The sequence below is a fragment of the Lolium perenne genome, chromosome 6 (genome assembly GCF_019359855.2).
Source record: "Lolium perenne isolate Kyuss_39 chromosome 6, Kyuss_2.0, whole genome shotgun sequence".
Lineage (NCBI taxonomy): Eukaryota > Viridiplantae > Streptophyta > Magnoliopsida > Poales > Poaceae > Lolium > Lolium perenne.
This window is the reverse complement of record NC_067249.2, coordinates 218,050,951-218,339,308: the sequence shown is the minus strand read 5'-3', so window position 1 is coordinate 218,339,308 and position 288,358 is coordinate 218,050,951. Positions and strand designations below refer to the sequence as shown.

At 44.7% G+C, this 288,358-nt stretch overlaps 1 protein-coding gene, 1 long non-coding RNA gene and 1 pseudogene across 2 annotated transcripts in view; 2 read left to right on the top strand and 1 right to left on the bottom strand.

The window, feature by feature from the left end:
* The first annotated feature begins 49,570 nt into the window (after positions 1-49,570).
* LOC127309316 (uncharacterized) lies at positions 49,571-53,449 on the top strand (annotated as a pseudogene).
* Positions 53,450-58,364: 4,915 nt separating this feature from the next.
* Positions 58,365-60,476, bottom strand: LOC127306121 (transcription factor TCP14-like). Its single transcript, XM_051336729.2, has one exon. It carries the CDS (start codon positions 59,934-59,936, stop codon positions 58,755-58,757), a length of 1,182 nt encoding a protein of 393 aa, XP_051192689.1. The 5' UTR covers positions 59,937-60,476; the 3' UTR covers positions 58,365-58,754.
* A 225,300-nt stretch (positions 60,477-285,776) lies between these two features.
* Positions 285,777-288,358, top strand: part of LOC127309315 (uncharacterized) — a 2,756-nt gene continuing 174 nt past the window's right edge. The window contains exons 1-4 of the long non-coding RNA XR_007857098.2: positions 285,777-286,075; positions 286,165-286,261; positions 286,427-286,503; positions 287,624-288,358. The exon at positions 287,624-288,358 is cut by the window's right edge and continues 174 nt beyond it. This is a non-coding gene — a long non-coding RNA (uncharacterized lncRNA). The remainder of the gene's footprint in view (positions 286,076-286,164; positions 286,262-286,426; positions 286,504-287,623) is intronic.

Below are 288,358 nucleotides of genomic sequence, written 5' to 3'. Positions count from 1 at the left end.
CACCTAGTCCGTCTCGCTCCCTCTCAGTCCTCCATCCGTAGCCGACATCCACCGCGCCGGAGCCAGCTCAGCGACGCCGTCAACCACACTCCGTCCGCTTCGTCGGATCTGCTTCCCCGACTCACTGGTTCATCTTACCGGCTGGCGAGATCGGTACACAAAGCGCCACCATGATCCACCGAACCAAAACGAACGGCCAACGCGCCACCTCCCCAGTCGACCAAGGTTGAACACTTTGTCCGGCAGCTTTTGTTATGTATTTGATTTCCGAGACTAGTTTATTGCTTGCTTCCACTGCTTGTTATTAGCATCTGTTTTTTTTTGTAATGCCTGCTAGATATTCCCCTCGAGAATGCCTACGAAGAATCTCGGAGGCAAAATATCTTGCAGAATAAGATAATTGCAGCCAAGCTCGGCATACTGTGGAATGGGACAAAATCACCGCACCCCAAGTCGTTGCCGAGATTTTTCACCCGTGTGATGTGCCGCCAAAAGGACGATTCCGTGGGGCAGGTTTGCTGAAGAAGGTATTTAGCCGCACTGCTCAAATTTCATATGTGTTGTTTGCTGATTGATTTGATGAACTTTGATTTGCAGCAGCTAGCCACTGCTCATGTTCCTAACAAAGACAGTGAGCGCGCCAGTGATGCAGACATTGGTAGAAAGGAGGCGGGATTTGGTCCTATTGTTCTAGCAAGCAATCATTTGAGGGGCCGCCTAGGATCAGCACATCTGGATCCTCCAGAGCTCAACATTAAGGAGGTAATTTTATAATAGTGTTTTAAACATGACATAATCTAATGTACTGAAAGAGATCAAACTGTCAACTGGAGTGGAGTGGTATAGATGGTAGAGATATAGATATAGATTTCAGATTTCCTAAATTTTTCTTGAAAATAGGGTCGCCTGCCTCTGCATCCAAATGATGCACCCACCCTTTTATTGCAATGTTTTAGACTCCATTTAAGGTTTAGAAACTCATGGGTTGCTCAAAGTGGTGACATGAATCAACCAACATATTTCCTTTTAATCTGTTTGATTGATTTTATGCATGGCAAATCGCAGAAGCAAGTGATTGCTCATGTCCTCGCCAAGCAGCATTGTAGCACAGATGTCCAGAGTTCCAATGATGCAAACGTTTGTAGGAAAAAAACAGAAGGATGTGGCAATGGGGAAGCTAAGATTAGGCGTCTTCAAAAGGACTTGGATGTGGCCACTTGGCGGAACAAAGAAATGAACCGAGGATGGAATTCTACAATTCAAGATGGCCTACATGCTGTTGCTGATCTGCAGAAGCTAGTGGCTGGCAACTTGGTTACCGCTTTGGCTGATGCAGATGTCCATGAGATCAACTGGACGATCTTGGAACAGGTGAAAGCACGAGCAGAAACTCTGCACTCATCTTTGCAGGTAGATGATTTTCAAAGGGTGATGCAAGAGCCGCTATATGAATAGATTGTTGTTTTCAGTTGATGATGTCCCTGGTTCTTTTGTTTACTTATGTGCTGGTAGTACTTAGGGGAACTAGCTTGTACAAGTAATTTTTTTCCGATAAAGTTGTACAAGTAAATGGCACATGCTTCGCATGTTTGACCAATTAAGTTAAAAAGCTTCACAAAATCCTGCGTCAAAGTTGTTTCACTAAAAAAAAGAGCTCTCACGTGCAAGGCACGTGTAATTTACTAGTATATACTAGTACTAGTAGAGATGGTACACCTAGACATTAGAGATTTGTTTGTTTTAAAGATATTTTTAATTGTGTACAAGATGGAAAATATAACTTTAGGGCATCCACAATGTTGCTATTGCCAAATCTGATACGATGGTGAATTTGGCTTTGGTGTGAAATATAGCAATAGCTCCACAATGTAGTGGTTCCAAATATTTATAACGTGGGACCCGCCATCAAGCTAAAACAACACATAAAGCCAATATGGAACTACTCTCACAATGTAGGGAACTAGTTCCAAATGCCAAAAGTGAAATTTGGCATCGGAGCACCTACTTGCTCCGGTTCCTTGTTTTTCTGGTTTTGGAACTACCTCTACAATGTATGGAACTAGTTCCAAAAGCCAAAAATCAAATATGGAACCACTTTTGGCTACACGTTGTGAATGCTCTTAGCAAATTCCTAGTATTTTTCATGGTCGATATAAAAAAACGTATTTTTCATGGTTGATGTAAAAAAAACAAGTTTTTTTCATGGTCGATGTAAAAAAAGAGAGAAAACATGTCTCATAAAAAGCCTTATGGTTAGCACTTTTTTTTTACGGAGTAACTCTTTTTTACATAGCCCAAATTACTATTCGATTTTCCATTGAAATATTTTATGTGTATAAAGCAAGCGAAGAAGTACACAAGCATTTTTCGTTTTATTCTTTTTTGACATTTTTCAAAATGTATAGAAGATGAATTTCGAAATAAAGAGATCATATGCACCCAAGAACCAACAAGCATATCCCCTTGACCCCGAACATACTCAGGGCCCTTTTGTTGTGGCTTTTTTTTTGCCTTTTTGGCTTTTGGATTTTGGAAGCCAAAAACAAATATTATATTCTTTTGGCTTCCAAAATCCAAAAGCCAAAAAGCCACACCAAAAGGACCCTCAGCTTCAGACCTGGGATTTCGTAGGCTAGGGTTCCACAGTTTTCCACCAACCAGTAATAATTTCAACTCTGCCCCAAAATTCCCGCCGAAATCCCCCCCTCCCGCTTCCAAAATTCAAAGCGATGTGAAATAAGTACAGTGTCGATCTTATCCCCCCGGACCGCTCAATTCAGACCTATCACCGGCGGCGCCGAACCCCGCATCTCTCTCTCACGCTTCCACCCTGCATGACCCACCGGATCATCTCACACGCCGGCGCCGGCCCACTGTCCCACTCCCACACCAGCACTACTGCCTTCTCATCGGCCACCGTAGTGACCGACGACGTTCCGCCGTCTCCCTTGCTTTTTAGCAAGCCGGAGTAGCTTCCACCTCCCCCACCCCCACCGACGACCACTGTACCATACGAGCTCCTCCGTAGCCGACTTCCACCGCCGCCTTGTCAGTGACAGTCACCATCGCCGGGTTCTCGTATCTTAATCCCCTACTCCTTCCGTCCACCGGACTGGAGAGATGGGCGCCTCCATGGTCCAGGGCAGGAAACCAAAGCGTACACGCGCCCACTTCCAAGAAGGTTGATATGGCCGCATTCGTTATGCATGTGATTTCGAAAAGTATTTTTTTGCTTACTTGCACCGCCATCTCATTAGCATTTTTTTTGTAATGCATGCTAGATATTATTGCAATACAGAAGAATGAATTAAAAGAGAAACGGATACGGAATATATGTAGAAGATATGCAAGCCGTGTGGGCACAAGCATTTGTAACGCTATTGCCTCTAGTGCAAACCTGAACAAAATCGGAGAAGAACCCTTTCCCCTCCCCAAAGATAAAGAACAATGTTATGATTCACAATTTGATCCTGCTGAGCCTCTTGGAGAGCTGACTCAGGAAGATGCCTTGCCTGACCATTCTCCTCAACCCCACCAGGTGATTTCTGTGTTTTTACTTTGAGATATCTGTTGCAACTTCCATGTGTTGTATACTTGTATCCTGAATCCCACCAAACATGTTCACATGCCACCTCTAGGTCTCCTTAATGCATCATATATATGTTTCAGCATGCACGTCATCCTTTATTGTTCTTCATTCTATCCCATTTGCATATCATCATATATGGGACTTAAGAGACTGAAATATCGTTTATGTGTGCTAGGAATCTGCAGCTTCAAGTAAGAATTTCGCAGAACCACCATTGAGAGGAATACCTCTCAATATGCACCTGAATCGGAGATATAACATATGCAACCAAAAAAGAAACCTGCTTCTGCTACTAGACAGTCTCAGCGATTCATGGCACTAGTTGAAGAAAATAACGAAAATGCTAAGAGTACTGAAATAAAAAAACGTGGTGAACACCCCAAGAGGTTGAATCAGCCACCTGTTACCAATCCAGTCAACCAGCGACAATCGGCAGCAGAACCAGTTTCCACAAAGAACTTCTCAGCCACAATTGGCAGCAGAACCGCTTCCACAAAGAACTTCTCACCACAATTGGCAGCAGAACCAGTTTCACGGCAACTTCTCAACAACAATTGGCAGCAGAATCCAGTTTCCACGGCAACTTCTCAGCCACAATTGGGATCAGCAGTAGCTGTGGTAGGAAATACCGCCCAACGACACACCGTACTGCCCCAAATGACACAACCACAACCGGCCAAACATCGCTAGCACAACATCAACAAACTGTTGATGATCTCCCACTGACCCATATTAGTCCTGCCATAGACAACTCCCCTGAGGATGAGCCCCACACCGAAGAAGGTACATTTTCCAATGCTTATAGTTTCATTCTCCGTTATAAAGTTATACTTTATAGATAAATAAATAAATAAATATATATATAAATATAAATATATATATCTACCTTGATAGCTTGATGTAATGCTTAACTTTGTAGTTGCACCACGATCAAGAAAAACGAGGGGCCCAACAGTAGGGAAAATGTTCGTAGCTAAGCTTGCTGGGATGGAATCAAGATTTCGCCTTTCATCTATCGTAGGTGGCAGAAGGCCACTTTGGACCCGAAGAATCTTGTAAATTAGCATCGGATGTAGGAATTTTCGTCGGGAATGAAATTCCTATCTTCCCAACATGGAAAGAGCACGTAGACACCTCTGCGCATTTTGAAAAATTAGTGCACAAAGTTACACGTAAGTCATCTTTCTCTTGGTAATGTTACTCATACTAGTATACCACATTGGCACGTCCCGTTCCTTCTAGCTTGTTGTTGGCTCTATGTATATCGCACCAACGGTTTATATTGTTGTGAACAGTTAAGGTTCGAGTTCGATGAGGACCAAGAGGAAGTAAAGCATGTTCTCAACAGTCTATTCTCAGATCGTCTGCGCTGATCGCAGCAAGCTAAAGAAGAAATACTTCACTGGAAAGATTACTGGGAGTGTTCCAACTATATCTCCTTTTAAGCAAATGACTGACAAACGGTGGGGAGATCTTGTGAAGCACTGGTCTGATCCAAAGAATATGGTATGATTTGTAAGGCGAGACCAGATCACATCTTGGATTCTTATTTATAGCAAGTGTCTCACTAGTCTCCTTTTTGCAGAATTTGGCTAAACAGAATCAGAAAAACCGCGGTAAACTACTTTTACCTAGCCGTACGGGATCTCGTAACCTTATAGTGCACATTCGGCAAAAAGTAAGGACATGTTGTTTTATACTGCTATTTAGAAATATTTTAGAAAAAGATCATGCGAGTATATACACCGGTGTGCAGCTTATATTATGATCCTCCATTTCAACCACGTTATTCGATTTATAAATGGTAGTACTAAAATGCGAGATGTTACATAATGCAAGTAAAAGGGAACCAAACAAAGAGATGACTCTGCCAGAGATTTTTGAAGCATGCCAGAAGAACAAACTTGAAGTGATTGGAGAAGTCGCACAGAGTGTTCTTGTAAGTCTTCTAAAAGATTGAAATTTTGTGACGACTCACATCCCAACTTGTAGGAGTAGTAAAGTACATGTCAATATGATATTATATATGTTTATTAAAATTCATGTGATGTGAATCGGACATGCCAAACTGTAGGAATAAAAGTAGGTCATACACATGATAAATCTACTATCAACAAGTTTCTCTGTAGTAACTATCATGTTTACACATGTGTACGAACTGAATTTTTTGCAGGAAGATATGAAATTAGAGATGGCAAAACCCGGTAAAAATGGTCTGGAAAAAACCGATGAAGAATGTGTGAAGGCATTTTCTATGGCAATAAAAAAGAAAGGCATTGCCAAAAACACTTTCTTACGGAATCTTTGAATTTCTTTGAAGTGCAAGTCCATGTCCAAGTCAAAGTATTTGCATGCTCAAGTTCTAGAGGAGCAACTCCAAGTAGAACGAGCTGCATCAGCTGCGCTAAGACTAGAAGTCGACAATTTTAGAACGATAGCAGCACGAGGAAGGAGGCCCTACTTTGGAGCAGGTTAGGAATGCTAGTAAGTAGTAAGAAGAGTATCTGCTAGATAATTGGAGATGAACGGGGACGGTGATGGTCATTACCTTCGTCTTGTAAAATGGTTCCTTAGTCCGAGCATATTTCGTAGGTGCATTTATCTGCAATTGCTATGATCTTGGTGGTCGTTTCCTTGTTGTGATGTGGATTTTTTTGAACCGGAACCCCGCTGATTGTTAATATTATAAGTGGATTGCCTAGCCCTTTCCATCAGTTCTGACTTGTGGTTCCGTTGGCTCGTGGATGAAGCTTGACATGGTATCAGAGCCCATAGTCTCAAGTTCGGACTTTTGGTCGCGTTGGCTAGTGCATTAAAGCTTGACACTGATGATTTTCTGTGATCCATTGATTTCCAGCTTTCTACATATAGCCCAGGTCTAGAAGCTTGTCAAGCAGTGCGGTTCATTCATCGCTGTATTGAGTGCAATGAACGGAACAGTGCTTCTCCTTTGTGTTGTGCTTGCAACACAACAACATTCCTCGCTTCAGACAAAGTAGTTGTGAACAAAGATACTTATGTATACTACCAAATTTTGACTCCATATAATCAATAGCTTAACAACCGTCTAATTCAAAATCTCAACACTGTAGCATATACCTCCTGCCTATTGAATACAATTATTTCACACACTGAAATATTTTGTGCAGCGTTTTGAATTGGAGAACATGGGAACCGACTTTGGTTTCTGATTATGACTTGATGTGACCCTAGGCCCTGGATTCCTGAGCAGAAGGTATGTGTAAAAACAAAGAGATTACGAAGTGCTAATTCCCTTTTTTTTTGTAAGTCCTGGTGGCATTGACACTCCTTTCTTACTTGCTATATTTTTTTGGTGTTTATATATAATAGAGAATTACCAGCTTATTGTCGAACCCGTTAGATTTTGGGCAATAATTGTTACGTGGCTGCTTCTTAATTAAAGTTTATCATGTCATGTAGATGGATTTGTGAAAGATGCAGCGGGTCGTTCTTCAGATCGTCTACATGGGATTCCCATCTACATGTATGTTCATGGTTTCATGGAGTACTTCAGCTCATAGCAGCCACATACGATCCTGCAAGATTTGCATTTTTTTTGACCTTGCAAGATTTGCATTCAATGTATCGCCAAGGCGCGTCCGTGAGAACTCTAGAAACATCTTCGTCAGACTCGTTTTGGCGCGCGCAGTTCCCGAGCGAATCCAATGAATTTTGACCGTTCTCTTAAAAAAAAGGAACTTTGACCGTTGGATCAAGCGTTGGAGAACTGATGTGCCAACGGCCAATAATTATGATCGTGGTAACCGATTTTCAACGTGATGATGAATTGATGTGACATTTGGCCGTACTAGTACGGTCTCATATTTTTGTATTACTTAGTACTTGGACTGTGGCCAAATTCGAAATCTCATTCCAGCGGCAAAACTTCCCGCCCGAAAAATACAAATATTTCACACGCTTCTAACTTCCCATTCTACCCTCGTAAAGATGACAACAATGTCCATGTATAAGTCGGTTGGTGGGGGGTCTACCCGTCATTTTTTTTCGATCACCACCTCCCTAGCTCCGGAAACCCCCCGAAAAAAATTCATTTCCCTCACTCTCTCCTCTGAGACCACCCACCGGAACTTCCCAAGTCCCTCTCTCTCCCACCTCCACACGGCCACCGCACCGGAACATCCCCGCCGGACTTCCCTGGCCTACCCGAGGCCTCGCGATCCTCGTCATCCGGCTGTCTGCCGGAGCCGCTTCATCGACGCCGTCATCAACCGGACCGGATCATCCCCGCCGAACCTCGAAACCATATACTCATCCAGCAGTCTACCGCAGTCGTTTCAGCTGCGGTATCGTCCACCCCACCGGAGCCGCTTCGCCGGATCCGTCGTCCACCGCATCGGATCTAGCTCACCGACACCACTGTGCATTAACCAGATCTGCTTCACCGGCGCCGTGCATGATCTAAACTCTTCTACTGTCGCTTTTCTATTGCTTGCCTGCAAGTTCTTGTTTAATCTTGGGGGAACCTGTTTGTGCTAACGACACGCCGTTACGTTTTTGCAGATGAGATGAGTAACCATGAAGTGTAATGGCCGTCTCTCCAACCCCAAGTAGCACATGTAGCGTACTTCATCACCGGATCTATCAACCCCAGGAAGATCTGCTATGACTCCCACAGAGTGCTTCTCCTAATGTAAGTCCCTTGTTTTAGCGCCATGTTCTGGGTTTAGATGCTTGTTTGTCTGAAGCTCTTTTAGTTCATTCCTAGTTATGACCGTACACCTTGCTATTTTCTACTTCATTGCTAACTTTAAGCGATTGAACATTTTGGTTTGCATTCCCTGCTCTGTAGATGTAGCCATCATAACTTCTATCTTGCTCAGTCGTTGTTACAAAAATTATAGGTATTATAGTAACATCCTGCTATTATTTAGTTCATGGCCAATTTTAAGTAATTGCACATGTTGGTTCGCATTCCCTGCTCTATAGCTTTTGGCATCGTAACTTATATATTTGGTTTACATTCCCTGCTCTGTAGATCTAGCCATCATAACTTTATCTTGCTCAGCCGTTGTTACAAAAATTATGGCCTGCTACTATGTTGTTTGTGCCAATTTTTTACTCCATGAACATGTTGGCTTGCATTCCCTGTACTACAGGTGATGCCATTGTTTTGTATCTAGTTCATTGTAAGCTAACAAAGTAAGGACTTAGTTTGGCATGCTATCACTCTGCTATCTAGCCTGTAGTACAAATATACTTGTCATACTACTAGATAATAATTTTGCGTGCCATCTTGTTCTTCAAAAGCTGCATTATTGACTTGTTTCTCTGACTTGGCATGACGCTCAAATATGGAAAGCTGAACATATTGGTTTGCATTCCCTCTTATACAAGTTCACAGGTGATCCCACTATATTCTGTATCTGGTCCATCCTAAGCTCCAGCATTAACTATCCTCTATGTGTTGCTCATTACAAGTTTATATCCCGAAACATCTTGATTTGCATCCCCTTCACTATAAGTTCAGGTGTATTATTTAGTTCACGGCCAAAATGAAGTAATTGCACTTGGCACATGTTGGTTCACATTCCCTCCTCTTTAGCTTTTTCCATCGTAACTTCTATTTTTGGTTTACATTCCCTGCTCTGTAGATGTAGCCATCATAACTTCATCTTGCTCAGTCGTTGTTACAAAATTTATAGCCTGCTACTATGTTGTTCATGCCAATTTTGTACTCCTGAACATGTTGGTTTGCATGGGACTCGACAGTAGTAAGTCTCATTGTTTCATTCTAACATGCTCTGTTATATTGGTCACATTGGTATGCGGCATGCACTCTTTGTTTGCTTATTGTGCGCATTACAATGATCTTGTTATAACGACGAAATGATGAGTTCCAAATTCTTTGGCAAACAATATTGTAGTGTCTTTGCCTTTCCATTGTTCTGTCTTAACTTGTAATGTCTTTGTTTCAGATATAGGTCTTTGCATGGACAACTTAAAAGATTTGCCGATCCCTTCATTGTATTGCTAGGTTTAATTACCATTCAATTTCTCTGGGTTACGTAATATTTTTTCAATGCCTTGCAGTGATGTAATATTTAGTTAGTGTTTATAGTTCTTTCGCGCATTTTTTCTTTGGTGCTTGTGGTAAGTGAGGCTATCCGACAGAAATCAATGCTGCGTAAATATTCTCAGTGTCTAAATCACGAATTCCCATCCCTTAAACGGCCCAATTAAGCGAAATCACATATGTGCCGGCCCGCAAAAACCAAAAGCGCCAATAACGCCTGAATATAAAAAGCAACTAAACGGGCTGGCCCACTTACTTATTGGACCAGCCCACTTGATTCTTGTGGACCCCACACTTTTATTGGGCCGGCCCACTTGCTTTAAGGTGGACCCCACCCACCACCGGGGGCCAGCCCACTAACTAGTTGGGCCAGCCCAATTGCTTTTGTGGTGGCCCCCACATACTAAATGGGCCGCCCTTTAAGACGAAAGTGGGACCCACTGTGTTTTGGCCCGCCCACTATCTTGTTGGGCCGCCCACTTGCTATATGGTGGATCCCACATACTAAATGGGCCGGACCCTTAACAGGAAAGTGGGACCCACGTGTTTTTGGCCCGCCCACTAGCATGTTGGGCCGGCCCACTTGCTATATGGTGGACCCCACATACTACATGGGCCGGCCCTTTAACAGGAAAGTGGGACCCACCGGTGTTTTGGCCCGGCCCACTATCTTGTTGGGCCGGCCCACTTGCTATATGGTGGACCCCACATACTAAATGGGCCAGCCCTTTAACAGAAAGTGGGACCCACTGTGTTTTTGGCCCGCCCACTATCTTGTTGGGCCGGCCCACTTGCTATATGGTGGACCCCACATACTAAATGGGCTGGCCCTTTAACAGAAAGTGGGACCCACCGGTGCTTTGGCCTGGCCCACTGGCTTGTTGGGCCAGCCCATTTGATCAAATGTGGACCCCACGTACTAAATGGGCCGGCCCGATAGCAGGAAAGTGGGACCCACATGCTAATTGGGCCAGCCCAATAACTTCTTGGGCCGGCCCAGTTGCCTTAATGTGGACCCCACTTTGTAAATGGGCCGGCCCGATACCAAGAAAGTGGGTCCCACATGTCTTGTGGGCTGGCCCTTTTGCCTGTTGACCGGTCAATCGAGTGCATTCGGCCCGGCCCACATGCTTAGTGGGCCGGCCCATTAAAGTTTTGACCAGTCAACCTTAGAGGTTAGGCCCGGCCCACGTAACTGATGGACCAGCCCAGCTATATAGTTGACCGGTCAAACTAAGTCAGCTGGCCCGGCCCGCAAACTTAATGGGCCGGCCCGCTTAAGACGTGGCAGGCCTCGTGTGGGCCTACCATCTACCACGGGGTTTCAGCCGGTTAACGCCGTTAACTGCCAGTTAACGGCGTCTGCCACGTGTCAGTTTGCATGACGTCAGCAGTCAACGGGCTCCCGGAAACACTTGGGCAACGGTCCGATTTTCCGTGGCGGAAGGGCGCCCAAGCGCGACGGACCGAAAAAGTCATCGTAGGACTTTGCCTGACGCAGTTTCCACAACAGAACCCATATCGTCGGGTTAGGCCCATAGGCGACGAAAAATACCCCTTAGCGAACGATTTTGAGACGTTGTCTATCAGAACTTTTCTTGTAGTGAAGGCCTCAAAGGAAGGGATCGAGACTATCATGGTGCGAGTTAGGGAAGAGCACTACTTCCAGGAGTACTGTGTGAACGTTGACTTCGCCGAAGTCTTTCAGTTATACAATCTCCGGGCCCTCGACAAATCAATCATCAGTTGCTATTGTCTGTAAGTGATTTATTTATTTAATTTGAGAAGTCTTTAGCTCAGCTCGTTCATTGTCTGCAGATTATAATCTTTTGTGCGCTATATTATGCAGATCGAAGATGCTCGAATGCAAAAGGAACGATATCACAGACATTAGGTTCATTGACCCGCACAGAATGCATGTTAAAACCATAGAGAATCCCCTCTATAACAAGGATACACCGCAGGCTTTGCTAAGGTTTTTGAAGCGACAACGTGACAAAAAGCTAATAATTTGGCCTTACAACTTCGAGTGAGTCTTACTGTCTTATAACACATTATATTTTGCTCACCGTATGTCAAAATTTTAACTAATGACTTATATATATGACACTACATATTGAAACGTGCGTAGGTTTCACTTTATTCTTCTCGTCATCAATTTGGAAATTGGAGAAGTTGAAGTCTTTGACTCACTAAGCAAAAAATCGGAACTATACGTGTCTTGTTTATTAATGCTCAGAAGGTAATTTTAATTCTTATCGGTTTGTTTCGTTAATTTCCTGCTTTGAACTAATTGATGACTCTTTTATGCATTTTCTTTTGTCGAGCAGCGTATGGCAAACTTTCATCAAGGAAGATACGTCCCGTGAATGGACACCGAAGCTGCGATGGCGTGCGAAAGTAAGTAGTACTACCTAGGTCCACACACCTTTTAATTATCATACTTGACTATTGTTTGATTGAATTATATTCTTGTAAAGAAATGCCCGCAACAACCTCCGGGGACCGATCTCTGTGGATTCTTCGTTTGCGAGTACATCCGCAGAATTGTCAACGAGAGAACGAATAATGAAAGAAATAAAGAGGTACAAAAACAATCTTCACAAATTTGTTTTGTTATCATAAGTTGTGCTGAGTTTCAGTAATAGTTGTTTCATGTATTCATTTGTATCTTATTCTTTTATAGTTGGCAAGAAAGCGGAACAAGCTCTCAATCGATGACCGCTTCATAGCAATAGGCGAGGAATTGGCGGGATTTTTCCTTCGGGACGTCATACCACCACTCGCAGAGTACCACTATGAATGAAGATGTACATGTTACATATATAGTTGACTCGAAGAGTACCACTATGCTACATGTAATAGACATATATAGAGTACGCCTCGGAGAGTACCACTATGCATGAAGATCGATCTTCATGCATAGTGCTACTTAATTTGCGATCTTATGCAATAACATGTGTGTTATATTATATGCACCAACTTGCTATGCATCATCTTGATCTTCATGTACTACCTAAACCCAAACACGTTTCTGGTGCATCGACGCGATATGAAACAAACCGATATCCCTAAACCCCTCCAAAAACCCTAAAAAACCAATTCTCTGCCGCGGCAGAGATTTGGGCAAATTCCCTGCCGCGGGTGGGAACCTTTGGCACCGGTTCGTATTACCAACCGGTACCAAAGCTCCTTGGCCCTGAGCTCTCCTGGTGGCCCACGTGGAGGGCCTTTTATACCGGTTCGTAAGCAACCGGTACGAAGGGGGGGGGGGGCCTTTAGTGCCGGATAATTAATACCGGTTGCTCAACCGGTACTAATGCCCCTCTGGAACCGGTACTGATGAGAGATTTTCTACTAGTGGTCTGAGGCCTTCTGCGGCCTGCTGGCACCCCTTTTGTCCCGGTTTGAGCCACAAACCGGGAAAAAAGTCCAGGCCTATATATACACAGCCAGCCCCCCACCTCCCTACATTTTTTTCCTTGGTGGTGGAAGGTGGAGGTTTATGCTAGCTTTTTTTTTCTTCATGTGCACAAGAGGTGTTTGATGAAATGTTTGTGAGGATGCCACTTGATTTTATTTAATAAGATTTCTCCTCTTTTTGGTACTAAAAGGTTAGTAACTATTTTCTCGTATATATAGACCGCACAATACTAATTTTAGCATGGTGATTGCATTTGATACATAATTGTACTTATGGTGCAGATGAGTCATCCATGGATGTACGGTAACCGATGCGATCCCGCTTTCAGAGAGTGCGTGAAAGCATTCCTGCTTGTGGCCGAGGAAAACAAGTCGAAACAAGGTTTTATTTGTTCTTCATGTCTGAAATGTAGGAATGAGAAGGATTACTCTTGCTCAAGAGACATTCAGAGCCACCTGCTTCGGCACGGATTCATGTTCGGCTATAATGTTTGGACCAAGCACGAAGAAGAAGGGGTTATGATGGAAGACGGCGATGAAGAAGATAATGATGACAACTACTGATCTATGTTCGCTGAATACGATGATACCGCAATGGAAGACAATGAAGAAGAAGAAGGTGAAGAATGGGTACCAGATGAGCCTGATGATGATGATCTTCGTCGGGCCATTTCTGATGCAAGGAAATATTGTGGCACAGATAAGGAGAGGTTGCAGTTCGATAAGATGTTAGAGGACCACCAAAAAATGTTCTACCCAGGTTGTGAAGATGGGCAGAAAAAGCTGGGTAGCATATTGGAATTTCTGAAATGGAAGGCAGAGGCCGGTGTGACTGACTCGGGATTTGAAAAATTGCTGATAATATTAAAGAAGCTGCTTCCAAGAAAGAACGAATTGCCCGCCAGTACGTATGAAGCAAAGAAGCTTGTCTGCTCTCTAGGATTAGATGTGCAGAAGATACATGCATGCATTAATGATTGTATCATCTACCGCGGTGAGAAGTAGGAGAATTTGAATAAATGCCCAATATGCGGTGCATTGCGGTATAAGATCAGTAGAGATGACCCTGGTGATGTTGAGGGCGAGCCACCCAGGAAGAGGGTTCATGCGAAGGTGATGTGGTATGCTCTCATAATACCACGGTTGAAACGTTTGTTCAGAAACAAAGAGCATGCCAAGTTGTTGCGATGACACATGGAAGAACGTAAGAAAGACGCGATGTTGAGGCACCCCGCTGATGGTCGGCAGTGGAGAAACATCGAGAGAGAGTTCCCAAATTTTGTAGGTGAGGCAAGGAACTTATGGTTTGGTCTAATTACAGATGGTATGAATCCTTTTGGGGAGCAGAGCTGCAGTCACAGCACCTGGCACATGACTCTATGTATCTACAACCTTCCTCCTTGGTTGTGGATGAAACAGAAGTTCATTATGATGCCAGTGGTTATCCAAGGCCCAAAGCAACCCGGAAACGACATTGATGTGTACCTAAGGCCATTAGTTGATGAAATTTTGGAGTTGTGGGCCGAACCAGGTGTACATGTGTGGGATGAGCACACCGAACAAGAATTTGACCTACGAGCATTGCTATTCGTAACCATCAATGATTGGACTGCTCTTAGTAACATTTCAGGACACACGAACAAGGGATACAATGCATGCACACACTGTTTAGATGAGACTAAAAGTAAATATTTGGAAAAAGTAGGAAAAATGTGTACCCGTACAATCGCCGTTTTCTTCCACGCAGGCATGCCTTAAGGAAAAAAAGGCAAGCATTTCAATGGCGAGGCAGAACCCCGTCCGAAGCCTGTCCCCCGTAGTGGTGCTGGTGTATTTGACATGGTCAAGGATTTAAATGTTATCTTTCGAAAGGGTCCAGGCAGTCGACCTTTTCCGAAAGACGCTGACGGACACGCGCCCATGTGGAAGAAGAAATCTATACTTTGGGAGCTAGAATATTGGAAAGTTCTGGAAGTCCGCTCTGCAATCGACGTGATGCACCTGACCAAGAATCTTTGTGTGAATATTCTAGGTTTCCTGGGCATGTATGGGAAGACAAAAGATACAACAGAAGCACGAGAGGACCAGCAACATCATAAAGGACGAGACGGCAATCATCCAGGGCAGTTTCAAGGGCCTGTCAGCTACGCTCTTACCAAAGAAGAGAAGGAAATCTTTTGAAGCCCTATTCCGTATCAAGGTTCCATCTGTTTTCTCGTCGAATATAAAGGGAATAGTAAATATGAAGGAGAAAAAATTTCAGAACCTAAAGTATCATGACTGCCACGTGCTTATGATACAATTTCTTCCGGTTGCATTGAGGGGACTTCTACCAGAAAATGTTCGACTAGCCATTGTGAAGATATGTGCATTCCTCAATGCAGTTTCTCAGAAGGTAATGGATCCAGAAACTTTGTCAGGGTTACAGGTTGATGTGGTCGAATGTCTTGTCAGCTTCGAGTTGTTGTTCCCACCATCCTTCTTCAGTATTATGATGCACCTCCTCGTTCACCTAGTTGATGAGATTAGAATTCTCGGTCCTGTATTTCTACACAATATGTTCCCCTTCGAGAGGTTCATGGGAGTCTTAAAGAAATATTTTTATAACCGCGCTAGGCCAGAAGGAAGCATCTCAGAGGGCTACGAAACAGAGGAGGTCATTGAGTTTTGTGTTGACTTTCTTCCTGCCCTTAAGCCGATTAGTGTTCCTGAATCTCGGTATGAGGGGAGGTTGACTGAAAAAGGCACACCAGGAAGGAAAGCAATGGTGTGCAGGGACAAGCTTTCTTTCAATCAAGCACACTACACAGTTCTATGCAATTCCAACTTAGTGGCTCCGTACATCGAGATACACAAGAATGTTGTACGAGAAGTAAACCCAGGCCAGCCCGAGTCCTTGATTACACGTCAACACATGAAGACCTTCGGCAGTTGGTTGCAAACACATCTCATGAGTAACACCACTGTTGGAGAGCAGCTGTACTTGTTGGCTAGGTTACCATCTTCAAACATATGTACATTCCAAGGGTACGAGATAAATGGGAATACATTTTACACGATCGCCCAAGATAAAAAGAGCACCAACCAAAACAGTGGTGTCCGCTTCGATGCAGAAGACGAGAATGGGCAGACCACCACATATTATGGGTACATAGAGGAGATATGGGAACTTGACTATGGACCTACTTTTAAGGTCCCTTTGTTTCGGTGCAAATGGGTGAAGCTCAGCGGGGTACAGGTAGACGATAAGTACGGTATGACAACAGTGGATCTCAACAATCTTGCGTACATGGACGAGCCATTCGTCCTAGCCAACGAGGTGGCTCAAGTTTTCTACGTGAAGGACATGTCTAGCGAACCGAGAAAAAGAAATCAACAAAATAATACATCAACCGAGAAGCCAAAGCGCCACATAGTTCTTTCAGGGAAAAGAAACATCGTGGGAGTGGATGACAAGACAGACATATCAGAAGATTATAATAAGTTTAAAGAAATTCCGCCCTTCACAGTGAAAATTGACCCAAGCATCTTGCTAAATGATGAAGATTCTCCATGGCTATGACCCCAACATCTGCTAAATGATGGTGATTGATGACCCACAAGTATAGGGGGTGTATCGTAGTATTTTCGATAAGTAAGAATGTCGATCCCAACGAGGAGCAGAAGGTGTTGACAAGCAGTTTCGATGAAGGATTCCCTGTAAATGCTCACAGACAAGTATTCAGGGGGTTTTGATGTAACAGTTGAATAAAGTACGAGTAAGTAAAGTGCGAGAGTAACAATTGCAGCGAGTGGCCCAATCCTTTTTAGCACAAAGGACAAGCCGGGTTGTTTACTTATAATGACCAAACATTCTCGAGGACACACGGGATTTTAGTCTAGTGCTTTCGCTACATACGGTTAAATAATCTTCATTGTTATGATAAGTGTTGTGTGGGTGAACCTATGCTAATGTACCGCCCTTCCTAGGACTAATACATACTTGTGATTATACCCCTTGCAAGCATCCGCAACTACAAGAAAGTAATTAAGAATAAATCTAACCACAGCCTTAAACTCTGAGATCCTGCTATCCCTCCTGCATCGATATACCAACGGGGGTTTAGGTTTCTATCACTCCGGCAACCCCGCAATCGGCAAACGAGTACAAGATGCATTCCCCTAGGCCCATAAAGGTGAAGTGTCATGTAGTCGACGTTCACATGACACCACTAGAAGAATAACACCACAACTTAAATATCATAACATTGAATATTACTCAACCATAGTTCACTACTAACAGTTAGACTTCACCCATGTCCTCAAGAACTAAACGAACTACTCACGAGACATCATATGGAACATGATCAGAGGTGATATGATGATGAATAACAATCTGAACATAAACTTGGTTCAATGGTTTCACTCAATAGCATCTACAACAAGTAGAAATCGATACTGGGAGAGTTTACCCTATCAAACAATCAAGATCAAACCCAAATTGCTACGGCGGTGACGGTGTACAGCGGTGGAGACGGCGGTGATGATGGTGGAGATGATGATGATGGTGATGGAGATGATGTCCAGCTCGATGACGGTGACGATGGCGTCGATTTCCCCCTCCGGGAGGGAATTTCCCCGGCGGATTCCTGCCCGCCGGAGAGCTCTTTTCTCTCTGGTGTTCTCCGCCCCGCAGAGGCGGCTGTGGCTCTTCGCGAGGTACCCTCTGTGGCTTAGGTCTTCGGGACGAAGGGTTTCGCGAAGAAAAGGAGGCGAAAGGGGCTGTGGGGCCCCCACACCACATGGTGGCGCGGCCAGGCCATGGGCCGCGCCGGCCTGTGGTCTGGCCCCACCTTGGGCCTTCTCAGCTCCTCCTTCTGGCTTCCTTCGTCATCTTGAAAAATAGGATTTTTGGTATAATTTCCTTCCACAGGTGCTCTTACGAAATATTGCGTTCTGACGGTGCTTTTTCCAGCAGAATCCTGGCTCCGGTGCTTGATCCTCCAATAATGATGAAACATGCAAAATAGATGAAATAACATAAGTATTGAACCCAAATATGAAATATATCAATGAATAACAGCAAATTATGATATAAAATAGTGATGCAAATTGGACGTATCAACTCCCCCCAAGCTTAGACTTCACTTGTCCCCAAGCGAAATTGAACTCAGTAAACAGGACCACATGTTTATGGAGTGAAGAGTCGATAAATAAAATACGGACAAGAAGCATCATATTCATTCACACAAGACATTCTAGTAAACAACTTCCTCATATAACTCAACTTGAAACAAGTATAAGGTAGTCACAAATAAAGGTGCATAAGAAATCATAGTTGGTGATGGCAAACTCCGTTCTTGGTCAGAGAACAATTAACATGTTATATTTATCTATTGAGCAGCGCTCTCATGTTAAAGTTTATATGGCACAACTTGCATACTCAATCATAATAGTCTCCTCATAATCATTGATAACTTGCAAAGTTATATTCATTCAGATAAAACTTGTACTAAACAAGGAAGAGTAAAGACATGATGAAGCAAATCACAATATAATAGTTTGATCACAACAACTAAAATGCTTGCTTGAGATGGAGGGAAATAGGTTTACTGACTCAACATAAAATAAAAGACAGGCCCTTCGCAGAGGGAAGCAGGGATTAAATCATGTGCTAGAGCTTTTTCAGTTTTGAAATCATATAGAGATAATAAAAGTAACATTTTGAGAGGTGTTTGTTGTTGTCAACGACTGGTAGTGGGTACTCTAACCCCCTTGCTAGACAAACCTTCAAAGAGTGGCTTCCATATTATTTTCATTTTATGTGGCACTCCTTCCAACCTTTCTTTCACAAACCATGGCTAACCGAATCCTCGGGTGCCTGCCAACAATCTCATACCATGAAGGAGTGCCTTTTTATTTTAGTTTTATTATGATGATGACACTCCCCCCAACCTTTGCTTACACAAGCCATGGCTAACCGAATCCTTCGGGTGCCGTCCATCAATCACATACCATGGATGTTTAATTAATTTGGGACTGGGGATCCCATTGCCAGCTCTTTTTGCAAAATTATTGGATAAGCGGATGAAGCCACTAGTCCATTGGTGAAAGTTGCCCAACAAGATTGAAAGATAAAACACCACATACTTCCTCATGAGCTATAAAACATTGACACAAATAAGAGATAATAAGTTTTGAATTGTTTAAAGGTAGCACATGAAGTATTTACTTGGAATGGCAGAAAATACCATGTAGTAGGTAGGTATGGTGGACACAAATGACATAGGTTTGGGCTAAGGTTTGGATGCACAAGAAGTATTCCCTCTCAGTACAGGTTTTTTGGCTAGCAAGGTTAATTAGCAAGCATAAGAGTTGAGGGAAACAAACAAATATACATGTGATAGAAACAATCATGCATCTTCCTTGTAAGCACAAACAATTTTAACTTCAGAATAATAAGCTATGAGCTAACAAGAAAGAAAGACAATGAAACAACTACATGTATTTCTCTTTTCTACTTAAACCTCAAAGTGTTGTTGCTATTGACCAATGCTAAGTTTGCCAAAACCAAATAGATTTATTCAATGCTCCCAAAGTGATACCAATACTAACAACAAGGTAAATCATATAATAGAGATTGCAAACTAAAACAAGACGTGCAATATGTAAATGATAAGACTTCTCATTAATATTCCATAATGATAACTCACACCAAGGGATACATAGATAACCAACTAAAGGAGAGATACTTCCAAACTGCAACCCATCTTATATGATAACTTCCCTACTCATGATATGACACTACTTGACAATAAAAAGTAAAATGTAGTGATGATGTGATACCGCGGCACTCCCCCAAGCTTGGAACAAACCAAGGGGATGCCAATACCGATGATGAATTACTCCTGCGGCGATGGTGGTGATGAACTCCTCCCGCGCTTCTTACAGATCTCCTTCAGCTTCAGTTTCTCAGCTTGGCAATTCTGCACTAAGACTCGAAGAGATTCATTGTTATCTGAAGTTGGCGATGATGACCTTGTGATGTGAATCGAGTGGTATTCCAACATTCTTCGGAGACAGCAATTCTCCTCCTGGAGTATCTCCACTTCTCTTCTCAGAGCCCGATATTGATCACAAAACTCATCGGTAGTCCGTAGAGCTTCTTCCAACACAGGGAAGGAGTCGAGGCTAAGAGCGGGTGGTAAAGGTCCCTGCAAGTTATGAGAAAAAGAACGTCGAGTGTCAACAGATCCCACCAAGATTTGCTTGCTCCCAACGGCTTACTGCTCTTGTCTTGATGGCACCCTCTTCACTTCTTCCTCCGAAAGCCCCTTGCCCTTGTTGTTGGAGGCCATGGTTCTTCTAGACCGAAAACAGATCCTGGCAGAAACAGCTCGAAACAAAACACGTCGAGAAAACGATATACGGACCTCCAGGGGTCTGGGGGATTATATAGCAAAAATTTTCACGACAAAAGGAAAGTACCAGATCGAACCAGAGTCGGAAAGGGGCGACGAGGCGGCCAGACCATAGGTCGGTGCGGGCCCAGGTCAGGCCGCGCCGGCCTATGGTGGCACGCCCTCGTGCGTCATTTCCACTCCGTTTCGATCTCGTAATTTTTCATATTTTCCAAAAACAGCAAAAATATTGTTCGGAAAGTAAATTGCGTACTTTTCATTACCAAGATCAAGTTACCTATTCAAAGTCGAGTTCTGGCGGACTGTCAATTTGCCCTTTGATGAAAGCCTCCGGTGTTTCCACTTGAATAATATCAACATCAACATTATAGGAATCACCCGAGATATAATGCTTGAGTCTTTGTCCATTCACCACTTGCGTAGCATTGCCTTGGAGAGAGCTAATTTTGATTGCTCCTGAACGATACACCTCCTCGACAACATATGGTCCTTCCCATTTCGAGAGTAATTTCCCTGCAAAGAATCTGAGACGAGACCGATACAATAGGACTTTATCCCCAATATTAAATTCTCTTTTGATAATCCTTCTATCATGCCATTTTTTAACTTTCTCTTTAAAGAGTTTAGCATTTTCATAAGCTTCACTTCTCCATTCATCTAAAGAACTCAATTGCAACAACCTCTTATTACCGGCAAGTTTAGGATCTTTATTTAATTCTCTAACAGCCCAATAAGCTTTGTGCTCTAGTTCTAAAGGTAAATGACAAGCTTTCCCATAAACCATTTTATAAGGTGACATTCCCATGGGATTTTTATAAGCAGTTCTATAAGCCCATAGTGCATCCTTCAATTTACTAGCCCAATTCTTTCTAGTTTTATTAACAGTCTTTTGCAAGATAGATTTAATCTCTCTATTTGATAATTCTACTTGCCCACTAGTTTGAGGATGATAAGCGGAAGCAATTCTATGATTAATACCATACCTAGCAAGAGTTTTTCTAAAACCTCCATGAATAAAATGAGAACCTCCATCAGTCATAATATATCTAGGCACTCCAAATCTAGGAAAAATAATGTCTAAAAGCATTCTTAAATAGGTCTCACCATCAGCACTTTTTGTAGGTATGGCTTCCACCCATTTAGTAACATAATCAACAGCAACAAGTATATGAGTGTTACCTTCTGAAGACGGAAAAGGTCCCATGAAGTCAAATCCCCAACAATCAAATGGTTCAATAACAAGAGTATAATTCATAGGCATTTCATTACGTCTGGAGATATTACCAATCCTTTGGCATTCATCACAAGATAAAATAAACTTTCTCGCATCCTTGAAGAGAGTTGGCCAATAAAAACCTGATTGTAGAACCTTTTGCGCGGTTCTTTCTCCGGCGTGATGTCCTCCATAAGCACTACCATGGCATTTACTCAATATCTCCTGTTGTTCATATTCGGGAACACATCTTCGCATAATACCATCCACTCCTTCTTTATATAAGTGTGGGTCATCCCAGAAATAATGCCTCAAGTCATAAAAGAATTTCCTCCTTTGCTGAGCTGAAAAGGTTGGAGGCAAGTACTTGGAAACAATAAAGTTAGCATAATCAGTATACCAAGGACTATCTCGCGAGCTCACCTTTATTACAGCCAATTGTTCATTTGGAAAACTATCATTAACAGGAACAGGATCATAAACAATATTTTCCAATCTAGACAAATTATCAATGATGTGATTATCAAGACCTTTCCTATCTACAATATGTAAATCAAATTCTTGCAAAAGAAGTACCCATCTAATAAGCCTTGGCTTAGCATCTTTCTTTGTCATAAGGTATCTAATTGCAGCATGATCAGTATGAATCGTAACTTTTGAATCAACAATATAAGATCTAAATTTATCAGAAGCAAAGACTACAGCTAATAATTCTTTTTCAGTTGTAGCATAATTTCTTTGAGCAGCATCAAGAGTTTTACTAGCATAATGAATAACATTTAGTTTTTTATTTACCCGCTGTCCAAGAACAGCGCCTACAGCAAAATCACTAGCATCACACATAATTTCAAATGGTAAGTTCCAATCAGGAGGTTCAACTACAGGAGCAGTTGTTAAGGCTTTCTTTAGAGTTTCAAAAGCTTCCTTACAATCATCATCAAAAACAAAAGGTACGTCTTTTTGAAGAAGATTAGTAAGAGGCTTTGAAATCTTGGAGAAATCTTTAATAAATCTCCTATAAAACCCAGCATGACCAAGAACACTACGAATACCTTTAACATCCCTCGGATAGGGCATCTTCTCAATTGCTTCAACTTTAGCTCTATCAACTTCAATACCTTTCTCAGAAATTTTATGTCCCAATACAATTCCTTCATTAACCATAAAGTGGCATTTCTCCCAATTAAGAACAAGGTTAGTTTCTTCACATCTCTGCAAAACTTTATCAAGGTTTCGCAAGCAACTATCAAAAGAATTCCCATAGACGGAAAAATCATCCATGAATACTTCCACAATACTCTCGCAAAAGCCATGAAAAATAGCAGACATGCATCTTTGAAAAGTAGAGGAGCATTACATAAACCAAAAGGCATACGCCTATAAGCATAAGTTCCATAGGGACAAGTAAAAGTGGTTTTCTCTTGATCTTTAGTTTTAACAACAATTTGTGAAAACCCAGAATAACCATCAAGAAAGCAAAAATGAGTATTTTTAGACAATCTTTCTAGCATTTGATCAATAAATGGTAAAGGGTAATGATCTTTCTTAGTAACTTTATTAACTTTTCGAAAATCAATGCACATTCTATACCCTACAACTACTCTTTGAGGGATGAGCTCATCATTATCATTAGGCACAACAGTCATTCCTCCTTTCTTGGGAACACAATGCACAGGACTAACCCATCTACTATCAGCAATAGGATATATAATACCAGCTTCAAGAAGTTTTAATACCTCATTCCTTACCACCTCCTTCATCTTCGGAATTAGACGACGCTGATGTTCAACAACAGGCTTTGCATCATCTTCCATATTAATATCATGTTGGCAAATAGAAGGAGAAATCCCCTTCAAATCATCAAGAGTGTAGCCAATAGCGCCTCGGTGTTTCTTCAATATTTTCAATAGCCTTTCTTCTTCAAACTCTGTAAGCTTAGAACTAATAATAACAGGATATATTTTCTTATCATCAATATGAGCATATTTAAGATTATCAGGCAAAGGCTTTAAATCAAAAACAGGATCTTCCTTTGGCGGCGGTATTGTACCCAAATCTTCCACCGGTAAATCATGCTTGAGAATAGGTTGGCGAAGAAAAATTTCCTCAAGCTCATCTCTTTCTTTCCTAAAAACTTCACTCTCGCTATTCTCCAAATGTTGCTGCAAAGGATTATTAGGAACAAGAACAATAGATGCACACTGTTCCATTTTAAAATCATCACTAGGCAAATCAGCTTTATAAGGAGTTTTGGTAAATTTAGAGAAGTTAAACTCATAAGATTCACCAGCAAATTTAGTCAAAATTTTCTCTTTCTTGCAATCTATAATAGCTCCACAAGTATTTAGAAAAGGTCCACCAAAAATAATAGGACAATAATCACTAGCAGCAGAACCAAGTACCAAAAAGTCAGCAGGATATTTAATCTTACCACATAGAACTTCCACATCTCAAACAATACCAATTGGAGAAATAGTTTCTCTATTAGCCATCTGAATAACCACATCAATATCTTCAAGTTCACAAGAACCAATTTCGTGCAAAATCTCCGTATAGAGCTCATAAGGAATAGCACTAACACTTGCACCAATATCACATAAACCATAATAGCAATGATCACCAATTCTAACAGATAGCATAGGAACACTAACTTGTTTGGGTTTATTAGGATGTGAAACAATATTAGAAGCATCTTCACAGAAAATAATATGACCATCCTCCACATTTTCAGTCACAAGATCTTTAACTATTGCAACAGCAGGTTCAACTTTTATTTGTTCTTCAGGTTCTACAGGTTTCTTTTCACTTTTATGAACCACACTATTTATAACAGAGTACTCCTTCATTTTAGCAGGGAAAGGAGTTTTTTCAATATAAGCTTCAGGAATAACATGATCAGCAGTTTCAACTACAACGCATTTATTAATAGATGAATCAATTTTATCTTTATACGGTTCATGATACTTACCAAAATTCTTCTTAGGCAATTCATAATGAGAGGCAAAAGCTTTATAAAGATTTGCAGCAACTTGAGAATCAAGACCATATGTAGCACTCATATTACGAAATTTATCAGTATCCATAAAAGCTTCAATGCATTTATAATCATAAATTATACCTGATTCTCTATCCTTGTCGTTCTCCCAACCTTCAGTATTTTCTTGGATCCGATCAAGAAGGTCCCTTTTAAACTCTTCTTTGTTGCGTGTAAATGATCCAGAACAAGAAGTATCCAGCAAGGTCTTGTCTTGAAAAGAAAGTCTTGCGTAGAAATTATCAATAATAACATTATCGGGAAGCTCATGAATGGGGCATTTGAGCATTAAAGACTTCAATCTCCCCCAAGCTTGGGCAATACTCTCTCCATCATGAGGCCAAAAATTATATATGCGATTCCGATCCTTGTGAATTTCACTTGGAGGATAGAACTTAGAATAAAACCGGGGCACAATATCATTCCATTCAAGAGAATCCCCATTATCCAGTAATTTATACCAATGCGCCGCCTTACCAGACAGCGATATAGAGAATAGTTTCTTCCTCACTTCATCCATGGCAATACCTGCACATTTGAATAACCCGCATAATTCATGCAAGAACAATAAATGATCTCCAGGGTGGACAGTTCCATCCCCTTCATAGCGGTTATCCATAACACGTTCAATAATTTTCATAGGTATTTTATATGGTATCACTTCCTCACCTGGCGCCTCATCCACTACCGTTGCAGTAGTAGTAGATTTCCCAAATAGAAATTGAAGAGAAGATCTCTCCATAATGACTTATAGCAGCAGGCAGAAATAAAATCAGCACAAACAGTAAAGGTTTTCCTTACCAATTCCACTTATCAATAGCGCTTCACTCCCTGGCAACGGCGCCAGAAAATAGTCTTGATGACCTACAAGTATAGGGGGTGTATCGTAGTATTTTCGATAAGTAAGAATGTCGATCCCAACGAGGAGCAGAAGGTGTTGACAAGCAGTTTCGATGAAGGATTCCCTGTAAATGCTCACAGACAAGTATTCAGGGGGTTTTGATGTAACAGTTGAATAAAGTACGAGTAAGTAAAGTGCGAGAGTAACAATTGCAGCGAGTGGCCCAATCCTTTTTAGCACAAAGGACAAGCCGGGTTGTTTACTTATAATGACCAAACGTTCTCGAGGACACACGGGATTTTAGTCTAGTGCTTTCGCTACATACGGTTAAATAATCTTCATTGTTATGATAAGTGTTGTGTGGGTGAACCTATGCTAATGTACCGCCCTTACTAGGACTAATACATACTTGTGATTATACCCCTTCCAAGCATCCGCAACTACAAGAAAGTAATTAAGAATAAATCTAACCACAGCCTTAAACTCTGAGATCCTGCTATCCCTCCTGCATCGATATACCAACGGGGATTTAGGTTTCTGTCACTCCGGCAACCCCGCAATCGGCAAACGAGTACAAGATGCATTCCCCTAGGCCCATAAAGGTGAAGTGTCATGTAGTCGACGTTCACATGACACCACTAGAAGAATAACACCACAACTTAAATATCATAACATTGAATATTACTCAACCATAGTTCACTAATAACAGTTAGACTTCACCCATGTCCTCAAGAACTAAACGAACTACTCACGAGACATCATATGGAACATGATCAGAGGTGATATGATGATGAATAACAATCTGAACATAAACTTGGTTCAATGGTTTCACTCAATAGCATCTACAACAAGTAGAAATCGATACTGGGAGAGTTTCCCCTATCAAACAATCAAGATCAAACCCAAATTGCTACGGCGGTGACGGTGTCCAGCGGTGGAGACGGCAGTGATGATGGTGGAGATGATGATGATGGTGATGGAGATGATGTCCAGCTCGATGACGGTGATGATGGCGTTGATTTCCCCCTCCGGGAGGGAATTTCCCCGGCGGATTCCTGCCCGCCGGAGAGCTCTTTTCTCTCTGATGTTCTCCGCCCCGCAGAGGCGGCTGTGGCTCTTCGCGAGGTACCCTCTGTGGCTTAGGTCTTCGGGACGAAGGGTTTCGCGAAGAAAAGGAGGCGAAAGGGGCTGTGGGGCCCCCACACCACATGGTGGCGCGGCCAGGCCATGGGCCGCGCCGGCCTATGGTCTGGCCCCACCTTGGGCCTTCTCAGCTCCTCCTTCTGGCTTCCTTCGTCATCTTGAAAAATAGGATTTTTGGTATAATTTCCTTCCACAGTTGATCTTCCGAAATATTGCGTTCTGACGGTGCTTTTTCCAGCAGAATCCTGGCTCCGGTGCTTGATCCTCCAATAATGATGAAACATGCAAAATAGATGAAATAACATAAGTATTGAACCCAAATATGAAATATATCAATGAATAACAGCAAATTATGATATAAAATAGTGATGCAAATTGGACGTATCAGTGATTTTGGCGATATTTAAACTTGTAATGTAATAATGTATTCTTAATAGTTCCCAAGACAATCTCTACATTTATGTAATAATGAGAATCCTCCTATTTTACCCTGAGCTACTAGTTGTTGGATGTATATATACTAGCAACTTCCGGGCGGGAGTCCTGCTTGCGGGAAGAGTTTCCTCGGGCGGTGACGTGGGCATTACCCTTCGGGTAACCGACATTGCCCTATCCCGTACGATCTAACTGCAGGCCCATGAAGGTACTCGATGGCAAGGCGGGCCACTTGGATGGCGCAGCAGAAGATTCCTTGGCGGGCAAGACAAGGAAGGAGCTGAACAAGGAATGTTTAGAGATAGGACTACTGTAAACCTAGTCGTACTCGGTTAGATCTCTTGAGACCTGACCTCCTATATAAAGGCCAGGAGAGGGGCTGCCGAGGGACACGATCAATCTTAGCAATCTTAGCCACCAGAAGTTTAGAGTTAGGTCGCCGCAGCACTTAGCCTCTCGACGAGATCTTAGCCGAACCCTTCAGCACCCCATTGTAACCCAATATTCTCATAATCAAGATCAGACAGGCAGGACGTAAGGGTTTTACCTCATCGAGGGCCCCGAACCTGGGTAAATCGCTCTCCCCGCTTGTCTGTGAACCGATGTCTCGTGTCAGCCTGCAGGATTCCATCAACCCTAAGCCCCAATCGGAGGGCATTGCCGAGGAGTACCCTCGACAATTGGCGCCGTCTGTGGGAACCCTGTAGGCACAAGATCGGTCATCGGCAGATCCAGTCATGACATCGATAGCTTCATCGACACCGTCATCGCCAAGTCTGGGAAGCCCGATTCGATTCGGCTCCTATGAATTCACCCCGCACAGCAACTCGTCTCGCTCGACCTTTTCTGATCTACAAGGAAACATGGAGATGACCTTCGGCAGCGTCCACTACAACGTCAACTCGGAAGGAGTCCTTCGACTGCTGGAACCACTCGCCCCCAGATCGATAGGTCCAAGCACGTCGTCATCAATCGACCTTTCGACTGGTCTGACGGACTCAACGAACTCGCCCGCGCTATCGACTCCTCGTTCTATGTCTTCCATGTCGGTTGGATCTGACAATCCCACATCTTCGGAGATGGCCTCGTACTACTGCTTGAACTGCGATACCAGGCACGGGCTAGGATCAAGCGACACACCGTTCATCTGCAATGCCCAGTACTCATCGGGAGAGGACAATGTCGACAGCATCGTCCAAGATACCACCCGGAGAATGGAACACCACCAGGTTTATGTCGCCAATAACACGGGAAACACAAGGAACAAGGGAGACGAAGATCACACCCCCCGCTCCAGCAGACGAGCAAGTTTTGAAAACAACGCCAGTAACAACAACAACGATTACACCATCGCAGAGGAGGAGTGGGCATCAGCCAAGGCAGCCGTGCTTAACAACACACCGTTCTCCGCAGGAACCTCGGTTGGAACCCTCAACGCTTATCGCTCTATATTGGAGAAAAACCGGGAGCGCCTATCGAAAGAGCAAGCCACCCTCGAGAGACGCCTATCTGCTGCAGACCAATCTCGCAGCATACCTCATCAATCAGCGCCCTGAAGGTTCTATGGCCCAAGCCCATCGAGGTGCCCTAGAAAGTCTCGCAATATTGGGAGACAACCTGGTCCCACGGAAGGAAAATACCACGTTACAGGCCAGCGGCTCAAAGCATCATGCGAGAGATGCTCGAGATGAAATCACCCAGAGCAGAATCGACAAAGCAAGGCGACGACGCACCGCTAGGGAGGAATATGACAGTGATTCTTCGGATGAGAGCCAGGAAAACGACGGCGAGCTAAGGGGGGCCGATTGTTTAAGCTACAAAATCCGCGAGGCGATGCCACCCAGAAAGTTCAAACCTACTCCTACTGACGTCGCCAAATACGATGGACAGCAGGAGCCGAGGTCCTGGATAGACGACTACTTGCAGACTGTGATTCTGCACAAAGGAAATCAGATAGCAGCAATGCAATGCTTGCAGCTTTACCTGAAGGATTCAGCACGAGCTTGATTAAGAGGCCTGCCGAAGGGTTCCATCAAATCATGGGACGACCTAGTAGACGCTTTCGTTGCCAATTTCCAAGCAAAATACAAAAGGCCCGTCAGGATTGAGGAATTACGGCATTGCCAGCAAAAGCAGAAGGAATCGATGCGCACATACATCGGGAGATTCACCAAGCTCTTAAACGCTGCCGAAGATGTTTCTGTCGACAGAGCAATCGATGCCTTCAGCGATGGCATCCGACGTGAAAGCTACATAGAGGAACTCGGGCGCAAAAAACCAAAAACCATAACCAAGTTAATGGAAATCGCAAACAGCTGGGCTGATGGCGAGGACAACGTACGAAAGCTGCGACAGCGTAGTGACGACGAAGACGACGACCAGCCGAAGCACGACTCAGGTGGACGAAGGGATCGCCACAAGAAAAGGAAAAAACCGCAGTTACGACGATAGTAACCTGGTAGCCGCAGGATATTCTGATCGGCAGGACGATCGGTCTGATGACATACGAGATGATCGGCAGGACGGCAATCGGAACAACTCTGGAAACCGTGGCAACTACAAACCACGACCACAGAGGACTCCCGAGCTACCCTTCGCCGAGCAGATCAACGCTCCTTGCTACTTGCACTCGTACATTGATTCTAAGGACAACAAAACAAAGTCAAGCCACCTGCTCAGAGATATTAGGCAGTTCATCGACATGGAGAAATTCATCCAGCAGAAGCAACAACAACAACCACCACCACCACCACCACCGCAGCACCAGGTACAGCAGGCTCAACCTCACCAACCCAATGAGACGTTTCCACCACCACGTGGGCAGATGAGCATGATCCACAGGACAGGTGTTTCAAGAAGAGAAATGAAGAAGCTCACACGAGAAATCAATCTGGCAGAAAGTATCATGGTGAACATCCCTGAGTATGTCGAGTGGTCATCTCAGAACATTACGTTCAGCCGAGCAGATCACCCAATGACCATACCAAAACCAGGACACGCTGCCTTAGTAGTCGAGGCACAAATCGGGGGGTTCAAGATGAGCAAAGTCTTCATGGATGGTGGAAGCGGACTAAACCTGATATTCGTCGACACAATCAAAAGTATGGGGATCACCATGAGAATGCTAGAAGAAACAGACACCTGTTTTCATGGGATTCTCCCCACTTCACCGGTGTACTCTCTTGGCAAAGTTTACCTGAACGTCGTCTTTGGCAAACCCGACAACTTCAGGAAGGAAAAGATCGAGTTCGAAGTCGTGAACTGGGAATCACAGTATCACGCTATACTCGGAAGACCAGCTTATGCCAAGTTCATAGTTGTACCGCACTATGCATACCTCAAGTTGAAAAATGCCTGGGAGCAACGGGACAAACATCACAGTCTATGGAAGTTTTTCACGCTCGGACAATTGTGATCGCGACTTTCAGAGGATTGCTGCAAAGTTTGGGTTAAAACAGGAAATCACCAATCTTCCTTCCAAGTCGTCGTCACGCGATATTAAGGAAGAAAAACACGTCAGGGAAACCAAGAAGAAGCCAGCCGACCTTGCTCCAGAAGCTTCGGCAGCAAAAGCTTCGGCAGTTGATGGCACAGCAGTCTTAGGAGACAGCAAGACACTGGCAATCGCTGTCGAGACCCCTAGTGAAATCAACGACGCTTCGAAAACCGCTAACGTGGTGGACAAGCCGGAAGATAAGAAGAACCTTTTCCTTGCTTAAAGTAGATGAATAGTGTTTAGTTCTTCCTTTATTTTCAACAGGGCCTCCCCTTTTTTCGCCCTTTAGTCCCGTGCTTACTTTATTAATGAGAACTTAAGTTTTGATTCCTTGATAAGCATTGCAGTAATTCGGAGCATCTAATCCGCATCATCGTAAACCTTGCTTACACCCCTCGGTGAACGATGGTGCAACGTAGTACGCGGCAAAAGATTGTGCTCCGAAAAAGCCTCTACGAGTGCTAAAGGATGCAAAAACAAACAAGGACGATGACCTTTCCCTCTGCTACAGATGCCTCTACGAGCGCCGTAAATAGCAAGAGTCTGGAAATATATATAAAACAACCCACGTTCGATATTTTACTTATGGAAATATCAAAGAACAACGGGCACATCGGCAGAATTAGTGCTTCCGATATGTTCGGGAGCTGCTGTCAGAACATACATCGGTTGAAAGCAAAGTTGCACATACAACGGGTCTAGCAAGACCTGCAACACGAGCTGATCACTCAAACAATTTGCTGACCAACAAGTACACATACGTTTAAACAGGCAATTAAGATTTGCTCCTCCAAAATTTGCCAACGGCATTGACACGGTAAAAGTACATACACATGTATCTACCGAACAAAAAGTTTCAACTATGCAACTCAAACGCTTGGATGAAGGAGCCAAATTACCTATTTACAATAAGAACTTAACCCTGAATTACTCTTGCGGAGTTTCTCTTTCTTCAGGTATCTTCGAATCCTGTTCAAGCTTGTCAACAATTATATTGGCAGGCAACACTACCTTCAGGTACAGCGTCTTCAAATCACCAACCGCGTTGGCGATATTCAGCAGATTTGCCGAAGGATAACATGCAAGGACGAGGGCAAGTGTAAATCTGGCCCCTACAAAAACCTGAGCTCGCACCAAGTCTCGAATTTTCTTGGTATTCCCAAATTCAAACATCAGAGTCAACAGCGTAGGAGGGACCGCGTTCAAGAGGAACATTGTCTTCCAAATTACCCTCAGGGCTTTGTAGCACTTATCGAAGAAATGGTGGACCTGCTGGACCCGATCTTGGAATTGTGCGACAGCCGAAGCTTTCGAGTGCTCCCTCCAGAAAATTTCCTCGGCTGATGACAGCTGAGTCAATGCGTTCACGCGCTCGTGAATCCGCTTGTTCTCTTCAGCACGGTTCAGGGCTATGACTAGCAAAGGAATTGACGGAAGATCAGGCAATGCGTCTTTGACAAAGAATAATGAGCACAAGGACCAGGAAACTTACAGTTCAAACTTTCAGTGGCCTTATGCAGTTCAGTAAGAGCGTAGCGCTCTACGTCGGCTGCAATCTCGCCCTTCTTCTTGACAATGGCAGCCAAGGCATAGGTATTGCGCAGATCCTTTTCCATCTGCGCAATCCGATCCTTCATACGCTGGATTCGATCACCTTCAGAAAGAGCACCCGAAGAATCATCGACAAACGCAGGCACTGGGAAAACCTGCAAATAAACAGCGTCAAAGGCATGACGGATCGCATCGCTTCAGCATCAGAAGTAACTCCCATTGGGAGAATGCAAGTATAAATGTCATAACAAGGGTACACTAGCAACATTGCTAGCACGGAATTTATTACAATCACAAGTTTTGCGACAGAACATTGTTTCACATCAATTCAAAAAGAAGTTTGTTACAAAAATCAAGGGGCTTGAGTCTGGGTCGATAAACTTGGGCCAGCCGATGTTTTCTTTGATGAAACCAGCTCAAGGAGCTGACGTGCACACTTAAGAGCTGACATTTTGAAGGTGCTTAAATCAATGAACTGCCCATCTTGATCTTTCGGAAGCTCCCTAGACATCTCCTCAATATCGGCCTTGAAGCCATGACCCATCATAAGTTGGAAGGCTAGGAGGGCACCATAGGTACATGAAGTACATTTGAATACCTCGATAATCTCCTTGGTGTCGACAGCGAAGGCATCGATCAGCTGCCCCAGAGTCTTGTCTTGACTGATCTTGGGGAAGATCATCGAGTGCATTCGCGCCATGGCACCCTTACCCTTATCAAGGAGCCCCCGTATAAGCTGGTGTGCGGCAAGAGTCATTGACACACTGTTTGCCGGAGAGTTGTTTGGAATTTTATCCAAGGCATCGGCAGGGATGTCAGCGGCCTCTGCAAGGGAATGAAATGGGAAAAGTTACTATCAAAGGGTCGAATTTGCAAAGTGATAATCGACAGGGAAGCATAAAAAGAATTACCAAGCAAAGCCAAGGAAGACTGGTGAAGAAGTTCATCTTTTTCAGTCGCCCGTGCTTCGGCGACCAGCCTAGACGCTTCCTCTTCCTTCAGCTTCTCCTTCAGCCTGCTGAGTTCCTCCTTCAGGGAGTCGACCTCTTGACGAGCTGCGGCGGCTATTTTGTTTGCGCCTTCCAACTTCAAGGAAGAAGATTTAACTTCCTTCTGCATCCAAACCTTGTCTGCTTCCAGGGAAGTAAATTGGGAGGCGAAGGCCTCCAAAGAAGATATAACGCCCCGCAGATCCTTAAGGAAAGGGGAAAACAGATGTTCGATGAAGAATCATCAATCAAGGCACATTCAGGGAAATTCGCATTGCAATCGAGAAAGGCTTACAGGTTTTTCTGAAGGAGGGGTCGTGGCGGCAGCAGTCGAAGGAATATCTTTCCCCCTAGAAAGGGAGGAAGCAGTCGATACCTGGGCAACGAGGGTTGCAGTAGGAGCCGAAGCTTCGGAAGAACGGCACCAGATTTGGCTTTCTTAGACGGAGGCCCGATGAAAGCTTCGTCACTACGAAAGGGAATGGTTGGCGAGAATTATGAAAGAAATGCGAATGATAAAGGCAAAATACGGATTCTAGGAAAAAGGCGCTTACAGGTCAAAGAGATCATCCTCGTCGGCAAAGCCGCCGGTTGATCTCTTCGCGGGTGAAGCTCTGGCCTCCTCCACGGCTGCATTAACAAAGGCATCATGATCAGCGTCGTCATCACGCACTGATCCCGCTGTGTCGCAAGTATCATTGGCTGGGGGAGGAAGATCGGTGTAGATAGCCTCAGAATCTATCGGGTCATCGTGATCGCTCTTCGAGTTCGTGTACTCGGCAGTATGAAAATCAACAGGGGTTGAGGAACCTCTTCCCTCGGAAGTGTCGTTTGGTAAATCATGCAAGTTTTCAGAAACTATGGGGATTTGTCGAAGAAAAGAGTAAATAAGAACAATAGTAGTTGTGTCAACAAAGTGGAACAGGGTAATAAGAGTATGAGAAGGACAATTTACCTCTGCCAGCGGATGATCGGCATCAAGAGGAGAATACGAAGATATCAACGGGATCGAGTCTTCCTGGCTAAAGAGAGTGAGGCGACGAACTTCATCAAGCAGCTCCGATTCCGACAGTTCAGCGATGTTTATCCTGGTTTCATCCCTTGGACCTGAATACAACCACATCGGACGAACCCTGGCCATGACTGGCTGGACTCGACGTTTCAAGAACACCGCGGCCACCTCTGTGCCGATCATGGTTTGACCATCGGCTTCTTTGATCCGAAGGAATTTGGCAAATAACTCATCGGCAGCTGTCCTTTCAGCAGGAGAGAGGATGTTCTTCCAAGAATGCTTGGGTTTGGCTTCAAGGACGTCGGCAAAGCAAGGAAGCTGGGACTCGGTTGTTGAGGAATCCTTAACATAAAACCATTTCAGTCTCCATCCTTGCACAGATTCTCTCATTGGGAAACTGAAATAGTTGACTTCTGAAGGGACAACAAACCCCACTCCCCCAATGACAAAGGGTCCATTGCTACTACTGTATCTCTTTACGAAGAAACTTTTCTTCCACAACCCAAAGTGAGGCTCGATGCCGAAGAACGCTTCGCAAAGGGTGATGAACACAACAACGGGGAGGATTGAGTTAGGGGTGAGTTGCCACAGTTGGATTTCGTAAGTCCGCAGAAGACGATGGAGGAACTCGTGAGCAGGAAGCGAGAGACCCCGATACAAGAACGACAGGAACATCACGATAAAACCAGCAGGAGGATTGGGCCGAGAGATCGCACCTGGGAGAATCACATTCCCCTCATCGGAGGAGATTAGTCCAAGGCTTCGGGCCCTCTTCTCATCACGCTTTGTGATGGAGGACGCTAGCCAGTCTCCGGGTTTGGCTGGGGCTACCGAGCTTGACGGCGCTGACGGCGCCGGAGCTGGGGGAGGAGCATCTAGCGCGCTTCTCTTCGGAAGATTCGAGGAGGCCTTGGCGGCGGCGCCACCACTCGTTGAGCTGGCGGCGGCAGCGAGGTTCTTCTTCTTCACCATCGCAAGATCTGGAGAAGATCTAAAAACGGTGGTGGTGGCGCAGCGGTTGAGAAAGAGAAAGGTAGAAGAAGAACAGGAGGATGCTACGATGAATATGAGAGAATGTTAAGGATTTTATCCTGAGAGATTTTAAGAAGGGGAGAACTTGGGGATTGCGTGGACACGTGTCGTTGCGGCTAGTTCATTAAGAGGACCCTTTCTCCATCGTTGATCGTGGAAATCGAGGAGGCACCTTGGTAACTGTACGAGGAAGGCGGATATTACTTAAAAACAGAGCCAGGCAGAGGTAGGATGGGCCCAGCGGGTCGCGTCCTGTCAGTCAAAATCAAAGTGTCAATAACGTCATCAGTGACATCGTGAGGAACGCTCGAAGCATTCGAAGAAATGTAAAAGGTATCGGATGGTGAACTTGAGTCTATGAACGGATCGCGAGCATCCGCGCCTAGACTCGGGGGCTACTCCCATCGGGAGCGCTGGACGCGCACCCGATAAAATGAGCACTCGAAGATATTCCTGTGAAGAAACATTTGAAGAAAAGGATGGAATGCTCAGCTCGAGTCTGCACCCGGTTACAAGCGCCCGTGTCCAGACTCGGGGGCTACTCCCATCGGGAGCGCTGGACGCGCACCCGATAGAACTATTTTTTTGCACTCCAGGATCATGCCCGGGGACTTGATTCTGTGTAGGGTGACGTTGTTTTGCCATCGGCAGTTAACCATCAAAAGTTGTGCACGTTACTCATTATCCCTTACGCGCGGAAAACTTATCGAAGAAAACAAGCCTTGGTAAAAATGTATCGGATGATCCATGAAGACTTGCAGCAAAACTTCAGCAGAGGAAAACGTTCGAGTGGTACACCTTGAGTCTACGCACGGATTGAAAGCATCCGTACCTAGACTCGGGGGCTACTCCCATCGGGAGCGCTGGACGCGCACCCGATAGAAGAAGATGATGCTGATACAAGATGGACAAAAACAATCAAGGAGAAGAACATTAGGTGGAGGCATGCTTTAGTCTCTGCCCGAACTATCTTCGGCTAGATACTCGGGGGCTACTGACGTGGGCATTACCCTTCGGGTAACCGACATTGCCCTATCATGTACGATCTAACTGGAGGCCCATGAAGGTACTCGATGGCAAGGCGGGCCACTTGGATGGCGCAACAGAAGATTCCTTGGCGGGCAAGACAAGGAAGGAGCTGAACAAGGAATGTTTAGAGATAGGACTACTGTAAACCTAGTCGTACTCGGTTAGATCTCTTGAGACCTGGCCTCCTATATAAAGGCCACGAGAGGGGCTGCCGAGGGACACGATCAATCTTAGCAATCTTAGCCACCAGAAGTTTAGAGCTAGGTCGCCGCAGCACTTCGCCTCTCGACGAGATCTTAGCCGAACCCTTCAGCACCCCATTGTAACCCAATATTCTCATAATCAAGATCAGACAGGAAGGACGTAAGGGTTTTACCTCATCGAGGGCCCCGAACCTGGGTAAATCGCTCTCCCCGCTTGTCTGTGAACCAATGTCTCGTGTCATCCTGAAGGATTCCATCAACCCTAAGCCCCAATCGGAGGGCATTGCCGAGGAGTACCCTCGACAGGCGGAGCTTCCGAAGATGTCTAAGACGGCTGGCCATCTAAGACATCTTCGAGAAGCTCCGCCGGAGAGGCTCTTTCCTTCCAGGTCACCGTCGCCTGGTGTATACCAGCTCCCGGGAAGCTCTCTCTCCTCTCCCCTCCTTTTGTTCCCTGAGCTACTGGTTGTTGGGTGTATATATACTAGCAGCTTCCTGGCAGGAGTCCTACTTGCGGGAAGAGTTCCCTCAGGCGGAGCTTCCGAATATGTCTAAGACGGCCGGCCATCTAAGACATATTCGAGAAGTTCCGCCGGAGAGGCTCTTTCCTTCCTGGCTGCTCTCTCTGCTCCCTGGCTACTCTCTCTACTCTCCCCGGAGAGGATATATATAGTAGCGTGCCTCCAGCTAATCCCCTCCCCTCAGATAAGGTAAACACCAGATAAGCCTCCCCCAGATTAAGCCCCCAATATTTTTTTGTCCCGGTTTGAGCACCCACCCGGGATAAAAGAGGTATATAAAGTAACCCACCATCTCGGTCGAAAGCCACCACCCCAGATTAAGCCCCCCATATTTTGTCCAGGTTTGAGCACCCACCCAGGATAAAAGAGGTATATAAACTAACCCACCATCTCGGTCGAAAGCCACCACCCCAGATTAAGCCCCCCATCTTTTGTCCCGGTTTGAGCACCCAACCAGGATAAAAGAGGTATATAAACTAACCCACCATCTCGATCGAAAGCCACCACCCTAGATAAGGCTCGTTCATATTAATTTAACTAAATTGAAACTAAAACAACGACAACAATTTTATTGATATTTAACTAGATACGTTAACTAAATTTAAACTTAAATAACGACTTCGACTAGTTCTTCTGCGCATCCGCTGCTGTCCTCCTAGCTGCCGCCTCCTGCCACCGCTGCTGCTGAAGCTCCACCCACTCCTCTATATCCGCGAGTTGCGGGTCCACCTGCACCGGCGGCGGGTGCGGCTTTGGGGGCATTGTGAAATGGGCTAGGGTTCGGTGAGTGAAGTGGGAGACGGGGATGTAGGAGCTATTTATAGAGGCCTGTAGGCAGGAAACTTTCCAGCGCGGCGTCTTGGCGGGAAACTTTCCCGCGCGGAGTCTTGGCGGGAAACATGCGTCCTTATCCCGGTTGCACCCACCAGCCGGGACTAAAGGACACATGCATCCTTATCCCACCGACAGCTTTAGTCCCGGTTACACATGCATCCTTATCCCACCGACAGAAGATGAAAATGGCAAATTTGTTAATTGAAAATTGGACTAAAGGTTACATATTTTTATAGAACATAGAAGATCTAACATAGTCCAAAAAACATTGAAAATACAATTAAAATAGATAAATGACTAGTATAGTCTACTCGTCGTCGTAGGTTGTCTCGGTCCAAATGTCGTCCCACCGAGGGTCGTTGTCGGCCGAAGTTGTATTCGGGTTGTCGAACTCGGCGACGCCCGACGGTGGCGCCTGTCGGACCTACGCTGTGCCCTCAGGTCAGCGAAGAACGCGTCGGTATTGTCGACGTCGCTGGGGAACTGCGCCCTCCACTGGCGCATCAACTCCTCGTCGAGCTCGGCGATGGTGATCCGGCGCTGCACCTAGCGGTGGTGACGACGGTCCTCTTCATCGACAAGGCACGGCGCTGGCGTGAGGAACTCCGCCTCCTCTAGATATTCGACATCCGGGAAGTTCATGTCGCGCCGTGGCCGCCGAAATCGCCACGCGGCCGCGTCGTAAGCGCGCGCCGCCAGCTCCGGCGTGTTGTACGTGCCGAGGGTGAGGCGGAAGCCGCCGACACGCATCTCGGCGTAGAACCTACCCTTCGAACGCGCTCGAACGTCGCGGAAACCGTACGACCCGCAGCGGCATCCCGGAGACGAATGAGCGGAGGCGATGACGACGCGTCACGCGGGGAAGCGGCGAGGCGGTTGGTTGGTTGCGCGGAGGTGAAGTTTCCGCGGCGGTTGGTTGCGCGTGGACGTGATGCTTTATAGCGCGCGCGCGAAGCGACACGGCAAGTTTGGCGCTCCGTATACAGCAATGGCGATGTGTGGCGCAGGGAAGCGGTGGGCGTGGCACGTGGAAGCGGCGGCGACACATGACACGGGGAAGAGGCAGGGCGTGGCACGTGGAAGCGGCGGCAACACATGGCATGGGGAAGCGACGGGGCGTGGCACGTGGAAGCGGCGGCTACACGTGGCACAGGGAAACGGCGGCAGTGACGCGTGGCCAGTAGAAAATAAACAGAAAGAACACTAAAAAAGAAACAGAAAAAACCACCATTGGCCTGGAGCCCAAGTCCACGGATTGAGCTCCGGGCCGTTGGATTAAAACGGCTGGAGGCGTTGGATGGAAAGGGCCACGGATCAACCCCTTTTGTCGCGGGTGGTGGCACGGGCCGCGAGAAAAGACCCCCCTTTTGTCGCGGGTCGTGCCACCACCCGCGACAAAAGGGTCGGACTATTTAAGCCTCCGCGTCGCGGGGCGAGGCACCACCCGCGACACTGGAGACCACGAAGTAGAGATCGGACGCCGCCAGGCTGCCGGAATCGAGAGCCACCGCCACCTCCGCCGTGCCTCCGACCGCCGCCCCCGCCGCCACCTCTTCCGCACCTCGGGCCGTGGACGCCCGGAACCCTAGCCTCTGCTAGATTCGCCGGCCGGCCTCCGCTCGATTCCCCACCGGCGAGCCTCCTCCAGCGTCGTCGACCCCGCAACCACGCGCACGGTGAGCTCCTCTACCCCCTAGTACCCTCGCTGTCCTCTCTCTCCCTCTGTACTGCGCCCGCGTCGGGAACCTACCCCGGCCGCCGCCCATCGCTGCCGACCGCGCTCCGACGACCAATCGCTGGCGGCGCCGCCATCAGATGGTTCGGCGCATCACCCCGCGCAGTTCCCCCACTCGCACACGTTCAATTGCGGCCCTAATCGCCGGATTGGAGCTCAACCCGAGCTCCTCTGTGAGCTCATGGCCGGCTGACATCATCATGACGGCACGCTAACGTCATAATCCTTTTTTTATTTTCTGTTAATAATATTTGTAAATAGAAAATCTACGACAAGTGGACCCCATCTGTCAGAGTTTTAATAATTTCATGAATATTTGGAAAAGAATAAAATTATGACAAGTGGGTCCAAGTTTTCAGACTTTTATTGTTTTTATAGAATTTTCAGAAATTGATTTAAAATGAATTAAACTTTGGAAATTCATCACTAAATCATTTTAAATCAGAAAAATACAAATAATATATCAAAATGTTTAGAGAAACAAATCCTAATTGTTTATCCATGTTTCATACATGATTGAACCAACTAAAATTCAAGCCATAGTGGAAACCCTAATCGACCCCTCTGATGTGTTGAGATCGATGCCGAACCCCTTTAATTTCCATCGATGCAACTAGGGTTTACCCAACCCCTTTAAAATGTCATGTCATCATATTGTATGCACATTGCATTATGCCATGTCTTGATTGTGCTATTCCTTTCCGGTATTTGTTTCTTCTCGATAGGGACCGAACGCGAGCCTGAGATCAACGCCACCGAAGAGCAGCACCGGAAGAACGAGGGACAACGCGCCGCCGCACGCCACCGCCGCGCGCAGCAGGTAGCCCACCGCCGGCCGGTATTTTGATCATTGTTGTATTGTTAATATTATTGTATTAAGATTGTTGATATTGTTGTTAATATTGTTAATATTGTAGTTAATATTGTTGTATTAAGATTCGAATGTTACCCGATCCGCGACATCGCGACATCGCCCATTAAGATTCGAATGTTATCCGATTCGAATGTTACCCGATCTGCGACATCGCCCCTACCGTTATCCCCCCCTCTTCGTGTGTTACGAATGTAGTCACCGACATCCCCCCTCTCCCCGTGTGTTACGACAACCCCTACGTTATGTAGTCACCAGCACCCCTCTCTCCCTCTACGTTATGCTGACATTATTATTATTATGAACCCCTACTCAAAATTAATCATGTACTTATCGATTTAATATTTTGCAGAAACAATGGATCCATTCCATCGAGACCTCGAACAGGAAGACATCGTCGAGGAAATAATCCGCCAAGCCGACCTACAAGATGACCCAGAAGCCGATGGATCCATTGATGGAGAAGCCGACGGCTCTGCTGATGGAGAAGCCGAGGGATCCGGTGATGGAGAAGCCGAGGGCTACAGTGATGGAGAAGCCAAGGGCTCCGGTGATGGCGAGGTATATATACATGTATATTATCACTAGAGCCATTAATGGAATTCTATATGTATATGTATATAAATTAATTAATTTTTATTCTCTTAGGACTTCCAAGATAAGTTGGACAAACGAGGCCCGGCAAAGAAGTTGGGCAAAAATGACCACTACACAATTACACGTATATCACCTAAAGGCCAACCGGTGGAACCCGCAAATGCCGCAACGATATTTAAAAATCAGTGCGGAGTTATGGTTAGGGATCGCATCGCGATCACTGTTAGAGAATGGAACAAGAGCAAGAATGTGCCCGAAAGTGAGTTTGTTGCCGATAGGTTCAAAGGCAAGATTTTTACGACCACATGGCACATTTGACCTTTCCAGAATTGCAATCGCAGATTGAGATGGACAACCAGAAGGAGCTAGTGAAGAAGTGAGCTCTTCAGAAGACGGGGGAACTATTCCGGGCCTGGAAGAAGCGATTATGGGCAACTTATAAGGAGGAGAAGAAGCCTCCAAAATATGAAGGCTATCTAGCGAAGCAAGAGCATAACTGGGATGCATTTGTGAAGTACAAGACCTCAGAGGATGCTGTGGAATTGTCAAAGAAAAACAAGAAGAATGCAAGTGAAAAGGAGTATCACCATCATACGGGGCGAGGGGGCTACCAAAAAGCCATGCCTCAGTGGGATGAACAAGAGGTTGAGATGCAGCGGAATGGGGTCATTCCAGAACCCATACGAGAAAACTGGGACTTGGGGGCTCGAAATTGGTTCCTTGCGCATGACTGTAAGTATGACATGCGGACAGGGAACCTTGTTCAAAGTGACAGCCAGGTTAAGATACCCAGGGAAAAAATGGCTTGAAGTGACGGCAGATATTAAATCGGGAAAATTGAAGTTTGTTCCCGATAGACTTGCTGATGTTTGTCCTCGGGAATCCTGAAAAGGGAGGACGAACAAGAGGCCTCGGCCCTAGTTATGCATGGGAGATTGGGTTTCCGAGCGACATGGAGACTTATATAAGCCGAGCGAGAGGAAAACAACACCAGCAGGAGGTGCAGAATGACCAGTTAAACGAATTCCAACGCCGGCTTGACCAGCAGCAGCGGGAGATTGAGCAGCAGCAGCGGGAGATTAACGAACTTAAAGGACGACGCGAGCCAGATAATACCGCCAGCATATCTCAGCGGCGAAAGTAGCGTGTCTGAGTCGAAGGCCCCGCCTGAATGTACACGGATGATAGATGGCGGTCCTGGCTACCCCGTGGATGGAATCAAGGAGCAGACACCTTGTGATCTCCATGAGGTGTCCAGGAACCTATCTCTTAAGGTGGCGGTCGGCTTTGTTTTACTTACATTAGTACCTGAAGGTGAGCCGGCACTATGGCATGGCAATGAGATTCTAGCTGGCTATGCTCGTGTTGGGGTGGATTCAATTGTACCGTCATTTGAGTCATTGCAGCTTGAAATCCTTGGAGGTGAAGGTCAGCTTACACTCAGAGACGTACTGGGTGACATCATTCTTTGGGACAAGAAAAACATCAGGTTTCCAGGCCACCATCACCTCCTCCAAGTGGTCGCAGGTCACCAGCACCTCCTCCGAGTGATCACATGTCGCCATCACCCCATGAGTACGACCACCACATCCCTAGTCCATCTCCTGCGCCGCCGCCTGCACCCACTAAGACTCGGCAGGCACCCAAGCGGAAGCGTGTCAAGAGTCCTATCCTCTGAATGTTGCCCCTCCCAAGAGTACCAAAGGTTCCTCCCCCCGTCCTTACGATCTTACTATCGAGGAAAATGAGGCCGTTGTAAAGAAACAACTGCATGAACATTTTCATAAGGAAAAACCCAAGCCCCCAGCACCATACACCGAGAAGCAAAAATCATATGCTCTTGATTTTCCGAACACACCATCGCAATATGAATTACACGAGAAGAAGGATGACTATACACGCACACTTGCCAAGGTAATTGAGCAGGGAAAAGAGAAGGATAGTGCTAGCACGAGCAAATCATCAACTAGAAGTGTAGCTGAGAAGAAATCAAGTACAAAAAGTGCACCCCTCAAGGCCAAGCAAGCGATAGCAAGCATAAAAAGAAAGGAAGTTCCCCAGCTCGGAGAATAGGCCAAACAATCGATCCCACCCCTCAAAGTGTTAGATGTTCCCTCGGTGTACCAGAAACAAGGTGGTTTCGATATGGAAGAAGCGGCGCTAGCGGATCAAATGGGTTGTAGTGTGGAGCAATTGCTGAGTTCCCAAGATGCTGCACTACCCATTGCTGATATAGCCCCTAAATTTGTCTACGGAGCCGACTTGGTCAGCAAAGAGCGGCTGCATCAACTGCCAACGCATATGCGGAATTTGCATCAGTAGTACCTTGATGCATGCAAGGAGAACAAAAGATTCATCGTGGCGAATATCCCAGAAGAATATTACTTCCGAAGGAAGGATCTCCATATTGAGATTTCCGAACTCTGGCAGTTATTCAATTTAGACTCCCTCGACAAATCTCTCATGAGTTGCTATTGCTTGTAAGTTGTTAACTACATATAAGTTCATGTTCATTCAGTTGTTTCTGTTCATTGCATATACTCATTATATCTTATGTACTCTCTTATGCAGACTGAATATTGATGAATGCAGAAGAAATAAGATAACGAATATTGGGTTTGTTGACCCAGATAAAGTACATCATGACACGGTAAGGGATAAAGCCGAAGAAACGAGGGGAAATCTACTAAGGTTTATAACGGAGCAACATTTCTATGATTCAATACTGTTTCCTTACAACTATATGTGAGACTTACTGATCTGTTGTATACATTCAATTTTTGTTACTCGATGTTAAGTGTAATTCATTACGTATATATATATATATATATATATATATATATATATAAACATGTGCAGTTTCCACTGGATTCTCCTAGACATTCAAGTTGATAAGGGAATAGTTGAAGTAAGGGACCCATTGAGTAGAGGCCTGGAAGGTTTCCACGACTTGCAACACTTGCTCCAGAGGTAATTTTAATCATTGCCGCGCTATATCTTTCGTGAGATATCAATTAATTATCCACTCATTCAATCATTCTTTTGCCTGGCAGGGTTTGGAGAGTTTTCAAGAAGAGGAATACGAGTGACTTCGTAGAGAAGCTAACATTTACTCCTGTACCATGCGCCCAGCAGCCAGGGGATGAATCTATGTGGATACTACGTTTGCGAGTCCATTCGCATGTTAACCACTGAGAAGAACGATAATAGATTCAACGTAAGCAATAACATTCACAACTTTAATTTATTATCGTCAATATTTCGTTATCAAGATTGATATAGTCATATTCCTATATAGTTCGAGTTCACGCGGGAGAAGCTCCAACCACACCAACACCTACTAGGAATTGCGGAGGAAGTGGCGGGGCTTGTGATGAGAAAAATAATAGACGACAACGGCTTGTTTAGTCCAAATAGCCGCTTCTGATGATCCCCGTGTAATAGTTCGAATAGACGACGGGCTATAGTTCCGGTAGTCGTGAGGTCCATGTATATGTAAGGGGAATCTAAAAATAGACTTTTGCTTCGAATATTTGTTTGTCAATCTATATATAATGCATTAAAACGTGTACAGCTTGTAGTAGCGTACAAATATATGAAAATTTTATTTTGAAATAAAAAATGAAATAAAACAGGGGCGCTGGCGGGGGGGGGCTGCTCCCCTTAAACCTCATGCGTGCGCCACGTAGAGGGTCTTTTGTCGCGGGCTGTGTTACCACCCGCGACAAAAGGGGGTGTCCCCTGCGCGCCCCGCGGCTGCCACATGGTGGACCTTATGTCCCGGCTGGTAAGCGGGCCGCCCGTTGTCCCGGCTTGCCGGCTGGGACAAAAGGCTCTTACGGCCCACGACATTAGACCTGTTTTCTACTAGTGTAAAAAGCCGTATGAAGATTTTGTTCCTGAGACCCGTTAACTACAAACAAAACTCCTTACCAGCACACCAAACACTTGTATTGCTTATATTGCCATGTGTAGTATATTTGACCTTGTTTGTAAATTTATTTTCAAATTTGTCTGTTTTTTTTTTAAAACGGTAGCAGTATTTTTTGGAGGGGGACGAGAACTTTGGTGTTTCGACGAGATTTCGGAATTTCTTGCCTAGAAAAAAACTTTCTTGACTTGAGCATGATGGATCGATACCCACCTCTACTGAATACTTCACATCATGGCGGCATTAGTACGCTACTATATATGTACTCCTGCTCCAGCTTTAAATTGTGCAAGTGATCATGTATATATACTCACATAACATCATATGTATAAGGCCATTATAGCGCGAGCACTTATATCTGCTAAGCTGGCCGGGTTGTCAGCTAAAAAGCCAGGTCCACTCATTGTTCCAGCTGTATTAGCCAGACGTTTGCTTGTTTTCCTTTTCTTAAAAGTGGATTAAGGACACTGATGATCTGGGTCGTAATGATTCTTTTCAGCGTGGAAAGGGAAGCTTTAACTTAAGTCACATCATCTTTGTTGCGATTCAAAGTTAATTAAACCTATCTTCGATCTAATTGGCTAGCTCTCACACCGCGTTAATCATGATTACAGTTAAGAGTCTGTGTATCAAATTAAACTGCTGAGGCTAAACGAATGTGGATGTTTAAGGGGAAACAGATTGTGCTGGCTGCTCAAGAAACAGCTATGGTTACTCAGTTTCTTTCCTCAAAGGTAACTTTGGTTGTTGAAAGGTTGTGCAGTGTGCTGTGGTGAAAGCAGCAATGGTATCTGTGGCTGCGTTGGATATATTTTTCTACCTAGTACTATATAGTTAGCTACTAGTAAGCAGCTATTTGCTGCATGATCAGTTGAAAAAGTGGCAAGATACACACGTTTCTGTCCTGACGGGGCAGGATTCTTCTCTGGTGGTGTGCGCAAGTGCATACGTAATGCCAACCAACACCATCTTATCTTATGCAAATAGTAGGTCCTAATTAATATTCAAAATGTGTAGTTTAAGAGCCTAGCTGCACGGAGTATCAACCGCACTAACCATATCAGAGCAGCAAGCAAAGGACCACCCAAATCTGATTAATAATCATTAGAGTCTTCTAATCTCGGTGTAATGGCCTAGAGGAAGACAAAACCTGCCTAGGAATGTTAGCAGGAAAGGCATGAATTACAACCTACCAATACAAGTAAACTAATCGATCCCCATATGCATGATTCCCTGATACCCTTACCTGCTCGGCACCATTGCACCTTTTCTATCTTCAGCACTCAATCTGCACACAGATCAATTAATAGATGTATGTATATTCTCCACAATACGGCGCAGCACTCATTCAGACATAGATGGTCGATATGGTGCATGCAGAACTGCAAATTCATGACGGTGCAGTAATCGTTGGTGAAACAATTTGGGGGTAAATAGAAATGATGGATCGATCAGCGGTGCTGCAGAGAATTCTGCAATGAGCGACGATGCATCATCGGTCCATCAAACGTAAATCATGCCGCGGTAGCTGCTAGCGCTGCCGATCTCGAGGCGCGGAAAGGAGATCGAGGGGCAGCAGCGGCGCGACAGGCGAGGAGGATGAAAGTTGAGACACAAAACTTTCTGAAAAAGGGCTACAGGGAAGGAGGGGAGCAAAAGAATTTCGCGGCATGCATGCCTGCGATTCCGAGAGAGAAGAAAAAGCAGGAGCAATACAGCATCGCACACGCAGATGACACTATGGCACTACACTATGCACAAACTCCGATCACACACCTAAAAAAGCTGATGTTTTGAGGCCGGAGATAGACTGCGTTGCATCCCCAGCCATGGAAAGTGATGAAAATGAGAGGTGGTGGTCGGAGAGGCCTCCAGTTTTCACAAGGTGGCTACCCTGCATAGCCATGCATGCATATGAATGGCCGCAGCAGCAGAGATTCCTTCGGTTCTCCTGTGAAAGAACAAGCTATAGCTATGCGCGAGTGATGGAGAAAAGCTAGCAGGATTACTTGGATCGATGCGATGAGTTAGTTGCGTTGCTGCTACTTTACACTCATGATCCCCATGAATTCCCTGTGGTTTTGGTGTGACCTCGGCATACACGCACACGCCATGACACCCTCTATCTTTTGAAAAGAAAAATGCGCGCAGCACAGACCTGACAAAAGCCAAGTCAAAACGAGAGCAATCTTCAAAAGCTACATGCTCAACTCATCAGCGTCTAGTAGATAATTAGCCGCCTGCTGAAATGTATGCCTCTAATTATTCCGAAGCAAAACGGATGTGATGATCGATGCCCTAACCATAGGGATGGTGCTCTGTCAAAAAAAAACCCATAGGGATGGTGCCACAGGGTATACGGATGAAGCCACCTTATGTCCGTACATGTCCCCTCCGATTTTACCGGCCACCTGTACCTATGCTATGTTTTCCTATACGGACGGGTAAATGCATAGCTACAGGTAAAAATTCCCGCGTTTACACCACATAACATTGAGAAAAAACAGTCATAAACAACATCTTACCATAACTTATAATAAAGCCACATTATAACTGTAAAAACACTTACAAATAACATCATATTATAAACAACAACACTTACCCATAAATAACAACACATCTCGGTATATTATCATGTAAAGAAGATATAGGCCACGGTAGTCCACATGATGAGTGGTGAACGGATCCTAGGAGCTTAATTCTAGGTAACGTATCAGCGATCGTAAAACTTATACCCACGTATTCATGAACACGTTCGTATGATTTTTTGTTTTCATTTACATACCTATAGATTTTTTTTTTTATCTCATACCCGTATTTTTAATGGGGGTTTATCCGCTGGATAGGCTGGATAGGCAAATAATGGGTACCCATTGGCATCCCAACTAAGGAGGTTCCGTGGCTGGCGCACGGATGCACTAGAAAATGCTCTTCTATATGCTCGCCTGCTAGCAGTTAATCATGGACGTGCCTAGACAAGATAATCCGTGGTTGTATATGTTATTTTTCGTATCAGATCTCTTTTTGACAAACCTTGTGCTACTGAAGTGGACATGTGTGGAACTCCCGACCCCTCTCCTCTCCTGACCCCCACCCCAACCCTAGCCGCCGCCGCCGGTAACGCCGCTGGGGCAAAGACCCACGGGGTGTGGCGGCGGCGGGGGCCTTTCCTCGCCGACGTGGGGGATGACGGACGGGATCTCTCCTCCTCGACGCATGCGGCGGATCGTCCGGCGCGGATGGATGGGCGGCGGTGGCTGCACTGCGGACCCCCTCCTCCCGTAGGCTCTCCCCCGCAGCACACCGGCAGGGGTTGGTGGTGGGCGGCGGCCAGGCCCTTGGTCTGCGCCATTCCCTCCCCCCCGCCTCTCGTCTGTGAGTGGAGCCGATCTCGGGCTTCTTCCGTGACACGAGGTCGCCCGGGGCAGCAGCCTTGGGTTCGACGGTGGAGGTGGCCCTCTTCTTCGCCGGAGAGGGTCGGCCTGCGGTTGGTGGTGGTGGATCTATCGATCTATCACCGCGTTCCGGCGGCGAGATGGAGAATCATGGAAGCCGGCGACGGTGTCACCGGTGGAGGGTTGGAGTGGTCAGCCCGGGATGGTCGCCGACGTGGGGGTACGACCTGAATAAAGGCGGCGGTCCTAGGGCCTCTCTTGCGTGAAGAGGAAGATCTACCGGAGGCCTGGACTCGTGATTTGGCCGGTGTGTTGAGTTCCTGAAGGCTCTGCCGGCGAATGTAACAGTGCTTTTTGCCTGGAGTTTGCTGGATCGGTGGTATTCGGTCGTGCGTACCCATGCTTTTATTTCGACCGATTGGTTCTGGAGGGAGCGGCGCGAAGCTCTTTTTCTATGTTGACATCAAGTGACTATGGATCCATGATGAAAGTCGGAACAAGAGAATTTCATGAAGGCCGGAGGGGAGGACTAGCTAAGGGAGGTTCAAGTCTCCGCGCTGTTGAGGGACTTGCTTGGTGTTCCGGGCTTCACAACAGCGGTATGAAAGTGGGGGCGACACCGCACGTGAAGTCCAGAGTCCTACCTTTCAGGGTGAAAACCCAAGGTCTGGCCTTAACTGGTTGTGCCTGCCAATGACCTTGTTGGAGGCATTGTTTTGAGAGCGGGGACTATCTTCAGGGTGAAAACTTAAGATCTTTGATCGGGCGACGACGGTGTTAGAGCACTGTTTCCTTCTTGGAGGCGTCGTTTTTGAAGAGTCTGTATTTCAGGTGTTGTCTTGGTGGTGGATGTATTGCTGTTGTTAGGCCCGAGATACTGTAGCGGGACTTTTGTTTCTTAGTTTTTCTTTTCCTTCTTTTTTTGGATGTGTGCCTCCGTAAGTCCGTAGTGACATTAGGGTGGTGCGTTGTTGCAGAAGCTGAGTGTAATTGATATCTTTTGATATTAATATATTACCTTTATCAAAAAAACTACTCCCTCCATTTTTTTTTACAGGGCGTATCTCACGTGTCCCTTGGCCCAAGGTGCTCGACGATAGGAGGAAACAAACAGGTGATTGTGCTGCGATTAAGAAGGAGATACGCCTAATTATATCTGAAAACAACGCTTTGTAACCTCCCCGGCGAGTAAAAAGGAAGAAACCAGCGCATGCATTGGTGGAGCCGGTTTTGGAGCGAAAAATTAGCGAGTTTCCTTCGCCCCGCGCAGTTTCCTTCTCCTTCGCGCGATCAGCGAAAATGGCGATCGGAATTTCGCCTCCAAAATAGAAAGCTCCCGCCGATGATGCCCGCTTCCAAAATCCAAATTCCGCCTCCAATTAGACGCTGCAAATCTGCTCGTTTTATACCGATGGAGATCGGCACTCGAACAGACGGCACACAACCTCTCTCGTTCTTGTCGTTCCAATGGCGCATCTACCTCAAGGCGAAGAAGATCGCCGGCCTCCTCCTCTTGGCCTTCGTGGCCTTTCTCGGGTGGCCTTCCAACCAAGATCGCCGACGCCAGGAGGACTTCCACCTCTTGGTCTTGCAGGACGAGGACCGCTGCCTTCCTTCTCCATTGGTACGGCCTCCTTCGAGCGGGTGGCGGCGACTCCATCAACCTTCCCACGGCGACGCGTCGGCCTACCCCGGCCATCTCGCCCTCCGGCACCTAATGAGGCCGGTTCGTCTAACTGGGGCACCTCCATCGGCGGCGGGAGTGGCAGTGCCGGCAGCGCACGTTCTTCTTTCGTGGGTTTTAGTCTGGCTAATGGTGGCGGCGGTATCTCGTTTGGCGGCAGCGACTCCATGGGCTTCAACCTCAACAGCGGCACTGGTGGCATTGGTGGCAGCAGAACAGGTGAACCCTAAACCCTACTTTTCCTTTCGGTCTGCAACTTGTGTACTGGGATTGGGACTGTTCTCTTGTAGTTCTACTCTAGTTGTGTACTGGACTAGCTTTTAGATGATCTAGAAAGCATGTTTAAACCGTTGTTGGCATGATCTCGCACAGTCTCCAGTGCTGGCGATCTATATACAGAGATGGACAGACTGATCTTGTTGCAACTACATTCATTACAAAGCAGTAGAACACACATGCTTATCCTGAAATTACAAAGCATCTTGTTGAACACACATGCTGATCTTGTTGCAACTACATTCATTACAAAGCATCTGTTAGTTAGTTCAGGCCGTTAACATGGCCACCACTTTTGTTTTCAAAAAAATTGAGTAGGTCTTTACTTGAAGAACCACTTTGCATCCACGGTGAGTAGGTTTTTATGTTGCAATTGTGTTTGATTGGTACAGGAAGAACCACTAGCAGTGGCCAATTTGAAGACACACTTTTGTTTGGAACATCGTTGAAAGCCTGACCAAAGTTTGTATGATCCCTGATTGAAATGTTTGTGAAAGCTACTGTCTGTTTCCTAGCCAGCTAGCTAACTAACTATCTGACATCTGTTTTCTATACGGCAATACTGAGAGCCTGGGAAGAAAAAAGAGAGAAGTGCAAAAGGAAGCTAGCTGGCGAGCATGCTAGGTGCTCTGTTTCAGGATAACTAGAGTACATGAGCAGAGGCAGTCAGTCAAAACTAAACAGATAGACAATTAGACATTCATTTCCTTTCGGTCTGCAACTTGTGTACTGGGATTGGGACTGTTCTCTTGTAGTTCTACTCTAGTTGTGTACTGGACTAGCTTTTAGATGATCTAGAAAGCATGTTTAAACCGTTGTTGTACCCCTGGTTTTTGTAGTTTTAGATGATCTAGAACTTAGATACTGCTGGTTGTAGACGACCAGTACCATTATGGTAATGGACTAGCTTGTAGATGATCTAGAAATCATGTTTAAACCCTTGTTGTACCCCTGGTTTTTGTAGTTTTAGATGATCATGCTCTATATAATTTGCTTGTTTCAGAAATATTCAATATTTTCTCTTCTCTAATTTGCATGATCAAAGTTGGTGGACATCTCCTTGGTGGACAGAATGGCCAGCACGACATAATCTACTCAGAGAACACAACAGGTAGACATGATCACCTGTTACATGATCTATAAATCAAGTAAAATCTCATGTTTACTGTATTTGCTTTTCTGTTTGTACTAGGTATTGGTGGAAATGAGAGTACCATTGGCTACCGAGGGGTTGGATACAATCCAAATTTTGCCCATGCCAACGAATACCCTCCTAGTCAAGAGCATGTTGAAAATCAAAAAGAACCAATCGATTTGAACAAGTCTACACGAACGCACTACAGTACAGATGACAAGCGTCAAATATATGCTGAGATCCTTGCCCGTAATGGTACTGGTAATAGGTTGAAGCATGGAGTTTCTAAAGCTGTCGCACTAGCTTGTGAATGTCCTAGGAGAATAGTGCAAAGGGTATGGCAGGAGGCCAAAAAGGGTGGCGGCATTACGGGGGTAAAAAACAATCGGAAGCTCAAATCGGGAAGGAAAAAGATAAATTTGAATATAGATGCATTGGAGGCCATCCCACCCGGAGAGAGAACAACACTAGAACAAGTTGCTGGACATTTGAATATGTCAACAAGCACTGTTTGGCGGAGGTGAGTGTTGTACTATCGAATTGTTGTCAATTTTGTACATACTATATGGACATGTCAAACTTGCGTGTGAATGATACAATGTTGCATAACTTGTTGTAGGCTGAAGACGAAGGAAATTCGACGAATAACAAGTGAACTGAAGCCCGCCTTGACTGATGCAAACCAAAGGGCTCGTGTGGAGTATGCTCTTATGCATCTTGAGCGATGTAGCATAACAGCTCTAGGTGGTATTAATCCCACATTTAGGGCTGATATGGACGTCGTTCATATTGATGAAAAATGGTTTCACCGAACGCGCAAGACACAGAACATGTACTTGAGTCACAGAGAGGAAGCACCACATCGAGAGTGTAAACATAAAAATCACATTCAAAAAATTATGTTCTTGTCCGCAATGGCTAGACCTCGGTATGATGCTCAAGGCAATTGCGTATTTGATGGCAAGATTGGGGTATGGGCTTACACAGAGTGGGTGCAAGCTCAAAAGAAAAGTCACAATAGGTTGGTACTTCTTTGTGTAAATTATGAACTTTGTTTACATTCTCCTTTGTTTGAGCATATTTGTTTGTTCTTGTTGTAGGTTGAGGGGGGCATGGGAGCTGAAGCCCGCAGATAAAGTGGACAGAGAGAAAAGTAGAGAGTACTTAGTGAAATATGTCCTACCAGCTATAAAGGCGAAGTGGCCTGAGAGTGATAGATGGAATACCATCTATGTGCAGCAGGACAATGCTAAGACACACATAAAGCCAGATGATCCGATTTTTTTGCAGGAGGCTGCTAGAGGTGGTTGGGATATTAGGATGATATACCAACCACCTAATTCTCCTGACACAAACATTTTAGATCTTGGATGGTTTGCGTCAATTCAAGCAATGTTCCATAAAAAGATGCCGAAGACCCTACCCGAGATTGTACAAAAGGTATGTACTGATCTATTTCATGGAGATAACGCCACATGTTTATATACTACAGTACTCCCTTGCTGAATAATTTGTTCTGTCATAGGTTAATCAATCCCTTGCTGAATACCCCCATCAAAAGCTTAATAGGATATGGTTGACTCATCAAGCGTGTATGAGAGAGATCATCAAGAACAAGGGGTCTATCCACTATGCAGTTCCTCACTTGAAGAAAAAAGCACTAGAGAGACAAGGACGTCTCCCTGTTCGTTTGACAGTTGATAGAGAGTATGTTGAGCAGGCTATTGAGCACTTGAAGTCAACATGATATGTAATGGCAGATTTTCATGTATGGATCAAGAATATCATGTATGGATCAAGATTGATGTGTCCATCTTTCCCATTTGTTGTCATTTGTAATGGCAGATTTTCATGTATGGATCAAGAGTAGATGCATTGTCTGTTTAACCTTGCTTAGCAAATATCTACCTCTAGGATTTTTCACCGTCACCAATGATTGATCTGGATCAAAACTTTATTTGTATATTGAGATTAGATGGGTAAAACATTCGTGTATTACAGTAGTACCGAGTATATATAATTCAACCAAGGGCAATATAAGATATGGCATATGTATCAACAATATCATGTATGCATCAAGAATATCATGTATGGATTCGAAAGGGATCAAGAATATTATTGTAATGGAAGATTAGCATGATTGTTGTGAGTTGCCCAGATTGTCTGTCTACGAAAAAGTAGACTGTCATATATGACTCAAACCATCTATTCATAAAAACATAAACTTCACTTACATAAAACCATTACATATTCCGGCAAATCTAAACTTTCTTACATAAACTTGAAGAATATAAAACCATATATGACTCAAACCATCTATTTATAAAAACATAAACTTTCTTACATAAACTTGAAGAATATAAAACCATTACATATTCCGGCAAATCTAAAGTTGACTATCCGGCACATTATGCTCTATCTTTTCGTCCTCGAGATACATAGATGGGTTGCGACGGCACCTTATGCATATCCCTTCTTTGTTGATAGCCACCGTTGTCGCACAATCCTTGCACCAAAAGTTGTCACACAAGCAAGGATTTCCACAAGCTTCGCAACAACGCAAATCTGTTGGTACGGGAAGCCTACATCCTAAGCAAAGGAAAATCGACGGCTCACCGCGGATGCCACACTTGAGGCACATAGGTGGATAAATGCACACCTCGCAAGAAGAGGTTGGGTTGGAGGTGGTTCTCTGTACCACATTTTGCACGAGGTTACCGGTTTGGACGTACCTAGCCGAAATCCTTGCATCCGTACCTTCGACGTTCGTTGCACGATCCAATCTCTGAAATAGATCTTCAACGTTTCTATGAATCCTCTGAAATTCATCCTCGAGCTCTTCAACTTGGCCTTGCGTGATCTCCACATCGCCATCCTCAACGACTTGGACGGCATCAACCTCGCCCTCCACATCTCCTTCTACATCGACGCCGTCCACTTCTCCTTCTCCATGCACGTGTTCCATCACTCCTTCTCCATGGACGTCTTCCATCTCTCCGCTGCCATCCTTCTCCATTTGGCTTCCACCTTGTTGCTTCAAACAATAGCACAGCAAATGGGTGTACTTTTATACACCAAGGAGAGATGGAATGGGAATAGCTACGGTGTGAACAAGGATCAAAAGCTGCATGCAAACTGTACTACTCCACCATGCATGCGAAACTGTAGTCCATTCACACCTAAATAAAACTGTACTGTTCCCACCATGCATGCGGAATTGGAAGGAGAAACGCAAGTGATCACCGGCCAAATTAAAACTGTAATTAATGAGACATGCCTTCATTCTGAAAATTTGAGGGATTGGAGATACGCCCTGTAAAGAAAAAAGGAGGGAGTAGGAGGCACACGGTAGGGTTAAGTGTTTGAAACTTTGAAATTATGGCCTGCAATTAATTTGCCTTTTGGGTCTATGTACCATAAACGCATCTGTTTCCCAGCCTGTGTAACCTGCGGTGTCATCTCCTCCCTCTCTCTCTCTCTTACAGACACACAGCGATCGACATTAGCACATTTGTGTCAACTGTCAAGTCCACTTCTTGATCACGACGTGTGTCAGGGTGTGTGTGTGTGTGTGACTGTGTGAGAGAGTGTGTGATGAGGTAGACAATGGCACAAGGCTAACAGCAAAACAACATAGTCGACATGCAAATTAGCCTGTTCACAAATGTGTACGTTTGCGTTCGAGTCTGATCGATCTTTGTGAGAGCGAGCGACGTCCAAACAGGACAGGGGCACATGTGTTTAGGGGCCGGCCGGGCTGCTACTTGCACCGGTGCCACTTAATGCACCCAATCAACTCAACATGTGACAGCTCCGGTGTTGCACAGAGAACAACCGACAGGGCCAGCACGGTATTGGCCTCTTCCCCTCACCGATCTTTTTCCTCCTGAACTCGGCAGCTAGCTGGACTGTGCTGACCTGACCGCCCTCTGTACAGATCATCATGCCACCTGTCTGATAGGTAGGGCCAGACCTCAAACATTGCCCACTCACGTGAAGATCCACTTGTCAGGGGCCAAACGGAAATATCAACATTTTTTTTCAAAACCGTTTCAAGGTAAAAATAAGCGTGACATGAACATGTGGGGTTGCAGCTTATCATGTCTCACAACACTGACGTGTGAGCCCGAGATGGTAACATAAGCCACTTACCCGAGAAAAAAATGTATGTTAGTAAATAACAAGCGCGACATGTACATGTGGGGTTACAACTAATCGTGGCCGATAGCACTGACTATGATCCCGAGGCGGTAACACAAGCCACTTACGTGAAAACCCCACATGCCAGTAAATAATAAGCGCGACATGTACATGTGTGGTTACATCAAATTGTGTCTCATAACACTGACGTGTGAGCCCGAGATGGTAACATAAGCCACTTACACAAAACCCCGCATGTCTTCAAAAATTAAGCGCTATATGTACATGCGGGGTTGTCTCATAACACTAATATGTGTGAGACTGAGACGGTAATTTAAGCCTCTTACGCAAAACCCTCGCATGTCAGTAAAAATAAGCGCGACATATGTATGTGGGGTACTACATCTTATCATGTCTCGCATCACTGGCGTGTGAGCCCAGAACGGTAACATAAGCCGCTTACGCGAAACCCCACATGTTAGTGAACTCTAGAGGGTTTATTTGTGCTCAAAAGCCACCCAAGGTACAAATAAGTGCGACAAAACCATATGCGGCTACAGCTCATCTGTCAGCGGCCTGACAAATAAATAACTGTTACATGGTGCACAGACAGGCATTGCCTGTTCGACGACCCGACGGGCAAGTCACGAGGCAGATGGGCCTTCCATACATTGATTTTCATCCACGTTGAAACTAGAAAACTAGAAACCACGTAAAAACCCAACGTTTTTTGAGGGTCGTAAAACCAACTGTTGCACATCTAACACTTCTTCGAGATAAAAGCACCTAAAGAACTGCCTTAAAATTGAGGAAAAACCACAAATAACCCTTCAAGTGCATGTTTAATCCATGCACGACCAAACTGTAAAAAATCATCTCAGATAGAGACAATTAAAAAATGCATTTCCTATTTCTAAGGCGACAAATTACTATTTTAGGGCACTAAGAAAGACCGTTTGACCAGACTTTTAGTATTCGTATAAGATGCGAAAATAATCAGAAAACTAAATCATGATGACCGCAAATTAGTAACTGAATAACAATTTTGGAGTGTACCAAAACTTAATCACTCCTAACAAAAACCTGCCGGTGAATACACGCCCGATTCCTAAATCACCCAAAAGAAACCGCCATAATTTACATATAACATATGGAACCTCCAAAACGCCCGAAAAACCACCATGGGCAGTCAAAAGGAAAAGCCACCCGCTCAACAGAAGCACTTCACCCATTGAACCGTTGGATAGGCCATCAGCTACGCATAAATGTAGCCCCTCCTGGGTAGGCTGTCCGCCCCATTGCAGCAAGAAACAAGAGCTATCACAAACAGAAGGGCTGGCTGCGGCTGGGCACATGCCATTAAAACTACTACTAGCTACGTCGAAAACATCCATGGAGCGATGAGAAAGGCAACCCTGGAGGGGAGGACCATGTCGCACGCTGCGCCTGCCCCTGCTTGATATGGGCGGATGGACGTGGACGTGCCGGAGGCGCGATATGGCCGGCCGGGGACTCGATCGGGGTGACGAAGTCCGGCCATAAATGCCCCGGTGCGATCGCTCTGTAGCCGCAGCTGTGTTCCGCTGTACCGCCCCCGTGGCCGTGCCGGCGTACCGGCCGGCTGCGCTAGTTGGCCGCTGGATGCATGCCGACTTCGCGGCGGCGCGGTGGCATGGCGCGGTTGGCGACGCGCGTGCGAGGAATCATTGACGGCTTGGATAAATAAATACGGGCCACGGGGCGGTCTGGTCGCCGCCGGCCGGTGGACTCGAGTCCGCGCGGGCGGGCCGGTCGTCGCTTGCCAACCTCCCCCGATCCGGCCACTGTGCTCTCTCTCTCATGTGGCCGGCTGTGGTCCTGTTGCTGCATGCCATCCGGTTTCTGCTAGCTTGGCTAATTGGCTCCTCTGCCCATTGTTCGCCCATCGGATGACAAAACCCTTGCCCCGCAGCTGGCCGCCATCGTCTCCATCTTGTACCATCTTTCACTTCCGTTTCTTTCCTACGTCCTACCTTCTAGCTAGCTCGTCCTACTGGCCAGTCACGACTAGCTCTGTTGTCGAAGATGTAGTGTGTGTGCACCTAATGCCCTCCGTCCTCAAATAAGCGTCTGCCGTTTCTTTTATTCTGAGTGAAACTTTCTCATGGTTGACCAACTCAACGGAAAAAGTAAAAATACTAACATCACAAAATTAATATCATTAGATCAATCTTGAAATGTATTTTTTAATAATATACTAATTTAATGGCTTAGTTATTGCTACATTTTACTCTAAAGTTAGTCAAACTTAAAGTAATTTGACTTAGGACAAAGGTAAATACATGTACACTTGTTTGCGGAGGGAGCATGTGAAAGCAACTCATCTTCCACTTTTGCGTTTGAAAAAAAAAAACAAGGACCAAACGATTTTGCTAATTCTCATTCGACTAAAGTTACAGCTCAGTCAAAACCTTAACTTTTAGATTTACATCGTAGTTCGTGCTAGAGGTGAGGTGCAATTGAAATATCTAGTTGCAATTTGGTTGCAACTGAATATATTCCAATTGCAAGTGAGTTACAACTAGATAAAATAGTTCATGCAGTATAAATTTGTGAGATGACATCACCTGACTAGGATGAAGCTAATTTTCAGTCGAGTGAGAGTTTAGAGGAACTCATGATCAAAACCCTAGATAGTTTAGAAATAACAGATTAATCATGGAACGGACAGGGCATGCATGCATGCAGAATGTATGAAATGCTGGCTGTGAAAAAGGTTTCAGAAGAATATGTATGGCAGCTAGAACTAATTAACACGTAGTTGCCAAAAAAAAATGAACCATCGATTGGCAGGTGCCTCATAAAAATCTCTTCCAGTGCTCGCATTTCTTGATCAAACCCTAAAGCTAAAAGAACAAAAATTAAACAATCTCTCTGCTGATGGATGATCGATGTGTTTCCCTCCTCTGTCTGATCTCCCATGGCACACCTCGCTCTTCCACTCACACGCACGTACGTAAGGATGATGATCGTCTAAACGCCATTGCCATGGGATGCAGCTAGCTGAGTGTAATCCTTGCAAGTTGTCTAGGAGGAGAGGAACCGAAACCACAAAAAAGAAAAGGAAAAATGAATCAAAGACAAAGAACAGATCAAAGGCACACCAGAGACCAATGCATGCGCGCGATCCTCGATCGGAGACCTGGCCGGCCTAGGACTCGCTGGTGCTCATGCTCTCATGCCGCTCGCCGCCGCCGCCACCTCCGTGTTGCTGCTGGCTAGACGGTCCACCTCCGCCCTGGCCTGCCGCGGCATCCGCCGCCTGTGTCCGGTACGCGTTGAGCGCGGCGAGGATCCCCATGTGTCCCTCGCCTCCACCTCCTCCGCCGCCACTGCTGCCTCCTACGGGGCCGAGCCCCAGCTGCTGGCCGGGTAGAAGAGCCATCGGTGTAGGGAAGTTCATGAAATGTAGCCCGCTCGGCACGCTGCCACGGTAGACGGCAGCCGCGGCGCCGGCGCTGCCCATCTGCGGGAAAGTCCATATCGACTCGCCACTGCCTCCTCCTCCGTTGCCACCGCCGGAAGGCGCCCCGCCGCCCGGCGTGCTGTTGCTTGGCACCATCCAGACGGTGCCTGGCATTTGGCTTTGCGTGTACCCGGCCATCTGCTGCTGGTACTGTTGCTGCTGCTGCTGTTGGTGTTGCTGCTGCTGCATTTCTTGCTCCCACCGCCGCTTTCGGGAAAGGTCGGCGGCAGCGGCTGCTGCGGACGGCGAGGGCTGCACGTCGAGGCCGACACTGCCCGAGTGGAAGTTGAGCAAGAGCGGCGACGGCGTTGACGATGACGAGGCGGGGCCTTCGGGTGGGAAACCGAGGCCGACCACACGGTCCCACGCGTCCGCACGGGAGCCGAACCGCACGCCGGGGCTAGGCAAGGCCCCGCGGAGGTGTGCCGGGATGGAGAGCGAGGAGCCGGAGGAGCGGAGGGAGATGTTGAGGGAGGTGAAGTTGGCCGGGATGGTGCCTGTGCCGGTGGCCGCGATCACCGCTGGCTCCGCCTGCTGCAGCAGCCACTCGATGGTCTCGCCGTCCGTCTTGTGCCCAAGCTCCCGCGTCAGCTGGAAAACCCTCGCCGCGCACAGCGCCGGCATCCGGATACGCCTCCCCCGCCCCTCCACCTTGGTGTGCCGGTCCTTGGTCGACGTCCGCTTCGGCACCGCCTTCCGCACCTGCATCTCCCCTCCGGCGCTGCCGCCAGCCGCCGCTCCATTCCCGCCGCCCGCCGAGGCGCCGCCAGCGGCCGAGCTGGAGCAAGGCTGCTCCTCCTTCTTCTCTAGGAGCTGCAGGGGGAAGTTGGGCCGACGGCCACCTCCGGCGTCTCCGGTGATATCCATGGTCAATCAGGCCATGTTATATACACACAGCTATCTATATCTGCGTGTATACGTTTTGGCCGGGTAAATGGGTGGTTGTTTGCAAGAGAAGGGAACGGATTTGAAGTCGCCAACCGCTTCTTGTGGGTCTAGCTCGAGATAGTTAGGTGTGATGGAGACGATGGTCGAGAGAGAGAAAGAGTCCAAGAGCAAAGCTAAAGATTATAGGTTGGAAGGAATCCTTGCTCATATGATATGATGGGAGGGAGAGAGAGAGAGGTAGAGTTGTGTTTGTGTGTGCGTGTGGGAGATCACACACTATTTTATGGTGTTTTGGTAAGGTTCATCTGTGATCTGAGAAAGAGAGAAGGGTGGAGCATGAGCAGATGACCCTAGCTAGAAGCTAGCTGAGGGAGAGAGAGACAGAGAGGGAGAGGAAGAAGATGATGTACTTTGTAGGGCTTGGAGAGAGAGATGGATGAATTAAATGGTTTCTTGATGTAGAGAGAGAGGAGCGAGAGAGAAGCTTGAGATAGAGAGAGACTGTAGTCGTGTACATTGAGGGAGATCGAGGGGTGAGGATAAGGCGGAGGAGAATTATTAGGTTCACCTAGCTCGCAAGCCAGACCAAACCAGCCATGGTGGCACAGCTAGCTAGGTGGCTAATCCATGCACAGTGCGCATCAGTACTGTGGCAGAACGTAACGTGATATGTTCTCCCGATGCTAACCAACGAATATCCCATTTAATCAGCAATACCACAGCAACACTATTTCTCTCTCTCTCTCTCTAGAAGCGCTACGGATTAACTCAAACAAGGCCTCGCTAGCTAGTATGTGGTGTGATGGAAAGCAATGTTTCCTTTGTGGATTGGCTGCTTTTGAGAGAACCCTATCTGATTTTTTTTTCTTCTACCTTTTGCTGTTTGAAATGTGTTTCTTTTTTCTCTCTGCCTCTGCTGCTCATCACTTTGTTTATTTATTTTTCTAAAAGGAAATATCTTTAGACTGTGGAGAGGCAGAGTCACTTGGCTCAGAATCCACGTGCGCTGCTTCTTTATCATTCAATCGCCCAAAGACTGCACTGCCCACCGCAGGGGCGCCACTCTCTGCAAGTCAAAATACGCAAGGAAAACTATGCAGCAAGGCAGGTTCTTTTTCTTCTTTCATTCTGGTGCTCATCAAAAGCTTTTTTTTTGTTTCCAATCAACCGCTCTTTGTATTAAGTTGCTATTATGAAGTTTTTAGCTAATTATTTGTGGATGCTTCAGTTTGTTGTTTTGTATGTTTAGATCAAGTTGTAACACTCAAAGTATGCATGTACCTGTTTTTGGTAAAAGGATCATGCAGGAGTATAACTTGTATCTGGGGTTGTTGCATTCTTCATTATTTGTGTACTTCAAATTAAATTTATACATGTTAATTATGAGATGAACAGCAAAGAAACAGATGATAAAGTAGGGCCAGCTCAACCAGTAATCATTCCATTGCCTTTCCTTATTAGCCTTTGCTCCCTCCTTTAAATTGTTTGCCAGCCTTAGAATATGTGGTGCCCTCTAGTTTCTTGTGCTTGTGGGTCTGGTGCATACAAGTATCCAACATAACCCCCTTCCATGACGTATGGTACTTGCACTGAGAGTATTATAAATGGCAAAGGGAAAGGGCCTCATGTCTGCATTCTGCAAAAGCTTTGGCTCTGAATTTCGTGCTAATGCATATAGCATCTGGATCCCAAAAAGAAATTAGTTAATTAAGCTTTCATGACCATTTTTGTGGTTGTGGCAGGTGCAGAAGCACTGCTTCAATTGTGCTAGTACGTGTGATTAAAAATTAATATTGCACCTGACCAGTCAAATGGTCCAACTTCAAAATATGCCTAACTTAATCAATTCTCAAAATATATAGATCAAGAACCATATCTCTTCCTTGTTAATTAGGGTGGATGCAAATATCTTTCAGACTCTGACCGGGCTTCAGGAAAAACATGTCCTTTGGGAGACTTGCTTCCTCGTCCCCCCTCACCAAAATTTGAAGGGGCAAGTTTTTTCAGGTGTCTTCTTTTTGTAGCCCGTAAAAACCCATATCAAGGCCTATATACCCCACTTTATATTTATGCTACAAAAAACTTCTTCCACTCCCTCTCGCGTCCCTCGCGTCGCCTCCTCCGGGCGACTCGGGGGGCGAACCCAACTCCCAGCCACCGCCGCCCCTCCTCCCCTCCTCCCTCTCCTCGTCGCCCCCCAAGGTGGCCGGCCGGCAAAGCCGTGCGGCGCCGGTGAAGGGGGCGGCGGGGACCTAGTCCCTCTCGGCTCCTAGTGCGGCGGCTCGGAGGGAGGCCTCCCTGCTGGGGACCGGAGGCTGTGTGGCCGGCGATGCGGTGCAGAGGAGGCGTGGCGGCGCTGGGGCGAGGCGGCTTGCGGCGCCGGCGGCGGCAGTGTGCACGCAGGCCTGGATGGACTCGTGCGGGCCTGGATGGGCTCGTGCGGGCCTAGAGGGGCAAGCGCGGGCCATGCCCTCTGGTCGAGCCGGCTCGTCGCCCGGCCACGGCGCGGCCCCCGCCGTTTGGGGTGGCCGCGGTTTCCGCTGTGCACGGCGTCGCTCGTCGCGCCGCCGGCGCTCGCGCGCGGGGCTCTGTTGGGCAGCCTCCTGCGGGCTCAGATGGGCCCCTGCGGGCTCAGATGGCCCCTGCGGCGTTTTCTGTTTGGTGGACGACAACAAGGCACCCTGCTCGGCGGGTCACCTCTTCTGCCAGGGCCTACGATGGGCCTGATGACAGACGACAGCGTCGACACTCCAGGCGAAAGCTTCGCACCATTCGGTGCCGATGTTGGCGGTGCCCTTGGGTACCGTTTTCCCTGTTGAGGGCTTCATCGGGGAGCTTTTTCTCCTGCTGTCGCGAGTTCTTGCGTTCTCCGGGTGAAAACCTCTGCTCTTTGGAGCGGGCGGCGGCGACACACTGTGCCGTTACCTTCTTGAAGGCGCCGCTTTTGGAGTCCGTAGTCCTCGTGGTGTGGTAGATGTGCGGTAGTTGTGCTTGGTTGCCTTGTCACCGAGGGTGGTGGATGCCGGGGCGGCGGCCCCGGACGGTTGACGTGCGCCGAGGCGGCGGCCTCGGATGGTCTTGCAGCGATGACTCCATGGGGTGTGGTCATGGTCTTGCAAGGCATGGGTGGCGTGTTCGTGCTACGTGGGTAGCGAGCTCGTCGGCCCGGCCTACGCGACGGGGTGGTCGGTGTGGCTGGCAAGTCGGGGCGGCGGCCCCAGACCTTTTGGCGCGGCGTTCGTGGTCTGCGGGTGGTCGCCTTGGTAGCTTGGGCTACAGGTCGTCCACGCCGTGCGGCGTTGCGGCTCGCCCGAGCAGGGGACGTCGGAGCAGCGGCTCCGGTTTTGGTGGTGTGTGTTTGGTCGTCGGTGGTCTCGTTTCGTGTGGGCGATGAGGCCCCGACTTTTGTGCGGTTTTTTCGGCCGGTTTCCCTCATAAACTCGGCCACTCTGTAAGGTTTTTGGGCCCGATTTCCCTGATTAACTGAGCCAAATCTTCTTCTATTAATATATCGAGCAGCTCACCTGCCGAATTCTCAAAAAAAAGGCCTATATACCCTCATATAGATATACTAGTTGTACTCAATGTTCCTACCAGTCGATGTGGTTGACGAAATATTTTACCCATAGACTTTTTTTTTCAGCGTACACTGTTGTCTGCGTGTCCGACTACTGAATAATATAGACTTAAGCGAATCGTGCGGGCTACTCTACGGCTTGTACTTATGTCTTTTTGTTCACTTTTAATCATTGTGTCCCTAGTTACGAAGAGGTATGAAGAGATCATGGTCGTTCATGTGTTTCAGGTCACCAAAGTTTAAAGGAGGGACACAGAAGCAAAATTGGTCCTTTGGATTAAAGCAAAAGAGTTATAACACAAACAAGACCTAAGTTCTAAGATGACCTGCATGGGCGGTCTAGTGGAGATGCTCTTCCTCGGAGCATGTCTTGCGCTTCTCCTCTTCAGAGCTCGTCATCAGAGTCAGAGCTGCCTGGTGCTATCAAGGAGTCACATGTTTGGCATAGGCCGGCTTGAGCTCCACGGTGCCGTTTCGGCGATGTCTTGGGTGGTTGTTTCTTCAATGAAGTCGGAGTTGCTGCAGAGTGATGATGATGACGATGATGGTGAACCACAACGACTTCTCGCTTCGGTGGTTTGTGTATATTGTGTGGGTTGCTAGGGTCGCTCTGTGTGTCCCGCGACGGTCGTGCTCCGTGACAGTTGCCGAGGCACTTGTTCAGGTTTTCGACCGGTTTCCCGCTAATAAACCGACCAATATCTATACAGACCTTCCATCGCAAAACATTTCTTTAAGTCAAACATCGAAATCTCTAACCACTTATATATTGTTTGTTCGAAGTGTTTGTTTTGGGGAACTGGAAATATACATATGCATATATTTGTGTCGGGAAGTAGTTTTAGAGTATTATATATTTTTAAAAAAATTGTAAGAACACCCAATAGAGCCAAGAGTATTATATATTTTTGGTTGTTGCGCATACATTATATTGCAATAAAAACTAGTAGTCAGAGTAATATTTCAAAGACCATGCTATATGAAACGTCACCTTTTTTTAACGGAAGTGAGGTGAGTTACTTCTTAGTTTTTTTTACCATGTCCTAGGATGACCCCAAAATGTACCCAAGAGCTCTGCCAAATCACCATATTTTTTTCTCCGACCATTCTCTGGTGTGGACCTAATTCATCTCTCTGACCTCCCTACTGTCAACAATGCATGTTTGCAGAAACAATATAATATCGCAAGATTGGACGATGCACGGATGGTGGATGTAGAGCAGAGAAGCAGCCATTGGTAGATAGAAATTCACTAGCCCATCTGCATTGACCAGGCTCTCTTTCTCTCTCCTTTTTCTAGTCCACTTTGAATCATTAAAAACTACCAAATATGACCAGCTGCCGATTCTGTTATCACCCGCCGGTACTAGCTAGAGTAGTACGAAATTGTTCCCCTGGACTTCTTTTCCCTTCTTTCCTCTCTGTTTTTTTCTAGTGAGAGTGTGTGCACCCATGCTCAAAATGCAATTATCCACTTGGATTTTGCAATTGAAAATGTGTGCTCGATCGACTGTAGCAAAATTTAGGGCAGTATCAAAACAAAAACGGTGAGACTCCCCTGTACCCCCGCGGGTTGCTCCCTAGGGCGACTCCGGGGCGGATCTCTCTGCGCCGCCGCCAAGTCCCCCGCCGCGCCCTCCTCTCGCCGCCGCTGCCACCGGCCCTCCCCACGGTGGCGGCGGACCTTGCCGACGAAGGTGGTTGGTGTGGAGGTCGCTGGGATCCTCGCCATGGGCGCTAGGGTGGGTCTGGTCAGGTCATCGCCGTGCAGCGTCCAGGGCGGCGCCCCTGGTTGGGGTGGAGGCGGAGATCTCTTCTCGGCGGCGCCATGGATGGAAAAAAGATGCTGGGCCGGCGGGTGGCGGTGGTGGTGATCCCAGATCTCGATATGGATGTCTCCCAGGCTGCCCCCTCGATCTCGATATGCGCTGCGTGTTGGGCCGGTTCCGATGGAGGATCGATCCTGCACTGTCGTCTCCTTTCCCTACTGGGCTTGCCTCTAGGTCGCTGGTAGGGTTTGGAGCGGCGGCTTGCAGGTTTCCGGTGGGTCGCGTGGGGGCTGCTCGATCGACATAAATAAAGGTGGTGGTCCCCAGATCTCTCTCGCGCCAGGACGAAGATCTTCCTTATGCATGCCCGTCTAGATTTGGCTGGATGTTGAGTTCCGGAAGGCCTAGAGTTTGTTGGTTTGGAAGGTATTCGGTCGTGCGCACCCATGCTTTTATTCCGACCGTTTGTTCTGGAGGGAGCGACGCGAAGCTCTGTTCTGTGTTGCCAGCAGATGACATTCTGGTCCATGGTGTATCGGAGACAGGGGATTTCTTGAAGGCTGGATTGGAGGACTAGCAGCATAGGATCGAGTCGTGGTGTTGTTGAGGGATTTTCCTGTTAATCTAGGTCTCATAACAATAGTATGCAAGTGGGGGCAACATCACAGGTGAAGTTTAGAATCCTGGTCTTAATTGGTTGTGCGTGGCAATGGTACTGTTGAAGCCATTATTTTGAGAGCGGAGACTATCTCCAGGATGAAAACCTAAGATCTTTTGATCGAGCGACAACGATGCTTGTGCACTGTTCCCTTCTTGGAGGCGTCACTGGTGGAGCTAGGACTGGAGTACCGTAGCCGGGCTTCTTTTTGTTAGTTTTTTTTTGCCGTGTGCATCCGTACTATCATTAAGGTATTGCGTTGTTGCAGAGGTTGGATGTAATTGGTATCTATCGATATTAATATATTCCCTTTATCGAAAAAATCAAAACAAAAACATCTCCATATATATCCCAGCAGTAAAAAAATGTTATTAAAATCACAACCACCTCCAAGAAATTAACCCCATGAATGAGGCCTTCTGGAAGGACCTACAGATTTAGTTGAGGTGCTTGTTCAAAAAAAAGTTGAGGTGGGTGTGACTAATTCACTATGTTTCGATACTGTACACACAAACATCAGTTTCTCTTGCGCTAATACGCCACTCCCTTCGATCCATAATAATTGTCGTAGTTTTAGTTTAAATTAGTTTAAATTCGAACTAAATCCCCCACACTTATGGAGTATATTTTCAGTGCACGCTCACCACACAGTATTATTGCTCGACTAGTTCAGTTGTTAGAAGCGCGTAATTCAGAGGCCACATAAAACATTTCTTACCAACCAGAGGCGTCCCCCGCCGTCTAATCAGATGCGCGGGTCCACGTCACAGTGGGTTGGGGTGGCTTTCAAGGCGGTGATCAACATCAACTACAGAAACATTGCTGCTAATCAAACAGTATTAGTTTAGTGTGTAATAGGAGCTAGGTAGCTAACATGGAGGAATGATCAAAAGCAAAAGTTTGATGGTGTTTGTTACAGGTGAGACAGACAGCAACGCTCCAAGTACTCAGCCTTTTCTTTATTTTTCATCTCGTCTTTTCAGCCACACAAACCTTTTGCATACACACTTCATGCAGCTAGTACTATACTATCGCTTGAGATTTATGCTGTGCAGCAAAAGCCGGCAGCATTGCATTTGCACGCATGTAAAATATCTGTTGTTGCTGCTGCAGACGTTGCCTTTGATATTAGTAATACACAGAATGGTAGCTAGTCATAGCATGCAACACTACTCTAACCCTTTTTCTGCTGTTTAAAGTTGGGATTGCATTGGCAGGCACCAGTTGTTAAATGCTTAAAGGGTTGAATTTGGGATCACTATGTGAAGACAAGGGTGGAAAAGAAAGGAGGAGTAATCTTATTTCTCAGCTTTTTGAGGCAATGAGGCCTATCTATTAGCACTAGTTCACAATTGTAGGCAATAGTGTGTTATTAGTTATAAACAGTTGAGTGATCAGTTCAGTCAAGTTTCTTTTTGCTGGAAAAAGGAATATGAAAAATATGCAAATGGCCAAGCTGCACCAGGGGGAGCAGGGACCTGAAATTGTGGGTTAGTGGAGGATCTTTGACATGATGCTCGATGTCAAAGATAACAAAATAGGCTCTTAGGTCAAGAGCCCCAAAAGGCTGCTTGCTGCTTGCACACATTCCACTCTCTCGCGAGTAGATATATGTAGTAGCTCATATGGTGAACAAACGGATCAGCAATATATCGAAACCAGTGAGTTGTTTTCTAGCCGGTAGGTGTTACTGGTGTGCTGATTTAACTTTTTCATGTGGTAATAGAGAGGTAAGAAAAGTACACGCCTACGAAAATGAAACAGACGGAGCCAACCAACCTAGAGTAGTCGTCACCGAGCGATCAGTAGTACGTAGCAGTTAAGAACGCCAGGGTGTGCGTTTGAGGATGACCTTGGTTGGTCTAAAAAACAACTAATATATTTAATTTGTTGTACATAGTACTAAATAATACAATGGGAAGCAATCGAAACAAATATTCGCTGTGTTGTGACGGAGGGGAATAATTTAAAGTTTGAGCATCTGATGTCAAATGATTAGAAGCTAACACTAGAAATGATCAAGTTTGTTTAGAATACTGACTATCCTAATTAGTGCATATTATGACATGCACGAGGCACTTCTAAAGCTGTGAAGACCTGTGTCTTGGCTAGTCTTGGCGCAGCAGGAAACCTAGATAATCTTATCAAAACCATTTTAAAAGGCTAAAGCGGAGCTGCAAATGGTGGCCCGTCAATGATTATGGTCTGTTTGAAGGGTGGAGTATTTATTTCTGTACTTAATTATAATCATCCACAAATTGTGGTCTGCCAATGATCATTATGCACTGCATTGCTTGCTTAAACAATTACATGGCTTTCTGTGTTCCATTGGACAGTGTAATTTGAACTCCTGCAAACTTTTTCAGCAGGCTTGCGTTAACAGCAAAACTGCCATCCACCTTTATTTCTAGGCTTTCCTTGGTGATTTGAATCCCCGGACTAATGATGATACTTTTAGGCCCAACATTGCCAACTCACACATGAGGCAGCCTGCAGAGTTTGTCTCTGGATTAGACGGAGGGTCTGGCAAGTTTTTAATTAGTGCAGTAGATTGTCATTACTAGAGTACTCTTGTCGACGATATATGGGTTCAGCCCGTGTATTGTTTCCCATCCAGCTCATCACCTAAAGTGATGTATTTTTTTCGAAATGCGGAGTATATTGCCTCCACATAACCATTTTTATTGCGGAGTTCATCATTCAATATATAACATCGTAAAGATGTTTGATACATGAATCAGCCACCGAAAGATGATAAACATATAGTGACTAGACATCCTGTAATCTCCTAGTATGATGCCATCTAGCGAGGTTCTAGATATCGTGACCAATCATTAGTAGCCCTGTGTTAGGGGACGCGCTAAGTAAAATAAAAATAAGCTGCACATAAACATAGATCACAAGCGAGTTGCAAGCAAAGAACACATACGCTTGGCGACCGTGTCATGTAGTGGAAGTTGATGGCGTTGTTGAGGTAGTCGTTTATTGATTCCCGCACCTAGGCGTATCCCTCCCAGTTGCAAGACGATATTCTCTCTCATGATGATCCGTACAATCAAGCTCAAAGTAGAAGGCTGTCAACGTATTGTTGAGACAGATGCTACATGTGGTAGTTTAGATGAGGTGAAAGACAATGACGACATTGGATGTCCTGGACAAGATTGGTACACGTGTGATGTATCCTGGTTCGTCCCTTCTCGGTGGAGGTAGAGAACTACTTCCTGCTTCATTGTATTGATAAATGTGTTACATGTGACCGATGGTGGTAGAGGAGACTAGGAGGGCTGAATGTAGTATAGAGTTGCTACCCCTATCCAAGCCTTATATAGGCGGGTTGGCCGATGATTCTAGTCAACTACGACGCTATTGGATCTCCAGCTTGTTCTTCACGTTGATCTTTCGTCATCCAACTTGTTCTTCGAGTCAAGCGAATGTGAACGCCTCAATGGACACCCTGGTCTTGTGCAGCAACTCGCCTTAATGAGCCTACCCAGTTGTGCATTCTCCGTCATTAATCCCTGAGTGTGTCAGGGACTTGCCTTCAGTTTTGTTATTCGCTCGCACTCGGTTGTTGTAAGGGTATATTGCCCCTATGTGTGGTTTTGGTAATCAATGGCAACCCCTATGGACTAATGTTTTCATTGAGTTTATATGAAGGAATATTCCATAGGTACTACCTGTTCTCCATGTGTTGGATTCAAGTATGGATGCCATGAAGAGAAAAGATATACCTTGTGTATTGGCATCAAGATCATCGATTTGAAGATACATATGTGATATGATCAAGAAGAAGAAATGAAGATGGAGTTCTTATGTGGAACTCAATATTAGCCATGCTCTATCTTAAGTGAGTATGAGAAGATACAAGGTTGAGTTGGGCAAGTTCAAGATGAGCATCTTGAGTGGATCACATGCTTGAAGCTTGCCGTCCACTTGGTGATAGTGGACATGTGAAGATGTGCATCAATGAAGCTTTCCCATCATTGTGTATGGGGGAGCATTTGTGAGTATACACGAAGCGACAATGATCAAGTGATGGGATGCGCAAGGCAAAGGTATGACCTTGATAGGTTTTCCTTTTACCGGTCTCGAGGTGGTTGATGGGAGACCGGATTATAGGATAGATAGCCGCACTATTAAGAGGGGCTTTCGGTTGGGTAACTTGATCACATCGTCTTAGGGAGCTCAATCCTTGCATGCGTTGCATATTCTTATTGCTTCTTGGTATTTCTCGGTGTGAGGTTCTTGAGCTTGTTGCTAGCTTTACAACAAGCCCAAGTTCATCAAAAACGGAGTTCGCATGCATCTTCTATTGCGTTTTCGAGGTTGGGTGATTTTACCGGTTATTCATGATATAAGGTTCTACCTTTTATATTCATGATAAAATCCCCTCCTAAAGATTCTTGGGTTTTCACTTTCTATGAGATAGCATTTGTTGTTATCTTCCAAACAAAATTGGTTTCATGCGATTCGGAGTTCGGGAGCATTAGTTATTAAAGAAAAAGGAAAAAGAATAAAAAGGAAAAAGAAAAAGAAAGGGGAGGGGCAGCCGGCCGGGCGTCCGGCCTGCCGGCCCACACGCCGGCCCACCCGGCCAAAACTGGCCTGGGCGCTTGTGCCTGCCGGGCGGGGTCCAGTGGGCCTCGCGGCCTAGTCCGGCCCAGGCGCCGGCACGCTCGGGCCACCCGACGGCTTCCCCCGGCTCGACGGCTCGGCGCCGGCCGGGCCTTTGGCGCCCCGCGCTGCCCACCTCCCCGCGCGCCCTTGCTCCTCGCCGCCCATGCGCGCGCCCTGCCTCGCCCGGCTGCTGGGCCGGCCGGACCGGACGGGCCGCCGGCCACCTCAGCACCATTTCCGGTCGGCTGGCCTGGGAGCCGACTGGGGCGTTTTTCTGGCCCGTTTTTCTGCCTATTTCTTTGTCTTTTCCCCCCAACGGTTGTTTCTTCCTCCCTTGCTATAAATACCTTTCTCCTACCTTGAGATAACTAGTTCTTCCCATTCTCTCTCCTCCATTGCTACTATTTGAAGAACTTGCTCTCCCCCTTGATTCCTCCAACCATTCTTGCTCATATTTGAGGATTTGAGAGAGGGGATCTAGATCTACACTTCCACCAATCCATTTCTTCTCTAAGTGAGGGAATCTCTTGGGATCTAGATCTTGAAGTCTTTGGTTGACTTTTCCCCTTGTTCTTCCTCTCCAATCTCATCCTAGCATTCGTTGCTTTGGTGGGATTTGAGTGTGAAGGACTTGAACACCTCCGGTGTTCTTGCTTTGCATCATTGCATAGTGTTGAGCTCTCCACCACGATTTGTTCGAGTGAGAGACCGTGAGCTTGTTACTCTTGGAGGGTGACCTCCTAGTTGGCTTGGTTGGTGTCCCGGTGACCTCTTCGTGGAAGATTGTGAAGGGGCCCGGGCTTCTCCTTCGTGGAGCTTGTGAAGTGGTTGTGGAGCTTGCCATCTCCGGAGCGTAGGAAAAGCTAACCATAAGGAAAGGCCCATTATCCTTCGTGGGTGTGGTTCGGAGAATAGGGTGAGCCTTCGTGGCGTGGGGAATCCTTCGTGGGACCTCCACTCCTCCAAACGTGACATACCTTCTTGCAAAGGAAGGGAACACGGGAATACATCCTCGTCTCTGCGTGCCTCGGTTATTTCTATACCCGAGCTCTCTTTCCTTGTGATAGCCATCGTGCTCGAAGTACATATATCTTGCTATCACTTGTGCTACATATATCTTGTGCCTATCTTGCTTAGCTCTAGTTGCTATTGTTACACTTAGTTGAGCTTAGCATATTTAGGGTTTGTGCTTGTAGACTAAACATTAGTTTAATTCCGCATTCTTACAAGACAAATCCGTAAGAGTTTTTAATTGCCTATTCACCCCCCCCCCTCTAGGCGACATCTCGATCTTTCAATTGGTATCAGAGCAAGGTCTCTCCTTGTTTTAGGCTTCACCACCTTGAGAGTAAAGATGTCGGCTAGTATAGTGCACAATGACACAATTGTCTTTAATGGCACAAATTATCTTTTGTGGCGAAATTGCTTGCTTTGTAATCTTCGGACCTTGTGTCCAAATATAGAGCAATTTCTAGATGTTGGTTTTTCTCCTCCGATGGATTCTCATAATCTATCTTTAGAGGATGAGAAAAACTTACATCTTGAAGCTCAAGTATCTAATGAGCTTTTATTCTCCTTGAGACCCGATTTTCGTAGGTTCTTGATATATATAAAGCGAAAGTCGTCTCATGAGATGTGGATCAAGCTTAAGGAAATGTTTGGTGGATCCACTTCTCATTTGGTCGGTGGTGACTCCGAGGAGCTCTCTTCTCCTTCACATCATGAAGAGTTCCAAGTTGCTTCCACCTCCGGCCGTGATGAGTCATCATCTTCTTCCACTTCACCAACGTGTTGCAAGACACAAGGTAATGATATGGTGAGTGGTGAGGGAAATTGCAATGTTGATATTGTGCTCAATAGTGATGACTCTTCATCTCTATCTCATTGCAATATTTCTTCTTTGGACTTAAACACATCTAGCATTGAAAATAATCTACATGCTTGTGTTGATAGTCCTTGCATATCTTGTGTAAATTGCTTACATAGATCTCATGAGGATATGCTTGCATTGTCTTGCTCCCATAATCAAAATGCTTCTATTTCCTCTAGTTGCTTGTTGACTAACAATGTAGAGGAAACCGAACACTCTATGGATCAAGACATGATTTCAAATGAGGATTCAAGAATATCTTCATCTTCATTCACCGGTTTGCACATGTGCCTTATGGCAAATGGATCAAAGGTATCTCCTACTTTGACTCCTAACACATCCTCTAATGATGAGAGTGATGATGATGATAATGATGAAGAACATAATACCTTGGTGCATGATATGGCAATGGTATATGCTTCTCTTCGTGGTAATAACGAGGCTCGTGCTTATCTCGAACACTCTATGGATACCTTGAATAAATATAGGGAAACCATAGTGGAGTTGGAGTCCCATATTGAAAATGGGAGAATGAGATTCAATCTCCTCAAGCAAGAGCTAAAAGATGAGAAGCATACTAATTTTATGCTCACACAAGAAATTGAATCCTATGAGCTTGAAAAAGAAAAATCTATTGATGATGTTTGTGCTACTAACTCTACTTCTTGTGAAGCATCTATCTTAAAGGAGAATGTTGAGCTAAGGGCTCAACTTGATTGGCTAACTAGCAATTGTAGGGAATTGGAAGAAAGCAATAAGACGCTCTCACACTCTCTTGAGGATCTTCTAACTTCCTACGATGAGCTAAAGTTAGCTCATGAGGCTAGTATCACCAAGGTAACATCCTGTGAGCCTCATGTGGACATTAGCACAATCTCTACTACAAATGCTATATTGCCATGTGCTAGTCCTTGTAATCCATCTAGTCAAACTAGTGATACACCTTGTGTTGGATTACTCACTTTGCCTTGTTGCTCTAACAATGAAGCTTCTACTTCCTCTAGTACTTGTATTTCTACTAACCATGTAGAGGAAATAAAAGAGATCGAGGCCCAAGTCCTTTCTTTGAAGAAAGACTTGGAAAAGCGTCATGAAGGGAAATCCGCACTTGACAAGATGCTAAGTATGCAACAATCCCCCAATGACAAGAGTGGACTTGGATTCAACTCCAATAACAAGAACAAGTCCAAGAGCAAGAGCAACAAGAAAAAGGGCCAAGACAAAGTCAAGGATCCGGCCAAGTTGGTTTGCTTCAAGTGCAAGGTTGAAGGACATCATGTTAGATCATGCCCATTGAAGAAGAAGAAGAAGCACTTGAGTGAGAAACAACAAGGGAAACGGCCACAAGGTCAAGGTCAAGCTCATGCTCGACCTCAAGTTGAGGATATGCCACTTCCCAAGAAGAATCAAGATATTGTTCCCCAAGAGAAGAAATCAATAAAGAAGAGAAAGGGGAACACTTGCTACTTATGTCGTAAGAAGGGGCACTTTGCTTCTTCTTGCTTAGGTGGTACCTTATCTAACCCTATAATTGTTGATGATGATTATTCTCTAGGGAAAGATAAGGATGGCAATGTGTTTGCCAAGTTTGTTGGAACTCAAAGTGGTCTCAAGAAAATGACCATTTGGGTTGCCAAGCCTATTGTGACTAACCTCTTAGGACCCAACTTGGTTGGGGACCAACAAGCTCAAACTTGATCAATAGGTGCATGTGGAGGGCATTGAAGACTTGGCTACTTCATGAAGAATTAAGGGATCTTCATATGTTGTATTTTTACCAAGCCAAGTCGTATGGATTATCATCTATATCTTATATCCAATGTTCCTCTTTGCGGTAACTTATACTTCAACTCTTCATGTTTATTGTAAGTTACTTGCCCCTTTGCATGTTTGGTTTTGTACCAAATATGTGTATGTATGTGTTGTGTCTTACTTGCTTATCTTGTGTATTCAAGTATATTTGTTTGACTCATCATATACTTGTGTATTGTTTTGAGCCTAATGCATCTTGATGATATCTTATTTGACTCTCTTTGAGTGATTAATGGAGCATCCCATTTTGGGGGAGTGATATGCTTTGTGCATCTCTCTTTCTATAAAATGTGTGTATATGGGTACCACCACTTAGTATTGATATTGCAAGATTATCTAGCCACTATGTGGTGTGTCATACTCATGAGAAATTCAAATTCTAAATGTCCATTAATCATCTCTAATCGAATTTTAGTTGCCTCTTGTTTAGAAGAAATGTTTTATCACATTATGGGGGAGTAATATGTTTTGTACATATCACAAGCCTAGAAAATGTGAAAATATGAGGTTATGCCACTTAGAGTTGATGCTCTTAATTATGTTGCTTCTAGGTGGCATGTTTGCTCAAACAAGCTCCACTCTTATTAAAAATCTTTTAATTACTCATCTCATGGATTCTTGTTTGAGTAAGAAATTCTTGATACGGTTTTCCCTCAAATACATATCTCTATATCTTATTTGGGACACCGTTTGCTTCAAGTTATTCTAATCATTGCCGTACGTGATTGTTTGACTAATTGAAGCTATCAAGAATTTTCATCCGTGCATAGTGCTTAATTATATATACTTAATCCTATGCCTTTTATTGTGAAGATGATCCTACTATCATTATCAATACACCACCGGAAATTATTTCCAATATACTCATTGTCTTTGACAATTGACAACCTTGTATGTGGTTGAATTTATGGATCACCTTCACCTTGAATTACTTCTTATTGCCCTATTTTATTTCCAACAAATCTTTGTTGCTCCCATGTGTCTTCTTTGTCCCTTTGAAAAATCTTTTGATAAATTATCTTGATTCATATCAAGTGTTTGTTTTGGAAGACAAACCTTTTCCTTACGGTACATTGTGCCATTGTGAAAAGTGTATAGGGTTTGGTTTATTTTGTTTGAACCTTGCTCTTTTGGGGAGTTTGCTATCTCATTCCTTCTTACATATTCTATTTGCTTGAATGAGATATATCTTTGAGCATGTTTGCTTTATTTCATCCTTTGTGCTCGATGGTTTCTTCTTAGTTCATTTGTTGAACTTTGTTGAACAAATCTTTTGTGATTTGCGTCTTTGGTATAATTTGGACAACAAATATGTTTGGTGACACCTTTATGCCTTATTCAATTCATTTGGTGTTTTGTCCAAAGTATATCTTTCTAGGATCTTTAAAAGTTTTTGTGCATGCTTGTATGAAATTTGTTTATACTAGTAGCATGCTTGCTTTCTTCGATCCATTATATAGTATATACTCCATCAAATCCTAAATGGCTAAGATGTGCATGAAATTCAAATTTCATCCAAAATATGCACATATTTATATGGAGTGTGTCCTATATATTGTGGTTAGTCTAACCATGTTGGACCCAATAAGTTTGGGGACCAAGATGTACTTGAATGATGTTTTAGGTACATTGGAGATGCAATGGAGGCTTGTCTCATCTATAAGGAAGGTGTTGTCACCATATGAGAATTGGAGTCAAGCTAGGATGATCGATGAACTCTTATCTATTACATCATGCCATTGTTATCTCGGTAACAAGTATCTTTTTCATGCATACTCATATAGCATCCAACCTCTTGTAGGTTGCATCTTGGCATGAAATTCCTTATTTCGAAAATGTTGAGGTTCTTGAAAAATCCTTTTTAAAGAAAACTTCTTATTGTACTCTTGAGTAATTTGAGAAGACGCGTATGATAGGAATATATATATCATGCTTATGATTCACCTATCTCAAATATGCCCTCTAGCAATTTATTGCAATTCAATTCCTCAAAGAGCTCCTATGTGCAATATTGATGAAATTGCGAAATAAATCCGTATTTATGATACTTGTTGCCCTTCTCAAAACATTCCAACTAGCTTTACTTCCCTTAGTGTTGGTTGTGATGTTTTTGAGATTTTCTTAGTTGAAGCTCATTCATATACCACTAGTGAAAATTGGAGCCATAGGCTATATATGCTTTTTAAGCAAATATCCTTTGGTATATTTTATGACTTCTTCTTGGATATCTTGTCTTATTTACTTTATTAACCTCTTGTGTGTGCATGTTTCTTTATGGATCACTTTGTCCACTTTAGAAACTCATATACATAAGAGCGATAATCCATCACCTTGATATCCTTGTTCTTTGCCAACCATCTTCTTATCCTTTTGATTTTAGTGTTGTTGGTAAAGAAGATTTATGAGTGCTTGGTTTATTTGTTTTTTTTTCTTCATGCACTCATATCTCGTAATTGTTGGACTCAAGTTGTTCTTGATAAGCATATTCTCTTTATCTTAGTTGTGTTCTAAATGATATAGAGGGAGTGAGGATTCCATGTTTGTGCATATTATATTCAAATGCAACCATTATAAATTGTGCACGAACCTTGGGGAGCTTTCTTATTTTATTTAAAGCACTATATCTCTCTTATCATGATATCTTTGTTTGTCCAAATTGGATCTTTGATTGCTTGCTTTATTTGTTGAAGCTCACTTCACCATGTTATCTTTATGCAATCTTTGTTCCTCAATATAGTTTGACTTCCTTCAATATTCATCATTGGATATGTGCATTTGATTCCACTCAAATTATGAGAAGTGCACACCTTGGGGAGGAACTCACATTATATTGACCTTCTAAATTTTTCACCCATTTTGACAATCGATGCCAATGGGGGAGAAGTTTAGAGGGTTTAAGGGAATGGTTTTATACTTAAGTTTGGTTTGTGCTTAAGTGTTTTGTCCTCTCATGCATTCCATATTTGTATGTCTTGCATGGTTGTATATATATATTGGAAATTGTTCCAAAGGTTAATCTTGACAATATATGCAATGAATTCATGTTCATCACACGTGCATACATTGTGGGGGAGTTTTCTCTATGTATATTGGTTCTACTCACATCTCTTGCATTTGTTGTAGTTGTGTGAGTAGAGTCAGTTTTGTTATGGGCTAGTAGCTTTGTGTTACTCGACCATATCAAATACAACCTCTTGTATACAACTTATTCTCGGATAAGTTGCGTACTTGTTTCTAATATTCATTATATAAACCCTCTTATTGTGGTTGTCATCAATTACCAAAATGGGGGAGATTGTAAGGGTATATTGCCCCTATGTGTGGTTTTGGTAATCAACGACAACCCCTATGGACTAATGTTTTCATTGAGTTTATATGAAGGAATATTCCATAGGTACTACTTGTTCTCCATGTGTTGGATTCAAGTATGGATGCCATGAAGAGAAAAGATATACCTTGTGTACTGGCATCAAGATCATCGATTTGAAGATACATATGTGATATGATCAAGAAGAAGAAATGAAGATGGAGTTCTTATGTGGAACTCAATATTAGCCATGCTCTATCTTAAGTGAGTATGAGAAGATACAAGGTTGAGTTGGGCAAGTTCAAGATGAGCATCTTGAGTGGATCACATGCTTGAAGCTTGCCGTCCACTTGGTGATAGTGGACATGTGAAGATGTGCATCAATGAAGCTTTCCCATCATTGTGTATGGGGGAGCATTTGTGAGTATACATGAAGCGACAATGATCAAGTGATGGGATGCGCAAGGCAAAGGTATGACCTTGATAGGTTTTCCTTTCACCGGTCTCGAGGTGGTTGATGGGAGACCGGATTATAGGATAGATAGCCGCACTATTAAGAGGGGCATTCGGTTGGGTAACTTGATCACATCGTCTTAGGGAGCTCAATCCTTGCATGCGTTGCATATTCTTATTGCTTCTTGGTATTTCTCGGTGTGAGGTTCTTGAGCTTGTTGCTAGCTTTACAACAAGCCCAAGTTCATCGAAAACGGAGTTCGCATGCATCTTCTATTGCGTTTTTGAGGTTGGGTGATTTTACCGGTTATTCATGATATAAGGTTCTACCTTTTATATTCATGATAAAATCCCCTCCTACAGATTCTTGGGTTTTCACTTTCTATGAGATAGCATTTGTTGTTATCTTCCAAACAAAATTGGTTTCATGCGATTCGGAGTTCGGGAGCATTAGTTATTAAAGAAAAAGGAAAAAGAATAAAAAGGAAAAAGAAAAAGAAAGGGGAGGGGCAGCCGGCCGGGCGTCCGGCCTGCCGGCCCACACGCCGGCCCACCCGGCCAAAACTGGCCTGGGCGCTTGTGCCTGCCGGGCGGGGTCCAGTGGGCCTCGCGGCCTAGTCCGGCCCAGCGCCGGCCTGCTACCGGGCCACCGGCGGCTTCCCCAGCCCGGCCGGGCTCGGCGCCGGCTAGGCCTTTGGCGCCCGCGCGGCCCACCTCCCCGCGCGCCCCCTTGCTCCTCGTCGCCCATGCGCGCGCCCTGCCTCGCCCGGCTGCTGGGCCGGCCGGACCGGACGGGCCGCCGGCCACCTCAGCACCATTTCCGGTCGGCCGGCCTAGCAGCTGGCTGGGGCGTTTTTCTGGCCCGTTTTTCTGCCTATTTCTTTGTCTTTTTCCCCCCAACGGTTATTTCTTCCTCCCTTGCTATAAATACCTTTCTCCTACCTTGAGACAACTAGTTCTTCCCATTCTCTCTCCTCCATTGCTACTATTTGAAGAACTTGCTCTCCCCCTTGATTCCTCCAACCATTCTTGCTCATATTTGAGGATTTGAGAGAGGGGATCTAGATCTACACTTCCACCAATCCATTTCTTCTCTAAGTGAGGGAATCTCTTGGGATCTAGATCTTGAAGTCTTTGGTTGACTTTTCCCCTTGTTCTTCCTCTCCAATCTCATCCTAGCATTCGTTGCTTTGGTGGGATTTGAGTGTGAAGGACTTGAACACCTCCGGTGTTCTTGCTTTGCATCATTGCATAGTGTTGAGCTCTCCACCACGATTTGTTCGAGTGAGAGACCGTGAGCTTGTTACTCTTGGAGGGTGACCTCCTAGTTGGCTTGGTTGGTGTCCCGGTGACCTCTTCGTGGAAGATTGTGAAGGGGCCCGGGCTTCTCCTTCGTGGAGCTTGTGAAGTGGTTGTGGAGCTTGCCATCTCCAAAGCGGAGGAAAAGCTAACCATAAGGAAAGGGCCATTATCCTTCGTGGGTGTGGTTCGGAGAATAGGGTGAGCCTTCGTGGCGCGGGGAATCCTTCGTGGGACCTCCACTCCTCCAAACGTGACGTACCTTCTTGCAAAGGAAGGGAACACGGGAATACATCCTCGTCTCTGCGTGCCTCGGTTATTTCTATACCCGAGCTCTCTTTCCTTGTGATAGCCATCGTGCTCGAAGTACATATATCTTGCTATCACTTGTGCTACATATATCTTGTGCCTATATTGCTTAGCTCTAGTTGCTATTGTTACACTTAGTTGAGCTTAGCATATTTAGGGTTTGTGCTTGTAGACTAAACATTAGTTTATTTCCGCATTCTTACAAGACAAATCCGTAAGAGTTTTTAATTGCCTATTCACCCCCCCCTCTAGGCGACATCTCAATCTTTCAGTTGTCGACTCAGCTCGAAGATAAAATTTTGGTGGAAATTCATTGAGCGACTCCTAAACTACACGTAAAAATAAGGTAAGCATTGGTCTACAAGATAACCGATCACGTGTAGCTACTTTTTAAAAGTAAGAGTATTGAATCCACAATCGAACTTGATTGTTAAATGTTTTATTACCTTTTGTTCTCTTCACTTAAATGTACTTGCAATTTTTCCTTAAATACAAAGCAAAGTAATACTAATTCTTTTTGAGATTTTATGAATAAAGTAAATAAAATGAGTAAATTAAATGAGACGGTGCCAATGATAGTAAAGTAGATGAAACTCAATAACGGTTGCGAATGAGTTGTGGGTTCACCGCTAGCGTAGGTATGGTGATTAGAATATCGATTTTGTCATTTAGATATGTCTGTGTGTGGCAAGGTTTGTATGAATGCTCCCAGAAGCACATTTTCACATCCCTCTTGTCTACTACCTTATCCCTCCGCATGTCGCATGGGTCCTGTTATTAAGGGTCTCCCCATGGTCATGGTCATAGGTACTGGTCATTGTTATCCTCGTATACACATGATTGATAGAGGCGGTGGATTACTGTCACCTTTACGTCCACGTACCGGCAACCATATGCAATGATGATTCTTACCAACGTCCCTTAGGCAAATATTATGTTGTCAACAACCGATACATGTAAAATGCATACATGAACTTTGTCCTTTCATTATTAGAATGAATTTCCACATATTTGCAACATATATGATGATAATACCATGTTTTACATTGATTTATGGAGATTTACCAATAATACCCTTTATTTGGTTTATAAATATGCACTTTCAGAGACCTATATAGAGTCAAATTAAACTAGGATTTCTGGATGGTCATTCTTTCATCGGGAAAAGCAACTTGGGTGCTCGAATCACACCTAGAGAGGCCTGAGGCCCAAAAGAGCATAGGTGGTGTGCCTAGACAAGTAGGTCGGCCACCCAGCATCTTTGACCGGCGATCGTCCAAATCGCTTGATTCTTTCATGAACCGACTTATTTTGACCTAAAAGCCACTATATATATGATCCCCGAGGGTTCTTTGGAAGGCAGCGCCGCAGAAACACCGATACACGAAAATAGAGGCCGCAACAGCGAAGATTGGAGGAGGAAACTCCGCCGGAGCCCTAGGGCACGCATCGTGTGCTGGTTGGCGACCGGGAGGCGCCGTAGGGAGTGGCCGCCACCGCCACTGGCGGCTGTTTGTATCCGATGCTCTGCTGGGCACCAGAAGTAATTTTGATGAGGACATCCCAACCGAACTACTACCTCCGTCATTACAAGATGAAGACAATGCTGCTGTGAAGCTCAAGTACAATGAGGTTAGGATTGGAACCATGACAAGAGCTCATGCGAAGCTACTCAAACAACAGGTGAACTTGTTCCTAAATCATACTTTGATCGATGAGAACTTTATACTGTCTAAGTGCTTTTACTTATGTATGATCAGGTATGAAGATGGAGCAAGCATCGCACGAGGAGAAGAGGAGCAGCTGTACGTGAAGCTGGACATGGAGTTGGACATGAAGCTGGACATGAAGATACCCCATGGACGCGCGAGGGAGGAAAGGGAGGCATGCGCGAGGAAGGAAGAACAAGTCCAGGACGGTGCACAGCCCGGTCAGACCGGATATCACGCCGGTCGGCCCGGTGCCATGCCCGGTCCAACCGGCTCCCACGCCGGGACAGCCCGGCGCCCGCCGGATCCAGCGCTGGTGTCAACCGTGCGGGTGTACTGAGCCACCCGTCCCACGCCCGGTCACCACCCGGTCCCTGGCCCGGTTGAAACCGGACCACCCGGTCCCTGGCCCGGTCGACCGACCTCCTGACCGGCCGAGTCCGAGTCAGTCTCGACCAGATCCCAATCTGGGTAGGTTTTTAATGTATTTTTGATGACGCGTAAAGCACACGTCCGTTGGGAACCCCAAGTGGAAGGTGTGATGCGTACAACAACAAGTTTCCCTCAGTAAGAAACCAAGGTTATCGAACCAGTAGGAGATGAAGGCCACGTGAAGGTTGTTGGTGGCGGAGTGTAGTGCGGCGCAACACTAGGGATTCCGGTGCCAACGTGGAACCTGCACAACACAATCAAAATACTTTGCCCCAACTTAACAGTGAGGTTGTCAATCTCACCGGCTTGCTGTAAACAAAGGATTAATCGTATGGTGTGGAAAATGATGTTTGTTTGCAAAGAACAGTAGAGAACAATGTTTGCAGTAGATTGTATTCAGATGTAAAAGAATGGACCGGGGTCCACAGTTCACTAGTGGTGTCTCTCCAATAAGATAAATAGCATGTTGGGTGAACAAATTACAGTTGAGCAATTGACAAATAGAGAGGGCATGACAATGCACATACATATCATGATGACTAATATGAGATTCACTTAGGGCATTACGACAAATTACATAGACCGCTATCAAGCATGCATCTATGCCTAAAAAGTCCACCTTCGGGTTAGCATCCGCACCCCTTCTAGTATTAAGTTGCAAACAACAGACAATTGCATTAAGTATGATGCGTAATGTAATCAACACAAATATCCTTAGACAAAGCATTGATGTTTTATCCCTAGTGGCAACAACACATCCACAACCTTAGAACTTTCTCACATCGTCCTGCATTCAATGGAGGCATGAACCCACTATCGAGCATAAATACTCCCTCTTGGAGTCACAAGTATCAACTTGGCCAGAGCCTCTACTAGCAACGGAGAGCATGCAAGATCATAAACAACACATATATGATAGATTGATAATCAACTTGACATAGTATTCCATATTCATCGGATCCCACCAAACACAACATGTAACATTACAAATAGATGATCTTGATCATGATAGGTAGCTCACAAGATCTAACATGATAGCACAAGAGGAGAAGACAACCATATAGCTACTGCTATGGACCCATAGTCCAAGGATGAACTACTCACACATCAGTCCGGAGGCGATCATGGTGATGTAGAGTCCTCCGGGTGATGCTTCCCCTCTCCGGCAGGGTGCCGAAGGCGATCTCCTGAATCCCCCGAGATGGGATTGGCGGCGGCGGCGTCTCTGGAACTTTTCTCGTATCGTGGCTCTCGGTGATAGGGTTTTTGCGACGGAGAGTATAAGTAGGCGGAAGGACAGAGTCGGAGGAGGCACGGGGGCCCCACACCATAGGGCGGCGCGGTCCCCCCTTGGCCACGCCGCCTTGTGGTGTCGGCCCCTCGTGGCCCCACTTCGTATCATCTTCGGTATTCTGGAAGCTCCGTGGAAAAATAAGACCCTGGGCTTTCGTTTCGTCCAATTCCGAGAATATTTCCTGTGTAGGATTTCTGAAACCAAAAACAGCAGAAAACAGGAACTGGCGCTTCAGCATCTTGTTAATAGGTTAGTGCCGGAAAATGCGTATAAATGATATAAAGTGTATATAAAACATGTGAGTATTTTCATAAAACTAGCATGGAACATAAGAAATTATAGATACGTTTGAGACGTATCAAGCATCCCCAAGCTTAGTTCCTACTCGCCCTCGAGTAGGTAAACGATAACAATGATAATTTTTGAAGTGACATGCTACTATCATAATCTTGATCAATACTATTGTAAAGCATATGAGATGAATGAAGTGATTCGAAGCAATGGTAAAGACAATGACTAAACAACTGAATCATATAGCAAAGACTTTTCATGAATAGTACTTACAAGACAAGCGTCAATAAGTCTTGCATAGGAGTTAACTCATAAAGCAATAAATTGTTAGTAGAAAGTGTTGAAGCAACACAAAGGAAGATATAAGTTTCAGCAGTTGCTTTCAACTTCAACATGTATATCTCATGGATAATTGTCAACACAAAGTAATATGATGAATGCAAATAAGCAATTTTGTAGGAATCAATGCACACAGTTGACACAAGTGTTTGCTTCTAAGATAGAAAGAAGTAGGTAAACTGACTCAACATAAAGTAAAAGAAAGGCCCATCGCAGAGGGAAGCATGGATTGCTATTTTTGTGCTAGAGCTTTTATTTTGAAAACATAGAAACAATTTTGTCAACGGTAGTAATAATTCATATGTGTTATGCATAAGATATCCTATAAGTTGCAAGCCTCATGCATAGAATACCAATACTGTTCGCACCTTGTCCTAATTAGCTTGGATTTTCATGGATTCTCATTGCATTACATATGTTTCAACCAAGTGTCACAAAGGGGTACCTCTATATCGCCTGTACAAAGGTCCAAGGAGATAGATCGCATTTGATTTCTTGTTTTTGATAGATCTCAACTTAGGACATCCATACCGGGACAACATAGAAAACAGATAATGGACTCCTCTTTAATGCATAAGCATTCAATCAACAGATAATATTCTCATAAGAGATTGAGGATTAATGTCCAAACTGAAACTTCCACCATGATTCATGGATTTGGTTAGCGGCCCAATGTTCTTCTCTAACAATATGCATACTCAAACCATTTAATCATGATAAATCACTCTTACTTCAGACAAGACGAACATGCATAGCAACTCGCATGATATTCAATAAAGGTGTAATAGTTGATGGCGTCCCCAGAAACATGGTTACCGCTCAACAAGCAACTTATAAGAAATAAGATACATAAGCGACATATTCTTCACCACAATAGTTTTTAAGGCTATTTTCCCATGAGCTATATATTGCAAAGACAAGGAATGAAATTTTAAAGGTAGCACTCAAGCAATTTACTTTGGAATGGCAGAGAAATACCACATAGTAGGTAGGTATGGTGGACACAAATGGCATAGGTTTTGGTCAAGGTTTTGGATGCACGAGAAGTATTCCCTCTCAGTACAAGGCTTTGGCTAGCAAGGTTGTTTGAAGCAAACACAAGTATGAACCGGTACAACAAAACTTACATAAGAACGTATTGCAAGCATTATAAGACTCTACACTGTCCTCCTTGTTGTTCAAACACTTCACCAGAAAATATCTAGACTTTTAGAGAGACCAATCATGCAAACTAAATTTCAACAAGCTCTAAAGTAGTTCTCCACTAATAGGTGCAATCTACATGATGCAAAAGCTTAAACATGAGCAAAACAATTGCCAAGTATCAAATTATTCAAGACAATATACCAATTACCACATGAAGCATTTTCTGTTTCCAACCAAATAGCAATGAACGAAGCAGTTTCAACCTTCGCCATGAACATTAAAAGTAAAGCTAAGAACACCAGTGTTCATATGAACGAGCGGAGCGTGTCTCTCTCCCACACAAGGAATGCTAGGATCCGATTTTATTCAAACAAAAACAAAAATAAAAACATACAGACGCTCCAAGTAAAGCACATAAGATGTGACGGAATAAAAATATAGTTTCACTAGAGGTGACCTGATAAGTTGTCGATGAAGAAGGGGATGCCTTGGGAGTCCCCAAGCTTAGATGCTTGAGTCTTCTTGAAATATGCAGGGATGAACCACGGGGGCATCCCCAAGCTTAGACTTTTCACTCTCCTTGATCATATTGTATCATCCTCCTCTCTTGATCCTTGAAAACTTCCTCCACACCAAACTCAAAACAAACTCATTAGAGGGTTAGTGCATAATCAAAAATTCACATGTTCAGAGGTAACATAATCATTCTTAACACTTCTGGACATTTCCCAAAGCTACTGAAAGTTAATGGAACAAAGAAATCCATCCAACATAGCAAAAGAGGCAATGTGAAATAAAAGGCAGAATCTGTCAAAATAGAACAGTCCGTAAAGACGAATTTTTTAGAGGCACTTAACATGCTCAGATGAAAAAGCTCAATTTAATGAAAGTTGCGTACATATCTGAGCATTACTCATGATTTTTCGCTGATTTTTCTGAGTTACGTACAGAGAGATCTACTCAAATTTGTGACAGCAATAAATCTGTTTCTACGCAGAAATCCAAATCTAGTATCAACTCTACTATCAAAGATTTTACTTGGCACAACAATGCAATAAAATAAAGATAAGGAGAGGTTGCTACAGTAGTAACAACTTCCAAGACTCAAATATAAAACAAAAATTGCAGAAGTAAAATAATGGGTTGTCTCCCATAAGCGCTTTTCTTTAACGCTTTTCAGCTAGGCGCAGAAAGTGTGAATCAAGTATTATCAAGAGATGAAGCATCAACATCATAATTTGTTCTAATAATAGAATCAAAAGGTAACTTCTTTCTCTTTCTAGGGAAGTGTTCCATACCTTTCTTAAGAGGAAATTGATACTTAATATTCCCTTCCTTCATATCAATAATAGCACCAACAGTTCGAAGAAAAGGTCTTCCCAAAATAATGGGACAAGATGCATTGCATTCAATATCCAAGACAACAAAATCAACGGGGACAAGGTTATTGTTAACCGTAATGTGAACATTATCAATCCTCCCCAAAGGTTTCTTTATGGAATTATCAGCAAGATTAACATCCAAATAACAATTTTTCAATGGTGGCAAGTCAAGCCTATCATAGAGTTTCTTAGGCATAACAGAAAAACTTGCACCAAGATCACATAAAGAATTACAATCAAAATCATTGACCTTCATCTTAATGATGGGCTCCCAACCATCTTCCAACTTCCTAGGAATAGAAGTTTCAAGTTTTAATTTCTATTCTCTAGCTTTAATGAGAGCATTTGTAATATGTTTTGTAAAGGCCAAATTTATAGCACTAGCATTAGGACTTCTAGCAAGTTTTTGCAAGAACTTTATAACTTCAGAGATATGACAATCATCAAAATCTAAACCATTATGATCTAAAGCAATGGGATCATTGTCCCCAATATTCTGAAAAATTTCAGCAGTTTTATCACAAACAGTTTCAGCAGTTTTAGCAGTTTCAGGCAGTTTTGCACGCTTTGCATTAGTAGTAGAAACATTGCTAACACCAATTATTTTACCATTGATAGTAGGAGGTTTAGCAACATGTGAAGCATCAACATTACTAGTGGTGGTAATAGTCCAAACTTTAGCTACATTATTCTCGTCAGCTAGTTTTTCTTCTCTTTCCCACCTAGCATGCAATTCAGCCATCAATCTAATATTTTCATTAATTCGAACTTGGATTGCGTTTGCTGTAGCAAATGACTTAATATCTTTAGTTTCATTAGGCATAACTTTCAATTTCAAAAGATCAACATCAGCAGCAAGACTATCAACCTTAGAAGCGAGAACATCAATTTTACCAAGCTTTTCTTCAACAGATTTGTTAAAAGCAGTTTGTGTACTAATAAATTGTTTAAGCATGACTTCAAGACCAGAGGGTACACTCCTATTATTGTTGTAAGAATTACCATAAGAATTACCATAACCATTACTATTATTAGAAGGATATGGCCTATAGTTGTTACCAGAATTATTCCTATAAGCATTGTTGTTGAAATTATTACTTTTAATGAAGTTCACATCAACATGTTCTTCTTGAACAACCAATGAAGCTAAGGGAACATTATTAGGATCAACATTAGATCTACCATTAACAAGCATATACATAATAACATCGATCTTATCACTCAAGGAGGAGGTTTCTTCAACAGAATTTACCTTCTAACCTTGTGGAGTCCTTTCAGTGTGCCATTCAGAGTAATTGATCATCATATCATCAAGAAGTTTTGTTGCGGCGCCCAAAGTGATGGACATAAAAGTACCTCCAGTAGCTGAATCCAATAGGTTCCGCGAAGAAAATTTTAATCCTGCATAGAAGGTTTGGATGATTGATGTCTACGCCCGCTTCTATTCCTGTAGACAGTGTTGGTCCTCCAAGAGCAGAGGTTTGTAGAACAGCAGCAAGTTTCCCTTAAGTGGATCACCCAAGGTTTATCGAACTCAGGGAGGAAGAGGTCAAATATATCCCTCTCAAGCAACCCTGCAATCACGATACAAGAAGTCTCTTGTGTCCCCAACACACCTAATACACTTGTCAGATGTATAGGTGCACTAGTTCGGCGAAGAGATAGTGAAATACAAGTGGTATGAATGAATATGAGCAGTAGTAACGGCGCCAGAAAAGTGCTTGCTGGCGTGTAGTTGATGTGGGAGATATTGCAGGAAGTAGAGATGCAGTAAAACAGTAAACAAGCGATGATTGCAGTATTTGGAAACAAGGCCTAGGGATCATACTTTCACTAGTGGACACTCTCAACATTGATCACATAATAAAACCACTCTACACTCTCTTGTTGGATGATGAACACCACTAATTGTGTAGGGCTACAAGAGCACCTCAATGCCGGAGTTAACAAGCTCCACAACATTCGATATTCACATTTAAATAACCTTAGAGTGCATGATAGATCAACACAACTATACCAAGTACTAACATAGCATGCACACTGTCACCTTCATACTATGAAAGGAGGAATAGATCACATCAATACCATCATAGTAATAGTTAACTTCATAATCTACAAGAGATCACAATCATAAACTACGCCAAGTACTACATGATGCACACACTGTCACCATTACATCATGAAGGAGGAATAGAGTACTTTAATAACATCACTAGAGTAGCACATAGATGAATAGTGATACAAAACTCATATGAATCTCAATCATGTAAGGCAGCTCATGAGATCATTGTATTGAAGTACATAGGAGAGAGATTAATCACATAGCTACCGGTACATCCCTTAGCCTCGATGGAGAACTACTCCCTCCTCATGGGAGACAGCAGCGGTGATGAAGATGGCGGTGGTGTCGATGGAGATGCCTTCCGGGGGCACTTCCCCGTCCCGGCGGCGTGCCGGAACAGAGACTCCTGTCCCCCAGATCTTGGCTTCGCGATGGCGGCGGCTCTGGAAGGTTTCTTGTACCGTGGCTTATTCCTCTCGAAGATTTAGGTCAGGGACCTTTAAATAGGCGAAGAGGCGGAGTCGGAAGGCTGACGAGGTGGTGACACAATAGGGGGGGCGCCCCCCCTGGGCCGCGCCGCCACCATGTGTGGGCCCCCTGTGGCTCTCCTCTGGTGGCTCTCGGGTGTTCTGGAAGCTTCGTGGAATTATAAGATGCTGGGTGTTGATTTCGTCCAATTCCGAGAATATTTCCTTACTAGGATTTCTGAAACCAAAAACAGCAGAAAACAGGAACTGGCACTTCGGCATCTCGTCAATAGGTTAGTTCCGGAAAATGCATAATAATGACATAAAGTGTGTACAAAACATGTAGGTATTGTCATAAAACAAGCATGGAACATCAGAAATTATAGATACGTTGGAGACGTATCAGCATCCCCAACTTAGTTCCTACTCGTCCTCGAGTAGGTAAACGATAACAAGAATAATTTCTGAAGTGAAATGCTACCAACATAATCTTGATCATACTATTGTAAAGCATATGAGATGAATGCAACGATTCAAAGCAATGGTGAAGACAATGATTAAACAGCTGAATCATATAGCAAAGACTTTTCATGAATAGTACTTTCAAGACAAGCATCAACAAGTCTTGCATAAGAGTTAACTCATAAAGCAATAGATTCAAAGTAAAGGCATTGAAGCAACACAAAGGAAGATATAAGTTTCAGCGGTTGCTTTCAACTTGTAACATGTATATCTCATGGATAGTTGTCAATGCAAAGTAATATAATAAGTGCAATATGCAAGTATGTAGGAATCAATGCACAGTTAACACAAGTGTTTGCTTCTTGAGATAGAAGGAAATGGGTGAACTGACTCAACATAAAAGTAAAAGAATGGCCCTTCGAAGAGGGAAGCATTGATTGCTATATTTGTGCTAGAGCTTTTATTTTGAAAACAAGAAACAATTTTGTCAACGGTAGTAATAAAGCATATGTGTTATGTATATTATATCCTACAAGTTGCAAGCCTCATGCATAGATTACCAATAGTGCCGGCACCTCGTCCTAATTAGCTTGGATTTACATGGATTATCATTGCATAACATATGTTTTAACCAAGTGTCACAAAGGGGTACCTCTATGCCGCCTGTACAAAGGTCTAAGGAGAAAGCTCGCATTGGATTTCTCGCTTTTGATTATTCTCAACTTAGACATCCATACCGGGACAACATAGACAACAGATAATGGACTCCTCTTTAATGCATAAGCATTCAACAACAGAAAATATTCTCATAAGAGATTGAGGACTGTTGTCCAAAACTGAAACTTCCACCATGGATCATGGCTTTAGTCAGCGGCCCAATGTTCTTCTCTAACAATATGCATACTCAAACCATTTAATCATGATAAATCACCCTTACTTTAGACAAGACGAACATGCATAGCAACTCACATGATATTCAACAAAGGAGTAATAGTTGATGGCGTCCCCAGGAACATGGTTATCGCTCAACAAGCAACTTATTAGGAAATAAGATACATAAGCTACATATTCAATACCACAATAATTTTTTAAGCTATTTTTCCCATGAGCTATATATTGCAAAGACAAAGAATGGAATTTTAAAGGTAGCACTCAAGCAATTTACTTTGGAATGGCAGAGAAATACCATGTAGTAGGTAGGTATGGTGGTCACAAGTGGCATAGTTTTTGGCTCAAGGATTTGGATGCACGAGAAGAAATCCCTCTCAATACAAGGCTTAGGCTAGCAAGGTTGTTTGAAGCAAACTCAAGTATGAACCGGTACAGCAAAACTTACATAAGAACATATTGCAAGCATTATAAGACTCTACACTGTCTTCCTTGTTGTTCAAACCCTTACCAGAAAATATCTAGACCTTAGAGAGACCAATCATGCAAATCAAATTTTAACAAGCTCTATGTATTTCTTCACTAATAGGTGCAAAGTATATGATGCAAGAGCTTAAACATGATCTATATGAGCACAACAATTGCCAAATATCAAATTATTCAAGACATTATACCAGTTACCACATGTAGCATTTTCTGTTTCCAACCAAATAACAATGAACGAAGCAGTTCAACCTTCGCCATGAACATTAAAAGCTAAGAACACATGTGTTCATATGAACCAGCGGAGCGTGTTTCTCTCCCACACAAGCATTTATTCAGAGAATGAAAATAACAAAACGAAAATAAAAGCACACAGACGCTCCAAGTAAAGCACATAAGATGTGACGGAATAAAAATATAGTTTCAAGAGAAGTGACCTGATAAGTTGTTGATGAAGAAGGGGATGCCTTGGGCATCCCCAAGCTTAGACGCTTGAGTCTTTTTGAAATATGCAGGGATGAACCACGGGGGTATCCCCAAGCTTAGACTTTTCACTCTTCTTGATCATATTGTATCATCCTCCTCTCTTGACCCTTGAAAACTTCCTCCACACCAAACTCAAAACAAACTCATTAGAGGGTTAGTGCATAATCAAAAATTCACATGTTCAGAGGTGACACAATCATTCTTAACACTTCTGGACATTGTACAAAGCTTCTGAAAGTTAATGGAACAAAGAAATCCATCCAACATAGCAAAAGAGGCAATGCGAAATAAAAGGCAGAATCTGTCAAAACAGAACAGTCCGTAAAGACGAATTTTTCTGGGGCACTTAACTTGCTCAGATGAAAATTCTCAAATTGAATGAAAGTTGCGTACATATCTGAGGACCACACACGTAAATTGGTATATTTTTCTGAGTTACCTACAGATGGGGCGACTCAAATTCGTGACAGACAGAAATCTGTTTCTGCGCAGTAATCCAAATCTAGTATCAACTCTACTATCAAAGACTTTACTTGGCACAACAATGCAATAAAATAAAGATAAGGAGAGGTTGCTACAGTAGTAACAACTTCCAAGACACAAATATAAAACAAAGTACTGTAGTAAAATAAACACATGGGTTATCTCCCAAGAAGTTTTTTCTTTATAGTCATTAAGATGGGCTCAGCAGTTTTAATGATGCACTCGCATGAAATAAGAGTTGAAGCAAAAGAGAGCATCAAGAGGCAAATTCAAAACAAATTTAAGTCTAACATGCTTCCTATGAAAAGGGATCTTGTAAATAAACAAGTCATGTAGGCATAATGCAATAAGCATAGGAAAACTAGACAAGCGCAACTTCAAGATTTTTAGCATATAGAGAGGTGTTCTAGTAACATGAAAATTTCTACAACCATATTTTCCTCCCTCATAAAGATTTTTAGTAGCATCATGAACAAACTCAACAATATAACTATCAAATGAAACATTCTTATCATGAGTCTCATGCATAAAATTATTACTCTCCACATAAGCATAATCAATTTTATTAGTTGTACTGGGAGCAAATTCAACAAAGTAGCTATCATTATTATTCTCATCAAGTGTAGGAGGCATAGTATAATCATAATAAAATGTACTCTCCATAGAGAGCGGCACCAAAAGACCACTATCATTATAATCATCATAAATAGGAGGCAAAGTATCATCAAAGTAAATTTTCTCCTCAATGCTTGGAGGACTAAAAATATCATGCTCATCAAAGCCAGCTTCCCCAAGCTTAGAATTTTCCATATCATTAGCAACAATGGTGTTCAAAGCGTTCATACTAATATCATTGCTACTAGCATGCAAATAAGGTTCCATAGGTTTTTCAATTTTCGCATCAAACCATCCATGTCTTAACTCAGGAAATAGATTAAAAAGCTCACAGTTGTTTTCCATTATGCCTTACTAGTGTTTAACAAGAAACAAAAAGATGCAATTGCAGGATCTAAAGGAAATAGCTTCGAGCACTCACCCAGAAAATAGCTTAGTAGCCGAGATCCGGAGTGTGAGTACCTTTTACCTTTCCTCCCCGGCAACGACGCCAGAAAAGTGCTTGATGTCTACGCGCGCTTCTATTCCTGTAGACAGTGTTGGGCCTCCACGAGCAGAGGTTTGTAGAACAGCAGCAAGTTTCCCTTAAGTGGATCACCCAAGGTTTATCGAACTCAGGGAGGAAGAGGTCAAAGATATCCCTCTCAAGCAACCCTGCAATCACGATACAAGAAGTCTCTTGTGTCCCCAACACACCTAATACACTTGTCAGATGTACAGGTGCACTAGTTCGGCGAAGAGATAGTGAAATACAAGTGGTATGAATGAATATGAGCAGTAGTAATGGCGCCAGAAAAGTGCTTGCTGGCGTGCAGTTGGTGTGGGAGATATTGCAGGAAGTAGAGATGCAGTAAAACAGTAAACAAGCGATGATTGCAGTATTTGGAAACAAGGCCTAGGGATCATACTTTCACTAGTGGACACTCTCAACATTGATCACATAATAAAACCACTCTACACTCTCTTGTTGGATGATGAACACCACTAATTGTGTAGGGCTACAAGAGCACCTCAATGCCGGAGTTAACAAGCTCCACAACATTCGATATTCATATTTAAATAACCTTAGAGTGCATGATAGATCAACACAACTATACCAAGTACTAACATAGCATGCACACTGTCACCTTCATACTATGAAAGGAGGAATAGATCACATCAATACCATCATAGTAATAGTTAACTTCATAATCTACAAGAGATCACAATCATAAACTACGCCAAGTACTACATGATGCACACACTGTCACCATTACATCATGAAGGAGGAATAGAGTACTTTAATAACATCACTAGAGTAGCACATAGATGAATAGTGATACAAAACTCATATGAATCTCAATCATGTAAGGCAGCTCATGAGATCATTGTATTGAAGTACATAGGACAGAGATTAACCACATAGCTACCGGTACATCCCTTAGCCTCGATGGAGAACTACTCCCTCCTCATGGGAGATAGCAGCGGTGATGAAGATGGCGGTGGTGTCGATGGAGATGCCTTCTGATACGTCTCCGACGTATCGATAATTTCTTATGTTCCATGCCACATTATTGATGATATCTACATGTTTTATGCATACTTTATGTCATATTTATGCATTTTCCGGCACTAACCTATTAACAAGATGCCGAAGAGCCAGTTGCTGTTTTCTGCTATTTTTGGTTTCAGAAATCCTAGTAAGGAAATATTCTCGGAATTGGACGAAATCAACGCCCAGGGGCCTATTTTTCCACGAAGCTTCCAGAAGACCGGAGGACTAACGAAGTGGGGCCACGAGGCGGCGCCACAGTAGGGCGGCGCGGCCCAAGCCCTGGCCGCGCCGGCCTAGCGTGTGGGCCCCTCGTGACTCTCCTGACTCTGCCCTTCCGCCTACAAATAGCCTTCGTCGCGAAACCCCCAGTACCGAGAGCCACGATACGGAAAACCTTCCAGAGACGCCGCCGCCGCCAATCCCATCTCGGGGGATTCAGGAGATCGCCTCCGGCACCCTGCCGGAGAGGGGAATCATCTCCCGGAGGACTCTTCACCGCCATGGTCGCCTCCGGAGTGATGAGTGAGTAGTTCACCCCTGGACTATGGGTCCATAGCAGTAGCTAGATGGTTGTCTTCTCCTTATGTGCTTCATTGTCGGATCTTGTGAGCTGCCTAACATGATCAAGATCATCTATCTGTAATGCTATATGTTGTGTTTGTTGGGATCCGATGGATAGAGAATACTATGTTATGTTGATTATCAATCTATTACCTATGTGTTGTTTATGATCTTGCATGCTCTCCGTTATTAGTAGAGGCTCTGGCCAAGTTTTTACTCTTAACTCCAAGAGGGAGTATTTATGCTCGATAGTGGGTTCATGCCTCCATTAAATCTGGGACGATGTGATGAAAGTTCTAAGGTTGTGGATGTGCTGTTGCCACTAGGGATAAAACATTGATGCTATGTCCGAGGATGTAGTTATTGATTACATTACGCACCATACTTAATGCAATTATCTGTTGTTTGCAACTTAATACTGGAAGGGGTTCGGATGATAACCTGAAGGTGGAATTTTTAGGCATAGATGCATGCTGGATAGCGGTCTATGTACTTTGTCGTAATGCCCAATTAAATCTCACAATACTCATCATATCATGTATGTGCATTGTCATGCCCTCTCTATTTGTCAATTTCCCAACTGTAATTTGTTCACCCAACATGCTATTTATCTTATGGGAGAGACACCTCTAGTGAACTCTGGACCCCGGTCCATTCTTTTAATCGAATACAATCTACTGCAATACTTGTTCTACTGTTTTCTGCAACCAATCATCATCCACACTATACATCTAATCGTTTGTTACAGCAAGCCGGTGAGATTGACAACCTCACTATTTCGTTGGGGCAAAGTACTTTGGTTGTGTTGTGCAGGTTCCACGTTGGCGCCGGAATCCCTGGTGTTGCGTCGCACTACATCTCGCCGCCATCAACCTTCAACGTGCTTCTTGGCTCCTACTGGTTCGATAAACCTTGGTTTCTTACTGAGGGAAAACTTACTGCTGTACGCATCACACCTTCCTCTTGGGGTTCCCAACGGTCGCGTGCTGTACGCGTATCAAGACTGTTTTCTGGCGCCGTTGCCGGGGAGATCAAGACACGCTGCAAGGGGAGTCTCCACATCGCAATCTCTTTACTTTGTTTTTGTCTTGCTTTATTTTATTTACTACTTTGTTTGCTACACTAAATCAAAACACAAAAAAATTAGTTGCTAGTTTTACTTTATTTGCTATCTTGTTTGCCATATTAAAAACAAAAAAAAATTAGTTACTTGCATTTACTTTATCTAGTTTGCTTTATTTACTGTTGCTAAAATGGGTACTCCTGAAAATACTAAGTTGTGTGACTTCACAACCACAAATAGTAATGATTTCTTATGCACACCTATTGCTCCACCTGCTACTACAGCAGAATTCTTTGAAATTAAACCTGCTTTACTGAATCTTGTTATGCGAGAGGAATTTTCTGGTGTTAGTTCTGATGATGCTGCTGCCCATCTCAATAATTTTGTTGAATTATGTGAAATTCAAAAGTATAAAGATGTAGATGGTGACATAATAAAATTAAAATTGTTCCCTTTCTCACTAAGAGGAAGAGCTAAAGATTGGTTGCTATCTCTGCCTAAGAATAGTATTGATTCATGGACTAAATGCAAGGATGCTTTTATTGGTAGATATTATCCCCCAGCTAAAATTATATCTTTGAGGAGTAGCATAATGAATTTTAAACAATTGGATACTGAGCATGTTGCACAAGCATGGGTAAGAATGAAATCTTTGGTTAAAAATTGCCCAACCCATGGACTGACTACTTGGATGATCATCCAAACCTTTTATGCAGGACTGAATTTTTCTTCGCAGAACCTATTGGATTCAGCTGCTGGAGGTACCTTTATGTCCATCACTCTTGGTGAAGCAACAAAGCTTCTTGATAATATGATGATTAATTACTCTGAATGGCACACGGAAAGAGCTCCATAAGGTAAGAAGGTAAATTCTGTCAAAGAAACCTCTTCCTTGAGTGATAAGATTGATGCTATTATGTCTATGCTTGTGAATGATAGGACAAATATTGATCCTAATAATGTTCCGTTAGCTTCATTGGTTGCTCAAGAAGAACATGTTGATGTAAACTACATTAAAAATAATAATTTTAACAACAATGCTTACCGGAACAATTCTAGTAACAACTATAGGCCATATCCTTATAATAATGGCAACGGTTATGGGAATTCTTATGGGAATTTTTACAACAATAATAGGAACACACCCCCCTGGACTTTAAGCTATGCTTAAAGAATTTATTAGTACACAAACTGCTTTTAACAAATCTGTTGAAGAAAAGCTGGGGAAAATTGATATACTTGCTTCTAAAGTCGATAGTCTTGCTGCTGATGTTGATCTTTTGAAATTGAAAGTTATGCCTCATGAAAATCATAATAATAAGATTGTTACTACAGCGAATGCCATCCAAGTTAGAATTAATGAGAATATGAGATTGATGGCCGAATTGCGTGCTAGGTGAGAAAAAGAGGAAAATGAAAAAGAAGATAATATAGCTAAAGTTTGGACTATTACCACCACTAGCAAAGCTAATGCTACACATGTTGCTGCACCTCCTACTAATAATGGTAAAAGAATTGGTGTTGGCAATGTTTCCACTTCTAATGCAAAGCGCAGAAAACTGCCTGAAACTGCTAAAACTGCTGAAACTGCCTGTGATAGAACTGCTAAATTTTTTTTCCAACATTGGGGATAATGATCCAATTGCTTTAGATTATAATGGTTTGGATTTTGATGATTGTAATATCTCTGAAGTTATAAAGTTCTTACAAAAACTTGCTAAGAGTCCTAATGCTAGTGCTATAAATTTGGCTTTCACGAAACATATTACAAATGCTCTCATAAAAGCTAGAGAAGAGAAACTAGAACGCGAAACTTCTATTCCTAGGAAGCTAGAGGATGGTTGGGAGCCCATCATTAAGATGAAGGTCAATGACTTTGATTGTAATGCTTTATGTGATCTTGGTGCAAGTATTTCCGATATGCCTAAGAAAATCTATAATATGCTTGACTTGCCACCATTGAAAAATTGTTATTTGAATGTTAATCTTTCTGATAATTCTACAAAGAAACCTTTGGGGAGAGTTGATAATGTTCGCATTACCGTTAACAATAACCTTGTCCCCGTTGATTTTGTTGTCTTGGATATTGAATGCAATGCATCTTGCCCCATTATATTGGGAAGACCTTTTCTTCGAACTGTTGGTGCTATCATTGATATGAAGGAAGGTAATATTAAATATCAATTTCCTCTCAAGAAAGGTATGGAACACTTCCCTAGAAAGAGAATGAAGTTATCTTTTGATTCTATTATTAGAACAAATTATGATGTTGACACTTCGTCTCTTGATAATACTTGATACACACTTTCTGCGCCTAGCTGAAAGGCGTTAAAGAAAAGCGCTTATGGGAGACAACCCATGTTTTTACTACAGTACTTTTATTTTATATTTGAGTCTTGTAAGTTGTTAGTACTGTACCAACCTCTCCTTATCTTAGTTTTGTGCATTGTTGTGCCAAGTAAAGTCGTTGATAGTAAGGTTCATATTTGATTTGGATTACTGCGCAGAAACAGATTTCTTTGCTGTCACGAATCTGGGCCTAATTCTCTGTAGGTAACTCAGAAAATTATGCCAATTTACGTGACTGATCGTCAGATATGTACGCAACTTTCATTCAATTTGAGAATTTTCATTTGAGCAAGTCTGGTGCCTCAATAAAATTTGTCTTTACGAACTGTTCTGTTTTGACAGATTTTGCCTTTTATTTCACATTGCCTGTTTTGCCATGCTTGATGGATTTTTCGATTCCATTGACTTTCAGTAGCTTTGTGCAATGTCCAAAAGTGTTAAGAATGATTATGTCACCTCTGAACATGTAAATTTTGATTGTGCACTGATGTCTACTTCCCCCTCCTTTTCCTGTAGACAGTGTTGGGCCTCCAAGAGCAGAGGTTTGTAGAACAGCAGCAAGTTTTCCCTTAAGTGGATCACCCAAGGTTTATTGAACTCAGGGAGGAAGAGGTCAAAGATATCCCTCTCATGCAACCCTGCAACCACAAAGCAAGAAGTCTCTTATGTCCCCAACACACCTAATAGGTGCACTAGTTTGGCGAAGAGATAGTGAAATACAGGTGGTATGAATATATATGAGCAGTAGCAACGATGCCAGAAAATAGCTTGCTGGCGTGTAGTTGATGGTGGTAGTATTGCAGCAGTAGTAACACAGTGAAACAGTAAACAAGCAGTAGTAACGCAGCAGTATTTAGGAACAAGGCCTAGGGATTACACTTTCACTAGTGGACACTCTCAACATTGATCACATAACAGAATAGATAAATGCATACTCTACACTATTGTTGGATGATGAACACATTGCGTAGGATTACACGAACCCTCAATGCCGGAGTTAACAAGCTCCACAATTCAATGTTCATATTTAAGTAACCTTAGAGTGTAAGATAGATCAAAAGACTAAACCAAGTACTAACATAGCATGCACACTGTCACCTTCATGCATATGTAGGAGGAATAGATCACATCAATACTATCATAGCAATAGTTAACTTCATAATCTACAAGAGATCATGATCATAGCATAAACCAAGTACTAACACGGATGCACACACTGTCACCATTACATCGTGTAGGAGGAATAAAACTACTTTAATAACATTGCTAGAGTAGCACATAGATAAATTGTGATACAAATACATTGCAATCATAAAGAGGTATAAATAAGCACCTCACTATGCCATTCATCAGTGAATAAGTATTCTGTGAAATATAGCCTAAGAGACCCACACGGTGCACACACTGTCACCTTTACACACGTGGGACAAGGAGTCTCCGGAGATCACATAAGTAAAACTCACTTGACTAGCATAACGACATCTAGATTACAAGCATCATCATATGAATCTCAATCATGTAAGGCAGCTCATGAGATTATTGTATTGAAGCACATAGGAGAGAGATGAACCACATAGCTACCGGTACAGCCCCGAGCCTCGATGGAGAACTACTCCCTCCTCATGGGAGCAGCAGCGGTGATGAAGATGGCGGTGGAGATGGCAGCGGTGTCGATGGAGAAGCCTTCCGGGGGCACTTCCCCGTTCCGGCGGCGTGCCGGAACAGAGACTCCTGTCCCCCAGATCTTGGCTTCGCGATGGCGGCGGCTCTGGAAGGTTTCTGTGGGTTTCGTCGAACGTATCGCGACGGAGGCTTTAAATAGGCGAAGAGGCGGCGCGGGAGGGCTGAAGGGGTGCCCACACCATAGGGCGGCGCGGCCAGGGCCTGGGCCGCGCCGGCCTATGGTCTGGGGGCCCAGTGCCCCCTCTCTGGCGGTTCTCGTGTGTTCTGGATGCTTCCGGGCAAAATAGGAACCTGGGCGTTGATTTCGTCCGATTCCGAGAATATTTCGTTACTAGGATTTCTGAAACCAAAAACAGCAGAAAACAGCAACTGGCACTTCGGCATCTTGTTAATAGGTTAGTTCCAGAAAATGCACGAATATGACATAAAATGTGCATATAACATGTAGATATCATCAATAATGTGGCATGGAACATAAGAAATCATCGATACGTCGGAGACGTATCAGCATCCCCAAGCTTAGTTCTGCTCGTCCCGAGCAGGTAAAACGATAACACAGATAATTTCTGGAGTGACATGCCATCATAACCTTGATCATACTATTTGTAAAGCATATGTAGTGAATGCAGCGATCAAAACAATGTAAATGACATGAGTAAACAAGTGAATCATAAAGCAAAGACTTTTCATGAATAACACTTCAAGACAAGCATCAATAAGTCTTGCATAAGAGTTAACTCATAAAGCAATAATTCAAAGTAAAGGCATTGAAGCAACACAAAGGAAGATTAAGTTTCAGCGGTTGCTTTCAACTTATAACATGTATATCTCATGGATAGTTGTCAATGCAAAGCAATATAACAAATGCAATATGCAAATATGTAGGAATCAATGCACAGTTCACACAAGTGTCTGCTTCTTGAGATGGAAAGAGATAGGTGAACTGACTCAACATAAAAGTAAAAGAATGGTCCTCCATAGAGGAAAAGCATCGATTGCTATATTTGTGCTAGAGCTTTGATTTTGAAAACATGTAGAGAGCATAAAAGTAAAATTTTGAGAGGTGTATGTTGTTGTCAACGAATGGTAGCGGGTACTCTAACCCCCGTGCCAGGCAAACCTTCAAAGAGCGGCTCCCATTTTATTTTATTTTTAGGTGGCACTCCTTCCAACCTTTCTTTCACAAACCATGGCTAACCGAATCCTCGGGTGCCTGCCAACAATCTCATACCATGAAGGAGTGCCTTTTTATCTTAGTTTTATTATGATGACACTCCTCCCAACCTTTGCTTACACAAGCCATGGCTAACCGAATCCTTCGGGTGCCGTCCAACAATCACATACCATGGAGGAGTGTCTATTTTTGTTAATTAATTTGGGACTGGGAATCCCATTGCCAGCTCTTTTTGCAAAATTATTGGATAAGCGGATGAAGCCACTAGTCCATTGGTGAAAGTTGCCCAACAAGATTGAAAGATAAACACCACATACTTCCTCATGAGCTATAAAACATTGACACAAATCAGAGGTGATAAATTTTGAATTGTTTAAAGGTAGCACTCAAGCAATTTACTTTGGAATGGCGGAGAAATACCATGTAGTAGGTAGGTATGGTGGACACAAATGGCATAGTGGTTGGCTCAAGGATTTTGGATGCATGAGAAGTAATCCCTCTCGATACAAGGTTTAGGCTAGCAAGGCTATTTGAAACAAACACAAGGATGAACCGGTGCAGCAAAACTCACATAAAAGACATATTGAAAACATTATAAGACTCTACACCGTCTTCCTTGTTGTTCAAACTCAATACTAGAAATTATCTAGACCTTAGAGAGACCAATTATGCAAACCAAATTTTAGCATGCTCTATGTATTTCTTCATTAATGGGTGCAAAGTATATGATGCAAGAGCTTAAACATGAGCACAACAATTTCCAAGTATCACATTACCCAAGACATTTATAGCAATTACTACATGTATCATTTTCCAATTCCAACCATATAACAATTTAACGAAGAAGAAACTTCGCCATGAATACTAAAAGCTAAGAACACATGTGTTCATACGAACCAGCGGAGCGTGTCTCTCTCCCACATAAGCATTTATTCAAACAAAAACAAAAATAAAAGCACACAGACACTCCAAGTAAAGCACATAAGATGTGACCGAATAAAAATATAGTTTCAAGAGAAGGAACCTGATAATTTGTCGATGAAGAAGGGGGTGCCTTGGGCATCCCCAAGCTTAGACGCTTGAGTCTTCTTGAAATATGCAGGAATGAACCACCGGGGCATCCCCAAGCTTAGAATTTTCACTCTTCTTGATCGTAGTATATCATCCTCCTCTCTTGACCCTTGAAAACTTCCTTCACACCAAACTTCTCATAAACTTCATTAGAGGGGTTAGTACATAATCAAAAAAATCACATGTTCAGAGGTGACACAATCATTCTTAACACTTCTGGACATTGCTCAAAGCTACTGGAAGGTAATGGAACAAAGAAATCCACCCAACACAGCGAAAGAAGCAATGCGAAATAAAAGGCAGAATCTGTCAAAACAGAACAGTCCGTAAAGACGAATTTTTAATAAATACTTCCGTTGCTCAGATCAGAAAACTCAAAACTAATGAAAGTTGCGTACATATCTGAGGAACACGCACGTAAATTGGCATATTTTTCTACAGAGAAAACAGCCCAGATTCGTGACAGATAGAAATCTGTTTCTGCGCAGAAATCCAAATCTAGTATCAACCTTCGATTAGAGGCTTCACTTGGCACAACAAAACACAAAACTAAGATATGGAGAGGTTTCTACAGTAGTAAACAACTTCCAAGACACAAATATAAAACAAAGTACTGTAGCAAAATAACACATGGGTTATCTCCCAAGAAGTTCTTTCTTTATAGCCATTAAGATGGGCTCAGCAGTTTTAATGATGCACTCGTAAGAAATAGTATTTGAAGCAAAAGAGAGCATCAAGAGGCAAATCCAAAACACATTTAAGTCTAACATGCTTCCTATGCATAGGAATCTTGTAAGTAAACAAGTTCATGAATAGCAAAGTAACAAGCATAGGAAGATAAAATAAGTGTAGCTTGAAAAATTTAAGCACATAGAGAGGCATTTTAGTAACATGAAAATTTCTACAACCATATTTTCCTCTCTCATAATAACTTTCAGTAGCATCATGAGCAAACTCAACAATATAACTATCACATAAAGCATTCTTATCATGAGTCTCATGCATAAAATTATTACTCTCCACATAGGCATAATCAATTTTATTAGTAATAGTGGGAGCAAATTCAACAAAGTAGCTATCATTATTATTCTCATCAAGTGTAGGAGGCTTAGTATAATCACAACAAAATTTACTCTCCATAGTAGGTGGCACCAAAAGACCACTATCATTATAATCATCATATATGGGAGGCAAAGTATCATCAAAGAAAATTTTCTCCTCAATGCTTGGGGGACTAAAAAGATCATGAAAACCAGCTTCCCCAAGCTTAGAACTTTCTATATCATTATCAACAATGGTGTTCAAAGCGTTCATACTAATATTACTACCAGCATGCAAATAAGATTCCATAGGTTTTTTAATTTTCGCATTAAACAATCCATGTTTGAAATCAGGAAATAGAATAAGAAGCTCATTCTTGTCCATTATGCCAAACTAATGTCAACAAGAAACAAAAAGATGCAATTGCAGGATCTAAAGGAAATAGCTTCGAGTACTTACGGCACCGGAAAATAGCTTAGTAGCCGAGATCCGGAGTGTGAGTACCTTTTACCTTTCCTCCCCGGCAACGGCGCCAGAAAATAGCTTGATGTCTACTTCCCCCTCCTTTTCCTGTAGACAGTGTTGGGCCTCCAAGAGCAGAGGTTTGTAGAACAGCAGCAAGTTTTCCCTTAAGTGGATCACCCAAGGTTTATCGAACTCAGGGAGGAAGAGGTCAAAGATATCCCTCTCATGCAACCCTGCAACCACAAAGCAAGAAGTCTCTTGTGTCCCCAACACACCTAATAGGTGCACTAGTTCGGCGAAGAGATAGTGAAATACAGGTGGTATGAATATATATGAGCAGTAGCAACGATGTCAGAAAATAGCTTGCTGGCGTGTAGTTGATGGTGGTAGTATTGCAGCAGTAGTAACATAGTGAAACAGTAAACAAGCAGTAGTAACGCAGCAGTATTTAGGAACAAGGCCTAGTAACAACTATAGGCCATATCCTTATAATAATGGCAACGGTTATGGGAATTCTTATGGGAATTTTTACAACAATAATAGGAACACACCCCCCTGGACTTTAAGCTATGCTTAAAGAATTTATTAGTACACAAACTGCTTTTAACAAATCTGTTGAAGAAAAGCTGGGGAAAATTGATATACTTGCTTCTAAAGTCGATAGTCTTGCTGCTGATGTTGATCTTTTGAAATTGAAAGTTATGCCTCATGAAAATCATAATAATAAGATTGTTACTACAGCGAATGCCATCCAAGTTAGAATTAATGAGAATATAAGATTGATGGCCGAATTGCGTGCTAGGTGAGAAAAAGAGGAAAATGAAAAAGAAGATAATATAGCTAAAGTTTGGACTATTACCACCACTAGCAAAGCTAATGCTACACATGTTGCTGCACCTCCTACTAATAATGGTAAAAGAATTGGTGTTGGCAATGTTTCCACTTCTAATGCAAAGCGCAGAAAACTGCCTGAAACTGCTAAAACTGCTGAAACTGCCTGTGATAGAACTGCTAAATTTTTTTTCCAACATTGGGGATAATGATCCAATTGCTTTAGATTATAATGGTTTGGATTTTGATGATTGTCATATCTCTGAAGTTATAAAGTTCTTACAAAAACTTGCTAAGAGTCCTAATGCTAGTGCTATAAATTTGGCTTTCACGAAACATATTACAAATGCTCTCATAAAAGCTAGAGAAGAGAAACTAGAACGCGAAACTTCTATTCCTAGGAAGCTAGAGGATGGTTGGGAGCCCATCATTAAGATGAAGGTCAATGAGTTTGATTGTAATGCTTTATGTGATCTTGGTGCAAGTATTTCCGATATGCCTAAGAAAATCTATAATATGCTTGACTTGCCACCATTGAAAAATTGTTATTTGAATGTTAATCTTTCTGATAATTCTACAAAGAAACCTTTGGGGAGAGTTGATAATGTTCGCATTACCGTTAACAATAACCTTGTCCCCGTTGATTTTGTTGTCTTGGATATTGAATGCAATGCATCTTGCCCCATTATATTGGGAAGACCTTTTCTTCGAACTGTTGGTGCTATCATTGATATGAAGGAAGGTAATATTAAATATCAATTTCCTCTCAAGAAAGGTATGGAACACTTCCCTAGAAAGAGAATGAAGTTATCTTTTGATTCTATTATTAGAACAAATTATGATGTTGACACTTCGTCTCTTGATAATACTTGATACACACTTTCTGCGCCTAGCTGAAAGGCGTTAAAGAAAAGCGCTTATGGGAGACAACCCATGTTTTTACTACAGTACTTTTATTTTATATTTGAGTCTTGTAAGTTGTTAGTACTGTACCAACCTCTCCTTATCTTAGTTTTGTGCATTGTTGTGCCAAGTAAAGTCGTTGATAGTAAGGTTCATATTAGATTTGGATTACTGCGCAAAAACAGATTTCTTTGCTGTCACGAATCTGGGCCTAATTCTCTGTAGGTAACTCAGAAAATTATGCCAATTTACGTGACTGATCGTCAGATATGTACGCAACTTTCATTCAATTTGAGCATTTTCATTTGAGCAAGTCTGTTGCTTCAATAAAATTTGTCTTTACGAACTGTTCTGTTTTGACAGATTTTGCCTTTTATTTCACATTGCCTGTTTTGCCATGCTTGATGGATTTTTCGATTCCATTGACTTTCAGTAGCTTTGTGCAATGTCCAAAAGTGTTAAGAATGATTATGTCACCTCTGAACATGTAAATTTTGATTGTGCACTGATGTCTACTTCCCCCTCCTTTTCCTGTAGACAGTGTTGGGCCTCCAAGAGCAGAGGTTTGTAGAACAACAGCAAGTTTTCCCTTAAGTGGATCACCCAAGGTTTATCGAACTCAGGGAGGAAGAGGTCAAAGATATCCCTCTCATGCAACCCTGCAACCACAAAGCAAGAAGTCTCTTATGTCCCCAACACACCTAATAGGTGCACTAGTTCGGCGAAGAGATAGTGAAATACAGGTGGTATGAATATATATGAGCAGTAGCAACGATGCCAGAAAATAGCTTGCTGGCGTGTAGTTGATGGTGGTAGTATTGCAGCAGTAGTAACACAGTGAAACAGTAAACAAGCAGTAGTAACGCAGCAGTATTTAGGAACAAGGCCTAGGGATTACACTTTCACTAGTGGACACTCTCAACATTGATCACATAACAGAATAGATAAATGCATACTCTACACTATTGTTGGATGATGAACACATTGCGTAGGATTACACGAACCCTCAATGCCGGAGTTAACAAGCTCCACAATTCAATGTTCATATTTAAGTAACCTTAGAGTGTAAGATAGATCAAAAGACTAAACCAAGTACTAACATAGCATGCACACTGTCACCTTCATGCATATGTAGGAGGAATAGATCACATCAATACTATCATAGCAATAGTTAACTTCATAATCTACAAGAGATCATGATCATAGCATAAACCAAGTACTAACACGGATGCACACACTGTCACCATTACATCGTGCAGGAGGAATAAAACTACTTTAATAACATTGCTAGAGTAGCACATAGATAAATTGTGATACAAATACATTGCAATCATAAAGAGGTATAAATAAGCACCTCACTATGCCATTCATCAGTGAATAAGTATTCTGTGAAATATAGCCTAAGAGACCCACACGGTGCACACACTGTCACCTTTACACACGTGGGACAAGGAGTCTCCGGAGATCACATAAGTAAAACTCACTTGACTAGCATAACGACATCTAGATTACAAGCATCATCATATGAATCTCAATCATGTAAGGCAGCTCATGAGATTATTGTATTGAAGCACATAGGAGAGAGATGAACCACATAGCTACCGGTACAGCCCCGAGCCTCGATGGAGAACTACTCCCTCCTCATGGGAGCAGCAGCGGTGATGAAGATGGCGGTGGAGATGGCAGCGGTGTCGATGGAGAAGCCTTCCGGGGGCACTTCCCCGTTTCGGCGGTATGCCGGAACAGAGACTCCTGTCCCCCAGATCTTGGCTTCGCGATGGCGGCGGCTCTGGAAGGTTTCTGTGGGTTTCGTCGAACGTATCGCGACGGAGGCTTTAAATAGGCGAAGAGGCGGCGCAGGAGGGCTGAAGGGGTGCCCACACCATATGGCGGCGCGGCCAGGGCCTGGGCCGCGCCGGCCTATGGTCTGGGGGCCCAGTGCCCCCTCTCTGGCGGTTCTCGTGTGTTCTGGATGCTTCCGGGCAAAATAGGAACCTGGGCGTTGATTTCGTCCGATTCCGAGAATATTTCGTTACTAGGATTTCTGAAACCAAAAACAGCAGAAAACAAAGAATCGGCACTTCGGCATCTTGTTAATAGGTTAGTTCCAGAAAATGCACGAATATGACATAAAATGTGCATATAACATGTAGATATCATCAATAATGTGGCATGGAACATAAGAAATTATCGATACGTCGGAGACGTATCATGCACTAACACTCTAATGAGTTGTTTTGAGTTTGGTGTGGAGGAAGTTTTCAAGGATCAAGAGAGGAGAATGATACAATGTGATCAAGGAGAGTGAAATCTCTAAGCTTGGGGATGCCCCGGTGGTTCACCCCTGCATATATCAAGAAGACTCAAGCGTCTAAGCTTGGGGATGCCCAAGGCATCCCCTTCTTCATCGACAACATTATCAGGTTCCTCTAGTGAAACTATATTTTTATTCCATCACATCTTATGTACTTTGCTTGGAGCGTCGGTTTGTTTTTGTTTTTGTTTTGTTTGAATAAAATGGATCCTAGCATTCATTGTGTGGGAGAGAGACACGCTCCGCTGTTGCATATGGACAAATATGTCCTTAGGCTTTACTCATAGTATTCATGGCGAAAGTTTCTTCTTCGTTAAATTGTTATATGGTTGGAATTGGAAAATGATACATGTAGTAATTGCTAAAATGTCTTGGATAATGTGATACTTGGCAATTGTTGTGCTCATGTTCAAGCTCTTGCATCATATACTTTGCACCTATTAATGAAGAAATACATAGAGCATGCTAAAATTTGGTTTGCATAATTGGTCTCTCTAAGGTCTAGATAATTTCTGGTATTGAGTTTGAACAACAAGGAAGACGGTGTAGAGTCTTATAATGTTTACAATATGTCTTTTATGTGAGTTTTGCTGCACCGCTTCATCCTTGTGTTTGTTTCAAATAAACCTTGCTAGCCTAAACCTTGTATCGAGAGGGAATACTTCTCATGCATCCAAAATCCTTGAGCCAACCACTATGCCATTTGTGTCCAGCATACCTACCTACTACATGGTATTTCTCCGCCATTCCAAAGTAAATTGCTTGAGTGCTACCTTTAAATTTCTATCCTCTACCTTTACAATATATAGCTCATGGGACAAATAGCTTAAAAACTATTGTGGTATTGAATATGTACTTATGCACTTTATCTCTTATTAAGTTGCTTGTTGTGCGATAACCATGTTCCTGGGGACGTCATCAACTACTCTTTGTTGAATATCATGTGAGTTTCTATGCATGTTCATCTTGTCGGAAGTAAGGGAGATTTACCACTAAAATGGTTAAAGCATGCATAATGTTAGAGAAGAACATTGGGCCGCTAACTAAAGCCATGATCCATGGTGGAAGTTTCAGTTTTGGACAAATATCCTCAACCTCATATGAGAATATTAATTGTTGCTAAATGCTTATGCATTAAAGAGGAGTCCATTATCTGTTGTCTATGTTGTCCCGGTATGGATGTCTAAGTTGAGAATAATCAAAAGCGAGAAATCCAATGCGAGCTTTCTCCTTAGACCTTTGTACAGGCGGCATAGAGGTACCCCTTTGTGACACTTGGTTAAAACATGTGCATTGCGATGATAATCCAGGTAATCCGAGCTAATTAGGACAAGGTGCGGGCACTATTAGTATACTATGCATGAGGCTTGCAACTTGTAAGATATAATTTACATAACACATATGTTTTGTTACTACCGTTAACAAAATTGTTTCTTGTTTTCAAAACCAAAGCTCTAGCACAAATATAGCAATCGATGCTTTCCTCTTTGAAGGACCTTTCTTTTACTTTTATGTTGAGTCAGTTCACCTATTTCTCTCCATCTCAAGAAGCAAACACTTGTGTGAACTGTGCATTGATTGCTACATACTTGCATATTGCACTTGTTATATTACTTTGCATTGACAACTATCCATGAGATATACATGTTGCAAGTTGAAAGCAACAACTGAAACTTCATCTTCCTTTGTGTTGCTTCAATACCTTTACTTTGAATTATTGCTTTATGAGTTAACTCTTATGCAAGACTTATTGATGCTTGTCTTGAAGTACTATTCATGAAAAGTCTTTGCTTTATGATTCATTTGTTTACTCATGTCATTTACATTGTTTGGATCGCTGCATTCATTACATATGCTTACAATAGTATGATCGAGGTTATGATGGCATGTCACTCCAGAAATTATCTTTGTTATCGTTTACCTGCTCAGGACGAGCAGAAACTAAGCTTGGGGATGCTGATACGTCTCCGACGTATCGATAATTTCTTATGTTCCATGCCACATTATTGATGATATCTACATGTTTTATGCATACTTTATGTCATATTTATGCATTTTCCGGCACTAACCTATTAACGAGATGCCGAAGAGCCAGTTGCTGTTTTCTGCTGTTTTTGGTTTCAGAAATCCTAGTAAGGAAATATTCTCGGAATTGGACGAAATCAACGCCCAGGGGCCTATTTTTCCACGAAGCTTCCAGAAGACCGGAGGACTAACGAAGTGGGGCCACGAGGCGGCGCCACAGTAGGGCGGCGCGGCCCAAGCCCTGGCCGCGCCGGCCTAGCGTGTGGGCCCCTCGTGACTCTCCCGACTCTGCCCTTCCGCCTACAAATAGCCTTCATCGCGAAACCCCCAGTACCGAGAGCCACGATACGGAAAACCTTCCAGAGACGCCGCCGCCGCCAATCCCATCTCGGGGGATTCAGGAGATCGCCTCCGGCACCCTGCCGGAGAGGGGAATCATCTCCCGGAGGACTCTTCACCGCCATGGTCGCCTCCGGAGTGATGAGTGAGTAGTTCACCCCTGGACTATGGGTCCATAGCAGTAGCTAGATGGTTGTCTTCTCCTTATGTGCTTCATTGTCGGATCTTGTGAGCTGCCTAACATGATCAAGATCATCTATCTGTAATGCTATATGTTGTGTTTGTTGGGATCCGATGGATAGAGAATACTATGTTATGTTGATTATCAATCTATTACCTATGTGTTGTTTATGATCTTGCATGCTCTCCGTTATTAGTAGAGGCTCTGGCCAAGTTTTTACTCTTAACTCCAAGAGGGAGTATTTATGCTCGATAGTGGGTTCATGCCTCCATTAAATCTGGGACAGTGACAGAAAGTTCTAAGGTTGTGGATGTGCTGTTGCCACTAGGGATAAAACATTGATGCTATGTCCGAGGATGTAGTTATTGATTACATTACGCACCATACTTAATGCAATTGTCTGTTGTTTGCAACTTAATACTGGAAGGGGTTCGGATGATAACCTGAAGGTGGACTTTTTAGGCATAGATGCATGCTGGATAGCGGTCTATGTACTTTGTCGTAATGCCCAATTAAATCTCACAATACTCATCATATCATGTATGTGCATTGTCATGCCCTCTCTATTTGTCAATTGCCCAACTGTAATTTGTTCACCCAACATGCTATTTATCTTATGGGAGAGACACCTCTAGTGAACTGTGGACCCCGGTCCATTCTTTTAATCGAATACAATCTACTGCAATCCCTGGTGTTGCGCCGCACTACATCTCGCCGCCATCAACCTTCAACGTGCTTCTTGGCTCCTACTGGTTCGATAAACCTTGGTTTCTTACTGAGGGAAAACTTACTGCTGTACGCATCACACCTTCCTCTTGGGGTTCCCAACGGTCGCGTGCTGTACGCGTATCACCTTCCGGGGGCACTTCCCCGTCCCGGCAGCGTGCCGGAACAGAGACTCCTGTCCCCCAGATCTTGGCTTCGCGATGGCGGCGGCTCTGGAAGGTTTCTCGTACCGTGGCTTATTCCTCTCGAAGATTTAGGTCAGGGACCTTTAAATAGGCGAAGAGGCGGAGTCGGAAGGCTGACGAGGCGGTGACACAATAGGGGGGCGCGCCCCCCCTGGGCCGCGCCGCCACCATGTGTGGGACCCCTGTGGCTCTCCTCTGGTGGCTCTCGGGTGTTCTGGAAGCTTCGTGGAATTATAAGATGTTGGGCGTTGATTTCGTCCAATTTCGAGAATATTTCCTTACTAGGATTTCTGAAACCAAAAACAGCAGAAAACAGGAACTGGCACTTCGGCATCTCGTCAATAGGTTAGTTCCGAAAAATGCATAATAATGACATAAAGTGTGTACAAATCATGTAGGTATTGTCATAAAACAAGCATGGAACATCAGAAATTATAGATACGTTGGAGACGTATCAATGATCATCCAAGTAGTTAGTCCATGGGTAGGGCAATTCTTTACCAAAGATTTCATTCTTTCCCATGCTTGGGCAACATGCTCATTATCCAATTGCTTAAAATTCATAATGCTACTTCTCAAAGATATAATTTTAGCAGGAGGATAATATCTACCAATGAAAGAATCTTTACATTTAGTCCATGAATCAATACTATTTTTAGGCAAAGATAGCAACCAATCTTTAGCTCTTCCTCTTAGGGAGAAAGGAAACAATTTCAGTTTTCTAATGTCACCATCTACATCCTTATACTTTTGCATTTCACAAAGTTCAACAAAATTATTAAGATGGGCAGCAGCATCATCAGAACTAACACCAGAAAATTGCTCTCTCATAACAAGATTTAGTAAAGCAGGTTTAATTTCATAAAATTTTGCTGTAGTAGCAGATGGAGCAATAGGTGTGCATATGAAATCATTATTATTTGTGCTAGTAAAGTCACACAACTTGGTGTTCTCAGGAGTATTCATTTTAACAACAATAAAAATAAGTAAAGCAAACTAAATAAAGTAAAACAAGTAACTAATTTTTTTGTGTTTTTTGATATAAAGAAAGCAAACAAGATAGTAAATAAAGTAAATGCAAGTAACTAATTTTTTTGTATTTTTGATATAAATAAAACAAACAAAGCAGAAAATAAAGTAAATAAAGCAAGACAATAACAAAGTAAAGAGATTGGATGTAAGAGACTCCCCTTGCAGCGTGTCTTGATCTCCCCGGCAACGGCGCCAGAAATTTAGCTTGATGACGCGTAAAGCACACGTCCGTTGGGAACCCCAAGTGGAAGGTGTGATGCGTACAGCAGCAAGTTTCCCTCAGTAAGAAACCAAGGTTATCGAACCAGTAGGAGATGAAGGCCACGTGAAGGTTGTTGGTGGCGGAGTGTAGTGCGGCGCAACACCAGGGATTCCGGCGCCAACGTGGAACCTGCACAACACAATCAAAATACTTTGCCCAACTTAACAGTGAGGTTGTCAATCTCACCGGCTTGCTGTAAACAAAGGATTAATCGTATGGTGTGGAAAATGATGTTTGTTTGCAAAGAACAGTAGAGAACAATGTTTGCAGTAGATTGTATTCAGATGTAAAAGAATGGACCGGGGTCCACAGTTCACTAGTGGTGTCTCTCCAATAAGATAAATAGCATGTTGGGTAAACAAATTACAGTTGGGCAATTGACAAATAGAGAGGGCATAACAATGCACATACATATCATGATGACTAATATGAGATTCACTTAGGGCATTACGACAAATTACATAGACCGCTATCCAGCATGCATCTATGCCTAAAAAGTCCACCTTCGGGTTAGCATCCGCACCCCTTCCAGTATTAAGTTGCAAACAACTGCCAATTGCATTAAGTATGGTGCGTAATGTAATCAACACAAATATCCTTAGACAAAGCATTGATGTTTTATCCCTAGTGGCAACAGCATATCCACAACCTTAGAACTTTCTGTCACTATCCCAGATTCAATGGAGGCATGAACCCACTATCGAGAATAAATACTCCCTCTTGGAGTCACAAGTATCAACTTGGCCAGAGCCTCTACTAGCAACGGAGAGCATGCAAGATCATAAACAACACATATATGATAGATTGATAATCAACTTGACATAGTATTCCATATTCATCGGATCCCACCAAACACAACATGTAACATTACAAATAGATGATCTTGATCATGATAGGCAGCTCACAAGATCTAACATGATAGCACAAGAGGAGAAGACAACCATCTAGATAATGCTATGGACCCATAGTCCAAGGATGAACTACTCACACATCAGTCCGGAGGCGATCATGGTGATGTAGAGTCCTCCGGGTGATGATTACCCTCTCCGGCAGGGTGCCGGAGGCGATCTCCTGAATCCCCTGATATGGGATTGGCGGCGGCGGCGTCTCTGGAACTTTTATCGTATCGTGGCTCTCGGTGATAGGGTTTTCGCGACGGAGAGTATAAGTAGGCGGAAGGGCAGAGTCGGAGGAGGCACGGGGGCCCCACACCATAGGGCGGCGCGGCCCCCCTGGCCGCGCCGCCTTGTGGTGTCGGCCCCTCGTGGCCCCACTTCGTATCCTCTTCGGTCTTCTGGAAGCTCCGTGGAAAAATAAGACCCTGGGCTTTCGTTTCGTCCAATTCCGAGAATATTTCCTGTGTAGGATTTCTGAAACCAAAAACAGCAGAAAACAGGAACTGGCGCTTCGGCATCTTGTTAATAGGTTAGTGCCAGAAAATGCGTATAAATGATATAAAGTGTATATAAAACATGTGAGTATTGTCATAAAACTAGCATGGAACATAAGAAATTATAGATACGTTTGAGACGTATCAATTTTCTCGACCCCTGGTCATCCTGAACCCCTATATAACTGCGCAGGACGCCCCCAAATTAGGTTTAGACCACGTTTAAGATAAACCCTAGTTCATAGTTGATTGCTTTGCAACTCTATTGAATCTCTACACCAATCCGCATCGATTCGATGTTTTGGTACTAAAAGTCTTGTGTGATCTCCTGTTCCATTGGGAATTAGACGGTTGCAACTCCGCTTCATGGTCGGCGGCTACGTGCGCAAGTGTGTGGAGTTGCGAATATCTTGCAGGGTTGAGAACTGCTGCATTGGCGGTAGGGACCAATCGAGAGACTCGTTGCGTCATACAAGTTATCATCCACTTCATCATCGTGTTATCTCCGCTGTGTTCATCACATCCACCATCGCTTACTGAGAAGATCGGGCAACCCCTTATCATCTTGGTATCAGATTTCAGCGTTTCCTCGGTAAGCCATCCACAATCCACCCCATAGTTGAGTTGTGAGTGTTTCCTATCCAGAAAAAGCCATAAAAAGTTAGGGTTAGGGTTTGCCATAGCCTTAGTTTTCGCAGTTGTTTTTGCGTATCTTTTTTTCCTTCTAGTAGTTTGTCTAGGTTTTGTGTTTCGATATTATGTAGTTGTCAGTTCTTGTTGCTCCGAGTACACATATTATCCAGTTTGCTTGTTCCCAACCATAGAAAAACAGCCTTTCGATATAAGTGACTAGGAACTTCCCCAGAAGAGACTAGTTTTACCGCTGGACAGACTGCTCATTAGGGTTTTGGTGCTTCGCATTATCTGTTGGCCGTGTTACAAGGAGTTGAGTCATAAAATCAAAAAAAAAGAGAAAAAATTGAAAAGAAACAAAAAGAGATACATTGTGCTGCGTGTGAGAATCAAAAGAAAAGAAAGAAAAATCGAAGTGCTAGTAAAATCAAGTGAAGGCCTATGTTTACTTTCCTGCACTTGTAGTTGAGCAATCTTGTGCCTGTCCCGTTGAGGTTTGCTAGCGTCTCTCGAGTGCATTGCAATCTTTTCATCCATATAGTTGCATTGCCACATTTATCTCCTTGTGTGAGTATCATTGGTTGTTCTACGGTCAGCGCTAGAGCTTGTTATTGGTGCAAATAGGTAGCCCACCTACAGCCCCATTGTCGTCTTGGTGGAACGGCAAATGCCATGGGATGGCTTAAGTTGGGGCCGAATGTACGCTTGAGGATCCGGGTGAGGGTAAGGTTAAACATAAAAAGAGAGAGATGAACTCCGGATGGTATTGATGAACTTGGCCGATGGCCAGAGGTTGAAGAACGTACGGTACAAGACTTAGCTCTCTCGCTATCTCATGGATTTCTGTCTGTCAAACCGTCCCGCGTGGGGGTGCTCCTCCTCTCCTTATATAGGGGAGAGGGTGGCTTACAAGGGAAGAAACCCTAATGGAATCTTTGATGAGCTAAGCTACTTTATAAAGCTTCTTTGGCCCCAGTGACACCGCTTCTGTCTTTAATCAGAGACGGATGACATCGTCCGGTATCTTTAACGTCAGTAGCTCCTTTGGCGTTAGGGCTTCGATTAAAGTTGATGTGCTTCGCTCATCCTGCCCTTTGGTCCTTGGAGCCTATGCCGGATTTCTGGTATCTTTACCTCTGAGCTCTGGTATCCTTGCCTTGGTGGCTAAAACTTTCTTGCTCCCCGTACTCCGGCATACCCCTCCTGGCCTACCGGTTTGTACGAACTTAGCACAGTTTTCACTCAACTTTGAGCATCCGGATTAATCTTTAATCCGGTACACAAATACCTTGTCATGGCATATTTGCCATAGTCTTGGCCTACCGGGGGCCATTGATGACCCACAAGTATAGGGGATCGCAACAGTCTTCGCGGGAAGTAAAACCCAATTTATTGATTCGACACAAGGGGAGACAAAGAATACTTGAAAGCCTTAACAGCGGAGTTGTCAATTCAGCTGCACCTGGAAACAGACTTGCTCACAAGAGTTTATCAGTAGTAACAGTTTATAGCAGTAGCAGTAGTGAAATAACAGCAGCAGAGTAACAGAGACAGCAGTAGTGATTTTAGTAAATAACAGGATTAAAATACTGTAGGGACAGGGATGGATGACGGGCGTTGCATGGATGAGAGAAACTCATGTAACAATCAAAGCAGGGCATTTGCAGATAATAATAAAATGGTGTCCAAGTACAAAGCAATCCATAGGCATGTGTTCCATATTTAGTCGTACGTACTCGCAATGAGAAACTTGCACAACATCTTTTATCCTACCAGCCGGTGGCAGCCGGGCCTCTAGGGAATCTACTGGAAATTAAGGTACTCCTTTTAATAGAGCACCGGAGCAAAGCATTAACACTCCGTGAATACATGTGATCCTCACATCACCGCCATCCCCTCCGGTTGTCCCGATTTCTGTCACTTCGGGGCCTTTGGTTCCGGACAGCGACATGTGTATACAACTTGCAGGTAAGATCATAAAACAATGCATATCATGATGAAATAATAACATGTTCAGATCTGAGATCATGGCACTCGGGCCCTAGTGACAAGCATTAAGCATAACAAGTTGCAACAATATCATCAAAGTACCAATTACGAACACTAGGCACTATGCCCTAACAATCTTATGCTATTACATGACCAATCTCATCCAATCCCTACCATCCCCTTCAGCCTACAGCGGGGGAATTACTCACACATGGATGGGGGAAACATTGCTGGTCGATGGAGAGGCGTCGGTGGTGATGGCGGTGATGATCTCCTCCAATTCCCCGTCCCGGTGGAGTGCCAGAACGGAGTTTCTGGTCCCGAGACGGAGTTTCGCGATCGTGGCGGCGTACTGGGAGGTTTCTGGCGACTTCGACTTCTCTTCGTGCGTTTTTAGGTCGAAGGCGTTAAGTAGTCCAAAGGAGGGCGTCGGAGGCCGGCCGAGGGGGCCACACGCTAGGGCCGCGCGCCCCCCTCCTGGGCCGCGCCGCCCTAGTGTGTGGGGCCCTCGGGCCTCCACCTGGCTTGCCCTTCTGGCTCCGTCAATCTTCTGGAAAAATAAGACCTTTCGCATAAATTCCGAGGATTTTCCTGAAAGTTGGATTTCTGCACAAAAACGAGACACCAGAACAGTTCTGCTGAAAACAGCGTTAGTCCGTGTTAGTTGTATCCAAAATACACAAATTAGAGGCAAAACAATAGCAAAAGTGTTCGGGAAAGTAGATACGTTTTGGACGTATCAACTCCCCCCAAGCTTAGCTTATTGCTTGTCCTCAAGCAATTCAGTTAACAACTGACGCGATAAAAGAACTTTCACGAACACATTTGTTCATGTGATGTAAATATTCTCATGATATGGCTAACACTTAGGCAGTTCATAATAAGATACATGCAAATAAAATCATCTAATAGCTATGTCAATCATGGAAAAGTACCAACAATAAATAATAAGCATCATGAATCATGTCTATAAGCAGGATTGCAATGTTCATAAAAGGATATGATAGAGTGGTATCTCGCTTGCCTGTATTTGAATAGCAAAACATAAATGTTCAGGCACCTCTGAAGTTCATAGAAAGACTAGAAATAGAGATTGTCAAAGATAAAAGCATCAAAGTTATACCACAATCAATCATATTTTGAGACAAGCATATTATACTAAGAATGATAGTTGTGCTCTCAAGAAAGTGCTCAAAGAAAGGATGGAGACACAATATAAAAGTAAAAGATTGACCCTTCGCAGAGGGAAGCAGGGATTAACATGCGCTAGAGCTTTTCATTTTTAAAACAGGAGTAAAATTATTTTGAGAGGTGTTTGTTGTTGTCAACGAATGGTAATGGGTACACCAACTACCTCGCCAACCAGACTTTCAAGAGCGGCTCCCATGAAGGACGTTATTTCTACCAGCAGGGTAGATCATCCCTCTTCTCTTTTATTTACACATGTATTTTAGTTTTATTATGGGTGACACTCCCCCCAACCTTTGCTTACACAAGCCATGGCTAACCGAATCCTCGGGTGCCTTCCATCAATCTCATACCATGGAGGAGTGTCTATTTGCAAAATTAAGTTGCTTACTGATGAATCAGAGCAAAACATGTGAAGAGAATTATTAATGAAGTTAATTAATTGGGGCTGGGAACCCCGTTGCCAGCTCTTTTTGCAAAATTATTGGATAAGCGGATGTGCCACTAGTCCATTATGAAAGTCCATCAAGAGTAAATGACAAGGTTGAAAGATAAACACCACATACTTCCTCATGAGCTATAAAACATTAACAAATTGAGAAGCATTTTGAAGGTTTAAAGGTAGCGCATGAGAATTTACTTGGAATTGTTTGAAATGCCATGCATAGGTATTTATGGTGGACACTTTGGAACAACTTGGTTTTCAGGGGTTTGGAAGCACGAGCAGCGTTCCCTCTCAGTACAAGTGAAGGCTAGCAATAGACTGGGGAGCGACAATCAAGAGAGCAGTAACCGTCATAATCATGCTTGCGGCAAAATAAATTAACTGAGGCATAAAAGTGATACAAGATCTCTGAAGCAAATTAAATCATCGAGGCTTAGTTGACTTTTGTTCAGTCATATGCATGCGTGAGCATGTGCCAAGTTGATTCAAATGAATTATTCAGAGGAGGATACCACAATGTCATACCTATTTATGAATAAAACAATGCAAGCAAATATCCATGACATGCTACTCATATTAATAAATTGGAGCTAATCATGAGAGATCATGAACTACTAGACTTTCTTAAATGACATATACCTCACATGAACCAACTAAGCATGCTCACATGGATGAGTATATGTACAAAAATGAAAACAAATAGAGTTCATACCAGCCTCTCACCACAGTCGAATTGTCGTAGATCGTCATTATTGCCTTTCACTTGTGTAGCTTGGATAATATGAAATGAAAACCACGCTCCAGCCACCGAAGACCATTGAACTCATAATGAACTTTACAAAACCAAAGAAGAACAGCAAATATTTTTGGTGTTTTCGAATTGGAAACAAGAACAAAAGGAAACAAGCAAACAAAGTAAAATCTTTTTGGATTTTCTTATAGCAAACCAACGATAGCAAATAAAGCAAAATAAAAGCAAGAAACCAAAACAAGCAAATGGTGAAGAGAAACAACAGAAATATTTTTGGTCTTTTTATGTTTTAGGAAAGAAACAAAGCAAAAACAAGAAAATGAAAACTAGAAAAGTCACATAAACACAAAGCAGCAGGAATTCGTCAAACTTGACAGCAGTACAGTAATCGATTTTTAAGAAATTCTTCCGCTGCCCAAATCGAAAAGTGTTAAACTAATGAAAGTTAGATAACAACCTGGGGAACATGCACAAAAATTGGCTTCGTAAAATAACGTTCTGGCAGTTTTTGAGAATTTTTATGGTATCAGTCCAGAATCTGTTTTCAATCAGCACTTCCCCAAATATCATCTCCCTCTTATTAGAAAACCACTTTAAGAAGCAAAACAAGTATATACAAGTATCCAGCAATCATAATATGCAAAGAATGAGTGATGCCGGTATACCTCCCCCCAAGCTTAGGCTTTTGGCCTAAGTGGAGATCAACCCCAGCGAGGGTCAGGGTTCCACGCTGGTGGATCATACATGGCGTAGTCATAATAAGGTCCCGGTGCAGAAGAAAAGGGTGAAGGCTCCACATGCCCAAAATGTTGATGCGAAGAACTTGCTGCATCGGATGATGAGTCGAGGTGTTCCTTGGCCTCCTCCGTGCCGCCTCTTGCATGATGGCCATCTCCCTCCAAGTATGCATTCAGTTCACCTTCTGTGACTGACCAATCCTTCCTGGAATCAAAGTTAAACAGAACAGGTGCAGGCAATCCTACTAATTTTTCAGTTTTCTTAGTTGTTCTCCAAGTTTTCTTGTAAAATGTTATCTTGTAAGACAGGTTACTCAAATTAGATGAATCAGAAACAAATTCATGTTTAATCATGGAGACTATGTCAAGTTTCTCTATGGAGAGCGGAATATCAAGATGGTGAGGTTCTACGCCATGCATAGCTAATAAACGGGAGGCGATGAGCCCTCCACAAATTCCTCCCTTCTCACGGTTAGTAGCAAGTCTATAGAAAGGCTAAATCCTGGATAGATAACTTACTTCCATTCTTTCTAGCAAGAACGCACTTGGCGATGAAGTAAGCAAAATAACGAATAGCTGGGAGTTGAATACTACTGATTTTACCACTATCCTCTGAGAAGCTTCTTCCATGACAAATGATCTTGTAGAGATTCAAGAATTCTTGCGGCGATCCCCTCATCTTCTCGCACGATCCCCATTGCGGCACTCTAATGGCTGCACAAAAATCATTGAAAGGCAAGTTGATAGTTTTATTATAGATTTTGTACCGAACCATGGGGTTAGATTGAGACCAATTGAATTCAAAGTCCTGCACTACAGACATAGTCAGTTTTGCATATTGGCATGGTTCATCAACAACAAAATCATCCAACCCTGCACGAGAAATTAGATTCTGAACATCTCCCAAGATTCCTGCACTTCTCATGTAGTCAGTGCATGGGTAGTAGGAGGGGTATACTCCCTCTTCCCGGTGAACTCTCATAACTTGTTGCACCTCCAATTCTTGTTGGTTTAGTTGATGCCTATTCCACTCCATTTTCTGAAATTTTTCAACAATCATTATAAAATTTGATTTGGTGACATATAATTGAGGGAAACTACTATAGGAACTTGCTAGAGTACTAATCATGCATCAAAACTAGTTTTTGCAACTTAGAACAAGCATGCAAGCTCACTAAATATGTTACCTACAGCAGCAAAATATTCAAGATATACTCAACCAAACAAAATTCTACTTGGATAATCGGAGGAGTCACATACCAAGGAGCAAATGTGCCAAATTTCAGGAAGAAATCTGGGCTGAGCAAAGAGATCGAAAAATCTGGAGTTCTTGAGCAGAAACGCGAGTGGGAGGAAACTGGTGCGAGCTTTTTTGGGAGAGAGAAGAGAATGGGAGGAAGAGATGAAGTGGTGGGGCAAAGGGGGGCCCACACACCAGGGTGGCGCGCCCCCCTTGCTGGCCGCGTCAGCCTGTGGGGTGCCACCCTGGGGTGCCCCACTGGTCATCCCCAGGTGCGTCTTCGAAAAATAGGACCAACGGTATAATTTTTGTGAATTTTTGAAAACTTTGAAAAATGCACATTTCTGGGTATTAATTTTACTATTACTGGGCAGGAAAAGATTTTTGAAATCTCTATACAACTAAGAACTTTGCAAAACAAAAGTGCTACAGCAAGTAGAACAAGTGGAGGAAGAAAGAGATGTTGTTTACCTCCTCTATGCATATAAAATGAATTTGTTAACAAGGTTGATCAAGTCTTGCCACCAAATAAATTTTACATAACATATGAAGAAATAAACCTCAAATCAATCATGTTACTTTGTATTGTATTGATATGGATCCAATCATAAGATTTTGATATCCTTCTTTAGGCTCATATATAGGACAATCAATAGTTCCAACTTTAATAGTTCTCACATTAGAAATAGTATTAACTCCACATACTTTATCAATCCTCTTGGGGAAATAGACGGTATGCTCCTTATCATCAACATTGAAAGTAACTTTTCCTTTATTGCAATCAATAACAGCCCCTGCGGTGTTAAGAAAAGGTCTCCCAAGAATAATAGACATATTATCATCTTCAGGCATTTCCAACACAACAAAATCAGTTAATATCAAGCAGTTATTAGTAACTTGAACAGGAACATCCTCACATATACCAACAGGAATAGCACTAGATTTATCAGCCATTTGCAAAGATATATCAGTTGGTATCAACTTATCTAAATAAAGTATCTTATAAAGGGAAAAAGGCATAACACTAACACCGGCTCCCAAATCACATAGAGCAGTTCTAACATAAATATTCTTAATAGAACAAGGAATGGTCGGTATACCTGGATCGCCCAACTTCTTTGGAACTTTGCCATTGAAAGAGTAATTAGCAAGCATAGTGGAAATCTCCTCATTAGGAATTTTCCTTTTTTTAGTGACAATATCTTTCATATACTTTGAATAAGGAGGCAATTTAATAGCATCAGTCAAAGGGATTTGCAAGAATAAAGGTTTCATCCAATCGCAAAATTTATTATAGTGTTCTTCTTCCTTTGATTTTAGATTCTTAGCAGGAAATGGCATTTGCTTTTGAACCCACGGTTCTCTTTCATTACCATGTTTCTTATCAATAAAATCTTCTTTAGTATACTTTTTATTTTTAGCATGCTTTTCAGGTTCATCTTCAACCTCTTCTTTATCAGAAGCATCATTCTTATCATTATCTTTATCATGTTCATTACCACTTTCAGTTTCAGCATCAGAAATAGAAATACTATTAGGATCATTAACAGGTTCAGAGGATTCTACAACATTTTTATGTTTCTTCTTCTTTTTCTTTGAAGGTACACTAATTTCTTTAGTTCGTTGAGAATCTTGTTCAACTCTTTTGGGATGCCCTTCAGGATATAGAGGATCCTGGGTAGAAACACCGCCTCTAGTTGTTACTTCATAAGCATGTTTTTCTTTAGAATTATTTTTTAACAAGTCATTTTGCACTTTAGTGAGTTGATCAATTTGAGTTTGAATCATATGAAAATGTTTAACAATCATCTTAACATCATTGGAGGTTCTCTCCACAATATCATGCAAATTGCTAATAGCTTGAGAATTTTCCATTAGATGATTCTCTTCTCTCATATTAAAATTTTCTTGCTTAACAATATAATTATCAAACTCATCTAAGCATTGAGCAGGAGGTTTTGAATATGGAATATCTTCCCTAGTAAAGCGTTGAAGGGAGTTTGAAAGATCGAGATATCGCCTAGAGGGGGGGGGGGTGAATAGGCAATTAAAAACTATTGCGGATTTGTCTTGTAAGAATGCGGAATTAAACTAACGTTTAGTTTACAAGCACAAACCCTAAATATGCTAAGCTCAACTAAGTGTAACAATAGCAACTAGAGCTAAGCAAGATAGGCACAAGATATATGTAGCACAAGTGATAGCAAGATATATGAACTTCAAGCATGATGGCTATCACAAGGAAAGAGAGCTCGGGTATAGAAATAACCGAGGCACGCAGAGACGAGGATGTATTCCCGTGTTCCCTTCCTTTGCAAGAAGGTACATCACGTTTGGAGGAGTGGAGGTCCCACGAAGGATTCCCCGCGCCACGAAGGCTCACCCTATTCTCCGAACCACACCCACGAAGGATAATGGCCCTTTCCTTATGGTTAGCTTTTCCTCCGCTCCGGAGATGGCAAGCTCCACAACCACTTCACAAGCTCCACAAAGGAGAAGCCCGGGCCTCTTCACAATCTTCTTGAAGAGATCACCGGAGCACCAATCACCAAGCCAACTAGGAGGTCTCCCTCCAAGAGTAACAAGCTCACGGTCTCTCACTCGAACTAATCGTGGTGGAGAGCTCAACACTATGCAATGATGCAAAGCAAGAACACCGGAGGTGTTCAAGTCCTTCACACTCAAATCCCACCAAAGCAACGAATGCTAGGATGAAATTGGAGAAGAAGAACAAGGGGGAAAGTCAACCAAAGACTTCAAGATCTAGATCCGAAGAGTTCCCCTCACTTAGAGAAGAAATGGATCGGTGGAAGTGTAGATCTAGATCTCCTCTCTTAGATCCCTCAAGAATGGGCAAGAATCATGGGAGGAATCAAGGGAGAAAGCAAGTTCTTCAAATGCAACAATGGAGGAGAGAGAATGGGAAGAACTACTCAGCCCAAGGTGGAAGAAGGGCTATTTATAGCCCAAGAGCAAATATAACCGTTGGGGAAAAGTTGGGCCGAGTCAGCCGTCGAGGAGGCTGGTCAACCGGGCCTGGGACCGGGCCGTCCGGTTCAGGACCCGGTCAGACTGGGCCACAGACCGGGCCATCCGGTCCACAGACCGGTCGACCGGGCTAGTGACCGGACCAAGCTGAAAAGCTTACTGGATAGTGCCCGGATGGCACCGGTCCAGGGGCCGGTTTGAACCGGGCCATCCGGTCAGACGGCCGGTCACGCCGGGCTAGAAACCGGACCAAGATGAAAAGCTTACTGGATAGTGCCCGGATGGCACCGGTCCAGGGGCCGGTTTGAACCGGGCCATCCGGTCAGACGGCCAGTCACGCCGGGCTAGAAACCGGGCCAGCAGGAAAGCATGTTATACAAAAACTGTGATAATTTTTGTGTCCGGACCCCGATTGACATGAAACCAATTTTGTTGGAAAGATAACGACGAATAGAACCCCAATATGGAGACTCCTCACAGAACATTTTAGATGATTTTAGAGAGGGAGTCTCCCACCGTCAAGAAACGGTGAAGACGTCCAAACTCGAAAACGCAATAGAAGATGCATGCGGATTCCGTTTTCGATGAACTTGGGCTTGTTGTAAAGCTAGCAACAAGCTCAAGAACCTCTCAGAGAGAAACACCAAGAAGCAATAGGGATATGCAAAGTATGCAAAGGATTGAGCTCCCTAAGACGATGCGATCAAGTTACCCAACCGAAAGCCCCTCTTGATAGTGCGGCTATCTATCCTATAATCCGGTCTCCCAACAACCACCTTGAGACCGGTAAAAGGAAAACCTAGCAAGGCCATACCTTTGCCTTGCGCATCCCGCTTGATCTTGATGATAGCTCTTCAAGCTCCACTCAAGCCGGAATGCCTCACTTGATCATCGTTGCTTCGTGAAGACTCACAAATGCTCCCCCATACACCATGATGGGAAAGCTCCATTGATACACATCTTCACATGTCCATCATCACCAAATGGACGGCAAGCTTCAAGTATGTGATCCACTCAAGATTCTCAACTTGAACTTGCCCAACTCAACCTTGTATCTTCTCATACTCTATCATACTATCTTGAGGTGTATAAAGAATTCTTCACTTGGAATCAAGCTCTCAAGATCTTGATCATTCATTGCTTATCTCATAGGATAGAGCATGGCCAATATTGAGTTCCACATAAGAACTCCTTCTTCATTTCTTCTTCTTGATCATATCACATATGTATCTTCAAAATCGATGATCTTGATGCCAATACACAAGGTATATCTGTATCTTCATGGCATCCATACTTGAATCCAACACATGGAGAGCAAGTAGTACCTATGGAATATTCCTTCATATAAACTCAATGAAAACATTAGTCCATAGGGGTTGTCATTAATTACCAAAACCACACATAGGGGCAATATACCCTTACAGAGTTTACCTCAATCATGGATGAAGGGGGAATTGTCTCGCATAAATCTTCTATGGGAGGTAAGTTTTTCACATCTTCAGATTTAATACCTTTCTCCTTAAGAGACTTCTTGGCTTCCCTCATATCTTCATCATTTAATTTAATCAAACCTCTCTTCTTCAATATTGGTGTCGGGGCTGGTTCAGGTGTAGACCAATCATCATGATTCTGGCCTATTTTAGCCAATAATTCTTCAGCTTCGTCTGGAGTTCTTTTCCTGAAAACACAACCAGCACAACTATCCAAATATGCCCTAGACTCAATGGTTAGTCCACTATAAAATATATCAAGTAGATCATTCTTTTCCAGATCATGTTCAGGTCGAGCTCTGATAAGAGAGCAAAATCTGCAGGATAACGTTGCATAGAAAACAAAATTTTTCCTACCGTAAACACGCAATCCAAGCCAAGATGCAATCTAGAAGATGGTAGCAACGAGGGGGTATCGAGTCTCACCCTTGAAGAGATTCCAAAGCCTACAAGAGGAGGCTCTTGTTGCTGCGGTAGACGATCACTTGCCGCTTGCAAAAGCGCGTAGAAGATCTTGATCACGATCGGTTCCGGCGCCACGAACGGGCAGCACCTCCGTACTCGGTCACACGTTCGGTTGTTGATGAAGACGACGTCCACCTCCCGTTCCAGTGGGCAGCGGAAGTAGTAGCTCCTCTTGAATCCGACAGCACGACGGCGTGGTGTCGGTGGCGGTGGAGAACTCCGGCGGAGCTTCGCTAAGCTATGCGGGAGATATGGAGTAGAGGGGGGCGGCTAGGGTTTGGGAGGGGGTGGCCGGCCACTTCAAGGGGGGCGGCCAGCTTGTGGTCTTGGGGTGGTCGGCCCCCTCCCTTGGCCCCTCATTATATAGGTGGATCCCCAAGTGTTGGTGTCCAAGTCTTCGAATAAGACCCGAACCAAAAACCTTCCATAAGAGGGGGAAACCTAGCCAAGCTAGGACTCCCACCAAAGGTGGGAGTTCCACCTCCCATATGGGGGGGTGGCCGGCCCCCTAAGGGGGAGTCCACTTGGGACTCCTCCCCCACTAGGGTTGGCCGGCCATGGAGGTGGAGTCCCATGTGGACTCCACCTTCCTTGGTGGTTTCTTCCGGACTTTTCTAGAACCTTCTAGAACCTTCCATAGAACCTTCCGCGACATTTTATTTCACATAAAATGACATCCTATATATGAATCTTATTCTCCGGACCATTCCGGAACTCCTCGTGATGTCCGGGATCTCATCCGGGACTCCGAACAAATATTCGAACTCCATTCCATATTCAAGTACTACCATTTCAACATCCAACTTTAAGTGTGTCACCCTACGGTTCGTGAACTATGCGGACATGGTTGAGTACTCACTCCGACCAATAACCAATAGCGGGATCTGGAGATCCATAATGGCTCCCACATATTCAACGATGACTTTAGTGATCGAATGAACCATTCACATACAATACCAATTCCCTTTGTCTCGCGATATTTTACTTGTCCGAGGTTTGATCTTCGGTATCACTCTATACCTTGTTCAACCTCGTCTCCTGACAAGTACTCTTTACTCGTACCGTGGTATGTGGTCTCTTATGAACTCATTCATATGCTTGCAAGACATTAGACGACATTCCACCGAGAGGGCCCAGTATATCTATCCGTCATCGGGATGGACAAATCCCACTTTGTTGATCCATATGCCTCAACTCATACTTTCCGGATACTTAATCCCACCTTTATAACCACCCATTTACGCAGTGGTGTTTGGTGTAATCAAAGTACCTTTCCGGTATAAGTGATTTACATGATCTCATGGTCATAAGGACTAGGTAACTATGTATCGAAAGCTTATAGCAAATAACTTAATGACGAGATCTTATGCTACGCTTAATTGGGTGTGTCCATTACATCATTCATACAATGACATAACCTTGTTATTAATAACATCCAATGTTCATGATTATGAAACTAATCATCCATTAATCAACAAGCTAGTTTAAGAGGCATACTAGGGACTTCTTGTTTGTCTACATATCACACATGTACTAATGTTTCGGTTAATACAATTATAGCATGATATATAAACATTTATCATAAACATAAAGATATAAATAATAACCACTTTATTATTGCCTCTAGGGCATATCTCCTTCAGTCTCCCACTTGCACTAGAGTCAATAATCTAGATTACATTGTAATATACCTAACACCCATGGCATTCTGCTGTTGGTCATGCTTTGCCCTAGGGAGAGCTTTAGTCAACGGATCTGCTACATTCAGATCAGTGTGTACTTTGCAAATCTTTACTTCTCCATCTTCGATGTACTCGCGAATCGAGTGGTAACGCAGCTTGATATGCTTCAGCCTCTTGTGTGACCTTGGTTCTTGTGCATTGGCGATGGCACCCATGTTATCACAATAGATGATTAATGGGTCCAATGCACTAGGAACCACACCGAGCTCTACAATGAACCTCTTCATCCATACCGCTTCGATGAAGCCTCGAAGCCGCTATGTACTCGATTCTGTTGAAGACTTCGCCACCGTGCACTGCTTCGAGCTTGCCCAGCTTACCGCAGCACCATTCAATATAAACACGTACCCAGATTGTGACTTAGAGTCATCAGGATCAGTGTTCCAACTTGCATCGGTGTAACCGTTTACAACGAGCTCTTGGTCACCTCCATAACAAAGAAAAATATCCTTAGTTCTTTTCAAGTACTTCAGGATATTCTTGACCGCTGTCCGATGTTCCATTCTGGATCACTTTGATATCTGCTAGTCAAACTAACAGCATGTGCTATATCCGGTCTAGTACATAGCATGGCATACATGATAGATCCTACTGCCGAGGCATAGGGGATATTACTCATCCTTTCTCTTTCTTCTGCCGTAGCCGGTCCTTGAGTCTTACTCAATACCTTGCACAGTAACATAGGTAAGAACCCTTTCTTACTTTCGTCCATTCTAAACTTCTTTAGAATCTTGTCCAGATATGTACTCTGTGATAGCCCTATTAGGCGTCTTGATCTATCTCTATAAATCTTGATGCCTAATATATACGATGCTTCACCAAGGTCTTTCATTGAAAAACTATTATTCAAATAACCTTTAACACAGCTTAATAGTTCTATATCATTCCCGATCAATAATATGTCATCTACATATAATATCAGGAATGCTACAGAGCTCCCACTCACTTTCTTGTAAATACAGGCCTCTCCATGACACTGTATAAACCCGAAGTCTTTGATCACCTTATCAAAGCGTCGGTTCCAACTTCTTGATGCTTGCTTCAGTCCATAGATTGAACGCTGAAGTTTGCATACTTTGGTCGGATTGTTAGGCTCGACAAAACGGTTGGGGTGTACCATTTACAACTCTTCCTCAATGTCTCCATTAAGGCACGCCGTGTTGACATCCATACGCCAAATCTCATAATCGAAAAATGCAGCTATTGCTAACAAAATCCTCACAGATTTTAGCTTCGCTACGGGTGAGAAAGTCTCATCGTAGTCAACTCCTTGAATTTGTCGGAAACCCTTTGCGACAAGTCGAGCTTTATAGACAGTAATATTACCATCAGCATCTGTTTTTCTCTTGAAGATCCATTTATTTTCGACAGCCTTTCGGCTATCAGGTAAGTCTACCAAAGTCCATACTTTGTTATCATACATGGATCCCATTTCGGATTTCATGGCTTCTTGCCATTTGTTGGAATCTGGGCTCATCATCGCTTCTTCATACGTCGCAGGGTCCTCATCATTGTTATCCACAATCATGACATTTAGACAAGGATCATACCAATCAGGAGTGGTACGTTCCCTTGTCGATCTGCGAGGTTCGATGGTTTCCTCGTTCGAAGTTTCATGATCATTATCATTAGCTTCCTCTGTTGCCGGTGTAGGCGATGCAGGTACAACTTCCGATCTTTGCTACTCTGATCAACGAGTATAGATTCATCAATCTCATTGAGTTCTACTTTTCTTCCAGTCACTTCTTTAGTGAGAAATTCTTTCTCAAGAAAGGTTCCGTTCTTAGCAACAAAGATTTTGCCTTCGGATCTGTGATAGAAAGTGTACCCTATAGTTTCCTTAGGGTATCCTATGAAGACGCATTTCTCCGCTTTGGGTTCTAGCTTGTCCGGTTGTAACTTCTTTACATAGGCTTCGCAACCCCAAACTTTCAGGAACGATAGCTTAGGTTTCTTATTAAACCATAATTCATACGGTGTCGTTTCTACGGATTTTGATGGTGCTCTATTTAAAGTGAATGCGGCTGTCTCTAATGCATAACTCCAAAAAGATAATGGCAAATCAGTAAGAGACATCATAGAACGAACCATATCTAAGAGAGTTCGATTACGACGTTCGGACACACCGTTACGTTGAGGTGTTCCCGGCGGTGTCAATTGTGAAAGTATTCCGCATTTCTTTAAATGCATGCCAAACTCATAACTCAGATATTCACCTCCACGATCAGATCGTAGAAATTTAATCTTCTTGTTACGTTGATTTTCTACTTCACTTTGAAATTCCTTAAACTTCTCGAAAGTTTCGGATTTATGTTTCATGAAATAGATATACCCATATCTACTCAGATCATCTGTGAAGGTTAGAACATAACGATAACCACCGCGCGATGCTACGCTCATTGGTCCACACACATCGGTATGTATGATTTCCAATAAGTCAGTAGCTCGCTCCATCATACCAGAAAATGGAGTCTTTGTCATTTTTCCCATTAGACATGCTTCGCATCTATCAAGTGACTCAAAGTCAAGTGATTCAAGTAATCCATCAGTATGGAGTTTCTTCATGCGTTTCACTCCAATATGACCAAGGCAGCGAGTGCCACATATAAGTAGAATTATCATTCAATTTAATTCGCTTAGCATCAATGTTATGTATATGCGTATCACTACTATCGAGATCTAACGAGAAATAAGCCATTCTTTTGTGGTGCTCGACCATAAAAGATATTATTCATAAAAATAGAACAACCATTATTCTCAGACTTGAATGAATAACCGTCTTGCATTAAACAAGATCCAGATATAATGTTCATGCTCAACGCAGGTACATAATAGCAATTATTTAGGCTTAAAACTAATCCCGAAGGTAGATGTAGAGGAAGTGTGCCGACTGCGATCACATTGACCTTGGATCCGTTTCCAACGCGCATCGTCACTTCATCTTTCAGCAGTTGTCGTTTATTCTTTAGTTCCTGTTTCGAGTTACAAATATGAGCAACCGAACCAGTATCAAATACCCAGGTACTAGAACGAGAACCAGTGAAATGAACATCTATAACATGTATATCAGATATACCTTCTTTCTTCTTCTTGACAAGGCCGCTCTTCGGATCAGCCGGATACTTGGAGCAATTACGCTTCCGGTGTCCCTTCTCCTTGCGATAATAGCACTCAGCATCAGGCTTAGGGCCGTTCTTAGGTTTCATAGGAGGCGTGGCAGCTTTCTTGCCACCCTTCTTGAATTTTCCCTTAGACTTGCCCTGTTTCTTGAAACTGGTGGTCTTGTTGACCATCAACACTTGGTGCTCTTTCTTGATCTCAATCTCAGTAGCTTTTAGCATGCCAAAGAGTTTAGGTAACTCCTTGTTCATGTTCTGCATATTGTAGTTCATCACAAAGTTCTTGTAACTTGGTGGCGATGATTGAAGGACACGATTAATCCCCGATCTGTTAGGAATCACTATTCCCAAGTCAATGAGTTTCTTCGCATGCCCGGTCATGGCGAGCATGTGCTCACTAACGGAGCTGCCTTCTTCCATCATACGGTGAAGAAATGTTTCGATGCTTCATAGCATTCCATGGCCGCATGAGTCTCGAATATAGCTTTCAGCTCATTCATCAACTCATGAGGATCGTGGTGCTCAAAACGTTTTTGAAGATCGGATTCCAGACTGCACAGGATGGCACACTGTACTTGAGAGTACCGAGTTTTCCGAGTCGCGTAAACAGCTTTTACTTCATCGGTTTCAGTTTTACGGGAGGGTCACCTAGCGGTGCATCAAGCACATATTGCAGATTTCCGCCGAGAGAGGAAGATCCTCACATGACGGAACCAGTCGGTGAAGTTGCTACCGTTGCTCTTAAGTTTCTCTTTCTCTAGGAACTGATTAAAATTGATTGGGGACGCCATCTCTACAACATATATTTGCAATAGTTTAGACTAAGTTTATGACAAATTGAGTTCAAATTTTAATTCAACATAATTAAAAATCTAAGTGAACTCCCACTCAAAACAATATCCCTCGCATTGTCTTAGTGATCACACGAACCAAATCCACCGCACCTAAACCCGATCATCACGAGAAAAGGTGTGATTTCAATGGCGAACACTCAAAGTGTTCATCATATCAACCATATGATTCATGCTCTACCTTTCGGTATCACGTGTTCCGAGACCATGTCTGTACATGCTAGGCTCGTCAAGGCCACCTTAGTATCCGCATGTGCAAACTGTCTTGCACCCGTTGTATGTACTTATTGAATCTATCACACCCGATCATCACGAGATGCTTCGAAACGACAAGACTTGGTAACGGTGCTACTAAGGATGAACACTTTATTATCTTGAGATTTTAGTGAGGGATCATCTTATAATGCTACCGTCGCGATCTAAGCAAAATAAGATGCATAAAAGGATTAACATCACATGCAGTTCATATGTGATATGATATGGCCCTTTTGTCTTTGCGCCTTTGATCTTCATCTCCAAAGCACGGACATGATCTCCATCATCTTCGGGCATGATCTCCATCATCGTCGGCGTAGCGTCAAGGTCAATGGCGCCGTCTTCATGATTGTCCTCCATGTAGCAACTATTACAACTACTTTGAAATACTACTCAACATGAAATTTAAAGACAACCATAAGGCTCCTGCCGGTTGCCACAATACAATAATGATCATCTCATACATATTCATCATCACATTATGGCCATATCACATCACCAAACCCTGCAAAAACAAGTTAGACGTCTCTAATTTTGTTTGCATATTTTACGTGGTTTAGGGTTTTTGAGAGAGATCTAATCTACCTACGAACATGAACCACAACGTTGATACTAATGTTTTCAATAGAAGAGTAAATTGAATCTTCACTATAGTAGGAGAGACACACACCCGCAAAGCCTCTTATGCAATACAAGTTGCATGTCGAACGAGGAACAAGTCTCATGAACGCGGTCATGTAAAGTTAGTCCGAGCCGCTTCATCCTACTATGCCACAAAGATGCAAAGTACTCAAACTAAAGATAACAAGAGCATCAACGCCCACAAACCATTGTGTTCTACTCGTGCAACCATCTATGCATAGACACGGCTCTGATACCACTGTAGGATAACGTTTCATAGAAAACAAAAAATTTCCTACCGTAAACACGCAATCCAAGCCAAGATGCAATCTAGAAGACGGTAGCAACGAGGGGGTATCGAGTCTCACCCTTGAAGAGATTCCAAAGCCTACAAGAGGAGGCTCTTGTTGCTGCGGTAGACGATCACTTGCCGCTTGCAAAAGCGCGTAGAAGATCTTGATCACGATCGGTTCCGGCGCCACAAACGGGCAGCACCTCCGTACTCGGTCACACGTTCGGTTGTTGATGAAGACGACGTCCACCTCCCGTTCCAGCGGGCAGCGGAAGTAGTAGCTCCTCTTGAATCTGACAGCATGACGGCGTGGTGTCGGTGGCGGTGGAGAACTCCGGCGGAGCTTCGCTAAGCTATGCGGGAGATATGGAGGAGAGGGGGGCGGCTAGGGTTTGGGAGGGGGTGGCCGGCCACTTCAAGGGGGGCGGCCAGCTTGTGGTCTTGGGGTGGTCGGCCCCCTCCCTTGGCCCCTCATTATATAGGTGGATCCCCAAGTGTTGGTGTCCAAGTCTTCGAATAAGACCCGAACCAAAAACCTTCCATAAGAGGGGGAAACCTAGCCAAGCTAGGACTCCCACCAAAGGTGGGAGTTCCACCTCCCATATGGGGGGGTGGCCGGCCCCCTAAGGGGGAGTCCACTTGGGACTCCTCCCCCACTAGGGTTGGCCGGCCATGGAGGTGGAGTCCCATGTGGACTCCACCTTCCTTGGTGGTTTCTTCCGGACTTTTCTAGAACCTTCTAGAACCTTCCATAGAACCTTCCGCGACATTTTATTTCACATAAAATGACATCCTATATATGAATCTTATTCTCTGGACCATTCCGGAACTCCTCGTGATGTCCGGGATCTCATCCGGGACTCCGAACAAATATTCGAACTCCATTCCATATTCAAGTACTACCATTTCAACATCCAACTTTAAGTGTGTCACCCTACGGTTCGTGAACTATGCGGACATGGTTGAGTACTCACTCCGACCAATAACCAATAGCGGGATCTGGAGATCCATAATGGCTCCCACATATTCAACGATGACTTTAGTGATCGAATGAACCATTCACATACAATACCAATTCCCTTTGTCTCGCGATATTTTACTTGTCCGAGGTTTGATCTTCGGTATCACTCTATACCTTGTTCAACCTCGTCTCCTGACAAGTACTCTTTACTCGTACCGTGGTATGTGGTCTCTTATGAACTCATTCATATGCTTGCAAGACATTAGACGACATTCCACCGAGAGGGCCCAGAGTATATCTATCCGTCATCGGGATGGACAAATCCCACTGTTGATCCATATGCCTCAACTCATACTTTCCGGATACTTAATCCCACCTTTATAACCACCCATTTACGCAGTGGTGTTTGGTTGTCGGGGGGAAGACCCCGGATAGGGCAATGGACATGGAGCAGCCGGCTGGCCACCGGCCGGCTCGCGGCAAAGGCCGGCTGAGGAGCAGCCGGCTGGCGCCGTGGCCGGCTGGTCCGGAAGCCGGTTGGCTCTAGGTCCTAGTCGGCCTGGCTGCGGCCACCAATGCTGTAGCTGGGCCGGCTTCTACAAGCCATATCCGGCGGGGTTTGTACCTCGGACCGACTCGAGGCTGGCGAGTCTTGCACTTTGGAAGGAACCGGGTTGGTGATCCGGGTTCCCAAAGTCCACGCTGACTCCATCTTCCGTAAGCGCGGGGCACCGTGGAGCAATAGTGCCACGCGCCGGACAGGCCGTCGGGGCTTACGACGATCCGTGCAGCTACGGTGGTCGACGCGGAGACAGGGACACCTCCTCTCCATACCGCTGACCGTGGCAGTCGGATGGGACAGGCCACGATGCCTCAACCACTCCTGACGTCACCGCCTCGGGAAGGAGCGGAAGCCGGAGCCGGCCAAGCCGGCCAGTAAACTATAGGGTCTTATATGTAAAGTGCCGGTGCCTATATAAGCCGCACTACCCCCTCTCGTGCAGGGGATCGATCATTTATTACTTTCACCCACCTACAGAGCTGCCCTGTGAGAGAGACCATCGTCTCCCTTAGCCTCTCAGGAGCAGCCGGACACGGCTCTAGGAGCACCATTGTATCGTGTGATCATCATATACACTCATAGCAGGAGTAGAGGTTTTACCTCCATCGGAGGGCCTCGAACCTGGGTACGTCGCCGTGTCGCTCGTGCCCATACCCGCATCCGGATACCGCCGTGAGATCCCTCAGGAACCACTTCGATTAGCCACCCTATGGCATATGCCGTGACGATACCACGACATTTGGCGCCCACCGTGGGGCCTTCAGCATCCTCGGCCGGTGTCTTCATCCGGACGGGCCTCACCATCACCACCGGCGAGCGAGTCGCTTCGGGCTTGATGCGGAGATTCGGCTCCCTCAACTGCGTCAGCGACAATGCTGGCTGCTTCGCTGACCGCCCTTTCCCAGCCGGCGGCAGCGTCATCTCCTTCGGCGGCTTCGACGTCTACGTCGCCACCGTCGCACCGCCGCGTTACCCGCGGCAGGTGCTGCGCTGCGCTAGCCCTCCTCCGCGAGCCGGCAGCAGCGCTCCCGCCGGCCCCGCCGTCGTGCAAGTCATGATGGCTGGCGATGAGCTCCCCACCAAGAACCCGCGCATGCGCGGCCCCACTTGGAGCGCAACATCGACCCCAACGCCTCCGGCTCAGGCCCGAAAGCGCCACCACCACCGTCCCGGCTGGATACAGTCCGGGCAAAACTGAGCACCCCGCTCACGCCTGGTGCAGACCCCACCGCCATCGAGGCGGACTTGGAGGCGCACCGCCAGCTCCTCCTCAAGCAAACCGAAGAGCGGCTGCTGCTAAGCGCCGGATGGAGATCACCCGAGCGCGAATACAACCGCGCCCACGGCCTCCTCCAGGCGGCGATGAGCCAAGCCGAGCCGGCCATATCCGCCGCAGGGGCCGCGACCTGGGCGCTGAGATCGCCCGCGACGGCGCTCCTTCGCCGGCTCCGTCCGCGGAGCTCCCCGTCTACAACACCCCCGACAAGAACGTGCGCGCGGCGAAGCCGCCGCGGAAGAGCTGAACCGCCTCGAAGGCGAAGAGTTACGCCGCCGGACCGGGCGGGTGGCGAGCTGCTCAATGCAGCCAACGGGCGATCGCCGACCCCGGGTATGTCAATGCCACCAGAGCTTCTCACGCTCGTGGAGCTGCGAGCAACGACGGGGAAGGCGCCAGGGACACGGCCGAGTCCGCCTCCCCAACACCAAGCCGGCACCGTGACTCCCGGGCCACGCATGCAAGCTCGGGCCGGCCAAGCTACCAGCCGGCGGCGGCGGCCGCAGCCGGCCCCCTCCGAGCCGGAACCAGGAGCAAGACTCCAGGCCCCGCCGTCATCACCGGCCGGCTCCGAAGCAAGCGGCGCGCGCGCCGGCACACTCCCGGCTGGGCCCGCGCATCGAGCCCACCGACGCCGGGACCGCCTCGACCGGCTGGTTCAATCCCGCATCGCGGAAGAAGAGGAGCCAGCCGGCCCAAAATGCTTCGGGCCGCGGATCCTCAACGAGCCCATGGTCGACGGCTTTCAGCTCCCGCGCGACACCCCCAAGTACGACGGCACCGCCAAGCCGGAAGACTGGCTGCTGGACTACTCCACGGCAGTCGGCATCGCCAAGGGCAACAAGCGCTGGGCTGTGCGCTACTCCCCCCTCATGCTACTCGGCTCCGCCCGCACGTGGCTCAACAACCTGCCAGCCGGCAGCATAAACGGCTGGCTGGACTTCGAAGCCGCCTTCATCAGCAACTTCACCGGCACTTATCGCCGGCCGGGTCGCCCTCAACAGCTTGAGATGTGCAAGCAGGGCCCGGACGAGACGGATCGCGCGTACCTGACGCGCTGATGCGAGATGCGCAACTCTTGCGAGGGCGTGCACGAGATGCAGGCCATCAGCTTCTTCATGGGAGGCTGTCGGCCCAACACCATGCTGTGGCCCACGTTGCGCCGCCGTGACCCCACGTCGATGGCCGCCTGGATGGCCATCGCCGACAAGTACGCGCTGGCTGAGGAAGCCGGCAAGGCGCCGGCTGACGTTTCGCCGGCCCCACCAGAAGGGACAACAACAAGCCGGCCGAGGGCGCCTCGCACGGCAGCCGGCGGGACAACTATCGCGGCAAGCGTCACGGCGACCAGCCGGACCGCCGGTGCGGCTCCGCCCACGTAGCCGCCGTGGCGGACAACGCGGCAGCGGCGGCAGCCGCCGCCGAAGCAAGACCGGCAGTGGAAGCCGAAGTATACCTTCGAGCAGATGCTCGACTCGCCGTGCAAGTACCACAGCGGCAAGAACCCCTCCAACCACACCACCCGCGACTGCCACTTCATGAAGCGGCTGACAAGCGGTGAACCTCTACCGCCTCCCCCCCCGCCCCCACCAGCCGGCGGGCCGGGTGGCCAAGCCGGCGCAGAGAACGCCAACCTCGAGCACCACGAGGCTAACCAAGTGCACCATGGCGGCCGATATCTGGCCGAAGACGCCACCTACATCATCTTCACCTCCGAGCCCGAGGACAGGACGAGCCAAGAGCGCCGTTCCCTCGAGGTCAACGCGGTCATACCGCCGGTCCCCCAGTACCTAAACTGGTCAGAGCAGGCCATCACCTTTGATCGCCGCGACACACCGGCTGTCCTGCCGAAGCCGGGCAGCTACGCCATGGTCCTCGACCCCACCATCGGCACAACCCGGCGCAGCGTGCGTTTTTCGCGCGTCCTCATCGACGGCGGCAGCAGCATCAACATCCTCTACCGCGACACCGCCCGCAAGCTGGGCATCCAGGAGGCCGAGTTGCGCCCCACCCCCACCGTCTTCCATGGCATCGTGCCAGGCCATTGCTGCCAGCCGATCGGCTGGATCACGCTGGAGGTGATGTTCGGGAAGCTGGATCACTTCCGCACCGAGAGAATCGAGTTCGAGGTGGTGGACCTCGTGAGTCCCTACCACGCGCTCCTGGGCAGGCCGGCCCTGACCAAGTTCATGGCGGTGCCCCACTATGGGTATCTGAAGATGAAGCTGCCTGGCCCCAAGGGGGTCATCACCTTAGCCGGCGACTATCGCCGCTCCATGGACTGCGCCACGCAGAGCTCCAAGATGGCCCAGACGCTGGTCATAGCCACCGAGAAGCAGCTCATCCACGACGCCGTCGCCCTCGCCAAAGCCGCGCAGACAGACATGCCGGCTGCGGGCAACCCGGCTGGGACGACTCACTTCCAGCCGGCCGACAACACCAAGAAGATCCTGCAGGACCCGGCGCAGCCGGACAAGTTCGTCACCATCGGTGCCGGCTTGAACAAGAAATAGGAAAGCGAGCTCACCAGCTTCCTCCGTGAGAATCGGGACATCTTCGCATGGACTCCAAGAGACATGCCGGGTGTGCCGAGGGAGTTGGCTGAGCACCACCTCCACGTCCGGCCTGAAGCCAAGCCGGTGAAGCAGCCTCTCAGGCGCTTCGCCGAAGAACGAAGGAAGGCCATCGGTGAAGAAATCGCCCGGCTCCTAGCTGCCGGCTTCATCATGGAAGTGCTGCACCCGGACTGGTTGGCGAACCCGGTCCTGGTTTTGAAGAAGAACGGCTCCTGGCGCATGTGTATCGACTACACCAGCCTGAACAAGGCGTGCCCAAAGGATCCCTTTCCCCTGCCGCGCATAGATCAAGTCATAGACTCGACTGCCGGCTGCGAACTGTTGTCTTTCCTAGATGCCTATTCAGGCTACCACCAGATTCCTTTGAATCCGGATGATCAAATAAAGACTTCGTTCATTACCCCGTATGGGGCTTACTGCTACACGACTATGCCGTTCGGCTTGAAAAATGCAGGCGCCACCTACCAAAGGTGCATGCAAAAATGCTTGCAGGATCAAATCGGCAGAAACGTTCATGCATATGTGGATGATGTCGTTGTAAAGACCAAGGAGACGACTACCCTCCTTGATGACCTGAGAGAAACCTTCACCAATCTGAGAAGATTCCGGATGAAGCTCAACCCGGCCAAGTGCACATTCGGCGTGCCGTCTGGCCAGCTCCTTGGCTACCTCGTCTCTCAGCGAGGGATCGAAGCCAACCCGGACAAGATCGGTGCCCTGGAGAAGATGGAACTGCCGCGGTGCCTCAAGGACGTCCGAGAAGTTTGCTGGCTGCACAGCTTCCTTGAGCCGCTTCGTCAGCCGGCTGGGGGAGAAGGCACTGCCCCTGTATCAATTGATGAGGAAGGCGGACAAATTCGTCTGGTCACCGCAGGCGGATGAAGCTTTCCGTGACTTGAAGCGCGTGCTCTCAACCACGCCAATCCTTGCAACGCCGGGTTCAATGGAGCCGATGCTGTTGTACATCACAGCCACCAACCGAGTGGTTAGCGTTGTCCTGGTGGTGGAGCGCAAAGAAGGCGACAACGAGGAGCAGCTGGTTCAGCGCCCGATCTATTACCTTAGCGAAGTGCTCTCCCGGTCGAAACAAAATTACCCCCACTACCGAGAAGGTCACCTACGGCGTCTACATGGCGGCCAAGAAGCTCAAGCACTACTTCCAAGAGCACCCCATCGGGGTGGTTGCCACAGCACCCTTGGCGGAAATCATCGGCAGCAAGGATGCCAACGGCCGGGTTGCCAAGTGGGCCTGGAGCTAGCCGCCCACACCATCCTCTACGAGCCACGCACAGCCATCAAGTCGCAGATCCTAGCCGACTTCTTCGTCGGCCCAGGCTGAGATGCGGTACCTGCCGCTGTGCCGGATTCCACACGGAAGATGCACTTCGACGGCTCGAAGATGCGCAATGGTTTGGGAGCCGGCATCGTCATCACCTCCCCTAAGGGAGACCGGCTGGACTACGTCCTGCAGATCCACTTCGCCGCATCCAACAATGTGGCGGAATATGAAGCGCTCATTCATGGGCTGAAGCTGGCCAAGGAGATTGGCGTGCGTCGCATACTCTGCTTCGGCGACTCCGACTTGGTCATACAGCAAGCATCTGGCGGCGGGACGCGAAGGACGCCAACATGGCCTCATACCGCTTCCACGTCCAGCAGTTATCCGGCTTCTTCGACGGCTGCGAATTCCACCACGTGCCACGAGCAAACAACGAGGCGGCTGATGCCTTGTCCAAGATTGGCTCAACCCGGCAAGCTATTCCGCCGGGTGTCGCCTTGGCGGTTCTCAAGAAGCCGTCCATCATACCGTCACCGGACTCGGATTCAATATTCGTGCCGGCTGACTCGGGGGCTGCTCAGCCGATCCCGGGGGCTTCATCGCCCAAGTCGGGGGCTAACAAGCCAAACCCGCCGGCTACCATGCCGAACCCGGGGACTTCTCAGTCCAACCCGGGGCTTCATCGCCAAACTCGGGGGCTAGCAAGCCGAACCCGCCGGCTAGCAAGCCGAACCCGGCGACCATGCGGTCGAACCCGGAAGCTCCCACGCAGGGAGGCCCTGTTGGTTAGCGTATTCGAGATAAGATGCGTACCTTCATGGGCACAAGAATTCCTCTCCTACCTCACCGACGGTGTGCTGCCTGATGATAGAGTCCAGGCCAGGCAGATTGAGAGAAGGGCCAAGGCCTATACCATCATCAACCACCAGCTGTACAAACGCAGCGTAAGTGGGGTGTTCCAGCGGTGCGTCGAGCCGGCTGAAGGAATTGAACTCCTACGAGAAATCCATCAAGGAGAGTGCGGACATCACGCCTCATCCAGAGCCATAGTGGCCAAAGCCTTCCGCACGGTTTCTTGCGGCCGATTGCGCTCGAGACGCAGAGGATTTGGTGAAGAAGTGCAACGGCTGTCAGCGCTTCGCAAAGCAGAGACACCAGCCGGCTTCCGCCTTGAAAACCATCCCCATCACATGGCCATTTGCCGTATGGGGCTTGGATATGGTAGGCCCATTCAGAACAGCGCGAGGCGGCATGACACATCTCTTGGTGATGATTGACAAATTCACCAAGTGGATCGAAGCCAAGCCAATCAAGAAACTGGACGGGTCCACAGCCGTCACATTCCTCAAGGAAATCATTGTGAGATTCGGCTACCCCCACACCATCATCACCGACAACGGCACCAACTTCTCCCAAGGCATCTTCTCTCGCTATTGCGGGGAAATGGGGATCCGGATGGCCCTATCTTCTGTGGCACACCCAGAGTCCAACGGACAAGTGGAGAAGGCTAACGGCTTAGTCCTAGCCGGCATCCGGCCCCGACTGGTGGAGCCGCTCGAGCGAGCAGCCGGCTGCTGGATCGAAGAACTGCCCAATGTCTTTGTGGAGCCTGCGCACAACGACAAACCGCTCGGTCGGCTTCACACCATTTTTCCTCGTATACGGGGCCGAAGCCGTCTGCCGGCGATATCGAGCATGATGCGCCAAGGATCAAGCTCTACACAGAAGCCGAAGCCAAAGAAGCTCGCGAAGATGGAGTTGACCTGGTCGAAGAGGCCCGGCTGCTGGCTGAGTCTAGATCTACTATCTACCAGCAAAGCCTCCGACGCTATCACAGCCGGAAGGTCCAGCCCTTGGCATTCCGAGAAGGAGACCTAGTGCTCCGACTGATCCAGCGGACAGCCGGACAGCATAAACTGTCATCCCCATGGGAGGGTCCCTTCATCGTGAGCAAGGCAGTAGGCAATGATTCCTACTATCTCATAGATGCCCAAGAGGCTAAGAAAAACAAGCCGGACAAGGCTGACGAGGAGACTAAACGTCCCTGGAATGTCAGGTTACTCCGCCCATTTTACACATGAGAGCAGGAATGTATGTATCCCTTGTATCCCTTTTGTAAGTTATGCAAAAGCTTGCGCCGAGAGCGCCGTTTCCGACAAGTTTTTCGCGTACTTTACCTTGTTTCGCCAATTGGCTTGAACCCTCTCACGCGGTCGGCTCAGTAACGTGATCCGGTTTCCGACAGCCGGCTTCCGATCCAGCTACAGACCGCAACCCGGCTGTCCGGCTGGCGGGAGTAAGGCCTAGGGAGCCGGCACGCGAAAAACGACTAAGGGAAAGAGTAAAAGCGAATTGACTTGCAACTTTTCATATAAGTGCCGGGTTGCCGAATTCAGCTCGTTCGACTGAAATACTGTCGGCCTCACCCAGCGGCCCGCTCTTGATCCGGCGACGGATCGCAAGTCGGACGTACGACCGGCAAGAGCACAGCCAAAGAGTGGGGCGGATGGGAAAAAGCGAACAAGTCGAAAGAAAGCAACTCGGCACACAAATGATTAACAAACACATTAAAGTGTGACATAATTAAAGGGCGATAATATTGTCTTACATATGCACCCGGCATCCCGGGGATTTAACGAATTGTCTTGCAAAAGCAACAATCGAAAGACAGGTAGAAGCTAAGCACCGGCTGGACCAGGACCAGTCGGAGGAGCATCAGCAGAGCCGGCTGCCGGATCATCCTCGAGCACGTCGTCCGCCTCCTCGTCCTCAGCCTCCTCCTCCTCGTCGTCAGACGGCGGATTCGGGTCCGCGATGAAGATGGACTTGTCGACGAAGTCGGCAATGGCGCAGGCGCGGGCAAGCCGAGCAGTCTTGTTCTCCGCCGGGAGCTTGTCCTCCACGTCTGCGCGCCGGAACTCCAACTGGTCGAGGCTAACCTCGTTATACCAGGAGAGCACAAAAGATAGCGCCATATCGGCTCCGGCGCGCGTGGCCGACTCCTTCCAGTCCAAGAAGCGGTCGGGAGCCCTGTCCAGCCAAGCGATGAGATTGGAGAGATCTTCCGGCAGCGTCTCCGTCGGCCACAGCAGTCGGACCAGCTCCTCCGCCGCCTTCCGCAGCTCCCAGCCAAGCTTGGTGACTGGCTCCACGCGGGCGGCGATGGACGCCAGATAGTCGTCCATGGTGAAGCAGTCGGAGCTCTGCTCCCCAGTGGCCTGCCGGCGATCCTCCCGCGCCCGGCCAACAGCCGCTAACGCCTCCTCCTGCGCCTCAGGGAAGGCCGCTGCATAGAAGAAAAGCATGTCAGAAGCCATCAAAGCCGAAATAAGCTGAAAAATGCAAATTTTCGAAGTCCTAAAGTAAGCCTGGCGGCAGCCGGCAAGATCCGACTGCCCCCAGCCCGAAGATGGAGATTCCGAAGTTCCAAAGTAAGCTTTGGCGGCAGCAAGAACCGATCGCCCCAGCCCGAAGATGGAGATTTCGAAAAAGTCAAGTTTCTGCCGCCGGCTGCCAGCCTAAGCCGGCAGCCGACGGCCGAAAGCCGGCAAAAGGGAAGGCATAAGACAAAAGACTCACCTGCCAAGCCGCGGTCGAGCGCGCTAAGTTCCCCCAACCACCGCTTGGCGGTGGCCGACAGCTCGTTGGACTTGGTGGTCACCTCTTGCTGGAGCGAAAGCCGTTGCCGCTCCACTTCCTCCAACCGCTTGCTCAGACCCTCCAGCTTTTCCTCCTGTTCCTTCTTGAGGGCGGCAAGTTCCTTGAGATGGTTAGCCTCGAGAAGGCGCAGCCGTTTCAGCTCCCCGTCAGCCACCTTCAGCTTGGCGGCAGCAGCCCGGTTCGCTTCCTCACTTGTGGCGCATTGAGCGCGGGCAACTCGGAGGTCCGACTCAAGCTGCGGGATCCGGGCGGCCTCAGCTGCAAGCCGGCAAAAATGGGCCGTCAGTAAAAAAGAAACTCACAGGAAAAGCAAGTCAAAAGAGAGAAGGCCTCACCCTTGACAGCCTCCAGCTCGCGAGCCAAGCCGGCTCGCTCGATCTTGGCCTTGTGGTAGCTAGTCACCACCTTGTTGTACAAGACGGTGCGTCGCTCCGTAACCGCCTGAAAGAAACAATCAGATATCCAGACGAAACCCGGACCGGCTCCAAGCAGCCGGACCATGCCTCGGAGGGCTACCAGGATAATAACAAAATTGCAAAAACCAGAAGACACCTACCTTGTCAGCATCCTCCAGTGTTGCTAGCTGGGCAAAGGCCTCGGCGGCCTTGTTCTTAAGGCTGGCCCGGTAGCCGGAGAAGACCATCTTCATGGGCGCCGCACCAGGCTGTCCCTCCCGGTTGAACACCTCGCAAGAATCCGCCTTGTGCCACGCAGCCTCCATGGTGCCAGCCGAGCCAAGGCTGGAGTCAGAGGCAGACGGCACATGCAGCAGCCGGGCCCCCTTGGCCACATGAAGGCCCTCAGTTGGGCCCGGCGGGCCCTTCGTCCTTACCAGCGCCCGGGAGTCGGCGTCCTTCGAGCGCGCTGGCTCCTCCCTCGCCGGCTCCTTCCCGGTTGGCTCCCTCCTCGTCTGCTCCGAAGCTGGAGGCGGCGCGGTCGAAGCAGTTGGCCCGGTGGGAGCCGTCGCATCCGGCGCTTGAGGCGCTCCTTCCGGGGAGCTCTCCAGCACCACGACGTTGGGCGCGGGCCCGCCGACTCCGGTCGAAGGCGACGCAGCCCCACCAGCTCCAGCTCCAGCTCCAGCCGCAGATGGCATGCCCCTGCCAGCTCCGGCTGCCTGCTCCACAAACGGGGCGCGGCGCGGGAACATGTCGTCTAGGGTCGGCCGGCGCGCCGCGACCCTGGTCTCCGCCGCCAGGCGCCGCAGAAGGCGCGGCAGAAGAAGACGCCCCCGCAGAAGGTGGCGTGGCTGCAGGCGGCACGTTAGCAGCCGGCGGCGTGCGCGCGCGTGCTGAAGGTTGCGGGGTTGGCTCCCTCCTTTGCCGCTGAAGCGGCGACGTGACGGGAGGAGCCTGCCGAGAGCCGCCTCCCTGGGTAAACTTAATCGCGGCCCTAGTTGAACAAGCAAGAAAAGATAAGTACAGAGAGGAAGGAAAGAAAAGGAATCAAACAACAAAGGAAAAAGAACTCACCCGGCTTTCTCCGGGACCTTCTTGGGCGCCCGGCCGCTGCTGTTTCTTGGCCCTCGCCTCCGAAGCGGCTGTAGACCCGACGCCGGCCCGCTTCCTCCCCTTCGGCGCAGAAGTCGCCGTGCTCGTAGGCGGCACCGCGCGCAGAGGCACCGCCGGGATGGGCCCCGTGCCGGATTGGGCCGGCTCCGCCTGCTCCTGCTCCTGCTCCTGCTCCTGCTCCTGCTCCTGCTCATGCTCAGGCGAGGGCGGCGGGTTATGCTCCCCCTGGCCGCCCTGATCCTGCACCACCGGCAGATCGTCGTCGCCGGCTTGGTCGCCGGCTAGGTCAGCCGGGTCGATGTGATCCGGCGTCCAGACCTTCGTCGCCAAGTCGCCATCCTCGATGCCTTGGCGGGTGAAAAGCTGAAAACAACAAGATAAATATCAAGTCGGCCACGCAGCCGCAAGCCGGAAGACGGCAAAAACGTTAAACTTACCAGTTCAGGCGGCTGCTCCCGGCTGTAAGGCGGCAGCCCCCAATTCCAGTTGTCCGGCATGTTGGCCTTGGTGATGTTGTTCACCCGGTGAGCCACCTGGGACTTGGAGAGCTCCACCTTCGACGTCCGTGTCGGGTCGAGCCGGCCGGACATATGGCCGATCTTGTGGACGCGCCACTGGAGCGGTATGACCCGGCGCGAGATGTAGGTGCAGAGGAGGTCCTCGGCACTCAGCCGGCCCTCCGCGACGCACTCGCCCAGGAAGTCCCACAGGAGGTTCACCTCCGCGTCCGGGTCCGAGGACTTGGGGTTGTAGCCCCAGTTGATCCGGCCGACTGGCGGGGCCGGGTTGTATTCCGGCAGGTTGAGCCGGTCGAAGGCCGGGCTCTCGTTCCGCACATAAAAGAAAGACATCTGCCAATTCTTTACAGAATCGACAGTCGGAATCCGCGGGAAGGACGTACCCGTGCGAGGATAGATGGAGGCGGCGCCGCAGGTCCTCAGGCGGCCTTCGGTCGTCTGCGCCTTGATGTAGAAGAGCCGGCTCCAAAACTCCACGTCCGGCCACAAGCCGGCGTAGCCTTCCATGAAGGCCACATAGCAGCTGAGGAGGATCATGGCGTTGGCCGGCAGGTGGTGCGGCTGCAGGCCGAAGTGGTCGAGGAACCGGCGGAAGAAGTTGGAAGCCGGCAGACCCAATCCGCGGTCAAGATGCGCGCCGAAGACCACGCGTTCGCCGGGCTCCGGCCGAGGCTCCTTCTCCGCGCCCGGCGCCCTGGTAATCACCCCCGCCGGGATGCGGCGGAGGCGCACGAGCCGGGCAATGTCGTCCTCCTGCATATAGGAACCCTTCCAGGAGCCGCTCGGCTGGGCCATCGAGGACGAAGAAGAAGAGGAGGTCCAGGAGAGGCGGAAGGGCGAAGAAGAGCCGCTCCTCGCCGGAGGAGATCGCGGTGGAGAGGGGCGCGCCGTCGATGCGCGTGGCCCCGTGGCGCCGGATTGGCGGGTTTGCGGCGGCAGCTCGGCGGAAGATCGTCGGGGCAACCGCTCGGGGCGGTTCGCTAGCACAACGGAAGTGGCACGGCGTTGGAGCAGCGCAGAGCTCGATTGAAGAGAAGGAGCGAGGACGGAGCGCGAGGAGGAAGAAAGGGGCAAGTGCCGCCTCGATACCGCCCCGCGGCATTTATAGCCGACCGCGGCGGGCGGTTGGCCTCCAAGTGGCCGACGTGGGCCACGTCTCCGGATTTCTTGCGCCGTAACTCCTCCCACGACCGCTACCGTTACGAAACGGCCACACCACGTCGCCCACTACCGCACCGGATCCGGAGGGACATTGATGTGACCAGACGAACCGACCGCCGGAGCCGGGCGTCGGACCGGTCAAGTCGGGCGCAGGGCCCTTGTCGGCGGAGACTCCGGCGAGCCGCAAGGCGGAGCCGGACGTTAAGTTCCATCCGAACCAATATTCGTCTGCAAGGCGGAGACGCCATCAGTTCTTGCGAGAAAGCAAAAACTATACAAGTGTAAAGCGGCCGGCGGGAGCAGCCGCGAGAACGAGCCGGATGAGGGCGCAGCCGGCTGAAAGGAAATCCTCGATCGGCCCCTCCAAGTGCCGTCAAATATATTCAAGAAGCCGGAAAACCTGCCTAGGTCCTTCTAAACGCAGGACCTTGCCAGCCGGGGGCTAATGTCGGGGGAAGACCCCGGATAGGGCAATGGACATGGAGCAGCCGGCTGGCCACCGGCCGGCTCGCGGCAAAGGCCGGGCGAGGAGCAGCCGGGCGGCGCCGTGGCCGGCTGGTCCGGAAGCCGGTTGGCTCTAGGTCCTAGTCGGCCTGGCTGCGGCCACCAATGCTGTAGCTGGGCCGGCTTCTACAAGCCATATCCGACTGGGGTTTGTACCTCAGACCGACTCGAGGCTGGTGAGTCTTGCACTGGAAGGAACCGGGTTGGTGATCCGGGTTCCCAAAGTCCACGCTGACTCCATCTTCCGTAAAGCGCGGGGCACTGTGGAGCAATAGTGCCACGCGCCGGACAGGCCGTCAGGGCTTACGACGATCCGTACTGGCTACAGTGGCTGATGGAGACAGGGACACCTCCTCTCCATACCGCTGACCGTGGCAGTCGGATGGGACAGGCCACGATGCCTCAACCACTCCTGACGTCACCGCCTCGGGAAGGAGCGGAAGCCGGAGCCGGCCAAGCCGGCCAGTAAACTATAGGGTCTTATATGTAAAGTGCCGGTGCCTATATAAGCCGCACTACCCCCTCTCGTGCAGGGGATCGATCATTTATTACTTTCACCCACCTACAGAGCTGCCCTGTGAGAGAGACCATCGTCTCCCTTAGCCTCTCAGGAGCAGCCGGACACGGCTCTAGGAGCACCATTGTATCGTGTGATCATCATATACACTCATAGCAGGAGTAGAGGTTTTACCTCCATCGGAGGGCCTCGAACCTGGGTACGTCGCCATGTCGCTCGTGCCCATACCCGCATCCGGATACCGCCGTGAGATCCCTCAGGAACCACTTCGATTAGCCACCCTATGGCATATGCCGTGACGATACCACGACATTGGTGTAATCAAAGTACCTTTCCGGTATAAGTGATTTACATGATCTCATGGTCATAAGGACTAGGTAACTATGTATCGAAAGCTTATAGCAAATAACTTAATGACGAGATCTTATGCTACGCTTAATTGGGTGTGTCCATTACATCATTCATACAATGACATAACCTTGTTATTAATAACATCCAATGTTCATGATTATGAAACTAATCATCCATTAATCAACAAGCTAGTTTAAGAGGCATACTAGGGACTTCTTGTTTGTCTACATATCACACATGTACTAATGTTTCGGTTAATACAATTATAGCATGATATATAAACATTTATCATAAACATAAAGATATAAATAATAACCACTTTATTATTGCCTCTAGGGCATATCTCCTTCAAAATCTTGCCCAAGCTTCAGGCAATTTCTCTCCATCTTCCTGGTCAAAATTATAAATTCTCTGCAAAGCAATATGTTGAGCACTAGCAGGAAAGTATTTTCGAAAGAAAACATCATGCAAATCAGTTGGACTTTTAATAGAACCAGGAGGCAAATTATTATACCAAGTTTTAGCGTCATCCTTTAATGAGAAAGGAAAAATTTTAGCAACAAAATAAGTACGCATCTTGATATCATCAGAAAACAAGCTACTCAGAGTAGACAGCTCAATCATGTGTTCTACGGCACTTTCTTTTTCAGTACCACAAAAGGGTGTTTTCTCAACAATAGCTATATGAGATAGATCAAGAGAAAAATCATAATCTTTATCCTTAATGTTTATGGGAGATGTGGCAAATTTAGGATCAGGAGATAACTTATATCTAACAGTACGTTGTGCGAGAAACTTTTTAATTTTTCTTGCATCAGTAATAGAATTGCATTTATCAATAAAATAGACATTAAGCTCCACATAATCCTCATCAGGATCATCACTAGAATAATCAACAGACTCAGGTGAACTAACAGGTGTAGCAGCATTAGGAGTTTCAGTATTTTCAATTTGTCTAGACCTAGCAATTGTAGCATCTAGAAAAGATCCCAATGAACCACTATCATCAAGCACAGCAGAAACATTATCAATATTATAAGAGTTTTCAGATTCAGGAGAAGTACGAGCAAGTGAAGCTTGCGGCGGTGAAACAAGTTGACTTATCACAGATGGTGAATCAAGAGCAGCAGAGGTACTCAGAGTTGTACCTTTTCTTGTAGTGGATGGTAATATGGCGACTTTAGGATCGCGAGATTTACCCATGATGGAGAATTTGCAGCGAACAATATCAATCCAAGTGAACTTCCAAATAAAGCTATGCTCCCCGGCAACGGCGCCAGAAAATAGTCTTGATGACCCACAAGTATAGGGGATCGCAACAGTCTTCGCGGGAAGTAAAACCCAATTTATTGATTCGACACAAGGGGAGACAAAGAATACTTGAAAGCCTTAACAGCGGAGTTGTCAATTCAGCAGCACCTGGAAACAGACTTGCTCGCAAGATTTTATCAGTAGTAACAGTTTATAGCAGTAGCAGTAGTGAAATAACAGCAGCAGAGTAACATAGACATCAGTAGTGATTTTAGTAAACATCAGGATTAAAATACTGTAGGCACAAGGATGGATGACGGGCGTTGCATGGATGAGAGAAACTCATGTAACAATCAAAGCAGGGCATTTGCAGATAATATTAAAACGGTGTCCAAGTACAAAGCAATCCATAGGCATGTGTTCCATATTTAGTCGTACGTCCTCGCAATGAGAAACTTGCACAACATCTTTTGTCCTACCAGCCGGTGGCAGCCGGGCCTCTAGGGAATCTACTGGAAATTAAGGTACTCCTTTTAATAGAGCACCGGAGTAAAGCATTAACACTCCGTGAACACATGTGATCCTCACATCACCGCCATCCCCTCCGGTTGTCCCGATTTCTGTCACTTCGGGGCCTTTGGTTCCGGACAGCGACATGTGTATACAACTTGCAGGTAAGATCATAAAACAATGCATATCATGATGAAATAATAACATGTTCAGATCTGAGATCATGGCACTCGGGCCCTAGTGACAAGCATTAAGCATAACAAGTTGCAACAATATCATCAAAGTACCAATTACGGACACTAGGCACTATGCCCTAACAATCTTATGCTATTACATGACCAATCTCATCCAATCCCTACCATCCCCTTCAGCCTACAGCGGGGGAATTACTCACACATGGATGGGGGAAACATTGCTGGTCGATGGAGAGGCGTCGGTGGTGATGGCGGCGATGATCTCCTCCAATTCCCCGTCCCAGCGGAGTGCCAGAACGGAGTTTCTGGTCCCGAGACGGAGTTTCGCGATCGTGGCGGCGTACTGGGAGGTTTCTGGCGACCTCGACTTCTCTTCGTGCGTTTTTAGGTCGAAGGCATTAAGTAGTCCAAAGGAGGGCGTCGGAGGCCGGCCGAGGGGGCCACACGCTAGGGCCGCGCCGCCCTAGTGTGTGGGGCCCTCGGGCCTCCACCTGGCTTGCCCTTCTGGCTCCGTCAATCTTCTGGAAAAATAAGACCTTTCGCATAAATTCCGAGGATTTTCCTGAAAGTTGGATTTCTGCACAAAAAACGAGACACCAGAACAGTTCTGCTGAAAACAGCGTTAGTCCGTGTTAGTTGTATCCAAAATACACAAATTAGAGGCAAAACAATTGCAAAAGTGTTCGGGAAAGTAGATACGTTTTGGACGTATCAGTCATCCCCCCGACATTAGTCCTCGAAGCTGGTGCGGTTCGGCTGATCTTTTCGACGGACCACGCTAGGTTTCCACTCCAAACTTACTGGATTAATCATTCCGGTTTCAAGTTAAACTTAGTCGGTGCTTTGCCGAACCTCTCAGACCATTTCCGGCTTCTTTTTGCCGGTTTCTTTGTCATTAAACTCTCCTCGACGAGGTTGAGAATAACTCGAGAACCGCACTTGTCAGTGACATGCGCACTGTTACTGACATGGCAGTGTCAGGGGTCAAATCCCTCGTCTCCCGCGCACATTTAGTCTGCCACACCCGATCCATGCGGCCCTCTATGTGGCAGTTTTCAAAGGCGCGTGTACCTTGACGCCACGTGGCGGCCCATTAGCTGAAGAGGCGCGGGCTGAGCGGTTCCCGGCCCGTTAACCTCCTCGTATAAAAGGGGGACGGTTCGTCGTCCTCTTCACCGCACCCCTCTTCTTCGCCATTTCCAATCTTCTGCGCTCTCTGTGCTCAGAGCTTCTGCGCCGCTGCCCGTCGCCAGGATCATCTTCTCCGGCTAAGTTCTACGAGGAGCACTCTGCGTTGCTCGGGCTTTCTCCGTTCATCATGTTCCCCACTCTTCTTCTCTGTCGCGCACTGCCTTTGGAGGACCTGTGCCGCTACTCGCCGCCGGAGCTCGCTTCTCCGACGAACCCTTGCTGCGACGCCGCGGGAATCTCCCGCCGCCCATCTAAGGTTAGTGTGCCTCGATCTAGTCCTTCTCCCTTCCATGTGTTCGTCGTGTTCTTCATAGGTGCGGTAGATTTATTTACCCCATTTTTCTTTTCATTTTTTATTATGTCTAGATCTTCACAAATCAAGTAGAAGTTTGGGACCTCGTTGTTAGGTAGCTCCGGTACCTTGGAGAGATGGATTTCGAAGAATCCGGCGGGCAGCTTTCCGGTAGCACTCAATTTAGTGAAGAGCCCAAGATCTACCTGAGCGAAGAAGAAGCCGTAGAGCAAGGAGCCAACGGGCTGGAAGAGGATCTTGCCCGGCTAGAGAAAGAAGCCAGCGGTCCGGATCGAGAAGCTGGCTCTAGCTCCGCGGCTTACAATCGCCGTGCCTGGAAGGGTTCCGACGTGAGCCAGGAAGAAATCGACTGGCTATACCGGTCCCGAAGGATACATGAAGAGGTATTCTGCCGGATTCCAGGCAAGGAGCGGGAGCCTGTGCCCAATCCAGGCGAAGTAGTTGTCTTCACCGCCCATTTTGAGCACGGTTTTGGTCTTTCGGTGTCGGACTTCTTCCGGCGCTTCCTTGACTTCTACGAGCTTCAACCACACCATCTCCCTGGCAGCGCCATTTTCTATCTTTCTTCTTATGTCTCTTTAATGGAAGGTTTCGTTGGCCTCTTGCTTACCGTCGAGACCTTCGTTCGCTTTTACAATCTCCGGATCAATTCGATCCAGGATCCGAAACTCCCATCTCCCAAACCCATTGTTCAGTGCGTGGCGTGCATACTCACGCCCCGCCAGGGGAGCCCCTATTACAAGTTCTCCGGGTTAGAGTCCCGCCGGGCGTGGCAAGAGACTTTTTTCTATGTCCGGAACTCCGGCCCCTCTGACTTCATCAACCTTCGGGCGTATATTCCCGGCGCACCTGCCAAGACTAATTGGCGGTTAAACCAAAAGGAGGGCCACGACGAAACCAACCGGATCGTCTGGTATATGGAGACGCTCAACGACACCACCAACATCTGCGCTGACGACATCGTGCACACTTTTGTCTCGCGCCGGGTTCTCCCCTTGCAGCGCCGCGTGCACAAGATATGTCAAATGACCGGGCGGAAGGATCCCACGAGGATCACAACCTTCTCCCTGAGCAAATCTGACGTGGTCTTGAAAGCCAAACAAATCTGCAAAACTAAGATGCCGATTGAGTGGAAGTGGGGCATGCAGCCTCACAGCCGCCGTCGCCCGCCAACGTCCCAAGTAAGATCTTGGGGTTTCCGGAATATTGTTTCAGGAATGCTGAAACCTGTTCTTTTAACTTGTTTATTCCTTGTATTGCAGGACTTTCCTCGTATCAGCGCCGAGGCGCCGGAATCTTACGCCCCCAAATGCGTCTACGAAGACGACGAGGACCCGGACCCTTATACGGTTGGAAACGTACACAAGATGGGCCCGAAGCACTCCAGACACCCCGGTAAAACTCCTACTTTTCGTCCTTCGAGAGCCCGGCCAATGCTTCTAACAATGATGATGATTGATTAATGCTTCAGGTACTTGATCCGCTTCCCTTATCTTATGTTTTCTCTGCCATGTCGGTTTCAGCTGATCAAGATCGTCAGGTGCTGCAGCACTTGACTCCGCTTGCTGCTGAGGTCGGGGATCCTCCGGCTCTTCGAGTTCGGAAGACTTCGGCTTCCGACGTTGGTAGCAGCGATGTTCTGGCTACCAAGCGCCAGAAGATATTGAGCTCCGGGCCTTCAAGGAAGAAGAGGGAGAAACGAGATTCCGGTCTCCTCCGGGTAAATTTCCTCATCACACCTTTCCGGTTTACACCTTCGTACTTGATATTTTCTTCAGCTAACTCCCATCTTTCATCTTTCAGGTCTGCTCTTGAACTTACCAGGAGCGCGTTCGGAATGAAGCCGGAAGCTCCCAAGGATAGCGGCAAGGCCCATGACCCTCCTCACAAAAGTCCGACACACTCTGGTGCCGGCAAAGCTCCTTCCTCCCCTCGGGGAGGTACTACAAGTTCGGGGAGCGAGGCCCCTAAAAGGAAACATCACCGCGTGGAGGAGGATTTTTCTTCCCCTCCAGAGATTGAAGATTCTAGTGCCAGCAACACAGGCGCCGGTTCAGAACAAGCTGGGCGGCCGGAACCTTTGGTTCCGCCCGTCCTTGAAAAAACCAGCAAATTAACTACTTCCCCTTGCAAGACTTCCTCTTCTGGACCAAGGAAACCGGCTTCGCCGGCCAAGGGCGCAGATGCACCGCCACCGGCATCTTCCAACAAGCCTCCTCCCTCTCCTTCCGGTCAGAAACCTTCTTCCTAGAGGAGCGCAACGGTCACCGCGGAGCAGCTCTCTAGCGCTACTAAAGCTGCCTCGGTTCAGCCCACCATCTCCCAGGCCCTTACTCTGCATGCCGGGCGTGCTGCGATCGCTGCCGGCGAGAAGGTCTCAGCACAGCTGGGCTGGATCATCGACCTGAACCGCGGTGATGCCAACTTGGGCGTGCTGCAACGGTATGTGGATAAGTGGAACCTCTCTGACCTCACCGAGGCCACTCTTGGCATCGACAAGGACAAGAAGGTGGTGACTGATCAGCGCGGCCCCCGGAACACCGTGCAGCACTTGGGACGGCTCAAGCAGGTTGTGCGGGAGTTCGACAACGCCTTGCACGATGCTAACAACAACGTGCTGGTAAGTTGTTTCTTCCGGATCCAAATTTCATCCTTAAACCGGATTGTTTTCAACTTTGATCTTGTAGATATATCCTCATAGTACCCGAGTTTCGGGTTAAGCATATAGTACTTAGCACGAAACTGCTAAAAAACCGGTATAGCTAGTCCCCGAGTTTCAGATTAAGCACACAGTACTTAGCGTGATACTTGCCAAAAAAACCAGCATAGCTCACGGTTTCTTTTAACTTTTGCAGGGCATGTTGGACTCACGCAAGCAACTATTTGAGGAGTTACTATGGGAGCATCGCGACCTCACCGAGGCTTTCGCTTCCCTTCAGCTCAGCCACAACCAGTGCCGAGGTTTGTTTGGGCCTACCGGCTTCTTTTGTACCGGTTTTTTACTTTGATGAACTTTGTTAAAAGGCTTCTTTTGCGCAGATGCCCTGCCGGAAGCTTCCCTTGATGACCTCACCGACCAAATTTCTACACTTAAAGGTGAGCCGCATCTATCGGTTTGTTTTTTCCCTTGTTATCTTTTTCTACTAACTCCATCCATTCCGGATTTCAGCTGAAAAGGAAGGGCTATCCATCCAGCACCAGCACGACTTGAAGGCCCAGCGGGATGAAACCGCCAACCTCAGGGATCAAATGATCCAAGTTGGGATGCAGTACGCAGGGGAGCTGAAGGAGGCCATTGCTGCCGGCGATGCCAAGGCCAAAAAAAAATTCGCTGATACCGAGGAGCAGCTGCGCCGGGAGCTTGAGGAGGAGAGGAAGCTGCTGAAGCTGGAGCAGGAGAAGAACCGCGAACTCTCGGCGCTCCATGTTTCGCTTGGCCAGATGATTAAGGACACTGAAGCCAAAGCCCTGAGTAGGTGTTCCTGCCCCTTGCTTATAAGCTTTCTTTTACATCCGGTTTACTCTCACACTGGCTTCTTTTGATTTCTCCGTAGAACTGTTCCCGGACTCTCAGGAACGCGCGGAGGTGACCGTTTCCAAGCTCCGGACCGAGAATTCGGCTCCTAACGCCAGTGCCGCCTGGACCATAGAGGACCATCTCGCCGCTCTCTACTCCCGGATCACGCATATGAAGGTTGTCGACCAGCATCTTGGCCAGCTACCGGAAGCCACGCTCAAGATCTTCAAGTGCCTCTAGCCTGGGGAGCTTGTGCCGGACAACATCAGCGCCCTCGTCGAGCGGCTTCTTGATGCCGATAAGCGGCTGAGCGAATGGCGACACTCTGCTGCGTGTGCCGGGGCTGACACGGCGCTGCAGTTCATGTGCTCCTGGTATGAATCTCTGGATCTGGAGAGCTTGCACAACATGTGTGCCGACGCCCCAACAGATACCGTTCCGGAGAAGATTACCACGCGCCGCGCCCGTGCCTACCGCATTGCCAGCTATGCCTCTACCAGCACCTTCATTCCTCCTCCAGCTGACTTCGAAGAAGAATTTACTAATGACGAAGAAGCCAAAGATGGCGAAGAAGAGGAAGAAGAAGCCGGAAATGGCGAAGCACAAGAAGAAGTTGTTGTAAACGCTCCAGAAGAACCAGCTGCTGGTAACCCCGAGCAAGCCCCTGAGGAACCTGTTGCCCCCGAACAAGCCCCGGAGAGATCATCTCGCTCTACCACTGAAAACTTTGGTCCTGTCTCATGATAAACAATTTCGTGAAATTCCCCCGGTATGCCGGGGTGGGAAGATGTAATATACAGTTTAAGTCCTTTTTGTGGTTGTGAACTGCAGTAGTTTAATAGGTTTGCATGCTTTAACCTTTAAGCTTATTATGCTAAGCCGGTAAACTTGGTTTGACCGAAACCTCTTTCGGTTTGTTTTCTGTTTTATCTTGCATGGAGAACACTCCGGATTCATTCCCGAGTTCAATCTAATGCACGCTTGGTTCTTTTACTTTGGATTTGTCTACCTCTTTTGGGTGTTTGACGTATGAGGCCCAAAGTTCTTTTGCCAAGCAAGCATTTTCTCGAACTTAGAGAAAAAACTCGAAACTTTTCACAAAAAACCGGTATAACCGGGGTTAGTTAAACTTTTTTCGGATTGTTTGTTTTCAGTTTCTTTCTCGTATTTCATGTGCTTAGATCCTTCCAGTTTGTCTTGCTTGCCATGAAGCCGGGTTGCGGACATCAGCTAAGTCGAAGATTTACCTTTAGGTTTAACACATAACTAAACCGGAAAACAAAATTTCCAACAAACAAACCGGTGTACGGAAAAAATAAACACATTGCATGCGATTCCGGTAGAGGCAGTCCCCGAGATACATCCGAGGTGCCGGCATTTTATTGATAGCAAATAAGGTACAAAAAGGAACTCCTTACATTACATCCATTTGGTTTCCTCTCCTAACCTGTCCTTCTTTCCTTCCTTGGGATCCTGTGCGTCAATCAGGTAGTAGGCATCATTGTGCAGAGCCTTTCTCACAATGAAGGGTCCCTCCCATGGAGGTGAAAGTTTGTGCCATCCTTCAGTGCGCTGCACTAGACGTAACACTAGGTCTCCTTCTCGGAACACCCTTGGGTTTACCTTCCGGCTATGATAGCGTCTGAGGTTTTGTTGCTATATGGCCGATCTTGCCAACGCCAGCTCTCTTTGTTCCTCGAGCAAATCGAAATCATTTCTCGGGCCTCTTTGACCTCTTCTTCGCTATAAAGTTGTACTCGTGGTGAGTCATGGATGATGTCGGTTGGTATGACCGCTTCTGCTCCATATACCATAAAAATGGTGTATAACCAGTTGACCGGTTTGGTGTGGTCCTTAGACTCCACGGCACATATGGTAATTCATCAAGCCAACATCCTGGCGTTTTTTCGAGTGGCTCGATAAGCCTTAGTTTGATACCAGACAGAACGAGTGTGTTTGTTCTTTCCACTTGCCCGTTTGCTTGTGGGTGTGCCACTGAGGCCACATCCAACCGGATATTGTTATCGTCACAGAACCACTTGAACTCTCTTTGAGCAAAGTTCGTTCCGTTATCAGTGATGATGGTGTGCGGGTAACCATACCGCAAGATGATATCTTTTAGGAATTTCACGGCTGTATGCCCATCGCACTTCCGGATTGGCTTAACCTCGAGCCACTTGGTAAACTTATCGACCATGACCAAGATATGAGTCATGTTTCCTCTTGCCGTTTTGAAGGGTCCAACCATGTCTAGGCACCAAACAATAAATGGCCAAGGTATCGGTATCATTTTTAAACCGGATGTTGGGGTATGATTTTGCTTGGCGTACCTCTGGCACCCATTGCACTTCCGGACTAAGTCCTCAGCATCCTCCAGAGCCGTGAGCCAGTAAAATCCATGCCGGAATACTTTTGCCACCAGCGCCCTGGACGAGGCATGGTGCCCACATTCTCCTTCGTGGATTTCTAGGAGCATTTCTTTTCCTTCTTCCGGTTCCACGCACCTTTGGAGGACTCCGGTGACACTTCTCTTGTACATCTCACCGTTGATGATGGTGTACGCTTTGGATTTCCTTTGGATCCTTCTCGATTCAGTTTCATCAGCTGGCAGACCGCTGTTGACTAGGAATTCCTTAATAGGTTTTACCTAGTTTGGTGCTTCCTGAACCACAAAAACTGGTACGTCGATTTCCATGTAATCCACCATCATAGCTTCTTCCGGTTTCAACCCCGAAGTCCCCGGGTTAGATGGAGCAGTCCCCGGGTTAATGGGAGCAGTCCTCGGATTTCCTTCGTCAATGTCCATTGGCACGGCATGGGATTCCGGTACAAAAATTGATTCGGATTCCGGACTTGGTTTGATCGACAGTTTCCTCAGGTGAGCCAAGGCTATTCCGGAAGGAATTTCTTGCCTGTATGAGCCTAGCTTGGACAGTGTGTCCGCGGCTTCATTTTCTGCTCGCGACACATGGTGAAATTCGCATCCCTCGAAGAATCCGGCAATCTTCCGCACATAGAACCGATATGCGGCCATGTTGGCATATTTTGCATCCCAATCTCCGGAATACGGCTGCACCACCAGATCCGAAAAACCGTAACAAATGATCCAGTGTGCTCTGACTTCTTTTGTGACCTTGAGTCCATGGACTAAAGCCTCGTACTCAGTGACATTGTTCGATGCGCTGAAGTGTATCTGCAGCACATACCTCAAGTGATCTCCTTTTGGTGAGGTGAGAACCACTCCTGCTCCGAGACCTTCTTTGAGTTTTGATCCATCAAAGTGCATCCTCCAGTAATCAATTTTTGGTTTAAGTGGCTTGTACTACATTTCCGCCCAATCAACCAGGAAGTACGCCAAAGCTTGAGATTTTATGGCGTCTCTCCTTGCATAGGTGGGTACGTAAGGCGATAGTTGAATTGCCCATTTGGCAATCCGGACGCTGGCATCTTTATTGCCAATAATTTCCGAGATAGGTGCCTCGCTCACCACTTTCATCGGATGCTCTTCAAAGTAGTGCTTGAGCTTAGTGGCGGCCATGAACACGCCGTAGGTCATTTTCTGGAAGTGTGGGTAGTTTTAATTTGAGAGGGAGAGCACCTCGCTCAGGTAGTATACCGGTCTCTGCACGGTTTTTTCCTTCTTCTTCTCTTTCCACCACAACCACAACGCTCACGACCCGGTTTGTTGCTGCTACGTAAAGCAACATGGGTTCCCTTTCCAAAGGCGAAGCCAATACCGGAGCTGTGGCTAATATTTTTTTAAACTCCTTTAATGATGCGTCTGCCTGCGAGGTCCAGACGAAAGTATCCAATTTTTTCATGAGAGCTTACAACGGTAAGGATTTCCCCCCAACCGGCTTATAAACCAGCTTAAAGATGCTAGGCATCCAGTAAACTTTTGCACATCTTTTAGGCATTGAGGCAACTCCATCCTTTCGATGGCTCGAATCTTTACCGGATTAACCTTTATACCGTGGCTTGAAACCAGGAAACCTAGCAGCTTTCCAGCAGGAACGCCAAAGGTACATTTTGTCGGATTAAGTTTCATTTGGAACCTTCACAAGTTATCGAATGTTTGTCTCATATTATCGATCAGAGTATCTTTTACTTTGGTTTTTATCGCAACATCGTTGACATAGACTTGCACATTTTTATCGATTTGATCATGAAGGCATTTTTTCATACAACGCTGTTATGTTGCGCCGGCATTTCTTAAACCGAAAGGCATAGTGACATAGCAATAAGCCCCGTGCGAGGTAATGAAAGCAGTCTTTATTTGATCTTCCTTTTTCAGGGGAATTTGGTGGAAACCAGAATAAGCATCCAGAAAAGACAATAGTTCACAACCAGCGGTGGAATCGATCACCTGATCAATCTGGGGTAGCGGGAACGGATCCTTAGGATAGGCCTTGTTCAAGTGCGTGTAGTCAATGCACATCCGCCACACTTTTAGAGCCTTTGGGTTTTCTTCTTTCTTCTTCTCGACCAACACCGGATTGGCCAGCCACTCACTATGCAGTACCTCCACGATGAAACTGGACACCAGTAATTTGGTTACTTCTTCCCAATGATCTTCCTCCTATCTTCAGCAAACCTGCGCAAAGGTTGCTTCGCCAGCCTAGCATCCTTCCAGACGTTTAGAGAGTGCTCAGCGAACTCCCTCAGCACACCCACCAAGTCATCAGTTGACCAGGCGAAGATGTTCTGATTCTCACAGAGGAAGTTGACGAGCGCGCTTTCCTATGCCTCACTCAGGCCAGCACCGATGCGAACGGTGCGCTCTGGGTAAGCCGGATCCAGCACGATGTCCTTTGTTTCCTTCATCGGTTTGAAAGCCGGTCCGCCAAGCTGGCCGCTCATTGCCGCTAAGTTTAGCTGGGAGGACTGAGCCAGCGCAACAGCAGTTTGGATTCTCCTTTTTTCTTTCGCTATCACCAGCGATTCAGCCAGATTTGATCCGACAGAGGCAGTTTCCAGCGAGATCTTATAGTTTCCCACCACGGTTAAGGGACCGTTGGGTGCCGACATCTTCATCTTCAAGTAAGCCATATGAGTTGAGGCCATGAACCTTGCTAGTGCCAGCCTCCCCAGCAGTGCATGGTAAGGGCTGTCGAGATCAACCACGTCGAACAGAATGTTTTCAACACGGCAATTGTCACGGCCGCCGAACAGCACATCAACCCGGACTTTGCCCATCGGGGAGCAGGACAATCCCGGAACTATGCCGTGGAAAGTTGTGTGAGTCGACTCCAGCATGTTTGGAGTTATGCCGCGGGTGTGCATGGTGTGCCAGTACATGATGTTTATGCTGCTACCATTGTCCACTAGAACTTTGCTGAACCGGACTCGCGATGATGGCCCGTGCATGGTCGGATCCACCACCAGAGCATATCTGCCCGGAATCGGCATCACTTTCGGATGATCCTTAAACGACCATGTGATCTCCTGCTCTGACCATAGTATGTATTTCGGCTCTGCCGGTATCACATCCTTCACTTCCATGGAACGACGATGCACACTCTGCCGGTCTCTTGGTTCGGTTACGAATACCACACATAACATATCCGGATCGTGATAAACATTCCGGCCCAAAGGTGCCGGAGGCTGAGCATGATTATTGCCCTGCGCCACCTGATGAACTTCTTGCTACTGCGACCGGTTTGGCTGAGCGAAAACCGGTTGCGCATTCACCCCGGTTAACGGCAGCGGTGGTGGCAATGCATCGAAACCTTGGTTTCTAGCATCTTTCATCGCACCTCTTTCCATCAACCTCTTGGTCGAGGAGCAATCTTTTTTTAAGTGGTTTGCCGGTTTGGCTGGGTTTGGCGTGTGCCAGCGACACGGCTGATCCATAGAGGATTCCATGGTGTACTTTGCCTGATCTTGCCAAGGTTTCTCCTCAACCCACTGTTTCTTTTGGTCAGCCCACGGCTGCGTTCCGATTTTTTGCCTCTGGCTTCCGCCGGCTCCAGAATTATCTTGCACTGCGGCTACTTGCTGCATTCCGTGCCTTCTATCCGGAAAATCTTCCCTTCTTTTATTATGGTGGTTGTTCCAATATTGATCTTGGCGCGGCGGGATCCTTGGCAAACGATCGCCCGCGATTACCGGTTGCATTGGATCACCCAATGCGTAGCTATTGGCTACCCGGATCATTTCTGCCAAAGTGGTTGGCATGTTTCTTTGCAACTTTTGCCACAACGGGCAGCCTCTCCGGCACCCATTACAGAACCAAGAAATTGCTGGTGCTTCTATCACACCTTCACACAAGTTTCTTGTTGAGTTCCACCGGGTCAGATAATCCCGGTCTGTTTCATTCTCGCGCTGCTGGCACATGGCGAGCTGCTGCGGTCTGTTTGGCCTCCGGTATGTACTGCTAAAGTTGCTCACGAACGCTTATTCAAAATCAAGCCAGTCGTTTGCTTCCCTTTGGCAAATTGTTTAGCTAAATGCGTGCCGGTCCTACCAGCACTGACGGTATGTATCTTACTGCCCAGCGTCGGTTTCCTCCGCCAACCGCGATTCCTCCACCTCCATCGACATATACCGCTGTTATGTAATCCACAAGCCAATCTTCTGGCTTAGTGGTACCATCGTATGTTCTTGTGTCACGGGGTAACTAGAAGTTACGCACCTGTGGTTCCTCCCTCATGATCCGCGGGCCAAAACATTGCGGACCCGGCGGACCCTTTGCTCCGATCATTTCGGACAAATACACTCTGTCTAGCTTGTGACGCGCATCTTTATCCGGCAAGCATCTTTCTCCAACACGTTCTCCCAAAGGATTCCGGCAGTTTCCGGCTCGTTCCCATCCGGAATCGGCTTCATCATACCGGTTTGGCGTGGCTGCGGCACCCCTCTGGTACCTTTGCGGTGGTGCCTCTTGTGCAACATACCCCGCTCTTGCTGGGCGATAGTTTTGCCCGGTTTCACCGTTTTCCGCATAGCCATTTCCGGCATAGCCTACCCCTTGGCTTTTTCTACCGGCTTCATGTTGCCTGGCTTTCTGTTTTCCGGCCAAAACCGGATCATGCACAATCATTTGGTGTGCATTCGCATCTTTTTCTCTTTTTCTGTCGGGATGGGGGGACGAGGCCTGCCCATGCGACTTGCTTCCGGCATGTTTTGCCGAACGAATAGATTGTGAGCCTGCGGCCGCATTGTTGTTCCGGGCCATCTCAGCATTTTGTGCCTCAATTGTATCAAGTAACTCTTTTACCCTTAGCTTGCTGTTTCACTAGAGCATCTCCTGTTAATGATTCACATGCTTCTACTGCAGCCCTAGCAGCTTTCAAAGTTTTATCCGGACTGATGTACTTAGGTTTCTCTACCGGACCAAAAGATACCGACGCGCTTTTGCCGGAAAGAACTTCCCGGCGCAGATCATGGTCTAAGTTACGAACTCTAAGCCGGTTTCCCGCTACTCTAGCAGGGTTCGCGCTAACAGAAGCAAAGCCATGCGCAGCGTTATACTCACGGAGGGTTAGGTTGAGCTCCTGCTGGGCCCGGATGACTTCCGCTGCGCCGGTAAGCAGCGTCTACCAGCGTGCTTCCAACTCAACTTGTGTGGCTGCGACATCAGCGATGTGCGCGATGGGCGTGGCCAACACGCTCATGGCCGCTTGCAGCGGGGTTACCGCTGGTGGCGCGGTAGAGGTACGTCACGCTCGGTCGGAGGCTTGGCTATGCGCCCGGACTTGGCTTGTCCAGCTCCCTCCTATGTTGTTCCTTTGCCGGCGCCTCCTGCGCCGGCCATCATCACCTCGACGTTGTCGGCGACGCGGTCGGAGCGCGGTGATACGTCCATTTTGCATCACTATTTTATATCATAATTTGCTGTTATTCATTGATATATTTCATATTTGGAGATGATACTTATGTTATTTCATCTATTTTGCATGTTTCATGATTATTGGAGGATCGCGCACCGGAGCCAGGATTCTGCTGGAAAAAGCGTCGTCAGAAGGCAATATTTCGGAAGATCAACAATTGCCAGAAATTATCTGAAAAATCCTATTTTTCCAGAAGACGAAGGGAGCCAGAAGGACGAACCGAGGAGGGCCGCCATGGGCCCACCGCATAGGCTGGCGCGACCCAAGGCCTGGCCGCGCCGCCCTGTGAGGAGGGGGCCCACGGCCCCCTCTGGCCTCCTCTCCTTCGCGTACTCCTTCGCCCCGAAAACCTAAGCTCGTCAGAATAGTCGGGAGGAGTCACAGCCGCCTCTGCGGGGCGGAAAACACCAGAGAGAAAAGAGCTCTCCGGCAGGCTGAAATCTGCCGGGGAAATTCCCTTCCGGAGGGGGAAATCGACGCCATCGTCACCGACATCGAGCTGGACATCATCTCCATCACCATCATCATCATCTCCATCATCATCACCGCCATCTCCACCGCTGCACCTCATCACCGCTGTAACAATTAGGGTTGAATCTTGATTGTTTGATAGGGGAAACTCTTCCGGTATTGATCTCTACTTGTTATTCATGCTATTGAGTGAAACCATTGAACCAAGGTTTATGTTCAGATTTTTATTCATCATCATATCACCTCTGATCATGTTCCATATGATCTCTCGTGAGTAGTTCGTTTAGTTCTTGAGGACATGGGTGAAGTTTAATTGTTAGTAGTGAATTATGGTTGAGTAATATTCAATGTTATGATATTTAAGTTGTGGTGTTATTCTTCTAGTGGTGTCATGTGAACGTCGACTACATGATACTTCACCTTTATGGGCCTAGGGGAATACATCTTGTACTCGTTTGCTAATTTCGGGGTTGCCGGAGTGACAGAAACCTAAACCCCCGTTGGTATATCGATGCAGGAGGGATAGCAGGATCTCAGAGTTTAAAGTTGTGGTTAGATTTATCTTAGTTACTTTCTTGTAGTTGCGGATGCTTACAAGGGGTATAATCACAAGTATGTATTAGTCCTAGGAAGGGCGGTGCATTAGCATAGGTTCACCCACACAACACTTATCAAAACAATGAAGATTAATCAGCTATATGAAGCGAAAGCACTAGACTAAATCCCCGTGTGTCCTCAAGAACATTTGGTCATTATAAGTAAACAAACCGGCTTGTCCTTTGTGCTAAAAAGGATTGGGCCACTCGCTGCAATTGTTACTCTCGCATTTTACTTACTCGTACTTTATTCAATTGCTACATCAAAACCCCCTGAATACTTGTCTGTGAGCATTTACAGTGATTCCTACATCGAAACTACTTATCAACACCTTCTGCTCCTTGTTGGGATCGACATTCTTACTTATCGAAAATACTACGATACACCCCCTATACTTGTGGGTCATCAAGACTATTTTCTGGCGCCGTTGTCGGGGAGTGAAGCGCTATTGGTAAGTGGAATTGGTAAGGGAAACTTTTACTGTTAGTGCTGATTTTATTTCTGCTTGATGCTATAATTCATTATGGAGAGATCTTCTCTCGAATGTTTATTTGGAAAATCTACTACTACTGCAAAGGTAGTGGATGAGGCGCCAGGTGAGAAAGAGGTTCCATACAAAATACCTATGAAAATTATTGGACGTGTTATGGATAACCGTTACACAGGGGATGGAACTGTCCACCCTGGAGATCATTTACTGTTCTTACATGAATTATGCGGTTTATTCAAGTGTGCAGGTATTGCTATGGATGAAGTGAGGAAGAAACTATTCTCTATATCGCTGTCTGGTAAAGCGGCGCATTGGTATAAATTACTGGATGATGGGGATTCTCTTGAATGGAATGATATTGTGCCCCGATTTTATTCTAAGTTCTATCCTCCAAGTGAAATTCACAAAGACCGGAACCGCATATATAATTTTTGGCCTCATGATGGAGAGAGTATTGCCCAAGCGTGGGGGAGATTGAAGTCTTTGATGCTCAAATGCCCCATTCATGAGCTTCCTGGTAATATTATTATTGATAATTTCTATGCAAGACTTTCTTTTCAAGACAAGACCTTGCTGGATACTTCTTGTTCTGGATCATTTACACGCAACAAAGAAGAGTTTAAAAGGGACCTTCTTAATCGGATCCAGGAGAATACTGAAGGATGGGAGAACGACAAGGATAGAGAATCAGGTATAAATTATGATTATAAATGCATTGAAGCTTTTATGGATACTGATAAATTTCGTAATATGAGTGCTACTTATGGCCTTGATTCTCAAGTTGCTGCAAATCTTTATAAAGCTTTTGCCTCTCATTATGAATTGCCTAAGAAGAATTTTGATAAGTTTCATGAACCGTATAAAGATAAAATTGATTCATCTATAAATAAATGTGTTGTAGTTGAAACTGTGGATCATGTTATTCCTGAAGCTTATATTGAAAAAACTCCTTTCCCTGCTAAAATGAAGGAGTACTCTGTTATAAATAGTGCGGTTAATAAAAGTGAAAAGAAACCTATAGAACCTGAAGAGCAAATAAAAGTTCAACCTGCTATTGCAATAGTTAAAGATCTTGTGACTGAAAATGTGGAAGATGGTCATATTATTTTCTGTGAAGATGCTTCTAATATTGTTTCACATCCTAATAAGTCTAGGAAAGCTAGTGTTCCTATGCTATCAGTTAGAATTGGTGATCATTGTTATTATGGTTTATGCGATATTGGTGCAAGTATTAGTGCTATTCCTTATGAGCTTTACACGGAGATTATGCACGAAATTGGTTCTTGTGAACTTGAAGATATTGATGTGGTTATTTGGCTGGCTAATAGAGAAACTATCTCTCCAATTGGTATTGTTCGAGATGTGGAAGTTCTATGTGGTAAGATTAAATATCCTGCTGACTTTTTGGTACTTGGTTCTGCTGCTAGTAAGTATTGTCCTATCATTTTTGGTAGACCTTTTCTAAATACTTGTGGAGCTGTTATAGATTGCAAGAAAGAGAAAATTTTGACTAAATTTGCTGGTGAATCTTATGAGTTTAATTTCTCCAAATTTGCCAAATCTCCTTATAAAGCTGATTCACCTAATAATGATTTTAGAGTTGAACAGTGTGCATCTATTGCCCTTGCTCCTAATAATCCTTTGCAGCAACATTTGGAGAATAGTGAGAGTGAAGTTTTTAGGGAAGAAAGAAATGAGCTTGATGAAATTTTCCTTCGTCAACCTATACTTAAACATGATTTACCAGTAGAAGATCTAGGTATAACATTGCCACCAAAAGAAGATCCTGTTTTTAATTTAAAACCATTGCCTGATGATCTTAAATATGCTCATATTGATGATAAGAAAATATATCCTGTTATTATTAGTTCTAAGCTTTCAGAGATTGAGGAAGAAAGGTTATTGGAAATATTGAAGAAACACCGAGGAGCTATTGGCTACACTCTTGATGACTTGAAGGGTATTTCTCCCTCTATTTGCCAACATGCCATTAATATGGAAGACGATGCAAAGCCTGTTGTTGAACATCAACGTCTTCTAATTCCTAAGATGAAGGATGTGGTAAGGAATGAGGTATTAAAACTTCTTGAAGTTGGTATTATATATCCTATTGCTGATAGTAGATGGGTTAGTCCTGTGCATTGCGTTCCTAAGAAAGGAGGAATGACTGTTGTGCCTAATGATAATGATGAGCTCATCCCTCAAAGAGTAGTTGTAGGGTATAGAATGTGCATTGATTATCGAAAAGTTAATAAGGTTACTAAGAAAGATCATTACCCTTTACCTTTTATTGATCAAATGTTAGAAAGGTTGTCTAAGAATACTCATTTTTGCTTTCTTGATGGTTATTCTGGGTTTTCACAAATTGTTGTTAAAACTAAGGATCAAGAGAAAACCACTTTCACTTGTCCCTATGGAACTTATGCTTATAGACGTATGCCTTTTGGTTTATGTAATGCTCCTGCTACTTTTCAAAGATGCATGTCTGCTATTTTTCATGGTTTTTGCGAGAGTATTGTAGAGGTATTCATGGATGATTTTTCTGTCTATGGGAATTCTTTTGATAATTGCTTGTGGAACCTTGATAAAGTTTTGCAGAGATGTGAAGAAACTAACCTTGTCCTTAATTGGGAGAAATACCACTTTATGGTTAATGAAGGAATTGTATTGGGACACAAAATTTCTGAGAGAGGTATTGAAGTTGATAGAGCTAAAGTTGAAGCAATTGAGAAGATGCCCTATCATAGGGATGTTAAAGGTATTCGTAGTGTTCTTGGTCATGCTGGTTTTTATAGGAGATTTATTAAAGACTTCTCCAAGATTTCAAAACCTCTTACTAATCTTCTTCAAAAATATGTACCTTTTGTTTTTGATGATGATTGTAAGGAAGCTTTTGAAACTCTAAAGAAAGCCTTAACAACTGCTCCTATAGTTGAACCTCCTAATTGGAACTTACCTTTTGAAATTATGTGTGATGCTAGTGATTTTGCTGTAGGTGCTGTTCTTGGACAGCGAATAGATAAAAAATTGAATGTCATTCATTATGCTAGTAAAACTCTTGATGCTGCTCAAAGAAATTATGCTACAACTGAAAAGGAATTGTTAGCTGTAGTTTTTGCTTGTGATAAGTTTAGATCCTATATTGTTGATTCAAAAGTTACAATTCATACTGATCATGCTGCAATTAGATACTTTATGCAAAAGAAAGATGCTAAGCCAAGGCTTATTAGATGGGTACTTCTGTTGCAAGAATTTGATTTGCATATTATGGATAGGAAGGGTGCTGATAATCCTGTTGCTGATAATTTGTCTAGATTGGAAAATATTGCTTATGATCCTGTTCCTGTTAATGATAGTTTTCCAAATGAACAATTGGATGTAATAAAGGTGAGCTCGCGAGATAGTCCTTGGTACGCTGATTATGCTAACTTTATTGTCTCCAAGTACTTGCCCCCAACCTTTTCAGCTCAGCAAAGGAGGACATTCTTTTATGATTTGAGGCATTATTTTTGGGATGAACCACACTTATATAAAGAAGGAGTGGATGGTATTCTGCGAAGATGTGTTCCCGAATATGAACAACAAGAGATATTGAGTAAATGTCATGGTAGTGCTTATGGAGGACATCACGCCGGAGATAGAACCGCGCAAAAGGTTCTACAATCAGGTTTTTATTGGCCAACTCTCTTCAAAGATGCAAGGAAGTTTATTTTATCTTGTGATGAATGTCAAAGGGTTGGTAATATCTCTAGATGCAATGAAATGCCTATGAATTATACTCTTGTTATTGAACCATTCGATTGTTGGGGATTTGACTTCATGGGACCTTTTCCCTCTTCAGAAGGTAACACTCATATACTTGTTGCTGTTGATTATGTTACTAAATGGGTGGAAGCCATACCCACAAAAGGTGCTGATGGTGAGACTTCTTTAAGAATGCTTTTAGATATTATTTTTCCTAGATTTGGAGTTCCTAGATATCTTATGACTGATGGAGGTTCTCATTTTATTCATGGTGGTTTTAGAAAAACTCTTGCTAAATATGGTATTAATCATATAATTGCTTCCGCTTATCATCCTCAAACTAGTGGGCAAGTAGAACTATCAAATAGAGAGATTAAATCTATCTTGCAAAAGACTGTTAATAAATCTAGAAAGAATTGGGCTAGTAAATTAAAGGAAGCATTGTGGGCTTATAGAACTGCTTATAAAAATCCCATGGGTATGTAACCGTATAAAATGGTCTATGGGAAAGCTTGTCATTTACCTTTAGAACTAGAGCACAAAGCTTATTGGGCGGTAAGAGAACTAAATAAAGATCCTAAACTTGCCGGTAATAAGAGGTTGCTACAATTGAGTTCTCTAGATGAATGGAGAAGTGAAGCTTATGAAAATGCTAAACTCTTTAAAGAGAAAGTTAAGAAATGGCATGATAGAAGAATTATCAAAAGAGAATTTAATATTGGGGATAAAGTCCTATTGTATCAGTCTCGTCTCAGATTCTTTGTAGGGAAATTACTCTCAAAGTGGGAAGGACCATATGTCATTGAAGAGGTGTATCGTTCAGGAGCAATTAAAATTAGCTCTCTCCAAGGTAATGCCACACAGTGGTGAATGGACAAAGACTCAAGCATTATATCTCAGGTGATTCTTATAATGAAGATGTTGATGTTATTCGAGTGGTAACTCCGGAAGTTTTCATCAAAGGTCAAATTGACAGTCCGGCAGAGTTCGACTTCGAATAGGTAACAAGATGCGGTAATAAAAAGTTCGCGTTTTACTTTCCGAACAATGTTTTTGCTGTTTTTGGAAAATATGAAAAATTACGAGATCGAAACGGAGTGGAGGAGACGCACGAGGGGGAGCCCCCATAGGCCGGCGTGGGCCCTACCCTGGCCGCGCCGCCCTATGAGGAGGCCGCCTCGTCGCCCCTCTCCGACTCTGGTTCGACCTGGTACTTTCCGTTTGTCGTAAAAATTTATTCTATATAATCCCCCGGACCCCTGGAGGTCCGTACATCGTTTTCTCGACGTGTTTTGTTTCGAGCTGTTTCTGCCAGGATCTGTTTTCAATCTAGAAGCACCATGGCCTCCAACAACAAGGGCAAGGGGCTTTCGGAGGAGGAAGTGAAGAAGTTGTCGTCAAAACAAGAGCAACAAGGCGTTGGGAGTAAGCAAATCTTGGTGGGATCAGTTGACACTCGACGTTCTTTCTCTCATAACTTGCAGGGACCTTTCCCTGCGATGGAAGAATCTCTACGGGTTACCGATGAGTTTTGTGATCAATACCGTGCTCTGAGAAGGGAAGTGGAGATACTTCAGGAGGAGAATCACCGACTTCGAAGAATGCTAGAGCGGTTCCTCACTCCCATCGAGGCCGTCCCATCATCAACACCACCGCTGAAGGAGTAATTCATCATCGGTATTGGCATCCCCTTGGTTTGTTCCAAGCTTGGGGGAGTGCCGCGGTATCACATTATCACTATCTTTTACTTTTACTATCAAGTAGTGTCATATCATGAGTAGGGAAGTTATCATATAAGATGGGTTGCAGTGTGGAAGTATCTCTCCTTTAGTTGGTTGTCTATGTATCCCTTGGTGTGAGTTATCGTTATGGAATATTAATGAGAAGTCTTATCATTTACATATAGCACATCTCATTTTAGTTCGCAATCTCTATTATATGATTGATCTTGTTATTAGTATTGGTATCACTTTGGGAGTATTGAGTAAATCTATTTGGTTTTGGCAAACTTAGCATTGGTCAATAGCAACAACACTTTTTGGTTTAAGTAGAAAAGAGAAATACATGTAGATATGTTGTTTCATTGTTTTCCTTTCTTGTTAGCTCATAGCTTATTATTCTGAAGTTAAAATTGTTTGTGCTTATAAGGAAGATGCATGATTGTTTCTATCACATGTATATCTGTTCGTTTTCCTCAACTCTTATGCTTGCTAATTAACCTTGCTAGCCAAAGACTTGTACTGAGAGGGATTACTTCTCGTGCATCCATACTTTAACCCAAACCTATGCCAATTGTGTCCACCATAACTACCTACTACATGGTATTTCCTGCCATTCCAAGTAAATACTTCGTGTGCTACCTTTAAACAATTCAAAATTTACTATCTTTTATTTGTGTCAATGTTTTATAGCTCATGAGGAAGTATGTGGTGTTTTATCTTTCAATCTTGTTGGGCAACTTTCACCAATGGACTAGTGGCTTCATCCACTTATCCAATAACTTTGCAAAAAGAGCTGGCAACGGGGTTCCCAGCCCCAATTAATTAACTTTCATAATTTTACAAATAGACACTCCTCCACGGTATGTGATTGTTGGATGGCACCCGAGGATTCGGTTAGTCATGGCTTGAGAAAGCAAAGGTGGGGAGGAGTGTCATCTAAATAAAACAAAAATAAAAAGGCACTCCTTCATGGTATGAGATTGTTGGACGGCACCCGAGGATTCGGTTAGCCATGGCTTGTGTAAGCAAAGGTTGGAAGGAGTGCCAACCAAAAATAAAACTTTATGGGAGCCGCTCTTCGAGAGTTTGTCTGGCAAGGGGGTTAGAGTACCCGCTACCATTCGTTGACAACAACAAACACCTCTCAAATTGTTACTTTTATTCTCTTTATATGATTTCAAAACTGAAAAAGCTCTAGCACATGATTTAATCCCTGCTTCCCTCTGCGAAGGGCCTGTCTTTTACTTTATGTTGAGTCAGTAAACCTATTTCCCTCCATCTTAGGCAAGCATTTGAGTTGTTGTGATCAAACCATCTACATTGTGATTTACTTCATCATGTCTTTTATTCTTCCTTGTTTAGTACAAGTTTTATCCGAATGAATATAGCTTTGAAAGTTATCAATGATTATGATTGAGTATGCAAGTTGTGCCATATAAACTTTAACATGAGAGCGCTGCTCGATAGATAAGTATAACCTGTTAATTGTTCTCTGACCAAGAACGAAGTTTGCCATCACCAATTATGATTTCTTATGCACCTTTATTTGTGATTACCCTCTACTTGTTTCAAGATGAGTTATATGAGGAAGTTGTTCATTAGAATGTCTTGTGTGAATTGATATGATGCTTCTTGTCCGTATTTCATTTATCGACTCTTCACTCCATAAACATGTGACCCTGTTTACCGAGTTCAGTTTCGCTTGGGGACAAGCGAAGTCTAAGCTTGGGGGGAGTTGATACGTCCATTTTGCATCACTATTTTATATCATAATTTGCTGTTATTCATTGATATATTTCATATTTGGAGATGATACTTATGTTATTTCATCTATTTTGCATGTTTCATGATTATTGGAGGATCGCGCACCGGAGCCAGGATTATGCTGGAAAAAGCGTCGTCAGAAGGCAATATTTCGGAAGATCAACAATTGACAGAAATTATACGGAAAATCCTATTTTTCCAGAAGACGAAGGGAGCCAGAAGGGGGAGCCGAGGAGGGCCGCCATGGGCCCACCTCATAGGCCGGCGCGGGCCAAGGCCTGGCCGCGCCGCCCTGTGAGGAGGGGGCCCACAGCCCCCTCTGGCCTCCTCTCCTTCGCGTACTCCTTCGCCCCGAAAACCTAAGCTCGTCAGAATAGTCGGGAGGAGTCACAGCCGCCTCTGCGGGGCGGAAAACACCAGAGAGAAAAGAGCTCTCCGGCAGGCTGAAATCTGCCGGGGAAATTCCCTCCCGGAGGGGGAAATCGACGCCATCGTCACCGACATCGAGCTGGACATCATCTCCATCACAATCATCATCATATCCATCATCATCACCGCCATCTCCACCGCTGCACCTCGTCACCGCTGTAACAATTAGGGTTGAATCTTAATTGTTTGATAGGGGAAACTCTTCCGGTATTGATCTCTACTTGTTATTGATGCTATTGAGTGAAACCATTGAACCAAGGTTTATGTTCATATTGTTATTCATCATCATATCACCTCTGATCATGTTCTATATGATGTCTCGTGAGTAGTTCGTTTAGTTCTTGAGGACATGGGTGAAGTCTAATTGTTAGTAGTGAATTATGGTTGAGTAATATTCAATGTTATGATATTTAAGTTGTGGTGTTATTCTTCTAGTGGTGTCATGTGAACGTCGACTACATGATACTTCACCTTTATGGGCCTAGGGGAATACATCTTGTACTCGTTTGCTAATTGCGGGGTTGCCGGAGTGACAGAAACCTAAACCCCCGTTGGTATATCGATGCAGGAGGGATAGCAGGATCTCAGAGTTTAAGGTTGTGGTTAGATTTATCTTAATTACTTTCTTGTAGTTGCGGATGCTTGCAAGGGGTATAATCACAAGTATGTATTAGTCCTAGGAAGGGCGGTGCATTAGCATAGGTTCACCCACACAACACTTATCAAAACAATGAAGATTAATCAGCTATATGAAGCGAAAGCACTAGACTAAATCCCCGTGTGTCCTCAAGAACGTTTGGTCATTATAAGTAAACATACCGGCTTGTGCTTTGTGCTAAAAAGGATTGGGCCACTCGCTGCAATTGTTACTCTCGCATTTTACTTACTCGTACTTTATTCAACTGCTACATCAAAACCCCCTGAATACTTGTCTGTGAGCATTTACAGTGATTCCTACATCAAAACTGCTTGTCAACACCTTCTGCTCCTCGTTGGGATCGACATTCTTACTTATAGAAAATACTACGATACACCCCCTATACTTGTGGGTCATCACGCGGCTCGCGAGCAGCTGAAGATCTTGGCGGATCCGGTGCCACCAGCACCAGCGATGGGAACCGGGGCTCCGGCACGGTGCCGAAGTAAACGCGGTGGGAGCCGAACTCGATGATGCGGCCGTTCTTGGGGAAGCGGCCGCCGTTGGCGAAGCACCCTGCGTTGTCATTGACAAAATCCGGCGAGCCGAGGCGCTGGACGAGGCCGGACACCACGCGCTCGCCGGAGACAGTGAGGAGGCCCAACCCGGATATGAACTCCAGCAAGCACAGCTGCTGGCCCCACGGTGGGCACCAACTGTCGTCGTGGTGGAATTGCAGATGCCATGGGATGGCTTAAGTTGGGGCCGAATGTACGCTTGAGGATCCGGGTGAGGGTAAGGTTAAAGAGAAAAAGAGAGAGATGAACTCCGGATGGTATTGATGAACTTGGCCGATGGCCAGAGGTTGAAGAACGTATGGTACAAAACTTAGCTCTCTCGCTATCTGATGGATTTCTGTCTGTCGAACCGTCCCGTGTAGGGGTGCCCCTCCTCTCCTTATATAGGGGAGAGGATGACTTACAAGGGAACAAACCCTAATGGAATCTTTGATGAGCTAAGCTACTTTATAAAGCTTCTTTGGCCCCAGTGATACTGCTCTGTCTTTAATCAGAGACGGATGACATCGTCCGGTATCTTTAATGTCAGTAGCTCCTTTGGCGCCAGGGCTTTGATTAAAGCTGATGTGCTTCGCTCATCCCGCCCTTTGGTCCTTGGAGGAATCTTTGACTGGAAGGCCGACATGCTATAGTTGAGCCTATGCCGGATTTCTGGTATCTTTACCTCTGAGCTCTGGTATCCTTGCCTTGGTAGCTAAAACTCTCTCCCTCCCCGTACTCCGGCATACCCCTCCTGGCGTACCGGTTCGTACGAACTTAGCACATTTTTCACTCAACTTTGAGCATCCGGATTAATCTTTAATCCGGTACACAAATACCTTATCATGGCATATTTTCCATAGTCTTGGCCTACCGGGGGCCATCCCCCCGACACCCACATATATCCTGCTTTGTCGTGTGATTGTTCTTATACCCTTGATATTCGCTTCGCTACATCCGTGCACTAGTCGTCACTACAAGTGGTAAGCAATACTAATTCACTTTGGAGCGGTAAGATTTCCAGCTCTTCTCAGTTTTTGAGTGAGTTGTGAGAGTACCACCATATATATTTGTTTTAGTGCACTAACCTACTAATCATGACTGCTAGTGATGTGATACGTCTCAAACGTATCTATAATTTCTTATGTTCCATGCTACTTTTATGATGATACTCACATGTGACACATTTTATGTCATTATTATGCATTTTCCGGCACTAACCTATTAACAAGATGCCGAAGAGCCAGTTGCTGTTTTCTGCTGTTTTTGGTTTCAGAAATCCTAGTAAGGAAATATTCTCGGAATTGGATGAAATCAACTCCCAGGGGCTTATTTTTCCACGAAGCTTCCAGAAGACCGAAAGGGAAACGAAGTGGGGCGACGAGGCGCCGCCACACTAGGGCGGCGCGGCCCAAGGGGGCCCGCGCGGCCCTAGCATGTGGCCCCCTCGTCAGCCCTCCGACTCCGCCGTTCCGCCTACTTAAAGTCTTCGTCGCGAATACCCCAGTACCGAGAGCCACGATACGGAAAACCTTCCAGAGACGCCGCCGCCGCCAATCCCATCTCGGGGGATTCAGGAGATCGCCTCCGGCACCCTGCCGGAGAGGGGAATCATCTCCCGGAGGACTCTTCACCGCCATGGTCGCCTCCAGAGTGATGTGTGATTAGTTCACCCCTGGACTATGGGTCCATAGCAGTAGCTAGATGGTTGTCTTCTCCTAATTGTGCTATCATGTTAGATCTTGTGAGCTGCCTAACATGATCAAGATCATCTATTTGTAATGCTACATGTTGCGTTTGTTGGGATCCGATGAATATGGAATACTATGCTATGTTGATTATCAATCTATCATCTATGTGTTGTTTATGATCTTGCATGCTCTCCGTTATTAGTAGAGGCTCTGGCCAAGTCGTTACTTGTAACTCTAAGAGGGAGTATTTATGCTAGATAGTGGGTTCATGCCTCCATTAAATCTGGGACAGTGACAGAAAGTTCTAAGGTTGTGGATGTGCTGTTGCCACTAGGGATAAAATATCAATGCTATGTCTAAGGATGTATTTATTGATTACATTACGCACCATAATTAATGCAATTGTCTGTTGTTTGCAACTTAATACTGGAGGGGGTTTGGATGATAACCTGAAGGTGGACTTTTTAGGCATAGATGCATGCTGGATAGCGGTCTATGTACTTTGTCGTAATGCCCAATTGAATTTCACACTACTCATCATAACATGTATGTGCATTGTCATGCCCTCTTTATTTGTCAATTGCCCAACTGTAATTTGTTCACCCAACATGCTATTTCTGATGGGAGAGACACCACTAGTGAACTGTGGACCCCGGTCCATTCTTTTACATCGAATACAATCTATTGCAATACTCGTTCTACTGTTTTCTGCAAACATCATCATCCACACTATACATCTAATCCTTTGTTACAGCAAGCCGATGAGATTGACAACCTCACTGTCATGTTGGGGCAAAGTAATTTGGTTGTGTTGTGCAGGTTCCACGTTGGCGCCGGAATCCCTGGTGTTGCACTGCACTACACTTCGCCGCCATCAACCTTCAACGTGCTTGTTGGCTCCTACTGGTTCGATAAACCTTGGTTTCTTACTGAGGGAAAACTTGCCGCTGTACGCATCACACCTTCCTCTTGGGGTTCCCAACGGACGAGTGCTTTACCGTCACAAGGAAGCTACTTTCTGGCGATGTTGCAATCCCACGTCAACTCCCACGTCAGTAGCACTTTTTCTGGCGCCGTTGCCGGGGAGATCAAGACACGCTGCAAGGGGAGTCTCCTACTTCCAATCTCTTTACTTTGTTTTTGTCTTGCTTTACTTTATTTTATTTACTGCTTTGTTTGCTTTCTTATATCAAAAGCACAAAAAAATAGTTACTTGTTTTACTTTACTTAATTTAGTTTGCTTAGTTTATTTTTATTGCTAAAATGAGCAATCCCGCAATTGCATCTTTTTGTTTCTTGTTTTTATTTCACTAGTTAGGCATAATGGAAAACAACTGTGAGCTTTTTAATCTATTTCCTGAGTTAAGACATGGATTGTTTGATGCGAAAATTAAAAAACCTATGGAACCTTTTTTATAAGATAGTAGCAATGTTATTAGCATGAACCCTTTGAACAATATTATTGCTAATGCTATGGAAGAATTTAAGCTTGGGGAAGCTGGTTTTGATGAGCATGATATTTTTAGTCCCCCAAGCATGGAGGAGGAAATTTACTTTGATGATACTTTGCCTCCCAATTATGATGATAATAATGTGTTGCCTACCAAAACCCACCGGCGAGCAGCGACGGGCAACACGGTAGAGCCGGGAGGCTCCCAGGACTGCGGTGGGCCCTGGTCCCTCGGGCGACGGCCCGCAATGCTCCGGCACACGTCCAAGCTGGTGAGAGGGCGTGCCACCTGACCTATACCTGGTCAGGAAGGTGTTGGATTGCTTCGATTAGTTTCTTGCATGGCAAACACGCAAACATTAAATACGAGCCCCGACCGGCTCTTAGGTTACTCTGTGAATCGGCTCAACGAGCCGATTGACCCATGGTACACGTTGGTTTTACGTTAACATGGGGGTCCTGCTTAATCGATACCAAGATAAATCAATCTATGATAGTTTAGGGTTTTCACCACATAACCGGAACATCCCACACGTAGATGAGCCTGGCAGATACGTAAGGTAATAGAAAACTAGTCCTACAGAGGCCTAAAAACCAACATAACGTCGATTCCCGGAACAATCCCTCTAGGGTCAGCAAACTATGCCTTACGCACTACTGGATCGTTCAACCCGTTTGCAAGGCCTAATTGTGCGGATATCAAACTAATCCTTGGGGAACAAGGAGCAGCTATAACAGATCGGTTCTACTAAACAAAGATTAAGCAAGATGCTGCCCTTACACCCAAGATAGGCGCAAAGGCAGCTAGATGTTGAGGGGCAGCATAGCTAAGCAAGTATACCAGAAGAGTATCCACGTCAGCGCCAAAACATCTATGATAATAGTGTTGTTCGCCATCAACAAGGCTTCAGCACGAACAACACTAAGCAACGAATAAATAGATACTGCCTAGATCGCAAGATGCGATCTAGGCAGCATGATGCTTACCCGGAAGGAACCCTCGAAACAAGGGGTGGCGATGCGCCTAGATTGGTTTGTCGTGAACGTGATTGTCCTCCTTTCTCAATAACCCTAGATACATATTTATAGTCCGTAGACTTTCTAACTTGGGAATAAACCCAACCGTGAATGAGCTAAACTCTATCTCTTAATTCTAACCGACACATAATCTACCATAATTTACAGATACACGGGCAATCTAGCCCACATTCTAGCCCAAAGCCGGTTCCGAAACTCTTTAGGTGTATATCCTCTAAGCCCATCTCAATCACGGCCCATCTCCTGCTCTGGCTAAATTCTGGTGATAACACATTCCCCCCCTGGTTTTGGTAATGATAATTCCAAAACCACTCTGTTTTTTCTTTGTCGGGTCACGCGTGGCAGAGCAGAACCGCTGCAGTATCCTTCATCATGATGCCTTGCCTTCTCCACTTCTCTGTACTGCACGACCTGACAGATTCGACACCATGTCCTCGGAAACCGCGGCAGCATTGAATTATCTTCACTATATCCCTTTTATTTAACCGCATCGAGCAGTTTGCTTCTTCATCCCCTTGTCTATTAGCAACCGAAAAGCCCTCTTCTGCACCATGGACTACTCCTCCTCCTCCTCTGCCTCCTCGGGTCTTTCCTCCCTATCCTCTTCCTCCCGTGAGCCGACGCCGGAGTGGGGCTCATTGGCGGCGCACGATATCCTCGCCCCAACGAAGTGGGACCAGGAGGATCATGATTCCTCCGTCTGGTCTGAGGATGACAAGTCCTTGACGGACGGAGAAGACGACTTCCAATTCCTTGTCGACGGGGAGCTGGAGGCGGAAAGCGAGGACGACCTCTTCTCCTGGGACGACTTCACCTCCTCCGACGAGGAGGAGGAAGAGGAGGACGGCACCTCCTCCGACGAGTATCCGCCGGCGAAGCGCTTCCGCGCCGGGTCGGAGGATGACGATGACGACGACGACGAAGAGGAAGACGAAGCTCCTGCCGAGGGCTTCGGCAGCAACGATGAGGACTTCGCCGGCAGCAGCGCCGACGACAGCTATGACGGCGATGACGAGGGCAGCGATGGCGGCGACGGCGCCGACATCTAGACTAGGACTAGTAGTTGTAGACTAGGCAGTAGACCCTCCTTTTGTGGGCAATCGGTTCTTGTAAAAATTCCCCTTTAATCAATGAAGAACGCTTTTGGTTTGATCTTCCCAATTGTCACAATAGATCAATGCTCACAGAGCCGATGGCAACACATCGGTCTTTCACCAAAAAATGCCAGCAAGGCCAGCCTCTGTTCATAACAGTTTGTTCCTCTAGAGTCGATGGCTACGCATTGGCTTTTCAGTCCTAAAGTCGATGTCAGTGCATCGGCTGTACTTTGCATATATTTTTTTTACCGGCCGATTTCATGCATCGGCCCTCCATACTTTACTGTCCATCATCCCACATACTCGGGAAATATTTCTTGAGATGCTGACCATTGACAGCCACTGGGAACTTCTTCCTGCTCAACTCCTCGAGCATGTATGCGTTACCTTTTAGAACTTGGTCGACCATGTACGGCCCGTGCCAATTTGGAGACCATTTACCATACACTTTATCCTTAGTCCCTAATGGCAACACAGCTTCCCATACCAAATCACCAACATGGAACTCCTTTGGTCTCACCTTCTTATTATATGCGCGAGCTACCTTGGCTTTGTTCTCTTTAATCTTCTCAAGCGACCAAAGTCTAAGTTCCGTCAGATCCTCGATGCTATCACTCATCAGGGCTGCATATTCTTCAGTTGTCAAGTCATTCTGAAACGTAACACGTCTCGACCCAGCCGTGATTTCCCAGGGCAACACGGCTTCTTGTCCATAGACCAGATGGTATGGCGAAGTTTTTATTGCTCCATGACATGACATGCGATAAGCCCACAAAGCCTCTGACAATACTTCGTGCCAACGTTTAGGGTGCTCGTCGACCTTCCTCTTAATTAACTTGATAAGGCTCTGGTTGGATGCTTCAGCTTGCCCATTTGCTTGAGCATAGTATGGAGACGATTGGATCAACTTAATTCCCATGACCTCGCAAAACTCTCTAAACTCGCGAGAAATGAAGACCGAACCTCCATCGGCCGTGATAGTCTGAGGAATCCCGAATCTATGAATGACATGTTCTTTCACAAAATTGATAACATCGGACAATTTCACTGACTTCATAGGGACGGCCTCCACCCATTTAGTAAAATAGTCTATGATGGCCAAAATCCACTCATGGCCTTTGCTCGATGGAGGATTGATTTTGCCGATCATATCCATACCCCACCCTCGAAACGGCCAAGGCTTGATGATGGGGTTCATTGCTGATGCAGGTGCCATATGAATTTTCCCAAATTTCTGACATGCTTGACACCCTTTATAGTACGTAAAACAATCCTCAAGCATGGTGGGCCAATAAAACCCCGATCGCCTGATCAACCATGTCATCTTATGAGCCGACTGGTGAGTTCCACAGGCGCCTTCGTGTACCTCGTGTAAGAGCTGATTTGACTCAGCTGGTCCGAGACATTTGAGAAGTAACCCTTCCAAAGTCATGTAGAACATGTCATCCCCAATAAGAACGTACTTCATGGCCCTGTATCTTATCCGTTTAGGTGCCCCCCGAGCCGAATCTTTCAAGTAATTGAAGATATCGGCTCTCCAGTCATCCGGTGCCAGGAACTGTACCTGAACATCGGCTCCAACTGCTGCGTCCTTGTAGCCTGACGCCATCTGTGCAAGATCGTTTGCCTCGGTGTTCTGCGACCTCGGGATCCAGTTGAAGTTTATGTACCTAAATTGTGTCATCAGCTCACGACATTGCATCCATAATGGGAAGAGCGACTCGCTCTCACATCTATATTCCTCCGTGAGTTGGGAAATCACCAATTTTGAGTCTCCAAACAGTTCCACCGCTTCTGCCCCGGCTTCCACAAGCAACTCCATTCCCTTGCGTATTGCTTCATACTCAGCGACATTGTTGGTGCAAGGGGTAGACAATCTTATGGAGAAGGAATACGTTGCCCCCGGGGCGACACGAGCAGAATGCCGATGCCGCAACCATCCTCACAAGCCGATCCATCGAAAAACATGGCCCATGCACGTACAGACAATGCTGCTATATTGGTGTTGATTCGCTCAGCAATAAGATCGGCTAACGCTTGTCCCTTGACTGCTTTCGCAGGTTGATACCGGAGATCAAATTCCGATAATGCAAACATCCACTTACCGAGTCGGCCTTTCAACACAGGAGCCGACAGCATGTGTTTGACAACGTCTGATTTGCATATGATGACAATTTCTGCGTTCAGCAAAATGTGATGAAACTTGGTGCAGGTAAAGAATAGGCAGAGGCACAACTTCTCGATCTCAGGGTACCTAGTTTCTGCATCCAACATCCTTCTGCTGAGGTAGAACGCGACTTTTTCCAGACCATCATAGACTTGCACCACCACTGAGGCGATGGAAGTGTCAGCTACAGACAGATAAATATAGAATGGTCTGTCCTGTTGGGGCGGAACCAACACAGGTGGCTTCGTTAGATACTCTTTAATCTCGTCGAACGCTTGCTGTTGCTCTGCCCCCAGTGAAATTCCTCACCGGCTTTGATTTTTACCAATCCCATGAACGGCTCGATTCGTCCTGATAGGTTGGAGATGAACCTTCTGACGAAATTGATTTTGCCGATGAGACACTGCAGTTCCTTCTTCGTGGTAGGCGGCTTCATTGTTCGCACTGCCTCCTGACTTTTCAGGCCGATCTCAATTCCGCGTTCATGAACCAAGAAGCCCAAGAATTGACCGGCCGTCACACCGAAGGCACACTTCTTTGGATTCATTCTTAGTCCGAATTTCCTAGTTCGGTCCAGGATGCGTCGTAAATCCTCCAAGTGTCCTTCTACTGAGACAGACTTGACTACCACATCGTCAATGTAGATCTCCACCAACTTGCCGATCAGATCATGAAATATGTAATTCATGGCTCTTTGGTATGTTGCGCCGGCATTTTTCAGTCCAAATGTCATGACTACATATTCAAACAAGCCCACTGCACCTGGTACTCTGAACGCGGTCTTGTGTATATCTTCTGGAGCCATAAAAATTTGGTTGTAACCGGCATTGCCATCCATGAAGCTTAAAACCTTATGACCAGCAGCTGCATTGATCAACGTCTCTGCTACTGGCATTGGATACTCATCCTTTGGAGTAGCTCTATTGAGATCCCGGAAATCTATGGCGACGCGCCATCGGCTGTCCTTCTTCTCTACCGGTACGATATTAGAAATCTACTCAGCGTACCTGCATGGCCTGATGAACCCGGCGGTCAACATTTTCTCGATCTCTTTCTTGACTTCTTCTAGTATTTCGGCCTTCATCTGTCGTACTCGCTGCTAGAACGGCCGAAATCCTTTCTCGAGAGGGAGCCGATGCTCAATGATGCTCCTGTCTAGCCCGGGCATCTCTGTATAATCCCAGGCAAAGCAGTCTGGGTATTCTTTCAATAAAGCTATCATCAGGCCCCTCAGATGCGGATCCAACTTCTTGCTGATAAATGTTGGTCGTGGCTTATCCCCAGGACCAATGTCAATCTCTTCTAGCTCATCAGCCGATGTAAACCCATATCCTAGTTTTCCGTCGCCTGCTAGATCGATGCTGAACACAGGCAAAACGTATGTTAAGGATAATTTGGGCCGATTGCTGGAATTGGCCCCCATTTTGATTGCATTGCTCAATGAAGGTTTACAACTTATTTGTTCTCCACTATGGGAGGGAGTCTCACGTGACATGCTTGAGGTGAAATCATTGCTTTTTATTTTTTGGGGCCGATCGCAGGGATCGGCCTTGCCACGTACGTCCATCGACTTTGTTCTTGCTACACCGTCAGGCCGGTGGATAAGACCAGCCTCACCCCGTTTTTTGTAACCTCGATACGCTCACAGCCGTCTAAACTGATTCCAGAGAGCGGCTCTTGGCCGTCTGCATCCCAAATGTTTATGCCAGCTATTGAGATCTCGATTGAATCATCTGCATGGACGACCTCCACTTGATCTCCATCCCAGTGTATCAGGCATTGGTGCATTGTGGATGGAATGCAGCAGTTGGCGTGAATCCAATCCGTCCCTAGCAGGACAGCGTAAGTGCTTTTGCTGTCAACAATGAAGAATGATGTAGGGATGGTTTTTCGGCCTACGGTTAGGTCCACGTTCAAAACGCCTTGCGTCTCTGATGCTTGGCCGTTGAAGTCGCTTAGTGTGACGTTGGTTTTGATCAGATCTGAGTTAGAGCGTCCCAAACGCCGTAGCATGGAGTATGGCATTATATTGACTGCCGCTCCCGTGTCAACCAGCATCTTGCCGACAGGCTGCCCATTGATATAACCTTTTAGGTACAGGGCCTTCAAATGTTTGTAGCTTTTCTCTCGTGGCTTTTCAAAGATAACTGGTCATGGGCCGCAGTCAAACTGCGCTATCGGCACTTCTTCAGCTCTTGGAGCACAAAACTCCGAAGGGAGTATGAACACCATGTTTGTGCCAGCCGATGCCTCCGTATCGGCTTTCACTTGTTTGGGGCGCCATTCTTTTTTCTATGGATGATTCTCCGCATCCAATGTTTGCTGAATTTTTACGGCCAGATCGGGCCGCGCTTTCCTCAAAGTGTGCAGGTATTGCGCCTCGGCTTGCTCCAAGCTACGTAGTCGCTGAACCCTACGCTTTTGGGAGTGACTGAGTCCATCAGGGCACCACCTTGGCCGGTGGTATCTATCCTCTTCTTCATCTTCTGACTCCTCAAAATCGTCCTCCTGAGAGGACTCAGCCCGCCTGCTCTGAGGTGGGAGAGGCCCTAGACGCTTGAAAACTGACACCTCTCCTGCGTCCTTCTTCTGCTGTCCACACTCCGGGCAATTGTCGATTGTAGTCAATTGGCTCATTCCTGAATCCCAGCAGTGCTTAAAGAAAGGACAGTCCCAGTGTCGATCCACGTCTTCCTGCTCCCGTGACTTCCCTTCCGCGCGGTGCTCATATCCTTCGTCGTTTCTGTCATACCGACGATATCTTCCATTGTCTACGTCAGACCGACGATATCTTTCGTCGTCTCTGTCGTACCGCCGACGTTGGTCGTACTGACGTTCATACTTGTTAAGGAGATGCGCGGAGAGAGGACGTTGGTACCGTACGCTTCTCACCTGTTCCTCGGTGAGGTAACGTCTGTCGTCATATCGGGACCGGTCGCGTGGGCCGGCCTCCTCCTTTTCCTCGCTACGGGCGTGACTGCTTTCTTCTTTATCCTTGCCATGGTGGTATACTGGTCCTGCCATGTTAACGTCGAATGAGAAATCTAGCCGATGCCCTGCGGAGTGACTGAGTTCCACCATGTTGACGCCAGGGAACGGGTGTGTGTCCACTTTCATGGCAAACTGCCCAAAGATCAAACGGCCTTGTTCTGTTGCCGATTGGATCTGCTGACGCAATACTTTGCAGTCATTAGTGATATGGGTGAACGAGTGATGCCACTTGCAGTACGGTCTCCCGTTCAGTTCTTGCATCGTAGGGATCTTATGGCCTTCAGGCAACTTCAGCTGTTTTTCCTTAAGCAATAAATCGAATATCTGCTCAGCTTTGCTCACATCGAAGTCAAACCCTTTTGCAGGCCCTTGTGGTTTCACCCATTTGCAGGACACGGGGGCTGCCCCCCGAGCCCATTCAGCCACGGCTACTTCCTGGTCTTCTGTAGAATCCTCGACTTCTTCTGTCTCGACCAGGCTGACCGGACGCTTAAACTTGTCTTGGTACAATTCTGGGTGGCGCTGTTCATACAAAGTTAACTTCTGGACCATGTGCGCCAGTGAACTGTAGTCTACTTGGAAAGTCAGATCCTTGATCGGCGTTGCGAGCTTCAATGCTGCCAGATCGACTGCTTCTTTCTCAGATAAACGAGCCGAATAACATCGGTTCCTGACAGTCCTGAAACGCTGAATGTATTCTGACACCGTTTCTCCCCGCTTCTGCCGCACCTGTGCCAGATCGGCAATGCCGGCCTCGGTAGCGTCTGAGTGATATTGAGTATGAAACTGTTCCTCCAGCTGCTTCCACGTCCGGACTGAATTTGGTGGTAACGAGGTGTACCACCCAAAAACCGATCCCGTGAGAGATTGTGCGAAAAACCTCACGCGTAACGGGTCTGATGCTGAAATCATGCCCAACTGTGCCAAGTATCGGCTCACGTGCTCAATTGAGCTAGACCCCTCTGATCCATTGAATTTTGAGAATTCAGGGAGCCGATACTTGGGCGGCAGTGGGATCACATCAGACTCGTCAGGGTACGGCTTGGAATAGCCGATTGTTTTTCTCTTTGGCAGGATGCCGAACTGGTCTCTCAAGATTGTACTGATTTGTTCCATGGTATGAGCCGCAGGGACCGAGCTTTCATGACTCGTTCCGGTGGCATATTTAGCTAGCCATGACTGTTTATCGGCGTCTGCTCCAGAAATCCCTCCTGCCGTGATCTGGTTCGTACGCGCCAAGTTATTGCAGTCCGGCACGTATGTGCACACGTATCCATGTGGGACTTCTTTAGGCGGCTCATACAGGAACTGGCAATCGCCAGGATCGCCTCCAACCTTGTAGACGACGTACGCTGGTGAACCCTGTGGCTCTGGAGCTGCAAGCGCAAATGGCAGCGGCGGTCTGGTCTGAAATGGTAGTTCTCCCTGGTAAGTCCCTAGGACAGGCCCTGACGGAGAGTATTGATGCTTCATGATTTCCTGAACCACGCGGACCGCAATGCGCTCGAACACGTTCACCAGGCTCTCAGAGTGACGGTGTAGAGAATGAGCCACCATGTAATTAACTTCCTGGCGCAGAGCTCTGGTGCGTTCCTGTGAAGGGGTAGACAGATCTACTTCATCGAGAGCACCCTCGGGTGAGAACCCTTTCCACCTGATGCCATGTGAACGGGTCTTCGTGAAAGAGCCGATGAGATCGGATTCGAAGACGGCTTTAATCTCATCATGTTTCCTCTTGTGCTCCTCAGGCAGATCTTCGTACTTGACTGGTTCGTCCGCCATCTCAGCGGCGGATGTCGATGCTGTTGTTGTAGAGTGTCCCACCGGGCGTGCCAGAATGTGTTGCCTACCAAAACCCACCGGCGAGCAGCGACGGGCAACACGGTAGAGCCGGGAGGATCCCAGGACTGCGGTGGGCCCTGGTCCCTCGGGCAATGGCCCGCAATGCTCCGGCACACGTCCAAGCTAGTGCGAGGGCGTGCCACCTGACCTATACCTGGTCAGGAACGTGTTGGATTGCTTCGATTAGTTTCCTGCATGGCAAACACGCAAACATTAAATACGAGCCCCGATCGGCTCTTAGGTTACTCTGTGAATCGGCTCAACGAGCCGATTGACCCATGGTACACGTTGGTTTTACGTTAACATGGGGGTCCTGCTTAATCGATACCAAGATAAATCAATCTATGACAGTTTAGGGTTTTCACCACATAACCGGAACATCCTACACGTAGATGAGCCTGGCAGATACGTAAGGTAATAGAAAACTAGTCCTACAGAGGCCTAAAAACCAACATAACGTCGATTCCCGGAACAATCCCTTTAGGGTCAGCAAACTATGCCTTACGCACTACTGGATCGTTCAACCCGTTTGCAAGGCCTAATTGTGCGGATATCAAACTAATCCTTGGGGAACAAGGAGCAACTATAACAGATCGGTTCTACTAAACAAAGATTAAGCAAGATGCTGCCCTTACACCCAAGATAGGCGCAAAGGCAGCTAGATGTTGAGGGGCAGCATAGCTAAGCAAGTATACCAGAAGAGTATCCACGTCAGCCCCAAAACATCTATGATAACAGTGTTGTTCGCCATCAACAAGGCTTCAGCACGAACAACACTAAGCAACGAATAAACAGATACTGCCTAGATCGCAAGATGCGATCTAGGCAGCATGACGCTTACCCGGAAGGAACCATCGAAACAAGGGGTGGCGATGCGCCTAGATTGGTTTGTCGTGAACGTGATTGTCCTCCTTTCTCAATAACCCTAGATACATATTTATAGTCCGTAGACTTTCTAACTTGGGAATAAACCCAACCGTGAACGAGCTAAACTCTATCTCTTAATTCTAACCGACACATAATCTACCATAATTTACAGATACACGGGCAATCTAGCCCACATTCTAGCCCAAAGCCGGTTCCGAAACTCTTTAGGTGTATATCCTCTAAGCCCATCTCAATCACGGCCCATCTCCTGCTCTGGCTAAATTCTGGTGATAACATAATGATAGTGGTATTTTGGTGCCACCTACTATGGAGGATAAATTTTATTATGATTATACTATGCCTCCTATATTTGATGATGAGAATAATAATGATAGCTACTTTGTTGAATTTGCTCCCACTATTACTAATAAAATTGATTATGCTTATGTGGAGAGTAATGATACTTTTATGCATGTGAATAAGAATGCTTTATGTGATAGTTACATTGTTGAGTTTGTTCATAATGCCACTGAAAGTTATTATGAGAGAGGAAAACATGGTTATATGCATCTTAAAAATATTAAGTTTCCCCTCTTTATGTTGAGAATCTTGAAGTTGCGCTTGTGTTACTTTTCTATGCTTGTTGCATTATGCCTACATAACTTGTTTATTTACAAGATTCCTTCTCATAGGAAGTGGGTTAGGCTTAAATTTGTTTTGAACTTGCTTTTTGATGCTCTCTTTGCTTCAACTCTCATTCTTATGTGAGCATCATTAAAATTACTGAGCCCATCTTAATGGCTATAAAGAAAGCGCTTATGGGAGACAACCCATGATTTTACTACAGCACTTTTGTTTTATATTTGAGTCTTGGAAGTTTTTACTACTGTAGAAACCTCTCCTTATCTTTATTTTATTGCATTGTTGTGCCAAGTAAAGTCTTTGATAGTAGAGTTGATACTAGATTTGGATTGATGCGCAGTAACAGATTTCTTACTGTCACGAATTTGAGTCGCCCCGTCTGTAGGTAACACAGAAAATTATGCCAATTTACGTGCGTGATCCTCAGATATGTACGCAACTTTCATTCAATTTGAGAATTTTCATCTGAGCAAGTTTAGTGCCCCAGAAAAATTCGTCATTACGTACTGTTCTGTTTTGACAGATTCTGCCTTTTATTTCGCATTGCCTGTTTTGCTATGTTTGATGGATTTCTTTATTCCATTAATTTTCAGTAGCTTTGTGCAATGTCCAGAAGTGTTAAGAATGATTATGTCACCTCTGAACATGTGAATTTTGATTATGCACTAACCCTCTAATGAGTTGTTTTGAGTTTGGTGTGGAGGAAGTTTTCTAGGATCAAGAGAGGAGGATGATACAATATGATCAAGGAGAGTGAAAGCTCTAAGCTTGGGGATGCCCCCGTGGTTCATCTCTGCATATTTCAGGAAGACTCAATCATCTAAGCTTGGGGATGCCCAAGCCATCCCCTTCTTCATCGACAAATTATCAGGTTCCTCTAGTTAAACTATATTTTTATTCTGTCACATCTTATGTGCTTTACTTGGAGCGTCTGTATGTTTTTGTTTTTGTTTTGTTTGAATAAAGTTGGATCCTAGCATTCATTGTGTGGGAGAGAGACACGCTCCGCTGTTGCATATGGACAAATATGTCCTTGTCTTTACTCATAGTGTTCATGGCGAAGGTTGAAACTGCTTCTTTAATTGTTATTATGGTTGGAAACGGAAAATGCTACATGTGGTAATTGGTATAATGTCTTGAATAATGTGATACTTGGCAATTGTTGTGCTCATGTTTAAGCTCTTGCATCATATACTTTGCACTTATTAGTGAAGAAATACATAGAGCTTGCTAAAAATTTGGTTTGCATGATTGGTCTCTCTAAGGTCTAGATATTTTCTAGTAAGGGTTGAACAACAAGGAAGATGGTGTAGAGTCTTATAATGCTATCAATATGTTTCTTATGTGAGTTTTGCTGTACCGGTTCATACTTGTGTTTGTTTCAAATAACCTTGCTAGCCTAAGCCTTGTATTGAGAGGGATTACTTCTCATGCATCCAAATCCTTGAGCCAAAAACTATGCCACTTGTGTCCACCATACCTACCTACTTCATGGTATTTCTCCGTCATTCCAAAGTAAATTGCTTGAGTGCTACCTTTAAAATTCCATTCTTTGTCTTTGCAATATATAGCTCATGGGAAAAATAGCTTAAAAACTATTGTGGTATTGAATATGTACTTATGTATCTTATTTCTTATTAAGTTGCTTGTTGAGCGATAACCATGTTCCTGGGGACGCCATCAACTACTCCTTTGTTGAATATCATGTGAGTTGCTATGCATGTTCGTCTTGTTTGAAGTAAGGGTGATTTATCATGATAAAATGGTTTGAGTATGCATATTGTTAGAGAAGAACATTGGGCCGCTAACTAAAGCCATGATCCATGGTGGAAGTTTCAGTTTGGACAACAATCCTCAATCTCTTATGAGAATATTATCTGTTGTTGAATGCTTATGCATTAAAGAGGAGTCCATTACCTGTTGTCTATGTTGTCCCGGTATGGATGTCTAAGTTGAGAATAATCAAAAGCGAGAAATCCAATGCGAACTTTCTCCTTAGACCTTTGTACATGCGACATAGAGGTACCCCTTTGTGACACTTGGTTAAAACATATGCTATGCTATGATAATCCATGCAAATCCAAGCTAATTAGGACAAGGTGCGGGCACTATTGGTAATCTATGCATGAGGCTTGCAACTTGTAGGATATAATTTACATAATACATATGCTTTATTACTACCGTTGACAAAATTGTTTCTTGTTTTCAAAATAAAAGCTCTAGCACAAATATAGCAATCAATGCTTCCCTCTGCGAAGGGCCATTCTTCTACTTTTATGTTGAGTCAGTTTACCCATTTCCTTCTATCTTAGAAGCAAACACTTGTGTTAACTGTGCATTGATTCCTACATACTTGCATATTGCACTTATTATATTACTTTATGTTGACAACTATCCATGAGATATAAATGTTACAAGTTGAAAGCAACCGCTGAAACTTAATCTTCCTTTGTGTTGCTTCAATAGCTTTACTTTGAATTTATTGCTTTATGAGTTAACTCTTATGCAAGACTTATTGATGCTTGACTTGAAAGTACTATTCATGAAAAGTCTTTGCTATATGATTCAATTGTTTACTCATTGTATTTACCATTGCTTCGAATCGCTGCATTCATTACATGTGCTTACAATAGTATTGATCAAGATTATGATAGCATGTCACTTCAGAAATTATCTTTGTTATCGTTTACCTACTCGGGACGAGTAGGAACTAAGCTTGGGATGCTTGATACGTCTCAAACGTATCTATAATTTCTTATGTTCCATGCTACTTTTATGATGATACTCACATGTTTTATACACACTTTATGTCATTATTATGCATTTTCCGGCACTAACCTATTAACAAGATGCCGAAGAGCCGATTCTTTGTTTTGCTGTTTTTGGTTTCAGAAATCCTAGTAAGGAAATATTCTCGGAATTGGACGAAATCAACGCCCAGGGGCTTATTTTTCCACGAAGCTTCCAGAAGACCGAAAGGGAAACGAAGTGGGGCGACGAGGCGCCGCCACACTAGGGCGGCGCGGCCCAAGGGGGGCCCGCGTGGCCCTAGCGTGTGGCCCCCTCGTCAGCCCTCCGACTCCGCCCTTCCGCCTACTTAAAGTCTTCGTCGCGAATACCCCAGTACCGAGAGCCACAATACGGAAAACCTTCCAGAGACGCCGCCGCCAATCCCATCTCGGGGGATTCAGGAGATCGCCTCCGGCACCCTGCCAGAGAGGGGAATCATCTCCCGGAGGACTCTTCACCGCCATGGTCGCCTCCGGAGTGATGTGTGAGTAGTTCACCCCTGGACTATGGGTCCATAGCAGTAGCTAGATGGTTGTCTTCTCCTAATTGTGTTATCATGTTAGATCTTGTGAGCTGCCTAACATGATCAAGATCATCTATTTGTAATGCTACATGTTGCGTTTGTTGGGATCCGATGAATATGGAATACTATGCTATGTTGATTATCAATCTATCATCTATGTGTTGTTTATGATCTTGCATGCTCTCCGTTATTAGTAGAGGCTCTGGCCAAGTCGTTACTTCTAACTCCAAGAGGGAGTATTTATGCTAGATAATGGGTTCATGCCTCCATTAAATCTGGGACAGTGACAGAAAGTTCTAAGGTTGTGGATGTGCTGTTGCCACTAGGGATAAAACATCAATGCTATGTCTAAGGATGTATTTGTTGATTACATTACGCACCATACTTAATGCAATTGTCTGTTATTTGCAACTTAATACTGGAGGGGGTTCAGATGATAACCTGAAGGTGGACTTTTTAGGCATAGATGCATGCTGGATAGCGGTCTATGTACTTCGTCGTAATGCCCAATTTAATTTCACACTGCTCATCATAACATGTATGTGCATTGTCATGCCCTCTTTATTTGTCAATTGCCCAACTGTAATTTGTTCACCCAACATGCTATTTCTGATGGGAGAGACACCACTAGTGAACTGTAGACCCCGGTCCATTCTTTTACATCGAATACAATCTACTGCAATACTCGTTCTACTGTTTTCTGCAAACATCATCATCCACACTATACATCTAATCATTTGTTACAGCAAGCCGGTGAGATTGACAACCTCACTGTCACGTTGGGGCAAAGTAATTTGGTTGTGTTGTGCAGGTTCCACGTTGGCGCCGGAATCCCTGGTGTTGCGCCGCACTACACTTCACCGCCATCAACCTTCAACGTGCTTCTTGGCTCCTACTGATTCGATAAACCTTGGTTTCTTACTGAGGGAAAACTTGCCGCTGTACGCATCACACCTTCCTCTTGGGGTTCCCAACAGACGAGTGCTTTACCGTCACAAGGAAGCTACTTTCTGGCGATGTTGCAATCCCACGTCAACTCCCACATCAGCATGATGCTAAAATTGTTGACCAGAAAAACAAGGATGGAGCTGGTATTGTTTCTTGGAGGGAGTATGAAGCTCTTTGCAATGAGACGCGACGTGAATTCCGCGCACACGGCGAAGGACTTGCTGCTGACATTGAGAAGGTCACCAAGAAGCTTGACACTACTGATGAGACTGTCAATACAATTCAAGTACAAGTGACAGATATTCAGCGCTCTATTCAAGCATTGCAGTTAGCTGTTGAGAACCCGACCCAACAACAACAGCAACCTGAAGAAGAGGACAATGTTCATGGAGATTATGAAGAACAACAACCTGCTGTTGCTGCTGGTCGTGGTGTTGGACGTGGTACCGTGGTCGTGGCTTTGTTGAACTTGGAGCCCGCCGTGTCCCTCCACAACAACAGACGATGGTTTGGGTAAGACAAAATTCTCATTACCCAAATTTGAAGGAGGTCCTGATGTTGAAGAATGGTGATGGCTATGGCTATGGAGGATATGGGAGATGGGATGGATGAACTATGGTGTTGGATCTCCTTCAGTGTGGTGCAGATGAATCTGGTGGATGGAGGCTTTGTTTGGCGACGACTGACTCTCTGTTTGGCGTCGGTCCCTTCACGAAACTTATAGGGTTTGACCTCAGGAATGCAGCGGCACACGGTACGGGCGCACGTTACTCGCGAGGCTTGCCCGTATCGATGCCCGTTAAAGCCCTTGGAACCGCCTCTTCGAGCGTAGTCAACTTTCTTCGGTAATTGCAGGTCCATTTGTCATTATGACGTGATTTCCTGCACATCATCCAAAAATAGAAGATATTGCACATCTTGGCATTAATTAGTCATTAGTAGCAAGTTGAGAGGTAAACTTAGTCAATTTCTTGACTTAGCTAAGGGTTTAAACGTGAGAAAAATGGCGTATTTCACATCCATTAACTTTCCCAAGCTTAAACTTGATCGTACTCGAGCAAGAAACAAATAACCATAAGGAACTTGGTGTTTAAAGCAAAACAACGAGAAAGCAAAATCACTTACGGGTGGTAACCTTATTAGTCCAGCACTTCTTCGATTTGAAAGCTTAGCATAGTTAGAAAACTACCAAAACTATAATACAAGCATCGGTAACTCGAGACAATCACAGTAAAGATTATCAGAGTGGATTTGGTGACCGTGTGTATACGTAAGCACGGTCTCTTTATCGTTGGATTTTCTTTAAGATTCTAGCAACACGGTTCGAAGACTGACGGCAACCAAACGTCGTGGAATTGATCTGGCCCGGCGTCCTATGTGTTTCTGCCAGCACTTGCGCAAGCACAGCCTAGTACGTTGGAGGGACATGGCCTGCTCTAGTTTGTCGCGTCTCCGCCTGTCGAGAAAAGCAGCTAGAGGCAACGTGTGCTACTGCTTACATTTCATTCAATTTAAAAGATAAGAATGCTTTCAGCACATCACATCATGTCGAAGAAGACACAGATCAAGAACAAGGCTGAAAGAGGAGGCTGACGCTATCAATGTCGCCGTCCGAACCTCCACCAACAATGGTGCCGCACACAAGCGTTTTGTGTAGATGGATGTAGTCCACATGGCGAGGCTCACGGGTACGCCCTCGGACGCCTTGTCGGCGACCTGACCGGCGGCCATGCCCCCAGCATCCGCGGCGTTCCCGAGCTCGAACACATCCCGCAACACGTGCTACGCGGGGATAACACTGAGTTCGGCACTGTCGCGGGCAAGCTGCTCTAACGTGAGCGCGAGGAGCGCATCGCCGGAGACGTACTCGCGGAAGGAGACGTGGTTGGCGCGGCGGCCGCGGAGAAGGGCGTCTTCGTCATGGTGAGCGACATGGTGTGGACCATCTCCACGGCGCGTGCGACGGGGGTGAGCACGGCCACGGAGCCGCCGCCGAGCTCGATCGAACGCGGTGATGGCGATGACAGGGTTCACGAGCTTCCCTTTGGCGAGGGTAAAGTAGCATATGGCGTCGCTGAGGCGCTCCGGTTGGCGAACCAGCATTGCCTGGTCCAGCGCTTAGTGTTGATACATATGTAGTTCTCGAAGTCGAAGCTGATCGAACCCACCAGCGCCCGCTGCCGCCTCGACCTTCGTGCAAAGATGTCATGGCAGAGGTGTTCTCAGGCTAACTGCATCAGCCAGCTCGGTTGTCTAGAAACTTGAAGCCTGCAAGCAAGGCGCCGCAACGTCGAACGCCCGGAGCTCGCCCATCTTGAAGTGAGCTCCTCGACCTACGATGGCACCAGCGTCGTGCCTGCGACTTTACATCCTGGGAACCCCCGCCATGGAGTTGTCAGACAGTGTAATGAAAAGAATTTGCCGGTTCTTAGACGACGTTAGACACGTGTTGGACAACCAGTGCGTGCTCACGGATACACCCGATCACGAGGCTTCTTTTGTAAAGATTATAAGTATGAATAGTTAGTTGTGTAAACAATCACTCTAGCTTAAGCAGTCGACTCTCAGTTTGCCAAGGAACAAAGGAAGTTTATTATCATAAAATTAAGTATGAGCATTCATGTCAAAAGAGGTATAAGCAATGAAGTATATTAAAGTTTCCCAAGCTTAAACTTCATCATACGCGAGCAAGAAACAAAGAACCATAAGGAACTTGGCGTTTAAACCAAAACAACGAGAAAGCAAAATCACTTACAAGTGGTAGCCTTATGAGTCCAGCGCTTCTTCCATTTTAAAGCTTAGCATAGTTAGAGAAGTGCCAAGAATACAATACAATCATTGGTAACTCGAGACAATCACAATAAAGATTATAAGTATGAATAGTTAGTTGTGTAAACAATCACTCTAGCTTAAGTAGTTAACTCTTAGTTTGCCAAGGAACACTAGAAGTTTATTATCGTCAAATTAAGTATGAGCATTCATCTCAAAAGAGGTATAAGCAATGAATTATCTTCATTATGCCCACATCAATTGATCAAGGCTATGAAAACACTTTACTATCCATTCATTGCCTTTCAAGAATATTCATCTGATAGTAGTGAGTCCATGCCAAGACTTAAGAATTGATATCTTTCGGATTCCTTTGACAGTTTCCAAGCAAAAGTCATGAGTGACCTTTTAGTAGGGATTGTGAAAATCATGGGGCCAGTGGTGCTAGTATCCCAAGAGTGTGCACAACAGTCATGTTGACATGCGTAAAACAATATCATACATTAATGCATATGTTGACACGCGTAAAGCAATTTCTCATACTTACTCACAACCTTACATCTTGCCATGTGTCTCAGCTACAACTAAATTTCAATTCCATCGAGCATCTCATCTCAAGAGTGCTATCAAGTCTATCCCAAAATCTATGGAGTTAAGTACCTTCAAAGTTAAACCCTAGAGATAATTGGTCATCATACAAGTTATTATTTTAGACTTCTTCTTGTCGTACTTGTTTGGCAATATTATTTCCAAGGCAATACTCGTTTAACTAAATGAAGTAGAGTAAGAACCTTTACAATTAACTAATCATACAAATAAAAGCTCTACTCCAATTGCTTCAAATCACTCCCATCGGTACCATATCTTAACAAGTCTACTGACTAGCATAAACAAATCAAACTTCAAAAGTGGGATACATAAGACATAACTGTTATAGGCGGCATCATATTTCTCTTCCTTATGATGTGTTCCTTCAAAACTCGTGGTAGATCTCTCTCATGAAAAATAGCAAGCTAAGAGGCAATTGAAAATTCAGCTCTTTCAAGAACAAGGATAAAAGGAAAAATGTTTTTGTATTTTTGTGAATTGGGATAGAGTGGGAAAAAGAAAAAGATTGGCGACAAAGTAAGGAGCTAAAACAAAAAAAAAAGGAAAACGAACTAAAAAGAAAAGCAAATAAAAAGCAAAGTGTTGGAACAGACCAACACGAGTGTTTCAAAGCTCTTTCAAAGAGCTGGAGTACAAATTTATTCAACACAAATAAATATGCTTGAGGAACATATCACCAACCTTACGATTTTGCAAGCCCCCTCTTGTTGAGCTCATTGTGGTGGAGGATAATTCCCATAGTTCCATTGGCTACTCCAATGACTGAACTGAGAATTGAGTTCGGTGGCGTTGTCTCCAAAGTTGATGGCGAGGTTGCTCAGGTTCTCAATGCTTCCTTCGAGTGCATACATGTCCTGGTAGGTGGTGAAGTCCTGGAGTGGCTGCTACTCCTGTTCTGGTCCTTGAGGTTCTTGTTCAACTTCCTCTTCTCCTTCAGGTTTATCTAGTTCTTGGGGTAGATTTTCCTCAACCTGCGCATCATAATGCAAACTCCTATCCTCGAGAGAGAATAGACCATTAGGCATAGAGGCAGCGATCAAGTGATCAGCTCCCGGTATGTTGAAGTAATATCTACCTTCTATCTTTCTAATCATACCACATGCATTCAGAGTAGTAAAACCGAGACGGCGAGGGCCTTCCAATGCTCGTAAGTTACTTACATTGATATTAAGCCTTCTTGCCAAGATGGTGATGACTCCACCTCCATGTATGGAGCCCCGAGCTTCAAGTACTTGGTGGTTCAGGTAGAGAATGTGAAGGGAGCCCAAGTTTGGGCGGATGTTGCTTTCTGGGAACACATCCTTTGCGAGGATCACCATATCCTCTCCATTAAGTCTTGTGAAATCACCTCCTGTCTGCAAGGTGTTAGCAATAACATAGTACAAATAGCGAATAGTAGGGAACTCAATACAATTCCCCTGGGGGAGTGTGAGCACACGCTCATCCTAATAAAATACATGCTAGGTGAGTGGTTCAAAGTAAAACATTTATAGAGGTTGGTAGTGGTGCTGTTCTCAAAGACAAAGTGGTTGCACCACTCATCTATAGTGAAATCATACTCACGGTTCATCAAGCGGAAGGATATCTGGTCGAGTCCAGGTTGATTCGCCTCAGAGTTGTAGTACTAGTTCATGGTGTGCTTCAGGGTGCTAAGGAACTCGAGTGTCAAGCGGCGATAGGTGGTAGCCTCCTGAAAAGAAAAAGTCAAGCAAACCAACATTGTTGCAAAGATTATTGAAATCATCACGTAGGCCTAGTTGGTTCAGAATATGGGGGCATGCCCATTTTGTCGACTTAATCTCGCGGTCCATGAGACAGTTGAAATGATTGAGATGATGGTGGTCTTCGAACTCGATACCGAGCGAAGCGGGTGAGTCTTCAACCGGTAGTGTAGCTTATGAAGCCACATCGCGCGAGCGGCTCCTTGTGTTCTTCTAAAAGGATTTAATTAGCGGTTTAGAATCTTAAGCACAACTTAATTTTTTTACCAAAAATAAAATTCTGATCCGATAGAAATTGACATATGATCATCATCTACACATCTTATAAAAGAATCTCCTCTATGAATAGAAATTTAGCATGCTCATTAAGGTGACGAAGTTCATAATATGACCTAAGTCTAGATTGATAATGGCAAAAGCTAGAGCATGCATTCGCAGATAAAAAAGTTGGGGATCGAAGGAGAAACATACCATACTTCGATGGAGTGTGAGGAATCGAATAAAAAATGAACAAATTTGGAGATCCAAAGGAGTGAGTTTTGAGTTTGGAGGAGGAAGAGAGAGACGATATGAAATATTTGATTTGGTTACCTCTTCCCTTATGTTTATTGTGTCTGATACGTGGTACGGGCGCATGGTACAAGCGCACCCCGCTCGTACCAGGTGCAGCCGCCTTAGGTCTAAGGCAGTCGACGCGGTACGGCCGAACGGTACGGTACGGTCGTATCCACGTACCGATTTTCGTTAAACTTACGGGTTCCTTCCCGAAAATTTGGAGTTTCGTCGTCAAAGTGATACGGGCTCATGATACGGTTTGGTCTGCCCGTACCGATGGTTGCGGAAGTTACAGTCGATTTTGGCGAAACTTCCAACTTTTCTTCCTCCAGGCTGCGGATGTGGTACGGGCGCGTGGTACAGGCGGCTCCAGCCGTACCGACGGTCTCTAAAGTTACAGTAACGTGCGAACTCAAAACTATTTGTGCAATTTTCACGTGCCCTTGTGCATCAACATTACCTCGAAAATGACTAAGGAAAAACAACAATATATAATATCAAGAATGGGCAACCGTTAGTCTGTGAAATCAAAAGGCATTATTCCTTATTTTCTTCTCCTATTTTCCAAAGGATCTAATGAACACTCTTTATTAGAAACAAAAACAAACAAAACAAACAAATAAAACAAAACATTAAAATAAACAGGAACTAGATAGGAAAACTTATTGATCATGGGTTGCCTCCCATGAAGCGCTTCTAGTTAAGGTCAATTAACTTGACCAAGATGGTGATCACTTACGTGTTGGAAGTGGAAGACTGTCAACACCCGGATTTTTAAGTCCAGGTGCCTATTATGCCATTCATCACAATCCCAGGAATAATATTGTTGCGAGACATAACAGTTGATATCATAAGTCATCATTCATTACAAGCCATAATCGTCTTACGAAAGTAGATCACATGATCCAATATTACAACCATAGTTGATCTATTGATCAACGAATATCACAAATATTACAAGGCGGAAGTGTAGTAGTAGTAGTGGACTATCTAATTCCACAGGCCAACGCTTGACGTTAGAAGAACTCCTAGTTGTTGTTGTCGTCCTGCTGGCCGTCATCTTCGTACTGCTGCTCCTCTTCATAGTCTGGCCATTTGAATAGCCAGGGACACAGCCGTGAGTACTTTTAAAGTACTCACAAACTAATACTAAGGTAAGTAACACTATTTCTCTAAAGAGGGTTCTAAGCTCTAAGTTTATTTGCATAAAGCCAATTTTAGTACATAAGCTTTTAGTAAAAGACTCATCATTTGCTAACTAACTCAAGTGGGAACATTAGTGGCATTCCCACAACTCAGTTGTGATTCAAGTCAAGTCACCCTTCACCATTCACTTCACCAACATTTTCAAGAATCTGACACCGGAAACTGTATGGCCTTTCCAACCGTCCGTAACCGTGGACACGGCTATTCGAATAGGTTTACACTCTGCAGAGGTTGCACACTTGTGCCACAACATTTGATTACATCCATCGGGGATAACCCCGAATCATCGTAACTCAGTACGCGGATCATCAACCATAACCTTTCACTTATCTATCCTAGTATAGGCACCTCTCCCCATGAGCTTGGCCTCCCAGTGAAGACAACCCGTCAACCTGGGAACTGCACAGGGCTTGGCCGGACAATTCACCTCATTTCACATCATTTCACTTTCAACGGAGGCAGCCTCGGCATAACCCCTATGATGCTTGTTCGGAGGGAACCCATACTAAGACACATAAACTTCCAGTTAAGCCCTACCCATAATCAGGTATTGTGGGGGTACTCAAAAATTAGAAAGGTATCGCATCCAAACCAATATCAGTTTTAATCAAAAATCACCATCTTCTCCAAGTCATATTCACCTTCAAAAATTCATTCAAGTCACTTCACTTCACCAAGTTCCCATCTAGAGTAGTCAATTTTATTTGTTAGCACTAGCAACTAGTCATGAGGGGTGCTAACTAGCTTTGATTGCTCTAGGCTAAGTTTGATACTCTTGAGCTACTCTAGACCAAGTGAAATCATAAATCAAAGTAACTTTGGCAAATAAAATTCAATAAAGCTTGCAAAGTAAAAAACTTGGGATTGGACCATTAAGCATAAAGTAAAATATGGTGATGCCTTGCTCTTGTAGAGCTTGGCACTTTGCAAGTTTATTAGCTTGCCTTGGTTGGTGAATTGATCAAAATGGTCTTCTTCTCATTGGAAGTAGACCTCCTCCTCTTCTGGGTACTCCTCGGTACTACCGTCTAAAAAACGAATACGATACATACAATCACCACACCAATCTTAAATACTAAACTAAGCACACACATAAGTCACACAAGCTAGGCTAGCATCACCAAATGAATAAAAAGGGGATTTTGACTTGTGTGCTAAGAAACTTGTATGAGAGAAATAATTTCCTCTCATTGAAACTTCTTAAGATTTAAGTTCCTCAAATAATAATAAGGTATGAATTCATGTTGATCAAGTTCAACAATTCATATCTATCATTTGGGGAAAATGATTTAAATGAGGTACTAACCTCATACCATTTGGTTTTTACTTTAACAACAATTTAATGTCTCTAAGTAATTCAAAATGAGATGATATAGACTAAGTCAACACACCACTTTGAATTGCTTAGGACCATGATTTAAATGAGAGGGAACCTCTCATACTATTTGGAAAATAATTTTGAATGGTTTATATGAACTAGAAATAGCCACATAGCCATTATTTTGATCTAGTCCATGATCATGCAAACAACTATGTGAGGTTTTTTACATAAACATGTAGAGTATGTGAAATGTGATTTATGAGAGTTGGAATCAACTCAAAATCACTTAGGGTTTATTTTTAATAATTGTTTGAAGTTACAAAAGTCCATGCCTTGTTATTTTTGTCACTTTAATTCTACAAACAATCTAAGGGTGAGACCAGTGGGGTTGGATAGATCTTTTTGTAAGCTTTCCAACGATACCAAATTCATCAAATTTGGCCCAGTGGATTTGAATCTATTCAATTTTGCAAAAGGCATTTGTGAGCAATTTTGGAAATAACAGAATTTCGGATTTAAACTTAACGGGCCGGCGGGAAAATAACTGGGCCCAAACAATTCAAAACAGCACAGGCCAGCCCACCACGCGTCCGGCACGCGTGGGCTGCCTGACAAGGTGGGGTCCACCAGTCAGCCTAACATAACCAGTGAAACGGTATGTTTCAATTCTAGCCGCAGGATTAGAATGTGATCTAACGGACGAGGATCGTCGTCGTCGACGACGACGACGAGAGGCGAGCTACTGGCGGTGACGGTGGGGGTGGGAGGCTCACCGGCGGCGCGGCGATGATCGGTGACGAGCTGCGGTGACGTTGTCGAGGAAGGGGAAGCAGATGGTAGCAGCGGCGCTTGCTGGGGAGGCTCCAATCGACGGCGGCGTTCTCACCACCTCCGCGCCACCTGCTTCACGACGTCACCGCACACTGCCCAGACATCGCCATTGGCCCGCGGGAATGCCGTAGACGATGCCCACTTCGCCGACGTCCGCCGCAGTACTGGGCGCTCTCGTCACGCGCTCATTCTCGAATGTGCATCGTTTTCACCACAATCAAGCGCAGCATGACCGCATTGACATCGCCAACACACGCGCGTCATCGCCAGTGCACCTCCGCCCCTGTAGCGACGTCTCCATGGACGACCCCATCGCCCGAGCCGCAGCACCCTCCGCCGCTATAAAAGGAGCCACCCCTGCGCTCCAATCTTCACACAACCTTGCTTCCCTCTCTCTTCTCAAGCTCCTCGACCACTGCCCCTGCAAAAAAAACGGAGTCAATTGCAACGATGATGGAACAGAGAGTGAACAAAAAATCATGCATGATAATATGGGCTCGAAAAAAAGAGGTAGCCTCAGTTACATTGGACACACTTATATCCAGGATTTGAGTCAGCAAACCAAAGATCATGCACAACAAATTTGTACACACCAATTATTTACTGACCAAACCTTGAATCAATTTATGCCCAAATATTCATCATCATCGGCACAAATCTTAAACAAAAGCAAATCACAAACACTAATAACGCAAGATCTAACACAAAAGGATCGAACTAGGAACAGACGAACAGTAATAACGCAAGATCTAACACAAAAGGATTGAACTAGGAACAGACGAACCGTAATAACGCTAGATCTAACACAAAATGATTGAAATGAGATAAGAACAAGGGAACAAAGGGTTACCTCCGGCTCGTTGTCGACGATGCTGGTGTCGTAGGGGTTCTCCGGCGCGTCGTATTGCACTGGTTCGTACGGGTCCCAAGCGACGGGGGACTGGATGGTGGCGGCGGCCGATGCGCCGGCTGCTACGTTGGAAGCAGCGACAGGGGCCTGGACGGGGGCGGCGGCCGATCCGCCGGCTGCTACGTTGGAAGCAGGGACAGGGGCTTGGACGGGGGCGGCGGCCGATCCGCTGGCTGCTACGTTGGAATCAGCGACAGGGGCCTGGACGGGGGCGGCGGCTGATGTGCCGACAATGGGCATCTCATTCTTCTCCATCGCCGGCGGTTTTCTTCGGGGTTTTTTCTTCGGTTGTGGAGAAGATGATGGGATAGGAGAGGCGGTTGCAGTGAGCCAGTGAGAACGTGCGTCGAGGGAGAGAAAGAGGGGCTCTATAAAGACGAAGGTGGCGTGTACCACAACACGCGTCCGCTATGCACGGCTGCAGCGTGCACCGCTACACGAGTCTAACCCTAGGACGTTTGGTGTACTCAGTTATAACCTCAGGCCTTATACAGAAATTTTATCTGTACTCAGTTTTCCACTCGAGGACTTAGACCGGCAAGTGCAATATACTCAGTTTTACCCTCAAGTAGCTGGTCAACAGAGAGTCAACAAATGAGATTAACATAGCTAATTGAGTCATTTCATGCGCAAAAAAATCCAAAAAAATAAAAACATAGTGGCAACTACTCATGGAGTCTTCCTACGCAACCTGCCACCTAGAAAACCTTAACAAACATATATAAATCAAGTTTTACCACAAATTGCCACTTCTCAGAATCACTAGTGTAGCTATGAAGATGATTGGTTTTCCACCCAAACCCCTTTGCAAAACATCTTTCCCAAAACATAGTTTGTCTAAATGATGCCATAATTGTCACACTCATGTATATTTGAATTGCAAATAATTTGATGTAGCCCAATATGAATTATATTGTACAAAACACACATTTTTCATTTTGTAATTCTTTTGTTTGAATCCCTTAGTCTATTTACTATTTATGTGCCCTTGGATTCTTAGTACTACTCAGTTTTGCCCTCAAGTACTGTCACAAATGCTCTGAGAAGCCCAAACTTATCCTGATTGGTTGAGCCGTTGTCACACGGATCGACTCCACGAACCGTTGATCCACTGATCTAGCAGGCGGTATACCCCTATCCGTCTCTTCGTGGCAACCTCTCTCTCTCTCTCTCTCTCTCTCTCTTCGTGGCCACCCCTCTCTCTCTCTGTCGGTGGAGAATGCCCACCCCTCTATTTATGTGCAATAACAAGTTTGCCACTTAATATAGTTTGGGATATAGTATTGGTATAAACATGAGGCATACATATTTGCGGATTTCGGTGATTGCATTATTTGTCACCCCTCTAACAATTATCAACTATCTTTAGCTGTCCTTTTCTTTTAGGGAATATAGTTTGGGATATAGTATTGGTATTTTGAAACGGCCTAAAAGTGGTATAATTTTGTTATAAACATGAGGCATACATATTTGCGGATTTCGGTGATTGCTATCAACTATCTTTAGCTGTCCTTTTCTTTTAGGGAATATAGTTTGGGATATAGTATTGGTATTTTGAAACGGCCTAAAAGTGGTATAATTTTGTTATAAACATGAGGCATACATATTTGCGGATTTCGGTGATTGCATTATTTGTCACCCCTCTAACAATTATCAACTATCTTTAGCTGTCCTTTTCTTTTAGGGAATATAGTTTGGGATATTGTATTGGTATTTTGAAGGGACCCTATTTTGAAAGGGATCCCATTTTGAAACGGCCTAAAAGTGGTATAATTTTGTTATAAACATGAGGCATACATATTTGCGGATTTCGGTGATTGCATTATTTGTCACCCCTCTAACAATTATCAACTATCTTTAGCTGTCCTTTTCTTTTAGGGAATATAGTTTGGGATATGGTATTGGTATTTTGAAACGGCCTAAAAGTGGTATAATTTTGGTATAAACACGAGGCATACATATTTGCGGATTTCGGTGATTGCATTATTTGTCACCCCTCTAACAATTATCAACTATCTTTAGCTTTCCTTTTCTTTTAGGGAATATAGTTGGTAATTTCGGTGAATGCACACACTAACTTTGAAAACAACTACAAGTACATGTAACTGAATAATGGATTTGTAAGGTATCCCTTGTAACAACTTCTAGCGCCTGGTGAGCAATGATAAGAATCCGATCGTAATTATACAAAAAAAAAACCAGCCATCAGGTTAGCTTGCTTCTTCAACTCGATCAGCTGCCTTAACTGCTTGTTCATTTTCTTCAGTTCTCCCTTCACTTCCACCAGTTCTGCATTGGGAGCATTAGGCATAATCGGAACGGCTCCTCTCTCCGCCGCATTCTCTACAGCAAGTCCCCCCCCTCCCAAATTGCACCCCCCAATAGCGCCAATTGATTCCTGCAACTGAAGCCTCTGAACGTACACATCGATCCACTAGAAATGCCTGCATTTCTTCAAGATCTGAAAACAATAACGTGAACCCTAAATCCCAAATTCGAGGGAATAACAAGAAAATCGAGAGAAAACAGAGAAATTGGAGCGAGATCTAACCTTATCCCCCTCTCTATATGGCAAGCTCTCGCATGCAACGAACTCACGTCCACGGTTGCCGTTCTCGTCCGTCTTACAGATCGACCGCTTCAGAGGCTCCTGGCGTGGGCAGTCAGGGCATCTTGTCAAAGGCACGGGTCCATACTGCGGCCATGAAGAACGGGAGGTCGAAGAGAAACTAGACATCACCCGCCTACCGGAGAAGGGCTGCCGCTGGCGGAGAAGAAGAAAAATGGGGCACGGAGAAAGAAAGGGGAAGCAATGGCACGGGCACGGGCGCGGGGCTGGCTCGGGCTCCCATTTTGCAACGGTCACCTGGGTAAGCTGTGGGTCCGGCGCACTTAACGTGGACAAGTTGTGGGTCCCACGATGATCTGGATAAGTGAAGACGTGTCCACTGCGGGGCACCAACAGCGGCCCCACTTGCCAGCACCAACCAACGTCAACTAACGGGATTCCTTCCGTCCGAGCTCCTTCTGCGGGTTTCAGACAAGGTTTTGGGGAAAACTGAGGAAAAACTAAGGGGCTGGGGAAAACTGAGCACAACTAAGGAGCCAGGGGCACGAAAATAGAAATCCCTAAAAGTTTTTGTTGGATTTTGGGAAACCTTCATTCTCATTGATTGAAATTTGGGATGTTACAAACCCTTCCCCCTCACAAAAGATCTCGTCCCGAGATCTTAAAGAAAACTAGGTACTAAAGAGATCTGGGTACTCCTTCTTCATATCTTCTTCTCGCTCCCAGGTGGCTTCTTCTTCGGTGTGATTGCTCCATTTAATCTTCAGGAACTTGATACTTCTGGTGCGGGTGGTCCTGAAAGCTTCTTCAAGGATGCGCATAGGCACTTCGCGGTATGTCAAGTATATGTTGATATCCACCGAGCGATGATCGATGTTCTTGAACACTTCGGTCTTCTCCGGCACTTCCAAGCACTTCCGAAGTAGTGAGATGTGAAACACATTGTGCACAACCGACATTTCCTCTGGCAGTTCCAGTTGATATGATACTTCGCCGCAGCGACTCAGCACTTTGAAGGGTCCGACATATCGGGGTGCAAGCTTTCCTTTCAGCTGGAATCTCTGCATTCCTTTGAGGGGGGATACTTTAAGATAGACAAAATCTCCGATCTCGAAGGTCATCTCTCGACGTCTCTTGTCGGCGTAACTCTTCTGTCTTGACTGAGCAGTCTTGAGGTACTCGTGGATCTTGTGCACCTTCTCTTCAGCTTCTCGGAGAACATCTGGTCCGAAAACTTGGCTCTCTCCGACCTCCGACCAATTCAGGGGGGTACGGCACTTCCTTCCGTACAGGGCTTCAAAGGGGGCCATTTGCAAACTGGCTTGATAACTGTTGTTGTATGAGAATTCTGCGTAAGGCAGGCAGTCTTCCCACTTGGATCCATATTCCAGTACACAAGCTCTCAACATATCTTCAAGTATCTGGTTGACTCTTTCAGTCTGTCCATCAGTCTGCGGGTGATAGGTGGTGCTGAAATTCAGCCGGGTTCCAAGTCCTTCATGTACTTTCTGCCAGAATCTTGAGGTGAATTGTGATCCTCTATCTGACACTATTGACTTCGGGGTTCCGTGCAGGGCGACTATTCTGGAGATATATAGCTCAGCTAACTTGGGGCCTTGGTATGTGGTCTTGACGGCGATAAAATGGGCTACCTTGGTCAATCTGTCTACCACTACCCAGATGGAATCATTTCCTTTGCTTGATTTGGGTAGTCCCGTGATAAAGTCCATTCCTACTGAGTCCCACTTCCATTCAGGAATTTGTAGAGGCTGTAGCAGTCCTGCGGGTCGCTGATGTTCGACCTTGACTCTTTGACATATATCACACTTGGCTATGTAGCTTCCAATCTCTCGCTTCATTCTGTGCCACCAAAATTGCTCCTTCAAATCTTGATACATCTTGGTACCTCCGGGGTGTATGGAATACAAGGTGTCGTGAGCTTCCTTCAGAATGACTTGCTTCAACTCTGAATCTGATGGCACACATATGCGTCCGTTGTACCAAAGCACTCCTTCTTCATCTTCGGTGAATCCTGGTGCCTTCCCTGCGGCTATTTGACTCTTGATTCCGTCAATGCTGGCCCCTTCTGGGCTTCCTTGATTTGACTCATCAAAGTAGGCTGAAGCTCTATGCTGGCTAGGAATCTCTCGCTAACTATCTCCAATCTAAACTGCTCAAACTCGTGATACAAACTAGGCTGCTCTATGGCGATCATGGAGTTCAACTGCATGGGTTGTCTACTCAAGGCATCCGCTACCACATTGGCCATGCCGGGGTGATAGTGGATTTCCATATCATAGTCCTTAATCAACTCTATCCATCTGCGCTGCCTCATATTCAGCTCTTTCTGGGTGAAGATATACTTCAAGCTCTTTTGATCCGAATAGATCTCGCATCGATTACCCATGAGGTAATGACACCATACTTTCAAAGCTAAGACTACGGCTGCTAACTCCAAGTCAAGTGTTGGGTAGTTCTGCTCATGCTGCTTCAGTTGCCTTGACAGGTATGATATCACCTTGCCTTCTTGCATCAACACACAGCCAAGACCAATCTTCGATGCGTCACAATAGACGTCAAATGGCTTGGTGATATCGGGCATGATCAGGATTGGGGCTGTGGTTAATCTGTGCTTGAGTTGCTGGAAACTTTCTTCGCACTTGTCGGTCTAGTCAAACTTCTTGTCCTTCTTCAGCAGCTGGGTCATTGGTCTTGCGATGCTGGAAAATCCTTCAACGAATCTGCGGTAATATCCCGCTAATCCGAGAAATGCACGGACTTCAGTATTTGTGGTGGGGGCTTTCCATTCCTCAACAGTTTTGATCTTAGTGGGATCTACAGCAATTCCTCCTGCAGACAAGATGTGTCCCAGGAATCCTACTTCCTTCAACCAAAACTCGCACTTGCTAAACTTGGCATACAACTTGTGCTGTCTAAGGGTTTCTAGGATAACTTCCAAATGATGTTCATGTTCTTCTTCGGATTTGGAGTAGATAAGGATGTCGTCGATGAAGACAACGACAAACTTATCCAAAAAGTCCATGAAGATCTTATTCATGAGGTTCATGAAGTAAGCGGGGGCATTGGTTAATCCAAATGACATGACATTGTACTCATACAATCCATATCGGGTGGTGAAGGCAGTCTTCGGGATATCCGTTGCACGGATCTTCAGCTGATGATAACCAGTCCTAAGATCAATCTTAGAGAACACTTTGGCACCGGTCAACTGGTCAAACAGGTCTTCTATCTTTGGCAAGGGGTACTTTTTCTTGATGGTGACATCGTTAAGCTTACGGTAATCCATACATAAACGAGTGGCACCGTCTTTCTTATCCACAAACAAAACTGGGGATCTCCAAGGCGACGCACTTGGTCGAATCAGACCTTTGTACAACATATCATCCAGTTGCTTCTTCAGCTCCACTAACTCTGCGGGGTTCATGCTATAGGCTCTCTGGGCTATAGGTCCTGTTCTAGGAATTAACTCGATGATAAACTCGATATCCCGATCTGGGGGCATACCGGGTAGGTCATCAGGAAACACATCGGGGTATCGACAAACGACCCTGATTTGATCCAAAGTTGGCTTGGCTACACTTTGGTTGCAGGTGAACTTTCTGGGCAGTCTTTCAGACACATGTTCTACTACCACTCCGGTGCTACTAGTCATGGTGATGGCCTTCTTGGCACAATCAATCAATCCATGATGTTTCGACATCTAGTCCATACCAAGTACTACTTCCAAACCTTTTGCTCCCAGTACAATCAAATTTGCATAAAAATCTATCTCATGAATTCCGATGGGTACATCTTTGCAAAATTTTCTAGCTTTGGTTGTTGATCCAGGTATTTGAACTATCATGACATGCTTCAAACTGATTGGTTGAATTTTACTAGTGCATGCAAAATCTTCAGTAACAAACGAATGCGATGCTCCAGAATCAAACAACACTCTGGCGGGTACTGAGTTAACAGAAAACATACCCAACACGACATCGGGTGCTTCTTGGGCTTCTTCTACCGGTGCGGTTGTTGGGGTTGTTGGGGGTGAACTTCTTACCGGTGGAGACACAGCGTTGCTGCTGAGCAGGTGCAGTGGTGTTGGCGGCATTCTTGGCTAACCTTTTGGGGCACTCATTGGAGTAATATCCCACGACTCCGCACTCGTAACAAGTGATTGTGGACTTGTCCTTGGGGGTGATGGGGATGGCATTGCTCCCAGTCCTCGGAGCGGTGTTGGTGTTGCTGTTGTTGTTGTTGGGGGCTCTCGGAGGAGCGCGGTTGAAGTTGTTGTTGTTGTTGTTGTTGTAGTTGCTGTTGTTGTGGTGGCCTCCTGGCCTGGGGTTTCCTCCACTCCGGTTTTGAAAACCCGGACGTGAAATCGGTGCATTGGGCTTGTTGTTTCTTGGGGCAAAACCTCCGCTTGAGCTGGGGCGATACCTTGGGGTATTGCTGGGCCCACTCTGGTGCATCAGGCGGCGTTTGCGGTTCTCGTTGGCTTGGTGAAGTTTGCCTTCCATCTGGATGGCGGAATGCACCAGGGCTTCAAGGTCGGCAAAGGGGATGTTGACTAAGACTGTCTGCATCTCATCATGCAGACCATTCAGGAACCTCTCCTTTTCTCTTCTCAGTGGTGTCAGTTTCATCGGGGGCGTACCTTGACAGGGTGAGGAACCTGTCGCGGTATTCTACCACCAACATTCTGCCTTGCTTCAGTTCGCGGAACTCATCCCTCATCTTCTTTATCAAACCCAGGGGCACATGGTACTTGCTGAACTTGAGCTTGAAATCTGCCCAAGTCATGATATGTCTGGCGTTCATAGCACGGGCGCTTGTCCACCAAGCTCTTGCTGGTCCTACTAAGTAGTGCGTGGCAAACATCACTTTCTCATTTTCGTCCACTCCAGCCACTTCTAGGTTGTTTTCCATAGTCTGGAGCCAATCATCGGCATCCAGGGGTTCTTCATTCTTGCTAAAAACTGGTGGGTTGGTGTTTTGGAAGTTTTTGAGCTTTGACCCTGGGTGATCATGGTTCCCATGGCCATGGTTGTTGTTGGCAAGCTGTTGGAGTGCTGCAATGTTGGCCTGTCGTTCTGCTCGTTCAACTTCTCTATCTTCCAGCATGATTTGTAGCATCTGCATCATGGCATCTTGATTCGCACTACGGGTTGGAGGGGCCATCTGAATATGGAAATAGATCATGATATGAGAGGGAAATTTCTATGGCTTATTTTGAGTAAGTTCAAAAAAAATTAAAACTTGAATTCTTTTGAGGTTAACATAAACACACATTCATTCATTCATTCATCATATATTACAAGCTAACACACCAATGGTTTTAAGAACCATTTTACTCGCGCTACGATACAGTGGGACGGGATACAACTCACACCTACATAAGTGAACTAGTGCATCTACTCCTCATCATCATCCACATCGATCGGGATGATTCCATCCTCTCCGGCCTCCAGAAACTCGTAGTCCTCCTCCTCGGTGTTCTCATCCTCCTCGAAGTCATCGTCATCACTCAGGAAGGCTTCTCCTCCCTGAAGGTCCTCACCTTCTTCTTCCATCTCATTCAGCTGGTACTCATGGGCCTCGACAGTGGGCTCCAAGGATGCTATCCTGGCGCGCAGGCGCGCAATGGTAGCGTCCTTCTTGGCACGCTGTAGGCGGAGTGTCTTGCGGTCCTTGGCAAGCATCTTGATTGCATCGGCATGATTTGCCAGTGCAAGGTGAGTCTGGTTGGCGTAGGCGCGGGCGTTGTCCAGATCCTGCTGAGTGTGGTACAACATGAAATCCAGGTGATCCACATGGTGCCTCAACTGGGGGTGCAACGGCAGATCCATGGGTTCTCCAGCGGTGTTACGCCTTGCGAGATGAGCAAAGCGTTCCTCCTGGAGGGCTGCCACATTCTGTTCACACAAACGAGCAAGTGCTTCCTGAAGAGCACGTGCAAGTCCGTCGAGCGAGTTGCTTTCCCTGAAGGAGAAGAGGACCCCCTCAGAGGTGGGAGGCTCCATCTTGCCCCTCAAGTCAGCGGTGATGATCCACTGCAGCTCCCCTCCGGGCTGGTCGTTGACCTCGACTCCGTGGAACTCTGGGTGGGGGCGTCCAAGAAAGTCCGAAAGGGCATCGAGGTCCCTCTCGAAGATCAAGTCTCCACCATTTCCCAGCTGGTAAAACTTGACGTTGGTTGGCTCCATCTGAAAGAGAATTGGATGAGTAAGTTAGAGAGTGATCAAGTGTGTCAAAATTTTATGTGGTTTCAAAAGGAAGAGCATGACTTCTTATTTTCACAAGATCTCAAAGAGAAGAAAGTGGCTAAGTTTTTCAAAAAAATATTCACTTCACTTGTTTTTGAATCTTAGTTTTTTTTAGAACATCCATTCTAACTAAGGTCTCCTAAGGTCAAACAATGGCTCTGATACCAACTTGTCAACACCCGGATTTTTAAGTCCATGTGCCTATTATGTCATTCATCGTAATCCCAGGAATAATGTTGTTGCGAGACATAACAGTTGATATCATAAGTCATCATTCATTACAAGCCATAATCGTCTTACAAAAGTAGATCACATGCTCCAATATTACAACCATAGTTGATCTATTGATCAACGAACATCACAAATATTACAAGGCGGAACCGTAGTAGTAGTAGTGGACTATCTAATTCCACAGGCCAACACTTGACGTTAGAAGAACTCCTAGTTGTTGTAGTCGTCCTGCTGGCCGTCATCTTCGTACTGCTGCTCCTCTTCATAGTCTGGCCATTTGAATATCCAGGGACACAGCCGTGAGTACTTTTAAAGTACTCGCAAAGTAATACTAAGGTAAGTAACACTATTTCTCTAAAGAGGGTTCTAAGCTCTAAGTTTATTTGCATAAAGCCAATTTTAGTTCATAAGCATTTAGTAAAAGACTCATCATTTGCTAACTAACTCAAGTGGGAACATTAGTGTCATTCCCACAACTCAGTTGTGATTCAAGTCAAGTCACCCTTCACCATTCACTTCACCAACATTTTCAAGAATCTGACACCGGAAACTTTATGGCCTTTCCAACCGTCCGTAACCGTGGACACGACTATTCGAATAGGTTTACACTCTGCAGAGGTTGCACACTTGTGCCACAACATTTGATTACATCCGTCGGGGATAACCCCGAGTCATCGTAACTCAGTACGCGGATCATCAACCATAACCTTTCACTTATCTATCCTAGTATAGGCACCTCTCCCCATGAGCTTGGCCTCCCAGTGAAGACAACCCGTCAACCTGGGAACTGCACAGGGCTTAGCCGGACAATTCACCTCATTTCACATCATTTCACTTTCAACGGAGGCAGCCTCGGCATAACCCCTATGATGCTTGTTCGGAGGAAACCCATACTAAGACACATAAACTTCCAGTTAATCCCTACCCATAATCAGGTATTGTGGGGGTACTCAAAAATTGGAAAGGTATCGCATCCAAACCAATATCAGTTTTAATCAAAAATCACCATCTTCTCCAAGTCATATTCACCTTCAAAAAATCATTCAAGTCACTTCACTTCACCAAGTTCCCATCTAGAGTAGTCAATTTTATTTGTTAGCACTAGCAACTAGTCATGAGGGGTGCTAACTAGCTTTGATTGCTCTAGGCTAAGTTTGATACTCTTGAGCTACTCTAGACCAAGTGAAATCATAAATCAAAGTAACTTTGGTAAATAAAATTCAATAAAGCTTGCAAAGTAAAAACTTGGGATTGGACCATCTATTATATACTAAAAGCAATATACGGATGTAAAATAGAGCCATCACGTTAATCCACATCATCTCAATTAATTTTAAGAGTTAGATCTAAAATATATGGCTGAGATTTAATGGAAGATTAGTAGTTACGTAATATTTTTGACACAATGTATGTAACGTGACTTGGTAGGAACGTGATAGCTGCAAGAAAAAAAAATACATACGTGCGCGTCATCAGTTTAAAACACAGCCGTGACTTTTATTTGGCAGGCAAACCTACCTAGACCTGAATAGCCGCAAAGAAAAAAGCTAGGCTGGACACAGATATGGAAAGTTTAGGAAAAAAAACGTAAACTAATAAAGCTGCTCAACTGTATTTATATATGGAGGTATATAGACTTATTTTAATTATAGATATATCCGTACGTAGAAAAGATTGAACATGTTTTTTTTAACGGGGGAATACAAAGTTAAAATAGAGAAACCATGTTAGTCCACATCATTAAAATTATTTTATTAGTTGGATTTAAAATTTATGGCTTGAACTTAAAACAAGATTGACGGTTAGGTAATTGAATAATCTGGCCGGACATGGTCCATATTGGTATAGCTAAATTAACGTGGTGCAAATTCGTTTAAAAGGACCGGGTTGAAGTCAGGCGCCGTGGTACAAGTCCATTTAATGGGATTTACGCCGAAGTTTGAGATGGATTCTACAAATCAATACGTAGACGGTAATAAGAAACAAATTTAAATTTATATAATAAGTATCCAATGGTTCACCCGAGTGCTAGGAGATATGATGCTAATTGGTTTCTATAATGAGAGTTCAACAACTAGCAAAACAATACATATTTATCACTAGAGATTCCAATATTATTTGCACCACGGTTGAATGAAAACGAACATTAGGCTCCCATATTTGTAATGTATGTATCAAAAAATCAAAGTAAAATCGTTGAGAAAAGTAAAATCTTTCAGGAAAGTAAAATCTTTGAGATGGTGTCTCTGTTTAAGATGCGGCGTATAGATAGTTTTAATATTTTGTAATGAAGACTAATGATGAATGAAATTACTTCTGACAAAATAAAATCTAAATTTTGAATATATATAGTTTCCTAGAAGTAAACAATATATCTTTTATTCACTTTGCAAAAAAATATTTCATGAAAAAGTTATCTAAATTTTTGGATGCTCATATAAGAACTCAGTCAAATTATCAGTGTTGTGTGTTAAGCTATTGTTTTCTCTATTACAATTGCATCACAGTATAGGTTCATAACAACATATTAAATCATATTTGAGGAAAAAATATAATTGGTCTACAAAATATCCAGGGAGACAAGATAAAAAACAGCTTGCTAACAACAAATGATAGCTTTTCATGAAACACATCGATCTCTTGACTTACAATCAATGGACATGAACCAATATGTTTTATTAATTGTGAATCACATTATATGACCATTAATATGATGTATATATTTATTATATATAGTTTCCTAGATGTAAACAAGATATCTTTTGTTCACTTCATTAAAAAAAATCATGAAAAAGTTATCTAAGTCTCTGGATGCTTATACAAGAACCCAATCAAATTATCAGTGTTGTGTGTTAAGCTATTGTTTTCTCCATTACAATTGCATCACAGTATAGGTTCATAACAAACCATAATTATCATATTAAATCACATTTGAGGAACAAAAAATATATAATTGGCCTACAAAATATCATGGTAAACAAGAAAAAATCAGCTTGCTAACCCCAAATGATAGTTATTCATGAAACACATCGATCTCTTGAACCTTACAATCAATAGACGTGAACCAATATATCTTATTAATTGTGCATCACACCATTAATATGATGTTTCCTTATTAAGTAAACTATGACTAATTGATCTGAACAATTATATGTAAACTGCATCCGGTGAGAAATTATTATTTACATATCAGCATATAGGTATTTTTTACATCTAATTCAACAACAACAAAATTAACAAGCATAAGGTCTAAGCTCACACTGAAATAACATCAAACAAAAAGCATTTTCTAATTTGCAATATAAATAAAATCCGATGTACCAATTTTAATCGCCACGTACAAAATGCACATATAATCGTTGATATACTATGGTTTAAGGAAACATTAAATTATCCCCCACCCCCAAATTGGAGATGATTACAAGTGAGTTTTTATTTAATATAATATTTATGTTGACTATATAACCATGTTTTTAGATTTAGTCAGTTGTTGCCCTCGCATTTGCGAGGGCCACATTGCTAGTTAAGCATAAAGTAAAATATGGTGATGCCTTGCTCTTGTAGAGCTTGGCACTTTGCAAGTTTATTAGCTTGCTTTGGTTGGTGAATTGATCAAAATGGTCTTCTTCTCCTTGGAAGTAGACCTCCTCCTCTTCTGGGTACTCCTCGGTACTAGCGTCTAAAAAACGAATACGATACATACAATCACCACACCAATCTTAAATACTAAACTAAGCACACACATAAGTCACACAAGCTAGGCTAGCATCACCAAATGAATAAAAAGGGGATTTTGACTTGTGTGCTAAGAAACTTGTATGAGAGAAAAAATTTCCTCTCATTGAAACTTCTTAAGATTTAAGTTCCTCAAATAATAATAAGGTATGAATTCATGTTGATCAAGTTCAACAATTCATATCTATCATTTGGGGAAAATGATTTAAATGAGGTACTAACCTCATACCATTTGGTTTTTACTTTAACAACAATTTAATGTCCCTAAGTAATTCAAAATGAGATGATATAGACTAAGTCAACACACCACTTTGAATTGCCCGGTTGGACAATTTTTAGAATCTCCAAAGAATTTTTGCTGCAAAATACAAAAAAAGAAAAAAGAATCTGTGGCGCACCCAATTGCCCATGCGCCACAGAATTAAGCTCCGAAATTTGAAATTTCTGCCGCCCTCCTCCACTTCTCCTCACTTCTCCTCCACTTCTCCTCACTACTCCTCCACTTCTCCTCACTTCTCCTCCTTGGACTTCTCCTCTACTTCTCCTCCTCCTCCTCCTCCACCACCACCACCACCACCTCCTCCGGCCGGCCTCCTACTCCGGCGACCTCTTCCTCCGGCCGACCTCCTCCTCCTCCTACTCCGGCGACCTACTACGGCGACGACCACCTTCTCCTCCTCCTCCGGTGACCACCACCACCACCTCCTCTTCCTCCACCACCTTCTCCTCCTCCGGTGACCACCACCACCTCCTCTTCCTCCACCACCTCCTCCACCACCACCACCTCCACCACCTCCTCTTCCTCCACCACCACCTCCTCCACCACCACCACCACCACCACCACCACTACCACCTCCTCCTCCGGCCATCCTCCTCCTTTACCCACCCACCCACCCACCCACCCACCTCCGGCACCCACCTCCGGCTACCTTCTTCCAGCGAAATATCAAAAAAATTAAAAAAATCGGCGGCCCCAGATCTAGATCTAGATCTAGATCTGGCCGCCATTTTTTTTTGAATTTCAAAAAAAAATTCTGTGGCGCACCACCGTCCGTGCGCCACAGAAATAAGTTTCTGTGGCGCACCACCGCCGGTGCGCCACAGAAATAAGACTTTCTGTGGCGCATGGGCCGGTGCGCCACAAAAACCTTATTTTTGTGGCGAGAATTCTGTGGCGCACCGCCCATGCGCCACAGAATCATTTTTTGGTGCGCCACTGATGAGGCTTTTCCTACTAGTGCTAGATAATTTCTAGTATTGAGTTTGAACAACAAGGAAGACGGTGTAGAGTCTTACAATGTTTACAATATGTCTTTTATGTGTGTTTTGCTGCACCGCTTCATCCTTGTGTTTGTTTCAAATAACCTTGCTAGCCTAAACCTTGTATCGAGAGGGAATACTTCTCATGCATCCAAAATCCTTGAGCCAACCACTATGCCATTTGTGTCTACCATACCTACCTACTACATGGTATTTCTCCGCCATTCCAAAGTAAATTGCTTGAGTGCTACCTTTAAAATTTCCATTCTTCACCTTTACAATATATAGCTCATGGGACAAATAGCTTAAAAAACTATTATGGTATTGAATATGTACTTATGCACTTTATCTCTTATTAAGTTGCTTGTTGTGCGATAACCATGTTCCTGGGGATGCCATCAACTACTCTTTGTTGAATATCATGTGAGTTTCTATGCATGTCCGTCTTGTCTGAAGTAAGGGAGATTTACCACTAAAATGGTTAGAGCATGCATAATGTTAGAAAAGAACATTGGGCCGCTAACTAAAGCCATGATCCATGGTGGAAGTTTCAGTTTTGGACAAATATCCTCAATCTCATATGAGAACACTAATTGTTGAAACATGCTTCTGCATAAAAGAGGAGTCCATTATCTTTTGTCTATGTTGTCCCGGTATGGATGTCTAAGTTGAGAATAATCAATAGCGAGAAATCCGATGCGAGCTTTCTCCTTAGACCTTTGTACAGGCGGCATAGAGGTACCCCTTTGTGACACTTGGTTAAAACATGTGTATTGCGATGATAATCCAGGTAATCCAAGCTAATTAGGACAAGGTGCGGGCACTATTAGTATACTATGCATGAGGCTTGCAACTTGTAGGATATAATTTACATAACACATATGCTTTATTACTACCGTTGACAAAATTGTTTCTTGTTTTCAAAACCAAAGCTCTAGCACAAATATAGCAATCGATGCTTTCCTCTTTGAAGGACCTTTCTTTTACTTTTATGTTGAGTCAGTTCACCTATCTCTCTCCACCTCAAGAAGCAAACACTTGTGTGAACTGTGCATAGATTTCTACATACTTGCATATTGCACTTGTTATATTACTTTGCATTGACAACTATCCATGAGATATACATGTTACAAGTTGAAAGCAACCGCTGAAACTTCATCTTCCTTTATGTTGTTTCAATACCTTTACTTTGAATTATTGCTTTATGAGTTAACTCTTATGCAAGACTTATTGATGCTTGTCTTGAAGTACTATTCATGAAAAGTCTTTGTTTTATGATTCATTTGTTTACTCATGTCATTTACCATTGTTTTGATCGCTGCATTCATTACATATGCTTACAATAGTATGATCAAGGTTATGATGGCATGTCACTCCAGAAATTATCTTTGTTATCGTTTACCTGCTCGGACGAGCAGGAACTAAGCTTGGGGATGCTGATACGTCTCCGACGTATCGATAATTTCTTATGTTCCATGCCACATTATTGATGATACCTACATGTTTTATGCATACTTTATGTCATATTTATGCATTTTCCGGCACTAACCTATTAACGAGATGCCGAAGAGCGATTCTTTTTCTGCTGTTTTTGGTTTCAGAAATCCTAGTAAGGAAATATTCTCGGAATTGGACGAAATCAACGCCCAGGGTCCTATTTTTCCACGAAGCTTCCAGAAGACCGAGGGAGAAACGAAGTGGGGCCACGAGGTGGCCAGACACCAGGGCGGCGCGGCCTGGACCCTGGCCGCGCGGCCCTGTCGTCTGGGCCCCTCGTGACGCCCCTTGACCTACCCTTCCGCCTACATAAGCCTTCGTCTATAATAGCCCCGATCGAGAGCCACGATACGGAAAACCTTCCCGAGACGCCGCCGCCGCCAATCCCATCTCGGGGATTCGGAGATCGCCTCCGGCACCCTGCCGGAGAGGGGAATCATCTCCCGGAGGACTCTACACCGCCATGGTCACCTCCGGATTGATGAGTGAGTAGTTCACCCCTGGACTATGGGTCCATAGCAGTAGCTAGATGGTCGTCTTCTCCTTATGTGCTTCATTGTCGGATCTTGTGAGCTGCCTAACATGATCAAGATCATCTATCTGTAATACTATATGTTGTGTTTGTTGGGATCCGATGGATAGAGAATACTATGTTATGTTGATTATCAATCTATTACCTATGTGTTGTTTATGATCTTGCATGCTCTCCGTTATTAGTAGAGGCTCTGGCCAAGTTTTTACTCTTAACTCCAAGAGGGAGTATTTATGCTCGATAGTGGGTTCATGCCTCCATTAAATGCAGGACGGTGACAGAAAGTTCTAAGGTTGTGGATGTGCTGTTGCCACTAGGGATAAAACATTGATGCTATGTCCGAGGATGTAGTTATTGATTACATTACGCACCATACTTAATGCAATTGTCTGTTGTTTGCAACTTAATACTGGAAGGGGTTCGGATGATAACCTGAAGGTGGACTTTTTAGGCATAGATGCATGCTGGATAGCGGTCTATGTACTTTGTCGTAATGCCCAATTAAATCTCACCATACTCATCATATCATGTATGTGCATTGTCATGCCCTCTCTATTTGTCAATTGCCCAACTGTAATTTGTTCACCCAACATGCTATTTATCTTATGGGAGAGACACCTCTAGTGAACTGTGGACCCCGGTCCATTCTTTTAATCGAATACAATCTACTACAATACTTGTTCTACTGTTTTCTGCAAACAATCATCATCCACACTATACATCTAATCCTTTGTTACAGCAAGCCGGTGAGATTGACAACCTCACTGTTTCGTTGGGGCAAAGTACTTTGGTTGTGTTGTGCAGGTTCCACGTTGGCGCCGGAATCCCTGGTGTTGCGCCGCACTACATTTCGCCGCCATCAACCTTCAACGTGCTTCTTGGCTCCTACTGGTTCGATAAACCTTGGTTTCTTACTGAGGGAAAACTTACTGCTGTACGCATCACACCTTCCTCTTGGGGTTCCCAATGGTCGCGTGCTGTACGCGTATCAGTCTCCTAGTCGCCTGACTCGATTGATGATGTCGAGCTCGAAAAATCGGGATCGATCGCTGATAATCCCGACGAGATCGGAATTTCGAGACGATACGCTCCTTCTTTCTCGACGCGAAAGTGGAACCTTCCGAACGTCATCTCCATGGGCTCCTCCAGATACGCATATGCATCCAAACGGGAGGGCGGGTGAGGTACAAAATCGACTAGACCAGTTTCGATCTGTTTACCTCTGTCCATTGTGTTGCTCGAAGTTGATGAAGTCGATGATCTTGAACGTGCCATCGAGATCAGCTCCTTGACACCTCTAATTCCCACAGACGGCGCCAATTGACAAGGGATTAACTTATCAATGCCTACGTATTGTAGACTAGGGTTTAGTTGGAAGTAGAGGGCAAGTAGATCTCGAAGGTTTCAGCCGAAAAGTACTCGACGATTATGAAAACTAGGGTTGCGTGAACAATGAATCGATCCCTTTCTTTGTCCCTCGACTCCCCCTTATATAGGAAGTGGAGCCGAGGGATTCGTAACATACAAGTTTACAGAGTCCGGGAGGGTTTCCAACCCGTCCCGCAAGATTACAAGTAGTATTCCTAATACAACTCTAGCTTTCCTTGATTACAACTTGGGCTTCCGAATCTTCTTATTCATCGAGTCGTGGGCCTTAAGCAAACCCCGGGCACCATCTTCGGCAGGCCCATTGGGGATGCCTATGTCAGGAACCTCTCATACTATTTGGAAAATAATTTTGAATGGTTTATATGAACTAGAAATAGCCACATAGCCATTATTTTGATCTAGTCCATGATCATGCAAACAACTACGTGATGTTTTTACATAAACATGTAGAGTATGTGAAATGTGATTTATGAGAGTTGGAATCAACTCAAAATCACTTAGGGTTGATTTTTAATAATTGTTTGAAGTTACAAAAGTCCCTGCCTTGTTATTTTTGTCACTTTAATTCTACAAACAATCTAAGGGTGAGACCAGTGGGGTTGGATAGATCTTTTTGTAAGCTTTCCAACAATACCGAATTCATCAAATTTGGCCCTGTGGATTTGAATCTATTCAATTTTGAAAAAGGCATTTGTGAGCAATTTTGGAAATAACAGAATTTCGGATTTAAATTTAATGGGCCGGCGGGAAAATAACTGGGCCCAAACAATTCAAAACAGCACAGGCCAGCCCACTACGCGTCCAGCACGCGTGGGCTGCCTGACAAGGTGGGGTCCACCAGTCAGCCTAACATAACCAGCGAAACGGTATGTTTCAATTCGATCTAGCCGTAGGATTAGAATGTGATCTAACGGACGAGGATCGTCGTCGTCGACAAAGAGAGGCGAGCTACTGGCGGCGACGGTGGGGGTGGGAGGCTCACCGGCGGTACGGCGATGATCGGCGACGAGCTGCGGCGACGTTGTCAAGGAAGGGGAAGCAGATGGTAGCAGCGGCGCTTGCTGGGGAGGCTCCAATCGACGGCGGTGTTCTCAGCACCTCCGCGGCTCCGGCGATGAAATTGGTTGGCTACAGAGGTGAATCGAGCAGGGGCAGTGGTCGAGGAGCTTGAGAAGAGAGAGGGAAGCAAGGTTGTGTGAAGATTGGAGCGCAGGGGTGGCTCCTTTTATAGCGGCGGAGGGTGCTGCGGCTCGGGCGATGGGGTCGTCCATGGAGACGTCGCTACAGGGGGCGGAGGTGCACTGGCGATGACGCGCGTGTGTTGGCAATGTCAATGCGGTCATGCTGCGCTTGATTGTGGTGAAAACGATGCACAGGTGAGGACGAGCGCGTGACGAGAGCGGCCAGTACTGCGGCGGACGTCGGCGAAGTGGGCGTCGTCTACGGCGTTCCCGCGGGCCAATGGCGATGTCTGGGCGGTGCGTGGTGACGTCGTGAATCAGGTGGCGCGGAGGGAAGGGGACGGGGTCAACGGAGCTGGCCAGGCGATGACGTGTCTGGGCGTGCCCGTGGCGTTCGCCGTGCGCGTTCTGGCGTGCGCGTGTGCGTCTGGGCACGTCTGGGCGTCGCGTTTCCTGGCGAGTATGGTGCACGAATTCGTCGAGGGCCGTGTCTAGAAGACGTAGGAGGGTGAGAAGAGGCTACGTGACATGGTTGTGCACGTTGGTGTGCATCAGAGAGAGAGATGGCATGAGTGATGCCATGCCATGCCACGGCATGGTTCGGTTTGGGTCCAATGGTGACGATGCAGGGTACCATTCCTTGTCTTTGGCGCTTGGCAAGGTGCAGAGGGGTCAGAGGGGTACAAGTGATGACCTAGGGTCGATAGGAGAGGCTTTGGTCCAGCAGATTTTGTAATGTCTCTAGTTGTCCAGAGTTTGCCCATCACCTGCTCGACATAATGGCCGCAAGAAAATAATTTTCGAATTTTTGATTGAATTTTGGTGGGTTGCAAAGAAATAATAAATGGAGTCTACTGGTGGTGGTTGGGGTCAAAAAGGTGTTGATTTGCAAAAATCCAAATTGCACATGATCTTACATATGCTTCATGGTCTCCACTTTGCTTGCTCACCATTTGAAATTGAAAAAGAATTTGGGGTGATGGTTTTGGGCAAAGCTGTTCACCTTGATGTTGTCTTGGATGAGGTGCAAAGAGTTGGCAAAGTATAGTAGGGAAATCTCTAAATAGCAGGGCTCAAAGTGGGCATCAGGCTAAGAATTGCCATTTTGACCATAATTGCATGTGAGCCCAAATTTGATTCAAATTTGATTTGATTTGAGTTTCTTTGATTCCAAAAGTCCTAATAAGTGTTTAGTAACCATTTAAAACCAATGGTGCAAGCCAAAATGGTCTAGGTTAAGTATTTGCACAAATGGCATAAACCATATGTGAGGGTTGTGTGATTTTCCACTTTTATTCTTTTCTTTTTGTTTTGATTTTTCTTGTGATCACCAAGGATCAAGGGTAGGGTTTTAGTTCAAAGGTAGGAGTAGCAAACACTCATCATGGCAATTTCACACAAATGCACACACACTATGCATAACACTATATGCAAAGATAAAAGTTTTTGTTGGTTGCTAAATTTGGATTTTGGGAAACCTTCATTCTCATTGATTGAAATTTGGGATGTTACAAAGACCCACTCCAAATTAAAGTAATTAGCTTTCAAAGTAGTGATCCCATCATCACCATGTTTGTCCGTCTTCTTTCTAGGGAAGTGTACTACAAATGGGTCTTTGGATGGTAGTCCAATTCTCACATTCCCTTCATGTAAATTGAGTAGATATTTAATAGTTCTAAGAAATGTCCTTTCTAGGATAATAGGGGCTATAGGATCTTCAGGCATGTCCACAATAACAAGATCAATAAGAGGAGGACATCCTTTAATCTCTACTACAATATTATCTTTTATGCCTACAACTTGGCTATAGGTTGAATCAACTAAGTGAAGTCTTAGCTTAGTAGCTTTAAATGGCCCCATCCCTAACTTATCAAATAAGCTCTTTGGAATTGTGGAGACGCTTGCACTAAGATCACAAAGTGTAGCCACCTCATTTGTTCCAAAATGAATCTTAATAGTGGGCTTAAATATATCATCAAGCTTAGCTGGAAGTTTTTTAGCTAGCTTCTTATATTGTTGTTCTAAGTCATGAACTTTGCGTGCTACTTCATGAATAAATTGACGGTACCTTACACCATTACTTTCATCGACTCTGGGATGTCTTACCGTGACCATCTTTATGAGATCTTCTATGGAGTACTCTGGTGTTGGAGCATTGCTATAGTCCAGTTCTTCAAGTGCTTCTCCTTCTCTTTCAATCCTCATCATCTTTAGGTCTTCAATGGGGTTTGGTTCTGACTTACCTGCAAATCTTGCAAGTATTATAGTTTGATTTTTAGCTATCTTCCCCAGTTGTGTCTCAACGGTCTTCGTCCTTTCCTGTAGAACTTGAACATCATTCTTAAGTGAAACATTTTGATTAGATAAATTCCCTAACATAGTGCTATGATTTTCAGTAAGCTTTGTAAGGGTACTATTTTTTCAGCTTGCGCATGCATAAATATTTTGAAAGTACTTTCAATTGAAGTATTACCATTGCTTTCTCCACTACCATTGGTGTAGTTATTATCTGGAACTCCTGCATTGTTGTTATATTGTTTAGGAAAATTAGAGCCATAGTTTTGACTCTTCGATGCAGGGTTATAATGATTTATTGCTATGAAGTCTACTTCCTCAACATTAGAGTTGGTGATGGCATTAACTTGGGTATTTTCCTTACCCTTAAAAATATTTATAAGCTCATCTACCTTTGAAGTAAGCTCTTCATTGTTACCTTCGGTCATTGCATTCACCTTTCTTGAGGAGGATCTTTCTACATGCCATTGGGCATGGTTGCTTGCATATCATCTAGAAGCATCATTGCCGGTTCAACTGGCTTGCTCATGAATGTTCCTCCAGCTGCAATATCAAGCATAGACTTTGATATTGGGTTAAGGGTATTATAAAATAAGTGTAGGATTAACCAATCCTCCATTCCATGACTTGGACAATTCATGGTGGCTTCCTTCATCCTTTCTCATGCAAGCGCTAGTGGCTCGCGATCTTCTTGTCTAAAACCTGTAATGCTAGAATGTAGTTTCATAGTCTTTGCCGGTGGGAAAAATTTAGTCATGAATATATTAGTACATTCATCCCATGAAGTTATAGTGCCTTTAGGCAAAGATAGCAACCAGTCTTTTGCTTTTCCTCTTAATGAAAAAGGGAACAAGCGTAATTTCACCGCATTGGGATCAACATCTTTAACGCGTATCATATCACATATTTCAGTGAATGCATTTAAGTGCATATCTAAGTCCTTAGCGGCTGAGCCTCCAAATTGATTCTGCTGAACCAAGCTTAAATGGTTAGGGTTAATTCCATAGTTATCCGCTGCAATAGCGGGCTGAGTTGTGGGTGAATGAATAAAATAATCATTGGGTATAGCATATTCCCCAAGCTTCTTTTCTGTCATAATGATTATCTTTTTGGTATATTCTTCTATGATTGTAAAAGAACAAGTAACTAATTTTTTGGGTTTTCAAGTAAAGAATAAAATAGTAAACTAATAATATTAAATAAAAACTTAAAACTTAAAATAAAATGACTAACAAGGTCTCTATTAACCTTACCGGAATAGCGAAATTGCTTCCCCGAGAACGGCGCCAAAAAAAGGGTTGATACCTTAGATCCGGATTATAGATTGTAGTAGGATATGCTTTTTCCCTATAAGACCTAGGTTTAATCGAACATTGGGAAGCACTGCTAATAAGGTGTAAAGGAAACATCTACAAGACTTGCTAGTGTATTTTATCTTCAGTTTGTCGGACCTATCTAGTTTACTTTTAAGGGGGTTATGTTCAATGATGGAAATAGGCCGGGGTTAAGGTTTCTCCTGCAACTATGCATACATATATATAATTGAAGCACATATGTGTAACAAATAAAATAGAGATAAGAGATTTGTGAGTAGCACATCCGTAAATACTCTTGCCCCTAAAGCCAGAGGTGACAATAACCTCTTGGTCCAACCACTGTTCTTACAGCCGCAAGCAACAATAGTTATTAAGTAAATAAATACAAACCAAAGCCTTAAGCTCAATGATTGTGCCATGATCCCGAATGAATCATTAAACATGTACCTCACTGAGGTTTCGCGGTAGCACGCCGTTCGTCACTCATCCCACCTCTTCCCTCGATCGAATCGAATGATATGGGTACATGCAGATCACCGAGACGAGGAAAAGAGACAAGGATACAAGATTGCAAAACTCCTATTCAATTCTTACACATATAATAAGATTAGATGGACATAAACGCTGCGAGGATTCACCCCAACCCGCAGCCCGTGAGGACTACTCACACATAATATCAAGATCAAATACAAAGATAGAAATCATTGTGTAAACTAATTGAAATTACAATATTCATACAATGATCGCCAATTCTCAAGGAGATCTCTATTACAATGGTGATGGCTATGGCTATGGAGGAGATGGAAGATGTGATGGATGAACTATGGTGGTGGATCTCCTTCGGTGTGGTGCAGATGAATCTGTTGGATGGCGGCTCTGTTTGGCGACGAATGGATCTCTGTTTGGCGTCGGTCCCTACAAGAAACTTAAAGGATTTGACATCGGGAATGCAGCGGCACACGGTACGGGCGCACGGTCGATGCCCGTTAAAGCCCCTGGAACCGCCTCTGCGATCGCAATCAACTTTATCATGCTCCTGACGCGATTTTGTTCAGTAAGTGCATGTCCATTTGTCATTATGACGTGATTTCCTGCACAACATTAAAAAAATATGAGATTGCACATCTTTGCATTAATTAGTTATTAGTGGCAAGTTGAGAGGTAAACTTATTCAATTTCTTGACTTAGCTAAGGGTTTAAACGCGAGAAAAAGTGGCGTATTTCACAACCATCACATATAATCCAAAAGGACAAGTGAAAGTGTTACTAAGTTTATCATCGCGGTGAACTATTATTTGAGAAAACTGAGAGTAGCCATCCAAATAATAGAAGTGAGAGTGATTTGCAAGTCTCTCTAAAGTTTGTTCTATAAAAGGTAGATGATAATGGCCCTTTCTAGTTTATTTGTTTAACTTTCTCAAGTTGATACACATTGTGTATCCTACAATTGCTATTACACGAATCAGTTCAAGATTTTCATTTGGTTCAAATGTAAACCCTCCTGTCTTAGTTACACAATGCACTAGACTAACCCAATCACTTTCTTTCACATGGTAAATAATGTCAGCGTCAAGTAAATGTATTACCTCTTTTCTTACGTTTTCTTGCATGAAAGCTGTGCAGCGTATGACTAGGTCATCGGGATGTAATCGCATGTGAAAGAGTTGAAATAGCCTTGTCGGTAACGAGACCGAGCTTGGTATCGAGATACCGATGATCATGTCTCGGATGAGTATCAGTATCGAATGAACAAAAGGAATAAGGATCAATGCAAAAGGTTCGAACGACGATCATATCTTTGTGTAATACATAGAGATCACAATGGTTATCCAGACCCAAGTGATCATATGAACAGTGACCTGGTCCCGGATCATGGCTATGATATTCCCGAACCGTAGGGTAACACATTAAAGGGTTTAACGAAACTCGATATAGTTTTGGATTCATCGGAGTTGAGAGATATACCCGGAATAGGGTTCCGGAGATGTCCGAAAGTTGTTCGAAAAAGTTTGGGAGGTGTCTCATACGAAAGGCAATTGAAGAATATGTTTAATATATTGATTAAATGAATTAATATATTAAAATATATTTAATTTAGTAAAAATGATTTTGCATTAATTAAAAATGCCTCCCTACCTTTATTGGGCCCCATATGGAAGGGGCCCATGAGGGAGAAGGGAGGGAGTGCACCTGCCAGTCAAGTGGGCCGGCCCACCATGGTCCGAGCGAGTGGGGGGTGGGGGGAGGCGCCGCGCGGGAGCTATGCCAACCAGACTCCCTCCTCCTCCCTTTTGTTGCCTTGTCTCCTATATAAAGAAACCCATAGGGGCAAATTAAATATACAATTAAATAGAAAAATATTTCCCTCTAGTTTCTGACTCTGTGCAGTTTTCTGAAGAACTGCATAGAGAGGAGACAACTCCACCCGGTACGCGGGAGCATTGCCGGGATCCGGATCTAGAAGATCTACTTCTACAACTTCGTTCGATCGGAGCCGGGAGCGTCGCTGAGCATCGTACATGTGCGAAACAACGAGGTGTTGCATGCGGCACTCAACATCGGAGAGATGGCTTCTTCACGACCCTGAGGTCGGCAATGACTATTTGTCTACATCAACCATGTTCTAGCGAATGTTAACCGCTATCAGTCTACAAGGGCATGTCACCGATATCACCTCCGTTACTGCATTACTACATAGATAGATCTTGGGCATATTAGGGTTCGTATTAAAGTTAGAATTTTTTATTTTCCGCTACATAACCCAACACCGCCTGCCCCGCCCGGCCCACAACGCCGTCGCTCGACCCGTCCCTACTCACCACACGCTGATTGGCTGCTCCTGCCCGCGCGCGCACTCGCCTGCTCCGCGCATCCTGGGTGTGCTGCTTGGTTGCCTATGCCCGAACCCAACTGGCAGGCAGTTCCGGCGAGCACCATTCGATTTTTGCCAATCTCCGGTCGAATTATGTGAAAGTTTGCTGGAATTTGGCCGAACTCCGGCGAGTCTATCGGCGAAGTGTGTTGGCGCGAGGTGAATTTCCAATCCCTGGCGCCTTGATTGTATACAGTCTGGCATGTAATGTAAAACGCCTCCGAAACATCATATATGGCATGTAAAACGCCTTTGAAACATCATATTAGGGGTGCCCTGTAAAAATATTTATGGGTTTGACCATTTTAAGGTCACTACTAGGAAAACGCCTCCAAAAACATCATATTTGGGATGCCCTGTAATACTTGCATGGCCCAAAAATTACTGCCGGCGCACCAGACGAGGGCACTATCACTGGTGGAAAAATGGGCTTTGGTCGCGGTTGGCAACTGCCATTAGTCGCGGTGGCGCAACCGCGACCAAAGTATCGCGACTAAAGGCCCCCCCTTTAGTCGCGGTTCCTTACGAACCGCGACTAAAGGCCCGTCCACGTGGGCCGCAGGCGAGCGCCAGGGCGGAGGACCTTTAGTCGCGGTTCTTCTGGCCAACCGCGACTAAAGGCCTCCGCAGGGTTTAGGGTTTTAGCCCCCCTCCCCCTAAATCTGGTTTCTTTTTAATTTGTATTGTTTTATTTCTTTTGGGTTTTAATTTTGAAGGAGTTTCACATATTGTACGGTACTGTATACATACATGCATATGAATGTACAATTTCAAACAAATTTGAAATTAGAACCAAAAAGAATTCAAGAGGAATATACAATATATATTCAATATCGGATGACCATATACAATATATATTCAATATCGGATGACCATATACAATTTTGAACAAGTTAGTTACAAATTCTGGTGCATATAAAGTTCTACGTCATCGTAATAGTGTTCTCCTCTAGGATCGATGACTTCCCTCGCCAACCATCCAGCTAGTTCCTCTTGAAGTGGTCGGAAGCGAGCTTCTGGACTAAGCGTCTTCCGGAGGTTATTCCTCAGGATGTTGTTCTCACACTTCTGGTCCCGCTCATTGCAGTATCTCCGGATCCTCTCACAAACATAGTATCCACATAGATTGGTCCCCGGTGGCTGAATATCCCCAGTCGTCCGCACTGCCATTTTAAAATGTAGCTCTTTTTTGAATTCACCGACCTTGGTATCTACGAACCGTCTCCAAACCCTACGAGGCAAAGAAAATTAAATAAACAAGAGAGTTATTAATTAGTTACTTGATATTAGGAAATGATGAACGAAATAGGCCGATCGATATAGAGCGCAAATGAATGAAAATAATTACTTTTGCATCATTTTTCTCATGTCGCCCCAAAGCGCCGGATCCATATTCAGAGAGTCGTGGACGAGAACTGAGGAGGTCTGAACTTTAATTACCATAAGAATCCAGTGGAACCTGCGGACACGATACATGCACAGTCATGCATAACTCATCGATTAGCCACATACCATGCATGGAGTAAACAAAAGAGAATGTGCTCAAGACAGAAACACTCACCCAAAATGGTAAGGAAATAGAATATCACTTTTCATTCTTGCTGTTTTCTAATAAACCGCCACAGGTCATCCTCCACGTCGGCGGGGTGGTGTTCTAACACATGTGAATTAACGATGTGTGGGTCAATGAACCCAACATCATGGATGTTCCTTATTCGCATTTCCCGCTTCTTCATTCTGCATAATAGCGTACACAACAAGATAGTTAGGACAATATATATATATATATATATATAGTGCAGGCAATGAACGAGATGGGGTAGAAATTAATAAATCACTTACAGAACGTAGCAACTGATGATAGATTTGTCGAGGTCGCGCAGATTGAACAGCTGGAACAATTCACTCAGATGAATTTGTACCCAGTAATGTTTGAAGTGATGCTCATATCTAACTTCCGCATAGATATACTCTTTGGCGTTTTTATGTTTTATGTAACCCTTGTACCAATTTAGCAGACCTTTCATTTGTCGAGGTAGATCCTCTTCTGCGCAGCTCGACGAGAGGGCCATTCTTCACATATGTAAATACTACGTCCTTCATTGGCGCCTCATCAAGGCCTAGCGGTGCACGAAGAGTGATACCTAAGTCGGCCGCTTGTTCTCCGGCACTCGTTACGGTCAATCCATGTCTGCGCAGCTGCTATGATATCGGGGCATCCGGATCGGCTTGCACTATGAGCGGGGCGATCGATTGTTTACTTTGTTCCCCGAGCTGGGCAACTTCTTTCCCCCTTTCTAATTTTGACTCGGCCTCGTCCTCCAAGGCTTTCTTCTCCGCCAACTCTTGGTTCCTCTTGAACGCGAGTGCTTGCCTACGAAGTTCACGTAAATAGTCGTCAGGCAGATTCTTCGCGGCTTGGGACGGTGTGTTCAAAAATGACTTAGCCCACTGCTTTTGCTTGTCAGAATATACTGGCTTGGGCTCGCCCTCTCTTTTCTTCTTGCACTCCTCCTTCCATTTCTCATGCTGAGCAGCCACGGCCGCTGCATTTTCCTCGACACTAAGTTCCCAAGGCCTCGGGATGAGAGGCTTGATGATGGCTCTGGTATCTTTGTGGTTCTAGGTACATAAGGGTCCGGGTTAATAACCCAGACTGCTTCGTCGCTTCTTCGCCGGAGGTGGATTGGGGGCGGTGTCTGCTGATCACCCGCCGGACGAGGACTGGGGGGCGGCGTCTGCTTACCCGCCGGAGGTGAATTGGGGGGCGGCGTCGGCTGACGTGAAGGAGGTGTAGGTGAAGCACCACCACCACCGCCGCCACCGCCACCGTCACCGCCACCGCCACCGCCACCACCACCACCACCGTAGGGGGGTGGACTTGTTGGCGCCTCGCCTGGAAACTTGATAAATTTCTTCTGCCATAGAATGAACTGGCGCTTGACATCTCCAAGTCTTTTCACCCCTTCAGGTGTAGCAATGTCAATGTCCAGGTCCTCAAACCCTTGGACTATCTCCTCCACCGTGACACGAGCATAGCCATCTTGAATGGGGTTGTTGTGGTGGAGTGCTCCAGGTGGCAAAGCACTGCCGATGGCTATCTTCATGGACATGTTCCCGATAGGATAATACAGATGACATGCTTTCATCTCCTTTATATCGTCCACGGGGTAGCGAGGAGGCTCCGGTGCAGTAATTTGGACCACCAGAGGCTCCGGTGCAGTAATTTCTATCGTCGGTGCACCAGCCGGTGAGGCCTCCGTGGAAGCCACGCTGCTTCTTCTCTGCTGCTGGCTTCCGAGATCCATTGGATGATCTTCATGCTGCGCCCGAGCTGCATCTCTTTCGGCTACTAGTACACTCACGGTTTTCTTCATCACATCCATTTCCGTTACCAACTTCGCCACAACATCTGCATCCCGATCCATCTTTCTCTTACGGCTTCTGTAACCGTACGGGTCATCGTTCTGGGGGAACCCTACTTTCCACGGAATGGGCCCCATGCCTCGTACACGTCCTCCGTGTTCAGGATTCCCGAGGGCTTTTGTCAGGGCGTCGTTCTCTCTGTTGAACTTGATCCTCCCCTCTTGAGCATCCCTCATTGCCTCAATAAGCTTTTGGGTGGGTGTAATTATTTTGCCCTGATAAACACACTCCCTGTCTCCGGGTTCAGCGATCCCCCATGCCCGTACCACCAGCTTTTGGCCCTTGGGTCCCATCCCTCCGTGCACGGACGGATTCCTCGCGCCCTCAGCTCGCTCTCCATCTTCTCCCACCTAGGCTGCCAAAAGCGATACCCTCCTGGCCCCATAATATGATTGTACTCCTTCTTGGCCGCATTCTTCTTATTTTTTTCCGACATTTCAAGGAACTGCTCTGATTTCTTTTGCTTCACAAATTCTGGCCAATCATGTTGCAGTTTCTCATATTGTCCTTTGAAATCCGGAGTCTTGCCCTGCTTGACAAAGTCATGGGCTAGATTTTGCTTGTATTTCCGGAATGCGTTGGCCATCTTAGAAAGAGCGAACCGTTTGACTAGCTTGCACCTCTCCTTGTTTTCCTGAATCTTGTTACCCTCCTCATCGTATTTGCGGTATTCCGGAGGTAGAACGAAATGTTCCATAAGCTTGTTGAAGCAATCTTTTTTTGTTCTCTTAGCGACAAAAGTGAAACCAAGACGCGCCTTCTTTGGCTCATTCCACTCCTGGACGGTGATCGAGACGTTGTCTCTAACAACGGCTCCGCATTGGCTGATAAACTTGGTGGCGTTCTTGCTGGGCTCCAGCGGCCTGCCGGTTGCTTCCTCGACAACATCGATGGTGCATGTTTCGTTTGGTTTCATCGTCTTGGTTGCGCCACGCTTTGACGACGTACTCGATTTTTCGACGATCCGCCGAGGGCTAAAATAAGAAAGAGAGTCGCGCGTTAGTACACACACATTTATTCAAATCAGTTAGTTTGTATCACCAGACGCTAGCTCAATATGTATATATATACCTCGGCGCCGGAGGTGGTTGCTACTTCCAATTGCAGATCGTCGTTTATCGACGTTTCTTCGGCATCATCTGCTTGCTGACGGCGCCCTTCATCTTCACCCTCAAGGTTCAGATAAGAAGAGATATCATCTTCTTCTTCTCCGGTCGGCACATATAGAATATCGCCTTTTATGATGCCGAACATATGGTCTTCAGCGTCCGGATCATAGTTGTCCAGAATCGGGTCAGCTCTATCGTCCGCCATATGTCAGTCCTGAAAACATGTAGTAAAAACAAATTAATTAAGTGAAGAAGGGGGGCGGTGGCGGTGGCGAAAGGGCGGTGGCAAAAGGAGGGGGCGAGGAAGGGGTGAGAGAGGGTGTCGCGGTAGAGCGCGAGACGGGGCGGCGATTAAAGACGTGGTGTCGGTGACAGTGGCGGTGGCGAAAGGGCAGTGGCGGTGCCGAGGACAACACACATAACCCTCGCCGCCCTCTCGATCCAAAAAACACACGCGTATACGGAGGGGGCGCCGAGGGGCTCGCTGCCCCCTCCGTATACGCGCGGTGGTAAAGTCAAATTTTAGTTCTGCGCTCTCTCCCTCTCCTCTCTCTCACTGCATGCAAGTGGGGCGCCGGCGATGACGATGGGGACGTACGGGCGCGTCGACACACACGGTGTGGGTGGGGCGGCGACGACGGGCCGACGTACGGGACGGGCGCGACGAGAGGGCGGCGACGATGGAGAGAAGGCGCTGACGGCGAGGTCGAGTACGTGCGGTCGGGGGCGACGGCGGGCGTTGGCGGCGGCGAAGCGGGCGGCGAGCGAGAATTATGCCATATTAATCAATTTAATTTCAGATTTTAAATATGTCCAAATTTTAATTATTCAAAACCCAAAACAAAGTTTATATTTGGAAAGTTCATAATTTGCTGATCCTCTCTCCTCTCTCAAAACCCAAAAAAAGAAGAAAAAAGAAGAAAAAAAACGGCCGGGGCGCACCCGGCCGCCTCTCTCCTCTCTCTCTCTGTAACCGCGCACGCGGCCACGGCGGCGCCTCGATCTCTCCTCTCTCTCCACGGCGGCGCCTCCCTCCTCTCTCCACGGCGGTCTCGCAGCGGCGGTCTCGCAGGAAGCGGCGCGCGCGCGGCGGCGTGGTGTAGCGCGGCGGCGGAGATCGAGGCGCGCGCAGCGAGCGAGAGAGAGGCCGGCCGCGGCAGACGACGTACGGGCGGAGACGGCGGAGTTCGGCGGCGGAGTTCGGCGAGGGCGGCGGCGGAGGAGGCTCGGCGAGGGCGTCGTCCAGGCGTCGGCGCGGCGGCGATGGCGGGCGCGGCGGCGACACCTCCGTGAGATCGGCGGAGAAGACGAGTGGGGCGCGGCTCTACGCCGCGCGCGAATTTATACTGCCCCCAACCTTTAGTCGCGGTTGGTGAGACCAACCGCGACTAAAGTACCTTTGATCGCGGTTGGTATCACCAACCGCGACTAAAGGTATTTTCGCCGGAAATTTCGTTCCCGCGTGGGAAGACCCTTTAGTCGCGGTTGGCGAGACCAACCGCGACTAAAGGTCTTTTCTGAAATTCTTTTCATTTCAAAATTTTAAAAATACAAATAATATATCAAAAAATTCATAAAAATAAAACTAGTTCAATTCAAAATCTTAAAAATACAAATAATATATCAAAAAAATCAGAAAAATAAAACTAATTCAATTCAAATTCTTAAAAATACAAATAATATATCAAAAAATTCTGAAAAATAAAACTAATTCAATTCAAATTCTTAAAAATACAAATAATATATCAAAAAATTCAGAAAAATAAAACTAATTCATTTCAAAATTTTAAAAACAGAAATAATATATCAAAAAATTCTGAAAAATAAAACTAATTCAATTCAAATTCTTAAAAATACAAATAATATATCAAAAAATTCAGAAAAATAAAACTAATTCATTTCAAAATTTTAAAAACAGAAATAATATATCAAAAAATTCTGAAAAATAAAACTAATTCAATTCAAATTCTTAAAAATACAAATAATATATCAAAAAATTTAGAAAAATAAAACTAATTCATTTCAAAATTTTAAAAACAGAAATAATATACCAAAAAATTCAGAAAAATAAAACTAATTCAATTCAAATTCTTAAAAATACAAATAATATATCAAATAAATCAGAAAAATTCTTCCCGCCTCTTTCTTCCCGCCACTTTCTTCCCGCCACTTTCTTCCCGCCTCTTTCTTCCCGCCACTTTCTTCCCGCCTCTTTCTTCCCGCCTCTTTCTTCCCGCCTCCTGTCTTCCCGCTCCCATTTTTCCCGCCATTTGTCACTACATATAGGTAGCCCGGCTTGGCCGCATTATCACATCTCTACAATCTCTCATCACTCTCTCATGGCTTCCACCGCACCCACTCTAACCTACCAACAGTGGAGGAGCTTTGCGCCTCGAACTACCCTTGCCCACCGGGCTACCGCGTCTCGCTGGGCCGGAGCCTAAGCGCCGGCGGCGTGTCGGTCCCTCCCGTCCCTCGGGTACTGCGCGCCGGGCGGCCATCACGAACCACTACTACCTCGACCTCACGCCGGAGCAGCGGATGAATCCCCGCCGGCATCCCGATAACCAAGATACTTGGGACGCCTTCTTCATCAATCGGCGTGAGAGGGCGCTCGCTGTGTATGAGGAGGACGGTCTGCCTCCCGGAAACTTCCACGAGGCCGGCCGTCGGCTATGGTGGTACGGCCGGACTCGCAGAGCGTCATGGACTACATCACGGCCGGCGATATCCCCCGCTGCGCTACCCTCGATTCGAGCCACGAGCGCCGCCCGACGACAGCGACGACAAGAGCGACGACGCAGCCGGCAACTTAGAAGGCGACGACTACCAGATACAACGGCGGCGGCTATGAAGACTACGAGTATGCATATTATACGCCTAGGCAGGAGTATGACTAAATCACTCCAAATTTCATGTATGCAGGAGTATGACTTAGTCACTCCAAATTTCCTATATGCAGGAGTATGACTTAGTCACTCCAAATTTCATGTATGCAGGAGTATGACTTAGTCACTCCAAATTTCATGTATCATCAGTGCTATCTCGAGTCAATTGAATCATTCGAAAATGGACACCAAACACATCACGGGTAATATAATTCACATGTTCAACAAAGTTTGGTACAATAAATTATTACACATCATTTCTTCCCTTGTGTCCCTGCTTGCTTACGATTGTGCCGTATCCATGGAGCATCCTCATCATTTAACTTAATGCTTGGGTCGGTGTTCACTTTGAAGGGCGGAATTTCAGCAAACATATTATAATCTTCTGACATGTCTGTCTTGTCCTCCACTCCCACGATGTTTCTTTTCCCTGAAAGAACAATGTGGCGCTTTGGATCATCGCATGATGTACTGATCGTTTTCTTATCTTTCCGTTTCCTCGGTTTGCTACTCATGTCCTTCACATAGAAAACCTGAGCGACATCTTTCGCTAGGACGAATGGTTCGTCAAGGTAACCAAGATTGTTGAAATCCACCATTGTCATTCCGTATTGCTGGTCCACCTTTACCCCACCTCCTGTTAGCTTGAACCATTTGCACCGGAACAAAGGGACCCTAAAGGAGGGTCCATAGTCAAGTTCCCATATCTCCTCTATGTAACCATAATATGTGACCTTTTGCCCATTCTCGGTTGCTGCATCAAAGCGGACACCACTGTTTTGGTTGGTGCTCTTTTTATCTTGGGCGATCGTGTAAAATGTATTCCCATTTATCTCGTACCCTTGGAAAGTCGTTATAGTCGAAGATGGTGTCTTGGCCAACATGTACAGCTGATCTACAACCTTATTGTCACTCATTAAATGTTTTCTCAACCAACTGCCGAAAGTCTCCATGTGGGACTTCCTACTCCAGGATTCGGGCTTCCTGTGGTTGTCCGAGCGTAAAATATTCTTGTGTTTCTCAAAGTACGGAGCCACCAAGCTGGAATTGGTCGAACTGTGTGGTGTGCTTCAGTCAGAGAATGGCCGTCCATACATATCATTGATTTCCTTCCGATCGTGCCTTTTCCACTTAGTCTCCCCTCGTGCCGCGATTGAGGAAGACCAATCGGCTTAAGGTCAGGAACAAAGTCAACACAAAACTCAATTACCTCCTCATTTCCATAGCCCTTGGCGATGCTTCCTTCTGGCCTAGCACGGTTACGAACATATTTCTTTAATACTCCCATGAACCTCTCGAAGGGGAACATATTGTGTAGAAATACAGGACCGAGAATGGAAATCTCATCGACTAGGTGAACCAGGAGGTGCGTCATAATATTGAAGAAGGATGGCGGGAACACCAACTCGAAACTGACAAGACATTGGATCACATCGTTCTGTAACCGTGGTAGAACTTATGGATTGATTACCTTCTGAGAGATTGCATTGAGGACTGCACATAGCTTCAAAAAGGCTACTCGAACATTTTCCGGAACGAGCCCCCAAAAAGCAATCCGAAGCAATTGCGTCATAATCACGTGGCAGTCGTGAGACTTCAGGTTTTGGAACTTTTTCTCCGCCATGTTGATTATTCCCTTTATATTGGACGAGAATCCTGACGGGACCTTCATACTGCTCAGGCATTCAAAAAAGATGACCTTCTCTTCTTTGGTCAGAGCGTAGCTGGCACGACCTTGAAACCATTCCGGATGCCGGTCATCAGGGTCTTTCAAACTTTGCTGGTCCTGCCGTGCTTCCTTTGTATCATTTGACTTCCCATACACGCCCAAGAAGCTTAGGATGTTCACGCAAATATTCTTCGTAACGTGCATCACGTCGATTGCAGAGCGGACTTCTAGGACTTTCCAATATTCTAGCTCCCAGAATATAGATTTCTTCTTCCACATGGCTACGTGCCGTCGGCTCCTTCGGAACTGATTGTCCGCCAGGACCCTTTCCAAAGATGACTTTCAAATCCTTGACCATATCAAATACCTCAGCACCAGTGTGTTCCGCAGGCTTCGGCCGGTGATCTGCCTTGCCGTTGTAATGCTTGCCTTTCTTTCTTACTGGATGACCTTTCGGAAGAAATCGACGATGCCCAAGGTACACGTTCTTCTTACAATTTGGCAAATGTACACTTTCAGTCTCATGTAAGCAGTGCGTGCATGCATTGTATCCCTTATTTGACAGTCCCGAAAGGTTACTAAGAGCAGGCCAATCGTTGATGGTTACGAAAAGCAACGCTCGTAGGTCAAATTCCTCTTCTTTGTGCTCATCCCACACACGGACACCAGGTCTGCCCCACAGCTGTAAAAGTTCATCAACTAATGGCCTTAGGTACACATCGATGTCGTTGCCGGGTTGCTTCGGACCTTGGATGAGCACTGGCATCATAATGAACTTCCGCTTCATGCACAACCAAGGAGGAAGGTTGTAGATGCATAGAGTCACGGGCCAGGTACTATGGCTGGAGCTCTGCTCGCCAAAAGGATTCATGCCATCCGTACTTAGACCAAATCTTATGTTCCTTGCGTCAGCTGCAAAATCTTTGAACTCTCTGTCGATCTTTCTCCATTGCGTTCCATCTGCGGGGTGTCTCAACTCCCCGTCCGACTTACGGTCCTCTTTGTGCCATCGCAACAACTTGGCATGCTCTTTGTTCCTGAACAGACGTTTCAACCGTGGTATTATAGGAGCATACCACATCACCTTGGCGGGAACCCTCTTCCTGGGTTTCTGGCCCTCAACATCGTCGTCACCAGGGTCATCGCCTCGATCTTATAACGCAATGCGGTGCATACCGCGCATTCATTCAAATGCGCGTATTCCCCGCGGTAGAGGATGCGATCGTTGATGCATGCATGTATCTGAACCTCTAAACCTAGAGGGCAGACAACCTTCTTTGCTTCGTACGTAGTGGCGGGCAACTCGTTATTCTTTGGAAACATATTCTTCAACATTTTCAGCAAGTTTTCAAATGCCGAGTCAGCTACACCTGCCTGTGCCTTCCATCTCAGCAAATCCAGTGTGCAGCCCAGCTTTTTCAGACCATCATCGCATCCGGGGTACAGCGCCTTCCTGTGATCCTCTAACATGCGATCCAAATTCTCCCTCTCTTTTTCAGTTTCGCAGCGTCTCCGTGCATCAGCAATGGTCCGACCAAGATCATCAACGGGATCATCATCACGTGCCTCTTCTTCACCTTCCCCTTCACCTTCCCCTTCACCTTCAGCATCCTCCATGAAAGTATCACCGAAATGAGCAAGATAGCTTTCATCGATAAAATCATCCCCTTCTTCATCTTCTTCCATTATAACCCCTCTTTCTCCATGCTTGGTCCAACAATTATAGCTTGGTATGAAACCGTGCCGAAGCAGGTGCATGTGAACATCTCTTGAGGAAGAGTAACCATTCTGATTCTTACATTTAACACATGGACAGATAACAAAACCCCCCTGCTTGTTCGCATTAGCCACTACGAGGAAATCTTTCAAACCCGCACTGAACTCGCCGGAGAGTCGGTTACCGTACATCCATTGTCGATTCATCTGCATTATTATAATATAAAATATATAATTAACCATCATGCATTTGTTAAACTAACTAGCTACAAACAATATAAATTAAACAATGAACTACACACATGCACATGCACATTTTATCAACGACACATCAAAGGTTCAAGTTGCTAACCGCGATCGAGGAGGAAAAAATAAATGAGAAAGCTCAAGTGTGGCTCCAACACTTCATATCATGTTTGTTTCATGCTCTTGGGGCATTTCATCAAACACCTTATGTGCATAAGAGGAACCAAAAGCAAACCTAACACCCACTTGTGAAGCTTGTGAAGAGAATGGCACCAAATGGCTAAGTGTTGGCTGCTGGGTGGGTATATATAGGGGAGGGGCTTTAGTCCCGGTTGGCCTGGCCAACCGCGACTAAAGGCCTTCGGGCACCTTTAGTCGCGGTTGGCCTGGCCAACCGCGACTAAAGCGCCCCACGTGCACCGGCTGGCCACCGAGCGCCCTGGGCCCAGGCCTTTGGTCGCGGTTCGCCACCCGAGCCGCGACTAAAGACCCCATTGGTCGCGGTTCTTACATTTTCGCGACTAATGGGGCTCACCCGAAGCCTGTTTTTCCACCAGTGTATCAATAATAAAATAGCGACGGCGAGCCCCCGGGCATGATGCGTCGGCCATAATTCTTGGGCCAGGCCCGGAGGAGGTGGAGACCAGGCCAACATTTACCGCCGCTGCACCACGCTTCCTGTGCGCCGGCGGTATATGTTCTTCGCCGGCGCGACGCGCATCTGGTGCGCCGATGGTGTTTGCCACCGGCGCGCTTCAATATTGGTGCATCGGGCACTATAATCTGCAGCTATAGCCCGGTGTCTACTAAAAAATCATCCAAACCTTTAAACTAGCCAGTAAATTTACGGGTTTAAACAATTCGAGGGATCTGCTAGAGATGTTATTAGATTAGCTTGTTATTCAATAGTCAAACCAACAAGGAGATATGCTCCCGAGCATGCTGAACACATACCATGACAGCACCCGATCCAACTAGAGGTGTGCCATGTTTTCTTTTTATGCTGAACAATTTGACATATTTTTTGTTTTTTTACAATTAGCTAACTGAACCTGCCGCTCGGTACAATTTGACATATAGCGTATGCTCCCTTTATTTTGAAATACATGTTAGACACATTTTAAAATGCTAAAAAAATTGAAACAAAAATTTCGCACGTACATCTTCATGTGCTACGCGCTCACAAAGTCGTTTCATGAAAAATCGACATGTCATGTGGCGTGTGTAAAAAAGATAAAATTCGGTGCTGAAACAAAGACTTGTCACAAGATAAATCTTCTCTTTTTCGCTTAGACTACAAAAAAAATCATTTTTTCGTGAAACTTGACGAATACACATATATTATGGAGATGTACATGTAAATTTTTTTGTCAATTTTTTTTAACACTTGGAAATATGTTTTTATGGTAGAGGGATCATACGCACCCGGGAGCCGAATTGAGTTTCTGGATAAATATAAGAATTTGACGAATACTATATAAGATCATAATTGTAAGGAAGCCAGACCAGCAAAGCCATACAGGAGTTCAGGAGCAATAGTTCATTTCGCACGCGCATGCTATGAAATGTTATAATTTGATATGATATGATGATCTAACGCCGGGCATGGTTCGTTTCAGGAGTTAATATTTCGTATATTTTGCCGCTATTTTCTTGTGGAGTGGAAAGTAGATCGCCCTCTCAGCTCTCTCTGAAAGATTTCTCTGAAGGTCCACAGTTTAGACTTAGCTTTAGAGAGAGATGATCACTGGTTAGATATTCCCTATCCATGGAGTACTGGTAGAGACATCAAAGGGGCTCTGGTAGCAGCATTCACTAGTGGAGAAGAGGCCTTTGGTCCCAAGCTTTAGTCCCAGTGCTGAACCAAACCGGGTCCAATGGGGGGCATTGGTCCCGGTTCGTTTGGCCCAGGACGACCCCACCCGCTGGAGCCTGTCCGGTAGTGGCCTTTGGACCCGGTTTGTATTACAAACCGGGACTAAAGGGTCCACCGCAGGGCGCGGCAGGCCGTGTCAGTCGTGGGGAACCCTTTAGTTCCGGTTTGTAATACAAACCGGGTCCAAAGGCCCCGCCTCTGGCTATATAACCTTGCCCCTGCCCAAGTGTGAGCCACACTTGGCCATTTTTTCACTTTCTTCACAAGAGGGGTGTATTGCTCTCCTCTCTTCTTCACATGCACAAGAGGTGTTCGATGAAATGCTTAAGAGGATTTGCCACTTGAGTTTACACAAATCAAGCCACACTTAACTTGCTTTTTTCTTCTTCATCGAGGTTAACAACTTTATCCTTTTCATCTGCAATTGATAAAATGCATGTGTATATATACATCGTGATGTTCTGTAATGGTTTTGATCAGCTTAATTATATCATGCAGATGAATCGGCAATGGATGTACATTGACCGACGGTTTGACGAGTTCACTGCGGGCCTGGATAATTTTATGGCCGTGGCGGAGGCAAACAAACATGGTGGCTTCATGTATTGTCCATGTGTGGACTGCAAGAATACCGTAAATTACGCTCACTCGAGTCTCATTCACGGCCACCTTCTGCGATCCGGTTTCATGCCCAGTTACTATTGTTGGACCAGGCACGGAGAAAGAGGGGTTATGATGGAAGACAATGAAGAAGAGGAAGAGGATGATGACGGTTATCCCAATTTCCCTGAATACGATGATACTGCAGAGACAATGAAGTAGAAGATCAAGAGGCACCAGATGAGCCTGCTGATGATGATTTTGGCCGGGCCATTTGTGGTGACCCGGCATACCACTGCATGGTGTAGTATGTAAGTCTGATATAACACCAATGAAACACCGTTCCACTAGTATTATATCGCTCAGAGTGGTACAACAGAAACATATGCGGGTCCAAGGTATGTCTATAGAATTACAACATTGACTCTGTTACATAAGATCATCACAGCCTCCTACTTTACAATGAGGTAAATCTGCAAATAAACACCAGAAGAACGACTCGTAGTCTAATCCTATCACGAACTCTATTTGTAGAGTATTTGACTAGCTATAGAGGCCATGAATAGATTCTAGCTAAGTAGGAGCTAGGTATAGGAAGCTAGTTCCCTTCTATGGCTAAACTAGGTTTTCTCCTTGTTGGATGTGTAACTGACTCCTCTGACAGGGTCCTGTCTCTTGAAGTAGTTGTTGACTCCTCGGTCTTCGAGTTGCACTATAGATCCTCCTTCGATGCCTCCATATCTAAGCAGGGGATTTAAGAGTGGGATGAGTACGAGCGTACTCAACAAGTTCATTATAGGAAAGAGGTGTTTAATGCACTAGCTACAGCATTAGACCAGAAAGTCTAATACCAATGTAGGTTTTCATAATCATTTCTTCAAAAGATTGCTTTTATTCAGAAGAACTATGTCCGTCAGCCTTCACCGGTTTACTAGAACTTCATGGAGCTCCTTTCCGGCCGCGTTCGCAGTTCCATATCCCGGAACAGGGAATGACAGGTCACGGTTTTTTACACTCTGCAGAGGTGTGTTTCTTTACCCATAAGAGATCTTAACCTTGGTGCCAACCGAGCTTAAGTTCTCGTCCACACTTCCTTTGGTGTGAGGCCCGGTATAAGGTCTAGCCAATCATGTTCCTCCGCTACCTCGAACACCCACCCTTTGTTGCATGCCCCGACCCTGGGTCCTCGCCGGTCCCATTATTCCCACTCACGGGTGGACCCCGACCACGACGACAGTTTGGGATCGAACCAAACTCCTTCGCCGGTAGCTGCAACCCATCATAGACCACAATACCGTGGGGACTTAAGGCTTCCCCAGCCAACCGCTTGCACTTCAAGCGACAAGTGTCTACGGACTATGCCGTGGGGACTTAAGGCTTCCCCAGCCAACCGCTTGCCCTGACAGATACAAGTGTCTACGGTAAAGCGCATCCGTTGATGAACGAGAGGTGGAAACACTTTTGACTACTCCGTCCCACTCCGGATCTTATGGTTAACACGGGTATTACGGCACAAGAATCACTGGCGACATTTGTTGTTTAATCCTAGATGGATATAAACCCGTGCAATGGAACCTCCACCATATCAACACAATCCATGGTTCCATTGCCCACCACATAGTCATATTCATAGTTATGAAAGTAGTGGTTTTGATTTTTGTGCAATAGTGATAACCATAATACTTTGCAAGTAGTTTGATAAAAATACTCAAATGACATGAGCAAGTGATGAACTTGCCTTTCTTGACTGCAAGATTATGCAGGCAAGGTCTTCGATACGTGATAACTCCAAATTCTGAAATAGCATCATCGTCCGGTAAGGACGATGTTTAAAAGATTGGCAAGGATGCAATAATGCATAAGAATGAGATGCAATCGCTCTAAGCGTGACCTAACCCCGATGATTTAGGATCAGTGCGTTGTAATGATTGGTTCAGGGTGTGTTGCACTTTTAGAGTGATTCACAAACAAGGTTCTTATTCAGGTGTGAATACTTGGTATCATAAACAAGTAGATAATAAAGCATAATGATCAGTTGAGCACACAAAGAATGACAATTGGCATGATGTTATCAAGTAAGGAACAGTGGTCAGTTTTGGTACTATATGGCATGGTTAATGATTGATTATCATATACTTTAAAAGAATAACTTTTGAAGAACATGTACTTTGATAAAGAACAAGTATGCTAATCAGGGTTGTGGAGTTCTATGGTGTTCTATAGTTTTAATTGGTTTCTGGAGTAAGTAGTAGATGGATCACAACATAGTTGGATTCATGAGCAACTAGGCTTGATTGGTTTTATTTAAGCATAAGCAAATTAAGAAATTAATTATACATGGGTGCTATCATGGTGGTTCATCTCGCTGGTGATAGCTAGCTAGGGTTTATATGCCCTATAAGGCAGAGTTGCTGGCTACTCTTGGTTTTCTTCAAAAGAATAACTTTTAAAGAACATACTTCTTAAATGGTAAGAAGTATATTAATTAGGGTTGAGGTGGTTTAGGTTTTACTGTTGGTTCTATTAAGTAAGGAATTATTGGCTTCTAAATAGGATGGTGGATAAGTATCCAACACTAATAGGGTTTAGTGGACTCTGGTTATGTAATGCTCAAGATCTGACTTGGTTGCTTCTAAGGTTCATCATATTGGTGTGATGCTAAATAAGAGTGAATAAGGGTGATGGCGTTGGTAATAGGATCTAGGGTTTACACTTGGTTAACCCTACTTGATTATCTTGGTTTGTTGAGTTTACATAAATAGGATGCTAAATTGTTAGTGTTAGGGTTCCTATATTTTATGTGAACTTGGTAAGCATTTAGCTGCTAATTATGGGTCTATAACTACTAATGAAGTAACATGATCTCATGTTAACTTGGGTTTAGGTTTTAAAATAATTTGGAGTTCACATGAAATAGTGGAGCTAGGATTTCTAGTGGAATTAGGGTTTTGGGTTTCACATACAATTATGAGGTTGTGTTCTTTATTCAATATGGAATTAGGGTTTCTTAATCACCATATAGTTATGAACTTGATAACCTCATTATAAAGTTGAAGTTGTTAAAAATTTTGCATTAAAAAGAATATTGGATTTGACCTATTCTTATTTTTAAAGAATTAATAATTAAGACAATTATTAATTAGGGTTTAAATTCCACTAATAAAGATTTAATAAAATAACAAATAAAGAAAATTAGTTTTCATGTTTTCTTTATTTGTTTACTGGTTTTTTATTTATTTCAGAACTTTTCTTAATTATTGAATTTTAATTGATTTTAGAATTAAAAGAAAAGGCTTAAATAATAAGTATTAAATAATTAAATTTTTATTAAAAATAAAAATTTCATTTTATATTTTTATTGGATGGATCTTATTTTTAGGAACATTTTGATATCTCTTTTATATTTTTCTGATTTAAAATGGATTTTATAAGTGCATGTGAAGTTTCAGCAATTTATATGATTTGAAATAAAAACAGAAAAACTACTAAACGCACCCAGCTAGTGTTACACAGGTTCACTGACGAGTGGACCAATGCCACGTCAGCAGCCACGTGGGCTGACCAAGTCAAAATAGAGGAGGTGGCCTGGGAGCTCACTGCCGGCGCTCAATCGAGGATGGACTCGACGATTTGGCGAGCGCGGGGCGATGCGGCCTAGCGCATACGACGCGCGGGAACTTGGTGAACACTAAGGTGGCGGCGCCACTGAAAAACGGCCACCGGAGCTTGCTCGCCGGCGAGGCCGAGTGGCGGCACTTGGAGACGCACGACGCGGCGGCGATTCAGGGCACTACGGAGAGGGCCAAGATGCTCAAACGAACCAGCAACTCACCGCGAGTACGGAGGGCGTGTCGGCGAGGTCGGAGACGGTCCCAATCACCGGAATTAATGGCTACCGGCGTCGGAGAGGGCGAGCATGACGCGGACTCTCTGGTGGTCTCTTGCTCAATTCCACGCGCGGTTTGGGCATGTCGAGGGTGTTGAGGACAATGGTGGACACGGCGGTGGTCGGGGAGGCTCCAGTCGTCGGTGGTAGGTCGTGACCGTGCGAGCTAGGGTTTCCTTCGGGAACGAAATTGAGCAGGGGAAGAAGAAAGGGAGGCTAGGGTTCGTCCAGGGGACTTTATACGGTTCCAGAAACGAGCCTCGTCACGAATTCGGACGATGGGAGGCCGCCAGCGCGAGAGGGCAGACGAGCACGTCTTCGTGCTGGCCTCCAGCACACGAAGAAGATGAGGACGAGCTCGTCCTCTGTTTTTTTTTCTATACGAAGGGGTACGGGATGGCATTGGGCTGGCGTTGATGGGCTGGTGCTGGGCTGGGTGTTGGGCTCGGCAGCTGGGCTGCTGCGGCCAGGTAAGCCTCTTCTCCTCTCTTTTTCTTTTATTTGTTTTCTTTTTCTGTTTTATAATTCTGTTTTGAATTCTGATTTGATTTCCTTTCTATTTTGCAGGTCTTGCTTATTTGAGCCATACAAATATTAGTACAAGGCACTGCAGATACTTTAAAGATCATTGTGGTGTGTTATAAAATTCAATAGGAATACTAGAGCATAGATTTATTAATTACTATTAGGATTTGAATTGAATAACCATATATGCATTGGTTTGAATATTGCCCTTGGAAATATCCAAATTACTTTCCCAATGATTGTTGATTTTACTTAATGATATATAGAGTTTTATTTGGTTGTATCTTGCAGGAAACAATTCCAAAGTAATGTTTATTTATGAATTTCAAATAAGAGAGTGATTGGGATGGCATAATTTCATGTGCTAATATATCTCTAGGGTCTTAATCTCCTATTTGAGAATGTTGTCACCTGCATTATTTTATGTGAACACTTATTTGTTAGGGTCTTGTAAGTTTTATAATAACCCTATTTCAAGGTTAGCACTGCTATTATATTTTGATACACCATGTAATATCAAGAGTAGATATTACCCTCATCATGGTTGGGTCTTGTTATGAAGATAAGTGGTTGATCACCACTTATGGGTTTTAATTAGAAAATATATCACAAGGGTTTCTTATGTTCATGAATTGAAGCATAAGATAGTATTGAGGGTGCAATTCTGGTTATAGGGATGGAATGCCACCATATTGCATTGGCTAGATTTACTCTTCCCAATGCATGATAAAATGGTTACTTGCTTAATATTTCATGTGCTTCTCTAGTTACTAAGGATTTGAGAATTGGTTTTATCTTCTACCAATTAACTTCTATTATTATCCTCAATTTATCATTAAAGTAACTACATTGATTATAATTCTTTTTATAGTTAACTTTGGTCATATGGATGGAAGGTTTCTCACCATATAAAGTATAGAGTTTGACTCTAGAGGTTTTCATGTGATTCTTAAATGAAGAATAGGGGGAATGTAAATGTGGTAGAATTATACCTGTGATCACCAAGTGGTTCACAAGTTAAGGTTGGGATCTTAGCCTAGGGTTGCTTATTATTGATCTCCTTATAATTTCATGTGGGGATGAGATCTACTTATCCTATTAGGGTTTATTCTCAATACCTCAAGTTCTTAGGGTTTGTGATCATCACTTAATTAATAATGATCAAGGTTTGGTTTCCTAAGGATCTCTCATTAAATGGGGTTCTCACTACCATGATCAAGTATTGTCTTGATCAGCTAAGGTATAGTACTTATACTTTACTTTCTTGGATGGGACTACTATGGTTGCCTCTAAAGTTTATATCCCAGGAGAATGCGAGATATTATGTTAGGGTTCTACTCAACAATAATGATATGATCATCTGGTTATAAGAATAGTTCTCACTCTCAAATCCAGATGTTGCCCCATCTATTTTTTTAGTGTAACTCCATAGCTTGAGTTCTCTCATATAGGAAGGGTTTATTCTAGGGTTTATGGTGTACTCTTAAGATTTATTTAGGTTGCTGAGCTAAAGATTCAATTGTCTAACTTAGTTGGATTAGTCCAACCCTTATTTCACTAATTCATGGATATGGTCTTATTCCACTTGGTATTTGGTTATCTCACCACTCCAAGATGAAATGGTTAATCTCCTAATACTTTTAGTTCACAGGTTGTCCTTTATTCTTAATTAGGTAAAGCTAGGATTGATATGAATGGACTCTCTCATTTGGAAAGGACTTCAATGCTAACCTAAGGTTATTCTCCAAAGATAATGATGTGGTCACCAATATCTATGGTTAACATAAATGGGTTCTCTCTCTAGGAAATGTCTTCAATAATATCCTAGGGTTTCTCTGAGATGATGATTTGAATACATGGATGTATATTCAAGGTTTAGTTCAAGGTTTATCATTGATCCTCTAATAAGTAACATAGAACTCTCACTTCTCTAGGTTTGATGTATATTAATATGTAGTAGAGAGGATTATATATTTCTAGAGTTTATCTCCTTGTCTTGCTTCCAAGAATGAAGTAAAATAAATACCATGAGATTCATGGTAGGATCATGGATTAGTTTAAGACATGGAGAAGATAAGTGGAGAATAGTTTCTTCAATTATTGTTACTTGATTTCCAATTACATGGATGTTCACATGTTATGGCTAGGAATATCATGTTGTGATATTTAATAAGATCAGGTAGTTGATCATTGAGTAAAGTGTTGTTGTGTTGATTATTAGTTCCATTTGATCTAACCCCTTAGATCAAATTATCTCTACCCAAAACAAAGTTTTAACAAAGTCACTTTGAGGTTTATAGCGCTTGACTTGATGAGCTACTTCAATTCCACCAAGGTCAAGTGAAACTTCAGTTACTGTGACTGTTTTACTTTAAAGCGCGAAAATTCCCCAGATTTTCTATGCATGAATGCAATGCACACATCTGTTTCCTCTAATTTTGTAACCCCATTACCTGGGATATTACACCATTGCTGATGCAAGGAGAGAATGTGAAACTGAAAAGGAAAGGTTGGCCTTCGACAAGATGATAGAAGATCACAACAAATTGTTATACCCAGCTTGCGAAGATGGCCATAAAAAGCTAGGCAGCACACTGAAATTGTTGCAATGGAAGGCAGAGAACGGTGTCACTGACTCAGGATTTAAAAAGTTGCTGACAATAATTAAGAGGAACCTTCCAAGGGGTAACGAATTGCCCGCCAGTACGTACGAAGCGAAGAAGATTGTCTGCCCTCTAGGATTAGATGTGCAAAAGATACATGCATGCATTAATGACTGCATCCTCTACCGCGATGAGTACGAGAATTTGGATGCATGTCCGGTGTGCACTGCATTGCGGTATAAGATCAGACGAGATGACCCTGGTGATGTTGAGGGCGAGCGCCCCAGGAAGAGGGTTCCTGCCAAGGTTATGTGGTATGCTCCTATAATACCACGGCTGAAACGCTTGTTCAGAAATAAAGAGCATGCTAGGTTGTTGCGATGGCACAAAGAAGACCGTAAGAAAGACGTGATGTTGAGGCACCCTGCTGATGGCTCCCAATGGAGAAAAATCGATAGAGAGTTCCCAAACTTTGCACAGGATGCAAGGAACTTACGGTTTGGTCTAAGTACAGATGGCATGAATCCTTTTGGAGAGCAGAGCTGCAGCCATAGCACCTGGCCTGTGACTCTTTGTATATATAACCTTCCTCCTTGGTTGTGCATGAAGCGGAAGTTCATTATGATGCCAGTGCTCATACAAGGCCCGAAGCAACCCGGGAACGACATTGATGTGTACCTGAAGCCATTAGTTGAAGAACTTCTACAGCTGTGGTCTCCAGCAGGTGTACGTGTGTGGGACGAGCACAAGCAGGAGGAATTTGACCTAAGAGCGCTGCTTTTCGTAACCATCAATGACTGGCCTGCTCTTGGTAACATTTCAGGACAGTCAAACAAGGGATACAATGCATGCACGCACTGTTTACATTAGCTCGAAGGTGATTATTTGGAAAAATGTAAGAAGGTCGTGTACCTGGGGCATCGTCGATTTCTTAGGCTTACCCATCCCGTAAGAAAGAAAGGCAAGCATTACAACTGTGAGGCTGATCACCGGAGGAAGCCTCTCCATCGTGATGGTGTTGATATATTTGGTATGGTCAAGGATCTAGATGTAATATTTGGAAAGGGTCCTGGCGGACGGTCTGTTCCGAATGACGATGCCGGACACGCGCCCATGTGGAAGAAGAAATCTATATTTTGGGATCTACCCTATTGGGAAGTCTTAGAGGTCCGCTCTTCAATCGATGTGATGCACGTGACGAAGAATCTTTGCGTGAACCTGCTAGGCTTTCTGGGCGTGTACGGGAAGACAAAAGATACACCAGAAGCACAGGAGGACCAGCAACGTAGGAAAGACCCCAAAAAACTGCATGAGAGAGTTAAAGGACGTCATTACTCCAGCTACGCTCTTACAAAAGCAGAGAAGGAAATATTTTTTGAATGTCTGAGCAGTATCAAGGTCCCGTCTGGCTTCTCCTCCAATATAAAGGGAACAGTAAATATGGAGAAGAAAACATTCCAGAACCTGAAGTCTCATGACTGTCACGTGATAATGACACAGTTGCTTCCGATTGCATTGAGAGGGCTTCTACCGAAAAATGTTCGACTGCCCATTGTGAAGCTATGTGCATTCCTCAATGCAATTTCTCAGAAGGTAATAAATCCAGAAATTCTACCGAGGTTGCAGAATGATGTGGTCCAATGTCTCGTTAGTTTTGAGCTGGTGTTCCCACCATCCTTCTTCAATATTATGACACATCTCCTCGTTCACCTGGTCGATGAGATTTGCATTCTCGGTCCTGTGTTTCTATACAATATGTTCCCCTTCAAGAGGTTCATGGGAGTCTTAAAGAAATATGTTCATAACCGTGCTAGGCCAGAAGGAAGCATCTCCAAGGGCTATGGAACAGAGGAGGTCATTGAATTCTGTGTTGACTTTATTCCTGACCTTAAGCCGATTGGTGTTCCTGAATCGCGGCATGAAGGGAGACTAAGTGGAAAAGGCACGCTAGGAAGGAAATCAATGATATGTAGGGACGGGATTTCTTTGACTCAAGCACACTACACAGTTCTACAAAGTTCCACCTTGGTGGCTCCGTATATCGGTGACCACAAGAACTTTCTACGCTCCCAGAACCCGGGGCAGTCGAACGATTGGATTAGACGTGAACACATGTCGACTTTCGGCGGTTGGTTGCAAAAACATCTCCTGAATAACAAAGATATTGAAGATCAGTTGTACTTGCTGGCCCAGACACCATCTTCGACTATAGTGACTTTCCAAGGGTACGAGATAAATGGGAATACATTTTACACGATCGCCCAAGATAAAAAGAGCACCAACCAAAACAGTGGTGTCCGGTTTGATGCAATAATGAATGAAGGCCCAAATGACACATATTATGGTTACATAGAGGATATATGGGAACTTGACTATGGACCTTCTTTTAAGGTCCCTTTGTTTAGGTGCAAATGGGTCAACAAAACAGGAGGCGGGGTTCAGGTAGACAAGTTGTATGGAATGACAACAGTGGATCTCAACAATCTTGGGTATAGAGACGAACCATTCGTCCTAGCCAAGGATGTGGCCCAGGTTTTCTATGTGAAGGATATGTCTACCAAACCAAGAAAAAGGAAACATAAGGAAACAAATACATCAAACGATGAGCCAAAGTGCCACATAGTTCTTTCTGGAAAAAGAAACATCGTGGGAGTAGAGGACAAGACAGACATGTCAGAAGATTATAATCAGTTTGATGAAATTCCACCCTTCAGAGTGAACATTGATCCAAGCATCAAGTTAAATGATGAAGATGCTCCATGGTTACGGCCGAAGAAGATTAAATAATGAAGATGCTCCATCATCAAGTTAATTGAAGAATGTTCATGGCACAAATGAGTATCTCAACATGGCAATCAATTTTCCATTTATTTTTGTGTAATCATGTAACTGTATGTAAGATATTAAAAGGCGAGATGCGCCACGGGAGATTTCCCAACCCTTTCCCCAACACTGTTAGATGAGATGTAGTCGTTCAGGGGCTTGCAGGAAAAAATTCCAAGGCGCAGTTTCTGAAGATGCCGTAGGGCGTGTGCACCAACGACATCTTCGAGAAACTGCGCCACGGGAGATTTCCCAACCCTTTCCCCAACACTGTTAGATGAGATGTAGTCGTTCAGGGGCTTGCAGGAAAAAATTCCAAGGCGCAGTTTCTGAAGATGCCGTAGGGCGTGTGCACCAACGACATCTTCGAGAAACTGCGCCACGGGAGATTTCCCAACCCTTTCCCCAACACTGTTAGATGAGATGTAGTTGTTTAGGGGCTTGCAGGGAAAAATTCCGAGGAGCAGCTTCCGAAGATGTCGTAGGGCGTGTGCACCAACGACATCTTCGAGAAGCTGCGCCATGGGAGATTTCCCAACCCTTCCTTTCATCCATGGGAATGAAACTCTGCTTGGCTTGTTGATCTGCTTGGCAAGGCGTATCGATGCTCCTTTTATAGGCACGACACCTCTTCTACTTTGTCTTGTTCCTTCGACAGGGCGTCGTGCGCTACATGCTTTATCTCATCGAGCAGTGCGTCCACCCATGCGTTCTTATCCTGCCGACATCTTTAGTCCCGGTTGTACCCACCAGCCGGGACTAAAGGTTACCCACACGTCCAGATCCCACCGACAGTTTTCCACTGCTTCCCGCCTCCGTCCTCCCGCCATTTTTTCTTCCCGCGCTTTCCACTGCTTCCCGCCTCCGTCCTCCCGCCATTTTTTCACTATATATATGTTGGCTTGGCCTCCATTTACATATCACATCTAGACTCATATCTGCAAACCTCATCACCAGGTCACATGGCTTCCATCGTATCTCTAACCCTCCGGGAGGCGGAGGCTCTTTGCGCGTCGAACTACCCCTGCCCGCCGGGCTACCGCGTCCCTACCGGCTGGTTGCTGAGCGTCGGAGGCGTACCGGTCCCTCCTGTCCCTCTAGGTGTGGCGCGCGACATGGCCATCACGAACCACTACTACTTCGAGCTCACGCCAGAGCAGCGGAGGAATCCCCAGTGGCATCCCGACTACAGCCCGACTTGGGAAAGCTTCTTCATCAATCGGCGTGAGAGGGCGCTCGCCAGGCACGAGGAGGGCGGCCCGCCTCCTTCGAACTTCAACGAGGCCGGCCGTCGGCTGTGGTGGCGCGACCGGACTCTCCAGGGCGTCATGGCCCACCGTGGCCCCCGCCTGCGCTACCCTCAGTCCCAGCCCACGCGTGCTCTCCCGCCGAGGTTTGAGTACCGCGACCCCGATGCCAGCGACGATGATGACGGCGACTACGACGACTACAGTGGCGAGTACTATAGGGCTAGGCACGAGTATGACTGAATGACTCGAACAGTCGAATCTGGCCATGTATCTTAATTAATTTTCAGTTGAGCTAGGCACGAGTACTATAGGGCTAGGCACGAGTACTATCTGGCCAGGTATCTTAATTAATTTTCAGTTGAGCTAGGCACGAGTACTATAGGGCTAGGCACGAGTACTATCTGGCCATGTATCTTAATTAATTTTCAGTTGAGCTCTGTACTTTAATTCCACATGTAATCTGGCGGGAAACTTTTCTCATCATCAGCGTCTACCACAACGACTTTATTGAAAATACAATTAAAATAGATAAACAACTAGTCTAGTCGATCTACTCGTCGTCGGAGGTTGTCTCGGTCCAAATGTCGTCCCACCGAGGGTCATTGTCGGCCCAAGTTGTATTCGGGTTGTCGAGCTCGAACACGGCGACGGCCCGACGGTGGCGCCTGTTGGACCTGCGTTGTGCCCGGAGGTCAGCGAAGAACGCGGCGGTGTTGTCGACGTCGTTGGGGAACTGCGCCCTCCACTGGCGCATCAACTCCTCGTCGTGCTCGGCGATTGCGATCCGGCGCTGCACCTGGCGGTGGCGGCGACGGTCCTCGTCGTCGACGATGCACGGCGTCGGCGCGAGGAACTCCACTAGTTGGTCCCGGTTTGGGAACCGGGACTGAAGACCCAAATAGACCGGGCCCCCGTTTTCCACTAGTGATTCTGTTCGTATATCGCTGGCCGTGGTAGTGGCTTCTGATCGGTACGTGAAAGGGCCGGGGAACTCCGAAAACAACAACTCTCCATTAATCAACGGCATCCTGCGTACGAGCCATACCAGTATACCACCGCAACTGAGACCGCTCCGTGTAGGAAGAGGACATAGGACGAGACCGAGTGTGACCGGGTGATTGGGATTTGATGGGCCGTGCCACGTCGTCCAGACACTTGGAATCTTCCTGCCTGGATCCCCAGGCCATGCCCCATCAATCGTATTTTTCCGTTGATGTCACCGCGCCACGCGGGCCAACTGGGTCCGGTCCGTGTATTGCGGACGGGAACCACCTACCCCCTGTCTATTTTGAGGCCTAGGCCCTTCTCATGCACTCCAGCCGCCAGATTGACCACGTATTTGTTTGAGCAGCTCTTTTGAGTAGTACCATATTTTTCCTTTTTTTCTCGGGAGTGGTGTGTGCGACGTCAAGAGCATGTTCTGGATTGCAAACCGCAAAAAATTTGGGGAAATTATACACCAATTATTGGATGTAAGTAGCTTCTACTCCCTCTACCCTCAAAATAACTTGCCTAAGTGGTTGTTTGGATCCAGAGTTTTAGCGACGAGTTTTACCAAACCGGTCCCCAAACCGTCCCTCAAAGCGCGCCGGATCGAGCATTTGGGTGACGTGTTTTATTCGTGCCGCGTTTGGGGGACGTCACTCCCCAGTCGCGTCCTCCAAACGCTGCCCCCCCCAAACATAAAAATAATTTAAATAGATAGAAGAAAATTCTTTACTAATATTTAAATCGGTTTAACATGAACAAATTACATATAAAACTTCGAAAAAACATAATTAAATTACATATAAATTATTTTAAACTACTTCGTCTTCTTCTTCGATGATGGCTCCGCCTCGTCGTCGTCATCACGGTGGCGCTTCCTGCTGGTCACCTCTTCCGAAGAGGCGGTGTCGGCCGAGTCGTCAGAGGAACTAGTGTCCTCCTCGTCGTCGCCGGTGCTCGCAGGCTGCGCCTTAGCCTTGGCCTTCGCTTTCGCACGGGCCGCCGCCGCCTTCGCACGGGCCGCCGCCTCCGCCTTCGCACGGGCCGCCGCCGCCGCCTCCTCTGACCCTTCCTCCTCCACGCCCAGCCATTCCTCCTCGCCGTCAAGTGCCGGCAGGGAATCGTCGCCGCTGCTGGGCATCCGGGTTCTGTCCCACCAATGGCGAAATCCAGCAGACTTGCCCTCGCTGGAGGTGTCGTAGCTCATCGTCGCTGGAGGTGTCGGATGGAAGCTTGGATGAATGGCGGCAGGTTGAAGATCCAAAAGCGCCTACGTATATTGAGCGCGGATGAACGGTGGCGTAGAAGTCGAAGAGAGGGGCAGTTGCTCTTCCCAGGAGTCCGCGCTACATTCCGGCGGTTGGCGCGTCGGTCGACGCAGTTGCCAATGCGACGGTTCCGCTTCCCGGCAACTGCACCGTCGCTACGTAGGTGGCGGTTGAGCATCCGAGCCGCTGACGAGTCGGCCCCGCCACTCCCCGCCTCGCTTTTCGGTGTGTCCGGCGTCCCCGGTGCGTCCCCTGTGGGACGGGGACGGGCTCAGGCCGCCGGACACATATCGGGGCGCACCGGACAAAAATGGGCTTTGGGGGACGTGGCTGGAACGGTTTTTGTGTCGCCCCAAATCCCTTTGGGGGACGCTTTGGGGGACGCGGCTGGAGATGCTCTAAGAGCATCTTCGGTCGTGTCCCCCAAACCATCCCCAAACGGCACCGGATTGAGCGTTTAGGGGACGTGTTCTATTTGTGCCGTGTTTGGGGGATGCCGCTCCCTAGCCGCGTCCCCCAAACGCCGCCCCAAACTTTTTTTAGGATTTTTTAAAACACAACTATTTATCAAATATAACATACAAATAAATATGTTTCGGGGATTGTTTTCTAATTAAAATACAACAAACAATAAAACAACTAAACAAATGTAATAAATAGGACTAGATCAAGGTGCCGCAACATTTGTTGATAATCCTTTGATCCTCCACAAATACTCAACGAGATCAGCTTGAAGTTGATCATGAACATTGCTGTCACGGATCTCTGCGTGCATGGCGAGGAAATCAGCAAAATCTGCAGGCAACACATGATCAACCTCCGCAAGAAGGCACTGACACTCATAGGGACCAACATCTGTCCTGGCATGATTCTTGCGGTCATCCTCGATAATGATGTTGTGCATGATCACACAAGCCTGCATTACCTCTCACATTTGGTCGTGAGACCATCTTAGAGCAGGGTGATGACCCACAAGTATAGGGGGTGTATCGTAGAATTTCGATAAGTAAGAGTGTCGAACCCAACGAGGAGCAGAAGGTGTTGACAAGCAGTTTCGATGAAGGATTCACTGTAAATGCTCACAGACAAGTATTCAGGGGGTTTTGATGTAGCAGTTGAATAAAGTACGAGTAAGTAAAATGCGAGAGTAACAATTGCAGCGAGTGGCCCAATCCTTTTTAGCACAAAGGATAAGCCGGTTTGTTTACTTATAATGACCAAACGTTCTTGAGGACACACGGGAATTTAGTCTAGTGCTTTCGCTTCATATAGCCGATTAATCTTCATTGTTTTGATAAGTGTTGTGTGGGTGAACCTATGCTAATGCACCGCCCTTCCTAGGACTAATACATACTTGTGATTATACCCCTTGCAAGCATCCGCAACTACAAGAAAGTAATTAAGATAAATCTAACCACAACCTTAAACTCTGAGATCCTGCTATCCCTCCTGCATCGATATACCAACGGGGGCTTAGGTTTCTGTCACTCCGGCAACCCCGCAATTGGCAAACGAATACAGGATGTATTCCCCTAGGCCCATAAAGGTGAAGTATCATGTAGTCGACGTTCACATGACACCACTAGAAGAATAACACCACAACTTAAATATCATAACATTGAATATTACTCAACCATAATTCACTACTAACATTTAGACTTCACCCATGTCCTCAAGAACCAAACGAACTACTCACGAGACATCACATGGAACATGATCAGAGGTGATATGATGATGAATAACAATCTGAATATAAACCTTGGTTCAATGGTTTCACTCAATAGCATCAATAACAAGTAGAAATCAATACCGGGAGAGTTTCCCCTATCAAACAATCAAGATCCAACCCAAATTGTTACAGCGGTGACGATGTGCAGCGGTGGAGACGGCGGTGATGATGATGAAGATGATGATGATGGTGATGGAGATGATGTCCAGCTCGATGTCGGTGACGATGGCGTCGATTTCCCCCTCCGGGAGGGAATTTCCCCTGCAGATTTCAGCCTGCCGGAGAGCTCTTTTCTCTCTGGTGTTTTCCGCCCCGCAGAGGCGGCTGTGACCCTTCGCGACTATCCTCCAGAGCTTAGGTTTTCGGGGCGAAGAAGTACGCGAAGGAGTGGGGGCCAGAGGGGGCTGTGGGCCCCCTCCCCACATGGCGGCGCGGCCAGGGCAGGGCCCGCGCCGGCCTGTGAGGGGGGCCCATGGCGGCCCTCCTCGGCTCCCCCTTTTGGCTCCCTTCGTCTTCTGGAAAAATAGGATTTTTCATATAATTTCTGTCAATTGTTGATCTTCCGAAATATTGCCTTCTGACGACGCTTTTTCCAGCAGAATCCTGGCTCCGGTGCCCGATCCTCCAATAATCGTGAAACATGCAAAATAGATGAAATAACATAAGTATCATCTCCAAATATGAAATATATCAATGAATAACAGCAAATTATGATATAAAATAGTGATGCAAAATGGACGTATCAACTCCCCCCAAGCTTAGACTTCGCTTGTCCCCAAGCGAAACTGAACTCGGTAAACAGGACCACATGTTTATGGAGTGAAGAGTCGATAAATGAAATACGGAAAAGAAGCATCGTATCAATTCACACAAGACATTCTAATGAACAACTTCCTCATATAATTCAACTTGAAACAAGTAGAGGGTAATCACAAATAAAGGTGCATAAGAAATCATAATTGGTGATGGCAAACTTAGTTCTTGGTCAGAGAACAATTAACATATTATGGTAAAGCTAATATGGCACAACTTGCATACTCAATCATAATAATCTCCTCATAATCATTGATAACCTTCAAAGCTATATTCATTCAGATAAAACTTGTACTAAACAAGGAAGAATAAAAGACATGATGAAGTAAATCACAATATAGATAGTTTGATCACAACAACTCAAATGCTTGCTTAAGATGGAGGGAAATAGGTTTACTGACTCAACATAAAGTAAAAGACAGGCCCTTCGCAGAGGGAAGCAGGGATTAAATCATGTGCTAGAGCTTTTTCAGTTTTGAAATCATATAAAGAGAATAAAAGTAACAATTTGAGAGGTGTTTGTTGTTCTCAACGAATGGTAGCGGGTTCTCTAACCCCCTTGCCAGACAAACTCTCGAAGAGCGGCTCCCATAAATATTTTTAGTTGACACTCCATCCAACCTTTACTTTCACAAACCATGGCTAACCGAATCCTCGGGTGCCTGCTGATACGTCTCCGATGTATCGATAATTTCTTATGTTCCATGCCACATTATTGATGTTATCTACATGTTTTATGCACACTTTATGTCATATTCGTGCATTTTCTGGAACTAACCTATTAACAAGATGCCGAAGTGCCAGTTGCTGGTTTCTGCTGTTTTTGGTTTCAGAAATCCTAGTAACGAAATATTCTCGGAATCGGACGAAATCAACGCCCAGGTTCCTATTTTGCCCGGAAGCATCCAGAACACACGAGAACCGCCAGAGAGGGGGCACTGGGCCCCCAGACCATAGGCCGGTGCGGCCCAGGCCCTGGCCGCGCCGCCCTATAGTGTCGGCGCCCTGTTGACCTCCTGACGCCGCCTCTTCGCCTATTTAAAGCCTCCGTCGCGAAAACCCTGATACGTTGGACGAAACCAGAGAAAACCTTCCAGAGCCGCCGCCATCGCGAAGCCAAGATCTGGGGGACAGGAGTCTCTGTTCCGGCACGCCGCCGGAACGGGGAAGTGCCCCCGGAAGGCTTCTCCATCGACACTGCTGCCATCTCCACCGCCATCTTCATCACCATTGCTGCTCCCATGAGGAGGGAGTAGTTCTCCATCGAGGCTCGGGGCTGTACCGGTAGCTATGTGGTTCATCTCTCTCCTATGTGCTTCAATACAATAATCTCATGAGCTGCCTTACATGATTGAGATTCATATGATGATGCTTGTAATCTAGATGTCGTTATGCTAGTCAAGTGAATTTTACTTATGTGATCTCCGGAGACTCCTTGTCCCACGTGTGTAAAGGTGACAGTGTGTGCACCGTGTGGGTCTCTTAGGCTATATTTCACAGAATACTTATTCACTGTTATGAATGGCATAGTGAAGTGCTTATTTATATCTCTTTATGATTGCAATGTATTTTGTATCACAATTTATCTATGTGCTACTCTAGCAATGTTATTAAAGTAGTTTTATTCCTCCTGCACGGTGTAATGGTGACAGTGTGTGCATCCGTGTTAGTACTTGGCGTATGCTATGATTATGATCTCTTGTAGATTATGAAGTTAACTATTGCTATGATAGTATTGATATGATCTATGCCTCCTTTCTTAGCATGAAGGTGACAGTGTGCATGCTATGTTAGTACTTGGTTTAGTCTTATTGATCTTCATGCACTCTAAGGTTATTTAAATATGAACATTGAATTGTGGAGCTTGTTAACTCCGGCATTGAGGATTCGTGTAATCCTACGCAATGTGTTCATCATCCAACAAGAGTGTAGAGTATGCATTTATCTATTCTGTTATGTGATCAAAGTTGAGAGTGTCCACTAGTGAAAGTGTAATCCCTAGGCCTTGTTCCTAAATACTGCTATTGCTGCTTGTTTCTTGTTTCTTTGCGTTACTACGCTGCGTTACTACGCTTGTTTCTTGTCTGGGCAAAGCACTTTTACGGTGCCGTTGCCACTTTGCTCATATATATTCATACCACCTGTATTTCACTATCTCTTCGCCGAACTAGTGCACCTATTAGGTGTGTTGGGGACACAAGAGACTTCTTGCTTTGTGGTTGCAGGGTTGCATGAGAGGGATATCTTTGACCTCTTCCTCCCTGAGTTCGATAAACCTTGGGTGATCCACTTAAGGGAAAACTTGCTGCTATTCTACAAACCTCTGCTCTTGGAGGCCCAACACTGTCTACAGGAAAAGGAGGGGGCGTAGACATCAAGCTATTTTCTGGCGCCGTTGCCGGGGAGGAAAGGTAAAAGGTACTCACACTCCGGATCTCGGCTACTAAGCTATTTTCCGGCGCATTGTAAGTACTCGAAGCTATTTCCTTTAGATCCTGCAATTGCATCTTTTTGTTTCTTGTTTACACTAGTTTGGCATAATGGACAACAATGAGCTTTTTACTCTATTTCCTGATTTAAGACATGGATGGTTTGATCCGAAAATTAAAAAACCCATGGAACATATTAATATGAACACTTTGAACACCATTGTTGCTAATGATATGGAAAATTCTAAGCTTGGGGAAGCTGGTTTTGATGAGCATGATCTTTTTAGTCCCCCAAGAATTGAGGAGAAAATTTACTTTGATGATACTTTGCCTCCTATTTATGATGATTATAATGATAGTAGTCTTTTGGTACCACCTGTTATGGAGGATAAATTTGATTATGATTACAATATACCTCCTATATATGATAGCTACTTTATTGAATTTGCTCCCGCTATTACTAATAAAATTGATTATGCCTATGTGGAGAGTAATAATTTCATGCATGAGACTCATGATAAGAATGCTTTATGTGATAGTTATATTGTTGAGTTTGCTCATGTTGCTACTGAAAGTTATTATGAGAGAGGAAAATATGGTTGTACAAATTTTCATGTTACTAAAACACCTCTCTATGTGCTAAAATTTTTCAAGCTACACTTGTTTTATCTTTCTATGCTTGTTGCATTATGCTTCATGAATTTGTTTATTTACAAGATTCCTATGCATAGGAAGCATGTTAGGCTTAAATTTGTTTTGGACTTGCTTCTTGATGCTCTCTTTTGTTTCAACTACTATTTCTTGCGAGTGCATCATTAAAACTGCTGAGCCCATCTTGATGGCTATAAAGAAAGAACTTCTTGGGAGATAACCCATGTGTTATTTTGCTACAGTACTTTGTTTTATATTTGTGTCTTGGAAGTTGTTTACTACTGTAGCAACCTCTCCTTATCTTAGTTTTGTGTTTTGTTGTGCCAAGTGAAGCCTCTAATCGAAGGTTGATACTAGATTTGGATTTCTGTGCAGAAACAGATTTCTATCTGTCACGAATCTGGGCTGTTTTCTCTGTAGGTAACTCAGAAAAATATTCCAATTTACGTGCGTGTTCCTCAGATATGTACGCAACTTTCATTAGTTTTGAGTTTTCTGATCTGAGCAACGGAAGTATTTATTAAAAATTCGTCTTTACGGACTGTTCTATTTTGACAGATTCTGCCTTTTATTTTGCATTGCTTCTTTCGCTGTGTTGGGTGGATTTCTTTGTTCCATTACCTTCCAGTAGCTTTGAGCAATGTCCAGAAGTGTTAAGAATGATTGTGTCACCTCTGAACATGTGAGTTTTTGATTATGTACTAACCCCTCTAATGAAGTTTATGAGAAGTTTGGTGTGAAGGAAGTTTTCAAGGGTCAAGAGAGGAGGATGATATACTATGATCAAGAAGAGTGAAAGCTCTAAGCTTGGGGATGCCCCGGTGGTTCACCCCTGCATATATCAAGAAGACTCAAGCGTCTAAGCTTGGGGATGCCCAAGGCATCCCCTTCTTCATCGACAACATTATCAGGTTCCTCCCCTGAAACTATATTTTTATTCCATCACATCTTATGTGCTTTTCTTGGAGCGTCGGTTTGTTTTCGTTTTTGTTTTGTTTGAATAAAATGGATCCTAGCATTCACTGTATGGGAGAGAGACACGCTCCGCTGTAGCATATGGACAAGTATGTCCTTAGGCTTTACTCATAATATTCATGGCGAAGTTTCTTCTTCGTTAAATTGTTATATGGTTGGAATTGGAAAATGATACATGTAGTAAATTGCTATAATGTCTTGGGTAATGTGATACTTGGCAATTGTTGTGCTCATGTTTAAGCTCTTGCATCATATGCTTTGCACCCATTAATGAAGAAATACATAGAGTTTGCTAAAATTTGGTTTGCATATTTGGTTTCTCTAAAGTCTAGATAATTTCTAGTTTTGAGTTTGAACAACAAGGAAGACGGTGTAGAGTCTTATAATGTTTTCAATATGTCTTTTATGTGAGTTATGCTGCACCGTTTCATCCTCGTGTTTATTTCAAATAGCCTTGCTAGCCTAAACCTTGTATCGAGAGGGAATACTTCTCATGCATCCAAAATACTTGAGCCAACCACTATGCCATTTGTGTCCACCATACCTACCTACTACATGGTATTTCTCCGCCATTCCAAAGTAAATTGCTTGAGTGCTACCTTTAAATTTCCATTCTTCACCTTTACAATATATAGCTCATGGGACAGATAGCCTAAAAACTATTGTGGTATTGAATATGTACTTATGCACTTTATCTCTTATTAAGTTGCTCGTTGTGCGATAACCATGTTCCTGGGGACGCCATCAACTACTCTTTGTTGAATTTCATGTGAGTTGCTATGCATGTTCGTCTTGTCTGAAGTAAGAGCGATCTACCACCTTATGGTTAGAGCGTGCATATTGTTAGAGAAGAACATTGGGCCGCTAACTAAAGCCATGATCCATGGTGGAAGTTTCAGTTTTGGACAAATATCCTCAATCTCATATGAGAAAATTAATTGTTGCTACATGCTTATGCATTAAAGAGGAGTCCATTATCTGTTGTCTATGTTGTCCCGGTATGGATGTCTAAGTTGAGAATAATCAATAGCGAGAGATCCAATGCGAGCTTTCTCCTTAGACCTTTGTACAGGCGGCATAGAGGTACCCTTTGTGACACTTGGTTAAAACATGTGCATTGCGATGATCCGGTAGTCCAAGCTAATTAGGACAAGGTGCGGGCACTATTAGTATACTATGCATGAGGCTTGCAACTTGTAAGATATAATTTACATGATACATATGCTTTATTACTACCATTGACAAAATTGTTTCTTGTTTTCAAAATCAAAGCTCTAGCACAAATATAACAATCGATGCTTTTCCTCTATGGAGGACTATTCTTTTACTTTTATTGTTGAGTCAGTTCACCTATCTCTTTCCATCTCAAGAAGCAAACACTTGTGTGAACTGTGCATTGATTTCTACATATTTGCATATTGCATTTGTTATATTGCTTTGCATTGACAACTATCCATGAGATATACATGTTACAAGTTGAAAGCAACCGCTGAAACTTAATCTTCCATTGTGTTGCTTCAATGTCTCTACTATGAATTTATTGCTTTATGAGTTAACTTTTATGCAAGACTTATTGATGCTTGTCTCGAAGTACTATTCATGAAAAGTCTTTGCTTTATGAATCAGTTGTTTACTCATGTCATATACATTGTTTTGATCGCTGCATTCACTACATATGCTTTACAAATAGTATGATCAAAGTTATGATGGCATGTCACTCCAGAAATTATCTTTGTTATCGTTTTACCTGCTCGGGACGAGCAGAACTAAGCTTGGGGATGCTGATACGTCTCCGACGTATCGATAATTTCTTATGTTCCATGCCACATTATTGATGTTATCTACATGTTTTATGCACACTTTATGTCATATTCGTGCATTTTCTGGAACTAACCTATTAACAAGATGCCGAAGTGCCGATTCTTTGTTTTCTGCTGTTTTTGGTTTCAGAAATCCTAGTAACGAAATATTCTCGGAATCGGACGAAATCAACGCCCAGGTTCCTATTTTGCCCGGAAGCATCCAGAACACACGAGAACCGCCAGAGAGGGGGCACTGGGCCCCCAGACCATAGGCCAGCGCGGCCCAGGCCCTGGCCGCGCCGCCCTATAGTGTCGGCGCCCTGTTGACCTCCTGACGCCGCCTCTTCGCCTATTTAAAGCCTCCGTCGCGAAAACCCTGATACGTTGGACGAAACCAGAGAAAACCTTCCAGAGCCGCCGCCATCGCGAAGCCAAGATCTGGGAGACAGGAGTCTCTGTTCCGGCACGCCGCCGGAACGGGGAAGTGCCCCCGGAAGGCTTCTCCATCGACACCGCTGCCATCTCCACCGCCATCTTCATCACCACTGCTGCTCCCATGAGGAGGGAGTAGTTCTCCATCGAGGCTCGGGGCTGTACCGGTAGCTATGTGGTTCATCTCTCTCCTATGTGCTTCAATACAATAATCTCATGAGCTGCCTTACATGATTGAGATTCATATGATGATGCTTGTAATCTAGATGTCGTTATGCTAGTCAAGTGAATTTTACTTATGTGATCTCCGGAGACTCCTTGTCCCACGTGTGTAAAGGTGACAGTGTGTGCACCGTGTGGGTCTCTTAGGCTATATTTCACAGAATACTTATTCACTGTTATGAATGGCATAGTGAAGTGCTTATTTATATCTCTTTATGATTGCAATGTATTTTGTATCACAATTTATCTATGTGCTACTCTAGCAATGTTATTAAAGTAGTTTTATTCCTCCTGCACGGTGTAATGGTGACAGTGTGTGCATCCGTGTTAGTACTTGGCGTATGCTATGATTATGATCTCTTGTAGATTATGAAGTTAACTATTGCTATGATAGTATTGATATGATCTATGCCTCCTTTCTTAGCATGAAGGTGACAGTGTGCATGCTATGTTAGTACTTGGTTTAGTCTTATTGATCTTCATGCACTCTAAGGTTATTTAAATATGAACATTGAATTGTGGAGCTTGTTAACTCCGGCATTGAGGGTTCGTGTAATCCTACGCAATGTGTTCATCATCCAACAAGAGTGTAGAGTATGCATTTATCTATTCTGTTATGTGATCAAAGTTGAGAGTGTCCACTAGTGAAAGTCTAATCCCTAGGCCTTGTTCCTAAATACTGCTATTGCTGCTTGTTTACTGTTTTACTGCGTTACTACTGCTGCGTTACTACTGCTTGTTTACTGTCCTGGGCAAAGCACTTTTCTGGTGCCGTTGCCACTGCTCATATATATTTATACCACCTGTATTTCACTATCTCTTCGCCGAACTAGTGCACCTATTAGGTGTGTTGGGGACACAAGAGACTTCTTGCTTTGTGGTTGCAGGGTTGCATGAGAGGGATATCTTTGACCTCTTCCTCCCTGAGTTCGATAAACCTTGGGTGATCCACTTAAGGGAAAACTTGCTGCTGTTCTACAAACCTCTGCTCTTGGAGGCCCAACACTGTCTACAGGAAAAGGAGGGGGCGTAGACATCACCTGCCAACAATCTCATACCATGAAGGAGTGCCTTTTTATTGTAGTTTTATTTAGATGACACTCCTCCCCTCCTTTGCTTTCTCAAGCCATGGCTAACCGAATCCTCGGGTGCCATCCAACAATCACATACCATGGAGGAGTGTCTATTTGTAAAATTATGAAAGTTAATTAATTTGGGACTGGGAACCCCATTGCCAGCTCTTTTTGCAAAGTTATTGGATAAGTGGATGAAGCCACTAGTCCATTGGTGAAAGTTGCCCAACAAGATTGAAAGATAAAACACCACATACTTCCTCATGAGCTATAAAACATTGACACAAATAAGAGATAGTAAATTTTGAATTGTTTAAAGGTAGCACACGAAGTATTTACTTGGAATGGCAGGAAATACCATGTAGTAGGTAGTTATGGTGGACACAAATGGCATAGGTTTGGGTTAAAGTATGGATGCACGAGAAGCATTCCCTCTCAGTACAGGTCTTTGGCTAGCAAGGTTAATTAGCAAGCATAAGAGTTGAGGGAAGCAAACAAATATACATGTGATAGAAACAATCATGCATCTTCCTTGTAAGCACAAACAATTTTAACTTCAGAATAATAAGCTATGAGCTAATAAGAAAGGAAGACAATGAAACAACTACATGTATTTCTCTTTTCTACTTAAACCTCAAAGTGTTGTTGCTATTGACCAATGCTAAGTTTGCCAAAACCAAATAGATTTACTCAATGCTCCCAAAGTGATACCAATACTAATAACAAGATCAATCATATAATAGAGATTGCAAACTAAAATAAGATGTGCAATATGTAAATGATAAGACTTCTCATTAATATTCCATAACGATAACTCACACCAAGGGATACATAGACAACCAACTAAAGGAGAGATACTTCCACACTGCAACCCATCTTATATGATAACTTCCCTACTCATGATATGACGCTACTTGACAGTAAAAAGTAAAAGATAGTGATGATGTGATACCGCGGCACTCCCCCAAGCTTGGAACAAACCAAGGGGATGCCAATACCGATGATGAATTAATCCTTCGGCGGTGGTGGTGATGATGGGACAACCTTGATGGGCGTGAGGTACCGCTCTAGCATTCTTCGAAGTCGGTAATTCTCCTCCTGAAGTATCTCCACCTCCCTTCTCAGAGCACGGTATTGATCACAAAACTCATCGGTAACCCGTAGAGCTTCTTCCAACACAGGGAAATAGTCGAGGCTAGGAGCAGGTGGTAAAGGTCCCTGCAAGTTATGAGAGAAAGAACGTCGAGTGTCAACAGATCCCACCAAGATTTGCTTACTCCCAACGGCTTGTTGCCCTTGTTTTGATGACACCTTCTTCACTTCCTCCTCCGAAAGCCCCTTACCCTTGTTGTTGGAGGCCATGATGCTCCTAGATCAAAGACAGATCCTGGCAGAAACAGCTCGAAACAAAACACGTCGAGAAAACGATATACGGACCTCCAGGGGTCCGGGGGATTATATAGAATAAATTTTTACGACAAAAGGAAAGTACCAGATCGAACCAGAGTCGGAGAGGGGCAACGAGGTGGCCTCCTCATAGGGCGGCGCGGCCAGGCTGGGGCCCGCGCCGGCCTATGGGGGCACGACCTCGTGCGTCTCCTCCACTCCGTTTCGATCTCGTAATTTTTCATATTTTCCAAAAACAGCAAAAACATTGTTCGGAAAGTAAAACGCGAACTTTTTATTACCAGTAATGTTACCTATTCAAAGTCGAACTCTGCAGAACTGTCAATTTGACCTTTGATGAAAGCTTCCAGAGTTACCACTTGAATAACATCAACATCTTCATTATAAGAATCACCTGAGATATAATGCTTGAGTATTTATCCATTCACCACTTATGTGGCATTGCCTTGGAGAGAGCTAATTTTAATTGCTCCTGAACGATACACCTCTTCAATGACATATGGTCCTTCCCACTTTGAGAGTAATTTCCCTGCAAAGAATCTGAGACGAGACCGATACAATAGGACTTTATCCCCAATATTAAATTCTCTTTTGATAATTCTTCTATCATGCCATTTCTTAACTTTCTCTTTAAAGAGTTTAGCATTCTCATAAGCTTCGCTTCTCCATTCATCTAGAGAACTCAATTGTAGCAACCTCTTCTCACCGGCAAGTTTAGGATCTTTATTTAGTTCTCTTACCGCCCAATAAGCTTTGTGCTCTAGTTCTAAAGGTAAATGACAAGCTTTCCCATAGACCATTTTATACGGTGACATACCCATGGGATTTTTATAAGCAGTTCTATAAGCCCACAATGCTTCCTTCAATTTACTAGCCCAATTCTTTCTAGATTTATTAACAGTCTTTTGCAAGATAGATTTAATCTCTCTATTTGATAGTTCTACTTGCCCACTAGTTTGAGGATGATAAGCGGAAGCAATTCTATGATTAATACCATATTTAGCAAGAGTTTTTCTAAAACCACCATGAATAAAATGAGAACCTCCATCCGTCATAAGATATCTAGGAACTCCAAATCTAGGAAAAATAATATCTAAAAGCATTCTTAAAGAAGTCTCACCATCAGCACTTTTTGTGGGTATGGCTTCCACCCATTTAGTAACATAATCAACAGCAACAAGTATATGAGTGTTACCTTCTGAAGAGGGGAAAGGTCCCATGAAGTCAAAACCCCAACAATCGAATGGTTCAATAACAAGAGTATAATTCATAGGCATTTCATTGCGTCTGGAGATATTACCAACCCTTTGACATTCATCACAAGATAAAATAAACTTCCTTGCATCTTTGAAGAGAGTTGGCCAATAAAAACCTGATTGTAGAACCTTTTGCGCGGTTCTATCTCCGGCATGATGTCCTCCATAAGAACTACCATCGCATTTACTCAATATCTCTTGTTGTTCATATTCGGGAACACATCTTCGCAGAATACCATCCACTCCTTCTTTATATAAGTGTGGGTCATCCTAAAAATAATGCCTCAAATCATAAAAGAATTTCCTCCTTTGCTGAGCTGAAAAGGTTGGGGGCAAGTACTTGGAGACAATAAAGTTAGCATAATGAGCGTACCAAGGGCTATCTCGCGAGCTCACCTTTATTACAGCCAATTGTTCATTTGGAAAACTATCATTAACAGGAACAGGATCATAAGCAATATTTTCCAATGTAGATAAATTATCAGCAACAGGATTATCAACACCTTTCCTATCTATAATATGCAAATCAAATTCTTGCAACATAAGTACACATCTAATAAGCCTTGGCTTAGCATCTTTCTTTTGCATTAGGTATCTAATTGCAGCGTGATCAATATGAATTGTAACTTTTGAATCAACAATATAGGATCTAAACTTATCACAAGCAAAGACTACAGCTAACAATTCTTTTTCAGTTGTAGCATAATTTCTTTGAGCAGCATCAAGAGTTTTACTAGCATAATGAATAACATTCAATTTTTTATCTACTCGTTGTCCAAGAACAGCACCTACAGCAAAATCACTAGCATCACACATAATTTCAAAGGGTAAATTCCAATCAGGGGGTTCAACTATAGGAGCAGTTGTTAAGGCTTTCTTAAGAGTTTCAAACGCTTCCTTACAATCATCATCAAAAACAAATGGTACATCTTTTTGAAGAAGATTAGTAAGAGGCTTTGAAATCTTAGAGAAATCTTTAATAAATCTCCTATAAAACCCAGCGTGACCAAGAACACTACGAATACCTTTAACATCCCTCGGATAAGGCATCTTCTCGATTGCTTCAACTTTAGCTCTATCAACTTCAATACCTCTCTCAGAAATTTTATGTCCCAATACAATTCCTCCATTAACCATAAAGTGGCATTTCTCCCAATTAAGAACAAGGTTAGTTTCTTCACATCTCTGCAAAACTTTATCAAGGTTCCGCAAGCAATTATCAAAAGAATTCCCATAGACAGAAAAATCATCCATGAATACCTCTACAATATTCTCGCAAAAACCATGAAAAATAGCAGACATGCATCTTTGAAAAGTAGAAGGAGCATTACATAAACCAAAAGGCATACGTCTATAAGCATAAGTTCCATAGGGACAAGTGAAAGTGGTTTTCTCTTGATCCTTAGTTTTAACAGCAATTTGTGAAAACCCAGAATAACCATCAAGAAAGCAAAAATGAGTATTCTTAGACAACCTTTCTAACATTTGATCAATAAAAGGTAAAGGGTAATGATCTTTCTTAGTAACCTTATTAACTTTTCGATAATCAATGCACATTCTATACCCTACAACTACTCTTTGAGGTATGAGCTCATCATTATCATTAGGCACAACAGTCATTCCTCCTTTCTTAGGAACGCAATGCACAGGACTAACCCATCTACTATCAGCAATAGGATATATAATACCAGCTTCAAGAAGTTTTAATACCTCATTCCTTACCACATCCTTCATCTTAGGAATTAGACGACGCTGATGTTCAACAACAGGCTTTGCATCATCTTCCATATTAATGGCATATTGGCAAATAGAGGGAGAAATCCCCTTCAAGTCATCAAGAGTGTAGCCAATAGCTCCTCGGTGTTTCTTCAATATTTCCAATAACCTTTCTTCCTCAAACTCTGAAAGCTTAGAACTAATAATAACAGGATATATTTTCGTATCATCAATATGAGCATATTTAAGATTATCAGGCAATGGTTTTAAATCAAAAACAGGATCTTCTTTTGGTGGCAATGTTATACCTAGATCTTCAACTGGTAAATCATGTTTAAGTATAGGTTGACGAAGAAAAATTTCATCAAGCTCATTTCTTTCTTCCCTAAAAACTTCACTCTCACTATTCTCCAAATGTTGCTGCAAAGGATTATTAGGAGCAAGAGCAATAGATGCACACTGTTCAACTCTAAAATCATTATTAGGTGAATCAGCTTTATAAGGAGTTTTGGAAAATTTAGAGAAATTAAACTCATAAGATTCACCAGCAAATTTAGTCAAAATTTTATCTTTCTTGCAATCTATAAAAGCTCCACAAGTATTTAGAAAAGGTCTACCAAAAATGATAGGACAATACTTACTAGCAGCAGAACCAAGTACCAAAAAGTCAGCAGGATATTTAATCTTACCACATAGAACTTCCACATCTCGAACAATACCAATTGGAGAGATAGTTTCTCTATTAGCCAGACGAATAACCACATCAATATCTTCAAGTTCACAAGAACCAATTTCGTGCATAATCTCCGTGTAAAGCTCATAAGGAATAGCACTAATACTTGCACCAATATCGCATAAACCATAATAACAATGATCACCAATTCTAACTGATAGCATAGGAACACTAGCTTTCCTAGACTTATTAGGATGTGAAACAATATTAGAAGCATCTTCACAAAAAATAATATGACCATCTTCCACATTTTCAGTCACAAGATCTTTAACTATTGCAATAGCAGGTTCAACTTTTATTTGCTCTTCAGGTTCTATAGGTTTCTTTTCACTTTTATTAACCGCACTATTTATAACAAAATACTCCTTTATTTTAGCAGGGAAAGGAGTTTTTTCAATATAAGCTTCAGGAATAACATGATCCACAGTTTCAATTACAACACATTTATTTATAGATGAATCAATTTTATCTTTATACGGTTCATGAAACTTATCAAAATTCTTCTTAGGCAATTCATAATGAGAGGCAAAAGCTTTATAAAGATTTGCAGCAACTTGAGAATCAAGGCCATAAGTAGCACTCATATTACGAAATTTATCAGTATGCATAAAAGCTTCAATGCATTTATAATCATAATTTATACCTGATTCTCTATCCTTGTCGTTCTCCCATCCTTCAGTATTCTCCTGGATCCGATTAAGAAGGTCCCTTTTAAACTCTTCTTTGTTGCGTGTAAATGATCCAGAACAAGAAGTATCCAGCAAGGTCTTGTCTTGAAAAGAAAGTCTTGCATAGAAATTATCAATGATAACATTACCAGGAAGCTCATGAATGGGGCATTTGAGCATTAAAGACTTCAATCTCCCCCACTCTTGGGCAATACTCTCTCCATCATGAGGCTAAAAATTATATATGTGGTTCCGGTCTTTGTGAATTTCACTTGGAAGATAGAACTTAGAATAAAATCGGGGCACAATATCATTTCATAGGTATTTTGTATGGAACCTCTTCCTCGCCTGGCGCCTCATCCACTACCTTTGCAGTAGTAGTAGATTTTCCAAATAAAAATTCAAGAGAAGATCTCTCCGTAATGAATTATAGCAAAGAAAGTGAGAAATAAAATCAGCACAAACAGTAAAAGTTTCCCTTACCAATTCCACTTACCAATAGCGTTTCACTCCCCGGCAACGGCGCCAGAAAATAGTCTTGATGACCCACAAGTATAGGGGGTGTATCGTAGTATTTTCGATAAGTAAGAGTGTCGAACCCAACGAGGAGCAGAAGGTGTTGACAAACAGTTTCGATGAAGGATTCACTGTAAATGCTCACAGACAAGTATTCAGGGGGTTTTGATGTAGCAGTTGAATAAAGTACGAGTAAGTAAAATGCGAGAGTAACAATTGCAGCGAGTGGCCCAATCCTTTTTAGCACAAAGGACAAGCCGGTTTGTTTACTTATAATGGCCAAACGTTCTTGAGGACACACGGGAATTTAATCTAGTGCTTTCGCTTCATATAGCCGATTAATCTTCATTGTTTTGATAAGTGTTGTGTGGGTGAACCTATGCTAATGCACCGCCCTTCCTAGGACTAATACATACTTGTGATTATACCCCTTGCAAGCATCCGCAACTACAAGAAAGTAATTAAGATAAATCTAACCACAGCCTTAAACTCTGAGATACTGCTATCCCTCCTGCATCGATATACCAACGGGGGCTTAGGTTTCCGTCACTCCGGCAACCCCGCAATTGGCAAACGAATACAAGATGTATTCCCCTAGGCCCATAAAGGTGAAGTATCATGTAGTCGACGTTCACATGACACCACTATAAGAATAACACCACAACTTAAATATCATAACATTGAATATTACTCAACCATAATTCACTACTAACATTTAGACTTCACCCATGTCCTCAAGAACCAAATGAACTACTCACGAGACATCATATGGAACATGATCAGAGGTGATATGATGATGAATAACAATCTGAATATATACCTTGGTTCAATGGTTTCACTCAATAGCATCAATAACAAGTAGAAATCAATACCGGGAGAGTTTCCCCTATCAAACAATCATGATCCAACCCAAATTGTTACAGCGGTGATGATGTGCAGCGGTGGAGACGGCGGTGATGATGATGAAGAAGATGACGATGATGGTGATGGAGATGATGTCCAGCTCGATGTCGGTGACGATGGCGTCGATTTCCCCCTCCGGGAGGGAATTTCCCCGGCAGATTTCAGCCTGCCGGAGAGCTCTTTTCTCTATGGTGTTTTCCGCCCCGCAGAGGCGGCTGTGACCCTTCGCGACTATCCTCCAGAGCTTAGGTTTTCGGGGCAAAGAAGTACGCGAAGGAGAGGGGGCCAGAGGGGGCTGTGGGCCCCCTCCCCACATGGTGGCGCGGCCAGGGCAGGGCCCACGCCGGCCTGTGAGGGGGGCCCATGGCGGCCCTCCTCGGCTCCCCCTTTTGGCTCCCTTCGTCTTCTGGAAAAATAGGATTTTTCATATAATTTCTGTCAACTGTTGATCTTCCGAAATATTGCCTTCTGACGACGCTTTTTCCAGCAGAATCCTGGCTCCGGTGCGCGATCCTCCAATAATCGTGAAACATGCAAAATAGATGAAATAACATAAGTATCATCTCCAAATATGAAATATATCAATGAATAACAGCAAATTATGATATAAAATAGTGATGCAAAATGGACGTATCACAGGGTACCGGATAATTGCAAATTATGCTTGAAGCACACCAAATGTCCGCTTGACATCCTTCCTGCAAGCCTCCTGTCACGCAGCAAAGTGGGAATTCTTCTGACCTGATGGAGCCGAGATTGTTTTGACAAAATTGGCCCATTTTGGATATATACCGTCGGCTAGATAATAGCTTTTGGTATATTGGTGGCCATTGATCTCATAGTTGCATTGTGGAGCATGCCCTTCCACTAGTCTGCTGAACACCGGAGACTGCTGCAAAACGTTGATGTCATTGTATGAGCCCGTCATGCCAAAGAAAGAATACCAAATCCACATGTCATAATATGTCACAGCTTTAAGCACCACACTGCAATATTCATGACGCCCTTTGTATATACCTTGCCAAGCAAATGGGCAGTTCTTCCATGACCAGTGCATGCAATCGATGCTTCCAAGCATTTCAGGGAATCCTCTGGCAGCTTTTTGTGCCACGATCCTTGCAGTCTCTTTCTCAGTTGGCCCTCTCAAGTAGTATTTGCCAAACTTTCCCACCACAGCTCGGCAAAACTTGTACATGCACTTAATGGCAGTAGACTCACTCATGCGAAGGTAGTCGTCCTATGTATTGGCAGGTGCTCTGTATGCAAGCATCCTCGTGGTGGCGGTGCACTTCTGAATCGACGAGAACCTGACAACGCCTACAACGTCGTGCTTGAGCTTCAAGTAGGGGTCAAACTCTCGAACGCCGTGAAGGACATTCATGAACAGGCCCTTGATCATCCTATAACGGCGCCGAAAATTGTCGGCCTGTGTTGCGTCGTCTGTGAAGTAGTCGTTGTGCAGCAAGGTATGCCCCTCCATCCTCTGTCGGGGCTTCGACTTCTTTCTCCCCGGACTTGATCCTCTGCGGCGCGGCCTCTTCCTCTTCTCCGCCTCGGCGTCAAGCATGTCCTGGAGGGACGCGATGATCACCAAATGCTCCCGGAGGTCATCGTCGAAGGCTTGCTCATCCTCCAGCAGTAGGGCAAGCATATCGTCGTCGCTATCCCCGTCTGAAGCAAAATCAATAGTTAAAATTGTGTCGTGACAGACAAAGCAACGAACAGCGGCCAATCGCTTCTACCTGGCAAGTCGTCGAGCACCTTGTGTGCGCGGAGGTGGGGCGGATTTGACGCCCCGCGTTCTGGGACGCACTGGCGAAGCGCTGGCGGCGAAACGTCCGGCGAGATTGCCAGCCGCGACGACGGTGCCGTCTCTCAGAAGAGATCAGCCATCGAAACGGCCGGTAAATCCAGCAGCGGCGGAGGAGTGGGAGGCGCGGGAGGAAAGGCGTGATGAGAAAAAAGGCGCGAACCAACGGTTTATGGAAATAGTCGCCGACATGTGGGAGCCCGCCTCGCTTTTCGTTGTGTTCGGTGTGCCCGGAGCGTCCCTGTGGGGCGGGGAAGGGCTCGGGCTGCCGGACACGGTATCGGGCCGCGTCGTACAAGGTTTTGGGGGACGCGGCTGAGAATGTTTTTTTGTCCGTCGCGTTCCAAATCCCTTTGGGGATGTTCTGGGGGACACGACTGGAGATGCTCTAACTTTAGGTAAGCAACTTATTTTAGAAGGAGGGAGTACTTTCAAACATTGCATGATTATAATTTTGTTAACTTGTAGTATTAGCGAACTTTAACGTCTCATATTTCGAACAAAGCTGATTACAATATTTTGAGGCATTGATTGTTATAATTGTCTATCGACACAATGATTTGGTGTCATTGGTAAAATCTCATGTCCAATGGGCGATTTAATTTAGTTATTATAAGAGTATAGGATTATCCAATAGTAATATATTATGGCAAGTTGCAATACCTCCAGTTAAGCCTCACACAGAATAAAAAGCACTTTGTTTGTAGGGAAATGACATTATTCTAGAAGTGGCATCTCATCATTATCTGTTAGACCTTTAGACTTTATAGAGTATAATGATTATTGCATATGAACCATAATCACTTGTCTGTGAACTGGTATTATACACAACTCTGTCAAAATCATTTTGTTTTTCATGAAATCTGTTTTCTTGCATTTTTAAAAGAAATACGGTAGGGGAAGCAACTACAGTTTTTTTTAAATAATAAGAACCCAAATCTACGTCTCCGAGGACTTAAACCTGGATGATTGGGTTGTACATCCACTTCCCTAATAAAGTGAGCTAGGCTCACTTCTTTCTGTTTTCTTGCATGACGGTACTTCCTTGAGACAACATGCTACCATCTAATCCATGGCTGACATACCTTATCTCACCGCCGCTATTGTTCTTCGTTTCTGACGCAATGAAATATAGAAAACTAGTTTTAGTATTTATATGTTCATAATATTTGTATTGTGGAAAGAAAAATCTGAACTACTAATAAACCGCTTAGGGCATGTGCACTGGTTGATAAGATGGTGTTTTCTCATTTATTCCACGCCATCCAGAGAAAATGGGAAAAAGTATATAGCATACAACATACGATTATCTTTAGCACTTATTATTTGCATACTCTTAAATCTTGGAGTCGTTAATATTTAAAAAGAGAACATGTGAGTAAGAGAAGGTATCTCTTACAATGGATAAATTGCCTGGCCTTATCTTACTAATATAACATATATTTTTATGAGAAACCACATATATTTCATTAATAGAAAATCTAGTTATATGAACAAACAAACGTGAAAACTAAAAGACATATCAAGAGAAAACAGTTGTCCTGAAAATTTTGCAGATAAAACCCTAAAGGATAGAAAATACAAAACCATTCTTAGGATTTCATGTACTCACCGAAGCCAACGACCGCCGCCAAACTCCAACGCCGCCTAGATGCACGTTGGAAGGGACATCGAACCTCCACAGTTTCCATATGTAAATAAGCACCATCGCCAATGAGGTTTTGTGAGTCGATGAACATTCCCACTGCAAGCAGCAACACACATGCCGTTGTGGCACATCGACCGGAGGATGTCTCTGATGACCCACAAGTATACGGGATCGCAACAGTCTTCGCGGAAAGTAAAACCCAAATTTATTGATTCGACACAAGGAGAGGTAAAGAATACTTATAAGTCTTAACAGCGGACTTATCAATTCAGCTGCACCTCATGGCCCTCTCCACCTCTCCACCCCTCCTCTCCACCCCCACCGCAACCCACCTCACCGGCGATCATGGCCTTGAGATCTAGGCAAGATGGAAGCCATTCTACACTGGGATTTCATGCCAGGCCTGGCCCTGGCAGATCAGGTTCGTTCTCGGTTTGGATCTACGGTGCACTTCTCTCCCTCCTCCCGTGGCAAGGAATTCTTCTTGGTGGTTTCCTTCTCCTCGGCTTCTTTTGTTCTTTCGGTGGAATCAGTGGGTTTGGCCCTTCAATGCTGTATTGGCGGTGAAGCCCGTGGCTTTAGGGTTTATCAACTGAGTGATCGGCGCTTTTGTTTTTCTGTGGCCTCTAATAAGGTGGGACATTTCATATATGGTTTACATGATCGGATCTGGCCGGACTTTGTATGTCATTTTTCTCTATTTCGTGGAGTTCACCCAACAAGATCTGGTTTTCTTGATCATGTTTCAACACCTTTGGTTCCATCTAAACAAGATCTGGTTGTGGCACAACGCAGTCCTACCTTGCTACGTCCAAACCTGGATGTTCTTGCAGCTAGTTCTGCTAAGGATACATCTGCAACGGATGAATTGGCGAAATTTGGATTCAATCGCAATGTTTCTTCTACGCCCATGGTTACCTCAAATCCTCCAATGGTGTCATGTGATAATCAAGAGTTCGTGGTGGGTCAGATTTCGGTTCCACTTAAAACGGATTGTGTATTCTCACCAGGTTTTACATCTATGGGTTCAAATTTCCCACGTTTAATGTGTCAAAGGTTTCCCGTTCTCACTCTGGAAATTTTGGAAGATCAACGACAGGCAGGTTATTCGGAGGCCGATATTATGTATTCTTTGAATCTACCTTTTATTCCATCAAAAGATCTGGTTTTTGAATTTATTGGACGGTGCTATCGTTGTGGACTTAAAGATCATCTCCGAATTAATTGCCCTGGTTTCTGTGATGGATGTGCTCGATTAGGAGTCAAATGTCAGTCGCTGCTCGCCTGTTGGGCCAGATAGTTACTGTTCAAAATGTTTAACACCTGGCCATTACTCCAGGGATTGTTATGTTGGTATCAGATGTAAATTGTGCCGTATCTTAGGGCATTGGGCCTCGAACTGTTCTAAGCGGGCCACTGGAATTTGGAGAGTCAAAGCTGCTAAGCCAATAACAAAACATAATCCTTTATTGGGTCGGAAGATTTGGGTGGTTAAGGGAAGGAGAGATACTGTGCCACCTTTACCTCTTGCCGTTTCGTCTCCTCTCTCTGTTTCTCCTCCGAGACCAGCCGCCGCCATGGCCACATTCCCGGTGAATCCTTTGGCGTTCCTTCCTGATGGGATGTCGGTGGATCAAGGCCCTCCTGACAGAATGGTTAGAACTGATCTGGTTGTTCCTCCTATTGCTCCTCTACAGCATGATCGAGTACTCATTGCGGAGACGAATAGATTCATACCAGTGCACTTAAGGGAGTCGGTTAGAGAGGAAATTAGAGACTTGCTGGTTGAAAAGGGTTTTGTCGTTCGTTACTTCGATGATCATCCCTTTGGCATTGGTGTCTACACCTTTGCTGAGACATTGGCAGCAGATGCAGTGGTTGGTATCACTTTACAACTAGATGAGATTACTTATGTGACATTTGTTCGTCATGATGCTTCTAGGAACATGCGTTTGACATCCTTTGGTAGAGAAACTTGGCTTTTGTATCTTGGTTTCCCTTTGGACTACCAGACGGATTACTATGTTAATGGGGTTGTGGAGGATTTTGGTCAACTGTCTATTTGGCACAATCCGAGGGGTAATAAGAAGTATGTTCCAGTTAAGGCATGGATTGTAGACCCAAAATTTGTCCCTAAAAGTTTAGTCATGCATCAGTTGTGTGGAGCAAGACGCAGCTGGACAATACATGTCATTATGTTGAGGTCGGCTGATTGGAATGCTCACATCCATGATGTGCCTCCTCCTCCAGAAGACCCAGCTCCAGCAAATGGGAACCCTCATGCCATGTATGGTCCTGAAATTACTGCAGAGCAGCTTTTCCAGCAGCAGCTAGCACAATGGCTACAGCAGAACATGCAGTTTGGTGGGAATCAAGGTGGCAACAATCATAATGTGCATCATTTGCAAGTTCATGATCCTATGCCTTTCCATGCACAAGAAGATATTAACATGGCACAAGAAGATAATAATCTAGCACTTTTACAGCAGATGTTACAAGAGGCTCCTCTGTATAATTTTCAGCACATCCTAGCTGAACAAGGTGTTCACTTTTCTGCTGGTGTGCACCCTTCTGTTCATGGCCTCACAGACAGTCCAATGCAGGCCTGTCATGATAGTATTTCCAGTTCTTCTTCCGGTGGAAGTGAGATGTCTATTGATGTCTTGGATGCTTTTCATATAAACTCTTTCACAGTTGATTCTTTCTCACATATGCATTCTGAAATCTGGGCTAGGATCACTTTGGTTAAGGCAATTATCAATTCTGTTGATCAACCAAGCATTCAGGATAATAGCAAATATCTTTCCATCTCTGTTGATTTTCCCAGGCAAGTACTCTTTGAAATGGTTCGGGAATTTGCTAGACTGACACAAGACAGAGAGATAGCCAGTGCACTAGCTTTGCCTGAAATTCCTTTGATGATTAACAGTCTCAGCTCTGTTGACAACTCCATGAGCATGACCAGTACAAGCTTGGATGCTCACAGTACCTCTTCTAGCTCAGCACCTTTGAGTGGAAAAGGGAGGAAAAGAAAGCAGGTAATGCAGGCTCAGGCACCTGAATGCACTACTCAGGTTAGAAGGAGTCCAAGAGGTAACAAATACAATGGTTTTAAACCAAGAAATGATTCTGAGAAAAAACCAGTAGCATCTAAGGTAAAGCCAATGAAGGATCCAACTATTCTTCTAAAGATTGATGATGATGGGCCCTCAAATGCTACCCCTGCAGAAACTTTAGTGCCTACTATTCAAGCTATTGTTGTCAACTTATGTGGTGTGCCACCAGATGAAGTGTCACCCAAGAAGCTACTGGCCTCCCTGCAGGAGGAAGATGATTCAGATAATTCTGCTTAAGGCTTTCTTTGTTATTTGTATCCCTCTTTATTGTAATGAACTTCCTTAAGAAGTGGTTTGTTTTACGTTGGAACATCAGGGGTCTTAATGCTAAATGGAAGCAGTTAGCACTTATGAATGCTATTAATAATAGTGGGTGTTCTGTCATCTGTTTGCAAGAAACAAAAAAGGAGAATTTTGATCTGGCTTTTATTAAAGCAAGCTGTCCTAGTCGTTTTGATGAATATGTTTTTATCCCCTCAGTTGGTGCCTCTGGAGGGTTAATTATTATTTGGAACAGCTCGGTTTTCTCTGGTATGGTAATGCATTGTGAACCCTTTGCTATTTCTGTGCACTTTACATCGAAACAATCCACCCAAAAATGGACTCTAGTGAATGTATATGGGCCATGTAATGGTGATCTCAGAGATGCTTTTGTGCAATGGCTATATAACTTAAATATCCCTATTGATGAAGACTGGTTGATCTTGGGCGATTTTAATTTCATTAGATCACCAGAAAATAGAAATAAGCCAGGAGGAAATATTGATGATATGTTCATTTTCAATGATGTCATTAGAACACAGAATCTCACAGAATTACCTATAAAAGGAAGGAAATATACTTGGAGTAACATGCAAGAGGATCCCTTGCTTGAGCAATTGGATTGGTTTTTTACTTCTGTACACTGGACTGCAAGCTATCCAGCAACCATTGTCACACCTCAGGGCAAATCTACGTCTGATCACACTCCTTGTTTGGTTTCTATCCAGACTGATATTCCAGGATCAAGGATATTTAGATTTGTGTCTTTCTGGGCAGCACACCCTGGTTTCAAGCAGATAGTTACACAAAGCTGGTCAAAGCCTACTCATAAACTCAATAGTGCTGCAAATATTAATGCTAAGTTCAAGAGATTAAGATATGATCTTAAACATTGGAGTAAATCAATTTCCAAACTATCTATTTGTATTGAGAATTCCAACATGGCTATTTTGGAACTGGATAGTATTGAGAAGACTAGGACTCTTTTTATACAAGAGGCAAACTTCAGGAAAATTCTCAAGGCACATCTTGCCAGGCTCTTGCAATATCAAAATGCATATTGGAAAAAACGATGTACAATTCGTTGGACAAAATTTGGTGATGAAAATACAAAATTCTTTCAATCAATTGCAATAGAGAGACACAGAAGAAATTCTATTGCTTCAATTTTACTCAATGATGGCACAGTAGCTGAAAATCATACAGACAAGGAGAATGCTATTTATCATGCTTTTAAGGACAGACTGGGTACTTGTACTTCCCCAGTAATGCATCTGGACCTCCCATCCCTGATTGCCCCAACTTCTGGTCTAGAGGAACTGTCTCTACCTTTCACCAAACAAGAAATTGATGAGGTGATTAGAACAATGCCGGCAGACAAAGCACCTGGACCAGATGGCTTTAATGGTCAGTTTCTAAAAACTTGCTGGAATATCATAAAGGAAGATATTTACAAATTGTGCTTTGACTTCTATGATGGGAATTTGGATCTGACAAGTATAAATATGAGCCATATCACTTTGATACCAAAAATTCCAGTACCTGAAGGAGTGAATGATTACAGGCCTATAACTTTGCTGAATTGTATTTTAAAAACCATCACCAAGTTGTTGGCCAATAGATTACAAAAGAAAGTTCTGCAGATTGTACATAAAAATCAATATGGGTTTCTTAAAGGCAGAAATATACAAGACTGCCTTGCATGGGCATTTGAATTCTTATACCAATGTGAGACGTCAAGAAAGGAAATCATTTTACTCAAGCTAGATTTTGCAAAAGCTTTTGACACCATAGATCACTCTGCTATGCTAAAGATTATGACTCAAATGGGTTTTGATGACAAGTGGATTAATTGGATTCCTTTAGCACAGGCATGTCAGCTGTATTACTTAATGGTGTCCCTGGTAGACAATTTCATTGTAAACGTGGGGTCAGACAGGGTGATCCATTATCCCCACTCATTTTTGTGCTAGCTGCTGACTTATTACAAGCTGCCATCAATAAGGCCTTCATAGATGGAATTCTTCAAGCTCCTTTCTCACCTGATTTTGGAATGGATTATCCCATAGTTCAATATGCTGATGATACTCTGATTATAATGCCAGCATGCCCTTTGCAAGTCACTGCTATGAAGAATATTCTGGAAAATTATGCTCAGTCTACTGGCCTGAAGATCAATTTCCACAAATCCTCTTTAATACCAATCAATCTGAACAATCAGTCAGCTCAAAACATGGCTGACCTACTAGGTTGTAATGTGGCTGCTATGCCATTTACATATCTGGGGTTGCCACTTGGTAGCACAAAGCCAACAGTGTATGATTTAATGCCACTGGTAGATCGAATTGAAAGAAGAGTTTCAGCTACTTTCCTGATGATGTCTTATAGTGGGAGAGTTACAGTGGTTAATTCATTGATCTCTTCTATTTCTACTTTTGCTATGTGTTCCACTCAGTTAAACCCCAAATTCTTGAACATGTGGAGAAAATAAGGAGACACTGTTTGTGGAATAAGAGAACTGAAGAAGGAGAGAAAGGTCATGCACTAGCTGCTTGGGATATGGTCTGTGTACCAAAGAAGAAAGGAGGTTTGGGATTTCTAAACTTAAAATTGCAAAACCAAGGACTTCTCCTAAAATATCTACACAAATTTTACAATAAGGAAGACACTACATGGGTTCACCTCCTATGGAACTCTTATTATATAGGGAAGGTACCTCATGCTATTACTCCCTCTGGCTCCTTTTGGTGGAAAGATGTATGCAAGCTTATGCCCATTTATAGATCTATTGCTTCACCTAAAATTGGTAATGGGAGGACTGCTCTATTCTGGAAGGACAAGTGGTTGAATACAATATTGTCTGATGAATATCCAAGGGCTTTCTCATATGCCTTAACTGAAGATATCCATGTGACAGATTTTCTTTCTGCCACTTCGCTTGCTGAAAACTTTCATCTTCCTTTATCTCCAGAGGCATTACAAGAAATACGACATCTTCAAATAGATGCACAGCATATTGACCTTTAGGAGAATACACAGGATAAATGGGTTTATGAATGGAAATCAGATAAATATTCTTCAAGGTTCTATTACAAGTATTGTTTCAGAGAACTTAAACCACACATATCGATACAATGGCTTTGGAAATCAAAAAGCATCCCAAAGATGAAATTCTTTGGCTGGTTACTGCTCTCTCATAGAATCAATACAAGAAATATGCTCAGGAGAAGGATTTTTACTCTCAATACTTGATATAACTGCTTATTGTGTGACAATCCACCTGAAGAAACGGTGGCGCATCTGTTTTTTCATTGCCCCTTTAGCCAAGAGTGCTGGTCCAGGCTGCATATCAATTGGCCACTGGAACATAACAGATTACAAATTATTGAGCATGGAAAGACACAATGGAAGGATCCTTTATTCATGGAAGTTTTTCTCATTGGTGCTTGGAATATTTGGAAGGAAAGAAACAATTTGCACTTCAAAAATATTACTCCTACTGCTGCAGCTTGGAAGAGAAGATTCATAGAAGATTTTGGGTTACTTAAATATAGAACCAAAGAAGGGATTCACCCTTACATTGATCATATCATCTCTAGCTTGTAATTCACAAATAATTCCCCTGTACTGACCAAGGTCTACTGTATATACCCACCATGTAAAATCTGGGATCCTTGTTTGGATCCCACTTATTAATATAAAACAGTAGGAACCTTTCCTACTGTTAAAATTTTAAAAAAAATCCAGCTGCACCTAGAAAAGCACTAGTAATATGGGTGATGTGAAAGCAGCAGTAATATGAGAGCAATGACAATAGTAACACAACAACAGTAGTAGTAACACAGAGGAGATGACACCGGAAAGAATTCTAGTGCGTAGTTGACTGTAGATCAATGATGATGACAGAAGGACCGGGGTTTCCAGCTATCTGCACTAGTGGTAACACTCCAAATAACATGCGTTGGGTGAACAAATTACAGTTAGGCGATTGATAATTGTGAGGACATGACAATGCATGCTATGATAAGATAAAGTTGACTGTAGTATTTAATTGGGCATTACAACATAATAGATAGACCGTAATCCAACTGCGTCTATGACTAATAATCCACCTTCAGGTTATCATCCGAATCCCTTCCAGTATTAAGTTGCAAGCAGCAGATTATCGCATTAAGCAATGTGTGTAAAGTAAACAGTAGACTTATCATTAGACAAAACATTGTTGTTTTCTCCCTAGTAGCAACAACACATCTACAATCTTAGAAATTATTTTCACTCTTCCAGAAAACTAGAGGCATGAACCCACTATCGAATATAAAGGTAACTACTTGATCAGGGTAACTACAAGTACCAGAGAGCATGGAAGATCTTAAATAATAGTAGTATGATAATATGATGAACAATCTGATCACAATTTCATAATTTATCGGATCCCAACAAACGCAACACCAATTACATCATATGGATCTCAATTATGTAAGACAGCTCATGAGATCATTGTACTGAAGTACATGAGAGAGAGAGAGTACCAACTAGCTACAGCCGAGAACCCGTAGTCCAGGGGAACTACTCACGAACCATCATGGAGTCGAAGTGGAGGCAGTGGAGTCGATGGAGATGGCTTCGGGGGTCAATCCCCGTCCCGGCAGGGTGCCGAAATAGGAACTTCTGATGCCTGAAACTTGTCTGGACGATAGTGGTGGCGACGGAACTTTTCGTGGATGAAGGCTGGTGTTTTTAGGGTTTTTGCGTCGAAGGGAATTTATAGGTGGAAGGGCGAGGTCGGCGGATGCCTGGGGGGCCCACACCATGCCATGGCGCGAGCCCACCCTTGGCCGCGCCATGGGGTCGTGTGGCCGGCCTGTGGCGCCCCTCCGTCTCTTCTTCGAACTTCGTCTTCATTACGCTAAAATAAGATCTTCGGCTTTTGTTTCGTCCAATTCCGAGAATATTTCCTATACAACTTTTCTGAAATACAAAATAGCAAAAAACAGGAACTGGCACTGTGGCATCTTGTCAATAGGTTAGTTCTGGAAAATGCATAAAAGTGCCACGAACTGTAGACAAAACATATAGAAATTGGTGTAAAACAAGCATGGAGCATCAAAAATTATAGATACGTTTGCAATGTATCAGCATCCCCAAGCTTACCTCAAGCTCGTCCTCGAGTAGGTAAGTGATAAAAAAATGATTTTTGAGGTGACATGGAGCCAACACAATCTTGATCAAGTTAATGTAAAAGCGTTGTGAGCTGGGATCAAGGTACTCTAAACATAGGCATGATAGTTATAATTCTAACAGTTTAGCTTAGCAACTATGTTATAACAAGAGAAGTAACTCAAACAAAAGATCCTGAATAACAATGCACTGAAAGCAACCATTTCTTATGGGCTAGCGAAAACATAGCAAAGTGGTATTCAGCTTGTCCTTTATGAAGTATCAAAACATAAATGCCAGGACACCTTTAAAGTTTAGAGGGTGACTAGGTACAAATAATTTGAGAGCAAACAATAATTATAATCATGACTCAATCAATAATAAATTTTGGGACTATGCACATTATACTCAGAATGACAACTATGCTCTCTTAATTGGTGCATAAAGTAAGAAGATAAAGACTCAACATAAAAGTAAGCAAGATTACTCATGTGCTAGAGCTTTTTATTTTGAATGCAATAGAGGTGTTGAAAATATATTTTGAGAGGTATGCATATCTATGTCAACGAATGGCATCAAATGATCTATCATCCTTTCATATAGTGACCTCAAGAGCGGCTCCCATGTAGTTCTCCAATGCACACCATTATTTAAGATCTCTCCAGTATATAATGTGCGGAGCATTATGTAGGGATTCGTAGCATAGAAAACAAAAAATTTCCTACCGCAAGAAAGAATAACAATCCAAGATCTAATCTACTAGATGATAGCAATGAGGTGAAGATCAACATACCCTCGAAGATCGCTAAGCGTTAACGAGATAAATCTCCTGGTGGATGTAGTCGATCACTTGCCGCTTTCAAAAGCGCGTAGAAGATGTTGACGGTGCCACAATCGGGCAGCACCTCCACGCTCGGTCACACGTACGGTGTTGATGACGACGTCCTTCTCCCTGTTCCAGCTGGCAGCGGATGTAGTAAATCCTCCTCGGAATCCCGCCAGCACGACGGCGTGGTGACAGTAGTGGTGGAGATCTCTGACAGGGCTTCGCCGTAAGCACTGCGGGAGAATTAGGAGGAGGGAGTATCTAGGGTTTGGGAGAGAGAGGGGATTGGGGCGCCGGCCTGGGAGCCCCTTGGTGGTGCGGCCAACTTGTGTGTCCAGCCCCTCCCCTCTCCTCCCCTTTAAATAGGTGGAAACCCCTTAGGGTTTTCCCCAAAACCACTTTGAAGTCCAACTGCAAACTTACCAAATTGAGAAACCTAGAGGGAGAGGGATTTCTCCCTTTCCTTCTTTCTTGGCCGGCCAACTAGGTGGAGTCCACCATCGACTCCACCTTCCCACTTGCTGGGTTGGCTAGGGTTGGTGGAGTATTTCCGGGACTCCTCCTTCCATTGTGATTTATTCCGGATGATTCTAGAAACTTCTACAACCTTGCATAAATTCACCTGACCACTCCCAAACTTGGAATGTGACTTCCCATATATGAATCTTATTCTCCGGACAATTCCGGAACTCCTCGTGATGTCCTGGATCCCATCCGAGACTCCGAACAACATTCGAACTCCATTCCAAAGCCCCTACTGAATGAAGACACCTTTAGTATCAGGGTTATGCCGGTTTTCTGATTGGAATCAATGAACCAAGCAAAATTGGCAGTTCCCAAGGCGTTGTGCTATATTCTTATCTATCATCTTCGAGATAATTCGTCTGTTTTACTGGACGGAATTTGAATGGATTAGAACGGATTAGGTTTTACTAACTTTTACCCTTTACTAAGGAGCCATAGTTCTTCATCCAAGAAAGCCTTTCTACGCCTTTCTATTCTAAGCTCAACATTCCTAGCCCCGTATTAAAGGAAAACTCAGAGCTATTTGACACAATTCATATAGGAAGTGCTCTCTTAAGCGACAATCTTCACGACCGACTGACTGGTTGTTTGATTCGACTATGACTGTGCCTATAAGCAAGGAATGACACTACGGCTTCACTTTGTGGAATATCTACCAAACAAATCTGCTCTATTATAGTTACTTGCGCTTCGCTTAGCTGGCATTCATGTCTTGTGGAAAGAGGAGCAAAGGGAGATCCAGTGTTGGAAGATCAAGATTGTGTTCACATGCTTCTTGCTTTCCTTCAGGCAACAACGGGGTACGATCGACACCAGATAGTAGTTTAAGGTTCTAAAATGGGATAATCTTGAAAGCAACCCTATATCTAGAGTATCAAGAAGAAGGTAAGTCTTGTAAAACATCACCTGTAAGGAATACTACGAGCTTATCCTACTTCCACGGAGGTGTCACTCGCATCTGTCTGATTAGCTCATGGTTTTGAGCTTGACAAAATAATACCTTCTCTCTCTTCTACCCGGCCTACCAACCCAGACTTTCTAAGATCAAAAAACAACCTCGAATGGACATATTTCCTCCAAGGGAGGGAGAAGGCTCGGTAGTTGAAGAAGCAAGCAAAATAAATAATACATGAGATCAATAAAACAGCTACACATGCCGGATGACCCACCGAAGGAGGTAGCGGAGAATGAGATAACAACATCGGGGTCGTGGAACTTAGAATCTTGCTTTAGGCACATCCACTTTGAGTGTGAAATTTCCTTATTTGGAAGTACCTCACTCAAATGTCACAATGCTGGGATGGGCTATTGGTCCTCCCTTCTGGGCCTGCCTTCCAATCAAGCAGCAAACCAGGCTCGAGAAATACCAAACCCTATTTTTCTGTTAGTCAAATCCTGCTTCGCCCCAAGCAAAAGAAATTGCCCGGTCTTCGCCCTATGTACAAAACCGATGGAATCAGCTGAAGCAGTTGATATGACCCAAGTCTTGAACACCAGTCTGCACTTTAAGCAAATGAACTTTAGAGGAAGACTTAGAAGAGGAATCCGAGGACGAATATGAGAGCCCAGAGGAAGATTCTATCTTCAAAAAAGAAGGTTTGATTTGTAACACCCCAACTTTTGCAACCTTGACTAATTGTCCTTATTGCAAAAATTAGGGGGAACAAAAACTTTTTCTTTAAGCTAATTAGATGAATTACCTTGATCTGTTTGTTGAGATGAATTGCTTTGATCTATTGGTAGATGTATTGTCTTGTTTTGCTTGTTGAGTTTTGTCTTGAGCTACCTCAAAGAACAACACCTCTAGTGGTCAGACAAACAACTCACCTAATAAAACACATGTGTGACCTAGGAAGAATTGTTTTCCTTCTTACTACATCAAGCTCTTCTTCTGATGGCAACATGAGTATGCCATCTTGATGTTTCTCTTTGTGTTACCCTAGCTCAATCATCCTTAGTTCAAAACTTGGGATCATCTACCCGTAGCTACATCCCTCTCTTATACCCACTCATCCTTGTTGGTTTTGAGGCCATGTCGACCATCTGTGTTGACATGCTTAAAATGTCCAGACTTTGACAATTGAGGTGTTTCAAATACCTTTCAAATAAGTTCTTTTTCAAATGACAACTCTTGCACATCTTGTGTATCTCTCTGATCTACCACATTGTACTCCCTCATCCTCCAATTCTTGATCAAATGGATGATCATTTGATACTTCCAAATCACTCCCAATTGACCTCTTATTTGTAGAGCAACTTATATTTCATCATGCCCATCTCAATCCTCTATTCTTTTCCATCATCACCTTGACCTCATGAATTGATGACTTATGCCACCATATTCATCCTTGAGAATATATGGTTTTTTTCACTCATCATGTCTCTTATGCCTTGCTCTGCAATTATCTAAACCACCATCACCACCCTATCTACCTTGCCATGCTCATGCATTGTTGCATGTGGTCAATCCTAATCGTTCCAAATTTAATTTCAAATAAAACCTCTATTCATCAATATTACCTTGGATCTATCTCTTTCCATCATTTGTTTGTCACAAACAAAATGATAACACATTTTCCTTTTAATACATATCACTCTCACTCTCCATTTCTATCTCTATGTCTCTACCTCCATTGACTTTACCTTCTCAACATGATGCCTTGTCTATACACATGGATGTTGTACATCTCTCTTTCATGGTTCAATTGTGTGTGGCAAAAATGGAGCCGGCCATTTTGTGCATGACAATTTCGGCCAGAAATTCCTCCTCATTTCCTTCTTCTACAAGCCATGCCTCCCACCTAGCCCAATCCATAAATGGGCAGCCTCCCAACCAACCCAATCAATGAGGAGGCAGCCAACCCACCAATCCCTCTATAAATAGAGCTTGGCTGGCCACCCTCCTCTTCTTTGCTCTCATTTTCACTCTCCACTCCTTCCTCCACTCCCTCACAACCTTATCCTCCACCCCACCCACGAAAATGCTGCTCCCCTAGCTTCCATGGCCGGCCATGGCCATGGAAATCCCCCAAGATGAAGCTCTCCTCCTCGCTCAAGCTCATCCTCACCATGAGAGCATCTCTCTCTCTCTTTTCCCCTAACCCTAGCTGATTTCCTCACCTCTTATTCTTCCTCCATTGCTAAGATTGGATCTTGATGCAGGTGCATGTTGGTCCAAGCATGGAGAATCTTGAGCTATCCTCAGATCTGAAGTTCATGAGCAAAGTTCGTCAAAATCCCTGCAGTAATTTCTGCTATCTTGCTGTTTCAGATTCTGGTACGAACTTGTAAAATCCGCTAAAACTCGTGTGCAGGTACAAATCGAGTGATTCAAAGTTCCACAGATAGATATTGAAAAGATCTACAACTTGGCGTTGGTCTCATCCTCAAATTCATTACGGATATTCCACGGTAAATAAAGTTCTGTAAACATGCAGAATCACTGTTTGTTAGATTTGTTCCGTTTTACAAAACCTTTTTAAGCAAACTCAACTGTGAGAGAAAGCCCTCTTCAGTACCTTAATTTTGGCGTTGGTTTCACTTCGATTGACCTCCTGAAACTGAAATGGTTCACAGATCAATATCTGGTCAGATCTGACTTTGTCGAATTAAACCAGGAGCTTGGAAACGAGTTTCTGGATGAAACCAGTTGGGTAAGAACCAGCGTTTCAATACCTTTCAGATGCAGCAGACCTCATATTTTTATGAGTTGTGTACGGTTTGTGGTGAATTAAACTTGTTCTGTGTGTTCTGCAGACATGGCTGTTAGCTTTTAAATCACCAAAAATCCATTTTTAAACCTAAATGAGTGATTCCAATTCTGTAGGATTACTGAATGTTTTCTTAATCATCTCAAACAAGTTTCAAACCTTTATCTGTTCTGCAACTCTATAGTTAAAGCAAATGGTGAAAACATGCAGTAACCTTGTCAATCCATTTCTGAGAGTTTCAGAAATATTTTGAATCCAAATCCAGTTGTGTATGCATCTCTGTTTAATTACCTTTCAAATGCAAGTGGCCCCATATTTTTAGGATTTTTCTACGATTTATGGCTGATCTTGTTTTCTGTACAGTCAGATTCAAAGAAATTCCTAAAATTGTAGGTTTAATATTTTTGGGTGATTCCAATTGGGTTAGTCTTGTATTAGTACTGGTTATAGAGGAAAAATATTATTAGTCTCTGTTCATACATATTTGTTGCTATTAGTAATGTTTATGTGTGACATGCATTGTTGAAGCAAAACTTTTCGGTTTATTTAAAACCCTTGACCAACTCTTTTTAGTAGAGATGGGAAACCTTTGTTTTATGCTTGCAAAACAAAACCTCTGCAACCTAACATTAGCTCTTTTGTTTTGCTTAAGTTTTCAAATGATGTGGTATATGGTTTGCTTCCTATTTTTGTATAGTGTTAAGTGAGCAAATTAAATTAGGAAAACTGATTTCTACTTTTCCAAAAATGTTTGAAATTATGTTGTGAATGTTTGTGATGCCAAACTAATGCACTTGTCATCTTTATGATGTTATCTACCAGGGGATATTTGGTTATACCATGGTGATAACCGAGAGAGGCAATTGCTAAGTTGTAATGCACTCATACCTTTACTAGGTAAATAAATGGGGTTTTCTAAATTAAAACTCTTAAACTTGTTTTGTGGTATCTATAGGCCCTTAGTATGTTATACCTTGGATGCATGGTTAGTTGTTGATTGTTGAATGTTGTCTTGTTGATGCAATGTGATTGATTGTGTTCCTTTTATATTTTCCGGCGATAGATGCGAACAATTCCGGAGAAGAAGAAGAAGTGGAATCGGATGAGAAGATTATTTATATTGTTGGAATTCTTATATTGATGGAGTTGAAGAAGTACATGGACAAATAAGCCAAGGCAAGCCATCTTTTGATCTCTGATTCGGTGTCTAGTTGGATGTCATTTGTTGATATCCAAAGCACCTTGATTCTATGTGTGTTGTTCTCTTTATTATTGTCATCTATGTATGGTTGCTAGTGGGGTACTCCCTAGTGGTGATACTCCACTATTGTCTTTATGATTATGGGATGCATGGTATCATGGCCGTGCTATTCCTCTTGGTTATCTTGTATGCTCGACTTGAGCATGTTCCATCTCAAGATAATGACTTACACCACACCCACCACTTTTGTAGTATAGAGGTATCAATGCCATGATCTTGGTGTATTCTCAACTTGAGAGGAGTATGCCGTGTACCCATTGGAGAGTATGTTTGATAGTGTTACTCCACTATCTAAGTTGTATTTTTTTTAGCACCACAAATCTGAAAGAATAATCCTCCTTATGTTGTCCCTATACATGCTTATCCTAAGTATGTATGATCCCCTTAACACCTCAATTATCATCCCCTTGTGGTATGATGGCTAGCATCATGTCATTGTGACTCTTAGTTCCTTCATAAAACTATAGGTTGGGAACCCCCTTGGAAAAATACCTTGTTGAAAAGAATTTTTGAAAACCTTGAGTGAGTTGGACTTAC

Excerpts from the sequence above, each read along its gene's own strand:
- LOC127306121 (XM_051336729.2), bottom strand. The coding sequence starts at position 59,936 with ATGGATATCACCGGAGACGCCGGAGGTGGCCGTCGGCCCAACTTCCCC.